This window comes from Giraffa tippelskirchi, chromosome 13 (genome assembly GCF_054371585.1).
Source record: "Giraffa tippelskirchi isolate mGirTip1 chromosome 13, T2T-mGirTip1v1.2.pri, whole genome shotgun sequence".
NCBI lineage: Eukaryota > Metazoa > Chordata > Mammalia > Artiodactyla > Giraffidae > Giraffa > Giraffa tippelskirchi.
Window position 1 is genome coordinate 54,922,497 of NC_137287.1, and position 202,758 is coordinate 55,125,254.

Below are 202,758 nucleotides of genomic sequence, written 5' to 3' on the forward strand. Positions count from 1 at the left end.
GGAACAGCTGCCTCCTCTCATTATATTCCTAGAGCTGAGCACAGAGCCTTGCATAGAGGAGATGCTCAATCTGCATTTGTTTAATGGTTATAGCATGTGGTTTTTATACAGACCTTACTTAATGAAGTAACTCTCCTTAGACTGTTCCTACTATAAGTAGCTGATCTGTAAATATTAATTCTTCTGTCTTGATTATACTATTCTTTCACAAATTTTATCTTTTTAGTCCATTTCTTTTGCAGACAAGCTTGTTTGACTGGAATAGTTGGGTAAAATCAGAGAAATTAAAAAGCTGGAACACCTATAGTTAATATAACTGAAGAGAACCTTGTGGTCTATTATGATCAGGATTTTATTGTTTTTACTATATATATATATATATGTTTTTTTTTTTTTTACTAAAGCTGTTGGAAGATAGCAAAGGTTAGTTTTAGTATAGTCTTTTAAAATATGTTTTTATTATTTAAAAATATATACAAAAGTAAAGAGGGTATAATAAATAACCCAACTTCAACAAAACTCATGACCAAATCTGTACTCTCACTTTCTACTGTCAAATTATTTTGAAGCAAATCCATGACATATCATTTCAATGATACATAGTTCAGTATGTATCTCAAAAAGATAAGGATTCAATTAAAAAAGAAGTTACACTCATGCATACTGTATGTGAGGTGTAAATCATATTTTTTGCAAAGTCAAAACCAGAGGCTTTTCTGGGTGTAAAAATGATTAGCATTTAGGGATTGTGGTGGAGGCTGCTAGATGTTCACCAAAACCTGTTTCCTCTTCTGGACAAATGAGTTGACCACATTTCCCAATATCCTCTACAGTTAGATACAGCCATGTGACTGAGTTCTGGCTAGTAGAACTCAGTCTGGTGGCTGGATATTTCTGTGCAGGATGAGGAATGATCAGCCTGAATTCCTGGCACAGAGCTCTTACTCCATTCCAACTCTGCCCAGAACACCTTAGCTAGGCTAGTGTGTAATTAGAAATAACCTTTTTTAAAAAAAATGATGTATAGTTCATTTACAATATTGTGTTAGTTTTTGCTGTGCAGCAAAGTGATCCAGTTATATATTCTTTTTTCATACTCTTTTCCATTATGATTTATTACAAGATACTGTAATAGTTACCTGTGCTATACAGCAGGAACTTGTTAGTTATCTATTTTATATACGTTGTTGTTGTTCAGTTGCTCAGATGTGTTTGACTTTTTGAGACCCCTTGGACTGCAGCACGCCAGGTTTCCCTGTCCTTCACTATCTCCCAGAGTTTGCTCAAAATCATGTCCACTGAGTCAGTGATACCATCCAACCGTCTCATCCTCTGTCATTCCCTTCTCCTCCTGCCTTCAGTCTTTCTCAGCATCAGGGTCTTTTCCAGTGAGTCAGCTCTTCACATCAGGCGGCCAAAATATTGGAGCTTCAGCTTCAGCAACAGGGTTGATTTCTTTTAGGAATGACTTGTTTGATCTCCTTGCTGTCCAAGGGACTCTCAAGAGTCTTCTCCAGCGTCATGGTTTAAAAGCATCAATTCTTCGGCTCTCAGTCTTCTTTTATTGTGCAGCTTTCATATCGGTACATGACTACTGGAAAAACCATAGCTTTGACTATACGGACCTTCTTAGGCAAAGTAATGTCTCTGCTTTTTAAAACACTGTCTAGATTTGTCATTGCTTTTCTTCCAAGGAGCAGTTACGTGGCTACAGTCACTGTCCACAGTGATTTGGGAGCCCAAGAAAATAAAGTCTGTCACTGTTGCCATTGTTTCCCTGTCTGTTTGCCGTGAAGTGATGGGACCGGATGCCATGATCTTAGTTTTTTGAATGTTGAATTTTAAACCAGGCTTTTCCACTCTCCTCTTTCACCTTCATCAAGAGGCTCTTTAGTTCCTCTTCGACGTCTGCCACGAAGGTGGTGTCATCTGCATATCTGAGGTTATTGATATTCCTCCCAGCAGTCTTGATTCCAGCTTGTGCTTCATCCAGTACTGCATTTTGCATGATGTACTCTGCATATAAGTTAAATAAACAGGATGACCATATACAGCCTTGACCTACTCCTTTCCCAATTTGGAACCAGTCTGTTGTTCCATGTCCAGTTCTAACTGTTGCTTCCTGACCCACATACAGGTTTCGCAGGAGGCAGGTAAGGTGGTCTGGTATTCCCATCTCTTTCAGAATTTTCCAATTTGTTGTGATCCACACAGTCAAAGGCTTTGACATCAATAAAGCAGAAGTAAATGTTTTTCTGGAACTCTTGCTTTTTTGATGAGCCAACAAATGTTGGCAATTTGATGGCTGGTTCCTCTGCCTTTTCTAAATCCAGCTTAAACATCTGGAAGTTCTTGGTTCACGTACTGTTGAAGCTTAGTTTGAAGAATTTTGAGCATTACTTTTCTAGTGTGTGAAATGAGTGCAATTGTGTGGTAGCTTGAACTTTCTTTGGGATTGGAATGGAAGCTGACCTTTTCCAGTCCTGTGGCCACCGCTGAGTCTTCCAAATGTGCTGGCATATTGAGTGCAGCACTTTGACAGCATCATCATTTAGGATTTGAAATAGCTCAGCTGGAATTCCATCACCTACACTAGCTTTGTTCGTAGTGATGCTTCCTAAGGCCCACTTGACTTCACATTCCAGGACGTCTGGCTCTAGGTGGGTGATCATACCATCGTGGTTATCTGGGTCATGAAGATCTTTTTTGTATAGTTCTTCTGTGTATTCTTGCCACCTCATCTTAATATCTCTGCTTCTATTAGATGCCTACTGTTTCTTTCCTTTACTGAGCCCATCTTTGCATATGTTCCCATGGCATCTCTAATTTTCTCGAAGAGATCTCTAGTCTTTCCCATTCTGTTGTTTTCTTCTATTCTTTGCACTGTTCCCTTAAAAAGACTTTCTTATCTCTTCTTGCTGTTCTCTGGAATTCTGCATTCAGATGGGTATATCTTTCCTTTTCTCATTTGTCTTTTGCTTCTCTTCTTTTCTCAGTTATTTTGTATATTTTGTTTGTATTTGCTAATTCCAAACTCAATTATTTATCCTGCCACCACCCCCGTTACCCCTCTGGTAACCATAAGTGTGTTTTCTATGTCTGTGAGTCTTTCTGTTTTACAAATAAGTTCATTTGTATCATATTTTAGATTCTACATATAAGTATATCAGATGGTATTTGTCTTTCTCTTTCTGACTTAATTTACTTAGCATGATAATTTCTAGGTCCATCCACGCTACTACAAATGGCATTATTTCATTATTTTTTATGGCTGAGTAGTATTCCATTGTATATATTACCACAACTTTTTCTGAAGATTTTTTTAAATTTATTTTTTAATTGGAGGAAAATTTCTTTACAATGTTGTGTTAATTTCTGCCATACAACAAGTGAATCAGTCATAATTATATATTTATCCTCTCCCTCTTAAGCCTTCCTCCTCTCTCCCATCCCATTCCTCTAGGTCATCACAGAGCACCAGACTGCACTCTCTGTGCGTACAGTGACTTCCCCCAGCTATATATTCTACATATGATAGTGTTTATATGTTAATGCTACTTTCCCGGTTCATCCCACCTTCTCCTTCCCCCGCTCTGTCCACAGGTCTGTTCTCTATATCTGCATCTCCATTCCTTCCCTGAAAGTAGGTACATCAGTACCATTTTTCTAGGTTCTATTTATATGTGTTAATATACAATATTTGTTTTTCTCTTTCTGACTTGCTTCACTCTGTATAACAGACACTATATATATATATACATATATATATATATATATATATATATATATATCTTCTTTATCCATTCACTTGCTGATGGACATTTAGCTTGCTTCCCTGCCTTAACTACTGTGAATCGTGCTGCTGTAAACACAGGAGTGTGTGTGTCCTCTGCATTTAGAGTTTTTTCCTAATATATGCCTACTGGGACTGGGAATGGGACTACTGGCTCATATGGCAACTCTATTTTTAGCTTTTTAAGGAAAAAAAAGTTTTAAAAAATATGTTAAGCCACTAAAATTGGAGGGTCTGCCCCAGGTCTTACGTTGCCCTAATTAACATGCTGTGAGGGAGGTGGTGGCCAATCTTTGGAGAGAGAGCAGATGTCTTTGTCTTTGTAGGCTGTCAGGTCCCTGTTGTGACTAGTCAACTCTGCTGTTGCAGCAGAAAAGTGGTCAAAGAAAATGGATGAACGAATGGTTGTGGCTGTTTTTTTTTTTTCCCCACAGCGCCACGAGGCATGCTACATCCTAGTTCCCCGACCAGGGATCAAACCCATGCCCCCTGCAGTAGAAACACAGAAACTTAACCACTGGACCACCAGGGAAGTCCTGAGTGGCAGTGTTTTAATAAGACCTTGTATACACAGACTCCATGTATACACGAAGCTCCAATACTTTGGCCACCTGATGCGAAGAGCTGACCCATTGGAACAGTCCCTGATGCTGGGAAATATTGGAGGTAGAAGGAGAAGGGGACGACAGAGGACAAGATGGTTGGAGCATCACCAACTCAACAGACATGAATTTGAGCAAGGTCCGGGAGATGGTGAAGGACAGGGAAGCCTGGTGTGCTGCAGTCCATGGGGCTGCAAATAGTCGGACACAACTGAGAAACTGAACAACAAAATACGCAGACAACTAGACCGTATGACTTAGCTTTTGCCAGTCCCTGTTCTAAGAGAAAGACATACTTTACCAACTCATCTCAGGGCCATCCATGGAGGAATTGTAGCAAAATGGGGTTGAATGGATTCTATTGAGCAGCCATGTAACCTCTCAGGCAAGTTACTTTAGCTCTCTCAGCTCAGTTTATGGGCTTCCCTGGTGGCTCAGTGGTAAAGAATCCACCTGCCATGCCTGAGACCTGGGTTCAGTTCCTGGGTTGGGAAGATCCCCTGGAGAAGGAAATAGCAACCCACTCCAGTATTCTTGCCTGAGAGATCCCATGGACAAAGAAGCCTGGTGGCTATAGTCCATGGGGTCACAAAAGAGTTGGACCCAACTTAGGGACTAAGCAACAAACAGCTCAGTTTCCTCATCTGTAAATTGTTTTCAGGTTCCACTGTCACTCCCACAGGAGGCCAGATGATGGTTCCAGGTCTCTCTGTCCAATAGATGAAGGACTCCGGATTGTGTCCGTGAGGGCAGGCAACTGGTATGTCTCATTCACTTCTGAAGTCACATGTTGGCTGTTCCATAAATATTTTTTCCATGGATGCAGCTTTCAGAAAACTGCAGAAAATAATAGCTGTAAGGATCCCGAGAGGTAGACTCTAAGCCCTGAAGGAAACACAAACAAAAACTCCAAAATGTTGTTCCACTAGAGTCCTTTGAACTGTGCAGGGGTCACAGAGCTCACAAGTGAGAAAATCACCACCCTCAGAGGCTCGGAGGTGCTCCTGGGGGCTTTACCCGCTAAAGCAACAGCTAGGCTTGTGGGACACCTGGACTTCAAGCATTGTGCCAACTCCTGAGGCTCTAACACACACACACACACACACACACACACACACACACACAAATGTGTGAGAACCAAGGGGATGCTGTGTCTCTCTTCACTTCATCCTCAGAGCCCCTGACTGTACACAGGACCCAAGGGACCCCTGAGTGTGTGACCCAGGAGGGAGAGAAGCTGCATTCCTGGGGGAGGGCTGTTCTTCTCAGGCATGGGCAGGAGTGGTGATGAAATAGGGTTGGCTCTTTGAAAAGGTTCACGATGGTTCTTCCTTATGTGGCAGGGTCCTGACTGCATTTCCAGTGTGACATTAAAATGCGACATCCTGCCTATCCACTGACTTCTGCAAATGGCTTCTGTAGCACTCATCTGTACTAAAAAAGATACTCCTATATTGCTTTGGCTTTGCTATAATTATTTCTGTGCAAAACAAAATAAAATCTCAGACATGTATAGCTGGAGGAGAAAATATATAATTATAATTTGTATAATTACCATGTTATATATTATATATCATGTATTTTAAAAAATTTCTGACAAATAATTTCTAGGCAAAAAGAAAGCAAACTGGTCAGGGTTGCATCTCAGAGCTTAGAGGCTGGTAGGGGCCAACCAGAATTCATCAAGCTTCCTTTTACAGATGAGGAAACTGAGGCCCAGGGAATTAAATTGACATTTTCAATATTGCAGAGGGAGTTGGTGGCAGCATCAGGTTTTCACTTCAAGGCCATTGCTCTTTCTACTTTTCAAAGTATAGTTTAAAATATTAAAGTATGACATACCTACCGAAAAGAGTGCATATCCTAAGTGTATACAGCTCTGTGAAATTTTTATTATTCAGATCAAGAAGCAGTATATTACCAGCACCCCAGTAACCCATTACCCAGATGTTAACAATATTCTGACTTTCATCACTGTACATTTGAATGGACTTAGGCAATAATATACACTTAACTTTACAAGTTACATGCCCCTGGAGGAGGGCATGACAACCCACTCCAGTATTCTTGCCTGGAGAATCCCTATGGACAGAGGAGCCTGGTGGGCTACAGTCCACGGGGTCGCAAAGAGTCGGACACCACTGAGCAACTAAGCACACAGCACAACTTGACAAGATATCTCATGGTATCTCACTTCTAGTGCTATCTTCCGTTTCTCTCTTCAACTTTTTATTTGTTGTTGTTCAGTCAGTCATGTCCAACTCTTTGTGACCCCATGGACTGCAGCGTGCCAGGCTTCCCTGTCCTTCACCATCTCCCAGAGTCTGCTCAAACTCATGTCCATTGAGTTGGTGATGCCATCCAGCCATCTCATTCACTGCTGCCCCTCCCGACCCTCCACCACCCTTAATCTTTCCCATCATCAGGGTCTTTTTCAATGAGTTGGCTCTTTGCATCAGGTGGCCAAAGTACTGCAGCTTCAGCATCAGTCCTTCCAATGAATATTCAGGGTTGATTCCCTTTAGGATTGACTGGTTTGATCTCTTTGCAGTTCAAAGGACTCTCAAGAGTCTTCTCCAGCAGCACGGTTTGAAAGCATTAATTCTGTGGTACTCAGCCTTCTTTATGGTCCAACTCTCACATCCCTACACGACTACTAGAAACCTGTAGCTTTGACTATACAGATCTTTGTCGACAAAGTAATGTCTCTGCTTTTTAGTATGCTTTCAGTTTTGTCATAGCTTTTCTTCCAAGGAGCAAGCATCTTTTAACTTCATGGCTGCAGTCACCATCCACAGTGATTTTGGAGCTTTTTATTTAGAAGACTTTTAATCCTATAGAAACGTTTCAGGTATAACTGAAGGAACACCCATCCATCCTTGTGGTAGTTGGAACAAATGACCACAGTTTTTCCTTCACCACATCCAGGCCCTCTACAACGTGACTTCTCAGCTTTCCCCACCGTGACGCAGAGGCATCCACCCCAGACTCTGACCAGACCTTGTGACTGACTTTGAGAAAATGCATCACCAGCAAGGTTGTATCAGTTCTGTGGTCTGGTCTCGAAACTTCACAGGCTTCCTCTCTTTATATATCTTTCTTGGAACTTTGCCTCTGCCCATGAATAAGCCAGGACTAACCTGCTGGTGGGACAGAGACAGGGTCCTAGTCACTGCAGCCAACCACCAGGCTTGCCCCAGAAGCAAAGCTGCCCAACCGGTTGGCTGCTGAACACAGACACACAGGGGACCCCAACGGAGCTCATAGGAACTTCCCAGGGGAGCTGAGTCTAAATAGAAAAATAAGCTGAATACATAGCTGCTCTTTTGTGGGGATTTGTCACACAGAAAAAGTGTTCAATGCAACCCTTTACCTCAAATATTTCAGTGTATATCTCCTAAGAATAAAGAGGTTCTCCTACATCATCACAATATAATTAGGCTGAGGACATTTACCATTGATACAATTATATCTAATTTACATTCATATTCAAAATTTTCTAATTGCTCCTACAATACCCTTTGGGGCTTCCCAAGCGGCTCAGTGGGTAAAGAACCTGCCTACAATGCAGAAGAGGCCAGAGATATGGGTTCAATTTCTGGGTCGGGAAAATCTCCCGGGGAAGGGCACAGGAACCCACTCCAGTATTCTTGGAGAATACTGTAGTATTGGAGAATACTCCAAGAATACTTGGAGAATACTGTAGTATTCCAGTATTCCAGTACTCCAGTATTCCTGGAGAATCCCATGGACAGAGAAGCCTGACCAGTGACAGTCCATGGGGTTGCAAAGAGTCAGACACAACTGAAGCAACTGAGCATAGCACTGCAGCATAATACCCTTTCTAGCTATCTTTTTTCTATTCGAGATTCAGGTGAGAATTCCTATTGCATGTAGTTGTTATGGTCCCATCTCATTATTTCTGTCTTGAACAATTGCTATCTCTTCCCCCTCCCCCCCATCCACCCTTTTCCTTTTGGTCTTTTGTCTTATTAACAATTTGAAAGGTCTAGGTGGGGTGATTTTGCAGAATGACTTTCAATTCACACTAGTGTGTTTGTTTCTCCAGGGTTAATTTCAGATTATGCTCTTTGGGCAAGAATACTGCCTGGATGGTAACATGTTCTCATGTGTATGTCACATCACAGGGCCCACACTCTTGATGGCTTAGTTGTTGGGGAATCTCTCTCCAGATGCAGAGATCTTGATTAAATGGGAAGAGTTCTTGACTGAGAATATGTTGGTGTGAGCAAAGAGAGTTCATCTAATTTCCCGGGAACTTACTCCACTTTGTTCTAAGTTCTTTGTTAACCTTGTCCAGGCCCCTCAGGGCAGTGGGCTGCGACCATATTAGAGGGTGACTTTCTTTTACGAATAAGTTATTTATATACTTATTTAGTCAAAATATGTTCTTTAACAGTTACAGTCAAGCACCTTGAAAATACTGTGGAATATAAAGACGCTTATTTGGAAAGTGAATAAAATAAGAACTTCTTCATGTAGTAATCAGAGAAGGCAATGGCAACCCACTCCAGTGCTCTTGCCTGGAAAATCCCATGGATGGAGGAGCCTGGTAGGCTTCAGTCCATTGGGTCGCTAAGAGTCGGACATGACTGAGCGACTTCACTTTCACTTTTCCCTTTCGTGCATTGGAGAAGGAAATGGCAACTCACTCCAGTATTCTTGCCTGGAGAATCCCAGGGATGGGGGAGCCTGGTGGGCTGCGGTCTCTGGGGTCACACAGAGTCGGACCCGACTGAAGCGACTTAGCAGCAGCAGCAGCAGCAGCATGTAGTAATGTTGACTGGGTCTTTTTTGGGAGGAGGGTGTAGGGAGAGAGCAAATTAGCCCAGATAGTGTGTTCAGGCTCTCTTGCCCCACCGTTTTGTAAATAATAACTGTGTAACAGCTGAGCTCATTTATAGCATGAGCATCACGAGGTATTTGCTTGGTCTCAACTACTTTGTGTGAAATGCCTCTGTGAGCTTCACCTGGAAAAGCCCTGAAGGGTTGTGTACAGTTATGCTGTGTTAAGTTATGGCTGCTGCGCCAGCCAGGACAGAATAAACACATCTGCACTTCCTACGGCTCCTCGAGTCTCCTTCAGCTTCTCAGCTCACGCCTTGCCTACCCTGGGTTCAACCATCAGTGCAGACAGTGTGAAAAACAAGACAATTGGCACTGTGAGCAGGATCAGCAATAGAGAGGGGTACAGGCTTGATTTTTAAATTAATGAATTAATTATTTTCAGATTTGATTTTTTTCCCATTGAAATATGTTGATTTACAATGTATTAGTTGCAGATGTACAGCACAGGCTGTGATTCAGTTATTTTTTTGTTTGCTCTAATCAAAAGTCATTATCAATTCATCCTGAGTAGTTTAGCCTCAATCTCTCTCCTTTTGTTAGTAAGCCAGATTTGGTATAAGACAAAAGAGAAATTAATTTGCTATTAATCACTCTTGACTTCAGTGACCTCAAAATAGTAAATGACTTAGTTTTATGATGCACTGAAAAAATTGGAAGGAATCTAAAAATACCTAGGGAAGTTTAAAAGAAATGAAGAAAACACCAACAGATTGGTCATCAACTCTTTTTTAACAACTAAAGAGTAGCTGAAATATTTTTTTCCGATTGTTCCAGGTGAGGTTATATCTGAAAGAAAGCTAAAACTGATGAATTTGCAGTTAGAAGTGAATTTAATGACAATAGTTCTTCAGCAAAGAAAGATCAAACTGACACCTCTAAGATGCCACATCAGAGATGTCTCCACTCAAAATAGCTTCACAATAGACTGGTTCTCACATCTTTACTAATAAACACAAGATCTCATCACCAATGCTTGTGGTGAGGATTTCACAATGACTGGGGGTGTCGTGGCTCATTTGTGAACCAGATGTGTCTAAACTGAAATCTGAAAATTCTCACTTGGTAAACAGGATGATGAAAGCTGGACGTGAAATGGCTTTGTGGAGGTATAAGCATGAAAGAACTGTTTACACATTTTTGGAGCTCAAATTTGGGGCAGTTGTTATTTTGACTGAGATTTTCCTTAATTTACCTGGTGTCTAACTTGGTTCTCAAATTGTAGTTCAGTTTTATCCATAGCAACAAAAACTAACGTTTGAGAATGAAGCTTATATTTGTTGGGGATATGAAAGCCAAATCATCTTGTTTGTTTTGGATACTCATAAAAATCAAAGAATAAACTGTTCTCACATTTTTGTGTGTATATTGTGAGTAAACATATGCCATGGTGATATCAGGCCCAGTGATACTAAAAAAAATCTACATATACCAGCCAGGGAAAGTAACATTAGCTGTTGTAAGAAATACTTCCCCCCAAACTCAAAGACTTAACACAAGAAAATTTTATTTTCTTGTTTGTACTGAAATACTATGAATACCTTGGTATTCAAAGGGCAGCCTTCATTTGATTTAAGGGCCCAGTGCCTTATCCAGCAGACAAGGGAAGAGAGAAAGGGAAGATTGCTCGAGAGGCTTTAAGGGCCGGACCTCATACCATTGGCTGAGGCTCTGTTGTGTGGCTCTACCCAGCTGCAAGGAGAGCTGGGAAATGGAGAATTCCTGTATCTCTAGGAGGAATATAAAATGGCTATGTCCAAGGCATGGTACTATTTCCATATAGAATTATCTCTGCTAAAATACCAGTATGTGAATGAAAATTTGTAGTGTCATGGGTAGGCTGGATAGAGCAAGGGTTAACATTTTTACTTAGAGGGCTGGATAATAAATATTTTCAGCTTTGTGAGGCAAGAAGAAAAATTAAGTACATTACGTATGTACTTTTATAATCACTTTAAATGTAACAGCTTAAAAATGTGAAAACCATTCTTAGCTCTGAGATGGTACAAAAGGAGACAGTATAGGCTGTCGGTGGCGTGTGGACCATGCCCCTGGACTGACCGCTGGACTAGATAAATTCTATAAGGAAATACTCTGCAGAATCTTCCTGTTTTTCAGACCCTTCCTAAGCTGATTTTGACTGTGGTTGAGTTTTCAGATAAACATTTGTGGCAAATTATGGGAGAATACAGACTTCATTGGGTTACCCCCATGGCTCAGTGATAAAGAATCCACCTGCAATGCAGGAGATGCGGGTTCAGTCCCTGGGTGGGGAAGATCCCCTGGAGGAGGGCACAGAAACCCACTCCAGTATTCTTGCCTGGAGAATCCCATGGACAGAGGAGCCTGGCAGTCTGTGGTCCATGGGGTCACAGAAGAGTTAGACTTGACTTAACACTAAACAGCAACAAATAGACTTAACTGAAATTATGAAGATGAGGCAGAATTAAACACCAGCTTTGTGTGACAAGAGTGACAGGAGATAGTAGTTAAAATAAAAACATTTACTCTAACCTGGGTAATAATAAGAAATATTAGATTATATTTCAAAATATAGTAAACCTTTATGTCATTATGAAAGGGTTTGCTTCTGCAACATAACATGCAGTTATATCATGCTAATATTTTCTAGGTACTTTGTACTGACTGTGTTTATGGAGATTCATCTAGTAATCTGTGATCTCAATTAAGGCCTCAGATGCTGGCTTTCTTCTTGCTCCTCCTTCTCTCCTCGTGTTAGGATGGTTATTTTTCCTGGTTATTATGTAACTATAATAATGAGAACCTGGACTCACAGGATAGTCTAGTGAGAGCCACGGAGGAGGATGTCTGCTTGGCCTGACCACATCATTCCTGACTCATTAGCTGGTATGGTAAGAGGGAAGATTTTATATATCATGTAGATTAAGTAAATGTAATACATGAAAAGAAGCATTGTGGAAATGTGGCTTGTAGTAGAAGACTTTACTAATGAGTAAATTTATGTTCTTATTATTTCTTTTAATAAGCATTTTTGTCATTGTAAAAGTAATATATTTTCACTGCTGGAAATATGGAAAATTATTAAAAAATGAAAATTGAAATTATGCATATTTCTGTCATCTACAGATGATCACCATTAGCTTTCTGGTATAGTGTTTTTCTGTTTACACATACATGTACACACACTAAACACATACACATATATGCACATACAAATATACATAGCCTGCATACCTATTAGATATTTTTACATAGTTTAGGGACACGACTGAAACCATATTGCTTATGGTCATAAGAAACTTTTAATGGCTGCAGCATATTATCTTGTATGAATATATTGTAATTTAATTAGCCTAACTTCTATTTTTGGACATATGTTGTACAAAATCCCCTTAATTAAAAGGCCATTAAGAGAGATATATCCAACAAAATGAGTGCTTATATCAACAGAAAGACATATGTAAGACTATTCAGAGCAGCTTTGTTCCTAACGGTCTACAACTGGAAACAATCCAAATGTGTATCAATTTTAGAATGGGTAAACAATTTTCAATAAATCCATGCAATGTCATCAATGGAAAAGAATTAGTGGTTGACTGCTGTGTATAATAATATGGGTGCTTCTCATGGATGTGACGATTAATAGGAAAAATGGATACAAAAGAATACATTCTGTATCACTCCATTTATATGAAGCTCAAGCATATGTCCAAGTACCCTGAAGTGGTGGGACTTCTCTGGCTGTCCAGTGACTTACACTTTGCCTTCCAGTGCAGGGGACGTGGTTCCATCCCTGGTCAGGGAACTAAGAACCCACAAGCTGTGCAGTGTGGCCAAAATAAAAAAAAATTTTTTTTAAATAAAGTGATCAAAATGAGTGATCGAAACAGTGTCTTGGGAGGAGCATAGACTAGGATGGAGCACAAGGAAATCATCAAAGTACCAGAACTGTTCCATTTTTGATCTGGGTGCTGGTAAGTTCGGAGAAGGCAATGGCAACCCACTCCAGTACTCTTGCCTGGAAACTCCCTTGGACAGCCTGGTAGGCTGCAGTCTATGGGGTCGCTAAGAGTCGGACACGACTGAGCGACTTCACTTTCACTTTTCACTTTCATGCATTGGAGAAGAAAATGGCAACCCACTCCAGTGTTCTTGCCTGGAGAATCCCAGGGACAGGGGAGCCTGATGGGCTGCCGTCTATGGGGTCGCACAGAGTCGGACACGACTGAAGCGACTTAGCAGCAGCAGCAGCAGCAGCTGGTAAGTTGTACCTCAATTAACTGAAATAAGAATAAACATACTGTGTGATACGTCTCTCAAGACAGGTTTGGACTACATTTCTTATGAAGTCCTTTGGTGGTGATGGTTTGGTCGCTAAGTCCTGTCTGACTCTTGTGACCTCATGGACTATAGCCCACCAGGGATTCTCCAGGCAAGAATACTGGAATGAGTTGCCATTTCCTTCTCTACGGGATCTTCCCAACCCAGGAATCGAACCCAGGTCTCCTGCATTGCAGGCAGATTCACAGTAATCTCATAATTTCTAAAAATATATATGCTATTTTGAGTTAGATAGCATATCAGTTCAGTTCAGTCGCTCAGTTGTGTCAGACTCTTTGCAATCCCATGGACTGCAGCACGCAGGCTTCCCTGTCCATCACCAACTCCCAGAGCTTACTCAGACTCATGTCCATCGAGTCATGAGCCCTTCTCATCCTCTGTCGTCCCCTTCTCTCTCCTCCCGCCTTCAATCATTCCCAGCATCAGGGTCTTTTCCAATGAGTCGGTTCTTCACATCAGGTGACCAAGTTATTGGGGTTTCAGCTTCAGCATCAGTCCTTCCAATGAATATTCAGGACTGATTTCCTTTAAGATTGACTGGTTTGATCTCCTTGCAGTCCAAGGGACTCTCAAGAGTCTTCTCCAAAACCACAGTTCAAAAGCATCAATTCTTTGGTGCTCAGCTTTCTTTATAGTCCAACTCTCACATCCATATATGACTGCTGGAAAAACCATAGCCTTGACTAGATGGACCTTTGTTGGCAAAGTGATGTCTCTGCTTTTTAATATGCTATTTAGTTTGGTCATAGCTTTTCTTCCAAGGAGCAAGCGTCTTTTAATTTCATGGCTGCAATCACCATCTGCAGTGATTTTGGAGCCCACAAAAATAAAATCTCTCACTGTTTCCATTGTTTTCCCATCTATTTGCCATGAAGTGATGAGACTGCCATGATCTCTGCTTTTTGGGTATTTGAGTTTTAAGCCAACATTTTCACTCTCCTCTTTCACTTTCATCAAGAGGCTCTTTAGTTCTTCTTAATTTTCTGCTATAAGGGTGGGGTCATCTGCATATCTGAGGTTATTGATATTTCTCCTGGCTATCTTGATTCCAGCTTGTGCTTCATCCAGTACTGCATTTTGCATGATGTACTCTGCATAGAAGTTAAATAAGCAGGGTGAAAATATACAGCCTTGACATACTCCTTTCCCCATTTGGAACCAGTCTGTTTTTCCATGTCCAGTTATAACTGTTGCTTCTTGACCTGCGTACAGATTTCTCAGGAGGTAGGTCAGGTGGTCTGGAATTACCATCTCTTTCAGAATTTTCCACAGTTTGTTGTGAACCACACAGTCAAAGGCTTTGGCTTAGTCAATAAGGCAGAACTAGATGTTTTTCTGGAACTCTTGCTTTTTTGATGAGCCAACAAATGTTGGCAATTTGATGTCTGGTTCCCTGCCTTTTCTAAATCCAGCTTGAACATCTGGAAGCTCACAGTTCACGTACTGTTGAAGTCTGACTTGGAGAATTTTGAGCATTACTTTGCTAGTGTGTGAAATGAGTGTAATTGTGTGGTAGCTTGAACTTTCTTTAGCATTGCTTTTCTTTGGGATTGGAATGAAAACTGACCTTTTCCAGTCCTGTGGCCACTGCTGAGTTTTCCAAATGTGCTGGCATATTCAGTGCAGCACTTTGACAGCATCATCATTTAGGATTTGAAATAGCTCAGCTGCAATTCCATCACCTCCACTAGCTTTGTTTGTAGTGATGCTTCCTAAGGCCCACTTGACTTCGCGTTCCAGGATGTCTGGCTCTAGGTGAGTGATCATACCATCGTGGTCATCTGGGTCATCTTTTTGTATAGTTCTTCTGTGTATTTTTGCCACCTCTTCTTAGTATCTTCTGTCTTTGTTAGGTCCATACCATTTCTGTCCTTTATTGCACCCATCTTTGCATGAAATTTTCCCTTGGTATCTCTGATTTTCTTGAAGATATCTCTAGTCTTTCCCATTCCATTGTTTTCCTCTATTTCTTTGCATTGATCACTGAGGAGGACTTTCTTATCTCTCCTTGCTATTCTTTGGACCTCTGCATTCAAATGGGTATATCTTTCCTTTTCTCCTTTGCCTTTCACTTATCTTCTTTTCTCAGCTATTTGTAAGGCCTCCTCAGACAACTGTTTTGCCTTTTTGCATTTCTTTTTCTTGGAGAAGGTCTTGATCACTGCGTCCTGTACAATGTCATGAACCTTGGTCCATAGCTCTTCAGGCATGCTGTCTATCAGATCTAATCCCTTGAATCTATTTATCTATGATTGCAAGGGATTTGATTTAGGTCCTACCTGGATGGTCTAGTGGTTTTCCCTACTTTCTTCAATGTAAGTCTGAATTTTGCAATAAGGAGTTCACGATCTGGGCTGCAGTCAGCTCCCGGTCTTGTTTTTGCTGACTGTATGTAGCTTCTCCATCTTTGGCTGCTAAGAATATACTCAATCTGATTTCAGTATTGACCATCTGGTGATGTACTCTACAAGATGTAGAGTCTTCTCTTGTGTTGTTGGAAGAGGGTGTTGGCTATGACCAGTGTTTTCTCTTGGCAAAACTCTGTTAGCCTTTGCCCTGCTTCATTTTGTACTCCAAGGCCAAATTTGCCTGTTACTCCAGGTATCTCTTGACTTTCTACTTTTGCATTCCAGTCTTATATAATGAAAAGGACATCTTTTTTGGGTGTTAGTTCTAGAAGGTCTTGTAGGTCTTCATAGAACTGTTCAACTTCAGCTTCTTCAGCATTACTGGTTGGGACATAGACTTGGATTACTGTGATATTGAATGGCTTGCCTTGGAAATGAACAGAAATCATTCTGTCATTTTTGAGACTGCACCCAAGAACTGCATTTCTGACTCTTTTGTTGGCTGTGATGGCTACTCCATTTCTTCTAAAGGATTCTTGCCCACAGTAGTATATATGATGGTCATCTGAGTTAAATTTACCCATTCCAGTCCATTTTAGTTCACTGATTCCTAAATAGAGTATTTTTCTTTAAGTCTATAATTTCTTTTTTGATTATGCATGGTGTAGCCATGCGACTTGCCTTGGCCCTTGGTTTATAGCATGTAGGTGGACTTCCCAGGTGGCACTAGTGGTAAAGATCCTGCCTGCCAAATACAGGAGACATATGAGATGTGGGTTCAATCCCTGAGTCAGGAAGATCCAGTATTCTCACCTGAAGAATCCCACGGACAGAGGATCCTCAAGGACTACAGTCCATAGGGTTGCAAAGAGTTGTACATGACTGAAGCATACCATACGTATAGCATGTGAGCAGAAGCAGTGGTATGTCAGTTCTGAGGCCAGGCCTTCAGGGAAATTGGAAGTGATATATATATATATATATATATACACACTATTGATACTATGTACAAAATAGATAACTAAAGAGAACTGACTATGTAGCTCAGGGAATGCTACTCAGTGCTGTGTTGTGTCCTAAATGGGAAGGAAATACAAAAAAGAGAGGATATATGTATGCTGCTGCTGCTATTTAGTTGCTCAGTCATGTCTGACTCTTTGCAACCTCATGACTCTGGCCTGCCGGGCTCCTCTGTCCATGGAATTCTCCAGGCAAGAATAATGGAGGGGGTTGCATTTCCTTCTCCAGGGGATCTTCCTAACCCAAGGATTGAACCCTTGTGTCCTTCATCACAGGCAAATTCTTTACCACTGAGCCACCTGGGAAGCTTGATATATGCACACATATAGCTGATTCACTTTGCTGTACAGCAGAAACTAACACAATATTGTAAAGCAGCTATATTCCAATAGAAATTATTTTTAAAAAATAGAGAGATGTTGTGTTTTTCTTCTCACTCTCTTGTGCTTCTGCACTGGGGCAGCTGTTGTTCTAAGGAGCAAGAGAGGTGTGTATGGAGCAGACCTAGACCCAACTGGCAGCCTAGGGTCAAGGCCAGCTGGGTCTGAACAGGTCACACATCCCCCACCTGCTCTACAGACACATGAATAGATGATTATTATTTTAAGACACTGAACTTTAGGGTGATTGTTATCCAGCACTAGTGTAGAACTAGTTAATGGATTCCTCAAGTTCCCATGAAAATGATCTAAATTCTTTGTCCTTGACACAAAACTTGAAAAAAAAATTCTACATAAAATTATTTAGTTGGAAGGCGTTGGTATCCCACCTTCACAGTTTGTCACATCCCCATAACTTCTCTATTAGTACCAACCCAATGCCTTTCTTTGACTTGATTCTAAATCAGTAGTTTAGATTGACATTTACACCTATCCATATCCAAGCAATAACAGTCATGAAATTAAAGTTTGGTGTGTTACATTTTTTATTAATTTTTATTGGAGGATAGTTGCTTTACAATATTGTGTTAGTTTCTATTGTACAGTAAACTGAATCAGTCATTCCTATACATATATCCCCCTTTTTTTGATTTCCTTCCCATTTAGGTCACCACAGAGCACTGAGTTCCCTGTGCTATACAGTAATTAACTATTGATTCTCAATAGTTATCTATTTTATTCATAGCACCAATAGTGTATAAATGTCAATGTGTTATATTTTTCATATCTATATTAGTACTTGTGTCTATATATGTGTCTGTTTGTATATATCTCTACATACTGTGGTGGTGATGATTCTGTGTGTGCATCCATCAAATCTCATTTGTCATTTTTCTGGGCACATAGAAAGATTGCATTTCCAAGTTAGTTGGGACCATATGATTGAATTCTGGACAAGAATGATTAGATCAAGAATAGTCAGGATCAAAAAAAAAAAAAAAGAATAGTCAGGATCAGCAGTACTGATTTATTCATTTCTAGACTCAATTCTTGAAATCTCCTCTCTCTCTCTTTCCTTGTCTGATTCCTGGATGCAAAAGAATGTAGTTTAGGACTCTAGGGTCCTAGAAAATGGCAGAGTCAGTAGTGGGAAGGAACCTTGATTTTTAAACCACCTTGTAGATAAGAGATCTTCCTACATCCCTTCCACCCTTCCTGCCATCCCAGCAGTCTGCCCTGGACCCTTCAGGAGTGAGAAATTGATGCTGACTGTGTTAAACCACTGGGAACCCTGAAGGTATTTGTTTTAGAAGTTAGAGTTACTAGTCTAATAAAAATGCATAACCCTTAGGATGAGAACATACCCAGCCATTTATGACCTAAGCTTACCTCTCTGCCACTTGTAACATATATGCCCCTAGAAACACTAGTAGTAGTAATGTTAGTCGCTCAGTTGTGTCCGACTCTTTGTAACCCCATGGACTGTAACCTGCAAGGCTCCTCTGTCCATGGAACTCACCAGGCAAGAATACTGGAGTGGGTTGCCATTTCCTTCTCCAGGGGATCTTCCTGACCACTGCCCTGATCCAAATCCCCATTTTACAATAGAAGAAACAGCCTCAGAGAGGGAAAGGGCCACCCAATTGTGCCCAGTGAGTTACAGCTGGAGTTCAAATCTCAGACTAGCTATATTCCTGGAACACTTTCAATGGATTTAGTCCCAGCAGGATTAGGGAAGAGCTGGTAATCCCCATTGCCAATGCCCTGTGTTGCTTTGGCGCCACTGAGAGATGTCAAGGACTCCCCGCTATGATCACCTGTGACTCTGAGGCCCCCCTCCACCAAAGCACACCCAGGAGGTGATGGGCAAATCCATCGGTTCCTTCAAGACCTGTTCTGCAGTCTCCCAGTGGGTATTCAGAGGGCCTAGCGTCCCCGTTGCCCGCAGGGGCATCTTGCCCACTAACACCTGCCTCCACACCCTCGGCTCGCGCTCACGCCCCTCCCCCGCGCGCTACGGCAGACAGCCTGAGGGAAGGCACCTCTGAGGAGATGGCTTGTGAACAGAGACAAGAATTTGAGAAGAAACATACTGAGGAGAGTTTCAGGTGCTTCAAACGGTCCTGGAAGTGGGTGGGGCCTGGTGTGCCCAAGGCCTGTCGAGCCGGTGGACGATGGGGTAAGCTCTGAGAGAGTTGGGCGTGGGCTACCTCTCTACAAGGAGGGAATTCATGAATTCATGTTAAGAAAGATGGGAAGCCAGCAAAGGGTCTTAAGCAGAGGAGCCATTTAACCTGATTAATGTTTCCAGAGTTCAATGACAGAACTTTCCAGAAAATGTGGGAGCCAAGGCATTGGCTCTTTCAGCAGAAGGGATCATAGCTACCCAACCGTGAGCCCCCCACTTGGAGGGGAGGCTGGGCCAGTCCGGTCCAGAGCCTCTATACACACTGATCAAACCGCTGCTCCCCACTGCCAGGCTCTCTGCCGGCTGTCTGCTCCTCCTTCCAGTCAGAACAGCAGTAAAAGTGGTCTGGCTGGGAAAGGACACCCCAGCTGCTTTCTGACTGACACCTTGAGCCCTCTCCTGTCTTCACCCCCTTAAACTGCCAGCTACCTCATACCAAATCCAAAGCGGGCTTCCTTCAAAATGGGAAGAAAATATAAGCCACGATTAAAGGGACATTTCCCCCACAAGACATAATTATCTTTTTGTACTACACCCTGTTAAAATTATTGAAGGAGGCTCCAGCAATATTTCCATGCCCAGGGGAAGAATTCTATTACAAAGGTTAATAGAATGGGCCCTTGAAAACTCCAATAAGGGATCCTGGAGATGGCAAAGAGGGTGGGGTGGAGGGCAACTGTGAGCTGTAAATGTAAAATAATTGACTAAAAGTGGCTCAGACAGGCAGAACAACTGAGCACTCTAAGGGGAGCCTCTGTCACTCCGTTTCCTTCAAAGGTGGGGGAATTCTGTTGTGAAAGCAATTACGTTGTTTGAAACCTGGAACTAAGACGTCTCATAATTAAAATAAAACTATGGAAATCCAAAACCAATCAGTACTCAAAAGACTGATTAAGTCTGTCTTTAAACATATAGTTGCTGGAGTACTATTATTTGAGTTGTTACATTCATGAGGATTCTGAGAAGTCTTACTGCGTTGTTAAGTTTTATGCGAAATGATTTTGCAAAGCTGTTTTTGGTGTAACCAATGTGACAGTCACTTGGATAAACACTTTTTTCCCCCTCTGAGAGGCCTATTTATTGTCATTTCAAAATGGATTTAAAGAGTTGGGTCAGAAATTGTTTTAAAAGGTAAGCTTATCCTTGTAGTTTTTGCACTTCTTAGTCTGAAGCTCCAGCCCCCATTCCTATTTTAAAATTGTAAAAGGTAGTTTGACAGTACAAATTACTTTCTTTGTTTTCCATGAACAGAGCTTCTGGTTTTTATAGGCATATAAACTATTTTTATAACTTAAATCTCTACAAGTTGTGGCCTGAACAGAAATAGTCAAAGGCTATAAAAAATGTATGATAAATCATTGCTGATTTATTAAGTGTTGGCCACGTTAACTGAATCCAATGATTGCTTTTTCCTATTGTCATTTAACTAAATTCTTTGTTTTATCCATAAAGGCACATTTTATGAAAATAGATCACTATTTCAAATGCACTGAGGCAACTGACAATGCAAAAACACTTCCAGTATCTAGACAAGACAGGAAAGTTTGATCCACGAACATTAAGATGAATGTTTACATATGAAGTAGATACATATACACATGCGTCATCCTGAGATTGCTGAAGGAGAGATTTTACTTCATTTTTATGTATTTATATTAACCTTAGAGAAAGGATTCAAACTGTCATGTTTTCATCCTATTGACTTCTGTGCTTCAATTTACCTCATAAAATGGGGACAATAGCAGTATCTGTGATACTAACAGATACTATTGTTGATGCTAGTAGTTACTATCGCTGCAGGTATTAATTCAGTTAAACATTACAACAGTGTCTGGCACATAGTAACATTCAATATATGTCACTTATGTTCCTCAACACCTAGTTATTGAGCATCTAGCTAATGCTTCAGTTCAGTTCAGTTCAGTCGCTCAGTCATGTCCGACTCTTTGCGACCCCATGAATCGCAGCACGCCAGGCCTCCCTGTCCATCACCAACTCCCAGAGTTTACCCAAACTCATGTCCATCGAGTCAGTGATGTCATCCAACCATCTCATTCTCTGTCGTCCCCTTCTCCTTGTGCCCTCAATCTTTCCCAGTATCAGCGTCTTTTCAAATGAGTCAGCTCTTCGCATCAGGTGGCCAAAGTATTGAAGTTTCAGCTTCAACATCAGTCCTTCCAATGAACACCCAGGACTGATCTTCTTTAGGATGGACTGGTTGGATCTCCTTGCAGTCCAAGGGACTCTCAAGAGTCTACTCCAACACTATGGTTCAAAAGCATCAATTCTTCTGTGCTCAGCTTTATTCACCGTCCAACTCTCACATCCATACATGACCACTGGAAAAACCATAGCCTTGACTAGACGGACCTTTGCTGGCAAAGTAATGTCTCTGCCTTTTAATATGCTATCTAGGTTGGTCATAACTTTCCTTCCAAGGAGTAAGTGTCTTTTAATTTCATGGCTGTAATCACCACCTGCAGTGATTTTGGAGCCCCCAAAAATAAAATCAGCCACTGTTTCCTCATCTATTTTCCATGCAAGTGACGGGACCAGATGCCATGATCTTAGTTTTCTGAATGTTGAGTAATTGCTTATTAATGAATATTCAGTTAAGATAGAAAACACGAGGCCACGAGTCACGTGGGATTGTAGTTGCCTGACCAGAGATCAAACCTGTGCCCCCTGCATTGGCAGCATGGAGTCTTAACCACTGAACCGCCAGAGAAGTTCCAAGATAAATCTTTTCTAGAATTTGAATGAGAAGACAGAGGTTTTGTTAGTGCAGGTGGCCAGTAAAGCTTATTCAACACACTTTCATTGGTATGTGTTGTGAGTTATGGAATGATCAATAGTGTGTGGGAGAAAGACAGACTGCCTTGTGAGAGTCAAATGTTAAATTACTAGGAATTTTACGGGCTTGCTTTTAAACATGGCTATTTTTAGGAATTAAATTACATAAATGCACAATTAAATAGGTCACAAAGAGTCAGACTCGACTGAGCAACTGAACTGAACTGAATGGTTAAATAAGTTATAATAAGAGCAAAGGTAGTGTGGATCACAATAAACTGTGGAAAATTCTTAAAGAGATGGGAATACCAGACCATCTGACCTGTCTCTTGAGAAACCTGTATGCAGGTCAGGAAGCAACACTTAGAACTGGACATGGAACAACAGACTGGTTCCAAATAGGAAAAGGGGTACGTCAAGGCTGTATATTGTCACCCTGCTTATTTAACTTATATGCAGAGTACATCATGAGAAACGCTGGGCTGGAAGAAGCACAAGCTATAATCAGGATTGCCGGGGGAAATATCAATAACCTCAGATATGCAAATGACACCATCCTTATGGCAGAAAGTGAAGAGCAACTAAAAAGCCTCTTGATGAAAGTGAAAGAGGAGAGTGAAAAAGTTGGCTTAAAGCTCAACATTCAGAAAACTAAGATCATGGCATCTGGTCCCATCACTTCATGGGAAATAGATGGGGAAACAGTGGAAACAGTGTCAGACCTTAGTTTTTTGGGCTCCAAAATCACTGCAGATGGTGATTGCAGCCATGAAATTAAAAGATGCTTACTCCTTGGAAGGAAAGTTATGACCAACCTAGAGAGCATATTAAAAAGCAGAGACATTACTTTGCCAACAAAAGTCCGTCTAGTCAAGGCTATGGTTTTTCCAGTGGTCATGTATGGATGTGAGAGTTGGACGATGAAGAAAGCTGAGCGCCGAAGAATTGATGCTTTTGAACTGTGGTGTTGGAGAAGACTCTTGAGAGTCCCTTGGACTGCCAGGAGATCCAACCAGTCCATCCTAAAGAAGATCAGTCCTGGGTGTTCATTGGAAGGACTGATGAAGCTGAAACTCCAACACTTTGGCCACCTGATGCGAAGAGCTGACTCATTTGAAAAGACAGCGATGCTGGGAAAGATTGAGGGCACGAGGAGAAGGGGACGACAGAGGATGAGATGGCTGGATGACATCACTGACTCAATGGACATGAGTTTGGGTAAACTCTGGGAGTTGGTGATGGACAAGGAGGCCTGGCGTGCTGCAGTCCATGGGGTCGCAAAGAGTCAGACATGATGGAGTGACTGAACTGAGCTGAACTGAATCCTCAAAACTTATTTCCTCATTATTTTCCATTTTATGATTACCTATGGGATTGAGTTTATTCATATCTGTTCTAGCAATATGCTGAAAATACTATATAGTGGTGTGCTTTTGTATGTGTCATCCCAATTCTGTGGTCAGTGATGTTATCTATGTTGGTAGTTGAAATTGGCCATGGAAGGCATATTCATCCCATAGAAATCAGTAAATATGCAAATCAGGGCTCCGTGGCTCTCTACTCCCTACCTCAAGCCTCCCCCCCAAAAAACAAATAATAATCAGCACATTACTGACTCCGTCTGGCCTGTGGAGACAGGAGAGATGTTGGGAGGGGTGGAAATCTTCAAAAAGTATATCATCTAAAAAAGCCCACAATTTTTTATTCCTTCATCCCCAATTTTTCTTCACATTTAAATTTTATAGGTCATCAAATCAGAAAACTAAATTCATATTTGTTATGTTTCTGATCACTCAGAATGAAATCTGCCTATATTTCCTCTTATTTTCTTTCTTTGCCCTTAAACATTTAGATAGTTAACTTTCAGTAACATATGTATAGCATTTTAAGAATTCATAGGAGAATTGGATACTGCATTTCCTTTTTAATTGATAGTGTTTAAAGGTGCATTGGCTTCCCTGATAGCTCAGTTGGTAAAGAATCTGCCTGCAATGCAGGAGACCCCGGTTCGATTCCTGGGTCAGGAAGATCCCCTGGAGAAGGGAGAGGCTACCCACTTCAGTATTCTTGGGCTTACTTTGTGACTGCTGGTAAGGAATCCACCTGCAATACGGGAGACCTGGGTTTGATCCCTGGGTTGGGAAGATCCCTTGGTGAAGGGAAAGGCAAACCACCCCAGTATTCTGGCCTGGAGAATTCCATGGATTGTATAGTCCATGGGGTCACAAAGAGTCAGACACGACTGAGCCACTTTCACTTTCATTCAAAGATGTATACTAATACAGGAAGCTATGGTGTGGAAAATCTGAAGTAGCATCAAATTAAGCTCCACCATCCACCCAGTTAATTTCTCCTTTCCCTCACTCTCCATAGCCTGTCCATTAGCAAGCCCTGCTGGATCTTAATCTCCAAAAATACATCTGAAATTCACCAACTTACCCCCAATACCAGCCCCTCAGCCAGACCTCTATCAGCTCTCATGAAGACTCCTCCAAAAGTCTTGACTTCATTTTCATTTTTCCCCATCTGTAATCCCCTTTTCTCACAACAGATGGGATAGCCTTACATTTTTTCCAGAATACTTTAACTCTATTTTTTCCATTAAAAATAACTTTATTGAATTATGACTGTAAAACCATAGCCCCAATCTGTGCTATACACGTAGTCATCATCTCCAAGTTTCCTCCCACCCCCTCTATTTATTATTGTTATTATTATTTTGTGAGTGTGTGTGATAAGAATACATTTGTGATCTACCCTCTCAGCAGATTTTAATGTCCACAATATAGTATTGTAACTATAGGCTCTATGCTTCATGTTAGATCTCTAGGACTTGGTTATAGGAATGCAAATGAAGCCATGTGACTCCTCTCTTAAAACCCAACTGGGGTTGTGATTTGCATAGAATTAAATGCAAGTTCCTTGCCATGGCCCACAAGACTACAAGATCTAGTCTTTGCCTGTTTGCCCCACTTCATCTTGGACCATTCTCTGCCTGCCTTTCTAACTTCCAGAGTCATTGCTTTTCTGACAGTTCCTGGAATACATTCTTTCTTTTCTGTCTTGGGGCTTTAAAAATTGTTAAGAAGAAACTTCAATTAAAATAGAATAAGGAGGCCAGAAGGGGGAGCTCTCATGCCCTAGGACAACAGCAGCAGAGCCCACCAGAAAGAAGAAAGACTTCCTCTTCTTGCCTGGCAAGAGCTCAATGAGAGACTGTCACAACCCAGCCAAGAAAAAGTCACCATCCTTCCAACTCTCAATCCTGAAGCCCAACAGATCTTAGCTGAAATGTCACCTCCTCGGAGAGGTCTTCCGTAATCATCCTATATAAAATATGTCCCTCCTCTTACATGTCTTTACCACAAGTCTGCATTTCCTTCATTTACAGAATTTTTCGGTGTGTATTAGTTTACTTACTGTTTTTTTTGTCTGGTTCCCTAATGAGTCTGTAAGCTCCCTGAGCTCAGGGGCCATGTCTGTTTCATCAGAGACCACCCAAAGCCTAGCACAGTGCCGGACACATGGTGGGCACTCTGTAACATTTCCCGAATGAAAGATGAAAGAGTGGCCATGCATGAAGACTTCTTTAAGCCCAGACTTACATCTTCCTATAACTATCACTTTCAAATGAAAATAACCCTCACTTTGCTTTTTTTCTCTTTTGACAAGATAACAAGAATTTGTTTCCCAACACTTGCATCTGTGTCTTCCCACCTTTATTCCTATACTTGTCTGTTTCTTTTTGCCAGGCTACCCACTGCGTCCCCTGTCCACCTGCTGTCCCTGAGGTCCCATCTCAAAGGCTACTCTTCCAGGAGCTTTCCTTTGGTCTTCCCTGATGGTATGCCCTTTATTAAACCTTTCACCTTCTCCCTGGTGACTTCTTTTTTAAAATAAAGCTAATTTTTTTTTATTTATTCATCTTTGGCCGTGCTGGCTCTTCATTGCTAATGGGCTTTTCTCTAGCTGTGGCAAGCAGAGGCTACTCTCTAGCTGTGGTGCGCAGGCTTCTCATTGCAGCAGCTTCTTTTGTTGCAGAGCTCAGGCTCTAGGGTGCTTGGGCTTAGTAGCTGTGGCATGTTGGCCCAGTAGTTGTGACTCCCAGGCAGGAACCTAGCACTGTACTTTTCAGATAACCCTACTCTCAGTAAAAGTTGACCAGTTAATTTGATGATGAAAAACTGAGTTAATTATCCAAATGTTCCCAAATATCCAGATGTTTATCTTCATGGAAGAAAAAAGAGAACTCTGAATGACTGATTAGATGCCTTCTTTTTCATCTTGGTAGTTTAGAATTGTTTAAAAAGTCCCTGGGGGTTTGTTTCTTTTCATCTTACCTATATTCTCCCTTGCTCTAGGAGTGCAAATTTGCCTTCTTCTAGCTCTTGCTCTTTAAAAATCATCTTAAAAATTTTTCAGTGTATCCTCTTTAAGGAAAGGCTGAGAAATACTGCAAATACCAATACTGAATAATAAATGTCATGAAGTGAAATTCCTTTTGCACATTTTATAGTAAGAGCGAAGGCAGACCCACTCAAAGACTGGCAGTCTCTCGATGTCGGGATCAAAGGGCAGGTGACCTAGATTCCAGCCTGATGTTTGCAGCATAATGTGTTTGCAGTCCTGCCTCCAAATTCCAAAGGAAGTCACAATGAAATGAGTGGGATTGTGATGACTCCATTTTCTTAACTTAAAAGGCTTAGAGTAGTAACATGCTTCTCATTTTAGAAGTTCCAATATCCCTTTCTATTTTGACCTTTTATAGAAATGTCCTATACCCTGGCTACAAAGAATGGGTCTGTGAATCCCTGCAGTAATGGCAATGACCTCCATGTTGATAGGACTGTGGGTCATCTGGGTGTACGCATTCATTAGAACTCATAGAATCAAGCACTTCAAGTTCTGTGTACTCCCCCTACAAATATCATGTGACAATTTTTAAAAGAAAAAAAGATAACACAGAGTTACTGACAAAAGTCAAGTAGTACAGAATTGGGTGGAAAAAAAAACTCTAACAAAAAAAGAAAAACTACATGAGCAATTGTCACACAACATGGTCCATGGCCAGCAGCATCCATTAGTATTACCTGAAAGTTTATTTATTTATATAATTGGAGTATAATTGCTTTACAATGTTGTTAGTTTCTGCTGTACAAGGAAGTTAATCAGCTATATGCATACGTATATCTCCTTCCTCTTGGACCTCCCTCCCACGCCCTCAATCCCACCCCCTAGGTCATCACGGAGCACCGAGCTGAGCTCCCTGTGCTGTGCAGTGGCTTCCTACTAGCCCTCCATTTTACACATGGTAATGTGTATATGTCCATCCTAACTTCCCAGTTTGTCCCACACTGGTGTCCACATGTCTGCTCTCTGTTCCTGCCCTGCAAATAGGTTCACCTGTACCATTTTTCTAGATTCCATATGTATATGTTAATACACAATATTTTTTCTCTTTCGGACTTACTTCACCCTGCATGACAGACTCCAAGTCCATCCACATCTCTATAATAGACCAAATTTGGTTCCTTTTTATGGCTGAGTAATATTCCATTGCATATGCATGTGCCACTTCTTCTTTATCCAACTCTTAGAGGAAAACATAGGAAAAACACTCTTAGACATAAATCAGAGCAAAACCAGAGAGCTTCTTTAGATGTAAAGACCCTCAGGCCTCTCCAGGGACCTGCCAAACCATGATCCACAGGTTAGCAAGGCGTCCCAGGAGATTTATCTGCACATTAAATTTAGAGAAGCCCCACCTTAAAAACAAAGGGAGTCAGCGATCTGAATGCTGATGTCCATCTTATCAGCTGCACTGCTTCCCTGCATCTTTGATTAAAATTTAACCACTTCCTCACCTTCCCTAATTTTGTAGGATCTCCGCTTCCCTCCCTCACCTGAGGCTCCATGGCCTGTGACTGCAGTGGGAGGCTGTCATTGAGACCTGATTTTGTTCACAGTTCTGCAGCCGGCTGGCAAAGGAGCCTAGTGAAACCACTTAACTTCCTGAATTTCTGTTTACCCTTCTTTACAAAAGACATAATGGCACTGGACTAGCCAGAGCTTAAATTAATTAGTGTTTATAGAGCACTTCAAGCTTTGGGGATAAAAGCCTCTTTGAAAGTATGTGTAATTATCATTATGTCTAATGAAGCTCCATGCTAACCCCTCCCCTTCACTGAGTGAGGGGCGGGGAGCAGCCCTGAACCTAGTCCAGAGAAGGTGGCAATTTAACTCAAATGTCATTTTCCTCCTTCGGTCATTCGATTAGTATTTTCAGGGTTTTATTTTTTTCCTTCTCTTTGAAACTATACATTGGATGTAGATGAACTAAGTCAACTGGGTTTATGGTAAAATAAGCAAACCATATCCTAAATACTATGCCCTTCTCCAGCCTCAGACACTGTTTCCACTGTTTCCTTGATTGGGATCCAAAGAGAGAAAGAGAGAGGAGCTTTTACTAGAAAGTGACAATTCATAGTGACAGTTCATAGTGACGTTCTTATGATACTGAGGTTTATTATTTAGTCTGGGGGTTGACCAACTTCTGTGAATATATTTAGTGCTCATTGAAGTACAGAAGACACCCCTAGTAGATCGCTACTGTGGGAAAATTACAGTTTAATGAAACAGATGCATCATCTCCAACTGAGACACTCAACAACCAACATCATTCACAGGGAGCCCCGTTTCTTTAACATAGATTATGGTGCAAATGACCATTTTAATGGACTCTTTTTAATCTCTATGGTTATTGTCTCAGCTTGTTAGCTTGATTTTGGAAATCATGAAGGATGCATATGCAAAAATGTCAGTGCAGGAGCCAGCAGGCCTGTCATGAATTTTTTTTTTTTAATGACTTATTCTTTGAGTTTTGGGAAATCAGCTCATATTTTATGAGAAGGGAAAAATTGCTACTTTATTTGGAATCATTTTGAAGAGAGACACTGGAGTCTGACAGAATAAATTCACATGTTTCTGAAACTGGGTTTTATCACTGCCCAGTGATTGTTGTTGTTTGGTTACTCAGTCATGTCTGACTCTTTGGGACCCCATGGACTGCAGCATGCCAGGCTTCCCTGTCCTTCACTACCTGCTGGTGTTTGCTCAAACTCATGTCCATTGAATCAGTGATACCATCCAACCATCTCATCCTCTGTCATCCCTTTCTCCTCTTACCTTCAATCTTTCCCAGCATCAGGATTTTTTCCAATGAATCAGCTCTTCGCATCAGGTGGCCAAAGTATTGCAGCTTCAGCTTCAGCATCAGTCTTTCCAATGAATATTCAGTGTTGATTTCCTTTAGCATTGACTGGTTTGATCTCGTTGCAGTCCAAGGGACTCTCAAGTGTCTTCTTCAGCACCACAGTTCAAAAATAAAGCTGCCTCAAGTGTATGAGTTCTTAATTCAGGCCTTGGGACTGGGCTATCCACAGAGTGGAATCAACATCACTGGTTAACAGAGTTAATCTACAGCAGAGCCATCATGGCTCAGAAGAGAAAGTCTCGGAAACTGGAGTGCGAGTGATGTCTTGACTTATAAATCCCTGACTGGTCACCATCTTGGCAGCTTCTTGAGTACAGGCTCTCCCCTCTTCCCTTCCTCTGTATTCCCCAGAAAGGCTGAGGAAACTTCCTCAGGGATGGTGGGCTACTGAAAATCAGAACTAGAGTTGAAGAGGCAAACACACACACATCAGTCATGAACACAAACATTAATTCATTTATAGGGTCTTCGTCAGTTTAAGAGGCATTCCTCAGAACCTCCTCTGTCTGGCAGCATGCAAAGGATTCCTCACCTCAAGAGGGCTGGTGAATGAGCTGCGGAAATAAACACATTCCTGTTTGTTTCTTTCAGGAGGGGAGCTTTCACAGAGCAGAGGCCAGGTCTGTTTCACTCACTGTTTGGGTCTTAGTGAAGAGTTGAAGCACGAGACATGTTTTTTGAGTACATGGAGAAAGGGACCAAGGAAAGAAAAAAGAAAGAAGGAAGGAAGGAAGAGCAGGAGGGGGAAAATGAATTAAACTATCCGTGCTGTTGTTATTCAAATAGAAGCCAATTAACATAGGCAGTTTTCAGGAAGGAGGAAGACACTGAACAAGTATCCAATGGCAGGACGGAGAAACAGGTGGGAAAAGGAAGAACATTTTAGTAGAGGGAAATGACAAGACCAAGAATGAAAATGAATATGTAGGTTTGTGAATGAGGTGGAGTTACTGGCAAAACACAAAACAAAAGCAAAATCCCCACAAAAAAGCAAAGCAAAACAAAACAATCAAACAAAAAAAAACCCACAAAAAGCAAAACAAACAAAACAAAAACCAGAGTGGGGCTGATTTCCAGACATTTAGGTATAAGATTTCCTGGGTGGCTCAGTGGTAAAGAATCTACCTGCCAATGCAGCAAACATAGGAGTCACGGGTTCTGTTCCTGGCTGGGGAAGATCCCCTGCAGGAGGAACTGACAACCCAGCCCAGTATTCTTGCCTAAAAAATCCCATGGACAAAGGAGCCTGGCAAGCTACAGTTCATGGATCACAAAGAGTTAGAGGTGACTGAGCAACTAAGCGTGAGGTATGAAGTAGGAAGAGAGAGTAGCCGTTTACCAGGTCACATCTACATCATAATGAGAATCTAATTAAAACCAAAGTATTTAAAAACTCAGTTATTTCCACTAGACATTCTAATCCAATTCTGACAATATAAAGAAGTACTATGTTGTAAAAAAACAAAAAACAAAAAACCAGGAAATAAATATGTGATACAGTAGTCTATGGGAACTGGGATTCGTATCCTACTGTTATGTGAAAATTGCATAAATTTTAATTATGTTGAATGGTTCATGGTGCTTTTCAGGTCTACTATATCCTTCTACTTTTCTATATATTCATTCTGTTAATTTTTGAGAGTTTGATATTGAAACTCCAACCAAAAATCTTAATTTATCTACTTAAAAAATAGTTGTGATATGTAGTGGAATGATATGTAACTTTGTTCTGTATTTTCCAAGTCTCCTGTAAATGTGTTATCATACTTTCATAATTTGAAAAATTAAAAAAAAATCCAGACATTCCCAAATAATTTAATATTTGTGATATATTTAGAATAATATCAAAATATTAATTAGACTGAAATTTTCCAGGCTTTGCTATTTATATATTCACACTGGATGATATTTTCAATTAATTTTTGAAAATAATTTCTGTCTTAGGAAAGGCATAATTAGGATATACATGAAAATCAAATTCTTTTTTAAAAAATTTTCACAGCAACTAAAGTATTTTGGTGTGGGCATATCCAAAATCAGGAAAGAGAGACAGGAAGAGGTTAAAAATGTGTTTAAAACCTGCCTGTAAATCATTGGCCAGGATAAAATTTGAACCCTAGGCTCTCTGGATGTGAGTTGAACACTGCATACCTTTCCTGTTCTTTGAATATAGAAATCTCTATTCTAGGATAATAAGGAGAAAACAGTTCGATTTATCATGTAACTTATAGAGCACGATGGTTGCCTAACTCCAGACTCGTGACTTTCAGTACAGGACAGAGCCAATTCTGTGAGCAAAAGATAAGTAGACTTTGACTTGGTCTGTACAAAGTCTTTGAGTCTTTAGAAAGGCAATCTAAAAATAATAGTAGTGAGTAAAGTGTGAACTTTCCCATTCATCCTAATGGGGTTGTCAACTGTGAAGTTTAATTATATCACTGGTAGCCATTTGATGGCAGTTAGAGGACTCAGAGGCCAGCAATTAGTGGTGACTTCTAGCCCAACCAAGTACCTCCAGCTTCTTGATTGTTGTAATGATTGTTAGCTAAGCAAAAGGTCAGTTAAAGTCTTTTTGATCCCACTCAGTCGCCTGAGTTACTGAGTCATTAGCTTCCTAATAACCGGCAAATCCTCTGCTCAACTAGGTCTGTCTTGGGTGTGCTGGTCATTCTTACCAGATGAGCCAAATGTATTGTATTTCTGATTGTGATTTCATAAAGAAAACCACGAAATAGAATTAAGAAATGGCCAGTGAGCCAGTTCTGCTTCTTTTGTGTGCCTGCCCTTTCTCTACCTCTAGGGAGATCCCGTCCAGCTCACCAACCTGGAGGAAACCAAATGAAGTTGAGTTGTGATTGACAGGGGATCTCTTAGGACGACAGACTGCCTGAGCCACTCATTCCTTAATTTCTTCATCTATTCATGTCATAAAGTGTGCTTTCAACTATACTGTGTGCTAGACACTGGTGCAGGGTAAGCTTGGCTGACAAGATCTTTGGAGGTTATAGTATGAAAGTGAAACTGTTAGTCGCTCAGTCGTGTCCGACCCTTTGCAATCCCATGGATTGTAGCCCACCAGGCTCCTCTGTCCATAGAATTCTCCAGGCAAGAATACTGGAGTGGGTAGTCATTTCTTTCTCCAGGAGATCATCCAGACCCAGGAATTGAACCTGGGTCTCCTGCATTGCAGGCAGATTTTTTACCATCTGAGCCACCAGGGAAGTCCGTAGCTTACAGTATACAAAGCTAACAATTCAGAGTTTACTTGTATAATTGTACCATACAAGTAGTTTATGTCTTTAATTGAAGTATAGCTGATGTACAATGTTTCAGGTGTGCAGGAAAGTGATTCAGTTATATTTATATATATATATATATATATATATATGTAGCTTTATATAGTACATATATATGTAATTTTTTAGATTCTTTACCATTGTAGGTTATTACAAGATAATTGAATATAGTTCCCTGTGCTATAAGTAGGTCCTTGGTTATCTATTTTTAATATACTAATGTGTATCAGTTAATCCCAAGATCCTAATTTATTCCTCTGCCACCTTTCCCCTTTGGTAACCATAACTTTGTTTTCTATGTCTGTGAGTCTATTTCTATTTTGTAAGCATGTTTATTTGTATTATCTTTTTAGATTCCACATATAAATAAATGATATCATCTGCTATGTCTTTGACTTACTTTATTTAATATGATGATATCTAGGTCTATCTATATTACTGCAAATGGCATCATTTACAAGTAACTAGTTTAGAATTGGGCTTCCCTGGTAGCTCAACTAGTAAAGAATCCATCTGCAATGCAGGAGATCCTGGTTTGATTCCTGGGTTGGGAAGATCCCCGGGAGAAGGGATAGGCTACCCAGTCCAGTATTCATTGGCTTCCCTAGTGGCTTGGATAGTAAAGAATCTGCCTGCAATGCAGGAGACCTGGGTTCCATCCCTGGGTTGGGATGATCCCTCGAGGAGAGAATGGCAACCGACTTCAGTATTCATGCCTGGAGAATCCCCATTGACAGAGGAGCCTGTCAGACTACAGTCCATTGGGCTGCAAAGAGTCAGACACAACTGAGCAACTAAGCACAGCACAGCACAGCACAGTTTAGAATTGGCTGGTGTAAGAGTGATAAGGGGCTTCCTGGGTGGTGCAGTGGTAAAGAATCTACCTGCCAATGCATGAGATGCAAGAGATGTGGGTTCAATCCATGGGTTGGGAAGATCCCTGAAGTAGAAAATGGCACCCCATTCCAGTATTCTTGCCTGGAAAATCCCATCAACAGAGGAGCCTGGTGGGCTACAGTCCTAGGGGTCTCAGAGTCAGATATGACTGAGCACACACACGAGAGTGGTAAAGTGCTATGATGACAATAAAGCAGAGTATTGAGGTTGGTGTGGGCCCAACTTTAGGTCAACACTGAACAACAGAAATATCATGTGGGCCAAAATATGAGCCGCATGTAACATTAAAATTTTTGAGCAGTCATGCTAAGAAAAGTAAAATGAAATATGCAACATTAATTTTAATAATACACATTTAACTCAATATATCCAAAATATCATTTCAACATATAATCAATATAAAAATTATTAATGAGATGTTTCCTAGATTTCTTTATACTAAGTCTTTAACATCCAATATATGTTTTATGTATATGGCTTCTGTATGGCACTTATGAAGTACTCAACATCCACATATGACTAGTGGCTTCTATACCTGATTATATAGGTGAAGAGGGACTTTCTACCACCCAAATAATGAGAAAGAGCCAGTCATGCAGAGATAAAGGGATAACCAAGTGCAAAGGCTCTGAGGCAGAGTTAAGTTTTGAAACAAATTTGAACTCAATTGGAAAATAAGGAAACAAATATAGTTAGATATTCCATTTATAATACTTGTATGCAACTCTGCTAAATGGTTTAAAGACAAATTGATTTTTCAGAATGCTTACATAACACAAACAGGCCATTATTTCTTATGAGCCTAATTGAAATGATCTCTCCAGCTCAGTTAAATCACTTGATTACAATAAAAATGAACTCAGTGCAAAACAAAACTTCTTTTAAAAAAACAGTGGTAAGAGGATGCATCTTGAAAAAAATTTTTTTTCCTTTTGCCTTCAAACATGCAAATTCATCACAATCTAGTGTGTATTTTACTGATAAATATACTAATTGTAAATTCTGGATTCTAATAGCATTATCTATCTTCAGGACAGGACTTTGTAAAAAATACATCTGGGGACCATTGCTTGTGTTTCATCTTTCTCTGGAGTCAGGCTATGTTTGACCCCTCAGTGAGTTTAGCAACATAATGAATTAATCAGCAACAAAGGTACTCTTATACATAGAAAATGAAAAGTCACACAGAAATTACTTTAAAAGAATCATTACATATGTTTTAAAATACAATGTCTGGAATATGCTTTTTGTGTCAAATAAGCATTCTCATGTTTGTGTGATATGATTTTGGTGTATGTCTTCATATGGATTCCTCTAGAAGGCAACTCTGAGAAAAGGTTGTAAGTGCAAGAAGGTTATTTGGGGGTGATCCTAGGGAGCAGGGGTTCAGGGGAGGAATGAGACAGGGAGGGAATAAAGCCAATACCAGGTGCATCAGCAAGCCAGTTACCAGAGCAGATGACTGGAGACACCACTCTGGGATTTGTGCAAAACAAGCCCCAGAGTTATCCCACCACAGGAGCAAGGAATTTATTCCCCAACTGCATCAGACACAGGCTGGGCTACTCCTAAGCTGCAGGAAACGATGTTAATTCCCAGCAGTTGCGACCTGACACCCACATATGTGAAGAGGGCTCTGGTGCCCAGAGAAAAACCTCAGCCATAGGTGTGGCATACTTTTACATTCCAGCCCCCTATAATGAAAAGGACATCTTTTGGGGGTGTTAGTTCTAGAAGGTCTTGTAGGGCTTCATAGAACCCTTCAACTTCAGCTTCTTCAGCATTACTGGTTGGGGCATAGGCTTGCATTACCGTGATATTGAATGGTTTGCCTTGGAAACAAAGAGAGGTCATTCTGTCGTTTTTGAGATTGCACCCGAGCACTGCATTTCAGACTCTTTTGCTAACTATGATGGCTACTCCATTTCTTCTAAGGGATTCTTGCCCACAGTAGTAGATATAATTGTCATCTGTGTTAAATTTGCCCATTCCAGTCCATTTTAATTCGCTGACTCCTAAAATGTTGATGTTCACTCTTACCATCTCCTGTTTGACCACTTCCAATTTGCCTTGATTCATGGACCTAACATTCCAGGTTCCTATGCAATATCGTTCCTTATAGCATCAGACTGTACTTCCATCACCAGTCACATCCATAACTGGGCATTGTTTTTACTTTGGTTCCGTCTCTTCATTCTTTCTGGAGTTATTTCTCCACTCTTCTCCAGTAGCATATGGGGCACCTACCAACCTGGGGAATTCATCTTTCAGTGTCATCTTTTTGCCTTTGGGTACTATTCATGGGTTTCTCAAGGCAAGAATACTGAAGTGGTTTGCCATTTCCTTCTCCAGTGGACCATGTTTTGTCAGAACATTCCAGCATGACCCGTCTGTCTTGAGTGGCCCTTCACGGCATGGCTCACTCATAATTTCATTGAGTTAGACAAGGCTGTGGTCCATGTGATCAGGTTGATTCGTTTTCTGTGATTGTGGTTTTCATTCTGTCTGCCCTCTGAAAGATAAGGATAAGAGGCTTATGGGAGCTTCCTGATGGGAGAGACTCACTGTGGGGAAAACTGGGTCCAGTTCTGAGGGGTGGGCCATGCTCAGTAAATCTTTAATCCAATTTTCTGTTGATGGGCAGGGCTATGTTCCCTCCCTGTTGTTTGATCTGAGACCAAACTATGGTGGAAGTAATGAAGATAATGGTGACCTCCTTCTAAAGGTCCTGTGTACACACTGCAACACTCAGTGCCCTGACCCTGCAGCAGGCCACTGCTGACCCACGCCTCCACTGGAGACTCCTGGACACTCACAGGCAAGTCTGGGTCAGTCTCTTGTTGAGTCACTGGTCCTTTTTCCTGGGTGCTGATATGCACAAGATTTTGTTTGTGCCCTCCAAGAGTGTTTCCCCAGTCCTGTGTAAGTGTTGTAATCAAATCCCACTGGCCTCCAAAGTCAAATTCCCTGGGGGCTCTCAGTCCCTTTGCCAGATCCCCAGGTTGGGAAATCTGTTGTGGGTCCTAGAACTTTCTTAACAGTGTGAGAATTTCTTTGGCATAATTGTTCTGCAGTTTATGGGTCGTCTGCTTGGGTTTAATGGCAACCTCCTCCAAGAGGACTTATGGCACACCAAGGTCTGCTACACCCAGAGCCCCTGGCCCCGTGACAGGCCACTGCTGACCCATGCCTCTGCAGAAGACACTCAAACACTCAAAGGTAGGTCTGGCTTAGTCTCTATGGGGTCTCCTAGCATGCACAAGGTTTTGTTTGAGCCCTCCAAGTGTCTCTAGTGGGTATGAGGTTTGATTCTAAATGTGTTTTTGCCCCTTCTACCATCTTGCTGAGGCTTCTCCTTTGCCCTTGCAAAAGAAGGAAATCAAGAGATACCTAGAATAACAGGCAAATTTGGCCTTGGAAGACAAAATGAAGCAGGGCAAAGGCTAAAAACAGAGTTTTTCCAAGAGAACCCACTGGTCATAGCAAACACTCTCTTCCAACAGCACAAGAGAAGACTCTACACAAGGACAACACCAGATGGTCAATACTGAAATCAGATTGATTATATTCTTTGCAGCCAAAGATGGAGACGCTCTAAACAGTCAGCAAAAACAAGACCAGGAGCTGACTGTGGCTCAGATCATGAACTCCTTAATGTTAAATTCAGACTTACATTGAAGAAAGTAGGCAAAACCACTAGAATATTCAGATATGACCTAAATCAAATCCCTTACAATTATAGAGTGGAAGTGACAAATAGATTCAAAGAGTTAGATCTGATAGAGTGCCTGAAAAACTATGGACCAAGGTTCATGGCATTGTACAGGAGGCAGGGATCAAGACCATCTCCAAGAAAAAGAAATGCAAAAAGGCAAAACAGTTGTCTGAGGAGGCTTACAAATAGCTGAGAAAGAAGAGAAGTGAACAGCAAATGAGAAAAGGAAAGATATACCCATTTGAATGCAGAGTTCCAAAGACTAGCAGGGAGAGATAAGAAAGGCTTCCTCAGTGATCAGTGCAAAGAAATAGAGGAAAATAATAGAATGGGAAAGACTAGAGATCTATTCAAGAGAATTAGAGATACCAAGGGAACATTTCATGCAAAGATGGGTACAATGAAGGACAGAATGGTATGGACCTAACAAAGGCAGAAGATACTAAGAAGAGGTGGCAAGAATACACAGAAGAACTATACAAAAAAGATCTTCATGACCTAGATGACCATGATGGTATGATCACTCACCTAGAGCCAGACATCCTGGAACGTGAAGTCAAGTGGGCCTTAGGAAGCATCACTACAAACAAAGCTAGTGGAGGTGATGGAATTCCAGCTGAGCTATTTCAAATCCTAAATGATGATGCTGTCAAAGTGCTGCACTCAATATGCCAGCACATTTGGAAAACTCAGCAGTGGCCACAGGACTGGAAAAGGTCAGTTTTTATTCCAATCCCAAAGAAAGGCAATGCCAAAGAATGTTCAAACTACCGCACAATTACACTCATTTCACACACTAGCAAAGTAATGCTCAAAATTCTCCAAGCCAGGCTTTAACAGTACATGAACCGTGAGCTTCCAGATGTTCAACCTGGATTTAGAAAAGAGATCAAATTACCAACATATTGATGGATCATTGGAAAAGCAAGAGAGTTCCAGGAAAACATCTACTTTTGCTTTACTGACTACTCCAAAGCCTTTGACTGTGTGGATCACAACAAACTGTGGGAAATTCTGAGAGATGGGAATACCAGACCACCTGCCATGCCTCCTGAGAAATCTGTATGCAGGTGAAGAAACAATTGAGGCTGTATATCGTCACTCTGCTTATTTAACTTGTATGCAGAGTACATCATATGAAATGCCAGGCTGGATGAAGCACAAGCTGGAATCAAGATTGCTGGGAGAAATATCAATAACCTCAGATATGCAGATGACACCATCCTTATGGCAGAAAGTGAAGAACGAAAGAGCCTCTTGATGAAAGTGAAAGAGGAGAATGAAAAAGTTGGTTTAAAACTCAACATTCAGAAAATGAAGATCATGGCATCTGGTCCCATCACTTCATGGCAAACAGATGGGGAAACAACGGAAACAGTGAGAGACTTTATTTTCTTGAGCTCCAAAATCACTGCAAATGTTGACTGCAGCCATGAAATTAAAAGATGCTTGCACCTTAGAAGAAAAGCTATGACCAACCTAGACAGCAAATTAAAAAGCAGATACATTCTTTCCCAAAAAAGGTCCATCTAGTCAAAACCATGGTTTTTCCAGTAGTCATATATGGATGTGAGAGTTGGACTACAAAGAAAGCTGAGTACCAAAGCATTGATGCTTTTGAGCTGTGGTGTTGGAGAAGACTTTTGAGAGTCCCTTGGACTGCAAGGAGATCCAACCAGTCCATCTTAAAGGAGATCAGTCCTGAGTGTTCATTGGAAGAACTGATGCCAAAGTTAAAACTCCAATACTTTGGCCACCTGATGTGAAGAACTGACTCATTGGGAAAGACCCTGATGCTGGGAAAGATTGAAGGCAGGAGCAGAAGGAGATTACAGGGGATGAAATGGTTGGATGGCATCACCGACTTGATGGACATGAGTTTGAGCAAGCTCCGGGAGTTGGTGACAGGCAGCGAAGCCTGGCATGCTGTAGCCCGTTGGGTTGCAAAGAATCGGACATGACTGAGCGACTGAACAGAACTGAGTTGTGGCCAGTTGCAAGGTGGATGGTCTGAGCAGGAATGGGAAAGGCCAAGTGATGCAGGTCAATGAGAGTAGCTGCTCAGTATGTATAGTGGAAACTCATCCAGTAGTTTGCTTTTAGCACTTGATAATTTGTGTGCCTTGTAGCACTGAATACTTCACTGTTTACAAAGCACCTTCATTTATGTTATCTTAATCTTTACAAGGAGTTGAGGGATGGGTTGCGATGATGAGCAGGTTTTACCATTCATATAGAGGAGGGATCTGAGGTTCATAGGGGCCCATTTTCACAGATGGTAAGGAAGCAGTGCAGGAATCTGGCTCTACTGAAAATGGTTGTTGCCTCCCCAGCACCCCATGTCTTCTCTCTCCCACCCTGCAACTATGCTTTGCAGTTTGTGTGGGATTGACTCCATCCCCAGCTATGGGGATGGGCCTCAATTGGCCGAAGCCAGCCAGACTTTTGTGTCCTTAGTAGACACAATGATTGATTCAGTTCAGTCAGAGCAAAGTGAAGGACTGTGACAAACTAAATGGGCAGGATAAGAAAAAGAGATCTCTTTATCGCTTTTATATTTTCCATGTGTGTCAGAAAATACATTGCCTTGTAGTTCTTGACAGCCATCGTGTGAGTGTGAGGCAACTCCGCCTTAGGGTGAAGCCAATGGCATTGATGGTAGAAAAGACAGATAAAAAGACCCCCCAAAGTGAAAAACAAAACAGGGTCCTTGGTCACATTCTTGATTAGGTGGATAAAACTGTTGAAGCTGAGAAGCTCCATTTATTGTTTAAAAATGTCATCTGAAGTTGGATTTTCAAAAATTGCAGTTGAGAACATTCTGAGGGCACCTCACTTGGTGCTCCACACAAGATGCCCCTCATCATCCTAGGATGAAATAACTTAAACTTCCTATATGCGGCACCTAGAGGGAGTTTACTTGTCATTTGCACAACATGTTCATCTAAATTATTATATCTTATCACTTGAAGTATATATCATAATCCATGAAAGCTTCATTACAGTCCAGGTTATAGCTTGGAGACCAGCAAGGAAGTTAAATAGAGGAAAAAGAAAGATATTTCAGTTTTAAGTAAAGTTATGCCTCATATGGAGAATATTCATTGGAGCCATTTTTTTTCCCCAAGAAATCACACATTCAAGAAAACAAAAGAAGAAAGTGAAACTAATGCTAGCTAGAAAATCAGATATTCTCTTTTTATTTGGATATGCAATGTTGGCCACTATATTGGGCTTTTTTCTGCCTTCTTTTCCCTCACCTACCTCACTTCAATAGCTTGGAAAAGCAAAAATACTCATTTTCTTAGCCTCCTGCAGCTACAGGTGGTTATGTGATACAGTTTCAGCCAATAAGATGTAAACAGGTTCTTCCGGGAGACTTTCAGTTCCATTTTCTTCTCTTTTAAAAATGGGACATATTCTACCAGGATGGCTCTTTCCCTTTCCCCCTTTTTCTGTCTTAGGCGATTATGTGAAGTCCAGAGCTATGGTTGCCTTGTGATAATTAGGCAAAAAACATGAGGACAAAAGCCAAGGAAAGTGGGTGTGAAAGGACAGGAATAGTCTGGCTCCCAGATGGTACTGTTGAGCAATGGAACTCAGGCCAGAAACTGCCTGTCTTTGGACTTTCCTTTAGGTGAGAAATCTAAGCCCTGTTTATTTAAGCCAATGTTTATTGAGTATTATTTTACTTGCAGCCTCATGCATTTCTAACTGGCATATGCAATCACTTTAACAATTTTTTTTAAATACCTAAGCTTATTTCAGATTTCTACTCTATGTTTTTGTTCTTATGTTTTGATGGCTCTGTACCTTAGCTCAGGAGATAATTGTATATCAAACATGTCAGTGTTTTTTTTTTTTTTTTAAATAAAAGAAACCACTGCTCTGGTAAAACAGAAAGAACCTCTATTGTGGATTCAGTCTTGGGAGCATATCTAAGCTCTTCCAGTCACCACCTGTTTGATCTTCCAGACACTGACAATCTCTGTTTTTAAAAAAAATTTTATTGGGGTATAGTTGCTTTGCAATGTTGTGTTAGTTTCTCTTGTACAGCAAAGCGAATCAGTTATACATATACGTATACCCCCTGTTTTTTAGATTTCCTTCCCACTTAGGTCACCAGAGAGCTCTGAGTAGAGTTCCCTATGCTATATAGTAGGTTCTCATTAGTTACCTATTTGATACCTAGTAGTATATATATACATCAGTCCCAATCTCCCAGTTCATCCCACCCTCCCTTCCCCCTCCGATATCCATAAGTGACAATCTCTGTATTTTAAATGGCATATTAGAGCATTCACATTTAAAGTGATTATTGATATAATTGGATTAACATCTACCATGTTTGTTTTCTTCTTTTTTTTTTTTTTGCCTCTTCTCCCTTCTCTTTTTCTTCCTGTTGTAATTCTTTGTCTGTTTTAATTGAGCATTTTATGTGATCAATCCTATGTTATCTTCTTTCTTAGCATATCAGTTACACTTGAAATAATTTTTGTGGTTTCCCTGGAGTGTAAACTATATCTTAAAAAAAGCTAAGTCCGCCTTCAGATAACACTATAACACTTCACATGAAGTCCAAGTACCTTTTAGGAGAATGTTCCCAACTTATCTCTCTGATCCCTTGTGACATTGCTGTTATTAATTTCATTTGTCTATATGCTATTTTCACTATAATTCATTGCTACTATTACTACTTTTAAAAAGTGATTATTCAAACTGATTTAAGAATAATAAGAAAGATATAGTTTACTTTATCTCTTCTTATTCCTTCTCTGACAATCCTGTTTTTATCCAGATCCGAGTTTCCTACCTATATTATTTTCCTTCTGTCTGAAGAACTTTTAACAAAGTCCACTGGTGATGAATTCCCTCATTTTTGTTTGTCAGAGAAAGTCTCTATTTCTCTTTAATTTTTGAAGGCTAATTTCACTGGATATAGAATTCTATGTTAGTGGTGTGTTTTCTTTCAACACTTCAAATATTTCATACCACCTTCCTTTTGTTTGCATAGTCTCTGATGAGAAGTCCACTGTAATCCTAATCCTGGTTCTTCTCTTGGTAAGGTATTTCCCCCCTCTCCCCTAGCTTCTTCAAGATTTTTTCTTAGTCGTCTTCTTCAGTTTGAATATGATATACAAAAGGGTTTCATTTGTTTTGTTTGTATTTATTCTTTATCTCTGAGCTTCCTGGATCTGTGATGTTTTTTAGTGTTTGTTATTAGTTTTTAAAAGTTCTAAGCCACTATTACTTCAAATAATTCTTATGCCTTATCATTTCTTTCTTCTTCTGGTACTTTAATTACTTGTATGTTGTTACACCTTTCAAAATTGACCTGCAGTTTTTGGATGTTCTGCTTTGGAAAATTTCTGTCTCCAAGCTCACTGATTCATTCTTCAGTCATGTCAAGTCTACTGATAAGCTCACCAAACGTGTTCTTTATTTGCATTACAATTTTTTCCCCTAACATTTCCTTTTGATTCTTTCTTGGAGTTTTTATCTCTCTGCTTATATTACCCATCTGTTCTTACCTGTTTCTACTTTTTCCCTTAGAACCTTTAATATATTAATCATGTGTGCCTGTTAGTCCCTCAGTCATGTCCAAATCTTTGTGACCCTATGGACCTAGCCCACCAGGCTTCTCTGTCCATGGAATTCTCCAGGCAAGGATTCTGGAGTGGGCATCCATTCCCTTCTCTAGGGGATCTTCCCAACCCAGGGACCAAACCTGGGTCTCCTGCATTGCAGGCAGCTTCTTTACCATCTGAGCCACCAGGGAAGTCCTATACTAATCATATATAGTATATATATCACTTACTCAGTGGTGTCCAGCTCTTTGTGGCCCCATGGACTGTAGCCCACCAGGCTCCTCTGCCCACGGAATTTTCCAAGCAGGAATACTGGAGTGGAGTGCCATTTCATACTCCAGGGAATCTTCCTGACCTAGGGATTGAAACCGCATCTCTTCCATCTCCTTCACTGGCAGGTGGGTTCTTTACTACTAGTGCGGTCTGGGGAGCCAAACAGCTGTAGTGCATGGACTTAGTTGCTCTGTGGCATGTGGGATCTTCCTGAACCAGGAATCAAATCTGTGTCTCCTGCATTGGGAGGTGGATTGTTAACCACTGAGCCACCAGAGAAGCCTTAGATTCCCTGCCTTATAATTCAAATATCTATGTTACATATAGATCTTGTTCTAATGATTGCTTTGCTTCTTTAGACTAGCTTTTTTTTTTCTTTTTGTATGCTTTATTGGCTTCTAGGACCTGGGGAAAATAAGCCTTTAGTGTGAGGATTGATGTTTTTCTATTTAGGAGTTTGTGTAAGGCTTGTTGTAGCTATAGGTTCAAGAGGTATTAAATGACTCTGATGTTCTGGTTTTTATCTTGACCCTGGGCTTCCCTAAGTGTTTCTTCTCAGAGAAATTGTGGATGAGCAATTTCAGCTGTAACCCCCTGTTCTTGTACTGGAGTCTTAATGGTGGTAATATATTGAAAAGGGGGAATGTTTTATAATCTTGCAATTAAATCCCAGTGCTTTAGTCATCCTGTGCCTTTGGGCTGTGACCTTCACAAGTGAATCCCTAGTGGTACAGCTACTTCTTCCTCTGCTCTCTACTTCCTTCCCTGGCTGTAGCGTTCCTGAGCTATTCCTTTGGAGCCCTACCCGCTGTTGACTTTGCCTCTCCCTGCTTCCCCCACATTAGATAGAGAGAGAAGACTAGAGGGGACTGGAGGGAGAGACAGACACCTTCTCCAGACGGGATAAGACTCTTGCAATGCTTTTACCCATGGAGAGTAGGTATTTGTGGTGGAAAATGTTTGGAGACATAGTTTTCCAAGGATTCCTCTTTCCCTCCCTAGCATTTATTTTTCATTCCTCTCTCTGTATGTGAGCTGAGATCCACCTGACCTAGCCAGGGCACTTTCTGTGTAATTGGTGACATCTGTGGCAAGATGGTCCTCTGGAAATGTCCATTTTTCGTTTCTTGGAGAATGTTGTAATAACGTCATGCTAGACTGGACAAGTCCTTGTGACTTCAGTAAGATCACAGACCTCAAACATAGATATTGGTGGGCCAAAGGGAAGAGTTATCTTGCTTGGGTTCACCTGACAGCAGACTCAGGGACAAGTATTTGAACAGTAGGAGTTTATTTGGGAGATGAGAGCGCAGGGAAAGGAGATGTGGATGAGAAGACAGCCAATAACATGTTCTTTGATAAGCAGGTTACCACAGTGAGCAGCTGGAGCTCTAGCCTGTTGAGGACACTCTGAGAGACTGTGTAGAACTTGCCTTCAAATGATGCCCCCAGATGGGAAAGGAATCAAGGTGCTCATCTGCTGACTCTCATTATTCACTGAGGAGGGCTGCTTTTGGGGCATCAGCTCTCGCTTTGTGTGGTTGGGGGCTCCTGGATACACAGAAAACCCTTAGACAGAAGGAGGCAGGTGCTTAAAGCAGGAAGTGATCAGTGTGCCTGGTGACTTAGACCAGGACTCAAGTTTGTCCCTATTGGAATATCAGAATAATTCAAGGGCACAATAATGAACACAGGACAGCTTCGAAATAATTTCTTATCTCTTTGGTTAACTAAATCTGTATTCAACTCATGTGTCTCTCCTTTTAAGCATCTTTAAATTTTTTTCCAGGGGCAGAAACAGCAAGTTTCAAAGTGTGAAGCTCACTGTTAGATTCTTGTTTCTAGTACTTTCCCCTTTTAATAGAACATCTGTCTCATCATAAACTTTGGGAGTATACATTTAACAGAACTAGACAAGAATGCTCCTGGAGTTTTGCTGAACAGTTTTCTAAAAGCACGTTACCTCATTCTTACTTCTGCAAGGTGAGGACCTACTACATATAGGTCCTATTTTCACATCTCTCACTTATATTCACATTTAAAGCTGAAAGGTCAACATGGAGGAAGACACTGCAAAGGGATGGGGCAGGAATGAATTGCTGTGCACACTGTTATTTTTACTGGCTACCTCTTGTTGTCCTTAAACAGTCACTGAAGAGTAGCTTTGAACAATCTGCAAAATCCTGAAAGGTCATAACCTAGGAGGGGGAGAGACCCCAGGAACATGCACCAGGGAAGATGCAGATGGATAAACAAGCCATAAAGTGCGCCATGTTTTCTTGTTTCCAGCATTTCACTGAAGAGTTGACCCCAAGCTATTCCCCTGTGAAAGTGGAATTTTAAAAGAACCAACCCCAAACAAACCTATACTAATCCCCAGTTGGCTGGCTTTCCCCATCACTAATGAAACACAGGAGGGTCCCAAAGTGAGGTGTGACAATTTGAGAGGCACAGTGAAGATCACAGAGGCGAGAAAACTACCACCTCTCCTTTCATATCCTGAGGAGCATATGTGGCAGACTTAGCACGCACAGAGTGCTGGTGGCCGGGACAGTGTTCCCACTGCTGGAGAGCTGCATGTGGATGGACACCCACTACTGCAGTGCCCCCTCCTCCAGCGGGGCTCAGCTCAGCCTTTCCAAAGATGCCTTAGCTGAAAGTGTTGCACATGTTGGTTCTGAGGAACGAAGTGAATGAAAAGAGAACGAGACATGGGATAAGGGACAGGCTGACCTGCTCACCGACTAGCTGTGGGGACCTGACTCTGGGCTCTAGGACCAGCCTATGGATGGAGCTTACAAGGTCTCATGTATCAGTCAGGAGTGAATGGGGTGGGTGTTGGAGCAGTGCTGGGGGAGGAGGGCTGGATCTCTAGGGACTAAGAAATCAGGGTGTTGTTCTTGTTCATTTGCTCAGTCGTGTCCAAGTCTCTGTGACCCCATGGACTGCAGCACGCCAGGCCTCCCTGTCCATCACTATCTCCTGGAGTTCGCTCAAACTCATGTCCATTGAACTGATGCTGCCATCCAGCCATCCCATCCTGCTCCCTTCTCCTCCTGCCCTCAATCTTTCCCAGCATCAGGATCTTTACCAATGAGTCAGCTCTTCAAATCAGATGGCCAAAGTATTGGAGTTTCAGCTTCAGCATCAGTCCTTTCAACTAATTTTCAAGGTTGATTTTCTTTGGAATTGACAGGTTTGATCTCCTTGTAGTGCAAGGGACTCTCAAGAGTCTTCTCCAACACCACAGTTCAGTGCTCAGCCTTCTTTATGGTTCGACTCTTACATCCATATGTGACTACTGGAAAAACCATAGCTTTGACTATACAGACTTTTGTCAGCAAAGTGATGCCTCTTCTTTTGAATATGCTGTCTAGGTTTGTCATAGCTTTTCTTCCAAGGAAAAAACCTCTTTTAATTTCATGCCTGCCGTCACTGTCCATAGTGATTTTGGAGCACAAGAAAATAAAGTTTGTCACTGTTTCCTTTGTTTCCCCATCTATGTGCCATGAAGTGATGGGACTGGATGTCACGTTAGTTTTTTGAATGTTGAGTTTTAAGCTGACTTTTTCACTTTTCTCTTCCACCTTCATCAAAAGACTCTTTAGTTCCTCTTGGCTTTCTGCCATTAGGGTGGTGTCATCTGTATATCTGAGGTTATTGATATTTCTCCCAACAATCTTGATTCTAGCCCGGCATGATATACTCTGCATGTAAGTTAAATATGCAGGGTGACAATATACAGCCTTAACGTATTCCTTTCCCAATTTTGAACCAGTCCATTGTTCCATGTCCGGTTCTAACTGTTGCTTTTTGACCTTGCATGCAGGTTTCACAGGAGGCAGGTAAGATGGTCTGGTATTCCCAACTCTTTAAGAATTTTCCACAGTTGGTTGTGATCCACACAGTCAAAGGCTTTCAGTTCAGTTGCTCAGTCGTGTTTGACTTTGTGACTCCATGGACTGAAGCACACCAGGCTTCCCTGTCCATCACCAATTCCTGGAGCTTGCTCAAACTCATGTCCATCAAGTTGATGATGCCATCCAACCATCTCATCCTCTGTCATCCCCTTCTCCTCCTGCCTTCGGTCTTTCTCAGCATCAGGGTCTTTTCCAGTGAATCAGTTCTTCACATCAGGTGGCCAAAGTTTGAGTTTCAGCTTCAGCATCAGTCCTTCCAATGAATATTCAGGACTGATTTTCTTTAGGACTGACTGGTTTGATCTCCTTGCTGTCCAAGGGACTCTCAAGAGTCTTCTCCAACACCACAGTTCAAAAGCATCAATTCTTTGGCACTCAGCTTTCTTTATAGTCCAACTCTCACATCCACACATGACCACTGGAAAAACCATACCTTTGACTAGACGGACCTTTGACGGCAAAAGCTTTAGCATAGTCAGTGAACAGAAGTGGATATTTTTCTGGAATTCCCTTGCTTTTTCTATGATCCAACGGATGTTGGCAATTTGCTCTCTGGCTCTCTGCCTTTTCTAAATCCAGTTTGAACGGCTGGAAGTTCTCGGTTCATGTACTTTTGAAGCCTAGCTTGAAGGATTTTGAGCGTTACCTTGCTAGCATGTGAAATGAGTGCAATTGTGTGGTAGCTTGATCATCCTTTGGCATTGTCCTTCTTTAGGATTGGAATGTAAACTGACCTTTTCCAGTCCTGTGGCCACTGCTCAGTTTTCCAAATTTGCTGGCATATTGAGTGCAGCACTTTCACAGCATCATCTTTTAGGATTTGAAGTAGCTCAGCTGGAATTCCATCAGCTTCACTAGCTTTGTTTGTAGTGATGCTTCCTAAGGCCCACTTGACTTCACATTCCAGGATGTCTGCCTCTAGGTGAGTGATCACACAATCCTACTTCTTATTGATCTCTGGATACTCCTTTTGAGATTGTGGAAGCAGGGCCTGTCATCCTCCTTGGAAGACGTCCAAAGGGTCAAGGTTAAGTCAACTATCAGATGGTGCTAAGAGTTGGGCCTCTTCTATGCTCACCTTTCCTTTCTCACAGGTTGACATATGCAGCCTCAGTCACACAGGACATGACAAGGTCCTAGGGCTTAGTGGAGCCACAGGTGGGTAGCTGTGTCCTGAAAACATGAGGAGGAGCTTGCCACCTAGAGACGTGGATTTGACTTCTCTATGAGAAAAAAACAGCCCATCACCTTTCTTAAAATTTTAATCTACTTTAACTAATACATTATTATTTTGGTTTATTATTATACTCCTGGGTTAATTCTGTTCTTTTCTAGATACCCTGTCTTTCTTTTGCTTGCATGTGTTTATGGGACTATTAGATAAGAAATTTTATAAAGAAAAGGTACCGAGCAAGTAAACTTTGTAAACTTTTTATGTTAAAAAAACTCCCTATTTTGGTACTTCTCTGAAGGTCCAGTGTTTAAGACTTCACCGTCCAGTGCAGGGGGTGTGGATTCGATTCTTAGTCCGGAGGCTAAGATCCCATATGCCTTACGGCCAAAAAACTGTAAACAACAGAAGCAATATTGTAACAAATTCAATAGACTTTAACAATGGCCTAAAAAAAAATCTTTAAAAAAGTCCCTATTTCCCCCTCTCTTGGTTAGACGTATTTTACTGGATATAGGATTTTAGACTCAAAACTATTTCCCTCTGAAATTGAAGTCATTTCTTCATTCTCTTCTAGCATCAGGAAATGCTAATGAGACATCCTTGAAGAAAAAGCAGCAGGAGATACAAACCAAAAATGCATGAGAGACCAATACAAACACCCATACATACATGAAAAAAATGTATCACTAGTAAATGGGAGTCAGATGTTAATAAAAACCCATTTTCTTCTCCATCAGGTTGACAAAGATTATAAAAATGGTAATATTCAGCATTGACCCAGAAGGTGGAAATGAATATTTTTATAAACTACTTGATGGGTATGAAAATTGGAACAAACTTTCTGGAGGACACATTTGTAATATTCAGAAGTAAAATCTGTTACTTTCACTTTTGTAGGTGAGATTGTTTTGTTTTTCTAGTTGGAAATTTTTTAGTTTTCTTTATCCTTGTTGTGGCAAAGTTTCACAAAGATGATTTTAAGTGAAAATCTACTTTTATTCATCACCTCAGTACTTATTGGGCCTTTCCCACCATCTGTTTTGTTTCAGCCTCAGGGGAATAGTTCTATATTATTTCTTTAATGTTTTTTCCTGCCTTAAGTTTTCCTTATTCTTTCTTTTTCAACATTTTCTTAGATAGATATTGGTTCTTCTGCATGGCTCTCCTATATCTTTAAAATTTTCTCTCATGTTTTCCATTTCTTTTGTCCTTTGATTTATATTCTGAGAGAAATTTAAATTTAAAATTTTTCTTTAATTTGCCCTATTAATTTATTTTCACCAAACATTTAAATACTTTTTTTAATTTAATGAACTCTGGTTCCTTTTCATATCAATCTCTTTTTGTTTTGGGAATGTGATATCTTTACACAATCAACTTGGCCCACAAGAGTAATAATTAGAGTATTTTAAAAGTTCCCTCTTCTATGACTGTCTGTTGTTATTGGTGGATTTTTTTTTTCTTTTTTCATCTTTGCTACTCATTTTAGTGTTACTGGTTTTCTTCAAATATCTGGTAATCTCTAATCTTCCATCTAGAGTCACAATCAAGGTACATATTAACAGTTTAAATAGCTGGTATGTTTCTTTTCTATTTGGCTATTTTTAAGTAGTACACGCAAAAGGCAAAGGAGACAAGGAAAGATATATCCATCTGAATGCAGAGTTCCAAAGACTAGCAAGGAGAGATAAGAAAGCCTTCCTAAGTGATCAATGCAAAAAAATAGAGGAAAACATTAAAATGGGAAAGACTACAGATCTCTTCAAGAAAATTAGAGTTACCAAGGGAATATTTCATGCAAAGATAGGCACAATAAAGGACAGAAATGGTATGGACCTAACAGAAGCAAAAGATATTAAGAAGAAGTGGGAAGAATACACAGAAGAACTATACAAAAAAGATCTTCATGACCCAGATAACCACGATGGTATGGTCACTCACCTAGAGCCAGACATCATGGAGTGTGAAGTCAAGTGGGCCTTAGGAAGCATCACTATGAACAAAACTAGGGGAGGTGATGGAATTCCAGCTGATCTGTTACAGTGCTGCACTCAATATGCCAGCAAATTTGGAAAACTCAGCAGTGGCCACAGGACTGGGAAAGGTCAGTTTTCATTCTAACCCCAAAGAAAGGCAATGCCAAAGAATGTTCAAACTATTGCACAATTGCACTCATCCCACATGTTAACAAAGTAATGCTCAAAATTCTCCAAGCCAGGCTTCAACAGTATGTGAACCAAGAACCTCCAGATGTTCAAGCTGGATTTAGAAAAGGCAGAGGAACCAGAGATCAAATTGCTAACACCCGTTGGATCACAGAAAAAGTAAGAGAATTCTGGAAAAACATCTACTTTTGCTTCATTGACTATGCAAAAGCCTTTGACTGTATGGATCACAACATACCATGGAAAATTCTTAAACAGATGAGAATACCAGACCACCTTACCTCTCTCTTGAGAAATCTGTATGCAAGTAAAGAAGGAACAGTTGGAACTGGACATTGAGTGGTTCCAAATTGGGAAAGGAGTACATCAAGGCAGTATATTATCACTCTGCTTATTTAACTTATATGCAGAGTACATCATGTGAAATGCCTGGCTGGCTGAAGATTGCCGGGAGAAATATAAATAACCTCAGATATGCAGATGACACCACCATTATGGCAGAAAGTGAAGAGCCTCTTGATGAAAGTGAAAGAGGAAAGTGAAAAAGTTGGCTTAAAACTCAACATTCCAAAAACAAAGATCATGGCATCTGGTCCCATCACTTCATGGCAAATAGATGGGGAAACAATGGAAACAGTGTCAGACTTTATTTTCTTGGGCTCCAGAATCACTGCAGATGGTGACTGCAGCTATGAAATTAAAAGATGCTTGCTCCTTGGAAGAAAAGCTATGACTAACCTAGACAGCATATTTAAAAGCAGAGACATTACTTTGCCAACAAATGTCCATCTAGTCAAGGCTATGGTTTTTCCAGTAGTCATGTATGAACTATAAATAAAGCTGAGCACCAAAGAATTGATGCTTTTGTACTGTGGTGTTGGATAAGACTCTTGTGAGTCCCTTGGGCTGCTAGGAGATCAAACCAGTCAGTCCTAAAGGAAATCAGTCCTGAATATTCATTGGAAGGATTGATGCTGAAGCTGATACTCCAATTACTTTGACCACCTGTTGTGAAGAACTGACTCATTGGAAAAGACTCTGATGACTGGAAAGATTGAAGGCAGGAGCAGAAGGGGATGACAGAGGATGAGAAGGTTGGATAGAATCACCAATTCAATGGACATGAGTTTGAGTAGACTCTGGGAGTTGGTGATGGACAGGGAAGCCTGGCATGCTTCAGAGCAGGGGGTCGCAAAGAGTTGGACATGTCTGAGGGACTAAACTGACTGACTGATTGAAATAGTACATGCAATTTCCTGTAAAAAATACAATTTTTCAGTGAGTTAATGTTCATTATATTAGAAATAGACCCACTTTAATATAGTATTTTAATTTTCCATGTAATGTACCTGTAACACCTATAGGACTTATGGAAGTATCTATGTGGACAATCTTTGACATTTGGTTCATCCTACTTAGCTGATCCAACTTAATGAATTGTCCCATTAATAAAAAATCTTACAAATATATACTTGAAGTTTTACCTAAGGTTTTTTTAGTTAAAAACTCTTAGATATTTAGTTGAAAATATTTTTGGGAATCTGGGTTGTATTTTTTAAGATCAACACACTGTTTTATGCATATTGAAAACCCCTTTTCACCATAGATGTCTATAATTATTGATCAAGATTTATTGATATTTATGCATGCAGAAGTGTTTTTAAAAGACTGGTATAAAGTGTATGAAACTGATATGAACATTATCAAAATAGTTGTATGAGAACTACAATCATGTACAAAGTAAACAAATTATGAAGAAATCATGTATTGTTGGTTATAGAGATTATTTTTTCCTTGAAAACAAAAAAAAACTCATAGTCTGATTGGCTGCATCAACCTGGTGAACATTTTTCATTTAAAAGATGTCAAGATATTTTTCTGTGATCTCACATGGCTACTCCTTCATTTTTCACACACAAGGCCTTATTCATGCTGGGGATCCCTAGTCAAGCAGGCTAGCTTGAGCTCATCTCAGTGAAGCCATTACACTTCTTTCAGTCATTCTTGCACATTTGCTCCATGCAAGCTTCAAATCTGGGGAAAAAAACCCAAAAAACTCACAGGCTTGGAGAAACAAAAAAGCAGCAATTTCCTTGCCTTATTCCTCAGCTGATGATGAAGTGGAGAGCTTGTGGTGATTGGAGCCACACTTTACCCTGGCCATGGGCAGTATACCCAAACCTAATTAAGAAAGATCCTGAATAAACTTGGGTATGAGCCAAATCCACTAGCCCCTTCAATCAATATTTTTGATATAAAAATCAGCATCTGGTCTGAATGAAAGGGAGCACTGTTTCTTGCCATAGTGGAAAAAAAACAAAACACACCCTCTTTCTTCTACTCCTACCTTCTCATGATGGATGTTTCATTGATTTGTATCAGTGATAACTTTTCAGAGCAGTTGACTTGCAGACATCAGATGTGAGCCTGTCATCTGGACCAAGGGGTACAATGAGAATGAGAGTGACAATTTCTACCTTCAACTCTGTCACAGGTATCACCTTTTTTCAAGTACGTAAGCTGGGTTCACTCACTCCTGCTTGAATTACCTCTGCAAATATATAAAGTTTAGCTGAAATAGCTTTTTAAGAAACTTGACTCAAGAAGGAGGAGGGCAGGAAAAAGTAATGCCCTGTCAGAGTCTTGGAAGTCCTCTTTAGACCCTGCTCCTCCCCTGACGTCTTCAATACTGTGGCCGTGAGTCTGTTACTCATCTCCAAGAGAGTCCTAGAAGATAATGTATGCCAGAGCTCTTTGTTATTTTTTTTAAGGATGATATACTGTTGGCTAGTGGGAATTTTTTCCATCTATTGCCTGGACTGGGTGGCATTTAGGATCTTCGCTCCCCGATGAGGGATCGAACCTGTTCCCCCTGCATTGGGAACACAGAATGTTAACCCCCGGGCCCCCAGGGAAGTCCCAATGTCAGAGCTCTATATACAGTGTCTGGTGCATGAGAAGTGTCCCCAAATGATTGATTTATTTTCTTTCAAGACACCACATATCTGCTTCAGAAATAATTCCTACTCTTACTCCAGGGAATTCTCATGCAGGATGTGAGACAGAGAAAATTCAACTCAGTTTGGTGACTTTTTTCTTTTTATCCTGAAGCCTTACTTTTAATGAGTTTGAAACAACAAATTAAGACATCGCTACCTTTTACAGAGACTCAGTGAAATACGTACTGATGAAGTCATAATATTCCTGGAGGTTGCCTTCAAGTAATCTGGTGGGAGGGGGCACCAGATGAAAACGTCTGGCCGTGAATTGATAATGTCTGGAACTTGGTGATAGGCACGTGTGGGTTTGTTATACTGTTCTGTTTTATTGTATGTTTAGATTTTTCCATTATAAAATTTTTTAAAGTGTGTAGATTAGAAATAAAATTTTTTTCAACTTTAAGGTCATCCTTTTATTGACTGAATTTTTCAAACAGTCCAGGAAGTCATCATCTTTAAAGTAATGTGAAACTGTATTCATTAATTTCTTTGTAATTGTCATTAAAGAGAATAACATAAATAAATACAGTTTTAAAAAATAAATCAGTTCAGTTCAGTAGCTCAGTCGTGTCCAACTCTTTGTGCCCCCATGAATCACAGCACGCCAGTCCTCCCTGTCCATCACTAACTCCCAGAGTCTACCCAAACCCATGTCCATCGAGTCGGTGATGCCATCCAGCCATCTCATCCTCTGTCATCTGCTTCTCCTCCTGCCCCCAATCCTTCCCAGCATTAGGGTCTTTTCCAATGAGTCAACTCTTTGCATGAAGTGGCCAAAGTATTGGAGTTTCAGCTTCAACATCAGTCCTTCCAATGAACACCCAGGACTGATCTCCTTTAGGATGGACTGGTTGGATCTTCTTGCAGTCCAAGGGACTCTCAAGAGTCTTCTCCAACACCACAGTTCAAAAGCATCAATTCTTCGGCTTTCAGCTTTCTTCACCGTCCAACTCTCATATCCATACAAGACTACTGGAAAAACCATAGCCTTGACCAGACGGACCTTTGTTGGCAAAGTAATGTCTCTGCTTTTCAATATGCTATCTAGGTTGGCCATAACCTTCCTTCCAATGAGTAAGCGTCTTTTAATTTCATGGCTGCAATCACCATCTGCAGTGATTTTGGAGCCCAAAAAAATAAAGTCTGACACTGTTTGCACTGTTTCCCCATCTATTTCCCATGAAGTGATGGGACCAGATGCCATGATCTTAGTTTTCTGAATGTTGAGCTTTAAGCCAACTTTTTCACTCTCCTCTTTCACTTTCATCAAGAGGCTCTTTAGTTCCTCTTCACTTTCTGCCATAAGGGTGGTGTCATCTGCATATCTGAGGTTATTGATATTTTTCCTGGCAATCTTGATTCCAGCTTGTGTTTCTTCCAGCCCAGCATTTCTCATGATGTACTCTGCATATAAGTTAAATAGGTATGTATAACAAAATAAACTATATACATAACTTAAAAATATATAAAATATTTATTTTTCTCTTCAGAGACTCAGTAGTATTTAATTATGCATTTTAGAAGTAAAAGTTTTAAGTGGATGGATGGCTGTCAGCTCAAAGCTGAGTCCTTCCCCAAGAATTTCCCTTGACTGAAAGGAATTATCTTGTCTAAGTTACCACTCTCCCCCAGGGATGCCCTGGTAGCCTGCATCCCATAACTAGTAGGTGGGGGGGGACAGACCTGGCTCCCTTGCCTTCTTTTGAGTTACTTCTAAAGGCCCATCTCAGTTGTATAGCTTCTCTGGGGCTTACTGAAGCCTTTGTTATGATGACATCACAGTGCCACTTTTGTTCCCAATCCTGTTGCCTCCCTCCAACCTAGATATTGTAACATTGTATGCAGTCTCAGTGGTGTGCCTGATCAACATTTAACAGCCAGCTCTCCAGACCACTAATCTGCAGTGTTTGCCAGTTTCTGTGGTGTAAATACTCCCAACAAGGCCAATTTCCAGCTACCAAGGTGATGTCACTGAAAACAGTTGGGAAGAGATGAGCACCATTGGTTCTGGTGACGTAGTGCAAGTCATGGCTCTCCACCCTGGGCCAATTTTTCTCAATGAAATTCTTCAAAGCAGATCTTAGTCTTTTTTTTTTTTTTTTTTAGGGCTGCTGCTGCTGCTAAGTCGCTTCAGTCGTGTCTGGCTCTGTGTGACCCCATAGACGGCAGCCCCCCAGGCTCCTCTGTCCCTGGGATTCTTCAGGCAAGAATACTAGAGTCGGTGACCCAAACTAAATCAACACAAAAACATCAACTCTTTTTTATATTGCCAATTTGGGCGATTGGTTTATTAAAGAAATTAATGTATCACAAGCAGAATGAAATGAAATTGGTCACCTCAAATGTTTCAGTGAAACACACACACATAAACACATACAAAACACCACACCACAATACCATAAGACATTGTCCCACAATAATTACCTAGAAACGTTTAAAATACAGACTCCTTTTAATTTATTGAACATTACGCAGCTCCATATAGCATTCTGAGAAAAAAGACTTCAAATATGTTGTTCTTAGTGAAACTGGGAAAAACTGCCAAAGAATATCTGATAAGTTCAAATTACAATTGTTATTATTGCCATAAATCAAATCCTACATTTAAGAGGGCCAAGGTTTCCTCACTGAAACTTTTAAGTCAGAGTAACTCATTTATAATATTTGTTATCTCTGAAGACAAATACTGAGGAGCATTGCATGTTTGGAGACTATTAAGACTTTCACCTGGCTCAGAGCTACTGTTGGAATAAATAAATAATCAGAAGTTGAAGATTTTTTTCAGGGGTGGGAAGAAAAAAGGAAACAAGATACCACAATCCATGGAACAAGGTCATGGAAAGAAAAAGGAACATCTTGTAAGAAATGACACAAAGGAGACAAAAGAGAACTAGAGAAGAGATACTTTTGTTCAAATGAATGGCAGGCTATTCTTCAATATTGGGTTCATTTTTGGGGAAAGAGAAGGTACCTTGAAATGGGAACAAAATGTTCCACTGGAGTGAAAAGTTTAGAATAATGAATTTATTTTAACAATATAAACACTCTTAATCACCAACAGAGAATCAGAACAAAGTTCCTGGTAAGTCACTAGAGTTACCAGTCCCAAGGAAAGTGAAAGTCACTCAGTCATGTCCGACTCTTTGTGACCCCATGAACTATATAGTCCATGGAATTCTCCAGACCAGAATACTGGAGTGGGTAGCCTTTCCCTTCTCCAGGGGATCTTCCCAACCCAGGGATCAAACCCAGGTCTCCCACATTGCAGGCGGATTCTTTATCAGCTGAGCCACCAGGGAAGCCTTGGTTCTCAAATTATGACCTGGTTGATCCCCTGGGAAGATAGGCTGAAATGCAAGATTCCTGCGCACTGGAGCTATTCTAATTCAGTGGAAGTCTGGTGTGGGGCCCAGGGATCTTTATTTTAATAAGCTTACTAGTATATTCTGAAGCCCATGGTCTCTGTCAAACCAAAACATGCTGAAAGGCAAGATAGTCAACAACAGGATATTGTATTCTATAAGATGAGGAAGGTGTCTATGCCATTTTGCTATTATGCAAATATACCCTCCTTACAAATATCAGTCTGGATCCTTCATCTTCTGCTTCCCTGAGGTAATTTTTAGAAATAGCATCTTCCATCTATTTATTAGTCAGATTCTCATCTCTGAATCCTTAAACTCTTGCTCTGTAAAGAAAGGGGAAAGTGTGTTTGTGTGTGTTTGTGTGCATGCTCACATGCCTTCTTCACAGTTGGGAGGGTTGGGGGTATAAGACATTATAGTTCTGTTAGAAGATTATCTTTACAAACAGAGCCAGCCAAAGGGACATTTTTGGCTCTGGTTTAGCTATGGAGACCCAATAATACTTATTGAATTGAAATCATACTTCTATTAACTTAGCAGTAGATTTTTTTCTTATAAAAATGAAAAATTCTCACAAGTACCCTCTTAACCAATCTCACTCTGTAAGACATATATTCTTATATTATTAACCCTCTGGGACCTGAACCCCTCTAATGTGCTCAGGAAACATTCCATTTGGATTACAGTTGTTCTCATAAGTTCATATTCAACACAGATGGTCTGACAGAGCTAGGTTCTTGATCTCATATTGGAGAATGTAATCAATTGCTCAGCACTCTGGCATCTTGATGAAGATTCATTTTGGACAATTAACTAAGATCGATTTCATTTAAACATACATTTTCAAGAGAAAAGGCCTATGTGCCTTCCTTTTCTTGGCATATATATATTTTCTTTGCACAAGGAATGCTGCACTGGTTCACTGAGTTGGAATTTAGTCTCTGTTGGAATTTAGTTATCAAAATCAGCCGTTGGATGGAGCAACTGCAATTTCAGGACTCATTTCCTGTCCTCTTCTGCTTATAGGACTTCTTACAAAAATTCAGGGGGAGCTTTATCATGTGATCCATTTTTAAGCTGATGTACCTATTAGGGTAATAGTTTCCCCCATAAAAAGCTTTCCACACTGATCACCTTTATCCTTTAAAAAGCTGTGAGCATCTGGGCCCCCAAAACACAGCGGGGGGGGGGGCTGTGGGGGGGGGCTTCTGTTTCAGCACACAGCATGAGAGCCGCCTCCATCTGTGTCATATGAAGTCAAACTTCTCTTGAAGTGATTTGTTTAGAGTGTCATTTGATGGAGTGGAATGTTCTGTAACTCATTTGAACTAGTACAGAAGCTTTGGTAAAAGGTCACCACTGCTTTTTAAGAGTTTCCCAATCTGGGCACCATCTGGGGGCTTGTTAAAGATAAGGTTTTCTACTGGCTTTTTCCCATACCAACTAGATTCAATTAGCAAAGGGCTACTTTTGCAGAGAAGTTTGTGTTCACATTTGGAGAGGGAGAGACAGACAGAGACAGAGAGAGAGACAGAGGCAACTCAAGTAAAGCCCACTTAGCACCAAAGTGGAGTGCTTATGCCAGAGGACAGTACTGTTTAATAGGTCTGAATGGAGGGGTCAGAACTGAAAAGCTGAATAGCATTTGCTTTTAAATGTCACTTTTGAATGGATCCTTTCTTCAAGTGTAGTCTTGGGAGTCACTCTAAAGGAACTTGAATTTCCCCATGTCCTCCACATTCAGTGCAGTGACAACATGTTCCTCAATGTAGTAAAAGCAATGCGAAACATTCACTCCACAAGGCACCAAGGACGCTCCCACTGTTATACCTTTATCATTTTAGTCTAGGCCTACCATCAGCTTGGTTGCTTTCCTCCCTCTTCCTAATGAAACAAAAGTCTTGAATTTTCCAAACCTCAAAAGCTCGGCTATAAAACTGTAGGAAACCAGGAAGAGGAACAGGAAAGTTTCCTGTAAAGACGTCTATGGTCTTGCTGGCCAGGTCTGCGCTCTCCTCTCAAACGCTCAATATGGTTTCTGACACTTGTCCTTGGAAAAAGTCCAAATGTGGCAAATGGTAGAGGCAACATTTCTTTACCCTCCTGCCTGGAACTTCCCATGATATGGATGAGTTCTAGCTGGTTCTTTCATGGGTAATAAGGAGTCCAGCTACTGCCCACCACCCTTGCCCCCATCTGCAGATAAAATTAGGAAACACATAGTGAGATCTACTGAAGTAAAAAATCAAAACCCTCTGATTTGGCTGGAATTCCTAAAAGGGTCTGGACCGAAGAGGCTGCACAGTAGCAGCTAAAACACAGGCTCTTTGCCATTACAAATATTCTAAGAAATGTGTATGTGGTGTGTGTGTGTTTGCGGCAGGATGCTTGGGGGAGGAGAACGTTAATGTCTCTGCAGAGACATTAAGAACACAACAACGATTGTGTCTCCCTTGGTTCAATGAAATTGTTTTGGAAACCAAAACTGTCCTTAGAAAGGGGCAGAAATCCGTTTATATTCCTTTTGAGGCAAGGAAGGAGGTCTTTCTGGCCAAGTCTTTAGGATCCATTCAGGTCCAGGAAACTCAATCCTCAAGTTCAAAGCTCATCTCATCATAGAGTTCCAGGCGTGCTGACTTCCTGTCCTGGGAATATTTCACATCCAGGAGGTCACCTATCTCATCCAGGGATTCCAAAACCTGCAAAGAGATTGCCTTCCATTAATTTTATTTAAACTCCCAAGTGGCCTTGCCCTCTGAGGCCTCACAGAAAACCACACTCTTCTTTTGCCAGCTTATTTGATTTTTAAAGAAAAGGAAAAAGATCCAAGTGAGTAAGCTGAGGTTCATAAACCAGCCCTAGAGGAATGTTAGAGGTTAATGCATTTTATTTCATATTCTTTAACGTCTAACTCCACATTACGCATGTTTAAGATATTGTGGGGATGTGAAGACAGGAAGAAACACATTTGATTCATGCTTACTCTTGAAGTCTTTATCTTTAAAATTTAATGACAGTATAAACTTGTGAGAGAAAAAGAAAAAAGTTCACAGATTACATTTGAGTTAAGTCTTCATGACACAGGAAATCAACCTGACCAGGAAGAAAATGAACATGGTGGTAACTAATTCCTTCCCTGGTGGCTCAGATGGTAAAGAATCTGCCTGCAATGCAGGAGACCCGGGTTTAATCCCTAGGTAAGGAAATTAGCATCCTCCTGTCTCTCTCCCATGCTTCCCCCATCCCTCCCACTCTCAGCTTTTAAATACTCAGCTCTATGCTCCGTAGAATAATAGAGTTTAAAACCACAAGGGACCAAGAGCTCATCTATTTCAATTCTCTTAATCCAGGCAGGTAAATGTACAATTTTACAAATGAAACAACTGAAGTCCAGAATATACACAGCGTAATTTTTCCTTCCAGTCTATTGCTAATCCTATAGAATTTGGCATGCTTTTTTTTTTTTTAACATTTTGGTTCTGTTTTTCTCAACCAGTCAAAAGAAAATGGAAAGATATTAGAGTCTAGCGTTTAGAAAAAAGGGAAAGTAAGAGTTGCTAACATCAGAATGAATGACTCATGGGGCTTATGGACGTTCTCTGTTAGGAAGTCTTTCAGACTGACATCAGTTAAGATCTCTATCAAGACGTTAAGAATAGTTTATTTCTAGGTGGTAGAATTATGGGTGATTAAAGTTTTCTTTTCACTTCAATGTATTTTCTTAACTTTTATACCAAATATAAGCACTAAGAAAAAGTAACAGACATTCCATTTTAAGTGGCATAAGGCTGGGATAGTTTCTACTGCTTTTGCTGAAGGTGGGGGATGGGGCAGGTTGGTAGCTTTGAAAGTGAAGGACCCACATACTTCGGGGAGGTGGGAGACAATTCATGGACAATGTGGGAGGGAAGCATATGATTTCAATTATTTATTAATCTCAATCTTTTAAAAATATATTTTTATTTTTAATACAATTTTAAATGTTACTTTCCATTTACAGCTGTTACAAAATATTGGCTGTATTCCCCACATTGTACGATACATCCTTGAGTCTGTCTTAAACCCAGTAGTTTGTGCCTCCTGCTCGTCCACCCCCATATTGCCCCTCCTGCCCCAGTATTAACCATTAGAGTCCACAGATGAGCAATATCATACAGAATTTGTCCGACTTATTTCACTTCTCATAATGCCCTCCACATCCATCCATGTTGCTGCAAATGGAAAAATTTCATTCTCTTTTATGGCTGAATAGTATTCCATTGTGTGTGTGTGTGTGTCTGTGTGTACACATTACATTTTCTTTATCCATTCGTCCCTTGATGGACCCCTAGGCTGCTTCCATATCTTGGCAATTATAAATAATGCTGCCATGAACATTGGCAGTGTATCTGTCTCTTTAAATTAGTGGGGTTTTTTTTTTCAGATACATACCCAGGAATGGAATTCCCGGGTCACGTGGCAGTTCTATTTTTATCTTTTGAGAAACCTCTATACTGTTTTTCATGGTAGCTGCACCAATTTCCATTCCCACCAACAGTGCACAAGGGTTCTCTGTCTTCCACATCCTTGCCAACACCTGTTACTTGTGTTCTTTATGATGACAGCCATTCTGACAGATGTGATGTAGTATCTCAAACTATTTAACTGTTTTTGGTGTCTGTTGTAAAATGTGCATAATATACTGGTAATGCATATATAATCTCAAAATGGATTTATGTTGAGGCTCATTGATCAACTACCTGAAACACACCAGGACTCAAGCAAAGTTAGCTTTATGCAGGGAATACAGACTCTTGAACCATCTTCATAACATCTGGGAAGAGTTACTTGCCACCTTTGGACTCAAGCATGAGACGATTCTAAGGAAATAGGGGGCCAGTTCTGGGTAGGATGCTGCCAAGAAGTGAGAGAAACTCAGTGTTGGTCATATGTAGACTTCTTATTTGGAAGGTGAGAGGATTAAAAGGAGGTTAGAGCTGACCTTGGGCTTCTACGGTGGCACAGATAGTGAAGAATCTGTCTGCAATGCAGGAGACCTGGGTTCTATCCTTGGGTCATGAAAATCCCCTGGAGAAGGAAATGGCTACCCATTCCAGTATTCTTGCCAGGAGAATTTGATGCACAGAGGCGCCTGGTGGGCTACTGTCCATGGGGTTGCAAAGAGTCGGATGTGACTGAGCAACTAACGCTACCACTGCTACTACTAAAGCTGACCTCAGTCCTTTACTGAGGACTACCATTCATGCTAGAGGAGGTACATTTTAAGTCACTTTGTGTTTGTAAAGTGGCCCGTTTCTGTCTTGTTGCAAACACGGTCACTGAATAGACTTGTCTAACAATGTGTATTTTTGGCAAGTGTTGCCTATGTTCAGTCACCACCTTAATGCCCTGACTTTTCAAGGGGTCATTTTTCATATTCTCTTCTAGTAAGAAATCTGCTCAAAATTTTGTATTGACTTGATGATCTCAAAAGTTTAGAGGCGTTTGTCTAGGAGAGAGTTCCATGCCTCTTCAAAACCATGTAATCTGTAGGAATTAACTCATTGAAGACAATCATAGGGTCTGATATCTACTGAACTGGGTATTCATTGAGTGCCTCAACGCTGTCTGGGTCAGAAATAAGATGCAAATCCATCCAGGCTACCCATCCCTTCTGCTGTCTCTAGAGCTTGCTTCTGGGCATGTCGACTTCTCCCCACACCTGCAATGTTCCTCTCATAACTCCCTTCTTCTATTGATGTGTAAACATGCTCAAGTCTCCCTCCACTTTCAAAAGCTTTTTCTAAACCGGTTTTTCTTGCCTTTACAAACTTCTCGAAAATCTTGTCTACGTTTCTTACCATCATTCATTATATTTAGAAGAAACAATTTGTTAAAATTAATATGCTGGGAACATACACTCATTTTAGAGAAACCAGACAATGTAGAACAGAAACAGCAAAGTTCTCCCATCATCTCAAAACCTAGGGTTAGTTCAGTTGTTAATGTTTCATCTAATGAATCGTTACTGTGTTTTGTTATTGTTGTTGAGTCGCTAAGTCACATCTGACTCTGTGAACCCGTGGACTGCAGCATGCCGGGCTCCTCTGTCCTTCACTATCTTCTGGAGTTTGCTCAAATTCATGTCCATTGAGTCAGGGATGCCATCTAATCATCTCTTCCTGTGCTGCCCCCTTTTCCTTTTGTCTTCGATCTTTCCCAGCATCACATACTATGTTCTATACATTGGTTTAAGCAGAAAGATATGGATCCGTGTGTGTGTGTGTGTGTATGTGTGTGTGTGTTTTCACATGTGTGCAATTCAAGCTCAAAGTATCATCTTCATTTTTAATTCTTTGTATTTTTATTGCTGTTTCCTTCACTCCCCTAAAACGCTCTGCTCTGAGCAACAGCAAGCTCCTGGTAACTGTTAAGCTGATGATTTCTTCTCCCCTCACAGCATTTGGATGTTCTGCTGATTCTTCCCCAACTTGAAGCTTTTGCCTTTTTAGTGTTGGGCAGTACACCAGCTCATGACTTTTTGGATTGCACAAGCTCCATCTGAGCCCAGGTCCTCATCTGTGATTCCTGTATCCACCCACGGATGCAGGCACTTCTGCCCTTGGCCCATGTACTTATATTTGGGCAATTCTTTCTCCTACCATTGACTTCAGTGATCTTCCCTTGAAGTGAAGTGAAAGTCACTCAGTCATGTCCAACTCTTTGTGACCCATGGACTGTAGCCCACCAGGCTCCTCTGTCCATGGAATTCTCCAGGCTAGAATACTGGAGTGGTTGCCATTTCCTTCTCCAGGGGATCTTCCCAACCCAGGAATTGAACCCAGGCCTCCCGCATTGCAGGCAGACTCTTTACCCAGCCACCTGGGAAGCCCCAATCTCCCCTTAGTTCCTCAAATTACAGCAACTCCAGTCTTGTATGTTCTCCTATGCTCTACAATTGGATTTTCCTTTTTAAAACTTTTATTAAAGTTGATTTATAGTTGATTTACAACTATACAAAATTATAGTTGATTTACAACATTGTATTAATTTTCTCTACAGCAGAGTGATTCAGTTACACATATATATATATTCATATTCATATTCTTTTCCATTGTGGTTTGTCACAGGATATTGAATATAGTTCCCTGAGCTATACGGTAGGACCTCGCTATTTATCCATCCTATGTATAATAGTTGAACTTTTCCACCAATGGCTCATAGACATGTAATCCCTACATGTCTGTAATTGAGCTCATTTGATTCCCCTAGTCCTGTTGATGATTTGCTATTCTTTGCCATGTACCTTATTTCTTAGTAACTTAGCTCTGCTGTTCTTCATTCACTAGAGGTCTAGAGACCTCAGATTATCCTTCATTCCCTCGCCCACATGTGTCCTGCATCCAAATATTTGCCAAGTCTTGGCAGATCCATGTATGCATAATGTCCATTCCTAGATTCATTTCTTTTGTTCTCATTGCCCTTGACCTTACCATCTCTTATTTTGTTCAAATAGCTCCATATATGTAATGACTCGCTGCACCTCCATGCTCCTGCCGTTGTCTTTAGTAGATTGTCATCTAGAATGTCTGTCCTGTGGTTGTCATTCTTTACTAGATGAATTTATTCTCTCTGGTATTATTATGAGGTGCCTGTTTATAGTATGTACTCTTAGACTGTTTGCCCCAGAGTTTTCCATAGAGAAGACACCTGATAGTGTTTGCTAAACTGCATTGATTTTTATGAGTCAGTTTCACTAACCCTGAACTGACTGACCTGGCTTGGATCTCTGATATTATTAACTCATACAGAGATTGAAATTTAGGGACAGTAAAATGGTAAAATGGTTTTGAAATCCTTTGCACTTCAGGTAAGATGAGCTTTTACAATAGGTCTGTCTTTGCCGTTGGCTTTCCAAATGTGGCTTATTTGGGTCCTAATTTCTTGTGATGGACATAGTGGCTATGACCAGTGCCAGGATGTAGGCAATTGCTGCTGAAACAGCACAAGAAATCAGCATCAGCATTTAAGAAGAAGCCAAGAGCAGGATGTCTGTCTTCTCAGTCAGTCTTTGCTGTGAAACCAAAATACCGACTTGACTCAAGTCTTCACTGAGTTGATTTTCTTTTCTATCTGCTGAGTTGATCACATTGTTGTGCATTGCTGGGACTCCCCCACCCTTTTTTTTTTTAAAGTAGTGAGTGTTATTGGTGGTGTTTCCTTACAACACCAACAAGAGAAATCCAGGGAAACCCAAGAAAGCTCTGTAAAAGAAGGTGCTGAGAATCCGAGGGCCCCGTCCCGCTGCTTCTGCTGGGCTGTGGGCACTCACCGTGTCCAGCATCTCCCGGGTGTGTGCTGCTGAAACACAAAACCGAGCCCGGGCTTCTGCAAGGGGCATAGCTGGAAATCCAACAACCACCACACCGATTTTTCTCTTTAATAGATGCCTTGCAAAAGCCCTAAGGGAAAGATTAAGAAGGAGGTTAACTGAGAGATGACAAAATTCTACTGCAAAAAAAGGAATGTGGCTAATGACTTTGTTTTTAAAAAATAAGTAGAAGATAATTGAAGTCATGGAACTTCTGTCAAATACAGTTGACCAGGAAATGTGGCAGCCAGTCACTTGATGGCACCCATAACTGTGTGTGTATATTGTGGGACATGGCCCATTCATTAAACAATTGTGTGTTCAGTCTTTGACACTGAGCAGAAAATGTGGATGGACATGGACATGACCCTGGTTGAACAAATTTGCATATATGTAAAATTTTTGTCCATAGAGTTCCTAAGGAATAAAAGCCCTAACACACTTGTAGGGCAAGAATAGAGACACAGGCTTCGAGCAGGGACTTGTGGACACAGAGGGAAAGGAGAGGATATGATAAAGTGAGAGAGTAGCACTGACGTACATACACTACCTTGTGTACAATGGACAGCTGGTGGGAAGCTGCTGTATACACAAGGAGCTCAGTCCGTGCTCTGTGATGACTTAAAGGGATGGGATTGGTGGGGGTGGGGTGGGAGGGGGTGCTCAGGAGGTAGGGGATATATGTATACATACGACTGATTCATGCTGTTGTACACAGAAACTAACGCACATTGTAAAGAAATTATACTCCAATAAAAAGAACCGTCACACAGTGCAATTACATAAAGAAACAATTTGTTAGATGCAACCCTATATGCTTTAAATACTTAAAACAGTAAGCCAGAAAGAAAAACACCAATAGAGTATACTAATGCATATATATGGAATTTGAAAGATGGTAACGATAACCCTATATGCGAGACAGAATAAGAGACACAGATGCATAGAACAGTCTTATGGACTCTGAGGGAGAAGGTGAGGGTGGGACGTTCTGGGAGAATAGCATTGAAACATGTATATTATCATATGTGAAACAGAATACCATTCCAGGTTCAATGCATGAGACAAATGCTCAGGGCTGGGGCAATGGGATGACCCAGAGGGATGGGATGGGGAGGGAGATGGGAGGGGGGTTCAGGATGGGGAACACATGTAAATCCATGGCTGATTCATGTCAATGTATGGCAAAAACCACTACAATATTGTAAATAATTAGCCCCCAACTAAAATAAATAAATTTATTTTTAAAAATAAATAAATAAATACTTAATACAGTACTGATAATACAGTGTGGAGATTTCGAGACGCCTCTACTTCGTGACTGTAATTTCAGAATCAGGATAAGAGGATCTGCGGGAGACCACCCCAAGCCACGTTCTCTTTCCAGAGGCAAAGATTTTATTTTCCATCAAGCCAAAGATAGGAAATAGCAAGGGTCTTCTCACTTTTTATGTGTGCCTTCAAGGATAATAAACCCATTGGCTGGACTAAGGGGGCGATGGGGAGGAAGGTGGGAGGGAAAGAAGTGTGCACTCACTGAGCCCTTCTCTAGAAGGAGCCTAGAGGCGTAGGTCATAGACTTACAAAGCTCTTTGACACAGAGTAAAAGGCTTCAGCAATACGTGAACCATGAACTTCCAGATGTTCAAGCTGGTTTTAGAAAAGGCAGAGGAACCAGAGATCAAATTGCCAATATCCGCCGGATCATCGAAAAAGCAAGAGAGTTCCAGAAAAACATCTATTTCTGCTTTATTGACTATGCCAAAGCCTTTGACTGTGTGGATCACAATAAACTGTGGAAAATTCTGAAAGAGATGGGAATACCAGACCATCTAACCTGTCTCTTGAGAAACCTGTATGCCAGTCAGGAAGCAACAGTTAGAACTGGACATGGAACAACAGACTGGTTCCAAATAGGAAAAGGAGTACGTCAAGGCTGTATATTGTCACCCTGCTTATTTAACTTATATGCAGAGTACATCATGAGAAAGGCTGGGCTGGAAGAAACACAAGCTGGAATCAAGATTGCTGGGAGAAATATCAATAACCTCAGATATGCGGATGACACCACCCTTATGGCAGAAAGTGAAGAAGAACTAAAGAGTCTCTTGATGAAGGTGAAAGTGGAGAGTGAAAAAGTTGGCTTAAAGCTCAACGTTCAGAAAACTCAGATCATGGCATCTGGTCCCATCACTTCATGGGAAATAGATGGGGAAACAGTGGAAACAGTGTCAGACTTTATTTTTTTGGGCTCCAGAATCACTGCTGATGGTGACTGCAGCCATGAAATTAAAAGACACTTACTCCTTGGAAGGAAGGTTATGGCCAACATAGATAGCATATTTAAAAGCAGAGACATTACTTTGTCAACAAAAGTCCGTCTAGTCAAGGCTATGGTTTTTCCAGTGGTCATGTATGGATGTGAGAGTTGGACGGTGAAGAAAGCTGAACGCCAAAGAATTGATGCTTTTGAACTGTGGTGTTGGAGAAGACTCTTGAGAGTCCCTTGGACTGCAAGGAGATCCAATCAATCCATCCTAAAAGAGATCAATCCTGGGTGTTCATTGGAAGGTCTGATGTTGAAGCTGAAACTCCAATACTTTGGCCACTTCATGCAAAGGGTTGACTCATTGGAAAAGACCGTGATGCTGGGTAGGATTGGGGGCGGGAGGAGAAGGGGACGACAGAGGATGAGATGGTTGGATGGCATCACCGACTCGATGGACATGGGTTTGGGTAGACTCCGGGAGTTGGTGATGGACCGAGAGGCCTGGCGTGCTGCAATTCATGGGGTCGCAAAGAGTCGGACACAACTGAGCGACTGAACTGAACTGAAAACCTTTTAAAGCTATGATTCCTTCCCCATAACCACTTCTGGCGCCTTTTTATTTCAGAGCTAATCTCAGTGACGATTCTAGAATACTGAGCTCTCAAAGCCTGTACATTTCTTGCACTGAGATCCAACCTCAGACACTGGCATGTGCGTCCAAGTGAGTGAGTATTTCCCTCTGTGTGCTCATCACTCCCCACAGGAATCCTTCGTCCCTGAGAAGCTCCGCCCACAAGTGGGTCAATGTCTCAGGTCTTCTAAGCATTAAGGGGTGGTTGTTGTTGCTTAGTCGTTAAGTCATGTCCGACTCTGTGACCCCAGGGACTGTAGCCTGCCAGGTTCCTCTGTCCAGGGATTTTCCAGGCAAGAATACTGGAGTGGGTTGCCATTTCCTTCTCCTTTGCGGGTGTCTTATTTTTAGGCTGGAAGCTGACAGCACCGCAGAAGCCCTGAGTTTCAGGAAGAATCCTCGATGCAGCCACGGAGAGGAAGGTTGTGGAGTCTCTCCTTCTCCTCCTGTTTAGCTGATGGCTTTTAGGTTTCCTCGTGCAGAAGGCGGGTTATCAAAGGAAGCGATGGAGATTGCAGGGACCGCCAAACACAGCCTCTCTGGCCCCCTGGCTCGGGCAAAGCAAGATTCAGCCTTTGATTTGGAAAGGTTGCAAGGAGATGGAGCTTTCTAACTGAGGAAGCTTGAAAACCGGCCATTCTTTCTCTTTCTTGATCACCCTATGGAAGGCTGCCCACGGAACTGCACAGGATGAGAGCTTGTAATTGTCTGAGAAACAAGTCAAGTGCTTTTATTGCTAGAGTACAAACCACCTGACCCATGATTTCTGGCTGGCTTTTGGGACTCCCCAAAGACCATTTTCACTGTTTGCACTTTTCTCTTTGTACCAGAGGAAGTGAGTTTTGCCAAAGAATGTAGAGTGAAATATATGGCTGTTGATTCATTAGGTTAATCTGAGGCCTCCCTGGAGCACATCTAAATTTAAAGCTTACAACTTACACAACTAAAGCCAGCCTCCTTCAGTTAATGTATATGATTGTTCTGAACGTTCAGCATAATGAGCCTTTGGGTTTGTACTCCCCAAATCAAATTAGAGCTGGCATAGCCTGAAAGAAACTAAACTACTTGAATAATAAGAAGAATAAAATGTTAGCCCTGCACTGCACACAGCATCAGTGTATTTTCTGTACCACCATCCTCCAAGCATATGATGAGGCCTGGGGCTGGAAAATGTCAGTCCTCTACCAAATAGGAAATACAATTCTTCTGATTATTTAAGTGAATTTTTGTCAGTGAAATCACATTCTACTCTACTACATAGAAGAGTCCAGTGGTAGAGCTCAGTAAGACTTTATTCAAAAGGATACCTGGCAAGAGATGATATTTCTATTCTGCAGTGGGGGGAAATGTGGAGAAATCACAGTTCTTTAATAAAATCAAAGGTTTTTAAATGAGCAAATGGAGAAAGTGTTCAGACACTGGCTGAGACAACTAACTCCCTGTTTCAAAAGCTTTTCTGCGTATAAACTTTCCATTGAAGGAATATCAGAGAAGGAAACAAGACCAGGGAATGGCTACTCCTGCCAACAATAGATAACATTACCTTTTGGAATTAACCTGTTCCAAGTTTTCTTAACAACAGAAATAATTAGATTTTTTTGTACTAATTGTACAGTCCCCGTTGTATTAATCCATGCCCTTTTGATTCACTGATGATGACATTAAAGAGGGTTAAATTATACTCTGCATTGCTTTAAAGAGATGTGTATTTTCTCCCTTGGACTAAAGCTTGAGAGGCTCTGCAGTGCATTGAAAAGAGCCCTGGTTTATGAGGCAAATGGAACTGACCTGAACTCTGGGCTCTAGTACCTACCACAGGAGTGACACCGAGAAAATAGTTTTGACTTTTGTACATTTAGGTGTCTTTATTTGTAAACCTGAGCTAGGCATCCCACCTTCAATGGCTGAACATTGTGTTTAAGAGCCTTCCTTAGCATATAATTAACATTCAGCAATATTAGCTCCTCCTTAAAACTGTCTTACATGGGAAGGTACTAGATCATTTGACATATCATCCAAGGTCCAGTTGATGCAGGGCATAGCAAGATCTTTTCCTGGAAGTTTTATTTTTATTAAAGGATAATAATTATTTTATTTTATCCTGTATAAAATAAAGATTTTTTAAAATATTGTAATTATTTAAAAATAATTATTTTAAAGTAATTATTTTAAAAAGACATGCAACCACAATGACTCAATCTTACACTCAGTTGAAACTAGTAATAATAATCATTGTAGCCATAGTAGTAGAAGTAGTTGTAGATGTCTACCACTGACTGAGTGCTTATTCAATCACTCTATGAAGTGCTTTATATGCTCTATTAATACTGTTAAAAATAACAGCCAACACTGAGTAGACCCCATGTAAGAGGTGACATACCAATGCTGATAGACTTCATCTTGTTTAATCTTCAAATGATACTGGGAAATAGGTCCTATTCAATCCCATTTTCTTTCTTTTTTAAAATTTATGTTTAATTGGAAGATAATTGCCTTATGATGTTGTTTGGTTTCCGCTGTACAGCTTGAATCAGCCGTAATTACACACGTGTGCCCTCCCTCCCCTCTCCCATCTCAGAGCACGAGACTGAGCTCCCTGTGTTACACAACAGCTTCCCACTAGCTATCTGTTTTACATGCGGTAGTGTACACATGTCAATGTTGCTCTCTCACTTCATCCCACTCTCTCCTTCCCCCTCTATTTCCACAGTCTCTTCTTGCCCTGCAAATAGGTTCATCAGTGCCATTTTTCTAGATTCCATATACATGTGTTAATACGTGATATTTGTTTTTTTATGACTTACTTCATGCCGTATAATAGACACTAGGTTCATCCATCTCATTTCAACTGACTCAAATTTGTTCTTTCTATTGGTTGAATAATATTCCATTGGGCTTCCCTGGTGGCTCAGATGGTAAAGAATCTGCTTGCAATATGGAAGACGTGGGTTTGATCCCTGGGTTGGGAAGATCCCCTGGAGGATGGCCAACCCACTCCAGTATTCTTGCCTAGAGAATCCCTGTGGACAGAAGAGCCTGGCAAGCTACAGTCCATGGGATCACAAAGAGTCAGACATGACTGAGTGACTTAGCACAGCACAATATTCCACTGTATATATGTACCATAACTTCTTTATCCATTCATCTGTCAGTGGACATCTAGGTTGCTTCCATGTTCTGGCTATTGTAAACAGTGCTGCAATGAACATTGGGGTACATGCATCTTTTTGAATTATGATTTTCTCAGGGTATAAAGATGCTCAATGTTGCTCATCATTAGAGAAATGTAAATCAAAATTACAATGAAGTATCACCTTATACTGGTCAGAATGGCTATCATTAACAAATCTATAAACAATAAACACTAGACAGGATATTAAGAAAAAGGGAACCCTCTTGCACTGTTGGTGGGGATGTAAATGGATACAACCACTATGGAGAACAGTATGGAAATTCCTTAAAAAGCTAAGAATAAAACTACCATCAGTCAGTTCAGTCTCTCATTCATGTCCAACTCTTTGTGACCCCATGAACCACAGCACGCCAGGCCTCCCTGTCCATCACCAACTCCCGGAGTCCACCCAAACCCATGCCCATTGAGTCAGTGATGCCATCCAAAAACTACCATATGACCCAGCAATCCTGCTGCTGGCTAATATACCCTGATATATCTCATTTTCAGTATGAGAAAAGCAGGGCTTCAGAAGTTTTGTTTAATGAGGAAGAGACAGAATGAAAATTCTTTTTCATTCCAAACATCTCATTACACTCTAGAACCTAACTTTTCCAGGAAACTCCTTCTCAGTTTCATTTTCGTTTTTCACATTAGCTTTGTCAGGTCAGGGCTCCTGTCATATAAAGGAGGAGAGGAACTCTCTCTCATTCTGTTGCCATGCACTTACGTGCATTTGTTTTTGTTTGTCATGGATTCTTCTCATTAGATGGACTCAACTTCCCATTCTGTTGAGGTTCTAGTTCCAGCTTCCATCATCAAATATCAAGCACGCTCCCTAACACCACCCTCCAGTATTGTGTACTTGACACATTCCCAAATAAACAACAAGCTTACTTTTGGTGTCCTCATTAGTGAATCATAAAGCATTAGAGAAGCATGGGCTAAGCGTGGAGTCAGAACACACCGCTTCCCCAACCACCCTGAGTAAGTGTGGATTTTCTTCTGTGCCATCCGGCATCAGATGGTAGAGGGCTTTGGGGTGTCTGCCACCTGAAATCACCATTGTCACCCCTCCTTGCTATCAGCACAGAGCAGTGTCCTGTGACATTCCTGAAGCACAGTGTCTTCTTGGCCTTTCCAAGCACTGATTTCCTGACCCAGATCCACAAACAAAGGGCTCAGTGGTGGACAACTGTGGTTCCTGAGGCAACTCATGTGTGTGTCATTTGGCCCTGGTGAAATGACACGAGAGTGGACATCAAAGAATCCATCTTTTAGGAATGTTTAACTCAGTCCTAACCATCATGAGTTTTCAGCAAATAACCCCAGAACTTCTTTTCTATACTACTTCTAATAGTCTGCCGATTGACCTAGACTGTCAGAGAATCAAACAGAAAGTTCCAACAATACGGTTGTATTAAAGGAGTGTCAGGACCTCCAGAATCTGATGAACGCCTGTTGATAATTACTTTCTCCCATGTGCTGGGTCAGACACACAAATATTTTATATTTAGAAAAGATTTTAATTAATTTCTTTTTAATCACAGAGTTCATCATTCATCTCTAGTAGACTGGAGAATAACTCCTATAAAAGCTCATCTACACCATACTGAGAAAAAGTCATTTTTTTCTCTTTATGCATTTGTTACTAATGCTCAACTTCAGAGTCACAATCAGTGGAAAACAACCTGAAGTTGGCTTACCGGAGAGGTATTAAAATTTGGTGTTGGGAGCAAGAGCTTTGGAGCAAGAGCCTAAGTTTGAGTTTGCCTTTTGGTTTTCCTACACTTGATCTTGACTTTTGGAAAGCTATTTAAGAGCTCTCAGCCTCAGTTTCCCCACACACGAGGCTGCCTTCTTTGGAGGATGGCTGTGAGAGTTCAACGGGAGAAAGAACAGAGCCTGGTCATGTTGCTTTTGAATGCTGGGAGAGATGGTCTTTTGAGGTTCTCCCTGAGAAAGATCTTGGGGCAGGAGGAAGCACAGGACCGTTGTTCATTTACAGCTGAGGCCTCAGGCAGTAAGTGGTTTCGCCCAATTCACAGAGCGTGGAAACGGTGGGCCGCAGCAACTGGCTGCCTTCCCACAAGACCTTGTGACTTCTGAGAAACTTGACAAGTGAGTTTTGAACTCAGCATCTTGCTCAAGATGCAAAACAGCACCTGTGCTGAAAGAGCCCCCTGGCGTCAGAGCGCCGTCTCCATCAGATCTCCTTGGGGCTGAGGTGCTACGGTGAGGGTCCGCTGGGTACTCACGCTACTTTCGCAGGCATGTAAAGGAGCAGGGGGACCACGGGAGACTCTTTGTTGCCATAGACAATGAATCCCATTTTGCTTAATCTCTGTCTGAAGTATCTTGTATTTTTCGCCAGTTGCTGTACTCTCTGCAGCCCTGGAAGGAAATAGGCATGAAATCCATCAATTCCCACCTGGAAGAGGGAAGCAGATGTCAGACTGTCTTGGCAAGTGCTGTTAAGTCTCTCTGCAGGCCTACATTAAGGGCTGGAAGAGGGTCAGAGCAGGGTGGGCAAAGATCTCCTGGTGAGCAGGTGTGGGCACTGATGCCCGGGACCTGCCCTGAGACTGGAAGATGAGGTCCAGGGGGGATGGTGCTGCTGGCTACTGCTGGCAACTACAGTCAGGCCAGGCTGCAGGGCAGCAGGGGAGCAGGAAGGGTGTCTCACCAGAACGAAGGAGGTGAACTACTATGTACTAGGTACCCACAGTGTGTGGAATCTGCTAAGTGCTATAGACACATTAGTGCAGGGGAAGGGAATGTGACAAGAAACGGAACACCAACCAAGAAGGAGATTGTTGAAAACCTCAACTGTCCCTCTTCTTTCTGTTATTACTCTTCACCCCTTCCCCCCATCCCAGTTCTCCAGGAAGATCCCTCCCCAGCTCTGCCAGTCCTCAGAAAGCAGACGTGATGGAGAAAACACCTCATTTGTTGTACTTTCTCAAGAAGCTGACCTGTCCCCCAGGCTGGCAACAGCCCGAGGATGGAGGACACGCTCGACCCAAGGGCAGTTCATTTGGGTGCTGCCCAGGGAGCCGTGAGATGGTCTCTCACGAGCAGTTTGCCAAAGAGATAATACATATGAATTAAACCAGTAAGACTGTCTTGCTAGTAGAGCATGACTATAAAAAATTTAGAGAGAATCAACAATTGGATGAAAAACAAAGAATGATGGGAATTGAGAGAAAAGTGTGTTACTGGAATCTATGAGACAGAGGAAATCATTGGTCAGTAGAAACTAGGGTAGCCCGCGAAGTAGAGAAGTGGGAAGTGCAAGCTCAGTCAGGAGCAACGAGAGAAAAATAGAAACAGTCTCCTGGGGGCGACAGACATGAATCAAATAATCACAAATGAATGTAAAGTTGCAACTCTGATGAGGGTGATAAAGAATGCCATGTGGTATTCTAGAGTCCACAGTGGAGAGCTTAGACCAGGTCTGAGGAAATCAATGCATGATGAGTGAGCTGAGATCTGAAAGACAGACAAATGTTACCAAAATAAAGAGGAGGGAATTCCTCGCCAAGGACGCAGATGCAATGGTCCTATTGTTTGTAGGAAAAACAGAATGGTTGAGACCCAGCAAGATGTGTTTGAGGGCAGGGCAAGACAGAAAGTACAGTGCATAGATTGTCTGAAAAACCGGAAGTACAGGGATTGGAGAATCCAGCATTGAATGGCTGGGAAGAGGAGCTTAAAAGGGAATCAAGCAGGAGCAATCAGGGAGGGAAAAGAAGTCAGGAGAACTAACTGGCATGCATTGATGTTATTAATATGGCACTCATGGATAACTTTTTCTTTGAGGGTTCCTAGCTAGGACTTGGTTTTAAAGAAACAGTTGCAGGTATAGTTCACTTTAATTCACATGGGCTTTTAGTTTCCTACTCACCTTCTTGAAACAATAAGCTCTCTCCCCTAAAATTTCAGATTTGCAACATGAATCCAAGAAAGGGATTTGGAGAGGTGTAGAATCATTTGCATAAATTTTGTTGCATAGACACAGCCTCTTTTGTTCTTAAAAAAAAAAAGAATTGTTTTGTAACATGCTGAAGTGTCTTCTAGTACAGAGAGGAAGCTATTTGAAGGACAGAACTAGAAGTGAAGAAGAAAAATATTGTCATTACTTTAAAAAAATGTCTTCATCCATACATTGAAACAGTGTGTGCTTAAGAAGATGAGAACATAGGAGCAGGGCGGTATTGTGGATCAGAAAAGAGGGGCTGGAATATGACTTGCTTAAAGAAGGTGATTCAGATACAAATGAACTTATTTACAAAACAGAAACAGACTTACGAAAAACAGACTTATGGTTACTAAAGGGGAAACATCGAGGGAATAAATCAAGAGTTTGGGGTGAATGTATACATATGACTATACATAAGATGGATAACCAATGAGGATCTACTATATATTAATAGCACAGGGAACGTCACTCAATATTCTGTGATGATCTATGAGAAACGAATCTAAAAACAAATGTATATATGTACATGTATACCTGAATCACTTTGCTGTACACCTAAAACTAACACAGCATTGTAAATCAACTATAAATCAATAACATAAAAAAAAAAAAATAAGAGGGTGTTTCAAATGAAGGCACAGATATACATACCAGTCTTCAAAATGTATTCCATATGGCTTGTCCCCTTGTGTGTTCAGCTCTTCTGTTGATTGTTAGCTGTACAAGGAATAGATGAGTTCATCAGGCTGGGTCTGATACTTTCTAAATGATCCCCCTCTAGGACTAGAAGGATTTCCTGGTCTGGAAGTACCTGAATGACTTAAATTGCTTTTCCCAATGGCATTATCTTTGCACTTGCCCATAATGACTCATCCATCATTGGGCTGCCCCTCTACTTAATCGTCCCCGTCTGTCCTCTCTGCCTTGATTAACCCAACTAACTGGATCACCAGTCAATGTCATCGCTTTCTGCCTTCTGGATCCTTTGGAGAGTTGACCAGATGGATCAGAATATTGATCACAGGAGCAGCTGACTGCTTAAGAACTGGATGTTTTATTCTTGCCCTGTCTTTCCCCTCTTTGAACCATGCAGCCTAGCATGGCAGGCAAGCCATTATAACACACTTTGTGGACACCACTTTTTCTCACATAGGGCTACTATAGATGGCTTGACATCTTTTAAGCTGGCCAAGATACAGCTCCTTTCAATTACTACGTTGCTCACTTTTGAAAATTAGAAACATTCTCCTAGTGTTGGAGGGCCTGGAGGCAGAGAGAAATTTGTACATATAAAATGCTGCTCATCTACAGGATGTGAGTGATTTGATTAATCATGTTGTACTTTGGGATTCTTGTTTGAAAAGCACTTTGTCAAAGTAGAAGGAATTTTTGCACTTGTCCTTTCATACAGGGGTGGGCATGCCAGGATGACATGAAGACTGGGCATGGTAGTAACCTTCCCTTTGCAACACATAAGGTCCCTAGTTAAATACTTTCTGATTCTTCTTCAACCTATTACATAGAAGACAGGGAAGGCCCCGTCCAGATAAATAAGTGAGGGGTCAGATCTCTTATGTAGGGTGCTGGAGAGTGTGTTATTTTGCTGTATTCTTGGTTCTCTGAAAAAGGAATAAGCTCTGGAGTTAAAAGGGCTAGGAAACTCCAAACTCCACGTGGACAGCTTAAGGCTTTAAAACCTCAGTTTTACCTGGAAATAAATAAACTTATTTCACAAGAAGACTTGGAGCAATGAAGGGGTTAGTGCAGGAACATCCTTAGTACTGTGTCTGGGAAATAGGTATTTACAAGGTTAGTTACATTTTTCCATTAGCAGCAGTTCTCAGCAGCCTTGATGGCACCTCAGAGCATCTAGAGAGCTTGGTAAAGCCCCATGCCCGGACTGTACCACAGACCAATGAAATCAGCATCTCTGGGAATGAGACCAAGCGTGAGTTTTGACTTTCACCAGGTGCAGCCAAAGAAACTCAATGTCTCAGAAACAATGGCCATTACCAGTTCAGCCCCAAGGCCATGGGTGGCTGTGTTTGGCTATGTCTTGGCTGAGCCATGTTCCTTGGTTGGACATGGAAAGTAAAAAGATGGGCATATGTCCTTGCCCCTTGTTTGGCAAGATGACATCCTGGCAGTTACGGAACACTCGGGGTCTCCGGTGGTACATATGGGGGTGACTTGCTCCCTGGACAGTTATCAGCTCCAAAAGGCTCACTCGACTGGGAATCAATCCCACTGTCAACCTCGCCCCTCTCATGAGGCTGGATAAAGTCAAGGATGGACCCAATCAGGCAGATGACCTGTAGGGTGCCATTCAACCCACTCAGATCTCTAGCTCTGCCGACTTGAGGGATGGACTGGGTTTAACCTTCTCTCCAATGCTGTTAAAACAAAAACAGCTGGGGCCGGGGAAGGAAAACAAATAAAACCCTAAGCGTCCCACTACAAAGCTGTGCAGTCCCCTAATAAAAACAATCATCAGTGGTGTTTCCAAAAATATGCCTGGGACAACTCATTCTTCAGAGGGCCAGAAGGCACTGTGGACAGAAGCCACGCCCAGAATGACCTGTCAGAAGCTAAAGAAGGAAAATTTCTTCTCTGTTGAACCATCAGCTGGCAGAAAAGAGAAAGGCATTTCCCTCTGTAAGGCTCCGGCGCGTTTGCCAGCCAATACCAATGACACTCTCTATTTTCCGCGTTTGCCAGCCAATACCAATGACACTCTCTATTTTCTGCAGACTTTTCGAGCTTGCTGTCTTAACAGAGGAAAAGTGCGTAGACCCAGATGCCGTGGGGGGACTCATTCTATTATGTCCCAGGTTGAAAAGGGCACATACAGAAACACATGGCACTCCTCTCACCAGTGCAGAATACAGACTAGGAGACCTCAAATCTGCTTCTTGGCAGCCGTGCTGGGAAAGTGTGGTTCTTTTCTTTAGAGGCGGGTAGCATCTTCCCTTAAAACCTGTCTCACAATTTAAGAAGCTGATCTTTCTGAACAACCAAATTGATCCTCCAGAGTGCCCGCACTGGTCTAAGAAGGTCTCGCCTGCCCCTCCGCCCCCTCCCAACCCTCCACGGCCTCCCCTTCCTTCCATTTATTTGTCTTATGCTCACGCTAGGCTTCTCCTCCAGGCATAGGGAAGAGCGGGGGCGGGGATGCTGGGGAGAAACCTTGGAGTAAAATTTCAACGTGGCAGCAGGAACCCAACGTCTGTTATTTTAAGCTCTGGACACCAGACAGGACATTTTGTTTCCAACACACTCTGGGGCAGGGAGATCTCAGGAAAGATCAAGAGGCTACAAAGCAGCAAGAATCGTAAGAATCACATTAGCAGTGACAAGCTTCCCAGTGGGATGGCGAAAACAGGGTTTGGAGTGGTTTGCGGAAAGGAACACACATTTTTATCAGGCGCTGAAGCGCTCCCTTTTGATGTCCAGATTCCAAAGTTATGGCATGTTTTATGGTCACACACACATGTGCCAAGGACTGCCCAGGCCTCTCCATGCCCCCGTTGAATGCACGAAGGAGCGGGACTGGGCAGGCTGGATGATTTCATTTCCTTGCCTCTACCTCTCCACTCACGGCTCAAAGACACCGTCAGGGGCTTAATCCACAAGGAGAGGTAAGAATGAGCATCCCTTGTGCAGCTACTATGAGCCAGCAGCTGTGCTTTTGGGTCCCCTTCACAGATGAGGAGACTGAGGAGGGGAGATAGCTTTTGTGTTACCCAGTGGACCTGGACATGGGTGGTGCCATCGAGTTTATCAGAGTCTGCTCTTTGAAGAAGCTGTTAAACTCATTCTTGATGAGATGTGAGTCCCGTGATTCATGGGTTCATACATTTCACAAATGTAAAGTCTTCACTGTGTACCAGAGAAGCGCCAGCTGCTAATAAGGAGGAGAAGATAAAAAATTCTAGGTTGTATAGTAATCTACCAGTTAGGCAAGAAATAATCTACCAGTTAGGGCTTCCAAGGTGGTGCTAGTGGTAAAGAACCCACCTGCCAATGCAGGAGACATAAAAGACACAGGTTTGATACCTGGATTGGAAAGACATCCTGGAGGAGGGCATGGCCACCCACTCCAGTATTCTTGCCTGGAGAATCCCATGGCCAGAGGAGTCTGGTGGGCTATAGTCAATGGGGTCACAAAGAGTTAGACATGACTGCAGCAACTTAGCATGTGTACACAGTCTACCAGTAGACTGGGCAGATATCAGATAACAGACACAGGAGAAGGGCCGTAAGACAAATAGAGACAGAGTCAGCAGGACTGTCCCATAGCAGTGCTTCTCGAATCCTTACAGAGTAAGTGATATGATTTAATTTTAATTTGCATTTAAATAGAGAGCAGTTTCTTAGAAAGTTACTAACAATGGGGAATGAGGGTAATTTGGGAGGCTGGAGTCTTCTGGGAACCTTGAGAACTGGTGATTCTTAAATAAGGGAACACACCAGAGTCTTCAGGGAATTTTTTGTTTTCTAGGATACTCATGGGTAAGTCCCCATCTGCAGAGATTCTGCTCCTGAAGGACTGGTGTGGACCTTGAAAACCTTCCCCTGGATGACTGTGGTGTGTACCCTAGTTCAAAACCAGCCCTTGTAGTCATAAATTATTGTGGCTGTTGATTCTATGAAGATAATAAGGGTGACTCTAATTGAAGACTCTGGAGAGCAATTTTGTCTCCGAGAATTTTTGCATTTTTCTGCTCCATCTACAGATCCATTTGTCAGCTTCCATCTACCCTTTTCTTTTTGCTATGAAGATGAGCAAGTCACCCATAGCTGAGCATTAGTTTACTGATCTGTTAAATGGGGACGACAACAATCTATTTCCTAGGACTTTGGGGAGAATGCTACTTAGTACTGTTCAGTGCTGGTGGCTGTTGTGTGGCAGGATCAAAAGATGAACGTGTCTACTATTTTCAAGGAGCTTATAGACAAGAAAAATTAATATAACAATCATAAACGGTAGAAAATTGAATGCCCTGTGGAAGAAATGCTCTGGGAGTTTGGAGCAAAGACCTAGAGGTGGCAAGAACACACCTTGTACACCAGAGGGATGGGTAGCCTGCTTGCCTGGAACATTTGGTTTATTGTCAGGAGAAAGATCAGTGGAATAAGGACCAGAGGGCTATAGTTGCCAACCTAGGAGCTGGTGGACACTGGAGAGTCCAGGCAGCATCACAACCAGGGTACGCCATGTTCTGAGGGGGTTTCGGAAGAGGAAATTGCAGCGTATAGTGCATGGAGTAGGATAAAGGAAAGGCTGGAGGAGGCCAGGGTGACGGCAGAATGGATGAGAGGTGCTGCAGCGACGGCTGTGGCCACGGAGAGACTGTGGCTGAGGAATCGGCTTCTTGGAGTTCCTTGAAAGGGCTCCAAGAGACAGTGCACATGAAAGAAGGTCCTAGGCAGCCTCTTTGAGGCTGTGTGTACAGTATTCAACTCTCTGGTTCTCAAAGTGTCTGCTGGGCAGGTTACACTGAGGAAGCCTAGAGGGTGCGGGGAGAAGGTGAGGTGGAGGCTCAGCAGCTGGGAGAAAATACCCCCCACCTCCAACTTGCTTCCATGCCAACAGCGTCGAGGACTGGGAGCCTGACTTTCCTGGGTTCAAAATCTGCTCTGCCACCTCGAGCAAGGCATCTCATCTTTCTGCAACTAAGGTTCTTCACCAGTAAAATGTGAATAATGACAATGACAATAATAATAATAAGCATGTCCATTTTGCACCGTTATAAGGATTTTATTTTAAGCACTTTGGAGAGTGTCTGGTACCCAATAAGTCCTATAAGAGTGTCGTAAAGTTATAAAACAATTTTATAAAATGGACTTCCATGTACATTTCATCTGAAAAAAATTCTATGGTTCAAAAAAGATTGAACACTGTTCATTTTCAGTCATCATCAAGCACTGAACTGAGTTTCTTGGATTTGCCCTCTGAAGCTGTGACCAGCGGAAGTGACCTGTGATATCTACAGCCACTCTGGCTGTTCCTATAACCTCAGTTTTCTGTTTGCTTCTTTTTTGTTTTGGTGCCTAGGACATGCCTTTTTATATGTTCTTATCTCCCAGAACTAAGCATTCACTAGACTAATATTCACTCTGAGTATTCAAGATGAAGTTTATAACTACTGGAAATCTTTACATAAAGTCCTATTTTACAAAGGTAAAATGAATTTTAGGGGCATTAACCAATACTTAAGACCTAATCAGGTTAGCTCTGAGAAAGGACTGGGCTCTTCCTGAAGAAAGAGACTCTAAGAGGGAGAGAGGGGTCTTAACATGGACATTTTCCATTACTGACTTTGAAGATGGAGGGCGTCACATGGTAAGAAATTCAAGTCTCCAGCAGTTGAGATGGGGTCCCAGCTGACAGACAAACAGGGATCTCAGTCTGGCGACCCTCAGGAGCTGGATTCCGCTACACCCATGTGAGCTTGGAAGAGAAGGGTGAGCTCCAGAAAAAGCTGCTGACACCTTGATTTCTGCCTTGCCAGAGACTGCCCAGACTCCCGACCCCAGGAGGCTATGAGATAATAAATGAGTATTGTTTGAAACCCCTGAAGTTTGAGACTTCTCTGGCAGTCCAGTGGTTAAGACTCTGCTCCCAGTGCAAGGGGCAAAGCTTCAATCCCTGGTTGGGGAAATAAGATCTCACATGCTGCACGGCATGGCCAAAAGATAAAAAAAGGAAGCCCTGAAATTTGCGGTCATCTATTGTGCAGAAATAGAGCACTAACACATTCTCTCTAGCCCAGAGCACAGCCACAAATCCACCTGCTTAATCCTCCCCAGCTGTGGCTGGTGGGGTAACTGGTTTTCTCCCCAACTTCTCCAGACAAGAGTGGGGCTGGAGTACAGCCCCTACCCAGTGTATTGGCGATTTTTGCTGTTCAGTTGAAAATGAACCCGTGACAGGGAAAACAAAGATCAGTGTGAAACAGCAATTCCCCTTCACCCTCAAAGATCCTACAGCTGGAATCACGTTCTTTTCCAGTTGGACTGAACTGACAGGGAATTCCATGTGTGTTACATCACAACGCCCTCATCTCACCATCCACACAGAGGAAACAAAAGTGAAGAGGAACTTCTGCAGGGCTCCTGGTGTAAAAGGATATCTTATTTGTAGGATGGGAGGAAGGAAGTGGCTACACTATCCTTTTGCCCCAGTGCCATGGAAAAGACAAACAGATTCTTTTTACACTAGTGCCGGGGAAATCGTTTAAGGCCTCAAAGCAAGTGCAGAATTTACTAATCTGCCATAAAATTCTACCCTTGGCTAACTCAAGGGGAAGTGAATGAAGGGACAGAACATTATGGACCATTTTTTGAGCCATTTCTGCACAACCAGACAAACCTCCCTTCCTAGGTAGGGTCCAGTGGTTGGCTAATTTTGCTTCTTGGATGCCCCCACCCCCACCCGCCTGCAGTGGTCCTGAAAACATGTGAGCAGCAAGAGGGCAGAGAGGCAATGACTGTCACTTTGCTTGCTAACTCCAACCTTAGGTCGCCCCCCACCCCCCCCCACAAAGGCCAGGTAGAACTTTCTTACCCCCCAGCACAGGTGATTAATCATGGACAGAGGCAGCCTCTCAGTTGAAAGCCAGCCGAGCGTAGCACCTGCCATCTGTTCTGCATTAACTGTTGCTGAAAGACCAGCAGCCTGTAACCATTTAGAAAGCGCAGCCCTTTGTGCCTTCTGCCTCTTTCTCTGCATTTCTCTGTGTCTCCAGCTGGTAACCAAGGGGCAAATAGATTTAGGAAGCAGCGGCAGGGGTCTTCCCTGAGCAAGGCCATGGGTTTCAGATGCCAGGGGCTCTAGACGGCCCGTTTCAGGTGGGATTCTCCGTGGACTTCTCTGCACTCACGGAGGGACTTCAGAGGGACAGAACTAACAATGTGTGGTGGGGCTTCAGGGGAGGAAAGAACTTGGAGAAGTCCACTTTGTATTCGCTAAACTCCCTGCCAAGGTAGGTGCTGAGAAGACCTTTACAAACTCCGCATCTAATTATCATGGTTTCATATGCCTGATCACAGTCCTGTCTGGTTGTCCCTCTTTATTCCTCATAGAGATTCTGGGTGAAGAGTAAGTTAGCAAGGACGGCCACAGGATAAGCTTGATGGATTGGATGAAGAAGTATGGTTTGCAGCCCTCCAAACAGCTTGCCCTGTGGAGAAGCAATATCTTAGGAGAGAAGTTTGTGAATGAGTCTCATGTCAAATGTAAACAGCAGGAAAGCAAGAAAATTCCACTCTGGAGAGTGAATTGCATTCACCTAGTGTACTCATTTCTTTCCCCCTTCGAAGTCCTAAATCTTCCCAGTTAGTATTCCCTTTTTTTAAACCTATCAAACTCAAGTGTAAAAATATGTGTGCTCTGTGCCAGGGACCAGAGCAAAGGTCCAAGGTCACAGCTGGAAGGCACAGGGGCCACTTTCTCCAAGTCCATGTCGGGTTAGGAGTGGGGTCAGTATCTCACCTGCCAATCTCACGATAAGATTTCACAAATGAGCAGGATGAATGAAATAATCCAGACAAAATATTTTAAAAATGAGGCATGGCGGGATTTTCCAGTGCAAATGCATTATAGTTTAAGTCTCACTCTTTTAAGTTTCCTCTCCAGAGGACAAAGAAAAGAAAAATGACTGAGATTCATAGATGAATGAAGTCATTTGAAAGATCTTGCCATTTTATTCAACTCATGTTATGAATTGAATAAAAAATAGAAACTTAAGCCTCTGGAAAATTTTTAAATAAAATGCCAGATATGGTAGAGAATGAATTATGTGGACTGAATTCACCCATGTATACAAAACAGAAGCACACAGTTTTTAATGCTTCCCAAAATAGACAGATGCTGGGAAGGATTGGGGGCAGGAGGAGAAGGGGACGACAGAGGATGAGATGGCTGGATGGCATCACTGACTTGATGGACATGGGTTTGGGTAGACTCTGGGAGTTGGTGATGGACAGGGAGGCCTGGCGTGCTGCGATTCATGGGGTCGCAAAGAGTTGGACACGACTGAGCAACTGAACTGAACTGAAAATAGACGGAATGCTTAAAGCAATGTTGCATAGAATCGTATTTTCATATAAATTCAATCTTTATATAAAACTGCTAGTTTTATCTTCTTACCTGGGTTTAGAGTTTAGTTTTCCCTTGACTGGTTTGCCTTGATTCATCACCTGCTGGGTGTTGATATGATGAACGTCAGAAGTTTGATACTTTTTTAGCCTCTTCACCTCCATTTAGTCCGTGTCCCCAGATAACCAAAGTGTGGCTGAATAAGAAAGTTGGATGTCTCAAAATAAACCCACCCAATTCAGATAATTAACCCAAATGCCCATGGCTTTAATTTGCATGTTTTAAATGGCAATTTATAATTTTCTGATAAAGACGCAATTTATAATTTTCTGTCTCATCACATCCTCACTTCCCCCAAAATGTCCTGAATTTCTGAGAGTGTGTTACCACTTCCAAAATATACATTCTCCCCTGTTCTGGCTTGACTTCCAGAGCTGTTCCAATTGCATGTCTTTTTAGTTTCTTCTGGGAAGCCTTATGCCCAGGGTCCACTTTCTGCCTCCAAATAGTACACAGCATTGGGGAATTTAGCACCATTATAATGATAATGATCTCAGTACCTGCCATGGCCTGGGATCAGGTTCTGTGAAAAAGAAGCAGAAGTGTTTCTAGTAAAAGCCAGACTAGAAGCCCTGAGAGTCCCTATAAAAGGAACAGATTCATCTTCAGTCTTTTGGACTTTGTTTTTCTTTTTTCTTTAGCTACTTTTATTCCATTCCAGGTCAAGAGTTTATTTACTAAATCAATAGAGAAAGATTGGGAAACTGTTTAAAATACACAATGTCTTCCCACAATATACATCCATCAGAAAGGCTGGGAAAAGAATGTCCTGGACTGAGGTTAACTACTGTGGCAAAGACTGGCTGGCTATTCAACGAACCCATTTCCTTCTCCCAGGCAGATGGCTAATTTCATTTCTCAGGATCCTTTGTGATTAGGTAAGGTCACATGACCAAGTTATGCCAAGAGGATGTGGGCAGAAATGAATCATACCTTTTCAGTCATGGCCCCTGAAAATGTCACACATACACAGATCATCTTCACTCCTTACCCCAACCTTTTAAACCATAGATTGAAGTAGGAGGAGCCACAAGATGGAAGGAGGCTGGGTTAACATCCCTTTCGGACTTTATATGAACAACAAATAAATGTCTATTGTGTTATGTGTTGGAGTTTATTACCACAATGAATTAAACTTAACTAAAACTGACCTTGTAAAGAAGGATACCATGAAAAAATTTCAAGGATTCAAAATCCTAGTGACCATTTGCTTTCTGTTGACTGAATGGAAACAAGGGAAACTCTAATTTTTCTGTGGGAAGTTTAGCTCCTCAATCTCTCATTACTAGTTGCCAAGGAATGTCATGAAAACATGAAATTTCTTGATTGAAAAGGATCCTTAGTGCAAATCACCATTAAGATGGGGGAGAGGAGGGCAGGAGGTCCCTCAGCATACTCAGTGGAAAATGCCATTTTGGATGCTTAAGAAAACCCTCTTACCTCTATTTTGGAAATACACTTCAGCTTGGACAGAGGATTAGCTGGTGCCAGTCTTTGCTGATTACTGTGTGAGTCAAATGCACAGCTACTACTTGGATAATTAAAGGAAAAACTCCATTTTTGCTTCTGTGATTTGGTAGCGATAACTTGAATTATCCTGCTTACTCATCTCTATATTAGATGGTATCCAGAACAAGCCTTAGCATATGTAATCATGTAAAACTATTCATTTATCAAAAGAATAGAAAAGGAACTGTACATTTTGGCTTATGCATATATCTACCAAGGAAGTGAGCATAACTCCAGTATTAGAACCAAAATAATTCTATAAGTAACCTCTAAAGAAATGATACTGTAATTATTTATAGAGAGTGGTTAGAATTCAGGGAATCTGCTTAGCCCTAAATTTGGTCATTCAGTTTTCATTCATTCATATCCTTGATGCTTGCATGCGTGCTCAGTCACTCAGTTGCATCCAACTCTTCGCAACCCTATGGACTGTAGCCCACCAGGCTCCTCTGTTCATGGGATTTTCCAGGCAAGAATACTGGCATGGGTAGCCATCCCCTTCTCCAGGGATCTTCCTGACCCAGGGATCGAACTTGTGTCTCCTGTGTTGCAGGTGGATTCTTTACCATCTGAGCCACCAGGGAAGCCCATTTGATGCTTAAGGCACAATTATTAATAATTAACTAATCACTACCTATTTGGAGGACTGGACTAAGGTGTGTAAGAGCCAAGGATTGCATGAGACAGAAGAGGAAAGGATTATTTCCTGTCTGCGGCATCAAGATAGGGCTTAGGAGCCTGAACAGTGGTTCAGAAGATGAAGAGTGGGTATAGTGGATGTGTGGGGAGAGATGAGAGTCTGCTAGACAGAGGAAACATCACATGCATGCAGAAGGGTGGTACCAATGCCTTGTGAACAGTTATAGGATATGGCCAAAGCTTAAACTGAATGGGGGGGGCGTCACTCATCCAGCCAACATATATCGCTTGAGGTTGAGACAGTGTCACTGCCCTCATGGCACTTGTATTCTCCTGGGGGAGACAGACAATCACCAAAGAAACAAGTACATAATTCTAGGTGGTGATGGACCCTACGGAGGAAAACGGTGTGGAATGAAGGAGTAGATAGTCACCCACAAGGGAGGGGGTGATACTTTAGGAAGGATGGTTATGGTAAGTCTGGGGTTGGTGGCACAAGTTAGAAGGGTCACTCCAGCATCAACACTCCCTCCCCCATTCCAAGCTGTTCTGAGTCCAGATTTCATCCGGTCCCCACCTTTCAGTCTGAAGTTCAGAGGGAGAGCTGGAGTAGCGGAAAACACAAGGGCATCTGTGTCTGGCTTTGGGAGCAAGGAAGGTCTGGGTGGTGGTGCAGGGGTCAACAATGAGGAAAGTGGAAGTTGCTGGAAAGCAGAAAGGACCACCATTGTTTTGTCTGATTTTGACTTGTCTGTGTTTTTAAACATGATCTGGACTTCATCCACTAACATACGTCCACTCTCCCTTTTCCATTTTTGTTCCCTTTTTTGAACAGAAATCACAGTTCTCTTTAACCCTTTGGATATTCTCAGTGAATAGAACCAGAGATTTTGCAGGGAAGGAACAGAACACTCAGTTTTAATTTGAGAATGGGCAATGTCACCATGAACTAGTGATGCTATACTCTAATCAAAAGGTGGGTTTAAAAGACATCACCTCCCCAGTTCAGGAGTGGAGAGCCTCCCCACACCAGAGGCCAATATGCCGAGGGAAAAAGAAGAGCGATCACATTAGCTGAATCTTCATTTCTTAATCTTGCCAAAGACAGCATGGGGACGTGCAAACAGAAACCCAGGGCTGAGGTCACAGCTTCTTCACAGATAGAATGCTTTGAATACCTCTTAAGTCATGCAAGAAATAAAAAGAACCTCAGAGAATCAGTGTGAGGACGCCCTCAGTTGGGGAGCGTGTCTATTTAGCACTTCCTCCTCAGATCTTGGGCTCATCACAATTTTTATTTTCTAAAGAGCAAAGGAAGCTCCCTTGAGGAAGAATGCCTGTATCAGCACAACAATAGGGGTACTTAGATCTAATCTGGGGGGTCAGTTACCCCATCCCTCTCTTACTGACTGACCTTCCTGCTAATGTTTACCAAAGCCTGGGTCTCATACTGAAATATTGAAAGTGGAGAATTGAGGTAAATATCTGGATAATATCTAAGTTTGATTTGTAAGATGATTGAAGAAGGAAGCTGGTAATACTAGTTGTCTCATCTTTTTGCAGCAATAATCCCAGAATACTATATTGGGAAAACATATTAAATTACAAAGGTAAGACAGCTTGTTGTGTTCCGTCCTGTCAAATCCTGTATAGCTAATTGCTTTACGTTGAAGAAGAACACAATTCTTTATTCCATCTTGCCACCCTGCCACCCAGAAGCTCCTATTTAAGAGCAAGACAAGTGTGATTTTGAAGAAGACTAGAAGATTCTATTTTTAGAAGAATCTTCTATTTTTCTTTATTGTTTAAGCACAGGAGATTTTATTAGCAACAATGAAAATGTATTCTACTGAAGTTGGATATTATATATTAGAAATTGGAACTCTGTATTTATTTTCACTTCTATGTAAATTTCCACTACTCTGTCCTCTCTAGGGAAATCCTATTGGCCATTCAATTATAAACAAATCAAATACTGCCATGTATATGATAGCAAAGGGACTTCCCTGTTGGCTCAGATGGTAAAGAATCTGCCTCCAATGCAGGAGACAGGTTTGGGACGATCCCCTGGAGAAGGGCATGGCAACCCACTCCAGTATCCTTGCTTGGAGAATTCCATGGACAGAGGAGCCTGCCAGGTTACAGTCCATGGGGTCGCAAAGAGTCAGACGTGACTGAGTGACTAACACTTTCACTTTTTTATGACAGCAAAAGTGGCTTTGTGATTCACAGAGTTGGTGAATTCCATCAGCCTAGCACTGAGTAACAGCAGGAAAAGTTGGTGAAATCACAGAGATCCTTTTTTCAACAGCCATTTTGGTGAGATAAAGAATGTGTTAGCCAGTGGAGCAATCCATTGTGTGTCCTGAGGTGGAAAGGTTTTTTCCATCACTTTTTCAGGTGACTGATGTGGGTTCAAGTTTGAGAAGCATGTTTCTACATAACAGAATGGAACAGGGGGGCAAGCATGTGCAGAGGGAAACATAAAGAGAGCAGAGGATGGAATTCTGGAGAATGCAGATGGGGAAGAGGACCCAGTAGAAAAGGAGAGGAAGGACAGACAAATAAAGAAGAGCCAGAAAGAAGAGCATCTTCCACAACTAAGAGAAGACTGTTCTCAGGAAGAGAGGGTGAGGTGGAGATGTCCGTCCAGTTTGGCTGGAGGAGCAGTGGCAGGGTAGGTGGGCAGTGGTGACCTCTGAGGGAACAGAGTCCAGGGAAATGGGCAGAGGATGAAGGCTGATGTCTGTGTGGGGAGGCGTAAGGGAGCTGGCAGATGGGCCATTCTTTCAGGAAGATTTGCAGCAATGGAAGGGATGTGACTCAATGGCTGTTGAAACAAAAGGAGGGGTGAGGGGAGGCTTTTATGGGGGAGGAAATGATCAAGTTCATAGTTGAGACAAGTGGCCAATGCCATTCAGAAGGTGGGAAGGAAGAGAATCTAGCACAGAGGTGTGGAGGAGATAAGCGTCTTTTATTTACTGAGCTGAAAGGGAAAGAGAGACGGATTCAACAAATATTTGTTGAGAACTTGTCACTGCCAGGCACTGTTCTCAGTGTAAAGACTAAGACAAAATGCTTGTTCTCCTGGAGTTTACATTCTAGTGAGGGAAATCAGAAAACAGGCAGATCTGTGTATTATGTGTCAGGTGTTCATAAGTGCTATGATGACTGAAGCAAGGTGAGGAGGATTAGAGGGATGGGCGGCGGGTGTACAGTTAAGGACCCAGTGGCTCCTCTCATGAGGCTGATTCCAAGCAGAGATGGGTGGAAAGTGAGGGAGCGGGTCACGCAGGTGTTGGCTGAACATGCTGTTCCAGGAAGACCAGCAAACTCGAAGACCCTCTGTAGGAGCTGTTCCCTGGGTTCCAGGAAAAGCAAGGACACCAGCAACTCTGAGCAGACCAAGCAGGGGAGAGAGTGGTGGGAAATGTGGAAGATCTCATCAGAAGAAGCCTTCAAGTCCACAGTCTGGACTTTTATACTAAGATGGAAAACAGTGGGAAACTCTGGGTGGAGCAGTGATTCAGTCCGAGTGACTTTGTCATAAGACAGCAAGTGTGGGGAGTGGGGAATCACTCCAGTGATCCAGGTGAGAGCTGATGGAGGGGGTGGTGGAGAGCAAGAGGAGGGACCCGCATCTGGGTTTACGTCAAAGGAAGTGCTGCTGGATTTGCTGCTGGAGTAGGTGTAAGGCCTGAGAGATGGGGAGATTTCAGAATGCATAAACACTGTTTGAAAAACTAGAGAAGGAAGAGAAGAAAGGAATTGTTTGCCTTTATTGGGTGCTTTCTACGTGGCAAGCATCATGCCAAGTTCACTATTCTGTATTACAGCACTTAATCCTTCTACAACCTCAGTTTATAATGAAGGAACTGAGGCTAAGAGAGGGCAGGCAACTGGCCATTGCATGGAGCAAGTGGTGGGTAGGGGACCGGGCCCCACACAGTTTGGCTACAAAGCACCCTAAACCCTCCACGTGATACAACTTCTGTTTTCTCTGAGAAGTGAAAGGTTACCTAGAGTTGGCTGGACAGAGAACCCCAATCAGCAGTTCAAAAAGAATGGTGACTGATTAATTGAAAAATATGCACCAAAGATTTAAATAAATAATAAGATGACAATTGTAGACAATGCTTCCTTTCGGAGAGCGGTTGGTGGGGCTTGGGGCTCACCCTCCTGTGGTTGTCTGGGCCATAAAGAAAATGACAGAGCTGCCATCTTTCTGGGCCTCTGCAAAAGTGGTGTCCATCTCTGAGCAATCCCCATAACTGAGTGACCCCTTCAGCAGTTGCCACAACTGGCATGGGACTGCCCCCCAGCTCCCAGTCCTATGAGACAAACATTCCCTCCATCTTGTTCACCATAAACACTGACCTGAAATTGAGTGGGCCTGCAAGGTGAAAGTTGAATCATGGAGTATTTATTAAGCCAAGCAGTGGGCTGGAAACTCAGAGGAACATCAGATTAATGTAAGACACAGCTCTTGCCCTTGAGGGGCTCACAGTGTTGGGGTTTGGCTGGTGGACCATTCAATATCTGGTAGGATGGAGAAACCAAATCTCCACTTTGGGTTCATTGTGCTGTACAGGGTGATAGGCCAGGGGTTGAGAAGAACCTTGGTGCTCGGGAATGGACTGGGCAGCTTGCAGCCCTTCAGCTTGTGTGTAGTAGCTCCACGAGGAGCCTGGCTGCAGTCAAGGTGGCTGTTTGTGCATAAACATTGTCATTTCACTGGGACTGCTATTTCATCTTTGAACCTTGGCTTCAAAGGAACACTGACCTTATTCCTGCAGCCTGCCTTTCTTTGAAGCGTATGGCTTTGCCTTGCAGATTAAAGTGAAGACATTCATCAAGGAACAGATCTGGCCAACCGCTCCCCAAACTCAACCCAAAAACAAAGCCTTGAAAGGCTCCTATCAGAGCAGGAGGGGAGAAGCCTGAAGATGAAGGCTCAGAGCAGGGCACTTTCTCAGATCCTGTAAGGCAGTCGGGGTTGATGTAGTGCAGCCCTTTGAGCTTTGGACAATTTTACCCTGGGAATTGGTCTATCTCTGCAGAAAGGCATGAGTTAATGCAATGTTCCCAACCAGTCTTGTTTATCTTATTTAAAGCAGGCACTGTTGTCAATGGGGCCAGAGTGATCATTCACTGGGTGTCTTTGAATTCTTCAAAAGCCATGGCAGGCTGAACTATCTGCAACTTGGCTGATGAGTCTATCAATTTTCTTTTCTATCATTTTCTTTTGTTCATTTCTTTGAAAAGAAACTGTTCAATCTTTCTCCCTGCTTCCCCTATCTAGATTCTGAAGACACAGACTGTACACATAGCATTTTCTCTTATTTTTTTCTTTCTGTTCTCTCTTAAAATGGCAATAAGACTGAAGAGAGACACTTTAACTGGGAGGTTAAAAATAATGACCAAGCAATTCTTTAATTATGAGACTAAGAGAGAAAACTAAAGGAAATATCTCCCTCCTTGGAGGGAGAAAAACTGATGACAGACGGCTATCAAAGGATTTACAATCATATCTTTGAATGTAACTTTTCTGCAGATCTTTTTGATCAACAGAATGAGTTCTGTTTGTGATGAAGTGGCAAAGCTGTCCAGAGGCAGAAAGGAAAAGATTGTCAAGTTGGGTATGTGTGAATCAATGGATGATGATAACATATACCCTACAGGCATCACAATATTATAAAGTAATTAGCTTCCAAATAAAATAAATAAATAAATTAAAAGAGAAAACAAACAAAAAACATAACCTACAGGGCTTAAAAAGTTAGTGATCTTTATAAAGACAAAGGCTAATTTTCAGAGTAACCTTTTTCTATTTATTTGTCTTTAAAATAATATCAATGGATAATTCTGGTCATCACAGTACAATTCATTTAACTTGTATTTTAACTTAAGTCTCAAATAACTTTTTTTCATTAAGAAATCCACACAGTCAAGAATATCACTAAGATGACTTTGCAAGAAGCCAGTGGGTCCAGACCAGTTTTTTCATATAACCTGGTAGCTCATGTGGGAATGGAGACAAGTCTATTTTGAGTTTCAGTTTTAAAAGACTGAATGATAAATGCTTATTCATGTCCATATTCATACCTATTAATTTACTACTACCACTTCCCCAAGTTCAGGTGGGTCACGTGACTAGTTTTGGCCAGTGGATGGTAAACAAGAAGATAAGCGTTACTTCCAGGCTGATGCTCTTTCTTGCTACCATGGTGATTATGGAGCCCATATGTTGAGATAGCCAAGCCTCAAGCCAGCAGCAGCCTGAGTCACTTCCCATGAGGGGAAGTGGACAGGGAGTTGTCCAATTTATGTTAGATATGATATTAGCTCTACGAGCAAGAAATCAACCTTGGTTCAGTTAAGTCACTGTGATTTTCCAGGCTTATTTGTTACACTGGCATAATTTAGCTTATCCTGACTAACCCAGGACCTTGAAGGAAATCTAGTCTTACTCCCCTTCCGTCATAAGAATCCTTCCTACAGTATCCCTGAGATAGTGCAAATACTTCTCGAACACTTCAGGAATAATACCAAGTAATCTAGCAAGCAATTATATAATGCTTACCATAGATAGAATTGTTTCAGTCATAATGAAATATTTTATATGTCTTATTTTACCTAATTCTCACAAAAACCTTAGCTCATCAATATCCTTTCCCTTATTTTGTGACTGGAGGAGCTGAAGCACAGAGAAGTAACTTAGAGTTGAACAGATCAATGAAGACACTTGCCTAAGGCCACACAGCAAGTTAAGGAGTGTCTCAGGAATCAAGTCCTGGCAGCTGCTTTCAGTTTATGCCCTTAAGCATTGCACCACAGATAGACTGGAATCACATTTCCTTTTCACAGGGACTATTCAATAAGACACAGATTCATAAAACCCCAAAGACAAGGCTGGAAATGACTGTAGAAATCAGTCAATCATTACATTTTACATGGAGGAACAAAGTCACCCTCAAATCCATTTTTTCTTTAGTGAAAAAGAAAAGCCTATCATTTCTTTTCAACTCAGTGACCTGGGGAGCACTAGCGCTCAGCAGAAGGGCTTCAGGGACCATCAGTTTGGAGGTAGGTAAGGGCTTCCCTGGTGACTCAGATGGTAAAGAATCTGCCTGCAATGCAGGAGACTTGGTTTGATCTCTGGGCCGGGGAGATCCCCTGGAGAAGGGAATGGCTGCCCATGCCAGTATTCTTGCCTGGAGAATCCCTTGGACAGAGGATCCTGATGGGCTATCGTCCATGGGGTTGCAAAGAGTCAGACACAACTGAGCGACTAACACTTTTTCAAAGACACTATGTTATCCATATTAGCCCTGTTCTAGTCCATTTTATATAGTAGGTTTCTGGGTACAAAGTATATGTGAATCAAGTATTTTGTCGCTTTAATAATATTAAACAATGATGGACCTCTCCATACTTCTACTGAAATAGTAGGCTCGCTTGGAAGGTTGCACTAAACATTGTAGGGTTTCACATCAGCTGGGAGATGGGGCAGGGCACACGGAAGGTATAGCCCAGTGGACAGTTCTGCGGCCAGGATAATTTGCTGCTTCTATAAACACACTCACTAGATTGCTTGACCACAAGAACTCCCCTAGTCAACACTGTCCCCTATTGTGATATACAGTAGAAGCTCTATAAACTATATCTTAAAGATAGAAGGTGAAGTCTAAGAGCCCTTGATGAAAGCATATTTCAAAAAAAAAGAAAAAAAGAGTAAGCTCATTTGAGTCAAACGAGGTAGCATGTCTTGGCCGTGGAGACCCAACATCAGAGAAATGGCTGATCAATTGTTGTTGTGAGTGTTTTCTCTGTATGTACTTGAATGGGGAGTGGCGGAGTCCTTCTCCCCAAACCCTGGTGAGTAATGATTGAAGAAATGAATGAATGAATGAATGAATGAATGAATAGATGGGCAGGGGATTAAGAAAGGAATATTAAATTGGCTAGTTCATTCTCAGGGAAACAAGGGACCATCCCCAGAAAGACAGGCAAACACATACCAAGGCAGGCTTCATTTTAACATGACTAATTAAATAAAATCATCCACATTTGCTGATCACATGAAGAGGTGAATTAGAAAGTGTTAGTTGCTTTAAAAAGGCATTGCCCTACTCACCCTTTCTGTGTGCTAATGACAGTTCCACTACATTTATGTACTCCGTACTATTATGCATTATGTACTATTAGCACATGGCTTAATTTACAAATTGGTTACATTAAGACAAAGCAGTATATTTGGGAAGGGGAGAGGTTGATGGGGAAGAAGGGAGGCAGAGAGGGGTCTAGGAAAGGGATTAATGGGAGATGGGCTTGCTGCAGACCCTCTTACCTTTTGTGGCCCCATCTAGTCCCATGATGAGTTTCATTACTCTGATGATTTGCTCTGCTATCAGGGGGCTCATGGACGTGGCATAAGCAGCACTATGGGAGTGAGTCCGTAAATAATCCACAAGGTCCTTTAATGAAGGAGGGACATCCAATAAGAAGGCAAATAAATCTGTGTTGTTGGACCCACCTCCACCCATTACAGCAGAAGACATTTGATTCTTGAATGCAGTCTGATTTTCCAGGCGTATCACTAAGCTATGTATTTTTTCTATCCATTCTTCTTAGCCTCTCCCACAACAACATAGAAGGTATACAAAAATAGGAGCTCCAAATTTAGAGTTGAGGTTTGTAAGGCATCTTCCTGACCCAGGGATCGAACCTGGGTCTCCTGCATTGCAGGCAGATTCTTCACATCTGAGCCACCAGGGAAACTCAAAACCAGATGTGTAAAGGAAAAACGGCTTCCTAGACATTTGTTTGGGTATCCAGGTCATGCGAGGAGTGGTTTAGTATTCAGGAGGGTACAAAGAATGATCTAGAATGTGTCTTTTTATTTTTGTCCTTGAGCATAGTACATGAGCTTGTGCCCATGAAGAAGTAATGGCAGGGGAAGAAACAAGATATGCAGACTAATATATACAGCCAGGCTACCAGAAGGCAGAGGAAAAAGAGGGGATGTGCTGCTTGGGAGTAGATACGAGAAGCTCCAGTGAGGCAGTGGGATTGCGTCTTGAAGAAGGACAAAGATAACAAGAAAAGTTCCAGTGTAAGGGAGCAGCAGAAGGGAGAGGAGAGATTGAACCAACGTGGAGGTAAGGACAAGATAGACTCCGGTGTGCCGTGGGTTGGAGAGAACCACTGGGGTTTTTGCACAGCACTCTTTCGAGCACTGACTCGCTGCAGGATGCTGGTCCCTACGGTGGTAGAAATGGTTCTCCATGAGCATGCCTGATCCTTGGGGCTGAACCTGAGGTCAACAGTAAGCATGCTGAGGGCCTGAAGAAGCTCCAATCACCTCATTCTACAGCAGTGTGGTCAGGGGAGGCTCAGCGCTGGCACCCGGGGACACTCAGCCTGGCTGGGAAGACATCCTCCTGGCTCACAGTCGGGACCCTTGGGGTGCCCTGCAGAAAAGCCAGTGTGCTCAGAGTGGCTCTGAGTGAGCAGTGGGGTCCACAAAGCGGCAGTCACTTTTCTTCCAGGATCACGAGACAGCTTAGAACCCCACTTCAGTGTCTTCTCAGTAATTGCCTGGAAGGTGACCTGGGGGGAGCTCTGCTTTGTGCAGACCGTATCCCCCTGACTCCCCTCTACTGGCCACATCCACTCCCACCTCTGTGCTTGGCACTATGCCCACCTGTCACTTTTCTCCCTCAGGGTGGGTGTCCTGGTAGCTCCCAAGCATGCGTCCTTACCCAAGCATTTTAAGTGTACATTGTTTATCTTCCTATGAACTAGTAACTAAAGCTAGTAGTGACCTAAGTAAAGTACCTGAGGTCACTATGCCCTTTCCTAAACGTTCCCACGATAAAGTCAGTGGCCTGCCTCCCAGGAGGCTGGTGGTGTGATGCGTCTGCCTGACCCCCTGGGGGACCGGGTAGCTCCAGTCCACCTGCCCTGCTCCCTTCAGAATGTGCTTCATCTGCAGTCCCCTATCCCGCACTCCTGATCCCCTGACTTTCTTTCTCCTTCACTTCACACTCTTCAGCCCTTGTTTTTTGTGTCTTCTTTTCCTTCTCCATAGCTCTACTCTGGTTTCCTCTTTAGGTCTTTTCATTTTATAGTCTCCATTCCAATCTTTTTTTTCCCCTACTCTATTTCCTCCCTTCTTTCCTTCCCTCTGCCTCCCTCCCTTCCTCCCCCGCCCCCCACTTCTGCCCTATCCCCCCACCTCCACGCTCCTTCTATCTTTCTTCCCAGCAAGTCTGTACAAGGACATGCTCTGGACTATGCTCTGCATGCAGGAACCTGAGAAGAGGAGGAGGGCAGAAAGCCTAGTCCCTGGCAGCCATTCTCCACTTGCACTAAAATCAAAATTAAGTTTCTGTTTGTTCTTTTGTTTAGTGAGTCTCATAAGCGTTTTCACCCACCTGACTGAGGCACTGACCACACAGTATCCAAGAAGTTCACTTTGGAGAATGGAGGATGGGGGGGCATCAGGGAGAAAGAGGGGTCATTTTCCAGAGTAGCTGCAGCCAGGCTGTTCTTCACACTCCTCTACAAGCAGAAGCAGGGGTTTTCTTTCTCTACTGAAAGCTGGTGCCTCCCAGATGCTGGGTGGGATGCAGGAAATGGGATGATGTGGGCCCCTATGGTCCAGGAAAGGGAGTTTTAAGGAGGTGACTTGGCCTTGAAGGATGAGTAGATTTGGATCGTTGCAGATGAGGGGAGAGGCATGGACATGGGCTAAAATTAGGAATAAAGATGGCACAGGATGGAGGAGCCAAATGAAGGCAGACAGAAAATCTAGTGCCTCCAAGAAAGGTAACGAGGGGTCGTTCCCTCCAGGGCAGGTCTGACCTCAGAGTTACGAGACAGGCTCTGGAGCCTGGATCACTTAGGTTCAAATCCTGGCTCTGCCACTTACTGATATGAGACCAAGGGCAAATTACTAAGCTTTTCTGTGCCTTAGTTTCCTTCTCTGAGAAATGGAATAATGGTCACACTTTTTTCAGAGTCATTATGAGGAAAAGCATCTGCTGCATAGTGAATATCTGGTGCTGTTGGTGGCTATTGTTAATGGATGGCCAACTCAGAGAGTCCGAACACTCAGAGCATGAGCTGGGAGGGGGGGGTGCAAAAACCAAACACTTGGTGTCTTTATCCCAGCCCCCTCATCCAGCAGAGGGTCATGCTGTATGCTTACACCTCCACACATTGGTAGATCTGGGCATCAAAGGTTTGCACCCCAACACTTCCCCCATCCTTATTGGGTGGTAACAGTGAGAACAAAAAGAAAGGAAAAGAGGCATTTCAAAGAAGGGAGAATCTAGACCTGATGACAACAGTACTTCACCGTAGAGACGGTAGAGCTGACGGGTCATGGATAGACCCAGAGCTTATATCCATGGGCTGCTTGAGGCTCCATTGTAAGAATTTTAAATGCATTACACATGCATAATTACATGCATTAACTCATTTTAGCTTCTCAGTAACGCTCTGAGTTAGGTACTGTTTTGATCTCTACTTGATAGGTGGGGTCACTGCGTTAAAGAACAGATCAAAACATTATCCCACCAAAAAGTGGCTTGATAACAAGGATTTGGACCCAAAGAGTCTGGCTCTAGAGTTCCCCCTCCTCCCAGCCTTTAGCATCAGACTGTATTACTTCTTCAGAGCAGAGGAGCTGGCTTGGCACGGTGATGGGGAGGGCCCACGGAGGCAGGGGAGACCGTGTTCATGGCTACTCATGTGATGCTTCCCCTAACCCACAGAGGCTGCACCTCTGGGGGGAGGAGAGGAAGGGGAGAATTTCTAACACACCCACCTGTTCACAGTTCTAAGCCACAGATTGAATTATATCAGTCTCAAAATGTGTCCTATTACTCTTATTTCTCCAAAGAGACTGGGACCTCCTTGAGAGTAGCAAACAGTTAAACACTTTATTATATACTCTCTTAAAATCTATAGTGGTGAGTATGTAGCAGGGGTCTGGTAAACACTGATGGTCTAATGGAAATCAGAAGGGTTTTAGGGACCAAGGAAGGATGCTGAGGGTCCCTGAAGTTCAGTCGGGGGAACAAAGCTGTGTTCTTAGGAACTAGTGTAGCCATATTCTCTTAGCTTTGGGGCATTGCTGACAAAGATCAAAGAAGCAAAACAAAGCTGACTTTGCCCCCTAAAGGTATGTCCTCAGTCCTCAATTTCCCTCATGAGTTGAGAAATTTCACAAAGCCAAGGTCATGTGCATCCTTAGTTTGAGTAAGTGCCTTATGGGCACAGTATCACTTCCTTTTAAGAGTAAGACTGTCTTGTCCACAATCTTATTTCTTTCAGACTGAGTCCACCTTCTCAGAGTCTGAGTGTGTGGATGGAAGTTAACTTGCTTGTACGCTTCAGAGAGGGGAGCTCCCGGGGGCACCTCAGTAGAGCATCTTCAAGGAAGCCTTGGTTCCTGGTTTCTGATTTGCTCCTATCACTAGCCCACTGGATGCCATGAGCTGTGAATGAAGAGCTGGCTTCAGTCCTAAGCAAAGAGAGTCTGCGCTGTGTTTTCCCTCAGGGAGGGTTAGAGGTATTCTCAGACTGAGATTTCCAAGACCATCAGGAAGTGCAAAACCCTGAGCCTGGAGTTCAACGACAAGAGTAGCTTTTCTGAGGAAGTTGAACAGGAGGCTCTTAGGGTAAACATCTTGGCATTCATTCCATGACCCCCATCTGCTTCAAAGGGCTGTTAATTCCTGTCAGGGCTGAGCATGCAGAGCAGAGCTGGCTTCTGCCTTTGGTGCCCAGGTTTCTGGGCTGATGTTCACACCAAACTCAGCTGCCCTCTCTCGGCCCCTCCTCCAGAATCCCAGCCCTGCACCCTACCAGCCCTGAGGGTCACCTTTGCTGCATTCAGTTGCGAATCTCTGGTCTCGTGGAGGCTGTGAAAGCCCGTGGTCAGCTCCAGGCATGAAAGAGGACACGGGATCTGTGCCTGAGAGAAACCTGGACCCCAGAAGTTGGGGTCTGTGCTGTTGACCCCCTCTCCTCGGCAACTGGGTCAATGCAAATTAAAAAAATAAGGAAACCAGCCCCATCAGCTCAGGCTTTCTTCAAAGAAGCCATTCATGGCAGGGAGCTCTGACAGGTGCAGAGAAGTTCCTCACATTTCACCTGAAGATCTTGAAAGGACAGAAAGCTTCAGTGTGGGCTGTTCATGGCTCAACTACAGAAGCTCCGAACTCACAGCAGGCAAAACAGTGAAACCCAGCTGGCTCTTGAGAGACCGTTTTAGCAGTTTCCCTGGGGTCAGGAGAGTAGGCTGGGGCAAGGCAGAGATGAATTTCTAGGACATTTTGTTACTGGAAGGCTGGGATGAAGACAAAATCTCTACTCTCTGTGGTTGTATCTTAGCACCAAAGCAATTTTTCTCTTGTGTGTTTCCAAATATTTTTTCTTCCATGACACAGCTGGTTGCTAATGCATGCGCTTCTGACCTTGACCTGCTCCATAAAGATTTCTGGAGCCTCCTAGAAACTGTTATTAAGATTACAGTCCCTGTACCACTAACACTGACGTTTAAAAAGAGAGTTAAGACCCAGAGAATTTTATCGTTTTCTAGATTTTTGGACCCAAGTGATTATTTCACCTCTCAAGATTTACTACAAAGCCCATGAACATAGTGAACTTGAAATTATCAATAATTCAGAAAAATGTAAAGTCCTAGTGTGTACACTTTAACTTGTTTATGGTTAATTTTGTTGCTTTTGTAGAATTTAGTATCTAGAATGTTGGATATTTTGTAATACTCCCCCGAATTGAGATATCTATTTTAAAATATTCAGAAAAAAGTATGTAAGATGAAACTCTGAAAACTGAATTCGAATTATTTAATCAGATATTAGAAATATTTTTTATCCAAAGATCTTTAACATTTGCCCAATCCTATGTCCTATCAATTAAAAAACAAATTCAAAGTGAAAATTCTTCACAAAATTCTTCAAAGTCCAGGGGAATTAAAAACTATGATTTAAATGGAAACTGCACATAATTTAAAATTAACATAATTTAACAAGTTAAAAGCACAGAGGAGCAGATACTAAGTACCATTAACTCATGGGCTCATTAGGCTGGAAGGAAACCAGTTTATCTGCATTTGTCACAGGCTCACCAAAATGATTCCAGGCAGGTGTTTTTATCTGTATTGTGCTGTGCTTAGTCGGGTTAGACTCTTTGGGACCCCACGGACAGTAGCCCGCCAGGCTCCTCTGTCCATGGGATTCTCCAGGCAAGAATACTGGAGTGAGCAGCCTTTCCCTTCTCCAGGGGATCTTCCCGACCTAGGGATCAAACTGGGGTCTGCTGCGTTGCAGGTGGATTCTTTACCAGACTGAATTTTAAATCATCAGGGAACAACACGAGACACTCTCAAGAGGCCTCATATCCTGCTCACTCTCCACGCCTTGAAAACTGCCCCGTGTTTCCCAGGTTTTTCATCTTCTCGGTTCAGGGCTAACGGGTCTCTGCCCAACACTCTCTAATTCTCGCTGCCACCTAGTGGTGAATTCAGAGACTGCAGTGTAATATAGAGGGAGACGGAGAAGCGGCGGGATGAGACATCCTTCTGGTTCCAAGTATGTGAAGAAGTTTTTAAAGAGCAAAAAATGATCCACATATTTTTTCTTCTTCCTGATTAAGGCAAATACTAAATATTAATAATTTTTACAATGGCTCCGTATCTACCCCAGATCAACAGAAGGTAGGTAGGCAGGAGCAAATGTACTTTTAACATAGTTCACCTGCCTTCAGGATGGGGAGTACCTGAGGGAGCGTACTGAGCTGGGCCCGAACTGGCAATAAGGAGCCTCTGTTTCGAGCGGGTCATCACATGCAGGAACTCTAAGGGGGGGCATGGTGACAGCTACCAAATTTGACAGCATTTCAAGGATCCGGTCACTTCAGTTTATTCAAGTTCCTTTGGCTCAGGAAACAGAGTTAAGCTTGGTGAAAAATTTTGTAGCTCAGAACTACTGCTAAAGTCATCACAAAACTACAAGCTCACAAAGTGAAGTAGCCTGGACGAGGGCTCACCTACGTTTAGGACCCTCTGATCCCATGGCTTTGACAGTAGAGGAAGGGAACGTGGAACCTCGCGCTAGACTTAGCTGAATTTTGTAAGATCCTGGGCATTCCCTATGTTTTTAGTATCACTCGATCAATTCCCGCAGGCCTATGGAAGGAGGCTGAACAGCAATGCTTTGAGCTCAGATGAAAGTGGTGCTTTTTGAAGGGTGAAGATCACCGGGAGCTCTGAACATTTTTTTTTTTAAATTAAATAAATTTATTTGTTTTAGTTGGGGGCTAATTACTTTACAATATTGTAATAGTTTTTGCCATACATTGACATGAATCAGCCATGGGTTTACATGTGTTCCCCTTCTTGGCTCTGAACATTTTAAGCATTTGTGCAGCATCTCATGGCAGGGTGAGTTGCCTGCAATAAAATCTGCTGTTTTAAATCATGGGCTTTCCACCCCCAGACTGTTTTCAGCTATACTCCCTGGTTTGTCTAACTGGTTTACCAGGAGCCTGAACTCCGGTTCCTGTTGGTGACAGTGAGGGAGGAATTGGGAGTTTTAGAGAAGGCATAGAGCCACCTGCATACACTGCTGTGCCCTCCTCGGTGGAGCCAACGCAACCCTCACAGTCTCTCTGGGGCAGGTATACACGTGGAGGAGAGAACTATCAGGATTTTTGTAAAACTGTTGTATGATGGAGCAGAGAACTGGCTTTTTGAGCCCTGAAAGTCAGGTTTTAATATTTCATTTTCTTTCTCTCGTCTTCTTCCCTCTTCTTTTAAAACCTTTTCAAACATTTGTTTCATTTTGGTGACCTTCTGGGTGTTGTTGGCAGTAGAATGATAGGGATAACATTTAGTCTCATTCCATCAGCTCAGAATCTTCAAGTCACACAAATAAGATATGAGAGGATGACAACATTTGACCACGGCTTATCCAGGATTATGGGAGAGAATTATTTTGCAGAGCAAAATCTCTTATGGACCTAGAGACTGTCATACAGAGTGAAAGAAGTCAGAAAGAGAAAAGCAAATATTGCGTAATATCTCTTATATGTGGAATCTAGGGAAAAGGTACAGATGAACTTATTTGCAAAGCAGAAATAGACACAGATGAGAGACCAAACATACAGACACCAAGGGAGGCAAAGGTGGGTGGAATGAATTGGGGGATTGGGATTGACATATACATGTTCTTGATACTATGAATATGTTCTTGATACTATTAATGTGTTCTTGATACTATGAATATGTATTAAGCAGATAACTGATGAGAACACGCTGTGTAGCTCAGGGAACTCTACTCGGTGCTCTGTAGTGACCTAAATGGGATGGAAATCCAAAAGAGAGAGGATATTTGTATCTGTATGGCTGATTCACTTTGCCTTGCAGCAGAAACTAACACAACATTGTAAAGCAACTATATTTCAATAAAATATATAAAAAAGATCTCCAATCTTGCCACTGTTTTGTTAAAACTCTGAAAACCCACATCTTGTGGCAGAGGGTCAGTGTCTTCAACATCTGACCTCTGCCACTGTTCTTACCAGCCACCTTACGTTTTTCCCAAACTACTCACAGTTCTGCAGCATCACTTCTGTGGCTTGGTAAACAGCATTCTCTCTTTCTGAAATATAACCCACACACCCCCTCGCCACCCTTGATCTACAAGACTGACAGTCTTTCTGAGACTTCTTCGGTCCTGCACTCTCCTTTGCACTGTCTTTGCCTATGTGCACAGCCAGGGTTGTCGTTTCAGGATCATGGGATTACTCATCACAAGATGCTCTGTGCAATCGGAGGATGAGCTCCTTGATCTTCTGGGCCTCCCGTGCCTGTGACCCCATGGTGCCCGGGTCGCCTTAATCAGTCAGATGTGCTAGACTGAACTGAAGCCCTCAAGGAAACCAGAGGACCCCCAAGACTGCATTCCCAGGGCATTCAGGTTTTAAATAGATGCAAGGGATCTGTCTCTTACCTTCCTTCCAGCTATGTAACCTCCTGCGGCTCCAAAGCTTTTGGTGAATGTGCCCATAAATATATCAACGTCTCTGGGGTCTATTCCAAAGAACTCCACCACACCCCAGACGGTTGGGCCCATGGACCCAATACTGTGAGCTTCATCTATGTAGAGGTAAGCCTTGTATTTCTTCTTCAGAGCCACGATATCGGGCAGATGCACGATGGAACCTTCCATGCTAGGGCAAAAGAAGAAATGCTTGTCACCAGTGTGCACCCTCCAAAGAGGCTCTGTGTCACTCTGCCTTTCTTCCCTGACACCAAACAGAGATCACGGGGCATATTTTATTTGGTGGAGATGTGCTCTCAATCTATTGGAGAAGGAAATGGCAACCCACTCCAGTGTTCTTGCCTGGAGAATCCCAGGGACAGGGGAGCCTGGTGGGCTGCCGACTATGGGGTCGCACAGAGTCGGACACGACTGAAGCGACTTGGCAGCAGCAGCTCTCAATCTTGTAAGGCTGCTCTGGCTTGGTTTCACTGGGGGGAAATTAATTTACATTCAATGGATTTAAGTGCTTTGAGTTGTTAAAGCTAATTCCCAAGTAAAAAATTAGCCCCTTGTGCTGTTGATTAGTTTATTTGTAAAGTCAACTAGCATAACTAGACTGATCAGACTGGATTCCAGGTATTTTGATAATTTTAATTAAATTTCTCTACATCAATGCATTTATATCAGCCTGCTACTGTCTATTTGGCCAGGCTTCCCAGGTTGTGCTTGTGGTGAAGAACCCACCTGCCAATACAGGAGACATTAAGAGACATGGGTTAAGGCTTTCCTGTGGCTCAGACAGTAAAGAATCTGTCGGCAATGTGGGGTGATCCTTGGGTCGGGAAGATCTCCTGGAGAAGGGAATGGCAACCCACTCCAGTATTCTTGCCTGCAGAATCCCATGGACAGAGGAACCTGTTGGCTACAGTCCATGGAGTTGCAAAGAGTTGGACACGACTGAGCAACTGACACTTTCACTTTCAAGAGACATGGGTTAGATCCCTGGCCAGAACCCCCTCCAGCATTCTTGCCTGGAGAATCCCATTGTCAGAGAAGCCTGGAGGGCTGTAGTCCATAGGATCGCAAAGAGTCAGACATGACTGAAGTGACTTAGCAGCACATTTGACCTAAACTCAGAGCTTGAATTGCTGAATATTAAAAGAAGGAAGTAAAAACACACAAAAGGGACTTCTCTGATGGCACAGTGGATAAGAATCCAGCTGCTAATGCAGCGAACACAGGTTCGATCCTAGGTCTGGGAAGATTTCACGTGCTCCAGAGCAACTACACCCCTGTGCCACAACTACTGAGCCTGTGCTGCAATTCCTGAAGCCTCTGTTCTGCAACAAGAGACGCTACCTCAATGAAGCCCGTGCATCTCAACAAGCGGTGGTCCCCGCTTGCCCACGAGAGAAAGCCTGTGAAAAGAAGTGAAGACCCAGCGCAGCCATAAATAAATCAATAAAATTATTTTTTAAAAAGAAGATCAGCACAGAAGTTACAGGGAAAGGCATTTCTGCCTAGTATAAGGAACAACAAACAAACAAATAAAAAACACACAGAAGAACCTGAAGACATCATTACCAGGTAAGTCCCTTAGGAATCACAGCATTAAAGCACAGGAGAAAGGCCTTAGGCTCTCCTGTTGAGTCCTTACTGAACCTGAAGGCTTATTTGAGGTGTCTGCTGGTGTCCCTTCTCTTCCTTTAGGGCAATGGTTCTCACCTGTGTGAGCATCAGATGCCTTTGAATACTTTATTACATTTGAACGGTTTGATACAATGCAGGTTTCTGGGCCCCACCCAGAATTTTCAATGGAGGTCTGGGGTGGGTTGAGAACTTGCATTTCTATCAAGCTGCGGAGAGATTCCAGGATTTCTGGTTGCAGACAACACTTGAGAACCACTGCTATAGATCAACTTTTGTTTTAGTGCTTCATTTTTCACGGCAGTTTGTAATTCGGTAAATTCCCTGGGGATTTTAAATTGCAAAATCACTTTAAGCTCTCCAGCAAAGGGAAAGACAGGAGGTAAATAAGCAAGTAAAAAGAGCATTCGCATTTACATGGCACCTCTGGAACCCAGCGGATTTAAAAGAACTTTTGTCTTCAATCAGTTCTCAGAACATCTTGTGAGCTATGTTTTCCCACACAGTTTTGACTGCACCGACAGCTAAGTTCTGTGAAAACACGCAGACTCACACTCTCAACCCTGTGAAGGAGCTTGTCAAACAATTCAAGCAACCCATCAGTTTAGTTCTCTTCTTCTTAGTTTATTTATTAAATTTAATGTATTAAGAAAATAGCTTAAGTGTTAGGTCCACTCAGTCAAAACAGTCCAGCTGTTAGGTAGTTACCTAGACCAATGGCTATTGGATGATCTTTTTAAAAGAATTCTCTATTATTTATTTAACTTTGGCTGTGCCGGGTCTTCATTGCCGCATGGGCTTTTCTCTAGTTGCGTGTTCAGCTCTCCCACTGAGGTGGCTTCTGCTGTGCAGCATGGGCTTAGTTGCTCTGTGGCGTGTGGGATTTTCCGGGATCAAGAATCAAACCAAAGTCTCCTGCATCGGCAGGCAGATTCTTTACCACTGAGCCACCAGGGAAGCCTCACTTTAAAAAAAAAAAAAAGGATTTTAATTTTCAGAGCAGTTTTAAGTTCACGGCAAAACTGAGCAGAGGGTACCGAGTTTTCCCATATGCCATCTGCCTCACGTAGGCATAAGCTCCCCCCTTGTCAACAACACCTACCAAAGTGGTACATTTGTTTCAGCCAGTTGACCTCCACTGGCACGTCACCATCTAAAGCCCACAATTTATATTAGAGTTCACCCTTGGTATTGTTTGTGAAATTGAGCAGGGCCTTGTGGGGCTCCGGGACACAAAAGCCTTTCCGTCCCCTGTTTCTTGTTTATAGGGAATAGCCTTCAGCCCTCATAACTTTCCCTGAGTTCCAAAGTGTTAGCCACTCGGTCATGTCTGACTCTTTGTGACCCCATGGACTGTAGCCTGCCAAGCTGCTGTGTCCAGGGGATTCTCCAGGCAAGCATACTGGAGTGGGTTGCCATTCCCTTCTCCAGGGGACCTTCCCAATCCAGGGAGCAAACCCCAGTCTCCTGCACTGCAGGCAGATTCTTTACCATCTGAGCCGCCAGGAAGCCCATAAGTTGCTAATCAGGGAAGGGAGCAGATGCAGGGAAGAGCAGTCAAGAAACAATAGAGCAGCCCTGGGGCAGGGTTCTGGTTCTGCCTCAAGTGATTCACACACACAGTATCTTTGAGCTTTTCTGCAGAATTCAAACCACCAAATGGAGGATGCTAAATACTTGATGACACGTTCTTCATTCCCGAGGTCACAGAGTGACGACCTCATCAGGAGACCACCTGAGGCCAGAGTAAAGGAATACAGGCCCTGCACACACACCCTGACCCTCAGAACCCTGCCTTGGAACCACTGCTGTAAAACTCCTCACCAAATCCCCCCAGGACACACAGTTTTAAGGGCATTATCCCTTTGTGTCTCGATTTGCCTCACAAAGCAATAGAGCTATTCCTTTCTATTCCATCCGAAACTCTGTCTCTGAGATTGAATTTAGCACCAGTGCACAGGGGCTGAGTTTCATCATCATACACTCTATGGGTTTGGACAAATGCATAATGACACGTATCTGTCATTATAGTATAATACATACTACTTTTTTTTTCCCCCTAAAATATCCACTGTGCTTCACCTGTTTATCCATCTCTCCACCCAACCCCTGGCATCCAGGGATCTTTTTGCTGTTTTCATAGTTCTGCCTTTTCCAGAACATTACGTAGTTGGAATCATACACTATGTGATGTTTTCAGATTGGCCTCTTTCAGTTAGTAATATGCATTTAGATTTTCTCTGTCTTTTCATGACTCTATAGCTCATTTATTTTTACGGTTAATATTTCACTGTCTGAACGCACCACCGTTTATCCATTTGCTGACTGAAAGACACTTTGGTTGCTTCCAAGTTTTGGTGATTATACATAAAGATGCTACAAACATCTGTGTGCAGGGTTTTGAGAGAACACAAGTTTTCAGATCCTTTGGGTAAATACCAAGGAGCAAGATTGCTGTATTGTGTGGTAAGAGTATGTTGGTAAGAAACCACAAAACTGCCATCTAAAGTGACTAGACCATTTTGCATTCCCACCACCAGTGAATGAGGGCTCTGGGTTCCTGCATATTCTCACCAGCACTTACTATTGTCAGTGTTCCAGATTTTAACCTTCTAATAGGTGTGTAGTGGTATCTCATTGTTTTAATTTGCATTTTCTCTGATGGCATACGATGTGAAGCATCCTTTCACATGCTTATTTTCATCTGTACATCTTCTTTGGTAAGGGATATGTTAAGGTCTTTGGCCCATTTTTAAAATTCTGTTATTTGTTTTCTTATTGTTGAGTTTTAAGGGTTCTCCTCCTTGAATCTTTTAGATAGCAATGCTTTATCAGATCTTTTGCAAGTATTTCCCCCAGTCTGTGACTTGCCTTCCAACACTCTAGATATTATCTTGCAGAGCTGAAGTTCTCAATTTTAACGAAGTCCATCTTATTTGTGCTTTTCACAAGGTCATTCTGAATGGATGTTTTCAGCTTTTAATAACACAAAGTAAGATCTTCTCTTACTTAAGTTTGCAAGTTAATTCCAGTATTTTCTTAGAGTAATTGCTTGTTAAAGTTATTACCATTGAAGGGGAGTCCAGCCCTCTGACTCTGTCAGCTGAGGTGGTAGGCACATCATTTACTAATTCAGGACTTGGGCAACTTAGTTGCTGCTCTCTGTCTCAGTTTCCTGGGGTGTAAAATTAACACAGTGATAGCACACTGCTCATAAAGTCTCAGTGTGAATTACTAGAAATAATACTTGTAAAATGTCTGACACATAGTGGGCACCCATTGGGTTGTTCTTGTCCTCAGGAGGAGCTTAGGAGGAAATGGCAGCACTGGGGCCTCACTTGAGAAATTGGGACCCCTCTGTGTTGAATCTTTCAGGAAGGAGGCATACAGGTGTCATACCCAATACACGGATGGATGCCCTCAAAATTCTAGAACCTTCTTCTTACCTTTTAAAATGTTCTAAGTTGGTAACATGAACACGCTAAAAACCTGACATGTCACAAATAGCCATTTTTTATTCTGGAACTGAGTTTGGCAGGAGCCAGAGTTCACATTGAAAAGTTTGCAGACGCTCTAGGCAGCTAATTAGCCGTCTTTGCTGGGGCTGGTCTAGCTGATGTTAGGAGTTGCCCACCTGGTTTATATTTCTTCCTCAAAGATTAATGACTCAGCAATACTGCTGATTCCAGGAGTTAATGCAGGGCACACAAGAGTTGTAGAGAAAACTCAGTTTTTATAAAGAGCGATATTCATCCACACTAAGTTTTCATTTTCTCAATGTGACAAAATTTGAATTGAATCTTTCCCCATAGTGGTATATTGAGTTTGGTTTATACATGAAAAGGCTATCTATGTTATTAAAATTGCTGTCAAAGAATACTGTGCCAAAAACGATGAAAAACAAACAAACCCAAGAACAGTATTTTCTTCTTGAGTGGAAGGTCATGTTTTCTTTTGGCTTCAATAGAGGAAAAAAAAACTAAAATACAACTGTAGGTAAAAATAATTCACTCGTTAATTGAAATCTCTGTGCAGGGATTTGGATTATTCTTAAACCAGTAAGCCAGTGAATAATCTCTTTATATCTTTTCTATTACATAATGTATTAGCTAAGTAACAAGACTCCTTTTTGAAATCTCCCTCTCACTGCCTTCTCTTCTGTGTTTAAACCATATTACCCACTTGCATGACTGGGAATTAAGCAACTGGTTTGCCAACTTACATGGTGGAAAAATCTCCTTGGTGGGCCCAGAGTGTAATCCAAGAGAAGAAAGAAGGTGGAAAGAGAGGAGAAAAAAAAAGGACCTGAGGTTAATTAAAAATCAAGTAACTACTGTTTTCTTTTCCTTTGTCTTTATTCAGTTATACCATAGGGATACAGGTTAGAGTTTACTACTGAAGTTCTCAGTTCTTAAACTTACATAATTTGCGTCAGGAGAATGGCTTACCTTCTTAGAGACAATGGTGTGCTGAGATTCCAACATTTGTTTATATATGTAGTTTTGGATACGACTAGATAGTATTTCTTGATTAATTTTATTTTGAAAGTTTGGGCTCCAGCTACACTAGTTTATATCCCAGGTTATTTGGGACCCATCTCCCATTTCTAGGGCTTCCCTGGTGGCTCAGGCAGTAAAGAAACTGCCCACAGTGCAGGATACCCAGGTTACATCCCCGGGTCAGAAGACCCCCTGGAGAAGAGAATGGATACCCACTCCAGTATTCTTGCCTGAAGAATTCCATGGACAGAGGAGCCTGCCAGGCTATAGTCCATGGGGTCACAAAGAGTTGGACATGACTGAGCGACTAACACTTTTCACTTTCCCCATCTCTGGTGTGTATTTGAATGATTTTAAAACTCCTCAACCACCGTGAATTGACTACTAGGCTTCCCAAAAACACAAAACTAGAAGAGTATGACTTTAAAACAAAGGAAAATGCAGATGAGAATGCCAAAATTATACTATTATACTTCTAAACCCCAAATCATGGAACTCTAGACTCCAAGTTTCAATCTCCCTATTTTACAGATGAAGAAACTAAGCCCTAGAGAGGTTGATGAGGAAGGTCAAATGGACGCCTTTGCATTTTCCGTGTTCACTTCAGTGGGTGTAGGCACAGGGGCAAACTCCTCTGTTTACGCTGCGTCTCTATCCCAGCAGAGCCACCTGGTTTGAATCCCAGTTCTGCTTTATCTCAGTTACCTTCCCTGGGGCAAGTTTTCTAGATTTTGGAACCTGAATGCCTCCATCCTCACAAAAGCCTCGAGAGTACTGGAGGTACTTACTCAAGATGGCACACATGAAATGGTTAATGTGCCAATGCGTAGGCACTTGATAAAGGTGTACTTTGTCCTCTGACACCCATCCTCCAGGTGTCAGACAGCTTCGCCATGCAGATGGCTTATTGTTTTCTGAATTGTGACTTCCTCAACTGAAAACAAATTTAATGATGAGGACTGCTACCCTTGGTTGTGGGTTTACTATTGGCTGGGGTTCTGCCAAGCACTGGCATGTATGATCTTATTTAATTTTTACAAAGGAATTCTATGAAGGACACATAGCTATAGGCAGCAACACAGGGTCTGTGCCCATGTCCAGGCCTCCCTCCAAATCCTGACTCCCCTGTCTTCCCTATATAAATATTAATACTTACATGATCTATGGATGGTGATATTACTATTGCTACTGCTATTACTACTACTACTACTATTATTATTATACCTGCTTTTGTGGAGTTTATTGACTTCTAGGATTTGATATCTAGCCTTTTCTACCTTGATACCTACCTTGAGACTCATTTGACTGACTACTCTTTTTGGGAGTTTTGAAAAAATTGATTTATGTGAGCTGTCTGTGGTAGGGAGACTTTGCCCATAGTGGCAAACCACCAACAGAGATAAAAAAGATCTGAGCGTGAAAACTCTAAGGAAGATTTGTGTGGATGTTAACAAGGTTTACACTCATGATACATCTCTGGAAAGTAGCAGTGTATTTGTCGATTGCTGATTTTGCTGATATCAGGTAGGACCCAGCCCCAGCATAGCCTTGTCAGAGGGGTTTCTTTGTGTAAGTGATGGGAATATTTGACAGTGAAATGCCGCCGGTCCGCTCAATTCAGCCATGATCGAAGTACTTAAAACACACAGCTTCCTTTTAGTGGAGCTGAGTTCTGTCTGTTTGCAGGTGGGTTCTGTTTACTCTGCTTCAAGGAGATGCCCATCTCTCTCGTTCAGCTGATCTACACTCCCATCAGTCCAGGCCTGATGGACACATGTTTAGATAAGGGCTCCCCTCCCAGGCTGGCATCTGGCACAGATCTCACAGGGAGAAAGACCCAAGCTGGAGGTTGTGACAGCCAAGAGTCTAAATGAGATTATTTCCTAAAAGTAGCAAGTTCTGGGCCTGTGATTGGTTACATTAGCCTACAGCAGGGTTTCTCACCCTCGGTACTGTTGACATGTTGAGCCAGATAACTGCAGGGACCACCCCATGCGTGGTAAGAGGGTTAGCATCATCCCTGGCCTCTGCCCACCTGGGGCCAGCAGTGCTCTTTTGTGGCCGTGACAACTGAAAACTGACAGATATGCTCAGGTGGTGCCCTTGGGAACTGAAAGAAATGCTGCTACTGATCTCAGACTTCCTTTGCAACCACATTTCCTCTTGTTGGGAAGTTAAGCCCTCACTCTCTTCCTTGTAATATTGTTCATTTTTCCATAATTATATCATAGGAAATATCACCCTTGATTCTTCTGACTTTAGGATTGAGCATTGATTTAGGAATGAGCAACTTCCTTGACTCCTGGACTAGGGCATCTGACAGAAGCCGAGTTTGGGGCAATTTCTACTTTAGTAACAATCATCAATTTGGAGAATGAAGCAAATTCTATTACAACCCTCAATATGAAGGTGGATGTTTTGTCTGCTCAGCCCACAAGCTGAGAGAAGACTGAACATGTCTTCAGATGCAAAAACCATCTCCTCCTCTTCCCAGCTCTGAATCAAGAATTGCGATCCGGGCTAGTCTTGAGGAAAACGTGCAGGCCTTTTGTGTTCTGATGCCAAAAACTGGCCAACTTCAAGGAGCAACTCGAGTGTGGGTGCTCTGTTGAATTAGGGGCAGCTGAGCTCCCATCAGTGGTACCTACTTTCCTGCCTTTGTCATAAAGGCAAAGAGTGTTCTGACATTGAGTAACCCAGTCTCAAAGGTCTTTGAAACTGTGAGGCGGCCAAAGGTAGTGGGAGGAATCAATGCAAGTTAGCACCGTTAGTCAGGACATTTCTGAAGACACTTTCTCCAGTACACCAGCCTCTGAGGTGCTCCACCGTATGTATGGTCATTGACAAGTCAGGGGAGCCAACCCCTGACAGTTCACATTGGTGGCTTTGGCTCAGGTCCCTTCACATCCCCTCTATCTCATTCATTTGTCTATTTAACTAGGAGAGGTCAGCCTTGCTCCGCTTGTCAGCTCGCTGTGCGCCTCAGCGTGTGAACAGGTCTCTGGTTCTTTACCTACCTGTAGATGCCCTCCACTAGGATGAGAATCTTTTTCCAAGCTCTGCAGGTTTGAGGCTGGCCGTAGATGACAGCATCTCTCAGGAGCTTCTCTAGGCTTTGCATGTCTTTAAATAATACAAAAATACTGGAGTCATGAAAGGGTTTTTCTTTTCTTCCTTCTTTTTTTTTTAAATTATGGAGTAGGAGTCAGATATTTTACACTCAGGCTTGGGCCCGAATTTTCAGAGAGCAAAGCTGGAATCAGAGAATGACTGGAGGGGAGAGAAGTCTATTTCTTAGCAAAATTTAACTCTGACAAGATGGCAAGCCTCTAGTGGAGGTATTGCTACATGGTTTCACAGGCTTTTCCATGGCTCCTCTTAGAGATTGAAGAAATGTACAAAATGCATTTCTTAGGCTGAAGATTTGTTGCCAGGTTAAAATTAGCCTGGAGAGATGTCATTATCTAACACTCACCAGTCAATCCTTTAGGCACCATCTTGGGCGAGTTTAGCTGGGTTTGCACGAGTGGCAGCAGCATGTTTGGCCGGCAGGGGTCTCACTGCCCAAGCTTTGGGAAGTGGGTGAGTGAATGCGGCGTGGAGGCCACATTCTGGAGTAAAGCAGTCCCAGGTTTGCTTCAAAACTTTCAGGCAGTGTCATTTTCATGTCATTTATCTACCAGTGGGGCTCAGACTTCAGAGAATATGAGGCATCATCTGGGGACCTAGTTAACATGCACACCCCCAGTCTCACCCCTAGAGATTCTGGACCAGTTGCCATGGGAGGGGGTTCACAAGTCTGGTGAATGAGGTCTTGAGACTCCTGGACCCATCACTCAAAGCCAGACCTCTATTTTTTTTTTCAATGAAAATTCTCTACTTTTATTTTAACATTTTTAAATTAACGTTTTAACTGAAGTATGGTTACAATGCTGTGTTAGTTTCTACTGTATAGCAAAGTGAACCAACCATACACATACATGTATCCACTCTCATCTAGACTCCATTCCTATACAGCAGACCTGTATCTTGAGCTACATTTTCCAACCACGTTTTAGAAAAATGCATGAGTACCTCAAACGCAGCATTTCCAAGATAGAACTTGTGGCAGGTGCCATTATTGGCCCTAATTCCTACCCTCCCCACATTCGAGTCCTCTGACATGTAACCTCACAGCCCTCTCACTAAAGAGGTGGAGGATGTTTTCCTGCCTCTGACTTGGGTTCAGCCAATGACTTGCTTTGGCTAAGGGAATCCAGGGAAGAGAGAGCAGGTAAGTTCTGAGTATGGCCTTAAGAGACCTTCCATGTTTCTGTTTTTCCTCTTGTGCTTCTGCCAGTAACAGGAAAAGAACACCCCCAGGGCTAGCCCAGCTGGTCCCAGGAGGGGCCCAAGAGAGGCTGCGAGACAAGCAGGAGAGTTAGCCCAGCCCACCTTCAATCACGCGGGGAAAATCAGTGATATTTATTGGGTGCTACTGAGGCTATTTGTTGCAGGAATAGCTAATGAATGCAGCCTCCAAAGGACCTTCCTGACCTAGCTCCTGGCTATCTTCCTGATATTATTTCTCAATATTCAACACACAGCCTCTCATCTCTCTTACACACTTTCCCTCTCTTGTCTGTCTGGAGAATTTCCACCCATCACGCAAGACTCCACTAGAGCTCTTTTGGCCAATACAGCAGACTTTCTTTTTTCCTTGTGTCCTTAATGATCTATCTATATATATATAAATTTGTCTATTCTGTTTTTTAAAATTTTTGTTTTTACTGAAGTATAGTTGGTTTACAACGTTGTATTCACTTCTGCTGTACAGCAAAGTGATTCAGTTATACATATATGCATTCCTTTTATATTCTTTTCCATTATGGTTTATCACAGGCTATTGAACATAGTCTCCTGTGCTCTACAGTAGGACTTTGTTGTTTAAGACGATGTGGTAAATATACACAATGGAATACTACTCAGCTGTAATTATGCCATTTGCAGCAACATGGATGGATGTAGAGATTAGCATATTAAGTGAAGTAAGTCAGACAGAGAAAGACAAATGCCATATGACATCACTCATGTGTGGAATCTAAAAAGCAACAGAAATGAACTTATCCACAAAACAGATACAGACTCGTCTATTCTATTTTTAAGCACTCATCACATTGCTCATTATTTGAGTTCATGTCTATCCTCCAGGGAAGGCAGGGACCTTATCTTATTCATCCTTTTAGCCTAGTCCTAATGCTCAGTTAGAGCTAATTTGATATGTAATAGTTCAATCCTTTGTCTTTTCACAGAAAGAATTGTAGACCAGGAAACAGGAAAGGGAATGACACTTTGGGATCTAAATATGAATTATAAGAAAGGACAGTTTCCTTATGCTTGCAGTAGTATTTCTTTAAATAACTGTCTTTTTAGCTTTTGTTTTAAAGACAGGCAGCTATGTCTTCTGAGTCATGACCAAAGATGCAGTATGTTTTAATGACCCTACATCATTGACCACTAGAGGGCAGCCAAGGAAACAAAAAGCAGCTTTCTTTGAGAATTTCAGGGATAACAGCCCTTCACCTTTATTGACATTTTGCTTTCAGCTGGGCTCCTCAAGTGTTGAAGGAACCCGTGTGCTTGGAGAAACCGTCTCCCTTTCCTGTAATCCGCTGAAGGCCTGTTAGTCTTGGAAGAGAATAAAGAGATGATGATTCAGAGAATAAAGAGGTGATCAATCTAAACAGAACTGTTTAAAGGGTTTTTCCTTCTGGGACTTGGAATTTACAAGTCTTTATACAGAAATAATACATGATGAGTGTGATTCCAGTAATAAAAGAAAACCCAAGTGAACTAAATTATAAGTCACTTAAAAATCAATATTCTTCCAGCAGTTAGTTGCCTAGGGAAGAGATGGGCGATGGCAAAGGGCAAACTTCGGAGGAGAATAGAATGATGACTGCTCTCTTAGTGGTGATATCACCACTGTAGATGAACATCAAAGTTTATCACACTCTATATTTTTAATGAAAAAAATTGATATTCTAAACTTTTGAAAAATCTGTACATGCATAGATTATCATACTCTTCATGCAGTCAAAGAGGTCACATACATCTTAGAGTCTGAGTTTGGTAGTTTAAGTGAACACCGCTAAGGAAAAGAGAAGTTTCTATCTGTTCTTCTAATATCAGACAGCCTGCAAATGCCATTGATGTGTTTGCTGCATTTTGCAGACTGCAGGGAACTCATCATGTTTGTCATGAATGGACTGGTCTTTGGGGAAAAGTTTTTAGGGGAATTTGAGAAAACCCCTGGTGTCCGCCCAATGGGATCCTCGCACAAAGGGAGAATCAATCAGTCATGTTTCCCCCTTGGGGGATAAACTCGCTAACCTCTTTATAGAATCCCTGAGGCTAGACACAGAAAGGTATGACTTCACTCATTGTAGGATTCTGGGCCCATGTTAACATCTGGTAGCTTCTGATTCTCAGGTTCTTACTGTATAATTCTACAGTGTGGGTTACAGACCTGTAGGATTCAGGGGATTGTGGTTTATGTTCTGCAGGCCTTATGAGAGTCTACTGTTTCAGCAAATCATGTGCTAACGTCTGCAAGGGATTTTCAAATAATAATACTTATTTATTTAAGTACTTACACTCACATTATGTTAATCCCTACAACACCTCTGAGAAGTAGGCAAGAACAATTAGGTTTTGGCTTTTTTCAGATAAGCAAACTAAAGTCAGAAGTTTGTCAAACCAATAAAACCCAAAACAAACAAAGAAAAGACTCAGCCTAAACAAATCAGTTTCTGGTCAGAGTATAAAAAAAATCTTGACTTAGGGAAATTAAAAGAATACATTTGACGCCATCCAGGTGCACCCACACAGTGCTATTGTACCATGTTGTTACAAAGTCATAATGACACACTTCGGACTTGCAATCATCACAAAGTTGAGTAACAACAATGCCTTAGACGTTATTCACTATCAAATCTGGCTCATAAGGGCGGGTTCCTTTGGTTTGTGACAGGATGAGAGAAGGGAGCTGGTAGGTGATGAGATGTAGCCTAGGGGCTACATTCTGGCTCAAAGCTGCCCTAGTTTGTCACCAGTTAAGGAATTACTAAATCCCAGGAAGACCTCATCTTTGTGCCCAAAGCTCCAATCAGCCTAAGGTGGCAATGACTGTCGGCTTCAGTTCCTGCACCTGTTTTTAAATTCAAAGCCCTGATAACATCAGCAAGCTTCTGGGATCTGCACAGACACTGAGAAGAGAGCCCAAGTCAAAGACCATTACAAAGAAACCATAATCATCTCAGAAGGGAGGTTCAGTGTAATTCAAAGAGCGTCTTCCTAGAGATTAGAACTGGGTCCCTGGCCTCTTTTTTACTCTCTTGTAGAGTACTGACACTGTTTCTCCCGCCACGGCTGCCTCTTTCCTCATCTCTTGTGCAACTGAGCTTTTGTTGAGACAGAGAACTTTGTCCCCAGCCATCCCTCACTGCCCCGCCCTGCTCACCCATCCAGGGCCTGAAAGGCAGGCTGCACTTTCCATATGCTGCCCAGTGTGCTGGCAATTCACCTCCATCCCTCAGAGCTCCAGGAAACCTGCATCCAGCTGCATCTAGATACATCCTCTGGTTCCCTGCTCTGTGGGATGCTTGCCAAAATCTTTTCATGACTACATACAAAAGATACTCAGCAGCTCAATAGCTGCTTCTTGAGTGAAAAGATGGTTGGATGATGAAGAAATGCTACTTGTTCCCCTTTCTAATTCTTTGGCCCACCCATCCCTCACCCCCCACCCTGTGTCCTTGTCTGCCTTCAGAGATACTCAGTGTCTTCCTTCAGTATTGAGCCCAAATGTGAACTATGAAGCAACAGATACTTAAAGCAACTGTGACCGATGATAAATTATCCTTACTTTTTTTTTAAAGACTTTGTGTGTGTGTGTGTGTACCATTTTTAAAGTCTTTATTGAATTTGTTACAATTTGCTTCTGTTTTAAGTTTTGGTTAAGATCTGCAAGGCAGGTGGATCTTAACTCCTGGATCAGGGATGGGACCGCACTGCCTGTGTTGGAAGGTGAAGTCTTAGCCACTGGGCCTCCAGGGAAGTTCCCTAGTCTTACTTATAAGATGGTTTTGGGGGGACTGCTCCCTTGTGTAGCCTTTGGGGGAAAACATGATCTTAACGGCCACTTCTGGAAAGCAAAGCAAATATTCTTCTCAAAGTCACATTTATAGAGTTTCTTCCACAAGATCAGTGAGGGCATTTCTGATGTCCTGGAGAAGTGGTGCCTTTGCAAAGCAGTTTGGATACATACTTTGGTTCAGGTCTTCTGGATGGATCTACATATATGTGGGCAGGTATCACGTGGCCTTTTGTAAGTCAAAGAAGCAAGGTGAGCTTCCTGGAAGAGGGGAAAGGGCAGCTGGGAGGAGAGGAGTTAGGTTAGGGTTTGAGGGTGTGCTGGTGGCTGGGGGCAGGGGAGAGGGTCATCGCAGAAATGTCTGGCCTTGGGGACATGAAACAGAGTCTGCATAAAGGGACAGGGTGTCCCATGCACTCAGGTTTGGGGCCTGATACAGCATGGAGGTCTCGGATGCTCAGGCAAGGGCCTGTGGGAATAGACAGAGTACTGAGTGGGATCCCTGGGTGAGTGGGATCAGGGCAGGAAGGAGAGCCTTGAGTCAGAGAGCACTGTGGGAGCCCGAGTCAGCACCTGGATGCTGTGTTTCCGATCGCGGGGCGGCCAAGGGCACCCAGTGAGTGCTGCCTGCCTCTGCCTAACTCAGCTGCCCTGACCCGGGAGAGTTGCATAAGAGATGGCAGCTGCAGCATATTGCGTACCGGGGGAGGCATGGAGTGGAAACGAGGTCTAAGTTCATTGTGTTTCAAAGGAGAGCTCTGAACTCAAACCTCCTTGATTTAAATCTCGTCTCTGCCTCTTTCCAGCTCTGTCTTTGAACAAGTCACCTCGCCACCCCCACCGTGTGCCTTTTTTCTTCATCTGGAACAGGGGGTAATCGGTAGGTGCCTTGTTATGCAGCTGAGGTTGAAATGAGTGAGTGTATGTGAAAGTTTCATTCCAGCAAGTGTTCAATACCCTTACTGTTAAAAGATATAGAGGCAATTGCTTTATTTATTAAAGGGAAAATCTACTTCAAGGGCCTGGAGATCTAAAAGGCTGTGGCTTGTAAAGTAACCTAAGTGATGTTTATAGGTTTGACCTTCCACTCAAATGACACTCGTGAGCCCTCAGAAGAGGCAGGGCCTCGAGTGTTCCCACAAACACTGCATCCTTTGTTCCCCCTCCTTGTGGCCTGTAAATGCCTCTAGAAAGAATCCTGGTTCTTCCTCTTGGCCTGCCCATTCCTCTGACCACATGCAATGCTCCTAGTTGAAAAGACTGCTTCTCCTCTTCAAGACCAGCTCAAGAAGCCCTTTGTGACTCACTTGAGTGTGGAGATTACTTACAGCCTCTCTGCTCCAAGTGTGGCCCAGCACCGGGAACATCAGCATCACCTGGGAGCTTGTTGGAAAGGCAGATGTTCAGGCCCCTACCCAGATCTGAGTCTGGACTCTGCATTTTAACAAGTCGCCACACAGCGCCTCCTTGTACGTTAAAGTCTAGGAAGCATTATCCTAGAATCTACATCACATGCATTTACCAGTAAAGGGAGCAGGTTCAGAAAAAGCAAAACCAAAACTCAGTTCTGACTTCCACAGACCTCTGAAAGAAGAGGTTGACCCTTCCAGAAAGTTGAAATTCACCCAGGATTTGAGGCCCTGGAATTCTCAGGGTGATGATATACTCGGCCCAGAGGACGGGTTCACCAAAGGCCTCCAGGTACCCCATGGTACTTGGACTGATTTCCTCAGTGCACCAGAATCATGAAGGAGACCAAGCCTGTGGGTCCCTGGTTGGAGCTGATGCCTTGGCCAGTGCTGTGAAATGGCTGGAGAGTCTGTTTTGTGGCACTGATGAGTCACAAATGCAAATTAAGGGTTGGCTGTTCCCCTGGAGCCACCTGCAGTAGATGGTGCAAGAAGATATTCTTAGCATGTTGCCAGTGGCCAGACTTCAGCTTCTGGGTTAAGCTTCAGGCTGCTAGCAGGATAAGGCATCACGTTAGATTGAATTTCCATGAGAACCCATGTCTCTCTCTGGGTCCTGCGTGGGGTCTGGCAGTAGCTGGACTTAACGAGAGTGTAAGAGTATCATCCAAAGATGGCCATGCACCTGGGTCCTCTCACTGCAAACACAGGCTACTCTTTGTCCAAGAGATTGCTTTCTGGCTGTAGGAGCGTACTCTGCCTGAGTCAGGACAGCCCTCAACCAACCAACAAGTGGGAACTGGTGGGTAAATCCTGCCCTTCTCACTCTTCAGGTGGGGTAACACTGAGGCAGATCACACCGGTGCCCAGAGCCTCCTGGTAGACTTGCTCTCTGGTTGTCTGTTGTGGCAGGCAGCACACTCTTTCCTGGCTGCCTCCCTTCCCTGTCTTCATCCCCTGCTCATCTGCCTGCATCTTGGGGTCACTTCCTAAGGAAAGGACTTGCCTTCACATCCACGTCTCAGGTCTGGTCCTGGGGAAAATGAACCAAGACAGGAGCAACAGACTTGGGATTGAATTTTAACTCTCACCATATGTTGTGTGTGACCTTGGGCAGGTCATTCAGTCACTTTGAGCATAGTTCTCCCTTAGTAAGTGAGAAGAGTGAAGAGAAATATAATCTGGATTTTTGTTAAACTTGAATGGCTGATTATATAAAGGGCTTAATACAGTGCTTAGCAGCAGTGAATGCTGAATAAATGATCATTGGGATCTCAACATGGTTGTCCCTTGGTATCCACAAAGGACTGGTTCCAGGAACCTCTGCGGACACACAAATCTACAGATGCTTAAGTCAGTTATATAAAATGGTGTAGTGGTTGCATATAATCTATGCACATCCTCACGTATAATTTAGATCATCTCTGGATTACTTACAATACCTCAGTTCAGTTGCTCAATCGTGTCCGACTCTTTGCGACCCAATGCACTGCAGCATGCCAGGCCTCCCTGTCCATCACCAACTCCTGGAGTTTACCCAAACTCATGTCCAATGAGTTGGTGATGCCATCCAACCATCTCATCCTCTGTCGTCTCCTTCTCCTCCCACCTTCAATCTTTCCCAGCATCACGGTCTTTTCAAATGAGTCAGTTCTTCGCATCAGGTGGCCAAAGTATTGGAGTTTCAGCTTCAGCATCAGTCCTTCCAATGAATATTCAGGACTGATTTCCTTTAGGATGGACTGGTTGGATCTCCTTGCAGTCCAAGGGACTCTCAAGAGTCTTCTCCAACACCACAGTTCAAAAGCATCAATTCATCGGCACTCAGCTTTCTTTATAATACCTAATACAATGTAAATGCTGTACAAATAATTGCCAGCATGTGATAAAGTTTTGCTTTTCAAAAAATTTTTGTTTACTTATTTATTGTTTAGAGCCAGACATCCTGGAATGTGAAGTCAAGTGGGCCTTAGAAAGCATCACTATGAACAAAGCTAGTGGAGGTGATGGAATTCCAGTTGAGCTATTTCAAATCCTCAAAGATGATGCTGTGAAAGTGCTGCACTCAATATGCCAGCAAATCTGGAAAACTCAGCAGTGGCCACGGGACTGGAAATGGTCAGTTTTCATTCCAATCCCAAAGAAAGGCAATGCCAAACAATGCTCAAACTACCACACAATTGCACTCATCTCACACGCTCCTAAAGTAATGCTCAAGATTCTCCAAGCCAGGCTTCAGCAATACGCGAACCGCGAACTTCCAGATGTTCAAGCTGGTTTTAGAAAAGGCAGAGGAACCAGAGATCAAATTGCCAACATCCGCTGGATCATCGAAAAAGCAAGAGAGTTCCAGAAAAACATCTATTTCTGCTTTATTGACTATGCCAAAGCCTTTGACTGTGTGGATCACAATAAACTGTGGAAAATTCTGAAAGAGATGGGAATACCAGACCATCTGACCTGCCTCTTGAGAAACCTGTATGCCGGTCAGGAAGCAACAGTTAGAACTGGACATGGAACAACAGACTGGTTCCAAGCAGGAAAAGGAGTACGTCAAGGCTGTATATTGTCACCCTGCTTATTTAACTTCTATGCAGAGTACATCATGAGAAAGGCTGGGCTGGAAGAAACACAAGCTGGAATCAAGATTGCCGGGAGAAATATCAATAACCTCAGATATGCAAATGACACCACCCTTATGGCAGAAAGTGAAGAAGAACTAAAGAGTCTCTCGATGAAGGTGAAAGTGGAGAGTGAAAAAGTTGGCTTAAAGCTCCACATTCAGAAAACTCAGATCATGGCATCTGGTTCCATCACTTCATGGCAAATAGATGGGGAAACAGTGGAAACAGTGTCAGACTTTATTTTAGGGGGCTCCAAAATCACTGCTGATGGTGATTGCAGCCATGAAATTAAAAGACACTTACTCCTTGGAAGGAAGGTTATGACTAATCTAGATAGCATATTTAAAAGCAGATATTACTTTGCCAACAAAGGTCCATCTAGACAAGGCTATGGTTTTTCCAGTGGTCATGTATGGATGTGAGAGTTGGACGGTGAAGAAAGTTGAGCGCCGAAGAATTGATGCTTTTGAACTGTGGTGTTGGAGAAGACTCTTGAGAGTCCCTTGGACTGCCAGGAGATCCAACCAGTCCATCCTAAAGGAGATCAGTCCTGGGTGTTCATTGGAAGGACTGATGTTGAAGCTGAAACTCCAATATTTTGGCCACTTCATGCAAAGAGTTGACTCATTGGAAAAGACCCTGATGCTGGGAAGGATTGGCGGCAGGAGGAGAAGGGGACGACAGAGGATGATATGGCTGGATGACATCACCGACTCGTTGGACATGAGTTTGGGTAAACTCCAGGAGTTGGTGATGGACAGGGAGGCCTGGTGTGCTGCGATTCATGGGGTTGCAAAGAGTCGGACACGACTGACCGACTGAACTGAACTGAACTGAACTGAACTGATGCCAGGCCTTTTTGCTGTGCATGGACCTTCTCCGGTTATGGCAAGCAGGAGTTGCTCTCTAGTTGCAGCTCAGGCTTCTCATTGTGGTGGCTTCTCCAGTGGAACATGGGCTTCATTGCTCCTCCACATGTTGGATCTTCCAGGACCAGGGATTGAACCTGTGTCCCCTGCATTGGCAGGCAATTTCTAACCACTGAACCCCCAGGGAGTCCAAGTTTTGCTTCTTGCAACTTTCTGGAAAATGTTTTCCTGAACAATTTCAGTCTGTGGTTGGTTGAATCTGATGAATATGGAACAGGCAGAAGTGGAGGGCTGACAGTAACTGTCCACATTTTGCTATCTAGGAAGACCTAATTCCTGGTGATAGATTCTGCTGAAAATAGACTTAAGCTTCATTTACTTTTCCTTAGAGAGTCTTGCCTTCCTTTCAGAACTTTCTTTCTTTTAGTCTTTTCAGTTCCTCATTCTGATTTGGGGGGAATTAGAGAAATGATGAGGGCTTCCCAGGGTGGCGCTAGTAGTGAAAGAACCCGCCTGTTGATGCAAGAGACGTAAGAAATGCGGGTTCCACCCCTGGGTCAGGAAGATCCCCTGGAGGAGGGTGTGGCAACCTGCTCCAGGATTCTTGCCTGGAGAATCCCATGGACAGAGGAGCCTGGTGGGCTACAGTCCATGGGGTCGCAAAGAGTTGGACTCGACCCAGGCAACTTAGCAGGCAGGCAGAGAAATGATGAATAGCTCAAGGTTATTGGTCAAAGCTGGTCACATAGGATTCAACATTTATTATGACAGTCTGAATACTCTTAACTATACTTCAGGTATATATTTTTCCCATACGGAATACAAAAATTCAAGGACCCAGAATTCTGATTAATTCATAGTTACTCTGAATAACAAGCAAGTATCTTTTGGTATTAATCTACATAAAAATAGGACCTCTTCTCCCTCCAAAGTCAGGACAGTATCCTTAAATGTAAGCAGAGGACACAGCTGGAGCAAAGTCCAAGAAAGTGGAACACATATGGTTGGGTGATGTCCCATAATCCTGATGTTTAAGAACGTTCCAGTTTAGTCAGCCATTCTTTTTCCCAGTGAGTCAGACTTTATTTGTTCAGTTTTTTCCTCTTCCCAATAAAGAATTGCAGTCAGTTTTTCTTCTTCAGCAGTCATGTCACCCAGCTAACAAAAATACTCTGTCCCCACACAGACCACTATCAAGGTCTTTCTCATACTGCAGTAAACTCTTTGAGACTAAATGTAGGGTTCTACATTTGTCTCAGCTACATTTAATTTTACTTGTGTGATGTTATTGATATTTTAAGGTAGTTTCTTTTTTTTTTTTCTCCTGGAGTGCTATATTTTCCTCTTTTCTTGAAGCCACCTTCACTTTTGATAAATAACCCTTCTATTTCTTCCTCAAAGCCTTGGAACATGCCCATCAGACAAGGATCAGAGAGAAGGAGTTTTTCTTTTTCCTATTAAATAGTAGTTTTAGTGATATAGAATTCTATTATTTTCTGTTGACCGATCATGATACAATGGTATTAAGTGAATAATAGTTACATAATCACAACAGTAAAAGATATTTATCATTTTTCACAATCAGTAGCCAGACAAAAAATAAAAGATAATTACAATTGCAAACCATAATGGAAATATGATTAACCTAGCAATATAAAATGATTACACACAATTTGGGGGGTTAGGTAGAGTGATGTGGTAAGTGGAAGTGCATGCATGCCCATGTTCTCATCCACCCAGTCATTCTATCTCTTTTGGTTAGTACATTTAATCCATTTACAGTTAAGGTAATTGTTGACGTGTATGATCCTATTACCATTTTGTTAATTGTTTTGGGTTTATTTTGTGTAGATCCTTTCTTTCTGTTACCTTTCCTGTCTAGAGAAGTTCCTTTAGCATTTGTTCTAAAGCTGGTTTGGTGGTGCTGAATTCTCTCAACTTTTGCTTGCCTGGAAAGCTTTGTTTCTCATCCAATCTGAATGAGATTGCTGTGTAGACTACTATTGCTTGTAGGTTCTTCTGTTTCATCACTTTAAATATATCATGAAGGTGGCCATTCTTAAACTCTATCTCACAAGTTATTAGCTCCCATCTGGCCTGGTTGCACACTTCTTATACACACAGGAAGGCAACTTAATATCTTCTGCAGAGTGTTTGAAAAATCTCTACCTTATTCCAGTCAGCACTTACACCTATTAAGGATTAAAGTATCATTGTTTACTGAGGTATGTAGGATTATCCCAGGATAAATTAAAGTTTTTCTTTTTGTAACTTTCTGGAAGTTTCTTTCTCAAATATTTCCGGCCTGTGGATGGTTGAATCTGGTGGATGTGGAACACGCAGAAATGGAGGGCGGACAGTAACTGTCCGCATTTGCGATCCAAGGACTCATCCAGCAGAAAGACAGCCAGCAGCTACTGACGCCTCACCTACTGTGACTAAACTGAATTATTTTTCCCTTCCTACACCATCTCATTTCTGGAACATCTCAAATGAGAAGTTGTTCCCAGGACACTGAAGCTAGCCCTGCTCTCAAAGGTGGTTGTGTTCTGATGTAAATACAGCATCAGGGAGAATTCTTTATGGGTAAAACTTGGGTTGAGCACATTAGTGAGTGAGAACAAGTAATTTCTATATCTGAGACTGAAATCCTATTAGTTTTCTACTGTGAGAAATTAGCACAAATCTGTGGGTTTAAAATAGCACATATTTGCTATCTTACAGTTCTGGAGGCTAAAAGACTGAAATGGGTCTTCAGTTCAGTTCTGTTTGATTGCTCAGTCGTGTCTGACTCTGCCATCCCATGGACTGCAGCACGCCAGGCCTCCCTGTCCATCACCAACTCCCAGAGTTTACTCAAACTCATGTACATTGAGTCAGTGATGCCATCCAACCATCTCAACCTCTGTTGTCCCCTTCTCCTCCAGCCTTCAATCTTTCCCAGCATCAGGGTCTTTTCAAATGAGTCAGTTCTTCACATCAGGTGGCCAAAGTTTTGGAGTTTCAGCTTCAGCATCAGTCCTTCCAATGAATATTCAGGACTGATTTCCTTTAGGATGGACAGGTTGGATCTCCTTGCAGTCCAAGGGACTCTCAAGAGTCTTCTCCAACACCACAGTTCAAAAGGATCAATTCTTTGGCGCTCAGCTTTCTTTATAGTCCAACTCTCACATCCATACATGACTACTGGAAAAAACCATAGCTTTGACTAGATGGACCTTAGTTGGCAAAGTCATGTCTCTGCTTTTTAATATGCTGTCTAGGTTGGTCATAACTTTTCTTCAAGGAAAAGTGTCTTTTAGTTTCATGGCTGCAGTCACCATCTGCAGTGATTTTGGAGCCAAGAAATAAAGTCTCTCACTGTTTCCACTGTTTCCCCATCTGTTTGCCATTACGTAATGGGACTGGATGCCATGATCTTAGTTTTCTGACTGTTGAGTTTTAAGCCAACTTTTTCACTCTTCTCTTTCCCTTTCATCAAAAGGCTGTTTAGTTCTTCTTTGCTTTCTGCCATAAGGGTGGTGTCATCTGCGTATCTGAGCTTATTGATATTTCTCCCAGCAATCTTGATTCTAGCTTGTGCTTCATCCAGCCCAGCATTTCTCATGATGTACTCTGCACATAAGTTAAATAAGCAGGGTGACAATATATAAATTTGACATACTCCTTTCCTGATTTGGAATGAGTCTGCTGTTCCATGTCCAGTTCTAACTGTTGCTTCCTGACCTGCATACAGATTTCTCAGGAGACAGGTCAGGTGGTCTGGTATTCCCATCTCTTTAAGGATTTTCCACAGTTTATTTTGATCCACACAGTCAAAGGCTTTGACATAGTCAGTAAAACAAAAGTAGATGTTTATCTGGAACTCTCTTGCTTTTTTGATGATCCAGTGGATGTTGGCAATTTGATCTCTGGTTCCTCGGCCTTTTCTAAGTCCAGCTCGAACATCTGGAAATTCATGTTCACATACTGTTGAAGCCTGGCTTGGAGAATTTTGAGCATTACTTTGCTTGCATTTGAGATGAGTGCAATTGTGTGGTAGTTTCAACATTCTTTGGCATTACCTTTCTTTGAGATTGGAATGAAAACTGACCATTTCCAGTCCTGTGGCCACTGCTGAGTTTTCCAGATTTGCTGGCATATTGAGTGCAGCACTGATCTTAGACAAGTATTAAGCAACCTGTTGTGGAGCCTGAATCTACTCATCTGTAAACTAGTACTGACCTCATGGGGCTGTCCACAGGGCTAAATAAGTACATAAGGAAAGATCATCAACTCAGCATCTGGTGCAGTGTAAATTCTCAGTAAATGCTAGTTGCTTGTATAAAATAACCACAGTGAGCATTTATTAAAAGATATGAATGAGAACTGTTATCTATTGTCTGGGGCCTAAAGAGAGATCGTTAAGAATAAGTTACTGAATGTTTTAAGAGCTTTGTAAAATTGGGAGATAAATTAAAATTCTTCAATTGTAATTTTGGCAAAGGACTAAGAAATTACAATTTTGTTTGAAGATAATTTCAAACTTAACAAAATATTTGCAAGAATAAGAATATTACTAGATTCATCTAATAACATAGCAGGTACAAACAATTCAGTAGCTTCTATTACCAGACATTTTATATTCCTTTTCCAACATACTGTGAATCAGGCTTCATAATAGAGATTAGTTTCATACCATGAATCAGGCTTCATAATAGAGGTTATTTTTGGAATTAGTAAATAACAATCTAAGAACGTTAAGTAATTTGCCTAGGACCACATTCAGTTCAGTTCAGTTGCTCAGTCGTGTCCGACTCTTTGCGACCCCATGAATTGCAGCACGCCAGGCCTCTCTGTCCATCACCAACTCCCGGAGTCTACCCAAATCCATATCCATCGAGTCAGTGATGCCATCCAACCATCTCATCCTCTGTCGTCCCCTTCTCCTCCCGCCCCCAATCCTACCCAGCATCAGGGTCTTTTCCAATGAGTCAACACTTCGCATGAGGTGCCCAAAGTATTGGAGTTTCAGCTTCAACATCAGACCTTCCAATGAACACCCAGGATTGATCTCTTTTAGGATGGATTGATTGGATCTCCTTGCAGTCCAAGGGACTCTCAAGAGTCTTCTCCAACACCACAGTTCAAAAGCATCAATTCTTCGGCGCTCAGCTTTCTTCACCGTCCAACTCTCACATCCATACGTGACCACTGGAAAAACCATAGCCTTGACTAGACGGACTTTTGTTGGCAAAGTAATGTCTCTGCTTTTAAATATGCTATCTAGGTTTGCCATAACCTTCCTTCCAAGGAGTAAGCATCTTTTAATTTCATGGCTGCAGTCACCATCAGCAGTGATTTTGGAGCCCAAAAAAATAAAGTCTGACACTGTTTCCACTGTTTCCCCATCTATTTCCCATGAAGTGATGGGACCAGATGCCATGATCTTAGTTTTCTGAACGTTGAGCTTTAAGCCAACTTTTTCACTCTCCTCTTTCACCTTCATCAAGAGGCTCTTTAGTTCTTCTTCACTTTCTGCCATAAGGACCACATTATAGTAGGCTATAAGACAAGAACACAAATGTTTGGGTCAAAGCCTATACTTAGGAAAAAAAAAACAAATCAATTGTTGTAAATTTATGTGTGCTGTATACTGGGCTTTCCTGGTAGCTTAGCTAGTAGAGAATCTGCCTGCAAGGCAGGAGACCCTGGTTCAATTACTCGGTCAGAAAGATCCCCTGGAGAAGGGATAGCCTACCCACTCCAGTATTCTTGGGCTTCCCTGGTGGCTCATATGGTAAAAAATCTGCCTGCAATGCTGGAGACCTGGGTTCAGTCTCTGGGTTGAGAAGATCCTCTGGAGGAGGCATGGCAACCCACTCTAGTATTCTTGCCTGTAGGATCCCATGGACAGAGGAGCCTGGCAGGCTACAGTCGATGGGGTTGCAAAGAGCTGGACACAACTACTAAGCACAGCACAGCACATGCTGTATACCATACTTGTGGTTTCTATTAACACATCCCATCTGTTTTATCACCCTATCTACCTATCGTCTTCATCTTTATAGAATCTCCAAGGAACACCACTACATTTAGAATGGATAAACAACAAGGTCCTACTGTATAGCACAAGGAACTATATTCAATATCCTGTGATCAACCATAATGGAAAAGAATATTAAAAAAAGTATACATGTGTATAACTGAGTCATGTTGCTGTATAGCTGATTGGCACAACATTGTAAATCAACAATACTCAATAAAAAATAAAGTAAAATATGACACAAATGAACCTATCTATGAAACAGAGATAGACTCACAGAGGGTAGACGGGAGTGGGAAGAACTGGAATTTTAGTAGATACAAACTGTTACATAGAGAATGGATAAACAACAAGGTCCTACTATATAGGACTATACTCAATACCCTGAGATAAACCATATGCATGACTGCATGATGCTCAGTCATATGTGAGTCTTTGCAACCCTATGGACTGCAGCCCACCAGGCTCCTCTGTCCATGGGATTCTCCAAGCAAGACTACTGAAGTGATTGCCAGTTCCTCCTCCAGGGGATCTTCCCAACCCAGGGATCGAACCCACATCTCCTCTGTCTCCTGCATTAGCAAGAGTATTCTTTACCACTGAGCCATTTCTGAGTTACTCTGCTGTACAGCAGAAATTAACAATATAAATGATAAATTTATATAACATTATAAGTCAACTACACTTTGATTAAAAAACTAAAATAAAAAAACTCAAGTCTCCAAAATTTGCCAAGGCAGAGTTACAAAAAAGGAGGCAGTTTTACACTTCTGATAATTGCACACACTCTAAGAGCACTGCCATAGCTTCAGCAAGACCATTAATGACAGTGACACTAATATGTTTGGGTTACCCTTAGCAATCTGGGTGTTTAATGCAGTTCAACCATTTGTTCCAGGTCACCGGAGGTTAACAAGCCAGTAGTGAATATAAACATAACGGTGTTTCATTAGCTAAGCTCCCAGTTTGAAGAGCAAGGACAAAGCTGCATCAATAATCTTTACTTTTGTCTAGAAGCAAGTGGTACCTCTAGGATAAAATCATTGATACTCACTGTTGTGTTTGAAGATCCTTATGGTCGCACCTGAGAGTTGGGCCCCAAGCACTAGAGATGCATGGTTTAACTCATCGCTTAAAATGAGGCATCCCTGTGTAGAATACAAGCACATGGAACACAGGCCAACAAACAAAATAAAGGGAAAGAAACACATGGAAATAAGACCTCACTTCAAGACCTGTAACATGGCTTCCCAAAGCCCTCTTTAATTTTAAAAGGCCAAGAGTTTAGGTGGGTGTTTATATGTTTACATGAATAGGATCCTCAAGAGCAATTAGTTGATGGAGATGGGGATCCTCTTAAGAGAGTAACATCTTTTTGAATTATTTTTATGCTACAGGAATGATGGTTGGCAGGAAAATGAATGAACTTTTGGGTAGGATATGAATTTGCTGGGATTTTCCGATTCCATGCTGGATTATTTGAAATGGTTTTGAAGAACTGCGCCTAGAAGGCAGGGTTGTTCGTTCGCTTTTTTTTCCTGCAAGACATTTCAAGCTCTTGTTTTATGATTCTCATTCCATGTTATAGTAACATCCACGTAGACAGAAGCATCACTGCTTTACAGTTAAAAACTGCATCTGGAAAAGTATGGATGGCAATTCAGTCTGAGGCAAGGAGAGAAGATCAGTCTAATTTACTGCTTATCAACGAATGTTTATAAACTACTTTTCTTTACTAATTTAAAGATTTCTAAATTATGAAATTGCCCAACCATATTCAAAATGCAGGGATGTGCAAAAAAAAAAAAAAAAAGCATTCTTCCTTTGTGGCCATCCAGAATCTTTGAGTCCTTCCTTATATTTTAGAAATTTCACACATGATACATTTTAAGTTTTTGAGGCCAAAGTAAGCAAAATTCTCACATCTCCATACTCCAGACATTGTGTGTGTATTTATAATTTTTTTGTGAACATATGAGAGTTGTAAATCGTCATATCTCACTCTCAAATTCTTTAGCATGTATCTACTAGGAAAAAGGACATTCTCCTACATGATCATGATGCAGTGATTGTAATTAAGCATTAATACAATGCTGTCACCTAAAATGGGCTTCCTTGGTGGCTCAGGTGGTAAAGAATCTGTCTGCAGTGCAGGAGACCAGGGTTCAATTACTAGATTGGGAAGATCTCCTGGAGAAGGGAATGGCTACTCACTCCAGTATTCTTGCCTGGAGAATTCCATGGACAGAGGATCCTATGGGCTACAGTCCATGGGGTCACAAGGAGTCATCATTTAATATATAGTTCAAAGTCAAACTTTGTCAACAGTCCTAAAAATGTCTTGATGTCTTTTGTAGAGGTTTCATTTCCTTCTTTTTTTGTTTTTTTTCAGTGCAGAATCCAATTAAAGATTATATATTGCATTATATTAGTTGCCATGAGTCAGATTTTTAAAAACAGAAATCTGATTATGGCACTTGCTTACTGAAAATGAGGCAACCAAGTTTTCTCTAGAAGAATTTTCAACACTCTAGCACTATTTATGCTGCAAAGTTCTTTACAATTTGGTACCTGTCTTCATTCTGATTTCTTCTTCATCCACTCTCTTCTGTTCTAATTCTTTCAAACTTCAGTGCTTTATACATGATACTTCCATTTCCTTCTCTTAAGGAAATAACTGATTATCTAAACGGATAAGTACCAGATTCTGTTCTCATGTTACCTTCTTTGCATAGGCATCCCAGCCTTTCTTGAAAGAATTATTTTGTCTCTCCCCATTTATGGGCACACCTTTTCTGTAATATTCATCCTAAGGTGGCACTAGTGGTAAATAACCCACCTGCCAGCGCAGGAGACATAAGAGATGTGGGTTTCATACCTGGATTGGGAAGATACCCTGGAGGAGGGCATGGCAACCCACTCCAGTATTCTTGCTTGGAGAATCCCATGGACAGAGGAGCCTGGCAGGCTATGGTTCATACGATTGCATAGAGTTGGACACTATATCCCATTAGATTATAAACTGTATTAATTTACAGGACAAAGGTCTTGTACACCTTTGTATGCCCTACATCTTGCCTCATTGGAGGACACAGCAGATTCTCAATAAGTGACTTACTGAGTGAATAAAAAAGTGAATTACACAAGCAAAATGTTTTGTCAAAATAAATGCTTAACAATCATTTGCTACATTGAACATGGTGACTCGGGAGCTTAGAAATTTAACTGATCTTGCTAAACTGTCACTGAAGAGGAATTTTGATTCACGTCTAGGGCTGAGATTCTATAACTGGAATATCATGATGAAGAAACTTGCTGGGCTCAGCTGGGACTGACGCAGGCTGGAACCTGGACCTAGGACCCTTTGCTGCAGAGCTTGCACCTAGATAAACCTCTCTGTGTCCTCGAGAAACAAAGTACAAAGAAACTATTTCTGTGAGACTAAAAAATAGCTGTATGCATACACTGCAAATTATGGACAACAAAATACAAAACCCAACTGCCACTTCTGAAGAGCCAGGAGAAAAAGCAGGGTGTTGGGAGCAAAACCAGGGTACTGTACATGCCCCCTGCACACAACATCACCACAAGGGTGGGCAGACCACCAAGCCATCCCTTCAGCCTGACCTCTGGACCCACCTCTATCCTCACCCCATGCAAGAAACCAGATCATTCCCCTTCAGGGAGTGAGCAAGTAAGGGAACCTCCTACTTATTTTTGCTCATGGGGCCCCAACAAAGCCTTGCCCTAATCCCTTGTCTGGTCTCATCAATTTCTATTGATTAGGAAAGGACCCTGTTTGGTAATAGTACGTATATTCAAAAAGTTGAACATCCAATCCTAAGAAAAGAAACTTCTCAGCTATACCTCTAACAGAGGATCTACTCAGATTTTCTCAGGAATAACACAGCAGAAGACAACTATGTTAACAAAGTCTCACCTTTCCAATGTGTGGAGGGATATTCATTGAGTTTGTTGCAAATCCCATCCCAAATACCATAGCAGCTTCCACATTCAGGAACTTAGCCATGAGATCCTTCAGCTCTTTATGCTTATCTAAGGTTCCTGCACATGAAATGATAGGGTGGATGAGTCTCTTGTTCTCAACAAGTTGAAGATTGAAGACTCAAATTCCAATGCTTACCCATCACCAAAAGACACATGTAAGAGTGCTCATAGCAGGTCTGTTGGCCATAGACCCATTACAGAAGCAATTCAAGTACTCATACACTGTAGAATGGGTCAATACACTGGGGGGGGTATTTATATAGTAGAATTCAGCACAGCAATGAGAAAAAACAAACGTCCCATGCAACAACATGGAAAACGTCACAAATGTGTGGTTGAGTGAAAAAAGTCAGATATGTATATACGCATACTGTATGAATCCACTTACAGTTTACAAACAGACAAAAACTCCCGATAGTGCCAGTGTTAGGAGGCAGCTATTTGCTGCTGTTGTTTAGTTGCTAAGTCATGTCTGACTCTATGGACCACAGCCCACCAGGCTCATCTGTCCATGGGATTTCCCAGGCAAGAATATTAGAGTAGGTTACCATTTCTTTCTCCAGGGGATCCTCCCAATCCAGGGATGAAACCCCACATCCGCACTGGCAGGCGGATTCTTTACCGCTGAGCCACCAAAGAAGTTCTAGAAGTCAGAAAAGTGGTTCCTTTTGTTGGAAACAGGCAAAGAGTTTTGAGACGCTCTGGATATTTTGTTTCTAGATCTTGGTGCTGGTTACGTGGGTATGTTTGTTTTGTGACAGTCCACTGAACTTTATACTTATGATTGGTGTTTTATAATGTAATAAAATTTATAAAAAATGCCACAATTCCTCTTTCCTCCCACCCTACATCCCACGAATAATTAAATTCTAACTCCCTCAGAGATTCCCCACTTTTAAATGCAGAGTTCATGACTTTCATACATGCAATCAGGCTATAATTTATTGAACCTTTGGAATGTGCTAGATTTCATAGCCCACTCTTTAAGTTATCTCATTTAATTTTAAGGGCCCAATAATGCAGGTATTATTACTTTACAGATAAGAAAACTGAAGTGGGAAGCTGTAACAGATAAAAATCAACAGAGACAGTCAAGTCTAACTCCAAAGTTCACATTTTTATGACTCTACCATGTTTAAAAGCTTACTCTCTGACCACTTCTTTTTTATTATTATCATGTTTTTTACTGTTTTCCCCCTGCTTTATACAGTAGGTTCTCATTAGTTATATATTTTATACATAGTAGTGAATATATGTCAATCTGAATCTCTCAATTTATTCCTCCTTCCCTTCCCCTCTTGGTGTCAATACTTTTGTTCTCTTTGTCTATGTCTCTATTTTTGCTTTGCAAATAGGTTCACCTGTACTTTTTTTTTCTAGATTCCATATATATGCATACAGATGGCCAAGAGGCACATGAAAAGATGCTCAACATCACTATTAGAGAAATGCCAATCAAAACTACAATGAGGGCTTCCCTCATTGTAGCTCAGTGGTGGCTCAGTGGTGAAGAATCCTGCTGCCAACGAAGGAGACATGGTTTTGATCTCTGATTTGGAAAGAACCCACATGCTGCAGAGCAACTGAACCTATGAGCCACAACTATTGAACCTGTTCTCTAGAGCCCAGGAGGCAAAACTGCCAAGCCCATGTGCTTCAGCTACTGAGCCCAAGCACCTTAGAGCCTGTGTTCTGCAACAAGAAAAACCACCACAATGAAAAGACCATGCAGCGCAGCTAGAGAGTAGCCTGTACAGCAACAAAGACCTAGCACAGCCAAAAATACGTAAGTAAATACAATTGTATAAAAAAACTACAATAAGATGTCACCTCACACCCCAGAATGTGCGTGTATGTGTGTGCTAAGTCCCTTCAGTCATGTCTGACCCTTTGTGACCCCATGGACTGTAGCCCACCAGGCTCCTCTGTCCATGGGATTGTCCAGGCAAGAATATTGGAGTGGGCTGCCATTCTCTTCTTCAGGGAATCTTCCCGAACCAAGGATGAACCTGCATCTCTTCTGTCTTGTGCATTGGCAGGTGAATTCTTCACCACTAATGCCATGTGGGAAGCCCCACACCCTAGAAGAGCCATCATCAAAAAATCTACAAACAAGAAATGCTGGAGAGGGTGTGGAGAGAAGGGAACCCTCCTACACTGTTGGTGGGAATACACGTTGATACAACCACTATGGAGAATAGTATGGAGATTCTAACATCCCCCTCTCCCCATATTATGTATAATCCCTCAGGCCTTACGGAGAGTGTCAATGCTCCCATAGTCTTATGCTTACCATTACTCTAAGTTCTAGATCTATACTGTCCGGTATTGTAGCCATCAACCACACATGGTTAGTGCAGTAGAAGAGTTGAGTCTTACATTTGATTTAATTTTAGTTAATTTAAATGTTAAAACTGAAGCTCTGTAAAATATTCTCTACTAAACACAATTTTACTGTTTTAGTCGGATTATTTGACATTTATTTCACTTTACCCAATGAAAATTTAGTGTCTGAATTGACATATGCTGGAAGGGTAAAAGAATCTGCCTGCTAATGCAGAAGACACAAGAGACACGGGTTCGATTCCTGGGTCAAGAAGATCCCCTGGAGAAGGAAATGGCAACCCACTCCAGTACTCTTGTCTGGAGGATCCTCATGGACAGAGGAGCCTGGCTGGCTACAGTCTACAGGGTCGCAAAGAGTCAGACACGACTGAGCAACTGAGCACACACGGAAGGGTGTAATATCCACTATTTTCTGAAGATAGTACAAAACAATAAAAGTAACAGTATAGTTTATTAATATTTTACTTATTGATTACATTTTTAAATGGTAATATTTGGGATATATTGAGTCAAATAAAATGTATTATGAAATTAAGTTTGCCTGATTTTTTTAAACTTTTGAAAAGGTAGCTACTAAAAAAATTTAAATTACAGATGTCTCGCATTTTATTTTTGTTTCTCTAAGTGATACACTTAACAGAATAAAAAATGTACAAATTGAGAAATGCTGTAATTTGCATTCACAGAACAGAGGAGTAGATTTAACTCAGATTTAAGTTAGAGGAATATTGTTAGCATATTTAGGACTATTATAAACATGCTTCTATTAACACATTTGACTATACAGAGTGGGATATCAGACTTTTATCTAAACTGGTAAATCAGCCTGCTTATTGAACTAAACTGATGAAGGATTAAACTTTAGAAAACATTGCATGGTGAGCTGAAAATTTTATTTTGCATTTAACATAAAAAAGAATATCTGATGACCCATCTTTGCTCTTCTTGAGAGGTCACAACAGCTAGCTGGTAGCCTTTTTCTCAAATCTGAATTCTTTTATCCTCCAAACTGTCTGAAAACATTGTTTAGAAAAGAAACATTCTAGCAGGGTCAATTTCACTCAAGATTTGGAGGTGGTGAATACTTAGAAATTTAAATTGTAATTGAAAACTTTATTATCCAAGACATAGTGTGAATAAAAGAAACTGAAATTTAAAGATAAAATGTGGGCACATTTGTCAGACTTGTTTTTACCTAGCAGAGACTGCTCCTAAAGGGAACAACTCCAAGAACAGATGGTGAGATAACCACCGGTTTGGCCATGAGGGGAACTGGTTTTGATGCCAGCTCTTCCACTAAACAGCTGGATGGCCTCTGGCTGCCTCTCCTGGCAGCTGCTGGAGAGATTGGGAGCAGGGTTGTGTTAGGCATCCTTGACCTTGGGAGTGCTCTTTCCGCCACCTAGAATGAGTTTCTGCAGCTCTGAGTCATTCTTTGAGATCCGCCTAACATAACATCTTTTCTCTGATGCCATCTCAGCTTCCCTAGGCAAACTTGGTCATTTTCTCCCCTGAGATTGCGTGAGCCTCACAGAATGATTATAGCACTTAGTAAGTTTCACTGGGAATGTTCATCAGTTCAGTTCAGTCGCTCAGTCATGTCCGACTCTTTGTTACCCCATGAATTGCAGCACGCCAGGCCTCCCTGTCCATCACCAACACTTGGAGTCCACCCAAACCCATGTCCATCGAGTCAGTGATGCCATCCAACCATCTCATCCTCTGTCATCCCCTTCTCCTCCTGCCCCCAATCTTTCCCAGCATTAGAGTCTTTTCCAATGAGTCAACTCTTCACATGAGGTGGCCAAAGTATTGGAGTTTCAGCTTCAACATCAGTCCTTCCAACCAACACCCAGGACTGATCTCCTTTAGGATGGACTGGTTGGATCTCCTGGCAGTCCAAGGGACTCTCAAGAGTCTTCTCCAACATCACAGTTCAAAAGCATCAGTTCATCGGTGCTCAGCTGTCTTCACTGTCCAACTCTCACATCCATACATGACCACTGGAAAAACCATAGCCTTGATTAGACGGACTTTTGTTGGCAAAGTAATGTCTCTGCTTTTAAATATGCTATCTAGGTTGGTCATAACCTTTCTTCCAAGGAGTAAGCGTCTTTTAATTTCATGGCTGCAGTCACCATCAGCAGTGATTTTGGAGCCCCCTAAAATAAAGTCTGACACTGTTTCCACTGTTTCTCCATCTGTTTGCCATGAAGTGATGGGACCAGATGCCATGATCTTAGTTTTCTGAACGTTGAGCTTTAAGCCAACTTTGTTACTCTCCTCTTTCACTTTCATCAAGAGGCTCTTTAGTTCTTCTTCACTTTCTGCCATAAGGGTGGTGTCATCTGCATATCTGAGGTTATTGATATTTCTCCCGGCAATCTTGATTCCAGCTTGTGTTTCTTCCAGCCCAGCCTTTCTCATGATGTACTCTGCATAGAAGTTAAATAAGCAGGGTGACAATATACAGCCTTGACGTACTCCTTTTCCTGCTTGGAACCAGTCTGTTGTTCCATGTCCAGTTCTAACTGTTGCTTCCTGACCGGCATACAGGTTTCTCAAGAGACAGGTCAGATGGTCTGGTATTCCCATCTCTTTCAGAATTTTCCACAGTTTATTGTGATCCACACAGTCAAAGGCTTTGGCATAGTCAATAAAGCAGAAATAGATGTTTTTCTGGAACTCTCTTGCTTTTTCGATGATCCAGCGGATGTTGGCAATTTGATCTCTGGTTCCTCTGCCTTTTCTAAAACCAGCTTGAACATCTGGAAGTTCACGGTTCATGTATTGCTGAAGCCTGGCTTGGAGAATTTTGAGCATTACTTTACTAGCGTGTGAGATGAGTGCAATTGTGTGGTAGTTTGAGCATTGTTTGGCATTGCCTTTCTTTGGGATTGGAATGAAAACTGACCATTTCCAGTGCTGAGGCTACTGCTGAGTTTTCCAGATTTGCTGGCATATTGAGTGCAGCACTTTCACAGCATCATCTTTGAGGATTTGAAATAGCTCAACTGGAATTCCATCACCTCCACTAGCTTTGTTCATAGTGATGCTTTCTAAGGCCCACTTGACTTCACATTCCAGGATATCTGGCTCTAGGTGAGTGATCACACCATTGTGATTATCTGGGTCATGAAGGTCTTTTTTGTACAGTTCTTCTGTGTATTCTTGCCACCTCTTCTTAATATCTTCTGCTTCTGTTAGGTCCATACCATTTCTGTCCTTTATCGAGCCCATCTTTGCATGAAATGTTCCCTTAGTATCTATAATTTTCTTGAAGAGATCTCTAGTCTTTCGCAATCTGTTGTTTTCCTCTATTTTTTTGCATTGATCACCGAGGAAGCCTTTCTTATCTCTCCTTGCTATTCTTCGGAACTCTGCATTCAGATGGGAATATCTTTCCCTCTCTCCTTTGCTTTTCACTTCTCTTCTTTTCCCAGCTATCTGTAAGGCCTCCTCAGACAGCCATTTTGCTTTTTTGAATTTTTTGCATTTCTTTTCCATGATGATGGTCTTGATCCCTGTCTCCTGTACAATGTCACAAACTTCTGTCCATAGTTCATCAGGCACTCTGTCTATCAGATCTAGTCCCTTAAATCTATTTGTCACTTCTACTGTATACTCATAAGGAATTTGATCTAGGTCATACCTGAATGGACTAGTGGTTTTCCCTACTTTCTTCAATTTAAGTCTGAATTTGGCAATAAGGAGTTCATGATCTGAGCTACAGTCTGCTCCCAGTCTTGTTTTTGCTGACTGTATAGAGCTTCTCCTTCTTTGGCTGCAAAGAATATAATCAGTCTGATTTCGGTGTTGACCATTTGGTGATGTCCACGTGTAGAATGTTCTCTTGTGTTGTTGGAAGAGGGTGTTTGCTATGACCAGTGCATTCTCTTGGCAAAACTCTATTAGCCTTTGTCCTGCTTCATTCTGTACTCCAAGGCCAAATTTGCCTGTTACGCCAGGTGTTTCCTGACTTCCTACTTTTGCACTCCAGTCCCCTATAATGAAAAGGACATCTTTTTTGGGTGTTAGTTCTAAAAGGTCTTGTAGGTCTTCATAGAACCATTCAACTTCAGCTTCTTCAGCATTACTGGTTGGGGCATAGACTTGGATTACTGTGATACTGAATGGTTTGCCTTGGAAATGAACAGAGATCATTCTGTCGTTTTTGAGATTGCATCCAAGTACTGCATTTCAGACTCTTTTGTTGACCATGATGGCTACTCCATTTCTTCTAAGGGATTCTTGCCCACAGTAGTAGATATAATGGTCATCTGAGTTAAATTCACCCATCCCAGTCCATCTTAGTTCGCTGATTCCTAAAATGTCAATGTTCACTCTTGCCATCTCCTGTTTGACCACTTCCAATTTGCCTTGATTCATGGACGTAACATTCCAGGTTCCTATGCAATATTGCTCTTTACAGCATTGGACTTTGCTTCTATCACCAGTCACATCCACAGTTGGGTATTGTTTTTGCTTTGGCTCCATCCCATCATTCTTTCTGGAGTTATTTCTCCACTGATCTCCAGTAGCATATTGGGCACCTACTTACCTGGGGGGTTCATCTTTCAGTGTCCTATCTTTTTGCCTTTTCATACTGTTCATGGGGTTTTCAAGGCAAGAATACTGAAGTGGTTTGCCGTGCCCTTCTCCAGTGGACCACATTCTGTCAGACCTCTCCACCATGACCCATCCATCTTGGGTGGCCCCACACAGCATGGCTTAGTTTCATTGAGATAGACAATGCTGTGGTCCATCTGATCAGATTAGCTAGTTTTCTGTAATTTTAGTTTCAGTGTGTCTGCCCTTTCGCAATACCTACTGTCTTACTTGGGTTTCTCTTACCTTGGACGTGGGGTATTTCTTCACGGCTGCTCCAGCAAAGTGCAGCCATTGCTTCTTACCTTGGACAAGGGGTATCTACTCACGATGGCCCCTCCTGACCTTGAATGTGGAGTAACTCCTCTCGGCCCTCTTGTGCCCATGCAGCCACTGCTCCTTGGGCCTGGGGTAACTTCTCTTGGCCGCCGCTCCCGGCCCGGCCTAGCTCCTCTCACTGCGGCCCCCGGCCCCCGGCCCGGCCTAGCTCCTCTCGGCCGCCACCCCGGCAAGAGGAGCTAGGCTGGGCCAGGGGCCGGGGGCAGCGGCCAAGAAGAGCTAGGCTGTGCTGGGGGTCAGGGGTGGCGGCGAGAGGAGCTAGGCCAGGCCAGGGGCCAGGGGCGTCGGCTGAGAGGGGATGTTCATGGGGCCATTTTATTACAGGAAGAGCCTTCGGAGTGCAGAAACTGGATGTGGGATGTTTGTCTTGGCAACTGTGGTGCCTATGGCAGTATTGACACATAACAGGTGCTTGCTGAGTTGCATGCTGTCTTTTGATGGAAAAGGAAGCCAAGACTGAGGCTAGAGGAGGGGATGGCACAGGGAAAAATGTCAAGAACCCTTGTGTTGCCAGGGCCAGCAGGCCACCAGGCAGGGAGCATCAGCTTGGGAACACTGATGCCTGAGGAAGGCCTCCAGCGAGGATGGAGCGTGGCCTCCAGCGAGGATGGTGGGTTCCCAAACTTTGTCAGCTGGGTAACCTTCTCCATGAGCCTTTCCTGCCCAGAGGTCAGGGGACAGCAGTGTCTTGGCCCCATCACCCAGAAGAGCATGAGTAGGTTTTCATGGTGAATCTCTGTGCTGTCTTCCTCCACTTACGCCTTCCCCAAATCTGATGTTTTAGGGGCTTATCTATAACAGTTGCATCATGAAAAGTCTTTAAGATAATATGGGAAGTGGGTGTGTCTACAAACAGCCTGAGAAATTGTCGTCTACCAGGTCTCTTTCCTTAGCTTGACTCAAAGAGAAGAAGAAGGGAGGAAATGCAGGTGACCATATTAGGTCCCTAGAAACCAGTCTTATGAATTTCCAGTGGTTTGGTGGTTAGTAAATTCTCACATATATCAGTTTCTGTGACTGGATGTCTCACAGGTGGGTTACAAGTTATTAGCAATTTTGCATCTAGGGCTTTACCTACTTCAATTTGTAGAATAGTCCCCACTCCCAACTCCCATGATCACGGAATTTCTCTGATTAGTGTCCATCGCTCAAGTTTCATCAATAGATTTGAGAGATTTCCAGGATGGCTAGACATTTTCTACTCTAGGAAGCCAAGACTTTCAAAGTTAGACTAGGCTGGTCTGGGATGGGGTGGGGATTTTGAGAAAAAAGAAATAATATGTCTCCTTCACATTAATGGACTGCTGCTTTCCTGCTCCTGTTCTTCAGATTCAAGAAATAAAAGTGTAGGGATTAACAGTGTTGTAAATCAACTATACTTCAATAAAAATATTAAAACTGAAAAAAGGAAATAAAAATATAAGAGGACTTTGGGGAAACAAAATGGGTTCTAGAAACTTAACTCACTTGTTTCTACCAAAGTTCAAGCCATGCTCTGGTTGAATGCAAATGCCTGAGTCCTGTCAAGTGGCAGTTACTGATCTGAGTGCATTAGGAATTCTAGAATTATAGTCAACCTTTTGTTGCTGATATGTAAATATGGGCGTTTTTTAAATCCCAAGAAAGCAGAGCTATAGTCCTAACTGATACTGTGTGTGTGCACACTCAATCGTGTCTGACTGTTTGCGACTGGGATTTCCCAGGCAAGAAAACTGGAGTGTGTTGTCATTGCCTTCTCCAGGGGATCTTCCTGACCCAGGGATCGAACCCAAGTCTCCTTCATTGGCAGGCAGATTCTGAAGGTACACATAAATCCACAATAATCTTTATTTCTCTTTCCCTCTGTGATGACTTTCATCTTTTCTTTAGTCTCTGAAAGTCAATAACAACCACACCTAGGCTGGTAAGACTAGATATCCAAATTGTGACTTTGTGCCTATATTGACACTTGCTCTTATCCTGACAGTTTATTTATCCAGTGGCTACTGGAAATCTACTTTGTGATAAAAGAATAAATACAAGTTAGGTATGTCCTCTTGGCGGCTCTCTCAGCAGTGCTTTTGCATGCCAAGCACAGGCTATGCCACCATCAGTCATATCAACAAAAATCAGATTCAAGGAAAAGTAGCAAATTATGAACTCCACATTTCAGTTGATTTTTTAATGATATTGGCCATGACATTGACACTGGTTAACAGGAAAGAGCATGGGTGTTATTAACAAGCCCGTTTCACAACCACCAACCTTTCCTATGCAGCTCACGGGAAGACTATTTTCCAAACTGTGACTGTAGTCACTTTTCATCCAGAATATCCTGCCTGTCAATTGTTCCTTAAACGTGAGCAAGGAGTAGGTGGTCATTTATGGTGGCAACCTGCCAGCCTTCTCATCTGGCCCCTCCTACTGTGCCATGGCTCCCAGCCCACTTCTGAGCCACTGGGCTTGAACTGGTTATTCCTGCAGTAGAAGGAGCATCAACCCTTCCATCTAAAGGACCCCACCTCTCAGCTCTCCACCACAAAGTTCCTAGAATACCTGCTCTCTGCTTAGTCCACTTGTGTCCATTCTAGTAGGGGTTGTGGGGCTATAGAGCCTCCCGAGTACCTTTGTTTTCCTGTGAAACAGAGAAAAGCCTAGAAGCCAGATGTGGTGTCCAAAATGGGTCTAGAACACACTGCCACTCTGAATATTGGCCACTGCTGCTGCGTCAAGAGAACTCTCATGCTGATGAAGTCCAGTAAAATAACAGCAACAGTTTTTATCTGCCCACCTTCCCACGCCTTAATTTTGAGCAAACTCCTTATGACCCCTTGGAAAGTTAAAACATTGATAGATAATTAGAATCCCATGCAAACAAAAGCCTTAAGTGAGGCATGGATACATAACTATGATGAGCTTTCCTGTCACAAATAATCTCAGTAAGAGGAGAATTTTTAAGTGGATCAAATGACCTGTACATAACCTCTGACCACATGCACAACAGAGTTATGTTTCACACTTTTTCTTTTAAACAGTTTATTTTGATGTAATTTTAGACATACTGAAAAGCTGTAAGAACATTACCAAGAATCCCTAAATACTTTTCACTCAGATTCCCTAAATGTTATCATTTTAGTATGCTTCTTTAAACACCATTCTCTTTTTATATATTATATATATAATTATATGTAATTTTTTCTGAACTACTTCATACATTACAATCATGATGCCTTTTCTACCCTTAAATATTTCACTATTTCCTTAAAACAGGGAATTTGCTTATATAATCCCAGTACTATTATTATTAATACACTATTATCTACTGTTGGAGAAGGCAATGGCACCCCACTCCAGTACTCTTGCCTGGAAAATCCCATGGACGGAGGAGCCTGGTAGGCTACAGTCCATGGGGTCGCTAAGAGTCGGACACGACTGAGCGACTTCACTTTCACTTTTCCCTTTCATGCACTGGAGAAGGAAATGGCAACCCACTCCAATATTCTTTTTTTTTTTTATAAATTTATTTATTTTAGTTGGGGGCTAATTACTTTACAATATTGTAATAGTTTTTGCCATACATTGAGAAGAATCAGCCATGGGTTTACATGTGTTCCCCTTCCCGAACCCCCCACCCACCTCCCTCCCCCTCTCATCCTTCTGGATCATCCCATTGCCCCGGCCCTGAGCCCTTGTCACATGCATCGAACATGGAATGGTGCTCTGTTTCACATATGACAATACACATGTCTCAATGCCATTCTCCCAGAACGTCCCACCCTCACCTTCTCCCTCAGAGTCCATAAAATTGTTCCATGCATCTGTGTCTCTTATTCTGTCTCGCATATAGGGTTATCGTTACCATCTTTCAGATTCCATATATATGCATTAGTATACTGTATTGTTGTTTTTCTTTCCGGCTTACTTCACTCTGTATAATGGGCTCCAGTTTCATCCATCTCAGTAGAACCGGTTCAAATGTATTTTTTTTAATGGCTGAGTAATATTCCATTGTGTATATGTACCACAGCTTCCTTATCCATTCGTCTGCTGATGGACATCTAGGTTGCTTCCATGTCCTGGCTATTGTAAACAGTGCTGCAATGAACATTGGGGTACACGCGTCTCTTTCAATTCTGGTTTCCTCGGTGTATATGCCCAGCAGTGGGATTGCTGGGTCATATGGCAGTTCTATTCCCAGTTTTTTAAGGAATCTCCACACTCTTCTCCATAGTGGCTGTGCTAGTTTGCATTCCCACCAACAGTGTAAGAGGGTTCCCTTTTCTCCACACCCTCTCCAGCATTTATTGCTTGTAGACTTTTGGATAGCAGCCATTCTGACTGGTGTGAAATGATACCTCATTGTGGTTTTGATTTGCATTTCTCTAATAATGAGTGATGTTGAGCATCTTTTCATGTGTTTGTTAGCCATCTGTATGTCTTCTTTGGAGAAATGTCTGTTTAGTTCTTTGGCCCATTTTTTGATTGGGTCGTTTATTTTTTGGGAATTCAGCTGCAGAAGTTGCTTGTATATTTTTGAGATTAATTGTTTAAAATTAAAAGCTTTTGCACAACAAAGGAAACTATAAACAAGGTGAAAAGACAGCCTTCAGAATGGGAGAAAATAATAGCAAATGAAGCAACAGACAAACAATTAATCTCCAATATTCTTGTCTGGAGAATCCTAGGGACGGCGGAGCCTGGTGAGCTGCCGTCTATGCGGTCGCACAGAGTCGCACACGACTGAAGCGACTTTGCAGCAGCATTATCTACTGTACAGAGCAAATTTACATTTGATTCTCTGACTTTAAAAACCCACTTCTAAAAACAAAGGTAGAAGAAAGAAGGGGGATCAACTTCTAATGAGGGTCCACTTACATACTGTGGTGATTCAATTTAATCATTACACCTTCACACACTCTATAAAATAGGCACCCTGGCCCTTATCTTATCAATGAGGAAATAGACACAGAAGTGATGCCACTTACCCAAAGGAGATAGAGCTAGTAAGTCCAGGCTACCTACTTAGCAATGTGACAACCCGCCCTACTGAAACATTTCAAGCTTTAAATTAATAATTGTCATACAGCTTTTTGAAGTTGTGAACTTGTTTTACAGATAAGGACACCGAAGCCAGAGTTTAGTTCACTTGTCCAGGGGCATATGGTTAGTAAGTCTAGAGCCAAGGTTCAGATTCAGTGTGTGTGACTCTCGAGAGATGATGCTTTCCCTTCTTCAGAAGTCTCTTTCAGTTTTACCCAAATCTGTGTTTCCTGAACTACAATTCTTAAGATCCCAAATAAAGCTCTTTGTTCTTGGCAGCTCTGAGACTGACTATTGTTTGACATTATCAGTGGTTAGAAGATATACACAAGTACCAATGTTGATGAAAGTTAACCTATATCCTTAGTATATTTGAATATAACAGGATTGTTAGTCTAAATGAAGTAAAGGAGACTATAGCTTGATATACACTGATGTGCACCGAATTCAGAAATCTGGACAATTGCTGTTATATCTAGGGGATTCGTCTTCTCAAGTACTGTGATCCCAAGTACTTATCTATATTGGCAAACTTTTTAATTAAAAAAAAAAATCTTTTGGCCATGCCACATGGCATGTGGGGACCTCAGTTCTCTGACGGGGGATGGAAGCCACCTCCCTAGCATTGGAAGCATGGAATCTTAGCCACTAGATTGCCAGCGAAGTCCCAGCACACTTTTTGTAGGGAGGCAGAGAAAAAATATTTTGGCTTCATGGACTGTGTGGTCTCTGTGGCAACTAGTCAACTCTGCCATTGCAAAGTGAAAGCGGCTACAGTTAATACACAAAAGACTGGGTGTGGCTGTGTGCCAATGAAACTTTATGGCTATGAAAATTGAAACTTAACATATTTTATGTCACAAAACATCGTTCTTAATTTTTCAGTCACTTGAAACTGTAAAAACGACTTGTAACTTGCATGGGGGTACAAAAACAGGGGCAGTTGGATTGGTTTGGTAACCCCTGAAAATAGCTGATCTCTGGTTTTAGCTTTGAATAGTATGGGGCAGTGCAAAGAATTCTTGGGTAGAACTCAGGAGAGTTGTTCTTTTGCGGTGTTTGTTTATATTTATTTATTGCTTCTCTGGGTCTTCGTTGCGGCACATGGATTTTCAGTCTTCGGTGTGGAAGCTATTTCCGTGACCAGGGATCAAACTGCATTAGGAGCTTGGAGTCTCCGCCATTGGACCACCAGGGGAGTCCCAGGACTTAGGAGCATTGGTGTCTAATCTTCTCAGCACACTGACTGCATGAACATTGATTGGCAAGTCATTAAAAATATCTCTAGTCTTTATGTATCTTATGGTATTTTTGTAGGTGAAGGGAAGTGGTAGATGACCTGTATATTCTGAAATTCTGTGAGTTTCAACTTTGTTTGATTATCCAGGTATTACTTTGCTGGCAAGTATTATACTTATGTAAAATTATTGGCATTCCTTGTTAAATTGTTATGTTTGCTTGGCTTTGTTGAACCTACAGGGCCAAATTCTTCACTTGCAAAAGTATCTCTGCTAGCTGAAATTTGGCTGTGCAGTAATTTCTATCACTCTCAACAGAAGGGTGATTACCTTGTTAGAATGATAACAAGTATCAGGGAATTTCCAAAAAGTTTTCAGAAACCAAGATATATTTTCATTTTCCTCCTCCCAAACTATTGCACTGAGAGAACACCTTCCTTTACAAACATTCTTAGATGACACTAAAGAGTCTTGAGAGAAATGCAATGAAATCTCCTTGATCAGAATTTACAGTGATTTAGTCTAAAAGGAACTGGCACTGTCTATGCTGCTGCTAAGTCGCTTCAGTCGTGTCCGACTCTGTGCCACCCCATAGACGGCAGCCAACCAGGCTCCACCGTCCCTGGGATTCTCCAGGCAAGAATACTGGAGTGGGTTGCCATTTCCTTCTCCAGTGCATGAAAGGGAAAAGTGAAAGTGAAGTCGCTCTGTCGTGTCCGACTCTTAGCGACCCCATGGACTGTAGCCTACCAGGCTGCTCTGTCCATGGGATTTTCCAGGCAAGAGTACTGGAGTGGGATGCCATTGCCTTCTCCAGACTTAATGGTCAGGATGGCCTAATTCAAATATTAAAAAAATATAACAATTATGCAATTTTGCATCAGTCCATCCATGGTAGGTCTATAGTATTATATAAATTATCTGTGCAAAAAGAAGTTAATATTATAATTTAATTAGTTTGCATTAGAAAGATTTTGGCAAACATGGGATCATGATAGTAACAATTATTGAGTACAGGATAAAAAGCGTTGACTGATGTAACCTCCCAGATGTTAAAGAAAATAAAAAGTTCTTACGTTTGGGAAAATGATCTCATTAACAAACTAAAGGGAAATAAGGATAAAGCCACAGTTCTTCTGTGAAGGGCTTACATTATAAGTTCCTAAATCACAAATCTTTAAAAATGAAGCTAAGTCATCAAATAATTAAGATTAGATTACAGAGACTACTGTGTTAACAACGGAAATTATACAAAAGAGCACTGTGTAAAAAAAAACCCAAAACTAAAGTTATGTGCAAATGGTCTTGAAAAACAAGTGCCAATGTCAGATTTGTTGTATCAAGACAGCGTAACTGCACTGTCAACAATACAGGAACACTTTGGAGATACTGCAGGTTCAGTTCCAGATCACCACAATAAAGTGCATATTACGATGAAGTGAGTCACACAAATTTATTGGTTTCCCAGTACATACAGGTCTTCCCTGGTGGCTGAGACCACAATCTGCCTGCAATGCAGGAGACCCGAGTTCAGTCCCTGGGGGGCGGGAAGATCCGTGGGAGAAGGAAATGGCAATCCACTCCAGTATCCTTGCCTGGGGCACTGTCTATGAATAAAGGTTTTCTTTTGTGAAAATTAAGAATGTAAACTTCAAATTCAGGCTGGCCCCCTTTTCAATATTTAGGTCAGCAATAATGCACATTTCTTTAATCTAACTATAAATGTTTGAGAAAGAAACACAAGAAGAACCTTAGTAATTTGAATTAAATAATAGCAGAGAAAGTTGTCAGGTAGATACAGAAGGAGACACAATATCTAATGATTAAGGACAATGTTCTCAATTTGAGAAATAGAAAATCCAGCAAACTTGTACATAACTAATGTTAAAATCACATCTGAAACCTGATAATGGAACAGAATATCCTATTTTATCCAGTTGCATTGATTTCTAAGTTAATGTGCTCTCTCTGATCTTTTTAAGATGAAAATATTTCAAGCCTACTTCTTGAAATTTATTTGATTTGAATGAGTGTTCTCAACTAGGTCGTCAAACTATTCAGGTTTTCCTGATGTTTTGAATTGAGCACAAGTCATTCCTTCTCAGGGGAAAAAAATGTCTCCATGAAGAGATGAGCTTTCGTGGGCACAGAATTAATCTTGTGACATCCCATGAGTTTGTTTTCTTCCAAGTGAACTTCTGAACATCTGAACCATTGCTAGGTGGAACTATGGCAGTACAGAGGACTTACAGAGCATATGGATTCAGATAATATGCTATTACTACACATCCACTTTTTGAAATTTTTAAAATTAAAATTTTTTTAATTTAAAAAATTTTACATTTTTATTGGGGTACAACCACTTTACAATGTTGTGTTAGTTTCTGCTGTGTAATGAAGTGAATCAGCTATATGCATACATACATACTCTCCCTCTTGAACCTTCCTTCTGCCCCTGCCACTCCACCCCTCTAGGTCATCACAGCATTGAGCTCCATGTGCTATACAGTAGCTTCCCACAAGTTGTCTATTTCACACACGGTAGTCTATGTATGCCAATACTCTCTTCCAATTTGTCCCACTCTTCCTTTCCCCATCTGTGTCTCTATTCCTGCCCTGCAAATAGGTTCATCTGTACCATTTTCTAGATTCCACACATATGCATTCACATATGATATTTGTTTTTCTCTTTCCAACTTACTTCACTCTGTATGACAGACTCTAGGTCCATCCACATCACTACACATGATCCAGTTTTGTTCCTTTTCATGGCTGAGTAATATTCCATCATATTCATGTGCTACATCTTTTTTTATCTATTCATATGTTCTTGGACATTTAGGTTGCCTCCACATCCTGGCTATTGTAAACAGTGCTGCTGTGAATATTGGAGTACATGACAACACATCCACTTTTAACCATACAGTACTTAGGGAAAGAAAGACCAAGAAGCTACATCTCTCTGCTGATCAAAAGTAGAAAAGAGGGAAGAAATTGATGGAAGAAATTTTCACATATTGATGTATGGGGAAATCATTCTGGCCTACATATGATTTAAAAAACTTTATGCTAACTAGTTGAAATAGTTATAAACAGAGACACAGATGTCAAGTCTTTATGCTAAGTTGCCAAAATAGCTCAGTTGGGAGAGTGTTAGACTGAAGATCTAAAAGTCCTTGGTTCAATCCCAGATTTCAGGAAGTTGCACTTTGGGGGCTTCCCTGGTGGTTTAGATGGTAAAGAACCTGGCTGCAATGTGGGAGACCTGAGTTTGATCCCTGGGTTGGGAAGATCCCCTGGAGGAGGGCATGGCAACCCACTCCAATATTCTTTCCTGGAGAATCCCCATGGACAGAGGTGCCTAGTGGGCTACAGTCCATGGGGTCGCAAAGAGTCAGACATTACTGAGCGACTAAGCACAGTACACATGCTAACTAGAATAACTTGTCTGTGGCCTGTCAAACAAGAAATGTACATCTAATTTAACCATTAAAGAAAAGAATGCATTTAAAAACCAAAAGAGAGTAACTGTGTTCCAGGCATCCAAAATGGAACAAGGTGGCCATTGTGGATGCGGTTTCAGACATGTTCCTGTATCACTGAAAACCTGAATTTTCTGAACTCTAACAAACTCAAGGACACCACCAGCCATTCTCAAAACAATACCTGTTAGCAGTTGCCAGCTGCCACCTTATGGTCTCAAGGTCTCTTGTATCTGTGGAACCATTTCTGATCCCACTCAATCCTTACTTAACAAACATGCTTACATTCTCCTAGTTCTAGTAATAAATCTTGATAAAAAACTCATGTAACTAACTGTACCTTCCAGGTTTTACCATTATGAACCTCCCTGATTTTGTAGTCTGGTGGAACACAATTTAAGTGCTTCTTAAATCTGTGTCTCCTGGGCTATAGGCCTCAATTTGGCTGGAATAAAACATTTTGTTCTTCCTATAGATTATTGATTCTTTCTATCAGCAAATGGAAACAAAAGCTTACCTCTAGTTTGCCTGAGCCTAACCTTTCCTGAATTTGGAAATTTAGACCAGCAACATGTGTCAGAATAGACTCAGAGATCAGAATCAAATTGCTTCACTGACTTCTGGTCTATCTTACCTACTTTGCAGTTTTTATTAATAGGATCCATCCCACAGGTATACATGGTATTCATGCCACACAAGGTGAAAGACTATTCCACTTTTGAAAATTTTTGACAATGTGGTCAAGAAAGTCAGCTATGCTAGTTTCCAGTGGTTCCCAAAGTGTTGTCCCTGGAACAGCAGCATCACCTCCACATGGAACGAGACTCAACAAATGCAGTCTCGGGTCCTATTCCAGACTGACTGAATCAGAAACTCTGTAGGTGGGGCCAATAATCTGTGTTTTCAAGCCTGGCAGGTGATGCCAATGTGAGCTAAAGTTTGAAAAACACTGACTTAAGTTAAAAAAAATCCACACAACCTGCAGCAGAGACCCTCCAGTACACTGAAAAAATATGGTCAGTCTTATTCAATGGCAACATCTTAGAAGTACAATAACTATTTTCATAAGACTATGCCTTCATCTTGTGGACCTTTAAGAAAATAACTCAAGAAATATGAGATCATTGTGAAACATAGAAAACACTACCCAATAAAATATAGCCATTTTTATTAACGTAGCTATTCATGTAAAATATATTTTAAAAAGTGGACTAATGACTTATCCTATGTTCTATGGACATACAACTTGTTCTGTTCTTTTAATAATGTACTTTCTTTCTTTAAATTGAATTATAGCTGATTTACAATGTTGTGTTAATTTCTGCTGTATAGAAAAATGATTCATTTATACATGTATACATATGCTCTTTCATATTCTTTTCCATTATGATTCATCACAGGCTACTAAATATAGTTTCCTATGCAGTGCAATAGCACCTTGTCCTTTACCAGTTCTGTGTATAGTATGTTTGTATCTGTTCATCCCCAATGCCCACTCCTCCCCTCCCCCACCCCTCGTCTCCCTTGGCAACCACAGGTCTGCCCTCTATGTCTGTGAGTCTGTCTCCTGTTTCATAGATAAGTATATAACTTCATTAACAACATATTTTCCATTTTACAGAAGAGAAGATTGAGTACTCGGAAGGCATACAGCTTCTCTCAGGCCCTGGTTCATTAAAATGAAGGACTAGGATTTGAATCCCAGCAACCTCATTCCAGAGACTTTCCTCTCAATCATGGTGCCGAGCAACTACCTTATAACTCTGCATGACTAATTAATATTATGTTAAACAGATCTACCAAGTATATCTAATCAATTTCCTATTGCTGGAAATTCACTTATTTCATTTTTTTCTATTATTAAATATAATTCAATGATTATTCTCAATCATACCTCATTGAACACCTTCAAATTTTTCAAAGCAAACTGTTTCAAAATGGAATTGCTGAGTTAAATAGCTTATTGTTGATACATTCTCAAATTGCCCTGCAATTTATTCTATCAACAGTATAGTATGTAAGGGTGCCCTTCTCTTTACTCTTTTGAAACTATGGGATCTTATTTTTTGTCTTTTGCCAATGAAGTAAAAGATGGTAACTCTGCATCTTCATCACTTTTTATTTAAGGGCAGAGTATTTTTCACAAGCTCATTGACCATTTATATTTATTTTTCTCAATTGTCCACTTAGGTACTGGATCTACTTTTAAAAATTAAATTTTCATTTAAAGTAGACCATACATACAGAAAAGGAAACAAATTGTCCGTATGGAGCTCTATGGTGTTTCATAAAGAGAACTCACATAACTGCATCAAGATAAACAAACAAGCAAACAATATGAACAGCTTCTAGGAAGTCCATTTTTGCCCTCCTTGATCACCATCCACCTCCCCCAAAGGTAACACATGTATTCTAAACAGGGATATTGCCCCCAAATGGTTGAAAATTGGTTTTTGGAGGGAGGATAACTTACTCTACTTTTTTGTAAAGCAGAGATATCCATGTATCACATAAACAAATACATAGTGTCTCTGTGCTGTTTAAGTATCATAGAGGAGGTGATAATGAACAAGTGGGTTGAGGAACATCACACTGTCCTGATTCTGAAGTTTCATCTGCTTTGAAATTTGTCAAAATCTTGGCCCACTTCTTAAACTAGGATGTTCTCTTTCTTTTGATTTGTAAGAGTCTTTACACATTCCTGGACTTCCCTGGTGGCTCAGACTGTAAAGAAACTGCCTCCAATGCGGGAGATGCTAGAGACACAGGTTCGATCCCTGGGTTGGGAAGACCCCCTGGAGAAGACAATGGCAACCCTCTTCAGTATTCTTGCCTGGAGAATTCCACAGACAGAGGAGCCTGGGAGCTACAGTCCATGGCGTTGAAAAGAGTAGGACACGACTGAGCAACTATCACTTTCACTTTATACAATAAGAATATGAATATCTTGTTATATATAGGTGAATGAGTGAGTGAGTGAGTGAAGTCGCTCAGTTGTATCCGACTCTGTGACCCCATGGACTGTAGCCCACCAGGCTCCTTCATCCATGGAATTTTCTGGACAAGAGTACTGGAGTTGGTTGCCGTTTCCTTCTCCAATATAGGTGAATAATTCTTTAATTCTTTCTAATTTTGTTCATTGACTCTTAACTTAGTTGACATTGCTGTTGTTTTCGGTACAGAAGTTTAAATGTTTCATTTTATTGTATCTTTTGCCTTGATGTTTCTGGGAGAGCTATTTCTGATTCCCTGGAGCACAAGTACACAGTAGACTACTGTCTGAATCAGGTTTGTGAAATCCAAAGGGCGGATAGCTGTGGCTAGTGGTTGGGTTGGGAGCAGCTTCTCTCCTAACAGGAAGAGTCCCTGTCTTCTATCGACCTGAGCAGCTTGTGTGGCACGGAGTCAGCCTGGACATCATTTAGAATGGATCCCTGTCACATAAGCAGGCATTCTGCCAGGTGAGGTGAGCTCAGCTGGAAAGACTGGAGGTCATTATGGGTTGCAGGTCTGAGGGTTGATAAGTGACAAGATAGTGAAGTGGCTGCTGGAGTCTGAATGTTTGTGTTCCTCTAAAATCCGTACGTTGAAAACCTAATGTCCTGAGTGTTGGTATTTGGAGGTGGGGTTTTGTGGGGTTTCGAGGATGGAGCCTTCACAAATAGAATGTGTCCCCTACAAAAGAGGCCCCAAAGAGCTGGCCCCTCCCTTCTGCCACATGAGGAAACACACAAGGAGGTGTTGGCAACTCAGAAGAGGGCCCCACCTGCCATGCTGGCTCCCTGATCTTGGACTTTCAGCTTCCAGAATTGTAAGGAATAAACTCATTGTCTATGAGTCACTCAATGCATGGTATTTTGTTATATCTGCCCAAATGGACTAAGATACAAGCATTGCTCACATCAAGGGAGCTGCAGTCTGACAGTTCTAGCAGGGTCCTTACCAAGGAACACAAAACAAGTGCATTTTGTACTTGAATTGTCTGAGTAGTTTTATTCTGTTCAGTTGTTCATCCATTCATTCATTTAGTCATTCACTCAGTTTCAGTTTATTTATGGAGTCATTTATGATGATTGTTTTTGTTTTTACATATCATTGTAAACACATTAGCAATTTACCTAAGTGCAGCTTACTAAGACACTATGTGGGAGGCAGGAATCTGGATGATTTCTTTATATGATCAGCCAGTTATCACAAAACTAATTATGACATAATTGATCCTTTTCCAGCTGATTTGAAATACTGTTCTTTTTCTTATACAAATGGGTGGACCAAACTGTGCCTGTCTCTAGAGCTTCAGTTTAGACAAACACTGCCCATTCTTTTTATTTATGTCATGGGATTGTGTTTAATTTACCTTTTCAATTAGGGAAGAGATGATCGAATTATAGTAATGAGATGTTCCCTTCTAAGATACTCATATCTTTCTGTTTCTTTCAAGTATTCTTTTAGGTCTTTAATAAAAATCTTATAGTTTTCTTCAAATAGGTTCTAAACATTTTCAAAATAAGCTTATTCCCTAGGTCTGTGCTATTCTTTCCTCATATTTATTAATAATATTATTTCCCCCAGTATGTCCTCTTATTGATTGTGGATCATGGACTTATTGAATTTTAAAAATTGTCTTGTTTGAATTTAGGTCTTTATCGAATTCTTCATTAAATATTTGTTGTTTCTAGTAAATGTTTGTTAGTTTACTATGTAAAATGGAGGAAAGTAGACTAGGACCCCTTCCCTCCTGCCCCACCACCCCTCATCTCTACAATAGTCTGGAGAACAGCCCCTTCAGAGAGTCACTTTAGTCCTCAAAAATCAAGGTTTAAAAACTAGACAAAGAAGCAACCAGATCATCTGTTCACCTCTTCTTTAATTGCACATATATTTCTTATTTTGTCACATGGTAGTTATTCAATGAATATTTATTGACATAAAGAATAAAAAATTAATGAATAATTATGCTGCCTAGTACTTCCAAAGGTTATTAAAATGGTGGTAAAAACACATCTTCACCTGCATGCTAGCGTGCTTGTGACAGGGAGTTACCTGGCAGCTTATCTGTCACCTATGGCCAGTTCCAGGACATAGGGTGAAAAGAGTAAAAGATAAGTTGCAGTCTCTGTCTTCCATCCAGCTTGGAGTAGCCCATGGCCGTCCTCTTGGGTGAACCGGGACATCTTTCAGGGCACTATGACATGAGACTGCCATGCTGGGATGGTGAAGGTGGGGTGGCCTGAAGCCATCCAGGTGGGAACTGGTGACAGTTCACTTTAGAACTAAGGAATTCCCAACCTCATTTGGCTGTTTGGGCATCTAAAACCCTGTGGGCTGAGATTTCTAATCACCCCCATCCCATCCCAAACCACCCAGGATTAGAGTCTTCATCTCTGGGGCCAAGCGCATTTCTCCATTGTCAGTTTATTCTATCCCCAGATTGACAACAGTGCATGTCTTCTAAGTTCTATAAGAAAAATGAAGCTGGCAGGCTGGCTTGGGAAATTTGCCTCAGGTCAGATTTTGATTCCTGGCCCCTTATAAGCTCAAAACCAAATTCAACAGACAGGTGTTTGAACCCAAGGAAAGGGTCTCTTGGCAAAGAAATGCACAAGAGACTAGTGGACCAACTCAAGTAGGAGTTGATTAATTTGTGAAGCAAAGAGGGAGCCTTTTTCCTAGACATCCAGATGCTGGTCACCCTCTCTCCCAGTGCCAGTGTCCTTGGGAGGCTGTGCGTGGGCTTGGACTCACCATGGCAGGTGGAGGGGTTTCCAGGAGCTTGCCTGGGGCGGGCCTCCCTGTGCCCGGTCCTCAACTGACGTCAGCTCTTCAGAAGCTAGAATCCCCCTTTATACCAGCCTCTGTGTTCCCCTACACTGAGCACTCAGATGCTGTCCCCAACTTCCATCATGACTCTGCATTTCCTAAGCTCCCAAGTACTTCATGCCCCCCCCATCCCCACCTCCCTACTCCCCGCAACTCGGTCCTTCTTTGACAGAAGACCACATGGCAGCTGCAATCAAATCACCTTCGCTGGCCCAAGACCCATCTTGCACTCGTGTTTACTGAAAACTCCCAGTGTTTTTCAATCCCCTTGTCCTCTCCCACAGCCAGTGTCTCTAATCTTGGCATTCTGAGTTCTAGAAATTTCTATCAAATTAGACTCTTGGCATCCAAAAACTTACTCTGGCTATGAGTTCACCAATCCTCCTAATGCACTTTTTTCTCTAAATAGGAAATGCTTGGCTGCGTTTCCTAAAGGTTTTGTAATGTGTGGTTCTCAGGTGATATCAACCCATGAAGGCATCACTTTCATGAAAACTGCTCTTCCTAATTTATAAGTGAAGGTAACAATGATGCATGGTAGTGACTCTGTAAGAATTATCAGTTTTTTAAAGAATATTTTTTTGATGTGACTATTTTTAAAGTCTTTACTGAGTTTGTTACAATATCGCTTCTGTTGTATATTTTGGTTTTTTGGCCCTGAGTCATGTGGGGTCTTAGCTCTCCAACCAGGAGATTGAACCTGCAACCCCTGCACTGGAAGATGAAGTCTTAACCACTGGACCACCAGGGTAGTCCCAAGAATTATCAGTTTTTAAACTTTATCTTTGGGAAATCATCCTTTGGACTTAGGTGTTGAAAAGCAGCGTTCAGTCTGTCACAAGATCAGATTGGACCTTATGCCTTTCAGTATGTGTTTTCAGCCACAGGCTTTTTTAAGATTTTACTAGTTGGGTTTTGTAAGTAGTGGATCACAGGAAAAAACTGAAAATTGTTTTTACAACAAATATGATAAATGTAAGACATTTGTATTTTTATGAATAACTCTCCAGATTTGCTAGAATAGTGTGTGGTCACATGGGTGGAGCCAGTTCGAAACACTTTTCATGAACAGGTTGCCATGTAAATCAATATGTAAGAATATGTTTTAAGGGATTATCAAGTCCTCTCTGTGGTAGAGACCCCGGTGCTCACCAAGGGTTCTACTAGTTGTCCTGTTATCTCTCAGTTGCTTCCTGTGTAGCAGCGTCATTGACCAGGACTGGCCAGCGCACAGTAGGTCAAATGACTTGTGTGTCTCCTTCATACTGAATGTAGAATAGGGTGAGTCTTCATGGGTTCTTTCTCTTGCCTACTGACTGTCACAGCCTCGTGCTGTGATAACAAACCTCAGGGTGAATGTTGGAGCAGCCTGAATCTCTGAGTCACTGCATGGCGATCTATGGTCTTGGAGAGTTACCCAGATCCTCCATGAAATTTGTGTAAATGATAAACACACCTTTGTTGTGTGAAACCTCTGAGATCTGGGGGCTGTTTTACTACAGTAGAACTGGTCTAGCTTGGCGAATATATTCTAGAAGAGCGTTCTGAAAGATCTTTGACCATGACTCCAATAAGAAACGTATTACACGTTGTGAGCCAATACACTCAGACACACACACACACACATTTCTGAAAAAAAAAAATCAGGAAACAATTGTTATCATTAATATGCATGATCTGTTGTTATGCTATCCTATTCTACTCCAAAATGCTGGTTTTAACTTCCTAAATTTATATGACAACTGCCAATGGGGTATAATTTGAGTCTGAAAAATGAGGCTGTAGATCATAATTTGTGTATGATTTATTTGCTAATTCTAAATCTTTCATGCATATTTATGAAAGCAAGCTTTTTAGCTCTTTCTCTGGCAACTTTTAATTTTCTCTCCCAGAGTGGATGGAAGTGTTTTTATGTAATACATATCACATCTCACATAATTTCTGGAAGGTAATGTTTTATTGTTGAATCTCCTAATTTACATCATGTATTTTTAAATTTACTTATAAAATGTTGTCACAGGGAATAACAATGTTAACGTGATTATTATTCATGTATTTTCTTTTTTTAAAAATAAATGACTATAAATAACTATCTCTTGCATTAGAATCAGGATATCATAAAAACCTCACTAGCTGAACATATTTTAGTGTTAATATTGGTGCAAAAAATGAAACAGAGACCAAATATTTTTAAATAGCACTCTATATATTTTATGTACTGTATACTCATATCAAAACTTGCCATTTCTATTAAGAAGCTGATAAGTTACTCTCTAATTTCATAAATTAGACCACAACTGTGAAAATATGGACAACTATTTTGTGTCTGTGCTGCTATATAAGATACTTAAAGTTTATACAGAAAGGTGCAAAATTAGAGAGGTGAAGTAATGGGAATTCATGAACATTACACCTGAATTTCCACTGGCCTTTTTCTTCAGCCAGAATCATTTTGATATCCTCTGAATATGCTTTTAGAAATGAATGTGGTATCTGTTTCTTCAGTAAATACACATACACACATTTTAGGCATATGTGTGTATATATAGTTATACTGCTACTGCTACTGCTAAGTCACCTCAGTCGTGTCCGACTCTGTGTGACCCCATAGATGGCAGCCCAGCAGGCTCCGCAGTCCCTTGGATTCTACAAGTGTATATAAAGATATATACACATATATACACACGTGTATTAGTCTATATATGTATATATATTTCTGTGTGCACTTAAACACACATGCACACTCAAGGTCCTTTGGTTTATTTTCAGACTGTTAATGAGAAATGAAATTTTGATGATTTTCATTTATTTTTGCTTTAAGTCTAAATAGGTTTAAAAAGACCTTTGCAACATGTAATAAATTTCTTTTAAAAATCATAAACATATTACATCATAAAGCGTTCTACAGAGAAGATCATATGGTGTTAGAGAAGGTAGAAATCCATGCCAACAGGGGAGAAAAGAGAAAGAACATGGGTTTTCCAGGCTTTTCTGCCTTCAAGGAAGGGCCCTCCTGCTTTGTGTTGCCAACTTAGAGGCGAGGAACTCCAGGCTGCTCCCACGGGAAGGGAGAAATGTAGCCAGAAGGGGTGGGTCAGTTCTTGGGAATCAAATCAAACCAACACATCAGTTTTGTGGGGTCGGGTGGGCACTGGTGAGCTATTCCTTGGGTAGGAGAACCAAGTGACAGCCTCTTGGAAAGCCTTTCTACTTGGTGATGAGATGCTGTCTCTGGGGGTGACTGGGGGAAGGGGGCATGTCACCTTTGGGTTGCAGGTTAAAGCCCCTTCTGGACTGCTTGGCTGCCACAACTGTAGCTGACTGTAGTGCTTTCCTTTCGAAGGGCTTCTGTCTCTTTTGGGTCTCAAGTTACAGGGAGATGAGCTGGCTTTTCTCCCTTCAGTGGGAAGGGGCTCCATACAAATGGGGGTTCCTGTGAAGTGGCTGCCCACATCTCCAAACCTGATCCCTCGCCCTCACACACCTCTTTCAGAACAGAGGCCATTTCCCCAGCTCATCAACTTTAGAAGCTGTTTTCCTCCAATCCTCCTATGTATGGAAAGCTCTAGAAAATGCTCACCTTCTCTCCCCTCCATCAGACTAAGAAGCCCCAGAACATCCCTGTGCTAAGAACTACTAAGCTACTCTTTACTAGATGTGTCATCATCCTGCCTTTCTTTTTTTTGTTGTTGTTTTGCATAACTATGGGAGGAGCCCCAGAAAACTGGGACTGGAGAAACGCTAGGGACACCGAGAACGACGGGGGCATCTCCCAGAGTTTACCATAACTCAGAGCAGCGGCTGATGAAAAGGCAGCCAGGACACTGAGATCTTACGCCTATTACACTGGCGAGCCAGACAAGCTACGACGCTGACCGTGATGGTAAGATTTCCTGAGTTCATGCTTTTGGACTCTCTCCTACCCATCTGGTAACTAGGGGAACTTTGGATTCGATTCGCGCCATCTTCATTTACATCTCTGGAAAATCTTGCTAAAAGTCAACACATCTTTCCCCAAAGGATTTACAGCATCTGGGCTTTAAGAGACTCAGAGCTCACCTCTGTCATAAACCTGGCTCCTCCTTTTACATAACGGGTCCTCCCTTGAGATCATGAATAAAACATCCTTGGAGTCCCCAAGCCTGGCTTATTTAAATGCATTCTCTTCTCTTCTATGAAAGAAATGGAGGGGGAGAGCTGTCCCGGGTTGCTTGACACGATATCACCTATCTGAAGGACAGAAATGAAGAGCTTGGAGTCACAAACAGGACAGAGGTGTGGGTGGGAGCACTGTATTTGGGGCACAGAATAGAAAAGGTTGCTTCCACGGGAATGAAAAGAATCACTGACAGTGAGCGAAGCTTCAGATCTAGACGTGGGTGTTGCTGGTGTGGGGGGAGGGTCACTGCTAGGCGCCTGGAGTGGGTGGCGGGGACGGGGGAGGGGGACTCGGGCGCTAGTCCTTGCCAAGGATATTCTTCAGGCTTCTCTGCACGGCCTCGTCCAGCTCTTCCTCCAGCTCCTCCTTCTTGGACATGGCCAGCTTGGACTGGTGATCCCGCACCACCTGGTCAATGTAGGGGACACTCTGCATGCTGTGCAGCATCAGCATCCACTCCTTCAGCACCCCCTTCTGGGGCGCGCTCCCCACAAAGCCCAGCTCCAGAGTTCAGGTGCCCCCGGCGTCCTCTCCCCAAGTGTGGGTGGTCATGAAAGGCCACTTGTTGAAGCCCACCTTGGCAGCGGCATCTCGGGGGCGCTGGCTCAGCAGGATGGACTTGGTGCCCACGGGGGACGTCATGTTGATGTTCAGGTCCCCTCTCCTGATCGCGTTGACTGTGACGACCACTTGGATGTGCTCCAGGTAGCGGACGAAGTTTTCCTTCCTCTTGCATGCGTTGGTCGTGAGTCAGCACCAGCTTGCCAATGGTCGGAATTTTCCTGAGGACAAAGTGGCAGGACACACAGTGAGAGGTGGGGACACTATCCCAGGGTCTGTTTTTTTTAATTTTTGGCTGCATCCAGGGGCATGTGGGACATTAGTTCCCCCACCAAGGATTGAACCCACACCCCCTGCATTGGAAGTCAGAATCTTGATCACAGGACTGCCGAGGGATTCCTATCCCAGGGGTTTTGAAGGCCACTCTGGGGAGCAGGGAGAGCATGGACTCTGGGGGTTATTATTATACCAGCTGTGTGACCCTGAGCAAGTCACCTGCAGTCTCTGATCTGTTTGGATGAGGGATGCAGCCGATGCAGTTGACCCCCTTTCCACTTCTCCTAGGTCTCTGCTGAGTTCTCTTGCAGCTGAGGCCCCTGTGGACCCTGATGGCAAAATGTCAGGGATCTGATCCTGAAGGAAAAACCCTACCCAATGATTGACAGGAGGAGTTGAGTCAATACAGCCTGGGTTCCTCACTGCTGGTGGGGACAACTCAGTGTCCCCGGTGGGGTGGAGCCTAGTTGCCCAGGGCAGCGAGGTGCCAGTCAGTGCATCCTCTGTGTTTTCTCTATTGAGCTGCTTTCTTTCCCTGTCTACATCGCCTCCTCCTCACTTGGGTCTCCTGAGATCATCTTTCAGAAAAAAAAAAACTGTCAGCACCCAAGTCCCATTAGGGCAACTGAGAGTGGGACGGGAGCTCAGATGTCTTTCTTTTACAGCACTAAGTACTTTGATAAAGAGAAATTATTGCTGAAATGATTGTTATGACTATTGTAACAATATGACTGCAGCTCAGAAGTGACTGGTTACGGCCACACCTGACCGGTATGCGGTTGAGCACACCCTCCGCTCTCTACTGAGCTGCTTCTGCTATTCAGGTCAAATGTTAACGTTGATTTCCAAATTCACTTAAAATCCAGAGTTTGCCACAGCCTTCAGGGGCTTCTCTGGTGGTTCAGATAATAAAGAATCTGCCTGCAATGCAGGAGACCCGGGTTCAATCCCTGGGTTGGGACGATCCCCTGAAGAAGGGAATGGCAACCCACTCCAGTATTCTTGCCTGGAGAATCCCCATGGACAGAGGAACCTGGCAGGCTACAGTCTACGGGGTTGCAAAGAGTTTGACACGACTGAGCAACTAACACTTTGCTCAAGGAGCTGAGTGGGCAGGGGAGGGTGGGGGCTGAGCCGGACAGAGTGCTCTGGGAACACACTGGCAGTGGGGTGGGCCAGGCTGCCTCTGCTCACTGACTTGGATGGCCCAGTGCAGATGCCTCACAGCCAGTTCTATTCTTCCCTTTTATTTTAGTCAAGCACCCTACACGGACTCTCCTGATAAAGTCTCTTTAGAAAATTGCTTTTCGAGCTGACTGCTTCTCCAGGAAGATGAGTGCTGAGGAGACTCATAAACCTGACAGTCGCCACTCAGTGGCTTCCAGCTCGTTTCCGTGCAGCCCAGCGTAGACTTGGCCACTGCCAGGGGACCGTGGAGCCCTGCGGCCCGCCTGCGAGAAGCTGGATTCCTGGCAGTAAGGGCTGCTTCGGCCAGAGGCCCAGCCAGTGCTGCCCTTGGAGCCTCCCTTCCCAGCCTCTGAGTTCTTCCAGCATGGCATCTGCCCCAGACCTCGCTCATCAGCACCTGAGATCAAGTTCAGGTGGGTGGTGGGTGAGGGGGCAGAGGGCACCCCATAGACCAGAGCCCTTCCAACAAGGCCCGACCTCCCCCACCCCAAATTTCCCTGACTAGACTAGCTGCCTATCACCACTGTTTAGATGCCTTCCTTGTGCCCAGGTGAAGCTGGCTGAATAGTCATTCATTTATTCAAATGACAAGATTAATCACGGCTATGGAATCAAGATTGACATTCCAGAAGGCCATAAAATCCATGAGGCCCATAATCACAGAAGCAATAGCAAAAGTTACCCACAAAGAACACAAGGGATGAGGAATTAACAATAAGGAAACAATGAACATAGCTGTTGATGCAACAGTCACATTTTGAACAGTGTTTTCTAATATTGCAGAATACTGATCAAAATATATGAAAGCTTGGTTGTATACCATTAGGGGAACTTCACACTTCTCAGCCTTGTCTCGGAACTGGTGTAATATCAGTTTCCTATTGGTTGAAGAAGACATACTCATGGTTTGAATGAAGACCTGGGAACAAATGATTTCCCATGATGGTGTAATATTAATGTTATACACAAAAAGTGGAAATTCCATTTAAAAAGTGCATTTATTTCTTAGAAAAGCTGTTGTATCATTTATATCTTGATGGAGGTTTCCCATATATTTTATATATTCTCATAACCAAAACTCTAACATTTTTATCTACATACTCACTGTTTTCAAAATCTGCCAGACATTTTTCTAATTTTTGCCTAGTATCTTATCCCAGTAGTCAAGAGTCTCAGTAACGATAACCATAACCCTGGGACCATAACTTGAAAAATATTCTTCTTCTACATTACAATATTGTGTGGTGTAGGAGTTGTCACTTGCCAAATTTCGGAGGTCTAAACTTTTCTGCACTCAGAAACACCCATATATACTACTTATGATGTACAAAGTATAGGAGCACTACAAAAAACTTGGACTCTGTGCTTGTGAGAAAAGTAGTAAAATATTCTCTAAAGAATAGATTCACTGGATTCCATATGTAAAATAGATAGCCAATGGGAATTTGCTGTATGGCTCAGGAAACTCATACAGGGACTCTGAATCAACCTAGAGGGGTGGGATGGGGAGGGAGATGGGAGGAAGTTTCAAAAGAGAGGTGATATTTGTATACCTATGGCTGATTCATGTTGAGGTTTGACAGGAAACAACAAAATCCTGTATAGCAATTATCCTTCAATAAAAAATAACTTGAAAAAAGAATAGATTCATTGGATGGATATCAGCTTTATGTTCACCTTGGAGAAAATTACGTGGGAGGCAAAAGGACTTTTTTAATGAGGAACATTTTTGGTCAGGAATTTCCTGCTTCTTCAGCCAGTGTAGACAGACTACTTCTCTTTTACCATCCACGGCCATAAATGCTCCAAAACAGATGATGTTATGAAAATAACAAAAGAGCAAGGTTGTTCCTATATAAATGCAAAAGTATTGTACGGACCTGAAAGAGGTCATGTGCTCTTTATTGTTATGAAAGAGGTCATAATTCCTGTATAGAAGGCCAGGACATTGGTGATGGTGGTGATTGTAATGGATACTGCCACTTTTGAATAGACATTGGATATCCGCTCACTTATGCTATCCATGAGGCTGGTCTTCTGCCAGGCAGAAATCATGATAAACATGTCATCGACCCTAACACCTGTTAGAGAAAGAAACAGAGTCTCTGCAGTTTTTAAACATCCATTTAAAATTAACAAGATGAACTCAAAACGGCTTTCTTTGCCTGTCTCTCAAGGTCTCACTGATCTTGCAGTGTGCTTGTGTGAATGAATGACATGTCCTGTGCAAAGCAAGGGATGAGCCCTGCACTGGGATTTTGTGGTGCCTTATAATGACGGAAGGCAGACCCCAAAATGAAAGCCTTGTCGGGGTTTATATACTGACCTCCCAATGCCAAGAGACACCCAACATCCCTGCGAGGGGAAGGGCCAGAAACGGGCGAAGCATGTGGACTGAATTTTCCTTTCTCAGTCACCTTTTCCTGGTCTCTTTGACCATTCCGTAATTGCGTGGGGAATTAGAGCTACTAACCTAACCTGTCGGATCATAGACTTTCATGGGACTTGTGATCCATGCTGTTACTCTGTACTTTTACTTAGACCTCAAACTATATGGATGGAAGCGCCTAGCCTTGCTAGGAGCTGAAAGTTAAAAGAGCACGTTTGGGAGCAAGGCGGAGCCCTAGTTCCAGGAACGTCTCTCAAGCTAGAGGTCATTCTCTTGGCTGGCTGCCTCAGGGTCCAGAGTCCTAAAAGTAAGTCTTTGTTATGGCTGTGCCTCTGATCTATGTGGGTAGAAGCATTGCTGGTGACCATGAGGTTTTTGAAGACACAGATCGGGAACTGGAGGATCTGGTCCGCTTGGAAGTGCTTGGGCTTCCTTTGGTGGTGCTAGCTCTTAGCAGACCAGAGAAACCTCTCCAGTGGCTTGTGTCTCAACTCCCTAGATATTCCTTTTGTGGAATCTGTGGGAATGAACTGGAAGGATTGGCCCTAGTAACTTGAGGACCAAAATCACTTTTTCCTCGCTGGCTGACCCTCCACTCCCTCTTTTGCTATCCCATATACTGGTGTGGCAACACTCAGAAGAGACATCTTGGATTTTTTGTTTGTAACTTTATACCTGAAAGGTTCTATTGTGGTCAGGACTGTATTCGGGAATGTGCACAGGCACATGGAACGTGGATGCTTCCCCTAGTAGTCCTAGCTTGAGAAACATTCCAGGAAGCTCCTCTGCTTCACCCCAGGTGGCATCAGAGAAGGAGCGAAAATCAGTCAAAAGGTCTTAATGGAGAGGAACTGGACATCAGTCTGGGATGCCATCAGGTCTACCTCTGGTGCACCTCCACCCCACCTCGGTAGTGGAACCGGGAGGGACAGATAAGTCACCTGTGTCGGTAAGGGACAGACTAAGTCCAACCAAGGAAGGAAAGCTTTGGTGGAACGTCTGTCTACACCCCCATCTAGAGCAGGGAGGGACGCCTCTGGTGGAAAGAAGCCAAGGCTGTGGATGCTGCTTTTTTCTCACTTACAGATGGGAGCTAGCAGATTCAGAACCACCTCTTTAAAATGTATTTTTTAAAACGGGGACAAGTTTGATTCCCAGAGTTTAAAAAAGATATGCCTGATCTTTTTCTTTGATACCGAATGGCCATGGTATACTTTGGAAGATGGGGAACACTGGTCAGCTGAAGGGCCTCAATTATAATACTGTTTTACAATTAGATCAGTTCTGTAGAAAACAAGAGAAATGGGTAGAAGTGCCATATGTGTTGCTCTTTATCTCTCTGTGAGACATGCTAGACTTATGTCCTAAGGGTGCAGATTTGGGTGTGAAACCTTCAGCTGCCTCCTCTTCTCTTACTTTGCCCCTGTATCTGGGGCTCCCAACTAAACAGGCTGAGTCAGGGCACCCTTCCAGGAGGGGTTGCCTCAGTCTCAGTAGAAATTCGAACAGTCCCAATTCATAGAAGCCTTTACAGGACTAACTTTATGACCTTACTTGGAGAGATGTAACATATGTCTTGGGACAAATGCTGACTCCTGACTCGAGAGCTCGAGTTTGGGGAGAAACTACTACTTTTGGAGATGAATGGCTTGAGCATGTGACAAGGAGAAAGAGGGAACACAAAATAGCCCTCCTCCCTCCTGGGAGCCAAGCAGTTCCCATGACGAGCCAAACTATAGCATGCCTAAACGAAGGTGGGATAAGAATCACTTTGCCAGGTATATTCTTGAAGGACTCAAGCGAGTGCACACTAAGACTTTAAACTATGCTAAGTTGGCTGACACAGAACAGGGAGAGAAGAAAGCTCCTGATAAATTCCTAGATAGACTACAAGAGGCTCTCCACAAGTTTACTGACTTTGATCCCAAAAATACAGAGGAAGAAATAATCTGAAAGATAGATTTCTCATTCAGTCTGCTCCAGATATCTGTCATAAGTTATGAAAACAGGCGTTTGGGCCAAATCAGTCTTTAAAAAACTGTTACAGCTGGCTCAGAAGGTATATCATGGTAAAAAATACGAGGAGGAAAGTAGGAGAAAAAAAAAAAACCTGGCAAAAGAATGAAGCCCCAACAATGGCTGTAAGATCCACTCTGAAACAGACTGAGGAAAAGTGCCCAGAGTAACCCAGGTGAAAAGGGGTGGACTCGTTATTATGGTAGAAAGTAGAGGCATCTCAAGCTGGATTTCCCTCAGGCATCTAAGCTGCATCTGGCTCCCTGTCTGGTCTATAAAATGACCACACCTGAGAAGAGACTGCCCTCTGAGACATAGGCCCCAGGGGTTGGACTCTCAAGGCAATTTGGACTGAAAGTGCTTTGGGGTCCCCACACAAGCTCCCATTCTAATTATACCTGTGGAACCCTGGGGGCTAATAACTGTGGGGGTGCCAATCGATAAATTTTCTTTTGGAAACTGGGGCAAATTTCTCTGTGCTCACTGAAGCCCCTGGTCCGCTTTCCTCCTGATCCACTGCTGTACTGGGACTGTCAGGATGAGCCAAATGCTATTATTTCAGTCATCTTTTAAGCTGCAACTGGGGCTCTGTGCTATTTTCTCACTAGGTTCTGACAGAGCTGGAGTCTCCCTCACCCCTTCTAGGGAGGCATATACTGAACATTGTCCAGGCCACTGTTTTCATGAATCTGGAGCCTGCTCTTTTAAGTGAACAAAATGTAAATTCTAGAGTGTCAGTTCAGTGCAGTCACTCAGTCGTGTCCGACTCTTTGCGACCCCATGAATCGCAGCATGCCAGGCCTCCCTGTCCATCACCAACTCCCGGAGTTTACCCAAACCCACATCCATTGAGTTGGTGATGCCATCCAACCATCTCACCCTCTGTCGTCCCCTTCTCCTCCTGCCCCCAATCCTTCCCAGCATTAGAGTCTTTTCCAATGAGTCAACTCTTCGCATGAGGTGGCCAAAGTACTGGAGTTTCAGCTTCAACATCAGTCCTTCCAATGAACACCCAGGACTGATCTCCTTTAGGATGGACTGGTTGGATCTTCCTGCAATCCAAGGGACTCTCAAGAGTCTTCTCCAACACCACAGTTCAAAAGCATCAATTCTTTGGCGCTCAGCTTTCTTCACAGTCCAACTCTCACATCCATACATGACCACTGGAAAAACCATAGCCTTGACTAGACGGACCTTTCTTGGCAAAGTAATGTCTCTGCTTTTAAATATGCTATCTAGGTTTGCCATAACCTTCCTTCCAAGGAGTAAGCATCTTTTAATTTCATGGCTGCAATCACCATCAGCAGTGATTTTGGAGCCCCCCAAAAATAAAGTCTGACACTGTTTCAACTGTTTCCCCATCTATTTGCCATGAAGTGATGGGACCAGATGCCATGATTTTAGTTTTCTGAACGTTGAGCTTTAAGCCAACGTTTTCACTCTCCTCTTTGACTTTCATCAAGAGGCTCTTTAGTTCTTCCAAGAGGTCAAAACTATTTTCACAACAACTCTAAACGTTACTTCCATGCTCATTATGTTCTGAGTGCACACAGGAGTTCTCCAGAGACAGGATATGTGATATCAGAACTCTAATGACTAACGGAATTAGCTATTGTGATTGTGTGTGCCTGTATTTTTACAGTTTTTAGTTTTATTTTCCAGGAGTTTCCGGCGGAGGTGAGGGTTGGAGGTGGTCTGTTGCAGGGTCAGGGGCACTGAGTGCAGTAGTGCATGCCTGGGACCTGTTGAAGGAGGTGCCGTTTTCTTCATTACCTCCACCATAGTTTGGCCTCAGGTCAAACAACAGGGAAGGAACACAGCCCCACCCATCAACAGAAAATTGGATTGAAGAGTGACTGAGCATGGCCCATCCCATCAGAACAAGACCCAGTTTCCCCATCAGTCAGTCTCTCCCATCAGGAAGTTTCCATAAGCCTCTTATCCTTATTCATCAGAGGGCAGACAGACTGAAAACCACAATTACAGAAAACTAACCAAACTGATCACATGGACCACAGCTTTGTCTAGCTCAATGAAATTATTAGCGAGCCATGCCATGAAGGGCCACCCAAGACAGACGGGTCATGCTGGAATGTTCTGACAAAACATGGGCCACTGGAGAAGGGAATGGCAAACCACTTCAGTATTCTTGCCTTGAGAATCCCATGAACAGTATGAAAAGGCAAAAAGATAGGACACTGAAAGATGAACTCCCCAGGTCAGTAGGTGTCCAATATGCTACTAGAGATCAGTGGAGAAATAACTCCAGAAAGAATGAAGAGACGGAGCCAAAGCAAAAACGACACCTAGTTGTGGATGTGACTGGAGATAGGAGTCAAGTCCGAGGCTGTAAAGAGCAATACTGCATAGGAACCTGGAATGTTAGGTCCATGAATCAAGGCAAATTGGAAGTGGTCAAACAGGAGATGGCAAGAGTGAACATCGACATTTTAGGAATCAGTAAACTGAAATCAATTGGTTTGTGGTTTAGTCCCTAAGTCGTGTCCGACGCTTATGACCCCATGGACTACTTGTACCTCGCCAGACTCCTCTGGCAATAGGATTTTCCAAGCAAGAATGCTGGAGTGAGTTGCCATTTTCTTCCCCAGGAGATCTTCCTGACCCAGACATTGAACCCAGGTCTCCTGCACTGCAGGCAGATTCTTTACCGACTGAGCTACCAGGGAAGCCCCCAAATGGACTGGAATGGGTGAATTTAACTCAAATGACCATTATATCTACTACTGTGGGCAAGAATCCCTTAGAGGAAATGGTGTAGCCATCACAGTCAACAAGAGTCCCAAATGCAGTACTTGGATGCAATCTCAGAAATGACACAATGATCTCTGTTCGTTTTCATGGGGAACCATTCAATATTACAGTAATCCAAGTCTATGCCCAGACCAGTTATGTGGAAGAGGCTAAAGTTGAATGGTTCTATGATGACTTACAAGACCTTCTCGCACTAACACCCAAAAATAATGTTCTTTTCACTATAGGGGACTGGAATGCAATAGTAGGAAGTCACGAGATACCTGGAGTAACAGGAAAATTTGGCCTTGTAGTACAGAATGAAGCAGGACAAAGGCGAACAGAGCTTTGCCAAGAGAACGTACTGCATGGCAAACACCCTCTTCCAACAACACAAGAGAAGACTCTACACCCGGACATCACCAGATGGTCAATGATGAAATCAGACTGATTCTATTCTTTGCGGCCAAAGATGCAGAATCTCTATAAAGTCAGCAAAAACAAGACCGGGAGCTGACTGTGGCTCAGATCATGAACTGCTTATTGCCAAATTTAGACTTAAATTGAAGAAAGTAGGGAAAACCACTAGACCATACCATTCAGGTATGACCTAAATCAAATCCCTTAGGATTACACAGTGGACATGACAAATAGATTCATGGGATTAGATTTGATAGACAGAGTACCTGAAGAACTATGGATGGAGATTCGTGACATTGTACAGGAGGCATTGATCAAGAACATCCTGGAGAAAAAGAAATGCAAAAAGGCAAAATGGTTGTCTGAGGAGGACTTACAATTAGTTGAGAAACGAAGAGAAGCTAAAGGCAAGGGAGAACAGGAAAGATATACCCGTTTGAATGCAGAGTTCCAAAGAATAGCAAGGAGAGATAAGAAAGCCTTTCTCAGTGATCAATGAAAAGAAATAGAGGAAAATAATAGAATGGGAAAGACTAGAGATCTTCTCAAGAAAGTAAGAGATATCAAGGGAACATTACATGCAAACATGGGCACAATAAAGGGCAGAAATGGATTGGACCTAACAGATGCAGAAGATATTAAGAAGAAGTGGTAAGAACACACACAGAAAAACTATACAGAAAAGATCTTCATGATAAGCACGATGGTGTGATCCCTCACTTAGAGCCAGACATCCTGGAATGTGAAGTCAAGTGGGCCTTAAGATGCATCACTATGAACAAAGCTAGTGGAGGTGATGGAATTGCAGCCGAGCTATTTCAAATCCTAACAGATGATGCTGTGAAAATGCTGCACTAAATATGCCAGCAAATCTGGAAAACTCAGCAGTGGCCACAGGACTGGAAACGGTCAGTTTTCACTCCAATCCCAACGAAAGACAATGCCAAAGAATGTTCAAACTACTGCACAATGGCACTCATTTCACCCGCTAGCAAAGTAATACTCAAAATTCTCCAAGCCAGGCCTCAACAGCATATGAAACGTGAACTTCCAGATATTCAAGCTGGATTTAGAAAAGGCAGAGGAACCAGAGATCAAATTGCCATCATCCGCTGGATCATCGAAAAAGAAAGAGAGTTCCAGAAAATCATCTACTTCTGCTTTATTGACCACCCCAAAGCTTTTAACTGTGTGGATCACAACAAACTGGAAAATTCTTAAAGAGATGGGAATACCAGACCACCTGACCTGCCTCCTGAGAAACCTGTATGCAGGTCAAGAAGCAATAGTTAGAACTGGACATGGAACAACAGACTGATTCCAAATAGGGAAAGGAGTATGTCAAGGCTGTATATTGTCACCCTGCTTCTTTAACTTATATGCAGAATACATCATGCAAAATGCCGGGCTGGATGAAGCACAAGCTGCAGTCAAGATAGCTGGGAGAAATATTAATAACCACAGATATGCAGATGACACCAACCTTATGGTAGAAATCGAAGAACTAAAGGGCCTTTGGATGAAAGTGAAAGAGGAGAGTGAAAAAGTTGGTTTAAAACTCAACATTCAAAAAACTAAGATCACGGCATCTGGTCCCATCCCTTCATGGCAAACATATCGGGAAAGAATGGAAACAGTGACAGACTTTATTTTGGGGGGCTCCAAATCACTGCAGACAGTGACTGCACCCATGAAATTAAAAGACTCTTGCTCCTTTGAAGAAAAGCTATGACCAACCTTGACAGCATATTAAAAAGCAGAGACATTACTTTGCCAACATTGGTCTGTCTCATCACAGCTATGGTTTTTCCAGTAGTCACGTATGGATGTGACAGTTGGATTGTACAGAAAGCTGCTCACTGAAGAATTGATGCTTTTGAATTGTAGTGTTGGAGAAGACTCTTGAGAGTCCCTTGGACTACAAGGAGATCCAACCAGTTCATCCGAAGGGAATTCAGTCCCGAATATTCATTGAAAGGACTGATGCTGAAGCTGAAACTCCAATACTTTGGGCACCTGATGTGAAGAACTGACTCAATGGAAAAGACCCTGATGCTGGCAAAGACTGAAAGCGGGAGGAGAAGGCGAAGACAGAGGGTGAGATGGTTGGATGGCATCACCAACTCGATGGACGTGAGTCTGAGTAAACTCCTGGAGTGCTGGTGGACACGGAAGCCTGGTGTGCTGCAGTCCATGGGGTCGCAAGGAGTCGGACACGACTGAGCGACTGAACTCAACTGAACTCCCATATAGTAAACATCAATAGACATAAACAAAAGTTCCTTGGAATTCTCAATAGTTTTTAGAAGTATAAAAGGATCCTAAAGCCAACAACTTTCAGAATCACTGTTTCAAAAGATTATGTCTATCAAATAGTCATTAAAGTATGATTACTTCCCCTATTTCTAATAATCAAAGACACCACAAACTCACACACACACACACAGTCTGCCTATCAAAACATCTGATTGGCCTACATTCATCTGTGTAACAACATTATAATGAAGTAATTATAAGCTGAAATACAACTGACATATTAGAAAGTGAAGTTTTACTCTAGGGAAAGGTTAGAGTTCAAACAACCATTTTTGGGCATTGGAAAAAATTTAGAGTCTAAAATTTAATCGCTGAGATTTCCTGAGAAGTATAGAGATTCCAAACTGAGAACTTCAGAGTGTCAAAACATACACAGAAACATCTTGAGTTGAAGCTTACATTTCAAAAATTTCTTGTTCTTATGCTTGTAAATATCTTTTGTTTCAAAAAACAGGTATCAACAATAACATTTGCCTTATGTATGTCTAAGTCTTCAATTAAATTTGCAACAAAAAATGTTAGAAGTATGAAGACTGAGCATTTCAAATATTTCAGTGTCCCTCTTTCCAGAGTTAATTGTGTACTGCAAAATTTACCTGAACTGGATGTTTGTAAATCCTTCATTCTGACTGTTTTATTAGGAACAGAATCTTTCATTCTGACTGCTGGCTGAATGGGATTTGGAAAGAATTTGATTACTAAATAATGCACATATGAGACAATCCACAGTTCAGAATTCAAGATAAAATCATAAACGTTTTTACCTTCACGTTAGGATATTTCCCTGGAGAATCTAAAAGAAAAAAGGGACATAGAGTTAATTACATGTAAATATAAAAGCCAGCTGTACATCCATGCAGAGTTAGTACCGAGCAGAATCCTCACGCTCAGCCTTGGCACTGAATACATTCACTTTCAGTGTCTTGTTTTTAGGGGGATGTTAGGACACTGGCAAGACAGACATATGAATCCATTATAGATAGTGAAGAAAAAATAGAAATACAGGTTTAACAAAACATGCAGTAAGATTTCAAAAGTAACATTACATTTTCAATGGCTTTATAAATCATTAAAGTGCACATAGACCAATGTGAACATGCTGACTGATGAGGAGAAAATCGATCTTAATCAGAGGAGCAAGTCATGAACCCAAGAAGATAAACGTGAAAGCTGTTGGTAAAATGCAATAACATATCTTGAATGCAACACAGCAGTTATCATTTACACCATTATATGATAAGTATGCATCATGTTCTTCAATCTGTCCAGTCATTTAAGAAGTGCACAGTTGGGATGACAGTTCACCAGAATGCATAATTCATTTCTCATCAAAGACAGAGTAATGAACTGATTAGCCTGGATATACACTTGTAGAAAAATGGCTCATAAAAATATTCATTTTTTCCCCATATCCATGTGGGCTACTTGTATGCCTACATGTCTTGGCTCCTCTAGTTTAGCCATCTTAAAGTGTCTCGATCCACTCATGCAAGAAGGTATATAAGATACATCTAGGAAATAATGTATAATAAATTCTCAATATTGAAATACAATGATCAAAAAGGAAATAATACATTTAATTGCCACAGAATTACTAGAAATTAAAAATCTTGCATGTTTGAAAATCAGTGTAGTATTTATTACAAGTATTTCTAGCATTTAGGGAATGAACCCTATTAATCTATTTGTCTTCAAAATTTAGTTTGGTTTGGTACATCATGCTAATGCTTCAAAGGATTTCTCTGAAACAACTTGCAAAAAAGAGCTATCTTAAAAAAAAGAGTCAATGTGTCCTTTTTCAAATTAATCTAATTTGAATAACAAACACCGGTACAGCATATATCTTTTTTTTTTTTTTGCTTTCTTTTTTTTATTATTAATTTATTTATTTTAGTTGGGGGCTAATTACTTTACAATATTGTAGTGGTTTTTGCCATACATTGACATGAATCAGCCATGGGTTTACATGTGTTCCCCATCCTGAACCCCCCTCCCACCTCCCTCCCCATTCCATCCCTCTGGGTCATCCCAATGCCCCAGCCCTGAGCATTTGTCTCATGCATCGAACCTGGAATGGCATTCTGTTTCACATATGATAATGTACATGTTTCAATGCTATTCTCTCAGATGGTCACACCCTCACCTTCTCCCTCAGAGTCCATAAGACTGCTTTATGTATCTGTGTCTCTTTTTCTGTCTCGCATATAGGGTTATCATTACCATCTTTCAAATTCCACATATATGTGTTAGTATACTGTGTTGGTGTTTTTCTTTCTGGCTTACTTCACTCTGTATAATGGGCTCCAGTTTCATCCATCTCAATAGAACTGATTCAAATGTATTCTTTTTAATGTCTGAGTAATATTCCATTGTGTATATGTACCTCAGCTTCCTTATCTATTCATCTGCTGATGGACATCTAGGTTTCTTCCATGTCCTGGCTATTATAAACAGTGCTGTGATGAACATTGGGGTACATGTGTCTCTTTCAAATCTGGTTTCCTCAGTGTGTATGCCCAGCAGTGGGATTGCTGGGTCATATGGCAGTTCTATTCCCAGTTATTTAAGGAATCTCCACACTGTTCTCCATAGTGGCTGTACTAGTTTGCATTCCCACCAACAGTGTGAGAGGGTTCCCTTTTCTCCACACCCTCTCCAGCATTTATTGCTTGTAGACTTTTGGATAGCAGCCATTCTGACTGGCATGAAATGGTACCTCACTGTGGTTTTGATTTGCATTTCTCTAATAATGAGTGATGTTGAGCAACTTTTCATGTGTTTGTTAGCCATCTGTATGTCTTCTTTGGAGAAATGTCTGTTTAGTTCTTTGGCCCATTTTTTGATTGGGTCGTTTATTTTTCTGGAATTGAGCTACAGGAGTTGCTTGTATATTTTTGAGATTAATTCTTTGTCCGTTGCTTCGTTGCTATTATTTTCTCCCATTGTGAAGGCTGTCTTTTCACCTCGCTTATAGTTTCCTTTGTTGTGCAAAAGCTTTTAATTTTAATTAGGTCCCATTTGATTTTGTTTTTATTTCCAATATTCTGGGAGGTGGGTCATAGAGGATCCTGCTGTGATTTATGTCAGAGAGCGTTTTACCTATGTTTTCCTCTAGGAGTTTTATAGTTTCTGGTCTTATGTTTAGATCTTTAATCCATTTTGAGTTTATTTCTGTGTATGGTGTTAGAAAGTGTTCTAGTTTCATTCTTTTACAAGTGGTTGACCAGTTTTCCCAGCACCACTTGTTAAAGAGATTGTCTTTTCTCCATTGTATATTCTTTTTTTTTTTAATTTTATTTATTTATTTATTTATTTATTTTTATAAATTTATTTATTTTAGTTGGGGGCTAATTACTTTACAATATTGTAATAGTTTTTGCCATACATTGACATGAATCAGCCATGGGTTTACATGTGTTCCCCTTCCTGGACCCCCCACCCACCTCCCTCCCCATCCCATCCCTCTGGGTCATCCCATTGCCCCGGCCCTGAGCCCTTGTCTCATGCATCGAACATATCCATTGTATATTCTTGCCTCCTTTGTCAAAGATAAGGTGTCCATAGGTGCGTGGATTTATCTCTGGGCTTTCTATTTTGTTCCATTGATCTATATTTCTGTCTTTGTGTCTGTACCATACTGTCCTGATGACTGTGGCTTTGTAGTAGAGCCTGAAGTCAGACAGGTTGATTCTTCCAGTTCCATTCTCCTTTCTCAAGATTGCTTTAGCTATTTGCGGTTTTTTATATTTCCATACAAATTGTGAAATTATTTGTTCTAGTTCTGTGAAAAATACCATTGGTAGCTTGATAGGGATTGCATTGAATCTATAGATTGCTTTGGGTAGTATACTCATTTTCACTATATTAATTCTTCCAATCCATGAACATGGTATATTTCTCCATCTATTTGTGTCCTCTTTGATTTCTTTCATCAGTGTTTTATAGTTTTCTATATATAAGTCTTTTGTTTCTTTAGGTAGATATATTCTTAAGTATTTTATTCTTTTCGTTGCAATGGTGAACGGTATTGTTTCCTTAATTTCTCTTTCTGTTTTCTCGTTGTTAGTGTATAGGAATGCAAGGGATTTCTGTGTGTTAATTTTGTATCCTGCAACTTTACTATATTCATTGATTAGCTCTAGTAATTTTTTGGTAGAATCTTTAGGGTTTTCTATGTAGAGGATCATGTCATCTGCAAAGAGTGAGAGTTTTACTTCTTCTTTTCCTATCTGGATTCCTTTTATTTCTTTTTCCGCTCTGATTGCTGTGGCCAAAACTTCCAAAACTATGTTGAATAGTAGTGGTTAGAGTGGGCACTCTTGCCATGTTCCTGATATTAGGGGAAATGCTTTCAATATTTCACCATTGAGGATAATGTTTGCTGTGGGTTTGTCATATATAGCTTTTAGTATGTTGAGGTATGTTCCTTCTATTCCTGCTTTCCATAGGTTTTTTATCATAAATGGATGTTGAATTTTGTCAAAGTTTTTCTCTGCATCTATTGAGATAATCATATGGTTTTTATCTTTCAATTTGTTAAAGTGGTGTATTACACTGATTAATTTGCAGATATTAAAGAATCTTTGCATTCCTTGGATAAAGCCCACTTGGTCATAATGTATGATCTTTTTAATATGTTGTTGGATTCTGTTTGCTAGAAATTTGTTAAGGATTTTTGCATCTATGTTCATCAGTAATATTGACCTGTAGTTTTCTTTTTTTGTGGCATCTTTGTCTGGTTTTGGAATTAGGGTGATGGTGGCCTCATAGAATGAGTTCGGAAGTTTACCTTCTTCTGCAATTTTCTGGAAGAGTTTGAGTAAGATAGGTGTTAGCTCTTCTCTCAATTTTTGGTAGAATTCAGCTGTGAAGCCATCTGGTCCTGGGCTTTTGTTTGCTGGAAGATTTCTGATTACAGTTTCGATTTCCGCGCTTGTGATGGGTCTGTTAAGATCTTCTGTTTCTTCCTGGTTCAGTTTTGGAAAGTTATACTTTTCTAAGAATTTGTCCATTTCTTCCAAGTTGTCCATTTTATTGGCATATAGCTGTTGGTAGTAGTCTCTTATGATCCTTTGTATTTCTGTGGAGTCTGTTGTGATCTCTCTATTTTCATTTCTAATTTTGTTGATTTGATTCTTCTCCCTTTGTTTCTTGATGAGTCTGGCTAATGGCTTGTCAATTTTGTTTATCTTCATGAAAAACCAGCTTTTAGTTTTGTTGATTTTTGCTATGGTCTCTTTTGTTTCTTTTGCATTTATTTCTGCCCTAATTTTTATGATTTCTTTCCTTCTACTAACCCTGGGGTTCTTCATTTCTTCCTTCTCTAGTTGCTTTAGGTGTAGGGTTAGTTGATTTATTTGACTTTTTTCTTGTTTCTTGAGGTACGCCTGTATTGCTATGAACCTTCCCCTTAGCACTGCTTTTACAGTGTCCCATAGGTTTTGGGTTGTTGTGTTTCCATTTTCATTCGTTTCCCTGCATATTTTGATTTCTTTTTTGATTTTTTTCTGTGATTTGTTGGTTATTCAGAAGTGTGTTGTTTAGCCTCCATATGTTGGAATTTTTAATCGTTTTTTTCCTGTAATTGAGATCTAATCTTACTGTATTGTGGTCAGAGAAGATGACTGGAATAATTTCAATTTTTTTTGAATTTACCAAGGCTAGATTTATGGCCCAGGATGTGATCTATCCTGGAGAAGTTTCCGTGTGCACTTGAGAAAAAGGTGAAATTTATTGTTTTGGGGTGAAATGTCCTATAGATATCAATTAAATCTAGCTGGTCTATTGTATCATTTAAAGTTTGTATTTCCTTGTTAATTTTCTGTTTAGTTGATCTATCCATAGGTGTGAGTGGGGTATTAAAGTCTCCCTCTATTATTGTGTTAATTTCCCCTTTCATACTTGTTAGCATTTGCCTTACATATTGTGGTGCTCCTATGTTGGGTGCATATATATTTATAATTGTTGTATCTTCTTCTTGGATTGATCCTTTGATCATTATGTAGTGTCCTTCTTTGTCTCTTTTCACAGCCTTTATTTTAAAGTCTATTTTATCTGAAATGAGTATTGTGACTCCTGCTTTCTTTTGGTCTCCGTTTGTGTGAAGTATTTTTTTCCAGCCCTTCACTTTCAGTCTGTATGTGTCCCTTGTTTTGAGGTGGGTCTCTTGTAGACAGCATATATAGGGGTCTTGTTTTTGTATTCTTTCAGCCAGTCTTTGTCTTTTGGTTGGGGCATTCAACCCATTTACATTTAAGGTAATTATTAACAAGTATGGTCCCGTTGCCATTTACTTTGTTGTTTTTGAGTTCGTGTTTATAGACACTTTCTGTGTTTCCTGAATAGAGAAGATCCTTTAGCATCTGTTGAAGAGCTGGTTTGGTGGTGCTGAATTCTCTCAGCTTTTGCTTGTCTGTAAAACTTTGGAATTCTCCTTCATATCTGAATGAGATCCTTGCTGGGTACAGTAATCTAGGTTGTAGGTTATTCTCTTTCATTACTTAATTATGTCCTGCTATTCCCTTCTGGCCTGAAGAGTTTCTATTGAAAGATCAGCTGTTATCCTTATGGGAATCCCCTTGTGTGTTATTTGTTTTTTTTCCCTTGCTGCTTTTAATATTTGTTCTTTGTGTTTGATCTTTGTTAATTTGATTAATATGTGTCTTGGGTTGTTTCACCTTGGGTTTATCCTATTTGGGACCCTCTGGGTTTCTTGGACTTGTGTGACTATTTCCTTCCCCATTTTAGGGAAATTTTCAACGGTTATCTCCTTGAATATTTTTTCATGGCCTTTCCTTTTGTCTTCTTCTTCTGGGACTCCTATGATTCGGATGTTGGGGCATTTCATATTGCCCAAGAGGTCCCTGAGGTTTTCCTCATTTCTTTTGATTCTTTTTTCCTCTCTGCTTCATTTATTTCCACCATTCTATCTTCTACCTCACTTATCCTATCTTCTGCCTCCATTATTCTACTGTTGGTTCCCTCCAGAGTGTTTTTGATCTCATTTATTGCATTATTCATTATATATTGACTCTTTTGTATTTCTTCTAGGTCTTTGTTAAACATTTCTTGCATCTTCTCAATCCTTGTCTCCAGGCTATTTATCTGTAACTCCACTTTGTTTTCAAGATTTTGGATCATTTTTATTATCATTATTCTAAATTCTTTTTCAGGTAGATTCCCTATCTTCTCCTCTTTGGTTTGGTTTGGTGGGCATTTATCATTTTTCTTTACTTGGTGAGTACTTCTCTGCCTTTTCATCTTGTTTAGATTGCTGTGTTTGGGATGGCCTTACTGTATTCTGGTAGTTTGAAGTTCTTCTTTATTGTGGAGGTTCCTCCCTGTGGGTGGGGTTGGACGACTGGCTTGTCAACGTTTCCTGGTTAGGGAAGCTTGCATTGGTGTTCTGGTGGGTGGAGCTGGATTTCTTCTCTCTGGAGTGCAACAGAGTGTCCAGTAGTGAGTTTTGAGATGTCTATGGGTTTGGTGTGACTTTGGGCAGCCTGTATATTGATGCTCAGGGCTATGTTCCTGCGTTGCTGGAGAATTTGCGTGGTATGTCTTGCTCTAAAACTTATTGGCTCTTGGGTGGAGCTTGGTTTCAGTGTAGGTATGGAGGCTTTTGGATGATCTCTTATTAATTAATGTTTCCTGGAGTCAGGAGTTCTCTGGTGTTCTCAGGTTTGGGGATTAAGCCTCCTGCCTCTGGTTTTCAGACTTATTCTTGCAGTAGCCTCAAGACTTCTCCATCCATACAGCACTTATAATAAAACTTCTAGGTTAATGGTGAAGAGATTCTCCACAGTGAGGGATACCCAGAGAGGTTCACCGAGTTACGTGGAGAGGTGAAGAGGGAGGAGGGAGATAGAGGTGACCAGGAGGAGAAGAGGGGGACTCAAACGTGGAGAGAGCAATCTAGCCAGTAAACACTTCCCTATGTGCTCTCCACAGTCTGGAACCCTCAGAGAGGTTCACGGAGTTACATAGAGAGGAGGGAGGAAGGAGATAGACGTGAGCATGAGGAGAAAGGGGGGGAGCAGAGGAGAGAGAGAGATCTGGGCAGTACTCTGTTCCCTACGTGTTCTCCGGTGCCCAGAACACCCACAGAGATTCACAGAATTGGGCTGAGAAGAGAAGGAGGAGGGGGGAGATAGAGGTTCCCTGGGGGAGAAGAAAGAGAGTCAATAGGGGGAGAGAGTAATCAAGCCAGTAATCACACTCCTGAGTAAAAATAGGTACTAAAGATTGGGTTCTTAAATGTACAAAATTGATATCAAATACTATAAAACAAAGATTAAAAATCTAGAGTAGAGGTTAGACTCTTAAAAAATACAATATTAAAAAAAAATCACAAAAAGTATAAGATATGTATATCCTGCTGCTGCTAAGTTGCTTCAGTCGTGTCCGACTCTGTGTGACCCCATAGACGGCAGCCCACCAGGCTCCACCATCCCTGGGATTCTCCAGGCAAGAGTACTGGAGTGGGGTGCCATTTCCTTCTCCAATGCATGAATGGGAAAAGTGAAAGTGAAGTCGCTCAGTCGTGTTTGACTCTTAGCGACCCCATGGACTGTAGCCCACCAGTATCCTCCATCCATGGGATTTTCCAGGCAAGAGTACTGGAGTGGGGTGCCATTGCCTTCTCTGATATGTATATGCAGTTTGCTTTAAAAAATAGGGTCTTTTTTTTGCAAGGTAATCGTGGGTTATATAAAGGAAAATTAAAGGTGTAATAGAGGACCTAAAGAAAAAAGAAAAAAAAATTCAAAAATTAGAAAAAAAAGATAATAGTAAAAATATATCCAGGACTTTCTCTGAAGCTGTTGCGGGCAGCGTGGGGTCAATTCAGTTTCAGATAGTTCCTTGTTCCTGCTTATTATTTTCAAGATCTATAGGCCCCTTTCAAAGCAGTTGGTGTTAACTACAGGGATTTTAAACTGTTGCAACCTGTCACTTCCAAAGCAGTTCCCTCTGTTTATTTGGATTCTGTTTGCAGGTCTCTTCAGTGTCTAATTTCTGCCCTGACACAAGGGGGCAGAGGTGGTCTCTTGAGATTCACTTGTTCAGTCTGCTGTGGGGAGGGAGGAACACTGCAAACTAATATCACTGGCGTGTGTGTGGAGATCTTGCAGTGTCTCGGCCGCACTGGGTTTGCCCCCGCTCATGGCGTGTGTGTTTTCCCAGTCTACCCTGCTCAGGCTTCAGGTTATTGTGCTGGGGAGTGGGGCCTGAGATGCGTGCACTTCCCAGGTCTAAGCTGCTCAGGTTCAGGTTCTCGGGTACTCCACAAAGGCGCAGACTCGGTTGGGCCCATGGTTTGGTCCAATCCCCGGTCGGAGCAGCTCAGGCAGCCAGGTTTTGGTGAGCGCAGTGCGATTTATCACCTCCCTGGTCCCAGCCTCGGTTTCTGGGCAGGCCCGGCTCCAGTGTGCCTTGTGTCAGTTCTGGGGAGCTAGTCTCTGGCTACGACCCTCCTGGCGGATGTCAACCATCCGGAATCTCAGGAAGTCTTTGCTCTCTGGTGCTGAGTTTGCCCCTTTCTGGCTCTGGCTGGCCCTGCCTGCCTGCTGTGTCCAGCGGGGGATGGGGCAGTCCGCAGCTGGCTAGCTCTTCTCTGGTATTGCTCAGTCTTTTGTTCTGTGAGCGGGCCAGCAGTGCCTTAGATTTGGGCTTTACACGGGATAGTTCTCTCTCTCTGTCTATCCCTTAGTTTAGGTTGCTATCTCATGTCAGCTCCCTCAGATTGCCCTCAGGGCATTCAGGCCTGGTCCTTACCCAAAGCAATGCTGCCTGCTCCTTTCCATTCAGCCCCCACTTGCTGGTGGTGGATGCGAGCCTCTGGGGTACTTCTCTGTTGGGAGTTGCCATTAGGCACGTAATCTGTGGATTTTATTTATTTATTTTTACTCCCGGTTATGTTGCCCTCTGAGATTCGAAAACTTCCCCCAAACCTGCCGGTGAGAGGGTTTCCTGGTTTCTCCTCCTTTACAACTCCCTCCCTGGGACAGGTCTCCATCCCTAACTCTTTTGTCTCTCTTTTTATCTTTTATATTTTGTCCTACCTCCTTTCGAAGACAATGGGCTGTTTTCTGGATGCCTGATGTCCTCTGCCAGCATTCAGAAGTTGTTTGTGAAGTTTGCTCAGCGTTCAGATGTTCTTTCAATGAATTTGTGGGGGAGAGAGTGGTCTCCCCATCCTATTCCTCTGCCATCTTAGCCAATCCGCCCCCCCTCCACAACATATATCTTTGATTCCTAAGAGCTACTTGGAGGGACTGTGGTTTCCCCCACTTCTAGCACCCTCTCCCACCTCCAGGATTCTCTGGGGCAATAATGATCTTATCTCTTTTCAGGGTAAATACACTGAAGTCATATAGAAGGAGTTCTCTCAAGTATCCTCATCAACTTCAAACTCACCTCCCTAAGGCCTGACTTTCCTCCCTTTGTCCTTTCACTAGGTTCTCTCCTCTCTAAAGGATAATCTCTGGATCTGTGGCCTTAATTCTTTCCCCTTTACATTCTTTCTATGGATCATCTCCACCACTTCTTTTTCCCTCTTTGCTTAGCAATGGTATCTTACACCTGTAATTGCTACTTCAACTCTTTGCTTCCCTCTGGCTATAAACACGCTCAGAAAGAAACACAAAATAATGCTTTTCCTTGATCCTGTTATGTTCTGCACTATCCAATGCTCTTCTTCCAGATTTCTCTAAAGGCAAAGCTATACCCTTGCTACTCAGGGAGCTTGTCAAAAACACAGAATCTCAGACCTCCTGCTCAGCATGTGCACTTCACACATGGTCTCCAAGCAACTAATTAAAATTTGAGAAACTCTGGTCTACACGGAGTCTGCTTCTACATGACTTCAACTTAATTCATTCTCCTGAAATCTCAGCCTCCGTTTCCTCACGTGAACACATTCCTCCCAAACTGAAATGGCATTAGAAGTTGGAAACCTTCCAGTGGACTCTCTATGAGGCTGTGGGTTCGTTGGTCTCCCCATCACACCCCCTACTCTCTCCTTCTTTCCAGTTCTCTTGTTTTGTCCCATGTGACACCATCCTGGAAAGCAGCAACGTTTCATATGACATCAATTTGCACACATTTACAGCTGAGCACCTATGCCCACGCTCCTCCACAGAGGATAAAACAGCTCTGCATGCCCAGGGACCTCAGTTCTGAATGTCTTCCTGATAATGAGTAAAACAGGAAGGGGGGGAACTCTGCTGTTCTTCTCTGACAAGTTTTGGTGTCGGAAGCTCACTTCAAATTCATCGTCCATGTCAAATACTCTCCCTTTATCTAAAGACCTTCATTACTTATTGCAGCCTTCCTGCACAGATCTGTGCTTCCTTTCTTCATTTCCTCCCCTACCCTCTGCCTCTCTCATTCTTCATTCCTTCTTGCCTCTTATTTCTTGGCCTTCCTTAGGTCGTAGAGTATCTTGAAACAGAACTAATAATTTGCTTTTGGTCGTGTGTCACATGGAATCTCAATTCCCTGAGCAGGGATCGAAACTGCACCGCCTGCATTGGAGCATCTTAACCAGACAAAGTCTTAAACTTTGGACCACGAAGTAAGTCTAAGAACAAATAATTTAGCTCCTTAAACTGGATTCTCAATGTAATCTGTGGTAGACACCTGATAAGATGCATAATTGCCCTCCTTTTCTCGTCTTTTTTCTAACTACCCATCTGACAGGTGATATTCTTTGCCTATTAGAATGTATCAGCATTCCCATTTTCAATCAATGTTCTGTCAAATGATTTTTCTGTAAGACACAGTTCTTACCTTCTACTTGTCCATTTAATGTCTTTTTTCCTCTTTGACCAGCAGTTCCAGGTAAATGATCCACATACTTCTGTGGAAGGCTCTCAGAGATACTCTGTTAGAATGAATGATAACAATGAGTTGCATGAAGCGTTCCTAATCCGTTTTGAAGAAAGTACCCTACTTTTAACCCGGTTAAGACAGGTTTTGCCAAGATCCCACAGTCGCTATGTGACAGAACCAGGAGGCTGAATTCAAACACGGTGCTGCATCATCAAGCAGTGGCTGCCGCATCTAAGAGATCAGGCCCTTCTTATCTCCTTCCATGGCTGCCACCTTCAAACAGGGCACCGTTACTTTATGTTACTTCAAGTATGGCTGCCATAAATGTACTCTGCACGTCCTACTTAAGCTATCCAAAATGGTTTGCACTCACTAAAACATCACTAAAGCTAAGTGCTGTTATTATAGCCCCACATATTTATTACTATTTCCCATGTTTTTGCTTCTCTTGAAATGTTCCTTGCAGATCAACCTGACAATCCAAATGTAGTAATATGTTCAAGCTTCAAGCACTATCTTGTCAACGTCAATGTGGTAAAAAACCACAATCAAAATGAAAATCAAAACTACAGTGAGATACCACCTCACACCAGTCAGAATGACCATCATCCAAAAGTTTGCTGCTGCTGCTGCTGCTTAGTCGCTTCAGTTGTGTCCAACTCTGTGCCACCCTATGGACTGAGGCCTGCCAGGCTTCCCTGTCCATTGGATTCTCCAGGCAAGAATACTGGAGTGGGTTGCCATGCCCTCCTTCCCGACTCAGGGATCAAACCCAGGTCTCCCACTGAAGGCAGATTCTTTACCGCTCAGCCACAACGAGATACCACCTCACACCAGTCAGAACTGACCATCATCCAAAAGTCTACAAACAATGAATGCTGCAGAGGGTGTGGGGCAAAGGGAACCCTCTTGCACTGCTGGTGGGAAGGCAAACAGATACAACCACTATGGAAGACGGTATGTAGGTTCCTTAAGAAATTAGGAATAAAATCACCATATGACCCAGCAATCCCACTCCTAGGATATACCCTGAGGAAACCAAAATGGAGAAAGGCACATTCACCCCGATGTTCACTGCGGCGCTACTTATGATGGCGAGAACATGGAAGCAACCTAGACGGCCATCAACAGATGAGTGGATGAAGACGTGGTGGTACATACATACAAAGGAGCACTACTCAGCTGTAAAAAGGAACACATCTGAGTCAGTTCTAATGAGGTGGATGAACCTAGAACCTATTATACACAGTGAAGTCAGTCAGAAAGAGAAATACAAATATCATATACTAATGCATATGTACGAAATCTAGAAAGATGGTACTGACGAATTTATGTGCAGGGCAGCAATGGGGAAACAGACATAGAAAACAGACTCAGAGACACGGGGGAAGGGGAAGAGAGGAGAGGATGAGATGGATGGAAAAAGTAACACGGAAACTCACAATTCCATATGTAAAACAGATAGCCAATGGGAATTTGCTGTATCACTCAGGGAACTCAAAGAGGGGCTCTGCAACAATCTAGAAGGATGAGATGGAGAGGGAGATTGGAAAGGGGGGTTTGGGAGGGAGGGGACATGGGTGTACCTATGGCTGATTCTTGTTGATGTCTGACAGAAAACAACAAAATTCTGGAAAGCAATTATCCTTCAATTAAGAATAAATGAATTTTCTACAATCCTATTTGAACATTCACGTGGTTTACTGCTTCCTTCCTTGTAAACAGCACACTAATGACTCTAACTTCTTATCTATGTCTTCCGCAATGGCAGGTAAAGATGAAAGGAATGATCTAGATGTAAAAAAAGGAGTAAAACTATGATTATCCAGGTTGAAGATTTAAAAGTTTTCAAATACATTTATGATGATCAAGCAGGACTCAATATTAACATTGGGAAAGAAAAAACAAACTAAGAAAATCAAGTAACCACAATGACTAACGTTTCGATATGGAAGAATTTACATGTTAGTTTCACATGTATAACAAAAAACTGACATGGTAATTTAACACCTATAAATACTGAAATTAATCAAGTTTCTTAAAAATAACATGGAATGTACATGTTGCTAGAGATATTTTTAAAAGAAAAAATATCTTCCACAGATAATTTTATAAACTCTGGTGGTAATTCTTCTTTCCTTATGATTTTATAGTAACAAGTAGTCTATATAAGAAAAAAAGCATAAATCGTGATTTCATTCATTTAATGTATGTAATTACCCATTATTTGCTGACATTCAGAAAAAAGAAATCAGAATCTCTCCAGAGGAAAAAATATACTTCTACATTTTTTCTTTCAGATTGTTGCAGCTAAAAATTTTCTCATTTAATGAAGAGAGATTAAGAATCTCATTTATAAAATTATAAATGATAATTTTAGTAAAAATAATAGATAAAATGCTTATTTATTTCCTCTTTATTTTCATAAAGATCTAAAACACCCACCAAGATTATAGCAAACAATAAGATAAATTAGGTAAGTAAATTAAGTATTTAGCGTCAGACACGACTGAACGATTGAACTGAACTGGTTAGAAACCACAAGAAAGAGAAGGGCTAAAAATTCTTAATTCATAATACACCTCCTAAGGCCTAAAACAGGGCTCATCTTGAATTGTCTCTAAACGAAAGTTTCGCTAGGTTGAATAGAAGACATCGCTTCATTAATTTCAAAGTGAGAATTTCTTTAAAATGAGAAATCACTTCAAATTTAAATGAACTTCCAGAGGGAACTATATTCAAAAAACATATATACATACACAAGTATAAACAAATCACGTTGCTGTACACCTGAAACTTACACAGTATTTTAAACTGACTACACTTCAACTGAAGGAAAAAACAAGAACCACCACCAACGTCGAAATCAATCACCTAAAAAATAAGGAACACATTTTCTTTCAGTTCTTCATAAAAATCAGCTTTATGTCATTCAAAAGAGTATGAGCACTGTTTTTTCACGACCTCACTTTCTCTTCTTAAGCTGACTTTGAAATTATTTCTCACATATTTATAATATAGAGTTCCTGGTCTGACTTACCCCACTATTTCTGTTGTGTTTGTATAATAATCTGCCTCATCTTCACCCTCATTCCATCTTATATTCACCTTGTCCTTCTTAAAGGAATTCTTCCCCTTCATCCTCCTCCCCATCTTCATATTCATCTAGTTGTTTTTCCTTAGTGCTTTGTAATCCTTTTCTTTCATAACGACATACTTAGTAGGCCAATATTTATAAATCTGAATCATGCACATGTATGGCTCTTATTATCACACCATTTCGTATCGTGACTTTGAGGGCTTCTATTTCTGTGGTGGGATCCTTTTTGTCATCATAAGGATCAGGGGAATGGTATGTGAACAAGTACAGGGAAAGAAGAGTTACAAACAGAACAACTTACCTTTGTACGACCAAGGCCTCCTACAGACTTGAGAAGTTTTGGAACAGGCTCAGGTGATGGAAAGGCAGGATGACAGATGTCCTCAAACCAGGGTGATGGTTTGGGAAATGTTTCAATCACATCTTCAACGTTACTATCAGAATTATTGTCCTCAGAGAAAGTTGTACTCTCTGGTCTCAAAATGCCACATTTTGCTTTTACTACAGTGAAAACAGGAGAGAGTATATGAGAACATGTGTCATTTCAGATCAGAGAATAATACCAGGACAGTCTTCAAATAACTTACTGTTTCTCTTGGATTGCTGAGAAGGCTTCATTACCTTTGTCAACTCTGATTTCACGACATGCTGGAGAAGAAAATAAGAGCTTGAAGAACATAACAAGTATCAACCTGAATAAAAGAATTATAGCATCCCCCATTCCTCTATGATCTAACACAAAGAGCACAGGCTCTGGAGTCATTCAGATGTGGATTCAAATCCCAGTTCTGCCACTGACTGACCTTCTCATGGGGAAAGGATTATGACAGATGACATTAGAAGCCCCAGATGTTCCTCTCCTTACCCCTAATTGACAGCTATACAAATACTATGACAGCCACTAGATTACTTTCTCTACCAAAATGTTCTAGAGTGATCATTTATCCCTGGTAGTTTAGAGGACTACTGAAAAACTAAGACATTTAAATTAATTGCTATATTTTGAAATTTGCTTCCACGATTAATAGATACGTGAATTATCACTTCGGAAGGGAAATATGAAAGTTTAGGTTTTAGCAGAATTTTATTGAGATGGGCTAGAACTGCAAACAGGATAAGCTACTTCCATTCTGTTTGTCAAAAAGCTAGAGACAAATGAAACGGGGGGAAAAATTCAGCTGCTTCTAAGAAACAGGGAAAAAAACAAGGTTAAACAGTAGGGCAATGATCATGAATAAAAGCTATAAATACTCCAAACTGAAAGCCATAAGCAAACATGTTCACAATAGAGGCAGAGAGAGATGGACTGAAAGAACAGACACTGAAGAAATGTGTTCTGCAAGGAAAAATTAGGTTAACAGTAAATATTAAAAAAAAATTTTTTTAAAAGGTAGAGGAGGAAGAAGAAAGGAAAAAGTGAGACATTCCTAGTCAAGAACAAACTTTACGGAAAAAAACCATAAGTATAATAAGGTGTGTGAAGAAACACATATATTTAGAATGTATATACATCAGTAATACATCAGTATTCTTAAGGATATACTATGAGCAAAGCTTCTGTTTCATATGATTTTATTAATATATTTTTATGCATCTACACTGTTCTTCAAATTTTATGAAAATATCAACATCAGTTCAGTTCAGTTCATTGCTCAGTTGTGTGCCACTCTTTGCAATCCCATGGACTGCAGCCTGCTTCCCTGTCCATCACCAACTCCCGGAGGTTTTACAAATTTATGTCCATTGAGTCGGTAATGCCATCCAACCATCTCATCCTCTGTTGTCCCCTTCTCCTGCCTTCAAACTTTCTCAGAATTGGTATTTTCCAATGAGTCATTTCTTCGCATCAGATGGCCAAAGTATTGGAGCTTCAGCTTCAGCATCAGTCTTTGCAATGAATATTCAGGACTGATTTCCTTTAGGATGGACTGGTTGGATCTCCTTGCAGTCCAAGGGACTCTCAAAGAGTTTTCTCCAACACCACAGTTCAAAAGCATCAATTCTTCGGTGCTCAGCCTTCTTTATAGTCCAACTCTCACATCTGTACACAACTACTAGAAAACAACAGCTTAGACTAGACAGAACTTTGCTGTCAAAGTGATGTCCCTGCTTTTCAACATGCTGTCTAGGTTGGTCATAGCTTTTCATGAAAGGAACAAGTGTCTTTTAAATTTGTGGCTGCAGTCACCATCTGCAGTGATTTTGAAGCCCAAAAAAAGAAGTCTGTCACTGTTTACATTGTTTCCCCAGCTCTTTGCCATGAAGTGATGGGACCAGATGCCATGATCTTAGTTTTCTGAATGCTGAGTTATAAGTCAACTTTTTCACTCTCCTCTTTCACTTTCATCAAGAGGCTCTTTAGTTCTTCTTCAATTTCTGCCATAAGGGTGGTGTCAACTGTGTATCTGAGGTTATTGATATTTCTTCTGGCTATCTTGATCCCCGCTTGTGCTTCATCCAGCCTGGCATTTCACACGATGTACTCTGCATATAAGTTAAATAAGCAGGGTGACAATTTACATCCTTGATGTACTCCTTTCCTGATTTGGAACCAGTCTATTGTTCCACATGCAGTTGTAATTGTTGCTTCTTGTCCTGTATACAGATTTCTCAGGAGGCAGGTCAGGTGGTCTGGTATTCCCATCTCTTGAAGAATTTTCTACACTTTGTTGTGATCCACAGAGTCAAATGGTTTAGCACAGTCAATAAAGCAGAAGTAGATGCTTTTCTGGAACTCGCTTGCTTTTTTTATGATCCAGAGGATGTTGACAATTTGATCTCTGGTTCCTTTGCCTTTTCTAAATCCAGCCTGAACATCTGAAGTTCATGGTTCACGTACTCTTGAAGCCTGGCTTGGAAAATTTTGAGCATTACTTTGCTAGCATGTAAGATGTGTGCAATTATGCAGTAGTTTGAACATTCTTTAGCAATGCCTTTCTTTGGGATTAGAAGGAAAACTGACCTTTTCCAGTCCTGTGGCCACTGCTGAGTTTTCCAGATTTGCTGGCATATTGAGTGCAGCATTTTCACAGCATCATCTTTGAGGATTTGAAATAGCTCAACTGCAATTCCATCACCTACACTAGCTTTATTCATAGTGATGCTTCCTAAGGCCCACTTGACTTCGCATTCCAGGATGTTTGGCTCTAGGTGAGTGATCACACCATCCTGGTTATCTGGGTCATAAAGATCTTTTTTGCAGAGTTCTGTGTATTCTTGCCACCTCATCTTAATATCTTCTGCTTCTGTTAGGTCCATACCATTTCGTTCTTTATGCTGCTCATCTTTGCATGACATGTTCCCATGGTATCTCTAATTTTCTTGAAGAGATATCTAGTCTTTCCCATTCTATTGTTTCCTCTATTTCTTTGCATTCATCACTGAGAAAGGCTTTCTTATCTCTCTTTGCTATTCTTTGGAACTCTGCATTCAAATGGGTATATCTTTCCATTTCTCTTTTGCCTTTTGCTTCTCTTCTTTTCTCAGCTATTTGGAAAGCCTCCTCATACAACCATTTTGCCTTTTTGCATTTCTTTTTCTTGAGGATGATCTTGATCACTGCCTCCTGTACAATGTCACGAATCTCCATCCATAGTTCTTCAGGCACTCTGTTTATCAGATCTAATCCCTTGAACCTATTTGTCACTTCCACTGTCTAATCATAAGAGTAAATACTACATGAAACTAATTTCAGAACAGGAAAACTAATTTCACAACAGAACGCTTTACCTTGGTTTTAAAATCTAAGACTTCGTTTGATGTAGGCCCTAAATCAAAGCCAAGTTTGTTGGGAAACCTTTAAAGCAAAAACTTACAATAAAAATGAGTGAGCTCATTTCCTTGAACAAAAGAAAAAAAAGCAAGTGAAAGTTTGTCTATATATTAAATGAACTTTCTTGACATGAATAAAATTTGGCCTGTTTTAAAACAGTTTTTAAAAATTTTTTTTTAAAGATTTCTTGATGTGGACCACCTTTAAAGTCTTTACTGAATTAGTTCCAATGGTGCTTCTATTTTATGTTTTGGCTGTCTGACCCCGAGGCATGTGAGATCTTAGCTTCCCTGATCGAGTATCGAACCCACACTGCCTATATTGGAAGATGTCTTACTAACCATCTTAACCACTGCACCCCCAAGGAAGTCTCCATAAAAGTTTTTCGTTACCTATTTCTGCTTGCATCTCTCCCAACCTATGAAATATCTAGTTAACACTCATTCTTAGTTTCCATAACAGAGAATGACAGCCAGTATATCAGCAGAGCCTAAAAATAATTTGTTTTCACCAGAAGTTCTAATAGCTGATCTGAAAATCCAATTGATGGATTGAAATAATTCTTGTTTGCCCAAACTGGAATAAACTCGATGACTTAAAACAAAGTGGAAGAATAGGCTTTTCCTTCTCCATTGTCTCTTCAAGGTTCAGAGACGAATCTGAGTCCATCCAAAATGGGAGTCTTGGTCCGTCAGCAGGGTCACCACTTACTGAGATGGCACCACTTCTCTCCTTTACTCTAAGAGGGAGCACAGGGAGTTTCCCCACAATGTCGAAACTTAAAATGTACATAAGTCACAGAACTAATTTATATCTTTAACTTATATGCTCCATGGGCACTTCTCAGTCTCTGCTGAGGGCCATGGGAGTGGACGTGGGAGCCAGGAAGGCCAACTGTCAAATCACAGGTCAACTCATTTTAACCAGGGTCAATTTACTAACCTTCTGAAGCCACAGTTGCCTAATTAAGTAAAAGTAGGACACAGCTACTTTACAAAGCTGCTGTGATGACTCTGTGAGGTCACAAATGTTAAGCACATAATGCAGTGTCTAACTCAGAGTAGAAAACTCAACAAACATTAGTTTCTCTTCCCCATGTTCCCTTAGTTAAACATACAATTTAAAACATCCATGAAATCCTACCTCCTTGAAGAGTCCTCTCAGAACTCTCACCCACTATTAAAGAAAAAAGCAAAATACATTTTAAATCAACAGAAGAAACATACAGAATATTAAAACCCCATGACCGATGCTTTGTTTAAAAGTATTCCTTTCAAACCGCACCTGGAGGCCACACTAGAGGAAGGGAACAGTGTTTGTACTATACTCGTAGGCCACTAATACCTAAGAACCATTCCTCCCCTTTATAGTTGTCAAATGCAAAACAAAAAAACAAAGAAAGAACTGCTGTTTACGATGACCATAATCCTAACCAAACTCAAGACTGACAGAAAATGATACTATACCATTAATAAAATCAGTACTATAAGCTGACAATAGCACACTTAAACAGCAGAGTATTTCTGGACTTCTACTCCCTGGAGCAGTGAACAGAGCCTACAGGTGTCTTGCTGGGACATAACACAACTTCTCTGGCTCTTCAGTTCACAATGAAAACTCCCTATCACAGGGAATCTTGGTCTACAGGCACTGAACTTCAGAGCGAGGTAAAACATCAGAAACAAAAGTCTTCTCCTCCTGGCCCTCTTTCCAAAGGCAAGAGAAGTATGAAAGATGTAGTGATTCCAGGTTTAGAAAGGATAATCTCTTGAAAGGCAGGTGGGGGAGGGCACACAGGTAAAGGGGCTCAACTCAGTGGTGAGAATGGGGACTAGACCTGTAGTGGTGAGCATGAAGTAGGGTACACAGAAGCTGAACTTGTAAAAAAAGTTCCATATATATATATATATATTTACACATATACACACACATACACATACACACTAGTATGTTTAAAAAGAATCTCTTAAGACTATCTTCTTCCATCACACAGAGCAGGATGGTCCAAAGAGGGCTGTGTACTAGTGAGGGATATCATTATATCAATCCTCCCCATTATATGGCAAATGTTTATAGAAATCATGCATTTTCAGCTTGGAAGGCATACATCATCACATCCTAAGCTGATGAACAAGGGGAGGGAGGGAAGGATGGAGGGAGCCATGGACTCTGGTGCTGTTGGACGACATTTCCCAGGGGTCGTCATGATCTGATGCTGGAGGGATGACTCACATGCAGTGACTCCATGGGGAGAGGAGCACTGCAAGCTTGAGCCTGGAGGGCAGAGGCAGTGATTTTTAAATGTTTGCACCCTGTGACATCAGAACAACACTTAGTACACAAAAGACACTTGAAAGTTATCTGTTTAGTGAACAAAGGAACAGAAAATAAGCATGTTTTCTTTGAAAATTTTGTTTAGAAAAATACAGAAATTAACCAGAGAAAACCCTATTCTGAGCGTACTGAAGACCAAGACACTGTCATCTCTGTATCTTCTCTGACTCGTGTATTAAAACAACCTACAGTTCTTTAATAGATGTTTTTGTTGTTCAGTCACCAAGTTGTGTCTGACTCTTGTGACCCCATGGACTACAGCTCATCAGGCCCTTCTGTCCATGGGATTTCCCAGGCAAGAGTACTGGAGTGGCTTGCCATTTCCTTCTCCAGGGGGTCTTCCCGACACAGGGATCAAACCATATCTCCTGCATTGGTGGGTGGATTCTTTACTACTTAGCTACCTGGGAAGTCCCCTTTGATTAGATAGAGGTCTATTCAGTTAAAGGTATCCTTGGATACCCTGTACAATGTGCTAGATGCTACATCCACTGGACCTAATGCTGTTTGTGTTAATGCAAAGTATTTTTGTGCTTTTATTAGAAACTGCAGAGTCCCAAGTTGTTCTATTTGAATATCTATTATGATAATCTTTTAACTGATGGCAAGAGAACATCTTGTTCTTACAAAACTATACTGTCATGACAATTGTCCAACACACAAAAGAAAATATCTAGTCCTAATGAAGTCAACCTATCTCACTCTCTCTGGATCTGTAAGGAATGAAGTTGGTAATCTAGATCTGATTGGTACAACAATAGGCAAAGTAACTGGTTCTCATCAGCCAGACATTGCTTTTCTGCCTTCTGTACTATTGGTATGTATCTTTCAGAAATAATCTCTCACTACTATGCTGCACACTGGCTCAGCTTTGCAGTTATTGTTTATCATTTCTTATCCTACCAGGAAGGGATTATTCAAGTTCCCAGTTTTAATGATGGTAACTATTTTAGTGAGACTAATCACTGCACAATAACTACTAACTATTCATTCACTAAATGCAAACCATTTCTAAAAATGAAAGTTCACTTTCATAAGAAGTCCAATCTGCTATACTATGACTATAGATGAAATATACATCATACTCACTTAAATTTTTTTTTCTGATTTACACAAAGATCTAATATAGAACTTTAGGGGCCATATTTAATAGATGGATTTCTTTTCAGACGATAATGTCTTTGATGTTAAATCACCTACAATTAACTTCTTAAAGAATTCTGAATACTAGAGTATAAAGAGATTAGTTTAAAAAATAAAACGCACATGCAATTTACACTAATTTTTTCCTAGTTCTTTCATTATTGAAACTTCCTCATTCCTACTTTATCTATGGTAGAATCACCAAGAGTAATTCGGTATCAGATGATGTACCTGGGTTGCTATTTTCAGGAGAAGTTTTAGGTCTCTTTTCTTTATATTCAGAAATCAGTTGGTGAAAGCTATGTATTAAAAAGGTGATAAGTAATATTTTAACACTGATATGAAAAACAACTACCAAATTCTTAGATCATTTCAGACAATTTCAGCAATAATATCAAAACTTCAATTGTCCCATACATTTCAAGTTTCTAAGTTCTATAAACTTTTATTTAGCATGTAGTAAACGAGAAAGTAAAGGTATATTGTCACCCTGCTTATTTAACTTATATGGAGAGTACATTATGAGAAATGTTGGGCTGGATGAAGCACAAGCTGGAATCAAGATTGCCGGGAGAAATATCAATAACCTCAGATATGCAGATGACACCACCCTTATGGCAGAAAGTGAAGAAGAACTAAAGAGCCTCTTGATGAAAGTGAAAGAGGAGAATGAAAAAGCTGGCTTAAAGCTCAACATTCAGAAAACCAAGATCATGGTGTCTGGTCCCATCACTTCATGGCAACTAGATGGGGAAACAGTGGAAACAGTGACTGACTTTGTTTTTTTGGGCTCCAAAATCACTGCAGATGGTGATTGCAGCCAAGAAATTAAAAGACGCTTACTCCTTGGAAGGAAAGCTATGACCAACTTAGCATATTAAAAAGCAGAGACATTACTTTGTCAACAAAGGTCTGTCTAGTCAAGGTCATGGTTTTTCCAGTAGTCATGTATGGATGTGAGAGTTGGACTATAAAGAATGTTGAGTGCAGAAGAATTGAACTGTGGTGTTGGAGAAGATTCTTGAGACGTCCTTGGACTGCAAGGAGATCCAACCAGTCCATCCTAAAGGATATCAGTCCTGGGTGTTCATTGGAAGGACTGATGTGGAAGCTGATACTCCAATATTTTGGCCACCTGATGCGAAGAGCGGACTCATTAGAAAAGACCCTGATGTTGGGAAAGACTGAAGTCGGGAGGAGAAGGGGACGACAGAGGATAAGATGGTTGAATGGCATCACTGATTCAATGGACATGAGTTTGGATAAACTCTGGGAGTTGGTGACAGACAGGGAGGCCTGGTGTGCTGCGGTTCATGGGCTCCCAAAGAGTCGAACACGACTGAGAGACTGAACTGAACTGAAAGGAGAAAGAAAAGGAAGATGAAGTCGTCCTGAACTCAGGGCAGTACAGCTCCAATAATTAACTAGATTTAGCTTGGCATACGAAAAATCTCTCAAGCTTGCAAATCCTAGCTCTATAACCAACTGCTCTTTGTTCCTGGAGGAGTTGCTTCTCTATGGTTCAAAGTCTTCCTCTACACAACTGGGATATTACCACCTTATTTCACAAGAGGATTAATAGGATTTAATGAGATAATATACCCCCAAAATGCTTGCAGAAACAGTCAAAGAGTGGAATAATTTCATCTTCAACTTTATTGCTGTAACTACTTTGGAATTCCAAGTAAATCCCAATGTGTGCTTTTTCATACTTTAACATTCAAGTGTTGCATGAAACTTATTAATTCTGGTGATTAGCTGTTCTTTGTGGTTTGTAATTTAGGGAATCTCAGCTCTTATATAATGTGTACCTAAATTTATTTATAACATATGAATTTACTACATTAGAGAACATAATGATCCCCCATTATTGCAGCTAATTACACCAAGAGCAGAAAACTAATCCCAATCAAGACCTGGCCTGGACCACTACTCTTCCTTCTCTAACTACTCAAACTCTGAACCAGCAGATCTTTCTGACAATGATGTTTAATCTCTATGTTCCTCTCCAATTCACTTGGAAGACATAACGCTACTCTTACAGTGGACACTGGCAAGTTCTATACAGGGCTTACCTCTCTGAATTCCAACTATTTTACTTGAGATTTAGGGATTTCTGCTGAATGGGTTCCTTATGGGGCAGATTCTGAAAACATTTAAGGTGGAGGCAGATAGGAATCCGTTGAAGATTTTCATTATTACAGGAAACAGATCCCCTGAGGGGCCAAGCATAATTAGGGAATCTCAGGCAAGCTGGCACCCACTACTCTGGAAAGGATGACAGGGAACCTGTGACCTAAGAAAAGGTGTCTCCACAGGACAGAAAGCTGCCTTGAGGTTCAAGTCTAGATACAAAGGAGAAAGGGAAGTCTGCTCAATCCCTGCAGGAGCTTTTGATCCTCTCTGACAGCCTAAAATGGACCCCACTGACATCTGCTAGCAGAAAACATAAATAAGAGCCTCAACGGCACCTCATCGTGAAGATCTAGGCTTACATGTGGGCGCTACACAAGGTCTCTGAGTGAGGAGGGAAGCTAGGAGGCCCTGCTGCCCGAACTGGGTGCTGGTGCTTTGCAACAGTGACTGAGCGACGAGCATACGTATGACAACAAAGGAGCTCTCACTCTGAAGTTGACGTGTGCATCACCTTAAAGGCTGGGGAACCTGGACCCACAGGGGCGGCCTGGGAGCAGAGGTCAATCGTGAGCCCACTGCAGGATGAGTTTCTTTTTTTTTTTTTCCTTTTAATGTGATTTTATTAAAGGTCTTTATAGAGCCACATCCAGAGTCCAGATCCAGCTGTCAAGCAGATCCCGTCAAGGCCAGCTGTAGCAGCAGTGCTGCAGCAGTAGAATCAATGCAAGCAACAAAGTGATGGGAAAGAACTATTTTCTCCCCTCCAAATGACTTACGGAAGAGGACTGTCTCGTTGATCTTAGGGAATCTGCCGGGTTCTTGGAAAATTCAAGTGGAACTGTATAGAGAGGCAAGTCCTCAAGGGAAAACACAGGATTTTCTGCTCAACTAAATATTTCAAGACCCAAAGAACTAGTTAGAAATATCACAACTGTGATACTATTCGTACGCCATACTGAGAGGTCACACTTGGAATGAAACGGCTAATGTCAAGCTTTCTAAGGATCAAGGTCTGCATGTCCTGAGATAAAGCACCCCAAGCCCACAGCCAAGAGTAACTAATTGGCCTTTGCTTGGCTTTCAGCTCTTGAGGGGGAACATCTCACCACCATTCTCCAAACTGCCTGCACCAAACCGGAACTCTCACTGGTCACATAGCAAGTAACAGTTAAAATTATTTTTGGCTGCAGTTTAGTGAGAACTGGCATTTTAATGTGAACACTTACATATTAAGACCACTAATACCAGCAAACTCTTCTGCAGTCCGTCTAAAAATATCTTGAGAAAAGATGTCAACACCTTGCTGAAGAAGAAGTCTGACGACATTTGGTGATTCAGACTTGATAACAAGCATGAGGGCTGTTCTAAAACAACAGAGAGATGACTTCAGCCTCAGGAAGTTGAATTAACTTAAACAGTTAATTTGAAATGCCTTACCAAGTGAACCCCTTGCCCTTTCATGAAGAACTGACCATTTACAGGCTCAAGTGTTCATCTTTGTAAATTACCTCCAAGGCTAAAATGAAGGGACGGAAAAGAAGCCTCCTGTCCCACTGGGATGCCAGGTAGCAGCCCTTACGGGGACTTCCCTGGTGGGCCAGTGGATAAGACTCCAGGCTCCCAATGCAGGGGGCCTAGGTTCCATCCCTGGCCAGAGAACTTGATCCCATATGCCACAATTAAGAATTCCCACAATGAGGACCCTATGCAGCCAAATAAATAAATAAATGTTTTTTAAAAACAATAATAATGTCCTTGATGGACAAGAAACGATGCTGAGGTCACTTATCTGAGGCAAGTGACTATTTAAGGGATGAATTCCCCATTACCTCCGTAGTCTGATAGATTCGGCCTCAAAGTCAGCTAGAGGTTGGGTTAAGGAAAGGCTACTTGCAGGCTTAAATCAAAAATATTGATAATAATGGGAATAAGAATAGTCATGGTGGCAGTTAATGATGTGGACAAGCATGTGCTAGGCACTAAAAATGAAATACTATATATAAAATCTTTCTTAACACAGGCACCTTTGAAAGATGCATTACTATTTGCCTTTCATATCAGGAAGCTTATTTGCTGATCATAAATAACCCTAATCGGTAGGAAACCTAGGAATTGAACCTAGTCTGAATCTAAAGCCCATCATTTTCATCTGTATCGTCCATCTCTGACTTGTCTTTGTTAAAGGAACTGTTTATCCAATCAAAGCTGTCTTTCTTCCTTCTACCTGCATTAAAAATGAAAATATCAAAACATACTAAAATGAGAAAGGATAAAAACTGATGAGCCCACAAGATCTGGTGACAGTGAGTAATAATGACGTTTTTGTGGCTGTTGTTATTTAGTCGCTATGTTGTATCTGACTCTTTTGCAACCTAATAACATCAGCATTCTTCAAACAAAGTAATTTAAAGCAAAGAGTTATCCAAAAGACAAAATCAAGTCTTTTAGTTTACTATGCATCTTTTTAGAGGTTAAAGAATTCTTTTAAAAGAATTAAGAAACCTGATACTGTCAAGAGGTAAACTAAAAAGCAGAATCCATATTTCATAAAGCTAATAAAACTAATTTGAAATCCCTCAGCTATTACAAGATCTACCAACCAAACAAAAAACAGGTTGCATATGACATCAGTCAATATTATAAAGGAATATGAATCCTGCTATATATATATTCCTGCTATATATTGTTCATGATTCCCAGTCAGAATAATTGATTTTCTACCTAAGTGATGATGTGTTGATCACAAATCAATCCTCTCATTCATTTAATCTTGATATTACCATCCTAGAACCGCACTGAGAGTTTTAAAAAGAAAAAGAACAATGGTACCTTTTTATCTTATCAACCGCATGTATATTTCCTTCTTTCTTTACTAAAAACTCCACCATTTGCTCTCTCCTTTCTTGTATCCCAAGTAACAGTGGTGTCAGGTCATCCTGTAAAACAGGGAATACCATTTCTAATGCACACAGTTAACCTATTTCGAAACTGAAATTAAAATCGTGCCATAGATTCTCTGAACTTAAAAATAAGTGTCAGAAAGTAAATGAAAGAGGGCCCCCCTCCTCCTCATCGCCCTGTGCACCTTGTTTCTCTTTAATATGCTCCTCCTCTGGGCATTCCCTGGTGGTCCAGTGGCTAACAGTCCAGCTCCCCATGCAGGGGGTGCGGGTATCACTTAGCTGCTGTATCAACTGCGTGTTTTAGGAACAATGCTGAGGCAGAAACATATAATACTATCTGTAGCATGCATAACCTATCCAAGGATGACCATGAGTAAACTCAAAAGGTTTACAGACATTCCAGTGGGAATATTCTTCTCTACATGAACATGCAAAGAGAGAAACTTTTTTTTTTTTTTCAAAAAATCAACTGTGGGAACCCTGTTTTAGTGCTTTCTCAGAAATGTCTTCTGGAATTTAATCTTACTCATTCTCTCTTCCTTGCTTGCTCTTTCCACTGCCCTTCCTGAAGTTCGACGTTCTGGATGACAGGTCAGCATTAGCTAGATGCTAACTGCATGCAGAATGAGCGCCCTCCCCACTTTATCTTCAAAGACACTTCTTGATGACTCTCATGTGATTACCTCCAGACCACCAGGAGGAAGCTTCCAAAATCCTACAGTTCTGGTGTCTGTCTTACTTTACTGCTCTTAGTTAAAGATTGCAACATAAAATTACCAATAAATACACGCTCAACATTTTCTCAGGGAGTTGCTCTTCCATGAGCTCTCCCTGCGCTGTCTCTTATAATCCTGTGTGTTTGTGAAAATTATTCAGTGCGAAACCACCACAATCAACTTAAAAATTCTAATTTGAAAAATTCAATCCCGCTCTTAAGAGATTTTTTAAAATATGAAATCGATTATAGATTAATTAGACTGTCTTTAAAACCTTCAAATATTTATCAAAATAAACTATCAATCAAAAATTGGAAACTCAAATGCTTATGGACAGAAAGCTGATGATCTGAGTAAGTGAAAAAGCCAGGTGACACCGGCAACCCCGAAAACACATGTCCCATACAGAAAGGGTGGCCTCTGCACACAGACCAAACAGTAGGATGGGCTCAAGGGGGTCCAGATTTGGTCCCTGGAGAAGCCTGAACTGCAGACTTCTGCATGAGCCTCCTAAATTTGAAATGTTGACTCAATGTGTGTAGGTAAACTAAACATATCCAAGGGCCATGTTTGGTCTATGGCCCACTTTTGGTTTTATGTTTGCTGTTTCCAAACAGGTGGGTGTAAAGCAAATATTTGTATGTGAAACCATTCCTTTCTTTAGTATCATATGTTTCACAAAATAAGCGGGTCCCAATATGTAATAAATATGGCTATTAAGACTCATAATTCAAGTAAACATAAATTCTTTTAAAAATATACATAATTCACAGTCAAGAATGTTTCCACTGCCTGTTGAAACTACAGTCTATCTCTAGAATTCTTCTAGATTGTTAATCAAATGGATAATGAATTCCTAAGCCCACTGAAAATAAATGCTTGAAACAATTCCCCTCTGTACTAACTTCATGGGTTTTAAAGCTCTCATCTGCTTATGCCAGGGATCAGCAATTCTAGCAGACACACTGCAAGAGTCTGTCCTGCTGCTGCTGCTGCTGCTGCTGCTAAGTCGCTTCAGTCGTGTCCGACTCTGTGCGACCCCATAGACGGCAGCCCACCAGGCTCCGTCGTCCCCGGGATTCTCCAGGCAAGAATACTGGAGTGGGTTGCCATTTCCTTCTCCAGTGCATGAAAGGGAAAAGTGAAAGTGAAGTCGCTCAGTCGTGTCCAACTCTTAGCGACCCCATAGACTGTAGCCTACCAGGCTCCGCCATACATGCGATTTTCCAGGCAAGAGTACTAGAGTGGGGTGCCATTGTCTGTCCTGCAGCTGACACCAAAAAAGGCTCATGCGTTACTATGACTGCAGTCAGGAAAACCCTGTTGGTAATGAACATCTGTTGACCTAATGACCTGGATGATAAGAGAAGGTGCAAAATCCTTAAAGGGTCAGACTCTACAGACGAAGTGACTTCGCCATGAGCAAATCTCTAAAGACTCTCAGAGTGTCACTGAATGATGAGTGGTTGGAAGGAAAAGGAGTTATCGTTCAAGTCCATAGACACTGCCAAGGATACTCCTTTTAATGTCTCAAACACAGGGGCAGCGAAAAAGTCAGGCTACTGTTGTTGGAAAGGAGGAAGCTGATGGAAGTAGCTAGCACTGATCAAACTCCAACGCTTCTAGAGACTACTTTCTTTTGTGAAGGGTGCATTTAGAAATTACATGTGTTCACTGCATAGTTATTCATCAAGGATTGGATCAGAATCTCAAGGGAATAGTTCTAAACACACATGTCCAAGCGTTCCTGGATTTACTCAGTCAAAATCTTCAGGGAACAGCCTAGGCTTGTAAATTTTTTTAGTAAGTTTTTCCAAATAATTTTGGTTCACCAACAGAATATAGCTGAGACTTAGTGCAGCAACCACTCCAGACTCATCTCTTACTCACACGGCCAATTCCTTCTCTTACATGAAGGTCTGAATAAAAAAGAAAAGTGTAAGAGATAAGAGTCATCAAAACTGCAATTTTTTAAATTTTCCTGGGTAAACAGTGGTAGAACAGGGACTAGTAAACCCAAAAGGCAACCTGATCTCATTATTTATACACCCCTTACTTCCTTCTCATCAAGACATTCTAGATGGGAGAGCAGAGTCTAGACTCTTATCTAAGTGGATGGTTCCGCCAGAACAGGATAATATATCAGTTAATTATTTGTTCTTCTCTCTTAATTCCCACTTATTCACCACCTGTTCACTGCCACTCTGTGTTGCTCAGAGTCTTCTTAAAACTGGCACATAGGTAAGTTTACAATTCACTCACATTCTTTTTCAAAATAACTATTATCCCTGAAAACTGAAAAGCATCTCACAGAAATATATAAACTGAAGGTAATAAAAAGCACAAACCAAAATCTCGGGACTTCCGAGGTGGTCCCATGGCTGGGTCTCAGTGCTCCCAGTAAAGGGGGCCTGGGTTCGACCCCTGGTCAGGAAACGAGATCCTACATGCTGAAACTAAGCCCAGCACAGCCACATAAATAAATATTAAAATAAATAAATCCTCTTCTTGGCATTTCCCAACTGCCAAAATTCCAGCTTGACTTGCTCTTTTCACTTGCTCGCTCCTTTTCCTTTCCTTTTACCCTCTTAAGACTTGGGCAATGAGAGAGAAACCGCGTTTATATAAATCATTTTTCATGACATGGGAATTTGTGAACAGCAGCAAGATTTCTATTATGTTGTAAAACGCTTTCGTTATATTTGAATTGTAAGACAAAGTCTACTGAGGCAAATTTTGCTTTACTGTGTTATTTCAGACTGATTACAAAAAAAAAAAACTTAAGTGGGGGAAAATATTTGGAAAATGTTTTACCTTTAACAAGTGCAGTGGTATCACAAATACCGGCCATAAACACATAAAGGAACGCTTTACTCTCTAATGCTTAAGAAATATCATGATTTAA

General features: G+C 41.7%; 2 protein-coding genes and 1 long non-coding RNA gene across 3 annotated transcripts; 1 reads left to right on the top strand and 2 right to left on the bottom strand.

Moving 5' to 3' along the window:
* Positions 1-58,547: 58,547 nt before the first annotated feature.
* LOC145530944 (serine palmitoyltransferase 3-like) lies at positions 58,548-160,435 on the bottom strand. The gene is made up of 10 exons (XM_081552280.1): positions 160,309-160,435; positions 159,678-159,833; positions 132,922-133,046; positions 130,036-130,129; positions 112,938-113,043; positions 103,742-103,961; positions 95,044-95,170; positions 73,659-73,794; positions 65,290-65,419; positions 58,548-59,677 (listed from the first exon to the last, which is right to left on the bottom strand). Exons 1-10 carry the CDS (start codon positions 160,433-160,435, stop codon positions 59,564-59,566), a joined length of 1,335 nt encoding a protein of 444 aa, XP_081408406.1. The 3' UTR covers positions 58,548-59,563.
* On the top strand, positions 79,652-81,957 carry LOC145532132 (uncharacterized). Its single transcript, XR_014073027.1, has 2 exons — positions 79,652-79,705; positions 79,884-81,957. It is a non-coding gene; the product is annotated as an uncharacterized LOC145532132 (long non-coding RNA).
* LOC145532135 (ankyrin repeat domain-containing protein 26-like) lies at positions 160,118-191,592 on the bottom strand. Its single transcript, XM_081556565.1, has 9 exons — positions 191,564-191,592; positions 187,437-187,497; positions 187,151-187,350; positions 183,708-183,801; positions 181,692-181,796; positions 172,682-172,710; positions 172,514-172,586; positions 161,057-161,166; positions 160,118-160,782 (listed from the first exon to the last, which is right to left on the bottom strand). Exons 2-9 carry the CDS (start codon positions 187,465-187,467, stop codon positions 160,651-160,653), a joined length of 774 nt encoding a protein of 257 aa, XP_081412691.1. The 5' UTR covers positions 187,468-187,497; positions 191,564-191,592; the 3' UTR covers positions 160,118-160,650.
* Between the last annotated feature and the right edge of the window lie 11,166 nt (positions 191,593-202,758).

Bases quoted from the DNA above. Each gene is read 5' to 3' on its own strand.
- LOC145532135 (XM_081556565.1), bottom strand. From the start codon at position 187,467: ATGAAGCCTTCTCAGCAATCCAAGAGAAACA. The intron at 183,802-187,150 runs GTAAGTTGTTCT...TCATTCTAACAG, and splicing joins GAGGCCTTGGTCGTACAAAG to AGTATCTCTGAGAGCCTTCC. The intron at 181,797-183,707 runs GTAAGAACTGTG...TAAAATCCACAG, and splicing joins ATTAAATGGACAAGTAGAAG to ATTACGTGCCTAATGGCAAC.
- LOC145530944 (XM_081552280.1), bottom strand. From the start codon at position 160,435: ATGCAGAGTGTCCCCTACATTGACCAGGTGGTGCGGGATCACCAGTCC. The intron at 159,834-160,308 runs GCAAGGACTAGC...GTTGACTTTTAG, and splicing joins AAGCCTGAAGAATATCCTTG to CAAGATTTTCCAGAGATGTA. The intron at 133,047-159,677 runs GTAAGATCTCAG...TTTCATGTGCAG, and splicing joins GGCTCGCCAGTGTAATAGGC to GAACCTTAGATAAGCATAAA.